This window comes from Syngnathoides biaculeatus, chromosome 15 (assembly GCF_019802595.1).
Source record: "Syngnathoides biaculeatus isolate LvHL_M chromosome 15, ASM1980259v1, whole genome shotgun sequence".
In the NCBI taxonomy this organism is placed as follows: Eukaryota; Metazoa; Chordata; class Actinopteri; order Syngnathiformes; family Syngnathidae; genus Syngnathoides; species Syngnathoides biaculeatus.
Window position 1 is genome coordinate 6,411,451 of NC_084654.1, and position 249,152 is coordinate 6,660,602.

The 249,152-nt window shown below is 42.3% G+C and overlaps 12 protein-coding genes and 1 pseudogene across 21 annotated transcripts; 6 read left to right on the top strand and 7 right to left on the bottom strand.

The window, feature by feature from the left end:
• Positions 1 to 480: 480 nt before the first annotated feature.
• On the bottom strand, positions 481 to 35,591 carry nrde2 (NRDE-2, necessary for RNA interference, domain containing). Of its 3 annotated transcripts, none has more exons than XM_061843889.1 (20): positions 34,853 to 35,591; positions 28,242 to 29,996; positions 16,100 to 16,205; positions 15,758 to 15,919; positions 15,489 to 15,629; positions 14,950 to 15,209; positions 13,991 to 14,220; positions 11,863 to 12,087; positions 11,584 to 11,773; positions 11,081 to 11,214; positions 8,804 to 8,924; positions 8,532 to 8,704; positions 7,961 to 8,129; positions 6,729 to 6,949; positions 6,164 to 6,656; positions 2,773 to 3,137; positions 2,564 to 2,703; positions 2,289 to 2,430; positions 973 to 1,044; positions 481 to 872 (listed from the first exon to the last, which is right to left on the bottom strand). In XM_061843889.1, exons 2-20 carry the CDS (start codon positions 28,954 to 28,956, stop codon positions 747 to 749), a joined length of 4,185 nt encoding a protein of 1,394 aa, XP_061699873.1. In that variant the 5' UTR covers positions 28,957 to 29,996; positions 34,853 to 35,591; the 3' UTR covers positions 481 to 746. The 3 variants fall into 3 exon arrangements, with proteins under 3 accessions (XP_061699873.1, XP_061699874.1, XP_061699875.1); XM_061843890.1 differs by lacking the exon at positions 34,853 to 35,591 and having other exon boundaries at positions 28,242 to 28,322; positions 29,758 to 30,345; XM_061843891.1 differs by lacking the exons at positions 28,242 to 29,996; positions 34,853 to 35,591 and adding an exon at positions 18,050 to 18,203.
• Positions 35,592 to 37,552: 1,961 nt separating this feature from the next.
• LOC133513725 (creatine kinase, flagellar-like) lies at positions 37,553 to 47,646 on the bottom strand. The gene is given in 30 exon segments (XM_061844757.1): positions 37,553 to 37,862; positions 37,941 to 38,130; positions 38,198 to 38,321; positions 38,395 to 38,566; positions 38,642 to 39,010; positions 39,078 to 39,419; positions 39,499 to 39,688; positions 39,760 to 39,883; positions 39,948 to 40,119; positions 40,216 to 40,587; positions 40,673 to 41,014; positions 41,092 to 41,281; positions 41,356 to 41,479; positions 41,559 to 41,730; positions 41,806 to 41,938; positions 42,020 to 42,174; positions 42,253 to 42,594; positions 42,684 to 42,879; positions 42,959 to 43,082; positions 43,153 to 43,324; positions 43,395 to 43,527; positions 43,613 to 43,767; positions 43,859 to 44,058; positions 44,124 to 44,301; positions 44,389 to 44,578; positions 44,672 to 44,795; positions 44,862 to 45,033; positions 45,568 to 45,924; positions 46,022 to 46,209; positions 47,151 to 47,646. Coding segments are annotated over 30 exon segments (5,904 nt in total). The 5' UTR covers positions 47,174 to 47,646; the 3' UTR covers positions 37,553 to 37,683.
• Positions 47,647 to 49,633: 1,987 nt separating this feature from the next.
• On the top strand, positions 49,634 to 63,445 carry LOC133513724 (creatine kinase, testis isozyme-like). 2 transcript variants are annotated; one of them, XM_061844755.1, is made up of 4 exons: positions 49,634 to 49,701; positions 62,723 to 62,910; positions 63,008 to 63,162; positions 63,232 to 63,445. In XM_061844755.1, exons 2-4 carry the CDS (start codon positions 62,733 to 62,735, stop codon positions 63,439 to 63,441), a joined length of 543 nt encoding a protein of 180 aa, XP_061700739.1. In that variant the 5' UTR covers positions 49,634 to 49,701; positions 62,723 to 62,732; the 3' UTR covers positions 63,442 to 63,445. The 2 variants fall into 2 exon arrangements, with proteins under 2 accessions (XP_061700739.1, XP_061700740.1); XM_061844756.1 differs by lacking the exon at positions 49,634 to 49,701 and having other exon boundaries at positions 62,706 to 62,910.
• A 406-nt stretch (positions 63,446 to 63,851) lies between these two features.
• On the top strand, positions 63,852 to 69,907 carry LOC133513723 (creatine kinase, flagellar-like; annotated as a pseudogene).
• Positions 69,908 to 71,667: 1,760 nt separating this feature from the next.
• On the bottom strand, positions 71,668 to 120,974 carry LOC133513093 (zinc finger MYM-type protein 4-like). Of its 2 annotated transcripts, none has more exons than XM_061843463.1 (32): positions 120,769 to 120,974; positions 120,471 to 120,638; positions 109,594 to 110,185; positions 101,180 to 101,232; positions 98,083 to 98,130; positions 96,672 to 96,821; positions 95,969 to 96,032; positions 95,514 to 95,713; positions 95,278 to 95,402; positions 94,621 to 94,855; positions 94,265 to 94,477; positions 94,013 to 94,163; positions 93,803 to 93,918; positions 92,054 to 92,398; positions 91,810 to 91,960; positions 91,463 to 91,638; positions 91,112 to 91,283; positions 90,868 to 90,981; positions 89,092 to 89,135; positions 88,855 to 88,993; positions 86,028 to 86,087; positions 83,753 to 83,898; positions 82,985 to 83,657; positions 82,052 to 82,300; positions 80,504 to 80,580; positions 80,107 to 80,236; positions 79,878 to 80,029; positions 79,218 to 79,347; positions 75,737 to 75,994; positions 75,503 to 75,614; positions 75,147 to 75,215; positions 71,668 to 74,478 (listed from the first exon to the last, which is right to left on the bottom strand). In XM_061843463.1, exons 2-32 carry the CDS (start codon positions 120,507 to 120,509, stop codon positions 74,388 to 74,390), a joined length of 5,274 nt encoding a protein of 1,757 aa, XP_061699447.1. In that variant the 5' UTR covers positions 120,510 to 120,638; positions 120,769 to 120,974; the 3' UTR covers positions 71,668 to 74,387. The 2 variants fall into 2 exon arrangements, with proteins under 2 accessions (XP_061699447.1, XP_061699448.1); XM_061843464.1 differs by having other exon boundaries at positions 79,233 to 79,347; positions 120,769 to 120,971.
• Positions 120,975 to 123,540: 2,566 nt separating this feature from the next.
• adprs (ADP-ribosylserine hydrolase) lies at positions 123,541 to 140,490 on the top strand. Of its 2 annotated transcripts, XM_061843188.1 has the most exons (7): positions 123,541 to 123,827; positions 127,849 to 127,945; positions 129,628 to 129,835; positions 130,930 to 131,117; positions 131,216 to 131,316; positions 138,956 to 138,997; positions 139,410 to 140,490. In XM_061843188.1, exons 1-7 carry the CDS (start codon positions 123,650 to 123,652, stop codon positions 139,784 to 139,786), a joined length of 1,191 nt encoding a protein of 396 aa, XP_061699172.1. In that variant the 5' UTR covers positions 123,541 to 123,649; the 3' UTR covers positions 139,787 to 140,490. The 2 variants fall into 2 exon arrangements, with proteins under 2 accessions (XP_061699172.1, XP_061699173.1); XM_061843189.1 differs by lacking the exon at positions 138,956 to 138,997 and having other exon boundaries at positions 123,543 to 123,827.
• A 1,646-nt stretch (positions 140,491 to 142,136) lies between these two features.
• On the bottom strand, positions 142,137 to 158,968 carry LOC133513004 (b(0,+)-type amino acid transporter 1-like). Its single transcript, XM_061843187.1, has 6 exons — positions 158,262 to 158,968; positions 152,088 to 152,221; positions 150,787 to 150,916; positions 145,657 to 145,781; positions 145,469 to 145,556; positions 142,137 to 145,365 (listed from the first exon to the last, which is right to left on the bottom strand). Exons 1-6 carry the CDS (start codon positions 158,958 to 158,960, stop codon positions 145,135 to 145,137), a joined length of 1,407 nt encoding a protein of 468 aa, XP_061699171.1. The 5' UTR covers positions 158,961 to 158,968; the 3' UTR covers positions 142,137 to 145,134.
• A 1,613-nt stretch (positions 158,969 to 160,581) lies between these two features.
• LOC133513006 (b(0,+)-type amino acid transporter 1-like) lies at positions 160,582 to 161,503 on the bottom strand. The gene has a single exon (XM_061843190.1). The coding sequence runs from the start codon at positions 161,320 to 161,322 to the stop codon at positions 160,615 to 160,617; it is 708 nt and encodes a 235-aa protein (XP_061699174.1). The 5' UTR covers positions 161,323 to 161,503; the 3' UTR covers positions 160,582 to 160,614.
• Positions 161,504 to 161,560: 57 nt separating this feature from the next.
• Positions 161,561 to 179,696, bottom strand: utp25 (UTP25 small subunit processor component). Of its 2 annotated transcripts, none has more exons than XM_061843184.1 (12): positions 179,513 to 179,696; positions 179,168 to 179,207; positions 178,144 to 178,315; positions 177,387 to 177,614; positions 177,190 to 177,278; positions 176,692 to 177,102; positions 176,164 to 176,380; positions 175,879 to 176,081; positions 173,468 to 173,650; positions 172,365 to 172,474; positions 168,677 to 168,922; positions 161,561 to 162,025 (listed from the first exon to the last, which is right to left on the bottom strand). In XM_061843184.1, exons 1-12 carry the CDS (start codon positions 179,614 to 179,616, stop codon positions 161,773 to 161,775), a joined length of 2,256 nt encoding a protein of 751 aa, XP_061699168.1. In that variant the 5' UTR covers positions 179,617 to 179,696; the 3' UTR covers positions 161,561 to 161,772. The 2 variants fall into 2 exon arrangements, with proteins under 2 accessions (XP_061699168.1, XP_061699169.1); XM_061843185.1 differs by having other exon boundaries at positions 177,387 to 177,605; positions 179,513 to 179,695.
• Positions 179,697 to 185,639: 5,943 nt separating this feature from the next.
• Positions 185,640 to 188,094, top strand: grxcr1b (glutaredoxin and cysteine rich domain containing 1 b). Its single transcript, XM_061843512.1, has 2 exons — positions 185,640 to 186,356; positions 187,499 to 188,094. Exons 1-2 carry the CDS (start codon positions 185,946 to 185,948, stop codon positions 187,541 to 187,543), a joined length of 456 nt encoding a protein of 151 aa, XP_061699496.1. The 5' UTR covers positions 185,640 to 185,945; the 3' UTR covers positions 187,544 to 188,094.
• A 974-nt stretch (positions 188,095 to 189,068) lies between these two features.
• tmem151bb (transmembrane protein 151Bb) lies at positions 189,069 to 193,000 on the top strand. Its single transcript, XM_061843509.1, has 2 exons — positions 189,069 to 189,460; positions 191,475 to 193,000. The coding sequence occupies exons 1-2, from the start codon at positions 189,371 to 189,373 to the stop codon at positions 192,882 to 192,884; spliced, it is 1,500 nt and encodes a 499-aa protein (XP_061699493.1). The 5' UTR covers positions 189,069 to 189,370; the 3' UTR covers positions 192,885 to 193,000.
• A 3,173-nt stretch (positions 193,001 to 196,173) lies between these two features.
• On the top strand, positions 196,174 to 199,532 carry mtres1 (mitochondrial transcription rescue factor 1). The gene is made up of 4 exons (XM_061843511.1): positions 196,174 to 196,332; positions 196,825 to 197,263; positions 199,049 to 199,121; positions 199,192 to 199,532. Exons 1-4 carry the CDS (start codon positions 196,314 to 196,316, stop codon positions 199,369 to 199,371), a joined length of 711 nt encoding a protein of 236 aa, XP_061699495.1. The 5' UTR covers positions 196,174 to 196,313; the 3' UTR covers positions 199,372 to 199,532.
• Positions 199,533 to 199,669: 137 nt separating this feature from the next.
• Positions 199,670 to 209,706, bottom strand: bend3 (BEN domain containing 3). Of its 4 annotated transcripts, none has more exons than XM_061843506.1 (5): positions 209,033 to 209,706; positions 208,609 to 208,756; positions 206,446 to 206,500; positions 205,444 to 205,616; positions 199,670 to 202,388 (listed from the first exon to the last, which is right to left on the bottom strand). In XM_061843506.1, the coding sequence occupies exons 3-5, from the start codon at positions 206,495 to 206,497 to the stop codon at positions 200,169 to 200,171; spliced, it is 2,445 nt and encodes an 814-aa protein (XP_061699490.1). In that variant the 5' UTR covers positions 206,498 to 206,500; positions 208,609 to 208,756; positions 209,033 to 209,706; the 3' UTR covers positions 199,670 to 200,168. The 4 variants fall into 4 exon arrangements, with proteins under 4 accessions (XP_061699490.1, XP_061699491.1, XP_061699492.1 ...); XM_061843507.1 differs by lacking the exon at positions 209,033 to 209,706 and adding an exon at positions 208,859 to 208,980; XM_061843508.1 differs by lacking the exon at positions 209,033 to 209,706 and adding an exon at positions 207,984 to 208,151 and having other exon boundaries at positions 208,609 to 208,837.
• Positions 209,707 to 249,152: the final 39,446 nt, after the last annotated feature.

Sequence of the window (249,152 nt, forward strand, 5' to 3'; positions counted from 1 at the left end):
AAAATGAAAAAGACTGCCCTTTCTATAAATAAGCAAACTATCCTATCCCCAGAACAGCAATTAGCTGCTAGATCCCATCCTAGCTGACCTCGAGCAAGAGAAGTTTTGTCACCGTCTTTGTGCCAAAAATCAACGATATCTAATGTCACAATATTATACAGTAAATCAAGTTCATATAGTCTTACTATTACATAAAAACCTTAGAGCAAAATGGTCATTCAGCAGGAGTACCACATGTCACATAATGGTTGCACATGAGCTTCAGGTTTCTTTGGGATGTCATAAAAGCTCTTTGAATCATTTGTTTCTAGTTTGTATGCACAGCCCATAATGCAACATGACAGTACTATGTATTAATTAACAAAAGTACCTCAAGTTTGAATAACTCAGAAACTTGTCAGCCGGGATAGTGACACTAGGTGACCATTGCAGCTAGTCCAGACAAACAAAAGAAAACAACATACAATATTCTCAAAGAACTTTCAGAAACATTATTCTTTATTTAATAAATTAAAACTTGCAAAAAAATTATATACAAATGACAAACAAAAGTATTTTATTGAATGTATCTAAAATAACTAACATACCAAAAGAAAATGTTTTATGGGGGTGAAAATGCAATTTATCTTCTTTATTTGACTTCTCTCAAGTCCAGGATAAGACAAGCATTCTCATGCATCTTGAGTAATCACTGAAATGTCCTTCTGGTGCTGAGCTCCGCATTTAGTTTTACTCGGAAGCTTGTTTCAGTCTTCCAGCAGTATGTCGAGCTCTTCTAATGGCAACCGGACTCGCAGCTCTTTCTCTGTCATCAGATCTGCAAACTCTTGGAGACACTCAGGAAACAGCTGCACTGCATCCATGTACAGACCCTGATCGAACATTTGTCGTTATTGCAAATCCCAAGCGATCAATGTAATAATGCACACTTGGACAGGAAGAAGACATATTACTGTTAAACTTGTGACATACCTTTACCCAGGGAATATTCTGTAAAGCTTTGTAGAAGAGCCCCTTGGCTTGATCTATTTTACCCTCAGATACCTAAGAATACAAACAATTAATTATACATACCGTACATGTTTTAGTCTAACTGTAATATTTGTTCATTTTTATTACCCCTGATGTATACAGTATAGTGAGGATTAATGATTTTTTTCTTTAAAAAAAAGAAAACACTGAGTCAATAATTTAGCCATCTGAAGAATAAAACTAGAGTAAAGGCCTGCATATGTCAAGCAGACCAGGAGAAGCTCATTCATGCTTTTATCTCAAGTAAACTTGACTATTGTCAAGGTCTTCTGACTGAGCTCCCCAAAAAGAGCATTAAACAGCTGAAGCTCATTCAGAATGCTGCAGCTCGGATTTTGGCCAGAATGAAGAAGTCAGAGCATATAACTCCAACTCTATAGTCTTTGTACTGGCTTCCAGTCAGCTTTAGAATTAGATTTCACAGTCCTCGTACTGGTCTATAAATCACTAAATGGTTTAGGTCCTGAATACATGAAAGAAATGCTAATAGAATACAAATCCAGTAGGGCTCTGAAATCAACTGACTCAGGTCTAATAATGGATTACAGAGTCCAAAGCAAACATGGTGAGGCAGCATTTAGTGATTATGTTGCAAAAAAATGGAATAGGTTGCCAACAGAGGTGACTTCAACTCCTCGTGTGAATGTTTTCAAATCCAGATTAAAATTCCTTCTTTTTATCATGCGTTTTTGAGTACCTCCACTTTTGAGTGATGTTTCTTGCACCAAAAGCTGTTTTAATTGTACTTTTACCATTTTTTTATGTACGTTTTTGTTTTAAAACATGTAAAGCACATTGAGTTACCTTGTGTATGACACACACATAATTTGCTTTGCTCATCTTAATAATCTATATATTCATTCTTTTTAACCTCCATAAAACCACAATCACTAGAATTTTAAATTAAAACAAGGGCTCCTCCATCCTTCCGTTGTCTATAACTTTAACAACCCCCCCCACACACACACACGCACCCACGCACACACACACGCACGCACACACACACACACACACACACACACACACACAAATAATTGCGAGCCAAATATAGATACAGAACCATTTAAACTCACATAACACTCATGGAGAATTTAGTGTCTTCAGTTAGCCTAAAAATATGAAAAGTCCGGAAAGGAAGGCTGGATGTGAGATGCCATCCCCAAACCTCAAACTGTGAAGGCAGACAGGCTAACCACTAGGTCCTGCATATTAGGCCAGTTAATGTAGGGGGCCTTCCGAATGATTTGCCCTCTCACCAGGCAGTGAATGTACATCCTCCAAAGTAAAGGACAGTGAGCTCCCGTCTCTGTTCCAATGGCGCTTTCATATAGTCCAAGGATACGATTGCTCAGACCATTCTCCGGCAGGACACTCAAGGGGCCGCTTCTGTCGCAAGACCTATGGTTGCAATAAATATTTGATAAGGTAACAGATATGGAATAAACATTTTTCATCAACATTTTGGAAAATTGGCCATTTCCAAGAATATGTATTTGGTGAAACTGAAAGGGCAACAATACTCTCCTCTTACCTCTGTGCTGCATCCACCAATTGTTTTCTTTGTTGTTCAGCAAGAATAGTAAAGAGCCGTGGCACAACACTGCTGTTGTCTCTTGTTAAAGTGTGAAAAAAGCGACGTGCCCGGCCAGCACTATGGTAACGGTTCTCCACCTGAAACAGTGGTGTACATGCGGCGTAATTAAGCTTGGAATTAAATACAGGACATTAGGATTGTTTTACCTGCACATAAATGCTCCAGAGTGGGGCACTACTAGGCCAGCTTGTAAGGGCCAAGGTGAGCGTGTCTCTGAGTGTCGCTAGAGGGATCACACCAACGCTCGTGTGGTACTTGAGTAACGACGCCTGCTGCACCGCCAACATCTCACACTCTGAAGCTAACCTTCTAACCAACAAGCTGCTGCCAGAGCGGAAAGCATCCGTGCCAGAGTCAGACTTGATTGTGCGGTGCAAGTCGTCCATCCGCTCTCTGGCCTGGCTGTAGACTGCACTTGCTGCCTTGAGGCCCATTGTGAGGTATTGGAAAAGACCATAGCAGCCCACCAGGCCTCTCAACCGCAACTTGTCTTCTCGGACAGCCACTTCACCTAATCGTGAAACAAAGACATCAATTACACAGTCAAAAGATTACAAAGTTGTTCTCATCAATATGTGGTTGACAGGTATTCCATATTACTCCTACATACTATGTTAAAAGATTAAATAAATCAACACTGTTGTTGTTTGCATGTTCTCACCATCCTCCACAAATTCAAAAAAACACGCACGTTATGAGAGATGAAAATTACATTATCTGTCGCTGTGTATTACAGGTGAAACGATTAATCAACAACTAATCGTTGATCAAATTAATCAATCGTTTTTGATAGTTGATTAATCATTAAAAGACTTCAAGCCCCTCACCAGTCTAATGAATTACATTTTAATTGTTGTATTACAATAATAAAGCAGACTTGATATTGTGACAAAATAAGACAATGGCAAATATCTTATTTAACCTTTGAAAACAATCAAAATGCTTGCCTTTTTTGTGACAAGTTACAGACCAAACCAGTCACTGAATCAAAATCAGTTCACTTTTGTGCATTTTCTGTACTGTTAACTTGCAATAATCTGTTTTTGAAGAAAAAACTGTATTATACTGTATCTAACTTTTATCCAATTCATCAATAATCCCACCCACAACTCTGGTAGCGGGTAGGAAGATTAAGAAGGCAAAGGTACAGCAGAGAATCGGGTGGTAGGAGTTGAGAATGTTGTGTGGCCTTTCGGAAAGAGGTGAGACAGACTCTAGACAGACGGGAAGAGCTCCCAGAAGACTGGAATACTACTGCCAAGGTACTCAGAGAGGCTGGAAGGAGATTACTTGGGGTGCCTTCTGGTAGGAAAGGGGAGAAGGAGACTTGGTGGTGGAACCCCAAAATACAGGAAATCATCCAAGGAAAGAGATTAGCGAAGAATAAGTGGGACATGGAGAGGAGTGAGGAGTGGCGGAAGGAATACTTTGAGATGTGACGTAGGGCAAAGGTAGAGGTGGTGAAGGCTAAACAAGAGGCATATGACGACATGTACACCAGGTAGGATACAAAAGAAGGAGAAAAGGATCTCTACAGGTTGGCCAGCCAGAGGGATAGAGATGGGAAGGATGTGCAGCAGGTAAGGGTGATTAAGGATAGAGATGGAAATGTGTTGACTGGTGCCAGTATTGTGCTAAATAGATGGAGAGAATACTTTGAAAAGTTGAATGAATAAAATAGACAGAAGGAAAAGTAGAAGAGGCAAGTGTGAAGGACCAGGATGTGGCAATGATTAGTAAGGGGGAAGTTAGATAGGCACTACAAAGGATGAAAAATGGAAAGGCAGTTGGTCCTGATGACATACCTGTGGAGGTATGGAAGCATTGCGTTGACAAACTTCTCACCCTGGTACGTAGCTGTGGAGTTTTTGACCAACTTATTCAATAGAATTCTACCGGGAGAGAAGATGCCAGAAGAATGGAGGAAAAGTGTACTAGTTCCCATTTTAAGAACAAAAGCAAGGTTCAGAACTGTGGAAACTACAGAGGAATAAAGATGATGAGTCACAAAATGAAGTTATGGGACAGAGTAGTGGAGGCTAGACTCAGGACAGAAGTAAATATCTGCGAGCAACAGCATGGTTTCATCCCAAGAAAGAGTACCACAGATGCATTATTTGCCTTGAGGATGCTAGTGGAAAAGTACAGAGAAGGTCAGAAGGAGCTACATTGTGTCTTTGTAGACAAGCCTATGACAGAGTACCAAGAGAGGAACTGTGGTACTGCATGCGTGAGTCCGGTGTGGCAGAAAAATATGTTAAAATAGTACTGGGCATGTATGAGGACAGCAGAACAGCAGTGAGATGTGCCGTAGGTGTGTCAGAAGAATTTAAGGTGGAGGCGGAACTGCATCAGGTATCCGCTCTGAGCCCCTTCCTGTTCGCGGTAGTAATGGATAGGCTGACAGACAAGGTTAGACTGGAGTCCCCTTGGACCATGATGTTCGCAGATGATATTGTGATCTGCAGTGAAAGCAGGGAGCAAGTGGAGGAACAATTAGAAAGCTGGAGGCACGCACTGGAAAGGAGAGGAATGAAGATTAGCCGAAGTAAAACAGAATATATGTGCAGAATGTGAGGGGCGGAGGAGGAGGAGTGAAGCTCTAGGGAGAAGGGATAGCAAGGGTGTATGACTTCAAATACTTGGTCAACAATAAAGAGCAATGTAGTGTGTGGTAAGGAAATGCAGAAACGGGTTCAAGCGGGGTGGAACAGTTGGTGGAATGTGTCTGGTGTTCTATGTGACAGAAGAGTCTCTGCTAGGATGAAGGGCAAAGTTTATAAAACAGTGGTGAGACCGGCCATGATGTACGGATTAGAGACGGTGGCACTAAAGAAACAACAGGAAGCAGAACTGGAGGTGGCAGAAATGAAGATGTTGAGGTTCTCGCTCGGAGTGAGCAGGTTGGATAGGATTAGAAATGAGCTCATTAGAGGGACAGCCAAAGTTGGATGTTTTGGAGACAAGATTCGAGAGAGCAGACTTCGATGGTTTGGACATGTTCAGAGGCGAGAGAGTGAGTATATTGGTAGAAGGATGCTGAGGATGGAGCTGCCAGGCAAAAGAGCCAGAGGAAGACTAAAGATAAGGTTGATGGATGTTGTGAGGGAAGACATGAAGACTGTGGGTTTTTTAAACATGTAACAGTCCAGGGGATACCCTGCATCTCTCCCAGCAACTCAGCAACAGGTTCGACAGAAAATAGGTGGCTACGATTCCTTGCGTTGAAGACTAATAAAAAGTTAAACATATGTTCCCTAATTGGCAAGCAGGATATAGTTTTTCCTGTTCTTATTTAATACATTCACACGAGTTCATTAAAAAGTGTTTAAAAACAGTCTATAACATTGTATGACATTGGAAAATTTCATAAATGACAGTGTTGCAGTTGGATTACATTTTACAATTAATATAAAAGTAGAGTAAATTGACATCAATATGCACTATCAATATGGTTCAGCTGAAAAATGCAAAGAAAATGGATGGATGGATGGATATATAGATTTTTGATGATTATTATTTTCAGAGGCTGCAAACCTTTTTTGTTGTCCTGAGGATTGAAGAGATCTTTATCGAATGCACATAAAGCGGCAGTCAGAGCTTGTTCATAAGACCTCCTGGCCTTCAGGATGGCAACCGGCAAGACGGGCTGTGATGCCGAAGAAGGTGATATGGCGCTCCCTTCTGCAAGTCTGGTGAGCACGCACACAGCCATAGATGCAGCTCCATTGCCATCTAGCCCTCCCGGTCCACTTGCTCCATCCTCCACCTCGAGTTGAGCCCAAAGCAGACACAACTCGCAGAGAGTGGGGTCACTCAGCCCTTTGGCCGCCCCCAGCGCCCTGGCTGTGGAAAACACTTTCCGGGCCTCTTCGAGGTTACCCAGCATCCACTCCAAGTGGGCGAACTCCCGCCACATTGCCAAAGATGAGCGATTGTCAGGTTCTTTGAGCAGTGATTTGGCAATCCGCTTGCTGATTTTGCTCTGAGAGCGGAGCCGTTTTTTGTTGCTGTGCATGCAACGAAACACCTGAAACAAATATCAACCTCTGACAACTATTTTGAACTGAAATTTCAATAGGACTCCAAAATAAGTCCTTACCTTCAGTTTCTCATACTGCATTCGACTCAGTGACAGGACAGTTCGGTGTTGAGATGGAATGACAGGTTGAAGCATACCCAACATTGCGTTGACAAACTTCTCGCCCTGCTTTCCGAGCCCAGCCCATTTCCTCGCTCCCTGGAGTGTGGTCATGTGACCCACAGAGTTCAGCCCAAGGCTTGGTAGGTAGGAGGAAGTCAGAGGACGTCGTGACTCACTCCCTAAAATCAGTTGTGGAGACTTTTGAGACACTTTATGGAGCAATCCACATGAAAAACTATTTAGTTAAACCTCCTTTGTGATATAATCACTTGCAACATCGTGGTTCATTTATTGCACATTCAATCTGTCATGGATTTTTTGCTTTAAAGATCAATGTAGTGCAACTACTTCCCTGAACATCTCTGATAGTCAGATTTTCTTTATTGAAATGCGACAACGATGAAAGGTCAATTGGGCTAATGTTTTTAGCAGATACAGAAATTTTAGTGAGTACTGAGCTTTTTGCAGACAGCATTAAAAGGACTGAGACTGAGAAGTAATGCAAATGGTTCATCCAAGGAAATTGTTGACCTGCACTCCTCTGTCAAGTGCAGCTTTATGAATTAAAATTGGAGTGCAAGTATGAAATATTTAAATGTACAGTGGGTACAAAAGGTATTCAGACAGCCTTCATTTTTCAGCTTTTCTTAAATTCATAAAATTTGCTCAAATTGTTTGTTTTCCTTATTTAATGTACACACAGCACCCCATATTGACCAGGAAAAAAAATGGAATTCTTGAAATTTTTGCATTCATCCATTTTCTGTACCACTCATTCTCACTAGCGTCGCAGACATGCTGGAGCCTATCCCAGCTATCTTCAAGGGAGATGGGGGGAGGGGGGGGTACACCCTGAACTGGTCCCCAACCAATTCCAAGGCATATATAGACACACAAACAAAGATTACCCATGGTTTTTGGGATGTGGAAGTGGCTGAAGAAAACCCACGTAGGCCACATAGGCGGGGCCAGGATTTGAATCCCAGTCCTCAGAAATGTGAAGGAGATGTGCTCACTAGTTCCCACTGTGCCGTGTAGTATATTATATATCATTTTGTAAAAAAGCAACAGGATAAGGGTGGTATTAAATGTGCATTAAGTCACTTTATAAGTCTCAGCTGAAGGCCCACGCCAGAAATGTGCCGCAGGCCACTGAGTAATGTTACGACTGGACCTAAGTGCATATTCACCCTGAGTGAGCAGAGAAAGGTCCTCCAGCAGCAGGCCAGGATGGCCACCAGACAGCAGCACAGTGTCCACTGGAAGCCCCAAAAATAACAAGAAATTGAGAAGGAAGCGGAGCTGGAGCTCTGACGAGGACAGACAAATCAGAGAAGAACCAATATCGTCGAACAGCACCTTGAATGGAGATGCAGACACAAGGAGTTCAGAGTTCTCACACTTGTAATTGAAATGTTGCAATTCAGTGGACCCCAGCTACTATTTGGGGGCATAGGAACTGGGCCAGACCCTTAACAGAAAAAAAATCCATGGACAATTGACGACTATTCTAACTATATTGAAATTATTTTTTTTTTCTTTTGCAAAAACGCAGAGATTGACTTCCAAAAACTGTTTTCTGCCCCCACCCCCCAAAAAAAACAAACAAAAAAAAAATATATATATATATATATATATATATATAAAACTGAAAATAAATTAGGGGGGAAAAACTCTGCAACTAAGTGAATTAGCTGATTCCGAATCGTGAGTCTGAGGGGTCCACTGTAAGAAATTAGCAATAGCATGAATACAATTTACTTGTCTCTCTGGGTCCTCACAGTCCTCCTCTGATTGGCTCTTGGCTTTTTCAGGTCTCCATGGCAACCAATGTGCAGCTTCACGAGATGACTCCACATTTAGCCACACTTTCCATCTAGGCTGAATGCGGTCCTTAATCTCTTCCTCTTCCTCCTCCTGCTCTTCTTCTTCTTCTGTGGATAAACACAGATTCAGAAGTCTCATGCAACCGGCATACAAATCACAACTACCTTGCATGGAGTTTTTTCCTTCTCTGAATGTGTTGGATTTACCTGCAGAGGGCTGCACCCACCCTCCTCGCTCCTGTTGGACCATCCAAGCCTTCCAACCTCTGGCATTCAACTCCCCAACTCTTGCCTCCCCGCTATCCCAGAATGGCTCAAAGAAGTCAGCCTGCACATATAAGACCAAACACTTGAAGGCAGTTGAGGTTTTGGAATTTGCACCCAGGCAGAAAAATCCCTGCATCCATGATTTTAAAACATGTACACAGTAGTGGCAATGCAATTATGCTTGCATTTACCATTTCCGAGACGACTCTTTCTCTAATCGACACAATTTACAGCAGCTTTTAAACTTTCCCACATCATTTTTTTCCCTTTTGTTGGTAACATCTGCAACCAATTCAGGGTGTACGCCACCTCCTGCCCAAAGATAGCTGGAATAGGCTCCAGCAGTCCTGCAACCCTTATGAGGATAAGAATTTCAGATAATGGATGGATGGTAACACCTGAATAATTGTTCGAAATAATATTTTTGTTTCATTTCCACTCTTCAGACAAGTACCAAACAATGTTCTCGGAGATATTAATTTTGTCTACCTTTTTTTAGTGCTCAATCTGCACATTCTGCAATGTATTGCTACTCCCATATATATAGAAACATACAACAAGAGTCACACTCACAACCACACCTACTGGCAATTTAGTCTCCAATGAATGCATGTTTTTGGGATGTGGGAGGAAACCGCAGTGGCCAGAGAAAATCCATGCAGGCACGGGAGAACACGCAAACTCCACACAGGCAGGGCCGGGATTTGGACCTCTGTCCTCAGATCTGTGAGGCTCAGTCTCTGACCAGTCACTCCACCGTTCAGCCTTTAATATTATTGTTATTAGCATTAATTATTACATGTCAAGTACCAAAGTTACCTTGATCACCTTGTCCTCAAACATATGTATAATGTTTCCAATTTGTATTTACTGCACTGACTTCAAAGTAAATGACACCTAAAAGTAGCACTCCACCCTGTGACCAAGAATACGCATTTATCAAAGTTGGTTTAGAATAAAATCTTTAAAGGTCAAGTGTCATCCCTATAAACATTCTAAAATAGATATTGAAATGAAAAACACATATAACATTATTCACTTCAATGTCTACACAAAAAAATAAATATGAGCGGAGAGTGCGTCATTCATGCGCAACGTTGCAGACATCCAAGTGGTCGCCTTATTGGCTGCATCTATTGTCCGTGACATCACCCAGGACATTTGCCATTGAAAACACACGGTGGCCCCTACTTTGGTACACGCCCCTTCAGACACAGAAGCTCTTTTCCAATTAGAGAACATCTCATAATCGAGTGAAGTGTCTGGCGCAATACTACCCTATTTTTTTTAGCCAAATTTAGATGATACACAGATCACAGCAAAACCACCTCCCTGCCGGATCCACCTCCGTGCGGCAGTGATAAAAACAACGACGATGCCGCGGTCAAACTGCCTCCCCGTCTGATCCACTTCCGCAGAGGAGTTGAGCCATTGCCGCCCGGCGCCGCGACGAGTCGACAAGGCCAGTCGTGATTCACACGGCCTGCGGAGGCAGTCATTCAGCGGCTGCTGCACGGAAGACTTCTGATGCGCACAGACACATTTAGCACCCGAGATTGACGGATTATCACCCCACCCTGCCCAACTATTGTTTTTTTAGTAGCTGTATACACACCTACCTGTCATTTGGGACCCACAAAGCTCTCGTCCTTTGCACCTGTGCAATACATTTTTCACGACAAACCAGATCTTTTGGAAAAGTATGAAGACCGAATCCATCCTCCCGAGTGTTCAAGCAATATCCAGCAATGCAACGAGCCGGCATTTTGGCTAACACAAAGGAACAATGAGCTATCTTCCCGCAGATAAAATTAATAGAAAGAAATTAGTCCACTTGAGTGTGCTACTGCCTCCAACGTCACTTCCTGCTTCTTGTCGAAAACAAATCCCAAGAGAGGATTTTCATGGAGGGAGTTATAAAAAGTCAAATGTCAAAATCGTGTTTTGTGGTGAAAAAACGGATGACTCCATACCAGCTGCCATTTTTTCATTAATAACATACTAAAAATCATCCATTTCATGACACTTGAACTTTAAGGCAGCATATATTATTGCCAAACCATAATCTAACATTTTACAGGCTGAGTCTGGTTGTAAAGAGGTCAGAGCATTTTCATGAGGATTTATTTTGACTGGTCCTATAATCCGCGTACTTTATGGAACTTCTAAAATTCAGATCGGTACGCGTTCAGGTATATGTGTTATTTGTGCGTTTACCTGTTGTTTGGTGGATAGTTGCCGTACACTGTCAGGCTTGAAGAACGTAAAGTCGATCATGGCTTGAAATAGAGAGAAAGCCTTCTCGGAGTGACCGGACTGACGGAGGAAATGACACTGTTGGGTGAAGATATCTGAACAGTATACGGGATTATACGTTAATGACTTTCTATAAACACAGAGCACAAATGATTTGATCACTAGCCAATCACAGTACTGACACAGAGACAGCCAGCCAGTCACATTCACAGAGAAAGGCAAGAGCTATGATTTGAACCCCTGCTAACCATTACTGCAGTGTACTGCCCGTAGTTGATGGAAATAAAGTACATTAAGAAAATTTTTTTCAAGTAAGGGATGATGTGATCCTCAACCTGATGGTCCTTAGTTAGTAGTGCGATGCTCATGGAACGATAAACATGCACTGACAAACTTTCTAATAGAAATAGATCGACTCACGATCACACTCATGTTTACAAAATGTATAAAATAAGATGCGTTACCTAGCATGTCCTCTTCGATCCCTGGCATGGCTGGGTGGGACACCATGCTGCCATCCCGGACGGCGCTGAGCATGCTGAGACATTTCCCATAAGCCGAGTTAACCCTTGACACACTGAAGTTGCTAAAGTAGCTCTGGGTAAAGAGGAGATACTCCTTCCAAAGAGGGCCACTATTTGGGTGGAGAAAGACCTAAAAAAATAAAATAAATAAAATGGGGCTTAGCCTATTGATGAAGTGCTTTCAAGTGAACATTGTGAACACAAGGAGAGTAAACCAACCAGTTTCTTCCATTCTTTAGCCAGCGCTGATGGTTCCCAAAGCTCTTGGCAGATCCTGAGCCTCTCCCGCTGCAGAGCGACACAGCTGGGGTTGGTGGCCACGGCGCGCTCTGCAATGCTCAGCTTTTTCTCCAGCACAGCTTTGTAGGAAGACTTGCGACGCTCCGATAACTCTTTAGCCTGTTGCGCATCCTCACCTCCAAATACAGTTGCACTCAACTCATCCTAAAGCAAACACACAAGATAAAATTTGGAATTAATGCTTCATGTCCGTGACCTGATCATAGGCTGCCCAGTAATTTCGGAGCAGATCAGAGAACATGGTTAATAACATAATAGAGCTCGTGCACGTGATGTCACCATTTTCACGGCACCATATTGCCAGTCAAAAAGAGCTGCCATTGACATTGTGGGGGACATTGAACCAGAGCAGAATATTCACAATGCCCGAGACTTATTGTGCTGTTGGTTGTTACAACAGACAAGACAGATATTCAAAGAGGTCATTCTATAGAATACCAGCTGAAAAGACCAGAAAATATCAATGGATTTCAGCAATTAAACATGATGGATGGTGCCCAACCAAAATACGCATACGTCTATGTAGTGATCACTTCATTTCAGGTAGGAATTATTCTTCTCAATCTCAAATTCCCAAGAAGTACTTATAATGCCAAGTTGGCTCATTTGAGAACAATGCATTTAAAAAATAAAAAAAAAAACTGACATGGAGTCATCTCCAACGTACACGGAAGCGTGTTGCGGCTACACGTCAAATCTTCGATAAACCTCTCCCCGACACTTTTTTTTTTAAATATGTATTGTCCTCAAATGAGTCCAATGCGCATTTAAATGGGAATTTCAGTGCTTCGCATGAACAATGTATCCAATAGGTCATGTAATATGTACTATATTTTGACAATGTGATGTTAAATCCTCACTCATTTAATAGTGTTTTGAGAAGATTACGATCGACAATTACGAATTTTCAGGGGTGCTGCCATTTTCGCGAGTCACATGACTTACTTGGGCGGATGTGACATGTAAGGTGAGCACCAAAGGCTCGATTACATTACGGCCACCACTGATTTCTCGGATTTATCCCCATCTAATGAAGAAATAGCAGAATCGGTTGATCGGACAGACGGAGGGATACTTCCATACAGATTTGAACCTGTGGCTGTAAATAATGTTGAATATTCGGATGGTTCATCGGGAGAATGACACTGGAGTTTGACTACTCGGGAGGCCTACCCACGGGATGTAAGTGCGTAAACAAAGGCCCCCGGAGCTCCAGGCCAGCAGCTGGGGATGGTTCTTCGGACGAGAATGACGCGGAGTCTGACGAGCGAGCTCCGGCAGCGGGCCGTGAGCCGAGCTTTCAGGTGGCGGAGGCCTTTAGCCTAGCTTCGGCATCCGTGGCAAACGAAGCGAGCAGTGCCGGCCCACGAGGTGAGCTTCCAGGTGAAGCTTGGCTAAAGGCATCCATCATTACAGAAGCTCGGGAGGTGTGGAGGAAAACATTTGACCAATCAACAGATGCGAATCAAAATTTCCACCTCCCTTGCAAATTCAGATCGGAAAATGAACGAGAGTGGATTCTGGCACGGGTTACGGTCGGAATATTGCAGAAACATGGAAAATATATATATTTTTTAATATATGGAATTTAAAAAGACAGCATTCCGCCTATAAACGGAAAAACCACATGCCTACAAACTGTAAATTGTTTTTAAGAGCCATTTCTAAACAACAGCAAACACAGGTCATGGCTTCAAACAAATGTATGTAAGAAAACACTAGTTTGCTGCATCAGCATTTTGTCAAGGTTTTGTGAAGAAGACCCAAACATCACGCCGGAATCCTACCAAAAAGCATTTTTTGGACCGCTCCAAAAGATGTCTGGTTCAGGTGAAACTTGCCAAGGAACATGTATTCATATATAGCTTTTAAACTCACTTAACATACACGCTGATAAAAGAAGATATATGATGTATGTGGTTGCACGTTGGAAGAAGAATGGTTTAAATGAATCAAAACGAGACAAAATCTAAATCTGTTATCCACGTTCATCATGAACTTCTTATCAGAACGCCAGCACCATACCACAAAAAGTGAGTCTTCCTACCTGGTATCTAATGAATTTCAACCAGAGCTGAGTGTTTTCTGGTTGCTCTCTCAGTTTCCTGTTGAATTCTTCTGTCTGGCCTGTCACAAGCTCTGTATCCTGGCCTGTCTCCAAATTGGGGTCTTCGTGGTGATCTGTCTGGTCTTGCTTTCCCTTCCCCTGCAGCCAGAGTGCAGTGGTGGGGTCGTACACACCAAGGGGATTCACTGATGACGTCTGAGCTCTCCCAACTGGGGCAACACATTGAAGGACAAAATGCATGTAAATAGTAAATGATAAGACTAGAGGATGAAAAAAAAGCAGTATACGACAGACGATGACAATATTATCAGACTGCAGCGGATTCAGTCAAAACAAATGGAACCAAATGAAAACAACCAGTTCATTCGGTTTTCCCTAGTTTGGAAACATATCACACCTTGCTTGGTTAAGAAACTGCTGCGGGTCAAACACATTTTTGATCTCCCGCAAAGGCTTTCATTGACGTCAATAGAAAAGATCTTAATCCAGTACTTGTCACATAAAACAGGGCAAGGTTGTGGTGGTGAGATGATGCAATTCCGGCATGAGAACATTTGCGGGTGTCTTTCCATCCTGTTTCTGGGAAGCCACACTAATTCATGCACAATTTTAATAGAATTGAATGGCTCCAGCGTCCAACTATCTCCAAAAATCTTGATGAGCTGTACAGGATAGGTGTATAAATTGCAAAATGTTAGGCAAAAGGTTAGGATAGTACCTGTCCAATATCTGAAGTATAATGAATAACAGACTGCTGATAAAACTGAATTTAGAAACAACAAAAGTTAACTTAGATGAGTGACAGGTATTTGGAGGAGAAGGAGATTACTACATGTGGCAACGAGTTGAGTACACTCCATTCATCATTCTTGTACAACGACTTTTGTAAATATGACAACTTGTGACATTTCTTCACGCTTTAGCTAAAAATCCCTTACCCAGCTCTAATTTTTTCTCCCCCTCAATATCTTCCAGTGGGAGAAAGGGGGTAGAGTTGCTCCCATCTCCGCTTTCAGTAACTCTGGGTAATATCAGGAGAGGGAGCTGCGACTTGAGCAACTGACGACACACTGTGGAAAAGTATCGGTCTGCTCCTTTCTTTTTGTCCCCATGTTTATGTTTCTTTTTCGCATCCTCCCATCTTACTTCTTGTCTGCAAGGGTCCAGACCCAGTGATGAGCAACCTTTCCTCCTATACCTGCAATAGCACAGCACATTTAAAAACAATGGCCTTGTTCAGACTGCCAGCCCTAATTATGGTCTTTCTCCTATCGTCTTGATTTTCTGAGGCAATGATTAAGAATGTTTTTGATTGTTTTTAACTGCTCCTACTTTCAGGTTTGTATTTGGCCTGACCAACATCAGCACGGACATTTACAGCATGTTGTTGCCATTGCAAGCCATGCAGATGGGTCAGTACAAAGCACTGATGTGTGGTCTTGTTTTAACTTCCATAATTTGTGTGTGTGTGTGTTACCTTGCTACATTTCCTCTGTATAGAGACTTGTACGTCCAGTTCGAAGCATCAGATTTAGAGTCGACACAGAACGGCTGCAGTGTGGGCGACTTTATATCATCCAACCATGAGAAAGAACTTGATATTGGAGCAGCCCGTGGTCTATATTCACAAGACACATCCCACACATGAACAAAGAAGTCAGAAGCTGGTGTGGACGATCGTTTGAATTCGAACTGATGGAACGTAATTGTAACATGTAATGTAACCACACTCTGCGTTGTGTGTACCTGTCAGTTTCTTGTTTCCGCTTGAGCTCACTTGGGAAGATCGGTTCACATTCTGAGCCACTGCATTCTGCTGACCCTCTACTGTTTTCTTTGTATTTTTTCTTTTTTCCCCCATGCTTTTCATGCTTCTTTTTCTTTGGTGGCACACTGTCCACATCTTTTCTGTGTACAATGCAACAACAGGAGAGTTGAAGAAAAAAAGGACAACAATCAGTATTTGTGACACCTGAAACTTAAACATTGTAATTCCAATATTTTGGGGGCGGGAGGGGGGGGATAAGAAAGCTTATTGTTTGGTTACTTGTTCTTATTTGAATGAAAAAAAGAGCTGATATTTTTTACCTTGAGTCTTTGTTGTGTAATGAGTCACTTTTCTTCTCTAAAAACCGACTATGAAGCGACAAGGCATCACTTGTTTGAAAACTCTCATTGTTCAGCCAGTTCAGTTCTAAGGAATATCGGGAAATAAAACATTGTTATTTTAGTGACCAAAAATCAAGACAAAACAAAAATGATGACCAAGTTCCAAGGGTAATTACTCTGTTTACATGTGGTCTGGTATTACTAATAATCCAAAATACAGATTCCTGAAATTCATCAACCCGAATTGTCTAATAAATTACTAATTATCAGGAGATTTGAAAATCAGATTAAGTTGGAAATGTTAGGACTCAAGATTGGTTGTCTAAAACAGAGAAGTCTCAATATGGGTTGTTTTCACTGACGTCAAATTTTTTGGTGAATTACCCACATACCACTGCGCACCGCCATTTAATCTCCCTACCTAACGCGTACCAGTGTGGCAGCCTCCAGAATGCTCTCCGTTACTGCTTGTCTTTTTGTGTTTCACGGGCGTCTCGGGACTCAAGTACACGAGAGAGGACTTGCTAACCATCAGAGAGTGTTCTTCTGACTTTTTTTTTCGACAACTCTCGCCAATTTGCTGAAGTATTTTCCAGAGTTGCTAGTCGGCGCGCTCGCAATCGGGGATACAAGTCTGACTTCAAAAGCGGGGACATTGTCTAACGCTTCCGACGAAAGACTTTGGACATTCACGGAGACTTGGCTTTGTGTACAATTGCCCGACGCTGCTGTCACGCTGCACGATCTCAATCTTCATCCTGCTGATTGTGTCGCCGAGCTAACAAACTTAATTGATACTCTTTTCAGAAGACCAACATTACAGTTAAGTTCCTTTTTTGTTAGTCACTTGAAATATTTGAGAATTTTGTGAAATACCGGATTTGTTTATTCTTTTGTCTTTCTGCCATTGTCATAAAATTTTAAACAAACATTTCGCTTTGCTTATGGTGAACTAATAACCAGGTTTTACTTTTCGAAAAGAAATGGAATGGAGTTCGCCTTGATATTAAAAAAAATAATATTCCACTGCGTTTCGTTTTCTGTGTTAGCATACAGGTAAGTGCCCATTTATATTTTTATATATGGGCAATTAACTGTATGCTAAGACGGAAAACGAAAGGCGGTGGAATATACTTTTATATCAACGAAGAATGGTGCACAGACGTTATAGAGTTCAGCACACACTGCAGCAATTTTCGTTTGCTACAACAACCCAACTATAAAAAAAATAAAAGACTGAAGTGACCATTTACGAAGTGTCTTGAGCAGACAATTGTCCGATCCCTCCGATCCTCCTTCGTTATTTCTGTCACATAAGAGTAAAAGATCAAGGGCACTACTGCGCATTCGTGAAGTAGTCTTGAGTCCCATGATTTGTGTATGTCAATTAGCCGAGTAGTCAGTCTGGGCTCGATGTGCTGTCGGTCGCGTCTTCAATAAATGCAGTTAGAAGCGTAACGTCGTCCACCTCGCGTATGTATGAGTAACGGAGCTCAGGGATAAATAATGGCCGCCGTGCTAGATTCACAACGGGTGACGTGACGTGAAAACAACCCATGGATTTAAACTACTTGAGCTGACAAGTCTTGCCCTTTTGTGTTCACAGGGAAAAAAAAAATCAAATTAGTCATTACTTTTGGTTGAAAACAAAGAGTTATGTTGGATAGTGCGCGCAAACCTGCCAATGTGTAAATGAAGATTCTTTGACTGTATGACTTGATTTATAACTTGTTTACCAACTAATGACTGGGTAGATTTCAAATCGACGTAATCTGCACTTGCTACCACCAACTACAAGTAACACCAGGATGTGCCCTTCATGTATTAGCATCTCCTACAAGTAATTATCAATGCATAGTATAGTAAAGATTCCTATAATATAACATGAACAATAAACGCGGAAATGCGACTGGACGTGAAGATTATTACCACTGGACGTGTCGTCAACCTTCTCGCCGGAGACTGCAAACGCTGGAAACAGCGCCATGTTGTTGTTTCTACTAAACGGTCGCATGGAAATGACATCATGACAAACGCGACGTAAAGCCTTTCATCTTCTTTCGCTATTTTCTTACCACTGATCTAAAAAGGGAGATTGGTTGAAGCCATCTTTGTACTCCCAAAACGTGTGGAATATACAGGTTGGATTATGGTGGGGGTTTTCTCAAAGTTTTGCATGTAGAATTAAAACTGGTCTTGTGATCTTGACATTTTTTTCAGTTCTGGTAACATGAAGGATTGTTAATTCGATTTGGTAATCCAAAAAAGCCCAAGTGCAAAGGAAAGACATATAAACACCGTGACCACCAAGAAACCTTGCATATTACCAAAGGCCCGATTTCCATGACGTTAACTTTTCCTAAAATAAGATATGAAGCACTATAATCATAACATAGCAAAAAACTAAGCATTTTTTGTCATAAAAACATTAAATTTTAAATCAATCAGTTCAGTATATTTTTGGAAATAAGGACTTGCAATGGGAAAATACACGCTAAACGCATTGTTCATTTGTTGTCTCTGCGATGTCCTATTTCAGACCGAAAATTTAAACCTGTTTCCTCGCATTTGAATATCAAACTCAATTTGGAGGGTTCTGTATTGTGAAATTCATCAAAAAATTTCACAGAAAATGTGTTTTCTTGCTTATCCACTCATGAAGTTTGGGAAAATATTTACAGGGCTTTTCTGCGAAAAAACGTCGGGCTATAAAGGTGAAGCAGAGAGTGAACGGTGAACAAGAATAATGAAAATAATAATAAATAAAGAAATAAAATAATATAGCTGCTCAGGTCTGCATGGTTGTTTTGGGAGCATCAAGATGGCGGATGGCGACTTAAATTTAGGTGGCCAATGAGCCAGCCAGTCTTTTTTTTAGATCAGTATTTGTTACTATAGCGAGGGCTGTGACTGACGTCACTGACGAGCATGCGCATTAATTGTCCGCCATATTGGAAGACAACCCCCAGGAAGTTCGAGTGCGTGTAGGTGTGATCAATCTGTTTTTATATAGTTTTCTTCACTAGGAATTTGATCTACATGATCTAGCAAGGCATGGCAGGCTCTTCTGCCAAGTGTAAACATGTTGACACCCTGCCAGCTGTCGAAAGGAATCATTACAAGGAGAAACTTGCTCTGGTTGATGGAGTTGACCCCTACGAGTTACACAAACAGGAATGGAAAACAGATGTGGCATACTATCCTGCTGTAACTTATCCTGACATTGTGAACTGTTTTGTCGTCAATCGAAGGGGTTAATACCATGGATGACCTGAAAGTTTACAAGAGCATGGATGCATACAATCAGTTTGTGTGTGGCTGGTTTCGCAATGTAGGAGCTGTTGTCAGAAATGGATACCACCGACTCAATGGAAAGGTCAGTGTTTACATTTCATATGATCTATATTTCATTATGCTGTGACTTTTCTCAGTTCAGTGTAGACATTCACACTACAGCTTTTTAGCAAATCCAATTATTTAATTCATGTAAATTTAAATGTATGTAATGTTTGTGAGGCCAGGGGTAATTTAATGATCAATTACAACTTATAATTTGACAGTTAAGTAATGCCATGGAGGAAAGAGTATAATTAATTTCTTTTTGTTGTTTCCATCTCTGTACTACATATATTTTCAAAATCATAATATTTGAAATGGACATTTTTTTCAATAAAATATAAATTTCTCTAGCCTACATTCTTTTGTGAAATTTTCATTTGCTACAATAATGATGGGTGAAAATATTCAGTAAAATTAATTAAATGTGCATGATACTTAATACATGTATACATACATTTATGTTAAAAAAGTCCAATATTAACTTTACAGGTTCTCCATTCCCAAGCATTGCGAGAAAACCCCCTTTGGCCTTGGGTGATTGCTGAACAAAGTGGGAAAATTGTTGCTTCTGCAAGGCTGGCCTGGGACAAGCTTGTTCACATGTTGCAGCACTGCTGTTTTGGGTTGAAGCCAACATCAGGATACGGGACTCAAAGACTGTCACACAAGAGAAAGCATATTGGAAGCTGCCAACACCTTCAAAGGATGTGGAGTATCGTCCCATTAGTAACATTGACTTTACTTCAGCAAAGACAAAAAGACACCAACTGCAAACTGCCCTTGAAGCTGGTGCCAATGTGGATGGAACAAAAGTGACAAAACCACCCAGAGTTGCCTCAAGGTCAAGCACTACTCCTACAAGTACAGATGCAGAGTTGAAGTTTTTCTTTGAAATAAGTAAGTGTGGCATCAAACCAGCAATTTTAAGTATCATTCGTCCATATTCAGCTCAGTATGTGCCAGTGTGAATGGCAATAAGTCCCTTCGAAATGTAACAGATTTCTTTGTCTTCAATTTAGAGCTGTTGATACTATCTTTGAATAACAAAATGTCACTCCCAATGTTCAAGGAAGAATGCAAAGTCCATTATCTTAAAGGTCTAATCCAGAGGAAATGTATTTGATTTGTCTACCATACAAATGTAGGTAAAATTTCATTAAAAATATTTTACAAATTCTCAACACAACAAAAATGAAATAAATTAGCGTCAAAGTCAGTCTCAAGATTTTGTTCGAAATGTCGCTTAGAATCGGCAAGTTTCGGTTCTCTCTGGAATTTGATGTCACGTCACAACAACATTTAGCCAGAGAGTGAAAAAGCTAGCAAAGATAATGAGCAAGTGTGTTGCATACGGCTATTCTGTGTCAAACGCTGACGGAGTGAGCTACGCTGCATGAATGGCCTAAAGATGAACAGCAAGGCAGGTTATGGACCAGGTTTGTGAAGACAAAGCGGGCGCATTGGACTTACAAATCAAACTGGACAGTAATATGTTCCAAGAATTTCACAGAGGACTGTTTTGAAAACCCGGTGCAGCTTCGGTAGCAACTAAGTACGTTGAATTGTTTAGTATTAACAAGTATCTACCTCGTTTTAAATGTAAGTGCAATACCGATATATATATAGTCACCTAATCCATATCCCCCCTCCTCGAGCCATCACCTTATTGTGTTGGAGGGGTTTGTTTGTCTCGATGATCCTAGGAACTAAGTTGTCTGGGGCTTTATGCCCCTGATAGGGTCACCCATGGCAAAAAGGTACTAGGTGAGGGACCAGACAAAGTACGACTCCAAAACCCCTATGATGACTACAAAAATTGGATCTTGGTTTCCCTTGCCCGGACACGAGTCACCGGGGCCCCCCTCTGGAGCCAAGCCTGGAGTTGGGGTTCGAAGGCGAGCGCCTGGTGGCCGGGCCTGCACCCATGGGGCTCGGCCGGGCACAGCCCGAAAAGGTAGCATTGGTCACCCTTCCCATGGGCTCACCACCTGTGAGAGGGGCCATAGCAATGTGTGCAATGTGAGCTGCGTAGTGGCCAAAGACCTTGGCGATCTGATCCCCAGCTACAGAAACTAGCTCAAGGAACATGGAATGTCACCTCGTGCGTGAAGTCGAGAAGTTCTGACTAGATATACTCTGACTCACCTCTACGCACCACTTGGGGTCTGGCACCACTCCTCTTGAGAGGGTTTGGACTCTGTTCCACTCTGGAGTTGCCCACGGGGATAGACGCCAAGCAGGTGTGGGTATACTTATTGCCCCCCGGCTCGAGGCCTGTACGTTGGGGTTTACCCCAGTGGATGAGAGGGTAGTCTCCCTCCACCTGCAGGTAGGGGGACGGGTCCTGACTATTGTTTGTGCTTATGCACCAAACAGCAGTGCAGATTACCTCCCTGAGAGGGAGTGCTGGAGAGCACACCCTCTGGCAACTCCATCATTCTGCTGGTGGACTTCAATGCCCAGGTGGGCAATCACAGTGAGACCTGAAAGGGCGTGATTGGGAAGAACACCCCCCCCACCCCCCACCCCTGATCAGAACTCGAGTAGTGTTCTGTTATTGGAGTTCTGTGCTCATCAAGGATTGTCCATAACAAACACGATGTTCAGGCATAGGGATGTTCACATGTCTACTTGGCACCAGGACACCCTAGATTGCAGTTCGATGATCGACTTTGTGGTCGTGTCATCGGACTTGTGACCGCATGTCTTGGACACTCAAGTGAAGAGAGGGGCGGAGCTGTCAACTGATCACCAGCCGGTGGTGAGTTGGCTCTGACGGTGGGGGAAGATGCCAGTTCGACGTGGCAGGCCCAAACGTATTGTGAGGGTATGCTGGGAACGGCTGGCAGATTCCCCTGTCAGAAGGAGTCCTATTGGGTATTTCTGGCCTGTGGGACTCCCAAGGCAGCTGATAGGTATCGGCTGGCCAAGCGGAATGCGGCTTCGGTGGTCACTGAGGCAAAAACCTGGGAGTGGGAGGAGTTTGTTGTGGGCATGGAGAACGACTTCAGGAGGGCTTCAAGGAAATTTTGGTCCACCATCCGGCGTCTCAGGAGAGGGAAGCAGTGCACCATCAACACTGTGTATAGTGGGGACGGGGTGCTGCTGACCTCAACTCAGGATGTTGTTGTCGGTGGGGAGAATACTTCAAAGACCTCCTCAATTCCACCAATATGCCTTCCCATGAGGAAGCTGAGTCTGGGTGGTCTGAGGCGGGCTCTTCTATCTCTGGGGTTGAGGTCAAAAAGGTGGTTAAAAAGCTCCTCAGTGGCAGGTCCCCGGGGATGGATGGGATTTTCCCAGAGTTTCTAAAGGCTCTGGATGTTGTGGGGCTGTCGTGGTTGACACGCCTTTGCAACATCGCGTGGACATCGGGGACAGTGCCTCTGGATTGGCAGACTGGGGTCGTGGTCTCCCTTTTCAAGAAGGGTGACCGGAGGGTGTGTTCCAATTATAGAGGGATAACACTCCTCAGCCTCCTGTGTCAGATCTACTCAGGGGTACTGGAAAGGAGGGTCCATCGGGAAATCGAGTCTCAGATTCAGGAGGAGGAATGTCGTTTTTGTCCTGGCCATGGAACAGTGGACGAGCTCTACACCCTCGGCAGGATCCTCGAGGGTGCATGGGAGTTCGCCCAACCAGTCTACATGTGTTTTGTGGACTTGGAAAATGCATTTGACCGTGTGCCTCGGAGAGTCCTCTGGGGGGTTCTTCGGTAGTATGGGGTACCGAATCCCCTGATACAAGCTGCTCGGTCCCTGTACGACTGCTGTCAGAGTTTGGTCCGCATTGCCGGCAATAAGTCGGACTCGTTTCTGCTGAGAGTTGGACTCCCCCAAGGCTGCCCTTTGTCACCGATTTTGTTCATAACTTTTATGGACAGAAATTCTAGGTGCAGCTGAGGTGTGGAGAGTGTCTGGTTTCATGGCCTCAGCATCGCATCTCTGCTCGTTGCAGATGATGTGGTTCTGTTGATTTCATCAAGCCGTAATCTCCAGCTCTCACTACAGCGATTCACAGCCGAGTGTGAAACGGCTGGGATGAGAATCAGGACCTCCAAATCCAAGAGTATGGTTCTCAGTCGTAATAGTGTGGCGTGCCCTCTCCGGCTCAGGGAAGAGATCCTGCCCCATGTGGAGGAGTTCAAGAATTTTGGGGTCTTGTTCACGAGTGAGGGAATAATGGAGCGGGAGATCGACAGACGGATCAGTGCAGCGTCTGCGGTGATGCGGACTTTGTATCGGTCCGTTGTGATAAAGAGGGCGCTAAGTCGGAAAGCGACGCTCTCAATTTACCGGTCAATCTACGTTCCTGCCCTCACCTATGGGCATGAGCTGTGGATCGTGACCGAAAGAATAAGATCCCGGATACAAGCAGCTGAAATGAGTTTCCTCCACAGGGTGTCCGGGCTCTCCCTTAGCGATAGGGTGAGAAGCTCGGTCATCTGGGAGGGACTCAGTGTCAAGCCGCTACTCCTCCGCATTGAGAGTAGCCAGATGAAGTGGTTGGGGCATCTGATTCGGATGCCACCTGGACGCTTCCCTGGTGAGGTGTTCTGGGCATGTCCCACCGGAAAGAGACCCAGAGGACGACCCAGGACACGCTGGAGAGACTGTCTCTCGGCTGTCTTGAGAATGCCTCGGGATCCCTCCGGAAGAGCTGGAAGAAGTGGCTGGGGAAAGGGATGTCTGGGTATCCTTGCTGAAGCTACTTCCCCCGCAACCCGACCCGGAAAAGCGGTCGACAATGGATGAATGGATGGATAATCCTTATCTATGTGATGTTTAGGATGTGGCGGAATTTTTACACTGTACAAAGTTCGTGTACTGTTGACGCTGAGGTCTTCCTCAAATTCGACTACAGCAGTGTGTGCTTTCAAATGTTCGGTGCATAATTTAAAATACAGGCTAAATGCAATAACGTGAAGAATGCACTATAAACAATGAACATTACTCTGATCTGACTAAATATTCCAAATTGGAAATATGAATGAAATGTTACTACCTCGTACCTATTCAGTTATCCACTCGTGCCTTTCACCAGACAAAGAGAGTTCTAACCCTAAACATAAAAAACGATCTTACGAAAAACGAGTAAGATTAAGTTTAATAATCCATCATTGTCAGGTTCACCAATCAGATATTCATTAAACAGGACAAAAAAGGAAGCAAAGACACCAGTTCAAGTCTCGCGAGGAGAGAGGAGAGGAACTGTCTAGTACAATTCACCACTGCACTCTCTGATTATCCTCTACTCAGCACCTCTATTTATTTAGTTTTGAGATGCCCCTTATTTACATGGATGTTACAAAAAGGAGACGGCAAGCAAAACAGTTGGAAACAAAGTGTACTTGTTTGTTCATGCGTGTGTGCATGTGTGGAAGATTGCTGAATACATGTGTGGTCATCATTTCATTAACAGGCAGCAGTTCTAACAGTTCTGATGATTAGATGTTTTTGTTCTTGCTATCTCCTGCGAGGAGGCTGCCACGTTATCTAGAGCAGAGCAAACCATTTCTTTATTGGAAGCAAATGTATGATAATTATGATCACAATCATTCCTACAATCATGTTACAGTTTTCTTGTACATTTAGTCCTCAGATCTATGAATAGTGGGGGTCTGATAAATTTTATAAATCTGAATTTGAATTAATTTTAATGCCTCATATGATTGTTGGTATGGTATGGTTTCCAAATCCATGTTAAAAAAATACTATAACTATTGGATGAAGGAGTAAACCAGGACAGCTGTATCGGCATATGTATAAAGTAATGTAATTTCCATGTTTCAAGGTATGTGGAACGCCTGTTAGAAGACCTCCGGACCCTCTATCTGGATGCGGAGCACCACCTCTCAGCAGCCAGTACACAAAACCAAGCAAACACTTGGCTATTCGGGATCATTTTTCAAGATTTTCAAATCAAAGCTGTTGAAATTATATGTTGTGAAATTTTTAAAAAATTACAAATTTGAAGAAGCCGATTTAAAAACTGTCCGATTTGTTAAACTCAAACTAAATTCTATCCTGATGTAACTTCAGCGGCAGAAAGTTCATGTTACGAACTTCTGACGCATGCTGATCAACCAGTCGTGTTTCATGTCTGGTCTGTCCAATAGTCGTTTTCTCAACTTGTGTGAACCTCTGTAAATATGACCTCCAAGGTGAAAGCAAGGTGAGGGGGCATACTCTGGATTTAAACTCTTCATCTCCTAATGACATTTTATGGAATGAAGCAATATCATATTTATCATGTGCATATACAAATGTTTATTGAATGATGGTTTCACCTTCAGTGGTTTGTAAAAAAATAACTTGGTTTAGAAACTTCTTCAGTGCTGTGATACTTACAGATGATATCACAAATTTTTCAACCATTTAGCTTACTCTAATTATAGTGAACTTGAAAGGCAAATTTTGCACCAGAACAACAAAAGATATTCAAGAGTCGAAACTGTCACATAATGACAACAATGTCCATCAATTATTAGTCAAGGATCAACACCCACACTTCAGTTTTCATGCAAAGTAAAGGGTAATGTTCATCAGCTGGACATAAATCCTGTGAACATGGATCAATCATGTTTGCGTCACCCTTACACCCACAATACATTCCCCAATGAAAACAAACAAGGCCTCAAACAAAGACAATTACAACATGGCCTGAGAATGCACTCCCCCAGCTGGAGTACTGTTTTCCACAGACTGATTGGGAACTATTTGAACACCAGAACATCCAGGAACACACATAGACACTGTCACTGTCAATAGACGGATCCGGGGTTTCCCCAACCAAAAATCCCGTATAACCCGAGAGACTAAGGCACTCCTGAGATACCGCAACACCGCCTTCAGGTCAGGGGACAAGGCACAGTACACCGCTCCCAGAGCTGACTTAAAGAGAGTCATCAGAGTGGCTAAGGTGGCCAACAAAAGAAATATTGAGGAGTGCTTCGGAGAAAACACCTCAGAAAAGATGTGGGGTGGAGGGGGTGGGGGGGGTTACAACACATCACAAACTATAACAGAAATAATCAGATGTGTGGCGGAAACACAGATGCCTCGCTGGCAGAGAAACTAAACTGTCTCTTTGCCCGTTTTGACACGGACAGTTCAACCTCAGGCTCATCACAACTACCTCCCATCAGAAGCACACTGACGTTTCAGGAACATGAAGTGAGATGTGTGCTCGGGACTGTTAACACAAGGAAAGCTGCTGGCCCAGATGGAGTGCCGGGGAAGGCACTGAAAGCCTGTGCCGATCATCTGACCAGTGTTTTCACAAAATGTTCAACAGTTCCCTGCTTGAAATCTGAAACAATCATCCTCATCCCAATGTTTGATATTATTTTTAGATCAATACAAAAGTCCGTTAATCATCTGACTCCAAATTGTGACCTTACCCGACCACCACTCATCCAACAATTTGCGCGCTCGTTCTGCAAAGAAAGGACCAGGAAGCCGGCGTTTTCACACGCGAGTGGATTTATTCCTTCAACAAACACCTGAGTCTCGGGTCCCTCTCATTACAACCCTGTATGTCTCTGTTCCCTCCAGCCGACGTACTCCACATCCGAGTTGCCCAGGACAATTTAAAAAAGTATAATCTACTAATTCACTATTGGTTATGTGTCTCCTGCAGTTATCCTTGGCGCTCTCTCATTGGTCTTTATTGGTCTGCAGGATGGTGGCCCGACTCCTCCCGCCTGCGGTTGTTGATGTTTTGTTGCTCCCGTCTCCCTCTAGGTCAAGCGTCGTCGCCTGGGTCAAGCGTCGCGTCGCGTCACACTCGTTGATTGTGGTTATCACCACCCAACTGTCGAGAACATTCTGTTCTAGCACGCTATCTGCTGTAATCACTTTCTTGCCACATTCTCACACTGCAACTTTTTATCCACAGACTTTCACACATTAAGCAGTATTGCAAATACATCGCCTTGTTGATTTTCATTTCCTTTATTCCCTCTCATGGCCCACTGAGGCCATACCACCAACAATTCACACTCCAAACTCCCGGAGTCTGTGGAAGCATCATGTACTGTCCACCTGGTGGGAGCGGTCCCAGGGTCCGCTCGATTGTCCGGACTGTGAGAGACCTAATACATGGTATACAACAACATCCGCATACCACCATGATAGCCGCAAACACAGCAATAGAAACTCGCACAGACCTGATCAAATCTTGTAGCTTCCAAACATACTCAGCCATTCAGTGTACCAATTGGTATCCACTCCTGAGTGGTCTTTCATTTTCTTACTCAGTGTCCGAAGTCCATTCAATGCCCTGGTGAGTCGCCCATCTGAAGCTGTATTATTTGGGATCAATGTACAACGCTGGTCCCCGAAAATGCTGCACACACCCCCTTTCTCTGCCAATAGCGTGTCAATAGCTATCCTGTTTTGGAATGTCATTAATAATGAGGCTGCCAGCTGTTCGTGCACTGCTGTCAGTGCCTCAGTGGTGAAATTTGGCAATCTCTGAACATTGTAATGGACGTAATTAATCCTGTCCACATTTTTATTAATTGTTACCCATATGAAGATACTCTCAAATCCTGCTGACACTTGATTGACCAATTTATATTCATCAGGTACCCCTCTAGGCACCCCAATTTGATCAATATATGTCAGATCCCCTTGTTTAAGCCATTCGGCCATATTTCTTTTCCTTCTATTTAAAAATGGGGATTTCCCTAATCTATTAATCTGGTCCCACTGCGTATGTTTCAGATCCACTGCCGTCACGCTAACTGGCATGATCAGAGTAACCAGGGCGCACTTACCTGAGGCATTGGGTGGCAATCTATCGTACAACACTTTTCCTCCACACCACAGCCATACATCTGCACGTGCAAGGGGTGTACCTGCTGGCAGAGACACATTCTCAATACACCATGGCTCTGGGATTCGACCGATCCCTGCGCCAGTTCCATGTAATTTCAGACACGTAAAATTTTGTTTCGCGACCTGGGTATTAAACATTAGCTTTTTCTTTTCCATCCCGATCAGTGGGAAAACTTTATCCAATTCAGTGCACTCACCAGTTAGAATTTTCTCATACAAAAACTGCAAGATGCAGTTGGGGGCAATTACTCCCGCTGCAATTATGCGGAGAATAGGGCGTGCCTCAAGGCACACTAAACAATTGCCATTGATCGTGTTGGCTGCCTGTTCAGCCATTAGTAACCAATTGTTCGTTACCATTGAAATGCCTGTGTGAATTAGGAACCAATCATCTACCTTCCTGAGTCCGGGGAGCACCTTAACCTGAACGCTACTTACCGACTTTCCTCTAGTCAGGATGGTTTTGCTCTCTGTTTGATTCTTCCTACCGTACTCCTCAAATGCCGTCTTGTTGGGGCACAAATAAACACGTGTACAGGGATCCCGTCCCACCTTGGAAACACAAACACTTATTGTCGTACATCCCGGTGCCCACTCACTTCCTCCCCTTGGCACGTTCCCTGGAAGGGGGTAATTTGTTTGATTCCGAGTCATTGATTAAAAACTTGGTGCTTCCCTGTCCAGTCACTCTTACATTCCTAAGTCTATCCTGCCAGATTCGTGCTTTTTCACTGCCCCATAACTTGCTCTGTCAAACCTCTTACCGATGATATGAGAGACCGTCTTCCATGTCGGCCATCTTTCAGATCCTCTCAAATCCAAATACCATACATAGGGCAGCCACGTGGTTGCTGCCCACCCCCCAATTGAAAAAGTATTCAAGTCTAACATGATCACTGTCTCGTTTACACCTGGCCCATAACAAAAATACAATTGGTTTGTAACCACGTCTCGTTCCTGTCCGCATGGGTCCCGTCCGAGTCGGGCAACCTCCCTCATCCCGACCACCTTCTCACCCATGCTCCTCTTACCTCTGTTCCAATACACCTCCTGGGGTCGACCTGTGTCACCTTTCCTTTCCAGATTTAGGCTTCCCCACATGCTCACCTGTGTCGGTTGATTACATTTTAAACTCATCAGTGTTTGTTGTGTCTGTGTCAGCTCAGCACCACCACCTTGCCATGCCTCATACCACACCGTTCCATTGCTGTCCACAGTCACTCCTTCACTTCTTTCATCCTGTATAACAGATTCAAGCGCCAGCATGGTCCACACACAGCATATTGATGCGAGGCAAAGCCATACAATCGTAATCGTAATAGAACTCGGACATTCGCGTCCTAATTGTTTTTCAGACACAGACGTTGTTGACATCTTTGATTTCGACTCAATTCTGATCATCTTCACCTTCCCTCTCTTGACCTGCCCGTCCGGGCAGTCAACTTTCACGCTCACCATTGTCAGGTACAAAGTCAGGTGCCGGTCTCAACTGCGAGGAATGATAGCACTTATGACCCTTGGTCTCCAATTGGACGGCGTGTGAGGTTCTAGCCAGAACCCTAAATGGTCCTTTCCAGCGAGGGTCAGTCCACTTCCTGGACAGCACTCGGATGTAGACGTATGGAGTAATGTCGGGATCCCGTGGTGTTGACGAAGTGTCGACAGCCGCCTTTTCCTTGACCTGTGCAGACACACTGGAAACAAGTGCATGACGATACTTCCAGTACGCAGCATGTGTTAAATCGGGAGTCGGCAAGTAAGCCGGCGGAACCAAGGTGGAGCTAGGACCTGGCATTAGGCGACCCGTTAACAGTTTGAACGGTGCGAACCCAGTAATTTTGTGAACAGATTGGCGGACCACCAACAGAGCCAGGGGCAAAGCTTGTCGCCACGTCATCTTTGCGATGCCGCGTGGTCCGTCAATACCTGGACGGGATATCCCATAACCACGTGTGCCGTTTTCTGCAAGACTTTGGCCAGACCCGCAGTGTACCTGACGCAGTCTGCCTGCTTCTGTTCAATCCCGTCTAGTGGCACACTACAATACATCAACACTGCCCTATGTGGCCCATGTCGTTGATACAGTGCTGCGTTCACTGTTTTGTCGCTGATGGCTGCATCTCGATGGAAGACCTTGCTGTAATCTGGTGTGGCCAGGGCTGCTGCAAATGCCAATTCCTGAATTAATTGTACAAACAATGCATCATCCTCCGGGGTCCACTGCAGGATGGCTTTCAAATTCCGGACCCAGTGTTGTTTAACCAGAGCCCGCAGGCCTGCTGTTTTGTCCACATAACATGGGATGTAGGCTCTGCTATAGCCACACAGCCCCAAAAATGACAGCATGTCCTGCACTGTTTCCGGACGTGGGTGCCGCAATATGGAACTGCGGTGATCTGGGTACATGGCCAAACCGGCTGGTGTGATAACGCGTCCCAAGAAAACCACAGACCTACGACAACACTGCAACTTTTTCCTCGACACCTTAAAGCCAGGTCAGCGAGCTTGACCAGCACTGCTCGTGTGGCTTCAATGCACTGTTGAGATGTCTCAGCTGCAATGAGGAGATCATCCACATACTGCAGGAGCACTGAGCCTTGGGGCAACTCACATGAGGACAGCAAGTCCTTCAGGACCTGATTGAAAATTCCCGGTGAGTTTTTGAACCCTTGTGGAAGTCTTTTGTACTCCAATTTCACTCCCTTATAGGTAAATGCGAAAACGTGTCGTATTGATTCTGCCAGTGGTAAGCAGAAATACGCATTTGCCAAGTCAATCACTGTGTACCACTGTTTTTGTGGGTCCAAGGATGATAGGATGCGGTGGGGATCAGGAACTGGCAGAACCGGTGTTACAGTGATGTCATTGACAGGCCTCAAATCATGGGCCATCCTCCACGTCACCCCATCTGCCTTTTGAACTGGCCGTAGGGGTGTGTTCCACGAGGAGGCTGATGTTTCCAACACCCCCGCATCCCACAATCCGGCCACTGTGTCTTCCATACCTTTATCTGCTTCCTGAGGCCATCGATATTGAGGACGGCGGACCAGAATGGAACAATCAACCTCCAAATGGATCGGCTGAACTGTATGACACAAACCAACATCAAATGGACCCTGCGACCACAGGGCCTGCGGCATTTGATCCAACATAGCCTGTGCGGACTCATGATCAGTCTGCTCCCGCCCAAGATGGCGGTCCAGAAAAACCAACTCGAGGTCTGCCTTATCCACCGTTTTTCCCATAATCCTAAAACTGTTAGCTGAGGCAGAGTGCCACACATCTGGAATTTCCGTTATCATCCAATCATGCTGTTGTGTTAATCTTTTCACCATCGGTCCCAGTTGACGGGGCTCATGGCCTGGCGATACTGCCAGTGTTACATGGGGCAGACCTTCCTCACCCATTTTGAACCATTGTTCTTGCTCTGGCGACAACTGCACATTCGCTGCCACTCCCTCTGGGCCTACAAATATGCATGGTGACTGTAGTGTCCAATTAACTCCCTCGATTTCTTCAAACGCATCTCTATATACTTCATCCGAATCCCTATCGTAATATAGAGTGCAATGCAAGGGGTCCACTGGGGGGTGGTACGGTGCCAAAGCCTGGATCCATGGTTTCCACAGTAGATACGTAGAGCAGACACCTCCTCTGAATGGGGTCTCTGGACTCAGCCGAGCCCAGTATATTCGTGCACTCTCTGGTACTGTGGAGAGTGGGGCCATCAACCACTGGCCTCTTGTCGTCACTGGTTGGGTGCATTCCAGGACCTGTCCGTCAGGAAATGTCACTGTGAGTCCCTGTTTGCCACAAAGAATTTGGGCTCTCAGTGCTGTTAACATGTCTCTGCCCATCAAATTGATGGGTGTGTCCATTGCATGAACATATGAATGACACAATTTCTGTCCAGTATTTGTGATTTCCGTTTTCAAAGGCCGGGTGAAAGGCAGAGTCTGAGGACGTCCCGAGAAGCCGACCAACGTTGTAACTCGTTTCGACAACGCTGTGCTTGGCAGTGGCATGTTGATCAAAGAGTGTTTTGCTCCCATGTCCACCAACATCTGGATTGGAGTACCCGCCACCGTCAACTGAAGCATTGGCTCTGCCTGGCCAGTGCTTCCCGAGGTTCCCAGGCCCCCCTATTCATCCGGGCCGTGCCATGGGTCAGCCTGGTAATACTGACCCTGCGGGTTCGGCTGCGGCCAAGGGCGGGGCTGTTGTGGCTCTCCCTGGTTCTGTGTCCCCGCTTGCTGATTTCTTTGCTCTGGCCCCGGCAGTGGTGGGTTGCCATAACAGTCCCGAGCCCAATGATCCGGGGATCCACAATTGAAACAGGTCCCCGGGGCAAATCCATTCCGTCCTCGACCTGGGAAGGTACCACGACCACGCCCTCTGTATCCACCACGGAATCCTTGTCCTCGGCCCCGTCCAGCCCCCACTGGAGTCTGATACATTTGCTTTTGTTTTGCCTTCTCCTGTTTTGCTTCACCATGCAACTTTGCAAGCTGTAATTTAATCAAAATCGTCGCCAGAGCATCAGTCTCCTTCTGGTCTTTGTTTGCTTTTTCCACATAAATCTGGCAGTGATGTATCAAATGCCTCTTAAACCGCGACTCCGGGCAGACCAGAGTATCTGGATCTGTCCTCAAAATCGTCTGCACCTCGTTTGGGAGCCCATTCAACATCGCCGTCCTAAACATCATCTCGGCCTCCGAATAGCTGGCTGGATGTTTGCCTGTGGTTTCAATCCACAGCTCCATCGCTTGAGCATAATGTTGCTCCGGAGTCACATCCTTTCCGTAATTAAATATTGCGGGAGCCACATCCACTGGAGATGGAAAGGCTGCCCTCAATTCTCTAAACATGACATCTGACACCTCTGCCAGTGGCGTTTCACTTCCCAAATAGCGGGTGCCGGATGCCACCTCAATATTCTGTAATTGAATTAGGGAACATGATCCCAAGATAGCTTGTCTAAAAACTCCCTGTCCTGACATCGCCGCCAAAAATTTAGTAATCCAGGCTCGTGCCCCTTTATGCAGGGGTGGCATTTTCTCCACCAACGCAGCCACATCCCGAAGCACCAGGGGCTCATAGCGGCGACCCGTGCGTGTTGCCACGAGGGGTGCCACAATTTGGCCCTGTTCCTGCTGTGCCATCATCTTGCCCTTACTGCGAGTATTATAACCTCGCCCCGCCCCCGGCGACTCATCATCCATTTCCTTTTGTCGTTCCCCTTCACTGAGGGGCTTGAGCATGTGCTGCTGTTCTCGCATTACCGAAATGTATTAAATTAATCACTTTCATTACTTCAACAAACAGAATTTACAGTAAAAAAAAAAAAACTGTCTCAGGTGCAACCTCCCTGCGTTTTAAATCACCCAGCGTTGCCTGCTCATAATTTGTCATCCCCGTCATCACTTCATCCAACATTCCTCTTTCTTCCCATTGCACTCTATATCCTTCAAACAACTTCCATGATGCCTCTTTCTTCGTCTGCTCTGGCGCGCTCCTGCGCCCCTCCTTTCTGCTATCGCCGCCTCTGGTGTCCTTGTGGGCGATATCATTTGACTATGCTAATCTCCCCGCATTCTGTTTCTCTCCTTATTCACCGCCTACTCAATCAACTGAACCGTGCCTTGGGTCATTCTTGACCTGTCATCCTCTACGTCCAGTACCATGCGACCACCCAATGTGACCACTGGGGCCATCACTGGTGCTGTCGGGTACGACGGTGGCTCAAACACATATTGCTGAGCCTGTCCGCTCTCTGCCAACTGGGGATAGATTCCTCTTACCCCCTCTATTGTCTTTCTTCTCTCATCCACTTTATCAACCGACGCAGGCACTTTCTTCACAACTTCCTCACACTCCATGCTTATCGCCGCTAACGCAGTTGCAATCGTTGCCAATTGGTGTATGCCACGTCTATCTTTCTCCCAACTCTTTCACTTCCTTCTCCAACTTGCTTGATCTTTATCTTCCTTCAAGCCTCGAATATTCGCCAACATTCTACTTTCCTTTTTCTGTAACTGCCTCGCCAACTTTGACATATTCCACGTTCCGGGCTCTCCTTGAAACAGCTCATCTTTCTTTAACTTCAAAAACAAATTCTGGCTGCGCTCCCTTTCTTTCTTAATTTTCTTTCCTTCAATTCCACTCATTAACTGAGTCTCCAATTTCGCATAATGACCGTTTATCTCCGACCACACATCGTTCCCTTCATATGGGACCCGAGACCACTGTCACACTTAGTTTCACTCGCCATGTCACAATCCACCCGCGCGCGTCCCGGACACTTTTCACACAGAACAACAGTTTGGTATTTCACTCACACCGCTTCCACACTGATACGTAAATCCCAGATTTTACACCATATCTTAACCACGAATAGTTCCAAACTATTCTAGTAGGTAAATCCCAGATTTCATACCCTACTAACGTCCACACTTTTACAATATTGCCCCCTCGGATAATCCTTCCTCTTACAATTTACACACTCCAATATGCAGAATTTAGACATTTTAGTAACAGGTATTCTGCTTACCTTTTCGATGTGGCCACTCGAGGAAGGAAGGTCGGATTCGGGGCTTTCTTATCAGGTCGTCACCTGGTGTGGACGTGGGTCCCAGACCCTGAGTCCCAGACTCTGTGGTTTTCGCTAAGTCCCAAACCTCTTTACCTTTCTTGCATCACGTCGGGGTCACCAAGAATTGTTGGATATTATTTTTAGATTAATACAAAAGTCCGTTAATCATCTGACTCCAAATTGTTACATTACCCGACCACCACTCATCCAACAATTTGCGCGCTCGTTCTGCAAAGAAAGGACCAGGAAGCCGGCATTTTCACACGCGAGTGGATTTATTCCTTCAACAAACACCTGAATCTCGGGTCCCTCTCATTACAACCCTGTACGTCTCTGTTCCCTCCAGCCGACGTACTCCACATCCGAGTTGCCCAGGACAATTTAAAAAAGTACAATCTACTAATTCACTATAGGTTATGTGTCTCCTGCAGTTATCCTTGGCGCTCTCTCATTGGTCTTTATTGGTCTGCAGGATGGTGGCCCGACTCCTCCCGCCTGCGGTTGTTGATGTTTTGTTGCTCCCGTCTTCCTCTAGGTCAAGCGTCGTCGCCTGGGTCAAGCGTCGCGTCGCGTCACACCTGCTGATTGTGGTCATCACCACCCAACCGTCGAGAACATTCCGTTCTAGCACGCTATCTGCTGTAATCACTTTCTTGCCACATTCTCACACTGCAACTTTTCATCCACAGACTTTCACGAATTAAGCAGTATTGCAAATACATCGCCTTGTTGATTAACTTTTACACATTTCATTTCCTTTACCAAAAAAAAAATCAGCCATTGACAGTCTAAATGATTGGAGACGTGTTGCACTCACACCTATGACCATGAAGTGCTTTGCGAGGCTAGTTGCATGCCACATAAGGAGCTCACTCGCTCCCTAGCAGTTTGCCTACAGAGGAAACTGGTCCATCGAGGATGCTATTGCAATAGCTCTCCACACTGCACTGAGCAGCTTGGATCGCCAAGGGAACTACGACAGGATGCTTTTCATAAACTTTAGGTCAGTTTTTAATACCATCATCCCAGGTATTTTCATTGACAAACTCTCCCTCCTTGGACTCTATCTGCTGCTGGACATAACTCATAAACCATTCAGTCTTTCATTCTTTGGCCCTACCTCTCTTCCTCAATCACCCTCACCACAGGGTCCCCCCAAGGTTGTGAATTGAGCCCTCTGCTATACTCTTTGTACGCATATGATTGCATACCAGCCCATCCCAGCAACTCTATTATCAAATTTGCTGAGGATACCACCGTGATCAGGCTCTTCTCAAATGGAGATGAGTCTGCCTACAAGGATGAAATTGGAAAACTGTCAAATTGATGTACAGCAAACAATCTCACACAGAACATAGACTTTAGGTCAGTCTTTAATATCATCATCCCAGGTATTTTCGTTGACAAACTCTCCTTCCATCTGCTGCTGGATAAAAGACTTCCTCACAAACCATTCAGTCTTTCAGTCTTGGGCCCTACCTCTCTTCCTCAATCACCCTCACCACAGGGTCCCCCCAAGGTTATGAATTGAGCCCTCTGCTATACTCTTTGTACGCATATGACTGCATACCAGCCCATCCCAGCAACTCTATTATCAAATTTGCTGAGGATACCACCGTGATCAGGCTCTTTTCAAATGGAGATGAGTCTGCCTACAAGGATGAAATTGGAAAACTGTCAAATTGGTGTACAGGAAACAATCTCACACAGAACATAGACTTTAGGTCAGTCTTTAATATCATCATCCCAGGTATTTTCATTGACAAAATCTCCTTCCATCTGCTGCTGGATAAAAGACTTCCTCACAAACCATTCAGTCTTTCAGTCTTGGGCCCTACCTCTCTTCCTCAATCACCCTCAGCACCAGGTCCCCCCAAGGTTGTGAATTGAGCCCTCTGCTATACTCTGTACGCAAATGACTGCATACCAGCCCATCCCAGCAACTCCGTGATCGGGCTCTTCTCAAAAGGAGATGAGTCTGCCTACAAGGATGAAATTGGAAAACTGTCACAATCTTGCGACGTGGGCCCAGTCCCACTTCACATCAATGTGGTGTATGGATATGGTCCACTACTTGATTTCTGGGAGTCTACATCACAAACACACACCACAGCATTGGTGAAAAAGGTCCAGCAGTGATTCCACCTCCCCAGTCCTCAGGAACAACTTGGAAGCGAAGATGCTGCTGGCTTTCTACAGAACCACTGTAGAGCATCTTGACATACAGCAGCAGACAGGAAAGCTCTGCAAAGCTCTGCAAGTGATCAACAGCGCCTAGGTCACTGGCTGCTCTGCCCTCCCTGCCAACTCTCACTATCACATCAGAGCTACTAACATTTTAAGACTCCTATCCTGGTCACCTGTTTAACCTGCTGCCCTCAGGTGGTACAGGTCCCACAACAGATTCATGTTCCCAAGAGCCATCAACTCCTTGACCCTAAACCACGAAACGCAACAGTACTGGAATGAAAAATGATCTTACCAAGGCCTGGAAAGGGAAAATATTGACCTTTTACCCAAGATGTTATGTTCTATTTTATTCACGCACGCACCTTGTGGAGAAGCACTTGTTATTTTGTTGCATACAGTTCAAATGAAATTAAAAGCTTTTGATGTTTATTTGAAATGTTGAAAATGTATTGCAGGGCAGTGAAAGCATTAGATGTTCAATCACTTTATTTTGTGTTCAACATAACAGGATAACAGAACTGTTTCCAAGAATAACAAAATGGTGGCAAGAATTCTTGGCTGATAAAGCAAACGTTAACTATGTAGGGTGGTCAGTGGTTCTACTTCTGGATGGGCATCAGGTCATCAATACCTTCTTCCATCTCAAGCCGCTTCTCCATCTCCACGAGCACCTTTATGCCGTCCACAACCACTTGCACCAGCTGCACCTCAGTGAAGCCCATTCTGTCAGCATTGGAGATGTCAAAGACTCCACCATCTACTTCGCTGCCTGCCACTCCTGGAGGAGATATGAAATTTGAGAATTCCAAGGCCTGAATGGAAGGGAAAAACATTTAAACCAAAGAAAGCCATATACCAGTTCCACGCTTCTCAAGCCTCAGCCTTTTAAGAACATCCTCAAACTCGGGCCGTTTGCTCATGTTGGGCAGCTTCACATGCACACCAGCACGCAGACCAGTGCCCAGGTTGGATGGGCAAGTCAAGATGTAGCCTAAGTGGTCACTCAACATGAATTCATGCTCTTTCTCCTTGAGTTTGGACTCAACCTAGAAAAGAAAAAAAAAACATTGACATGAGATAAGAGTTAACGTCTGTGTCATTTTTTGAACATACCTCTTGTATTCCACTGCAGAAGCGAGTAAATGCTGCCTTCATGTTGCCACCTTTCTCAATGGAGATCACTTTTAGATGCTCCTCTTCATTCACCCACACCAAGAATGTATTGCCATCATTGTGCCTTTCAAGAAAATACGTGAATTTGACGTGATATTTTCATGCATCGAAAACATTAGGTAGCATTGGTTTCTCACCAGACACCTCTGCCGTCAGGCCAATCACGGGCCATGCCTGAGGACAGCAGCAGAGGACACACTGGCTTCTCAAACAATAAGTGGTCTTCTATCATCTGTTGCTGCTCAGCTTCTGAAAGGCTCTTCAATGACAAGTATTTCCCATTCAGATCTCCAGTTAGTGATCCCAAAACTGCAAAAAAGCAACATTTACAAAAGTGTACAAGTATAGATATTTCTATGTTGCGCTGCAGCTCAAAACCATTACCTTCGATGGAGAGCTGCTCGAGAAAACGTCTTTCTCCTCGGGTGCAATGTGGCGGCAAGCGGTAGCCACGAATGTTGCGACCCGCTCGAACACGGGAAATCAGAACATAGTTGGGGTCAAGGTCGTCGCCCCCCTTTAGGGCAAAACAAATTTTTCACCGAACAAATCCTGACACAATCTGTCTTTAGGATTTGAGAGAAGTTAGAGAAGTTACCGCAAGACTGTCAGGGTTGAATTCACTTTTGTGCATGTCTGTTGACTTAAAACCTCCATGTTTATCCTCAATGACAAGGTCCAGCAGCTCTTTGAAGATCTCATACGACTCCTCATCACCAGCCACACAGCCCACAGACATAGTGAATGGGGTACCTAGACACAACAGAAGTGATGATATGGTGAACTCATGACTGTCACAGAACGAAAAATTACTTTGTACCTGGATTATCCACGCCAGGCTGGATGACACGGTCAATAGTGAAGCCATAAGGGGTTTTCCGCTCACTCAGTGTTTTGTACAGATCCAGTGTTAAAAACTTGGCCATGTAGTTGTTGTGCATAGTGAGATCTGGAAAGTCTTTCTCAGGTGAAAACTTCTTCATTTTAAGTTTACCAGGCATCAAGGAGTTGATGGAACCACCCTTTTCCAGCTTCTTTTCCATATCCACCAGCAAATTGACACCATCAACCACAATCTGGACAAGCTGCACCTCAGAGAAGCCGAGTCGGTCACCATTTGATATGTCAAAGATTCCATCTACAGCAGCTGTGTCCACACCACCTGACATAAAAAAGGAAATCAGCCAACTCCAGAGACTCAAGCAGACGCGGGATGCCTCACAACCAAAAGTTGCACGTACCAGTTCCACGTTTTTGGAGCCTCAGCTTCTTAAGAACCTCCTCGAACTTGGGATGCTTGCTCATGTTTGGAAGCTTTACGTGGACGCCAGCACGCAAACCAGTGCCCAGGTTGGAGGGGCAAGTCAGGATGTAGCCGAGATGCTCATTCCACATGAATGCCTCACCTTTCTCCTTTATCACATCCTCAAGCTAAACAAGACCAAGTCAGGTCATCGCAACATTACCCATGATCACCCTTACACCTAACCTTGTCAACAAACCTCTTTGAGTCCAGTGCAAAAGCGGCTAAACACGCTCTTCATGTTGCCACCTTTCTCCATTGAAATCACTCGCATATGGTCCTCCTCGTTCACCCACACGAGGAATGTTTTGTTGTCGTTGTGCCTTTTAAAAGAAAAAAATCTTGTTCATCTCAAATCTTAAGCAAATGTAGGACCTAGGATCTTACCAGATGCCTCTGCCATCAGGCCAATCACGGGCCATCCCTGAGGACACCAGTAAAGGTGACACTGGCTTGTCAAACAGGAAGTGGTCATCAATTAGCTGCTGCTGTTCAGCCTCTGTCATACTTTTCAAGCCATAATACGTCCCTTTAAGGTCTCCAGATAGAGTATCTAGCGCTGCAAGAAGAACAGCAAACACGATTCATAGAACTCTGTTCTCTGCAGTGACTAAATGGCACACTCTGTGGCTTCTTCATGAGGCCTGAGCCATACCTCCAATGCAAAGCTTCTCCAAAGCGCGCCTTTCTCCACGACTGCACAGTGGCGGCAAGGAGAAACCACGGATGCTGCGGCCTGTTCGGACTCTGCAGCTCAGAACGTACTTCGAGTCGAGGTCGTCGCCCCCCTTGAAGGCAGGACAAACATTGAGTTTTCAACCATACCAATCAAGTATTATTCTTAAAATGGTCCTGGTAAAATGCTGTTTTACTCTCAGGTTTTCTGGGGCCAGGTCAGTCTTGTGCATATCTCTTGGTTTGTATCCTCCATGTCTATCCTGAATCACAAGGTCCATCAAGTCTTTGAAGACATGGTATGACTCCTCATCTCCAGCCACACAGCCCACAGTCATGATATATGGGTGACCTATACACATACGTCACAAGGAGAGCAGTCAAAATCCAGAATTTAAATAAATGCAGAATTGACTCTCAAAAGCAAGGTACTGCACCTGGATTATCTACACCTGTCTGAATAACATCATCAATGGTAAAACCGTTAGGGGTGCAACGCTGCCTCAGCGTCTTGTACATTTCCAGACTTAAGAACTTTGCAATGTGGTTGTTGTGCTGACTGAGATCTGGGAACTCTTCCTCAGCAGAGAACACGTTCATCTGAAGATCAGCTGGCATTAGGTCATCAATGGGCTCCTCCTTCTCTAGCCTTTTCTCCATCTCTACTAGCAGCTTGATGCCATCGATCACCATCTGGACTAACTGTACCTCAGAGAAACCCAGTCTGTCAGAATTGGAAATATCAAAAACCCCATCCACAGCATCTGTGTCCACACCACCTGGTGAATAGATTTAATTAAATTAACTTCAAACATTTTTCACCCAATGAGACAACTTTGACCAAGCTTGCATGTACCAGTTCCACGTTTCTGGAGCCTCATCCTCCTTAGAACTTCTTCAAACTCAGGGTGTTTGCTCATGTTTGGTAGCTTCACATGCACACCGGCACGTAGACCTGTGCCCAAATTGGAGGGGCAAGTCAGAATGTACCCAAGGTGTTCATTCCACATGAATGCTTCGCCTTTCTGCTTAATCGAGGACTCGATCTAAAACAGATGGCACTCAGGTCATCACAAGACAGAATGGATCAAACAGCTTTGATTCCTGTATTTCTCAAAACCTCTTGGAGTCCGCAGCAAAAGCGAGTGAACACTTCTTTCATGTTGCTATCTTTTTGCATGGAGATCACGCGCAGATGGTCCTCCTCGTTCACCCACACTAAGAATGTCTTGTTTTCATTGTGCCTTTAACGAAAGCATGAATGATAATTATGTCTTCTCAGGTGAAATGCAGCCAACCAAGTCCAGTTATATAGCGTCTTACCAGATTCCCCGACCATCAGGCCAGTCACGGGCCATCCCTGAAGCCAACAGCAAAGGGGACACTGGCTTGTCAAACAGCAAGTGGTCATCAATCAGCTGCTGCTGCTCTTCCTCCGTCATGTTCTTCAATGCGTAGTATTTTCCTTGTAGGTCTCCACTCAGTGAGTCCAAGGCTTAATTTAGAAAACTCAATTAGTGTTCAGTGATGCGATATACTACTTGCTCTCACAATTTAGTCTGGACTTTACCTTCAACAGAGAGCTTCTCAATGGCACGTCTCTCTCCACGACTGCACAGCGGTGGCAAACAAAACCCACGGATGCTGCGGCCTGTTCTGACTCGGGAGCTCAGAACATATTCTGGGTCGAGGTCATCACCTCCCTAAAGCATACATAATACAGCTAACTGGTTTCTCTGCTGTCCAAATTTTGTGTCCCAAGCCATTGTGAAATGCTGTTATACCTTCAGATTATCTGGGTTGAGATCAGTCTTGTGATTGTCTTTGGCTTTGTAACCTCTATGTCTGTCTTCAATCACAAGGTCTAAAAGCTCTCTGAAGACTTCATAAGATTCCTCATCTCCAGCCACACAGCCTACTGTCATGATGAAGGGATGTCCTGCGTACATCATATTAGTCACGCAATCCCCAAATCAAACTCCAAAAGTTGACCAATTCTCAAAAGGACTAAATGTACCTGGATTATCCACGCCTGTCTGTATGACATCATCAATGGTGAAGCCATTGGGAGTTGTGCGATCCTTCAGCTTCTTATACATCTCCAAAGTTAATATTTTGGCCATGTGGTTGTTGTGCTTACTGAGATCTGGAAACTCATCCTTTGCTGTCAAACCCTTCAGATCAATGTTGCTGGGCATTAGGTCGTCAATGGACTCATCCATTTGGAGCCTCTTTTCCATCTCTACCAGCACCCTGATCCCATCGACTACCATCTGGACCAGTTTCACCTCTGAGTAACCCAGTCTGTCAATGTTGGAGATGTCAAAGACCCCATCCACAACAGCTATGTCCCCACCACCTGGTACAAAAAAACAAAAACTCTTGATGAACTTCTGCATTTTAAGGTTTAGTTTTGGAATAAACTTTTCACTTGTAGCAAAGATTTACCTGTACCAATTCCACGTTTTTGCAGCCTCAATCTCCTAAGAACCTCATCAAACTCTGGGTGCTTGCTCATGTTTGGCAGCTTCACATTAACACTTGCACGCAGACCAGTTCCCAGGTTAGATGGACAAGTCAGAATGTAGCCAAGGTGCTCATTCCACATAAATACATGACCTTTCTTCTTGAACAAGGACTCCATCTAAATAATTAGGATCAGATCATTGAGATCCCCAAAATTAACAGAAAGTGATTCAGTATACAATGAATGAACTATAAACCTCTGCGAGTCCATCACAGAAGCGAGTGAACACTTCCTTCATGTTGCCTCCTTTTTGCATTGAGATCACCCTAAGATGGTCCTTCTCATTCACCCACACCAGAAATGTCTTGTATTCGTTATGCCTTCAAATGTAAATAGCATGTAAATTAAGACATTCCAAACATCGTATCATTATGACAGATTAATTATCACCAGATGCCTCTGCCGTCGGGCCAATCACGGGCCATCCCTGAGGCCAGCAGCAGAGGGGACATTGGTTTTTCAAACAAGAAGTGGTCAAAAATCATCTGCTGCTGCTCAGCTTCTGTCATGTCCTTTATTGGGTAGTACTTCCCCTGTAGGTCTCCAGTCATGGATTCCAGAACTGTAAGAGCATCAGAAGATAATGTTCACATTTCCATAAGAAAGGTCGGGATCTTACAGAACTATATTACCTTGGATGCAGAGCTTCTCCACAGCACGTCTCTCTCCACGGCTGCAATGTGGCGGCAGGCAGAAGCCACGGATGCTGCGACCAGTGCGGACACGGGAACTCAGAACGTAGTTGGGATCAAGGTCCTCGGCTCCCTTCGGAGGCACAACAGACAATCAAGAACACTGTCGGACCAGTAGAAGTCAATCTTATCAAGGTGCTGGTGATGTGCTATTTCACCCTTAGTTTCTCTGGATTCAGGTCAGTCTTGTGCTTGTCAGTTGGTTTGTATCCTCCATGTCTATCCTGAATCACAAGGTCCATCATGTCTTTGTAGACATCATAAGACTCCTCATCTCCAGCCACACATCCCATCGTCATGATAAAAGGATCACCTGCATCCGTTATCATTGTGTAATATGGTCAAAAATTGAAGGAGTAACACTTTCTCTCAGTTACTGCACAAGAGCATATTATGGTCGCTACCAGAATTGTCCACGCCTGTCTGGATGACATCATCTATGGTGAAGTCATTGGAAGTAGTTCGCTCCCTCAGTGTTTTGTACATGTCCAACGTGAGGTACTTGGCCATGTAGTTGTTGTGCTGACTGAGATCTGGGAACTCCTCGTCAGCTGAAAGCTTCTTTGGTTCAGGCTGAGGCTTTTCCTCAGGTTCTTTTGAGATTCTAAAATGAAATTCATGAAAGTGTGAGTCCCGAACTGGACTTCTAAGATAATTATTTGTTCGTACCTCTGGACACTAGGCATGAGGTTATCAATTGGCTCTTGTATTTCCAGTCTCTTCTCCATCTCGACCAGCACCTTGACTCCATCGATAACCATCTGCACTAGCTCCACCTCAGAGAAACCCAGTCTGTCAGCGTTAGAGATGTCAAAGACTCCATCCACAGCATCAGTGTCTACTCCACCTGTTTGACAAATGATAAATTTTCATTTTCATGTCAGTGCTCAGTTTGTCTTTGTACTACTTTCAAAACAGCCTTTGAAAAAAGTACCGGTTCCACGTTTCTGGAGTCTCAGCCGCTGCAGAACTTCTTCAAACTCAGGGTGTTGGCTCATATTTGGAAGTTTCACATGTACACCAGCACGCAGGCCAGTACCCAGGTTCGATGGACAAGTCAGAATATATCCAAGGTGCTCATTCCACATGAATTCTTCCCCTTTTTCTTTGAACAATGACTCCATCTTAAACAAACACAAGTCAGAAAAATTCTAATAAGCATCCCAATACTTTTGACCTTGCTTTCGCTAACCACCAAATCTAGTCAAGACACAAACCTCTTTGAGTCCGGTGCAGAAGCGAGTGAACACTTCCTTCATGTTGCCGCCTTTCTGCATAGATATAATTCGTAGATGGTCCTCCTCGTTCACCCAAATTAGGAATGTCTTGTCATCATTGTGCCTTGAGGGGAAAAGACAGCATACAGCATGACCGAATTTGATGCAGCTTTTGGAATTTCATTCTCACCAGATGCCTCTGCCATCAGGCCAGTCACGGGCCATCCCTGAGGCCAGCAGCAGAGGAGACACTGGCTTGTCAAACAGCAAGTGATCATCAATGAGCTGCTGCTGCTCCTCCTCAGTCATGTTCTTCAGGGCGTAGTATTTCCCTTGCAGGTCTCCACTTAGTGAATCCAGGGCTGCAAGATGATTGCACTCAGCCTTACTGTACCTCCATCATCTGGACTACTTTATGCACTTCCACTCTGAAGGCACTAATGTTTCCGTTTATTTACGGATATTTCGATCCAGAAAAGATACCTTCAACTTTCAAGGTAGGACCTAAGTCCCATTTTTCACAAGAACAAAAGTATTGCAATAGGTGATGAGTTTTAAGAAAAGGGCTATCCAAATTTGTTTTAATGTCATTACATAAAAGCAGTGATTGGATTTTGCATGTAGTACATTATAAATTTACACAAAAAAGTTCACTGGATTAGTGAAAGAACTTTTTCTCATCCCGCATGGATTTCAAGGCCGTAGCATGCATTTTACGTGATGACAGACTGGAGAATCATTGCAAAGGGAAAAAAATTCTAGTTAGGTTCTGTCATTAGGTCATTTGATGGTGTTATCTAGGAATGTTCCTCGTACAAATTATTTCTGGCTTCTAAAATGTGTATCAATTCCAGATTCACATGACTGGAATTCAAAGCTTCGTATCTGCTCACTACCTTCAACTGTGATCCTCTCCACGGCGCGTCGCTCTCCCCGGCTGCAGTGCGGTGGCAAGCAATAACCCCGAATGCTCCGGCCTGTTCGTACGCGGGCGCTTAGAACATAGTTGGGATCGAGGTCATCGCCACCCTCAGGAAGGAGAGAAGACACTTGCAATATAGGTTTACAATAACAGCTCCAAGAAATCCAAATTGGTACCTTGAGGTTCTCTGGGTCCAGGTCAGTTTTGTGGATGTCTGATGGTCTGTAACCTCCGTGTCTTTCTTCAATCACAAGGTCCATCAAGTCTTTGAAGACTTCATATGACTCCTCATCGCCAGCCACGCACCCCACAGTCATGATAAAAGGATGACCTAAACTCATCAGCGATATCAGCCCATCAACAACAGCCAAAAACCCTCACGAGGTTGCAGTTGGACAGATCTTCGACCAGAGTGGATCAAATTGTACCTGGGTTATCCACTCCTGTCTGAATGACATCATCGATGGTGAAGCCATTGGGGGTACATTTCTCCCTCAGTTTGTTGTACATGTCCATCGTTAACAACTTGGCCATGTGGTTGTTGTGCTCACTCAGATTGGGAAAGTCATCTTTCACTGACCGCTCCCCCAGCTGAAGGTTGGCCATTTCATCAGAGCTAGAAAAAGAAAACAACCTGATTCAGTTGGATGAAGGTGGCTGACAAAAACTGACCGCAACTTCATAAAACTCCTCACATCTATCAGAAGTGCTGTTTTCATTTTGTGACATTTTTGTAGTAGGGTAACTGAATTTTTGTGATCTCCCAGGTTTCCAGACCACATCCAATTCATGACATCAAAGAGTAAAATAGAAGGATAAATATGCAACAATCTGGAATCTGTTGAGGACCAAAAAAAAAAAAAAAAAAAAAAAGCCAAAAGCAGCACTCAACAGAATGCTGTCATTTCTCTCGGCTAATCAATGTACCTTTAAAGTTTTATATTAGTGTATTTACTTTGATCAAGTTCAGAGAACCGGGATTTCAAACCCCAGCCCCGCCTGTGTGGAGTTTGCATGTTCTCCGGGCCCACATTGCAAAAACATGCCTTCATTGGAGACTTAAATTGCCCATAGGTGTGATTGTGAGTGACTGTTGCTCTACGTCCCGTGATTGACTGGCAACCAGTTCAGGCTGTACCCTGGAGCCTGTCCAATGACAACTGGATTGGCTCCACCACACCCGCGAACCTTGTGAGGATAAGCAGCTCAGAAAATGGATGGATGGACTATAACAGTTCAAAGTTATGGTTCAAAAAGGGGGTTTTAAGGCGTTCTCAATCATTTTAGGTTGGAATTCTTCTCCATTTCTTGAACCCTGACTTCACGTTTTTGCCAAATTATGTTGCTCTCTAGTTGAGATGACATTTTTGAACCAAAGGTTGCGTGATGACATTGAAGAGCAGGAATCTTCCATCTGCTTTCATGCAGCCTATGGCAGGAGAAATTCACACTTTTGAAACGATCTGCAGTAGGTTGAGGATACAACACTCGAGACATCAACCAAATCATCTCGTCATATTACCACTGAATAAGTCTTCACCACTTGGTCCAACTTACACTTGTTCCATAGTGTCTGACATGCTTCCGTCTTGTCTTCACAGATCCAGCACTACTCTTGTGCCAAAAGCTGCTCAGTTTTCGGAGCTAGGAAAAAAAACTGCACAGACAGACTGGTCCCACTGAATGTGTTGAGGAAAATACACCTTGATATGCATGTGTTGCAACATATATAGTCCCGTCGTCATGACCACGAAGTGTGCAACAAACGCGACACGCCAGCACGCGCGCGATGGCTCAAACGCGTCGTGTGCTCGACGTTTGCTTTGCTTAACAACTCGTTCAACAAAGCTGTCGTGTTCGTAGTCCTGACACGTCGAGGTTGAAGTCTTTGCCAAACCCGTGATGCGGCACAAAGTCAACCTGGGTTTCCCCCCAGTGGAGTGCGTAGTATCCTCACTCCGAAGCGCTGACCACGTCATTCTTTGTGGAAAAAATAGATTGTGTAACACCGTCTAAAGTTGTGTTACCTAGGAATGTCCAGAGAGGTTGTTAATCGTGATAGCGCGTGACTACAAACTCCAAAGCAAATCTTAATAATTTCTTAAACTAATATAACCATAGTTGGATGAGGCGGCGCAGCTGTCGAGCGCTGGCTTGACAGTTCTGAGGGCTGGGGTTGAAATCCCCACCACCACCCCGTGGTGGAGCTTGCATGTTCTCCCCGTGCCTGCGTGGGTTTTCTCTGCACACGAGGGTTTCCACCCACAGCCCAAAAACATGCCTTCATTTGAGTCTCTAAATTGCCCACAGGTGTGATTGGGAGTGTTGTCTGTCTCCATATGGCCTGCGATTGGCTGGCAATTCAGGGTGTGTCCTGCCAGATGACAGCTGGGATCGGCTCCCGCTACACTTGTGATGTGAAGCGGCTCAGAAAATGAATGGATCGGTATCTCCAAAGCAAAACAAATTTATTTGTATTCTGCATTACATACACACGATATCTCATTGTGCTTTATATGATTAAAAACATTCAAATCCAAAAATAGAAATATTTGAAAATAAAGTAAAGTACCATTAAAACGGCTTTTTGTGCAAGAAATATCACTGAATTGTGGAAGTCCCCTGAAACAAATGAGAAAAGTCTGGATTTGAAAATGCTTACAGTTGGGGCTGACATCACCTGTGTTGGCAACTTATTCCCATTTTTTTTTCAACATAATAGCTAAATGGTACTTCACCACGTTTGCTTTGGACTCTGTGTGCCACTATTACTCAACTCACCTCGAGATGCTCCTAGTTTTACTAGGAGTATCCTTAGCCTGGTCAATCCGGTGGACATCTAGGCCATCCAAAGCTGAGCAGTTCAGGAGGTTGGCCAGAACGCCAAGCAACAAGTTATTTCAGGGCCACTCAGGTGGACCTCCATGAGGATAATCCCAGTGGGAAAGTAGCATCTGAGCAACAAGAACAGATGGTGGCCGCTGGATGAGCACCGCCGAGACAGGAACGAGAGGCGGCCTCTGCTGCTGGTCAGGCCCCGCCACTAGAGCAGGGACGAGAGGCGGCTGCTGATGGACCACCGCTGAGGCAGGGGCGAGAGGTACCTGTTGGTCAAGCACCCCCGAATCAGAAGCAGGAAGAAGAGCAAACGTAGGCGGCAGCCGCGGGCATGGCACCATAGCCAGTGCTACGAGAACATGGGAGCGGTCGGTGGCTGTGAGCCACTGAAGCAGAAGCGAGAAGTGCCGGCTGTAGGTTGAGTGCCGCCACAAGAGCACACGAGCAAGGAAGAGAAACAGGAGCCCGTGGTGGGCGCTGCGGGCTAGGCAGCGACGAAACAGGATTTCGTAGTCCAGTAGTCCTGTGAGGGCCATTTAACTTTTCGCTTCTCTGATGGGGCGCCGGGGTCTGTTTATAATGTGATATATGTGATTGCAGGAGTGCCTAAATGTAAAAATGTATTGTTTTCCAGAAACCCACACAAACTCAAATAACCTTTGGTGGATTCGTCACAGAACAAAACCTGGGTTCTTCACAGAAAAAAGCCAGGAAAAAAATTACACTATTGATGAAGTAAATAATAATCAAATAACCCTCTGAGTTTTTAAAGAAAAAAAGAACAAACTTTCTGTTGTGCTGTGCACATTTGTAACAGGTTCAATTTTAGCTTATTTGTTAGAGTAGAATCTTTTATTCAAATGACTCATGAGCAGTCCTCAAAGTTATTGTGTTCCTCATGTTGCGGGCTCGGTGCAGGTGGGCATGTGTGTTGATGTGTAGGTGAGATGGACTGCGTATGCGTTTTGTGAGGAAAATGAGGGAAAAAAGGGTTTGATTCACGGCGACCAGGGGAGTGTGTGCTAAGATCCAATGAACCGAGTATAACAGCGAATCGATGCTCCGTGTTATTCCTACTCCTGCAATTGAGTTTCAGAGGTGCATCGCGAGAAGCAAGGAGAACAACCTCGGCCCAGGAGAAGACGTCTCCCCTGCGTCTCCCGACTATGGTCAGGCAACCAGAGCAGGAATCACTAACACTGGCGACAATGAAGGGATCTTCTTACGTTGTCTAAGGAGTGCTGAGTGTCGTCTCTTTTGACCAGAATCGGTAAAGTACTTGCTTTATTCACCGGAGTTAAGCTAACACGTGATGGCTGCTGCTCGCAATCCCCACGAATACGTCCGACTCGAAGCTAATCCTCCCGACTCTGGTATTTTGATGAATAGCGCTCCTGGGAGTGTCAAGTGTGTGAGCGGAGCTAAGCAATATTTGATGGTGAAGAAATGTGAACATTATAACACATTTGTGTGTGACGTAACCTGTGCAAACACATTTGCTGATGGGGAGGAAGTTCTCACTAGGCTGCAGTTTTCCCACTCTATCCCTTTTGATGATAAAGTATATCAAAGCTGGCATCACGCGGCACTACACACAATTGCTCAGCCCCTACCCAACTAATGCTGATGACAGATTCAAACCCATTCTCCTCTGACTATATGCAATGTCTTGTGCATAGCACACCAGTAATTTTTAAGCCAGAGGAGTGATGAGAGGGAGAAGCCCTGCATGCATTCCGGGATGACATTTATGGTAGAGTAGCTGTGACTAACGGTAATAGGCCAGAGAGCAAGCAAGACTCCATAGCTGTCGAAGTGTTTACGAATGGGCTAGGAGATGCAGATGTGGTTCAAAAGCTGTTAGCAAGGCGTTGAGCGACACTTGCCAAAGCACATAAAATAGCCTATTGCCATGAGACCACCAAAAGTGCTGCGTCATGTGTCACCAATGCCAAGTGGCAGGATGCCCGCCACATTGTTGAAGTTCAATCACGTGCTGCTGTTGTACGGGAGAACGATGACAAAACCTCTCCTCCAGTCGGTCCCTCCTCCAGTCCGCATGGCCTGTTCAGACCCTCAACATTGAAACAACAGAGAAACTTGAAAAAAAAAACAGAGTTCGCTGCAACAACTGTCGAGGCTGGGGCCCCATCCAGAAGCAGTGTCCTTCCCCTCAACACATCACCAGGACATCACAATTGAGGAGTACCACTTGCAACAGTCCTGAACCATCAGTGCTCCATCTCAATGCCCAGGGCACTGAAACATTTACGAGCTGAGAGTATGCAGTGTTGGACAGCGGTGCCCTAAGGAGTGTGCTACACCTACATTATTACAAGGCTATCCACCCAGACATGAAGCCTCCCCTGCAGCTTTCGACTTTTGAAACCTTGATGGGTGTGGGACCAGGGGACGTGCCTGTGCTAGGTGAATCCCAAATCCCTATCTATCTATGTAATCAGCAAGTTATCGTTGATTTCATAGTGGCAGATATAACAGGCAGTGAAGTATTGCTCGGGCATCCTTTTCTCATTCAAGCTGAGGCTCAAGTTGACTTCGGCAGACACCGCATCAATCTTTTTGGTGAACGTGTGCCTTACTACAAAACGGAGGCCAGCCCAAAGTCACTGGCAGTGAGGATAACCAAGACTGTTGCAGTGGAACAGGGGCAAAAGTATATTGTGAAAGAAAATGTACACAGGGGTGTGACAGCCCAAGGAAACATGATGCTTAGCCCAACCAAAGGTTTTCTTGAGAAGCACGAAGTACTCATTGGCAGAGTTTTGGTCAACACCGGGCTGTCCTTTACAACCCTGGCAACAACGCGGTAATTATTAAAGAAGGTGGCATTGCCAGCCTGCTCCAACCAGCCGAAGTTGTTCAGCCGTCCAGTGTATTACCAGCCCCAGACACACTGGCCAGCTCGCCTGTGGTCCCTCTGCACCTGCAGGAACGCTATGCTCAGAGCGCCACCGAACTCCATGACCACGAGCAACTTCAACTTAAGCGTTTGCTCTGTAGTTACGTGCACATGTTTTCGTCATGGCCTGCTGACTTGGGCTGAACCAGTTTGGTCCAACAAGACATCCTGACCCACCTGGATGCCCCTATTAAACAACGGCCACGTAAGATGGGAGAGAAACAACAGGATGTGGACAGCCAGATCAGCGACACCCTGGAAAGTGGTGTCGCCCAACATAGCAACAGCAGCTGAGCCTCCCCCATAGTTATGCTATGTAAGAAGGATGGGACGTACCGTCTTTGCGTTGATTACAGAGGCATCAATGACGGCACCGGAACTGATGCATACCTGGTACCCCGTATCCAGGATACGATGGATACACTCCACTGCCAAATGGTTCAGCACGTTGGATCTTTCATCAGGCTACTGGCAGGTGGAAATGACAGAGAGAGCCCGCAGAGGCAGCCTTCTACACTCACACTGGCCCCTTCGAGTGGAACGTCATGCCGTTCGGACTCTGCAATGCTCCAGCAACATGCAACATTCCAACGGCTAATGGACCCGTGCTGGTTGGGATGCAGTGGGAGACCTGCCTGGTCTATTTGGACGACATCCTTGTACTGGCCAAGGATGTGCCGGAGATGCTTCAGAGGTTGGGTCAGGTATTCGATCGACTCCAGCAAGCTAATTTGAAATTGAAACCAGACAAATGTTGCCAATTTCGTCGCCAGATTACATATCTGGGCCATACAGTGTCTGAGGGTGTTGTTGCCACGGATCCCAGCAAAGTGAAAAAAGTCAGAATGTGGCCCCCACCAACATTGATCCAGGATGTCCGACGCTTTGTAAAGGACTTTGCTTCAATAGCCGACAAGAACTGCTTACCATTGCTGATTTCACATCCCATTTTCGCCAGTACCTCCTTGGACCCTCCTTCAAGATGCACTGATCACAGCAGCCTGCGCTGGTTGACAAAAATGAGAGAGCAGGAAGGATAATTAGCTCGTTGGCTTGAGAAGCTGGTGCAGACCAATCTGGATAGCCTCTCCAGAAGACCGTGCCGGCAGTCTTTCCACTGCAAAATACAGGCTCCATTCACGCTTCCTGGAAGAATCACTCATCAGTCATTCCAGTGTAATTTGGACTCTGATCACAGCTCTCTGCCGCCGAGTCCATTGAAGGTGGAACACCTTCCGCCTGATACAGCATTGAGTCCAGTGAGGCTGGAGGAACTGCTGGCTACTACAGCACCGAGTTAAGTGGGGGTAAGTCAAAGCATACTGCGCATTTGTGACACAGCCCTGAGCCCCATGATGCATGCAGCGCGGGATACTCATGCATGCCAGTTAGCTTAGCAGTCTGTGCTAGTTGTGCTACATGTCTTCAATAAACGCATTTAGAAACAATGTCGTCCACCTTGCGTTACTTGGCGATATGAACACCACACAAAGATTTTGAACCAAAACATTCTGACTAATGTAAAACTGATTGGAAAAAAATCCTAATACTGCTTCTGTGTTTTCTGGCTGAGTCAAGCCCAGGATGCTGATGTTGATATTGCACCCATACGCGCCTGGATGAAGGACAGTAACGAGCGTCCTCCATGGGCGGTGGTTTCACCATACAGTCCAGCTGTCAAGACATACTGGTCTCAATGGAAACGGGTGTACCTCCGAGATGGAGTTCTGGTCCGTCGCTTCCACTGCCTCAATGATGCTGACTTCTATCCAAAATTGTGGTGCCACGCAAACTACAACCGGAGGTGAAGGGCCTGTGGGTGGGCATTTTAGCGTCCAGACTAAGAACTTGATACTACTGGTACCACATGAGGGAAGATGTTAGCCTCTGGTGCCAAACTTGTACCAGCTGTGCATCCAGAGCTCGCCCCCATAAAAGACCACAAGCTCCAATGGGATCTGTCCAAGTGGGAGCCCCGATGGAACACATTGCCCTGGACATTATGGGACCGCTGAATGAAACTGAGCGCAGAAACCGATGTGTTGCTGATACAGGATTATTTGACGAAGTGGATGGATGCGTTCCTGATTCTCGATGAGCGAGCTGCAACTGTCACTGAAGTTGTTACGTCTGAGTGAGTGTGTTGCTATGGATACCTCAAGCTCTGCACTGTGATCAGGGTCATAACTTTAAGTCTGAGGTATTGCAAGGGATGGGCAGCCTGGCATAGACAAAACTCATACCAATGGCATCCAGACCTCAGTCAATTGGCCAAGTTGAACTCAACACCACTCTCCAGAAGATCCTGGCTTTCACAGCAGAACATTGTCATTGGGACTGGGACCTTATGGTCCCCTATGCTGTCATGGCCTACAGGACCACCAAGAAGCACAGTGCGACAGGATTCACTCCAAACTTCATGATGTTCGGGTGAGAAGTGAACCGGTGGATCTTGTTGCAGGGCTGCCTCCTGACCCAGTCAACTAAGCGACCGGTCCAGAGTACGTGCAGATGCTCGAGCGGCTCGAGCTGGCCCATCTCATTACCAGAGATGCCCTGGCAAGTTACATGCGCTAAATGACAATATGACAAAAATTGCTGCCACATGGAGTACAAGATCAGATATCCTATGTGGTGTCTAGTGAATGGGACCCGTTGTGTCAAGAATAAGTCCAGAAATTCCTCCCATCATATGAAGTGCCAATCTTTATCTTGGATCAATTAGACGAACTGATATACCGTATTTAGAAGAACCCGAGAGCCAAGGTGAAAGTTGTCCACCATGATCAACTGAAGCATTACCGCTGCCGTGACCCTCTGGACAACACCTGGGCTTTGGGCCATGCTCAAGGATGGAGACCTACGGAGATTCCACCACCAGCCTTGGACGAGGACCCAATAGACCACGATATGGGATTACAAGTCGTATTTTCCATTACGAGGGATGCTGGTCTCGGTGCCGATCCTCCCTCCACCACAGCTGCAACAGATCCCACTGCGGTTGTTCTCAGTCCAACCCGTTTCCCATGCAGGAAGTGAGAATAGTGGGGGTGCAATGGGTGAGTCACGCCCTTTGAGTCTACAAGGGCAATGACGTGGACATCACCGTAGGACACCGAATAGGTATGGTGTGTGGGTCACATAGTTGATGGTCCTTCCACTGCCTGACTGTTCTGGGAGAGACTAGTTACTGGTAAAAGTTGTATTATATCGGGTTTCTACAATGTTTACGGAGCTGTTTTCGTTGATCTGTTAAAAAAAAAAATAAAAATAAAAATACTGTTGAAATTGTGCTTTTGATCCCACAGTTTGTCGATGCGATACCTCACTGTCTGTTAGTATTTTATTCTTCCTGGTCGCCACATAGTGTTGAATTGCACTTTAGCTTCTTTTATTTTTGATTGTGTACCTGTGTAAGCCTTAAACAATAAGCCAATATGGTCATTGTTTTACTCTACCTCAGTCTGTATATGTTAATGGTGTCACAGTTGTGTACACCAGCTCATACATTGCTGTGCTGGAGTGGCATTATTTTATTGCCATCCAGAGTGGGGGTAGTGTTCGGTGCAGGTGGGCATGTGTACTGATGTGTAAGTGGGACGGACTGCACAAGCGTTTTGTGTGTGAGAAAAAAAGCATTTGATTCACGGCGACCGGGGAAGTGTTATGTGCAAAAAGCTGATAAAGACAGTATAATCAATGCTCCGTGTTATTACTACTCCTGCCATTGAGCTTCGGAGGTGCGACGCGAGAAGGGAGTTAATTCCAAGGAGGACAACCTTGGTCCAGGAGGAGACGTCTCCCCTGCGTCTCCCGACCACGGTCTGGCAACCGCAGTGGGAATGGTTGACAGTTATAATTCTCTTGCAGATTCCAGCAGCCTTGCAAACATCGCTGTTTGCAGCTCTCGCTCAGCATCTTCCCTGTGAAAACCACAAAGCAAGCAGGCTGAGAAAGTGAACCTGGTGATACAGGACCTACACAGCACAACCAGTACCAATCCACTATGGTTGTGGTGATTGATTTTATCTTGATATATATGCTCATAATGACTCATTAAAATAAAAAAAGTGAGCTTACCTTTGAATATTCATCAATGTGAACTGTGGGTCTGCATCTGGCAGGTGATAAGTTGAATGTCAGGTTCCATTTTAGTCACTGCCAGTCTCAAACACTGATGTAGATATTCATCTGTCAATCTTGATTTCATTGGGCTTTTCAGAAGTTTCATGCGTGAAAAGGTCTGCTCGCAGATATACATGCTGCCAAAAAGTGTGGACATCTTTATTGTCTTCACTATGTCGTAGTGGATGCTGCGGGCTGGGCACTGACAAAACAAACACGTAGTGGATTTATGACAATCAGCTGGCGCCAATGAGACAGGAACATGAGGCGTTCCGGGAGCCGACAAATCAGGAACATATGGTGAACGCTGTGAGCTGGGCGCAGCCGGAACGGGTACGTGGATGACCCTGCGAGCTGGGTGTCACCGCTGAAAGCAGGAGTGAAGGAGCAGCTGCTGGTCGGGAGCTGCTGAAACAGGTGAGAGGTGGCTGTAAGTTCCGCGCCACTGCTGGAGTGCATGGCGGCGGCCCTGGGCACCGCCAAAGCATGACTGGGAGACTGCTCCTGGCTGAATGGCTCTGCTGGAGAGCACAAGCGAAGGTTAGTCACTGTGGACCGGGCGTCGACGAAACAGCAACGAGAGGTGAAGCTATGGTCCGGGCATCGCCAGAACAAAATCAAGATGCGGCGACCAGTCAATTAATCCCCTCTTCTGATCCAGGTCTACAGGGACCACAAATTGCGAGGCCAAACTGGGCTGCTGCACTCAAGGTGGGCAGCAAACAACACACAAATGTCTCCACAAACCCGTGGAAAAAAACACAAGGTCCAAAAATCATGAAAAAGGTCATCTTCTATCTGAAAAAAAAAACATGGCACATGAACAAAAACAAGACTTGATGCAGAAGAATGCTGGGACGTGACAAGGAGGCAAATCACAAGCTTGTAAACTCACGCTAAACCCACACAACTGGCAACTAATGACACGAAACACGAGGCTGAAATACATGAGATAACTAACATCAATGAGCCGCAGGTGGGGAGCTGCAAGGGGCAGCCGCAGGCAAGGCAGTGGCATGACCGTGCCCCAGACAAGTATTTCATTACGTTGAAATGCCTAATAACAGCAATACATTTTTCCCTATTCGATACTTGTTCATAAAATTAAAATTTGCTGGTTTTACCTAATTTAAAATGCTACTGCAGCTACTTTGTTCATGTTTGATTTCATAACAAAAAGTCCAGATCATAGATTGGAATGTGATTAATCAACAATGATTCATTACCCAGTGAAAAAGCTAGTCTTGCAGAGATAACTGGAGACAATAATTTGATGTAGATATTTTATCCTCATTAAGTTTGAAGTTCTACTTTTTTTATGCCATCTCTCTTTGACAAACCTTTTGTATCTGATAATTACTGGGATGAAAAATGCCTGCGCTACATAAGGTTCTGAGTTATTCTGGAAAAGACCTGCATGTCATATTCACAGATACGATTCTTCAGGTGTGGAGTTGGGGCCTTTCGCATCTCAGTGGACGGTGGTTTCAGACGAGGGGGGCTGGAAGGAGGATCTTGGCGTGGTGAAGCCTGGAGTCCAAGATTGACAGTAGTCTTCACCCTATACGTCAGACATAACATAGCATTCATGAGTTTTGCGTCGGCCTCAGCTTCAATGGGGCAGGGAGAGGAGTGGAAAAGTTAAAATGCTGGCTCATCTCATTCATTCTTGATTGTTTGGGTGACTGTCGTGTCACTCTAGTCACTCTGCCCCATTATCTCGTCTTATCTTTTGATCCACTTGATTGGTTGGGAACACCTTCATCCTTTTGAGTTGTGTACGGATTTCTACGATTTTCTTTCTGGGATGTTGAATGAGGTACACAGTAATAAAGGTTGGCAGTCAATACCTTAACTCCTTTGTCTATTCAGACAGAAACCATCTGCCTTTAAAGATGGCTGCACTCGCAAAAAATAGAGAAATTGTCAATGAAACTCATAGCTATTGCAGTAGTCAGCTGGTAAAGCGTTGGCCTCACAGTTCTGAGGTCCCAGGTTCTCTCTATATATAGATACATCCATACATCAATTTTCTTAGCCACTTTTCCTCACGAGGGTCACAGGAGTGGTGGAGCCTATCCCAGCTGTCAACGGGGCAGGAGGCGGGGTAGACCCTGAACTGGTTGCCAGCCAATCGCAGGGCACATAGAGACAAACAGCCGCACTCAATCATGCCTAGGGGCAATTTAGTGTCGAATTAATGTTACATATTTTTGGAATGTGGGAGGAAACTGGAGTACTCGGAGAAAACCCGTGCATGAACGTGGAGAACATGCAAACTCCACACAGGGAGGGCTGGAATTGAACCCAGGTCTTCAGAACTGTAAGGCCAACGTTTTTCAGCTGTACCACTGTGCCGCCTAAAATTATTTATTCATAATTATACAGTATATATATAAAACTCAGTGTGTTAATATTTTAAAATAAAGAAAGTTTTAAAAAAGTTTTAGTTTAAAAGCTTTAAAAACAGAAAAGCAGAATGAAGTCAGCTGCTCCTGCACAACCTGCGACCCTAGTAAGGAAAATATTGAAATATTTTGTTTCAAGTGTACAATAGGTCTTCTTGAGCTAATGAAGTATGAATGATGACTAGAACTGTGATTTCACTGCTAATCAATCAATAAATATAGAGCTTTTCCTGTTAGGGGAGCTGGCTTTAGGTGAAAGCTGGACGACAATGGGACAAAAACATGTTAATCTTTTAGAATTTCTACAAAAATAATTATTCAAATGTAGTCTGAGCTTCGGGGTGGGGGGTTGAATAACCTTAAACCGTGGGCCCCACAATAATAGATGTCATGCTGTGGGGCATCATGACAATTACGCACCGGAGACACCTGTTTTTTCTAAAAAAAAAAAAAATAATACATGGCTGTACTACAATACTGTATGTTATAAGTTATTTTATATGACATTAATATACTTGATTTATATTGTAGTTTGTCAGGCAGCATATAATTTTCAGATAATAATCAAATTTCATTTTTGGGAGATTTTAACGTGTTCTAATTTATTATCATTATAACTTTCTGTAATGGAGTAAATGCATCCCATGCTGAAAAAAAAAAACATTCAAACGTGTACAGGATGTCTATTGTGTATAATTAAAATCTGGTAAACTGACTTATCAACATTTTCAATTGACCATATTTTACTCGATATACATAAGATTCAGATTTTCAGCATTTTTTCTTCCCCAGTTTACCGAATGCTAAATAGTAAATCTTGGTTTTGGGGTCTTGGTCACTTTGTGTCGAGTAGTGTATAAGTTGGCACATGTACGTAAATGGGCTTAATTCATAAAAATAAATTTTGGTTTGTTCTTTTCCGTTTGTGTACATATATACTCAAGCTTCAGTTCTATTTTTTGCCAGCAAATGTTGAAAACATGGATAAGCAAACATGTAAAAACAAAGTGCCAGCAAATGTTGAAAACATGAATAAGCAAACATGTAAAAACAAAGTTGTCTGATATCGACCTGCCCACATGGTCCTCACCTCACAGAGTCCATTGTGCCAGGTTCCAAATCCTTCAGCACATCACGAGCGAAATACTTTCCACCTGGTGGTGAAAAGAGGAATTTTTGCAAGATCTTAACCAGTGATTCTGAAAGTGTGGTACAATTCTTATGCTATACTCACCGAATTTCTATAAAGTAAACACAATGGTCAACATTGAAAACATGAAACAATAGATATATTAGAACAAAGTTTATAGCTTAACATTACAGCAAGTTTGAAACATTTTTAAATCGAGCACCTTACAATTGTTACTTTACAAGTACAGTACATTTTTTTAAGTACAGTGTAGTTGTATTCAGGTTTCAAGCACATACATTTGCGTCTAATCTTTAAAAACTGTTTAGCCTCAAAATATGTAGTCAAGCAGATCTCAAATGTGCCATACAGATTGAGTCGTTATTTGTTTCGGCTCGAGATGTGGTAAATAATCCAACAGCAGGGACGTTCATTGCACATAAATTTACAGGGCACTTATTTCCTTGAAACAGGGCCGAACTCCAACTGCACTCATGTCTTCCCTCACAACATTCATCAACATCTAATCTGTACATCATGGCCGGCCTCACCACTATTTTATAAAATTCGTCCTTCATCCTAGCAGAGACTCTTCTGTCACATAACATACCAGACACCTTCCACCAGCTGTTCCAACCTGCTGGCACCCAATGAATTTTATACTAAGTTGACTCAATGCTCCAAGTATTTCCTTGTCTAGTCTGACTTCTTCTCTGGGTTGACATGAACTTGCAGTGTACTCTTCTGAAAATAGAAAGATTTTAAGGACATTTTCTGTGTAGTACAACCTTTTATTTTGGAATTAGATATATAAAAAAAACAATGCATTGTTAATTGATTGTTACATTCATGGTCAAAGTAGACAGTGATCCTACAAGTTTGTCTCCATTTAGAAGTCGGATGCTGATGTTCCTGTCCAGTCAAACTACTCTAACACCGCAGGGACATCGAATGCATCTTCATCTTCAGCCATTATTAAAACTGTGGGACACAAAAAAAGATATGGTATTACCTAACGTTCAGAAAAGGGCAAACCAGTGTTAGAATTTCATTCCGCAGAATCAGAATTGGCTTTATTTGGCCAAGTTTGTAAAAAGAGACAAGAAATTATTCTTCGGCGGTCAGTGCTGCCCTGGTACAACATTTTCAGAACAAAGAACAAGAGACATTTCTATTTATAGGAACTATTCCTTATAAGATTCGTGCAAGATGTAAAATCTTCATTTACAACAGGTAACAGATAAGAGTATGTCAACATCCCACATTGAGTTTAACTTGTACAGACTTCCTTTACCCATTCATGGTTTCCTTTGCAATGACAATTGTGCAAAGAAAGCAGTTTAAAGAGACGAATCGTATGACTCTGCAACATATATTACTAATGCTAATATTGATTGGACCAGCAGGATATGAATGTGTGTCCCAACAATGGCACAAGACAGAAAATAGAAGGTTTGCTAATCAAGAATTTGGATGCAGGACCTTGCATTTATGATGGATGTTACCAAGAATCTGAATACAGTAACGTGAAGAAACAGCTGCTGGGGTGCAACAAAGTTATGTAGTATTATGAAAGACTGCTCTTCTTGCATGTGTCTAGGGAACAGGATTGTTATTTATTCATTTGTTTTATATATATACGCATATATATTTCTGCCAGAGAAATGACACCCCGATAGTGTTCTGTGTTACACTGTCCTTATGTGAATAACTGAGGCATTGTGTGCTTTTTTCCCTCAGAATTAAAAAAAAATAATAATAATGTTTTACGATTAATAGTGATGTCTGGCTTGTACTATTTTGAACAGTATTAAAATTAAGAAAAAAATGATGACGTTTTTGTTTTTAAGTTATAAAGTGTATAACTTCATATATACAGGTCATTATTTACCGGTTTTGGAAATAGATTTTCTTCCATGTGGCCCCTGAGCGAGAATGAGTTTGACACCTCTGCGCCAGATGGTTTAGGTCCAGAATACATGAAAGGAATGCTAATGGAATATAAACCCAGTAGTGTTTGTATATCAATAGACTCAGGTCTAATAGCGGAGTGCAGAGTTCTCAGCAAACATGGTGAGGAAGCGTTTAGCTATTTTGGTGCAAATTCCAACAGAAGTGACGTCAGCCCTAACCACGTGTGAACCTTTTGAAATCCAGGTTAAAAACGCTTCTTTTTTTGTCATGCTTCTTATATTATTTCTATTTTTAAATTATATTTCTTGCATTGTTTTTTGCATTGCTTTTTTAGTTGTATTTTTATTTTTCCCGTTTGAAATGCTTATAAACTTTTATTTCTTGTTTTTAAATGCTTTTAAGCATGTAAAGCACATTGGGTTGCCTTTTGTATAAAATGCGTGAAATAGAAAAAACTTTTGCTTTGTTTCTAATAGTAATTTGTAAAATACACATGCATGCGTTCCTTCAAAACTATTTCTCACAGAAAACTGCTCGATTTAAATAACTTAATTTTAATATAAACCCCCAAATTAGAGAACTGGCTAACTTTAAAAGTAGGTATTTGATATAAACTTCATTGTTTAGGATTGGCGCTTCTCTGTTATGCTAATTCCGTTTTAAAGACGAACTAGTTGTCATTATTCAGTTTTATTTTGTCGATGATAGATGATAAAGAAATGTGCCCATACTGCAAAAAGTCAGCGTTAGCGATACACCTCGTAGCATTTAGTTGCTAAATTGTTGCGAAAATGTACACATCTAACATCAAGACGGAAGCATGTCAGACACTATGGAACAAGTGTAAGTTGGACCAAGTGGTGAAGACTTATTCAGTGGTAATATGACGAGATGATTTGGTTGATGTCTCAAGTGTTGTATCCTCAACCTGCTGCAGATCGTTTCAAATGTGTGAATTTCTCCTGGCATAGGCTGATGCATGAAAGCAGATGGAAAATTCCTGCTCTTCAAAGTCATCGCGGAACCTTTGGCTCAAAAATGTCATCTCAACTAGAGAGCAACATAATTTGGCAAAAGCATGAAGTCAGGGTTCAAGAAATGGAGAACAATTCCAACCTAAAATGATTGAGAATGCCTGAAAAACCCCTTTTTGAACCACAATAGTCCAACCATCCATTTTCTTTTGAGCTTCCTATCCTCACAAGTTGCCAGAGTGCTGGAGCCAATCCCAGCTGTCATCAGTCAATAGGCAGGGTACACCCCCTGAACTAGTTGCCTGCCAATCGCAGGGCACATGGAGGCAGACAACAGTCGTACTCTCAATCACACTTAGGGGCAATTTAGTCTCTCCAATTAATGCACGTTTTTGGGATGTGGAAACCAATGGAGGGCCTAGAGAACATGCAAAGATTTGTACCCCGGTCTTCAGAACCTAATAGAACTTATTTTAAAAAGAGTAAAATATGAATATAAAACCTTAACAGGTACACTGATTGCCTGAGTGAAATGACAGCATTCTGTTCTTTTGGCATTTTTTTTTTTGTCCTCTTAATGGATTCCAGATCGTTGCATAGCTATCCATCCATCTGTTTTACTCTTTGATGTTGGGAATTGGATGATGCACGGTCTGCAAACCTGGTAGATCATCAAAATTCAGTTACACTACTCCAAAATATCACAAACAAAATGAAAACAGCACTTGTGATGTCAAGAGTTTTATGATGTCACTTTGAGTTGCGGTCAGTTTATGTCAGCCACTTTCATCCAACTGAATCAGGTTGTTTTCTTTTTCTAGCTCTGATGAAATGGCCAACCTTCAGCTGGGGGAGCGGTCAGTGAAAGATGACTTTCCCACTCTGAGTGAGCACAACAACCACATGGCCAAGTTGTTAACGATGGACATGTACAACAAACTGAGGGAGAAATGTACCCCCAATGCCTTCACCATCGATGATGTCATTCAGACAGGAGTGGATAACCCAGGTACAATTTGATCCACTCTGGTCGAAGATCTGTCCAACTGCAACCTCGTGAGGGTTTTTGGCTGTTGTTGATGGGCTGATATCGCTGATGAGTTTAGGTCATCCTTTTATCATGACTGTGGGGTGCGTGGCTGGCGATGAGGAGTCATATGAAGTCTTCAAAGACTTGATGGACCTTGTGATTGAAGAAAGACACGGAGGTTACAGACCATCAGACATCCACAAAACTGACCTGGACCCAGAGAACCTCAAGGTACCAATTTGGATTTCTTGGAGCTGTTATTGTAAACCTATATTGCAAGTGTCTTCTCTCCTTCCTGAGGGTGGCGATGACCTCGATCCCAACTATGTTCTAAGCGCCCGCGTACGAACAGGCCGGAGCATTCGGGGTTATTGCTTGCCACCGCACTGCAGCCGGGGAGAGCGACGCGCCGTGGAGAGGATCACAGTTGAAGGTAGTGAGCAGATACGAAGCTTTGAATTCCAGTCATGTGAATCTGGAATTGATACACATTTTAGAAGCCAGAAATAATTTGTACGAGGAACATTCCTAGATAACACCATCAAATGACCTAATGACAGAACCTAACTAGAATTTTTTTCCCTTTGCAATGATTCTCCAGTCTGTCATCACGTAAAATGCATGCTACGGCCTTGAAATCCATGCGGGATGTGAAAAAGTTCTTTCACTAATCCAGTGAACTTTTTTGTGTAAATTTATAATGTACTACATGCAAAATCCAATCACTGCTTTTATGTAATGACATTAAAACAAATTTGGATAGCCCTTTTCTTAAAACTCATCACCTATTGCAATACTTTTGTTCTTGTGAAAAATGGGTCTTCGGTCCTACCCTGAAAGTTGAAGGTATCTTTTCTGGATCGAAATATCCGTAAAAAAACGGAAACATTAGTGCCTTCAGAGTGGAAGTGTGTGAAAAACTAATGTCCCCTCTGCTGCTGGCCTCAGGGATGGCCCGTGATTGGCCCGACGGCAGAGGCATCTGGTGATAATTAATCTGTCATAATGATACGATGTTTGGAATGTCTTAATTTACATGCTATTTACATTTGAAGGCATAACGAATACAAGACATTTCTGGTGTGGGTGAATGAGAAGGACCATCTTAGGGTGATCTCAATGCAAAAAGGAGGCAACATGAAGGAAGTGTTCACTCGCTTCTGTGATGGACTCGCAGAGGTTTATAGTTCATTCATTGTATACTGAATCACTTTCTGTTAATTTTGGGGATCTCAATGATCTGATCCTAATTATTTAGATGGAGTCCTTGTTCAAGAAGAAAGGTCATGTATTTATGTGGAATGAGCACCTTGGCTACATTCTGACTTGTCCATCTAACCTGGGAACTGGTCTGCGTGCAAGTGTTAATGTGAAGCTGCCAAACATGAGCAAGCACCCAGAGTTTGATGAGGTTCTTAGGAGATTGAGGCTGCAAAAACGTGGAATTGGTACAGGTAAATCTTTGCTACAAGTGAAAAGTTTATTCCAAAACTAAACCTTAAAATGCAGAAGTTCATCAAGAGTTTTTGTTTTTTTGTACCAGGTGGTGGGGACATAGCTGTTGTGGATGGGGTCTTTGACATCTCCAACATTGACAGACTGGGTTACTCAGAGGTGAAACTGGTCCAGATGGTAGTCGATGGGATCAGGGTGCTGGTAGAGATGGAAAAGAGGCTCCAAATGGATGAGTCCATTGACGACCTAATGCCCAGCAACATTGATCTGAAGGGTTTGACAGCAAAGGATGAGTTTCCAGATCTCAGTAAGCACAACAACCACATGGCCAAAATATTAACTTTGGAGATGTATAAGAAGCTGAAGGATCGCACAACTCCCAATGGCTTCACCATTGATGATGTCATACAGACAGGCGTGGATAATCCAGGTACATTTAGTCCTTTTGAGAATTGGTCAACTTTTGGAGTTTGATTTGGGGATTGCGTGACTAATATGATGTACGCAGGACATCCCTTCATCATGACAGTAGGCTGTGTGGCTGGAGATGAGGAATCTTATGAAGTCTTCAGAGAGCTTTTAGACCTTGTGATTGAAGACAGACATAGAGGTTACAAAGCCAAAGACAATCACAAGACTGATCTCAACCCAGATAATCTGAAGGTATAACAGCATTTCACAATGGCTTGGGACACAAAATTTGGACAGCAGAGAAACCAGTTAGCTGTATTATGTATGCTTTAGGGAGGTGATGACCTCGACCCAGAATATGTTCTGAGCTCCCGAGTCAGAACAGGCCGCAGCATCCGTGGGTTTTGTTTGCCACCGCTGTGCAGTCGTGGAGAGAGACGTGCCATTGAGAAGCTCTCTGTTGAAGGTAAAGTCCAGACTAAATTGTGAGAGCAAGTAGTATATCGCATCACTGAACACTAATTGAGTTTTCTAAATTAAGCCTTGGACTCACTGAGTGGAGACCTACAAGGAAAATACTACGCATTGAAGAACATGACGGAGGAAGAGCAGCAGCAGCTGATTGATGACCACTTGCTGTTTGACAAGCCAGTGTCCCCTTTGCTGTTGGCTTCAGGGATGGCCCGTGACTGGCCTGATGGTCGGGGAATCTGGTAAGACGCTATATAACTGGACTTGGTTGGCTGCATTTCACCTGAGAAGACATAATTATCATTCATGCTTTCGTTAAAGGCACAATGAAAACAAGACATTCTTAGTGTGGGTGAACGAGGAGGACCATCTGCGCGTGATCTCCATGCAAAAAGATAGCAACATGAAAGAAGTGTTCACTCGCTTTTGCTGCGGACTCCAAGAGGTTTTGAGAAATACAGGAATCAAAGCTGTTTGATCCATTCTGTCTTGTGATGACCTGAGTGCCATCTGTTTTAGATCGAGTCCTCGATTAAGCAGAAAGGCGAAGCATTCATGTGGAATGAACACCTTGGGTACATTCTGACTTGCCCCTCCAATTTGGGCACAGGTCTACGTGCCGGTGTGCATGTGAAGCTACCAAACATGAGCAAACACCCTGAGTTTGAAGAAGTTCTAAGGAGGATGAGGCTCCAGAAACGTGGAACTGGTACATGCAAGCTTGGTCAAAGTTGTCTCATTGGGTGAAAAATGTTTGAAGTTAATTTAATTAAATCTATTCACCAGGTGGTGTGGACACAGATGCTGTGGATGGGGTTTTTGATATTTCCAATTCTGACAGACTGGGTTTCTCTGAGGTACAGTTAGTCCAGATGGTGATCGATGGCATCAAGCTGCTAGTAGAGATGGAGAAAAGGCTAGAGAAGGAGGAGCCCATTGATGACCTAATGCCAGCTGATCTTCAGATGAACGTGTTCTCTGCTGAGGAAGAGTTCCCAGATCTCAGTCAGCACAACAACCACATTGCAAAGTTCTTAAGTCTGGAAATGTACAAGACGCTGAGGCAGCGTTGCACCCCTAACGGTTTTACCATTGATGATGTTATTCAGACAGGTGTAGATAATCCAGGTGCAGTACCTTGCTTTTGAGAGTCAATTCTGCATTTATTTAAATTCTGGATTTTGACTGCTCTCCTTGTGACGAATGTGTATAGGTCACCCATATATCATGACTGTGGGCTGTGTGGCTGGAGATGAGGAGTCATACCATGTCTTCAAAGACTTGATGGACCTTGTGATTCAGGATAGACATGGAGGATACAAACCAAGAGATATGCACAAGACTGACCTGGCCCCAGAAAACCTGAGAGTAAAACAGCATTTAACCAGGACCATTTTAAGAATAATACTTGATTGGTATGGTTGAAAACTCAATGTTTGTCCTGCCTTCAAGGGGGGCGACGACCTTGACTCGAAGTACGTTCTGAGCTGCAGAGTCCGAACAGGCCACAGCATCCGTGGTTTCTCCTTGCCGCCACTGTGCAGTCGTGGAGAAAGGCGCGCTTTGGAGAAGCTTTGCATTGGAGGTATGGCTCAGGCCTCATGAAGAAGCCACAGAGTGTGCCATTTAGTCACTGCAGAGAACAGAGTTCTATGAATCGTGTTTGCTGTTCTTCTTGCAGCGCTAGATACTCTATCTGGAGACCTTAAAGGGACGTATTATGCCTTGAAAAGTATGACAGAGGCTGAACAGCAGCAGCTAATTGATGACCACTTCCTGTTTGACAAGCCAGTGTCACCTTTACTGGTGTCCTCAGGGATGGCCCGTGATTGGCCTGATGGCAGAGGCATCTGGTAAGATCCTAGGTCCTACATTTGCTTAAGATTTGAGATGAACAAGATTTTTTTCTTTTAAAAGGCACAACAACAACAAAACATTCCTCGTGTGGGTGAACGAGGAGGACCATATGCGAGTGATTTCAATGGAGAAAGGTGGCAACATGAAGAGCGTGTTTAGCCGCTTTTGCACTGGACTCAAAGAGGTTTGTTGACAAGGTTAGGTGTAAGGGTGATCATGGGTAATGTTGCGATGACCTGACTTGGTCTTGTTTAGCTTGAGGATGTGATAAAGGAGAAAGGTGAGGCATTCATGTGGAATGAGCATCTCGGCTACATCCTGACTTGCCCCTCCAACCTGGGCACTGGTTTGCGTGCTGGCGTCCACGTAAAGCTTCCAAACATGAGCAAGCATCCCAAGTTCGAGGAGGTTCTTAAGAAGCTGAGGCTCCAAAAACGTGGAACTGGTACGTGCAACTTTTGGTTGTGAGGCATCCCGCATCTGCTTGAGTCTCTGGAGTTGGCTGATTTCCTTTTTTATGTCAGGTGGTGTGGACACAGCTGCTGTAGATGGAATCTTTGACATATCAAATGGTGACCGACTCGGCTTCTCTGAGGTGCAGCTTGTCCAGATTGTGGTTGATGGTGTCAATTTGCTGGTGGATATGGAAAAGAAGCTGGAAAAGGGTGGTTCCATCAACTCCTTGATGCCTGGTAAACTTAAAATGAAGAAGTTTTCACCTGAGAAAGACTTTCCAGATCTCACTATGCACAACAACTACATGGCCAAGTTTTTAACACTGGATCTGTACAAAACACTGAGTGAGCGGAAAACCCCTTATGGCTTCACTATTGACCGTGTCATCCAGCCTGGCGTGGATAATCCAGGTACAAAGTAATTTTTCGTTCTGTGACAGTCATGAGTTCACCATATCATCACTTCTGTTGTGTCTAGGTACCCCATTCACTATGTCTGTGGGCTGTGTGGCTGGTGATGAGGAGTCGTATGAGATCTTCAAAGAGCTGCTGGACCTTGTCATTGAGGATAAACATGGAGGTTTTAAGTAAACAGACATGCACAAAAGTGAATTCAACCCTGACAGTCTTGCGGTAACTTCTCTAACTTCTCTCAAATCCTAAAGACAGATTGTGTCAGGATTTGTTCGGTGAAAAATTTGTTTTGCCCTAAAGGGGGGCGACGACCTTGACCCCAACTATGTTCTGATTTCCCGTGTTCGAGCGGGTCGCAACATTCGTGGCTACCGCTTGCCGCCACATTGCACCCGTGGAGAAAGACGTTTTCTCGAGCAGCTCTCCATCGAAGGTAATGGTTTTGAGCTGCAGCGCAACATAGAAATATCTATACTTGTACACTTTTGTAAATGTTGCTTTTTTGCAGTTTTGGGATCACTAACTGGAGATCTGAATGGGAAATACTTGTCATTGAAGAGCCTTTCAGAAGCTGAGCAGCAACAGATGATAGAAGACCACTTATTGTTTGAGAAGCCAGTGTGTCCTCTGCTGCTGTCCTCAGGCATGGCCTGTGATTGGCCTGACGGCAGAGGTGTCTGGTGAGAAACCAATGCTACCTAATGTTTTCGATGCATGAAAATATCACGTCAAATTCACGTATTTTCTTGAAAGGCACAATGATGGCAATACATTCTTGGTGTGGGTGAATGAAGAGGAGCATCTAAAAGTGATCTCCATTGAGAAAGGTGGCAACATGAAGGCAGCATTTACTCGCTTCTGCAGTGGAATACAAGAGGTATGTTCAAAAAATGACACAGACGTTAACTCTTATCTCATGTCAATGTTTTTTTTTTTCTTTTCTAGGTTGAGTCCAAATTCAAGGAGAAAGAGCATGAATTCATGTTGAGTGACCACTTAGGCTACATCTTGACTTGCCCATCCAACCTGGGCACTGGTCTGCGTGCTGGTGTGCATGTGAAGCTGCCCAACATGAGCAAACGGCCCGAGTTTGAGGATGTTCTTAAAAGGCTGAGGCTTGAGAAGCGTGGAACTGGAATATGGCTTTCTTTGGTTTAAATGTTTTTCCCTTCCATTCAGGCCTTGGAATTCTCAAATTTCATATCTCCTCCAGGAGTGGCGGGCACCGAAGTAGATGGTGGAGTCTTTGACATCTCCAATGCTGACAGAATGGGCTTCACTGAGGTGCAGCTGGTGCAAGTGGTTGTGGACGGCATAAAGGTGCTCGTGGAGATGGAGAAGAGGCTTGAGATGGAAGAGGGTATTAATGACCTGATGCCCATCCAGAAGTAGAACCCCTGGCAACTTGAATTTACACCGATTTGATTGGCTTGATCGATATCTGTCGGAGCTGCCGGCGCATTTGATGCTGATTGGCTGATAGGTTTTGATTGCATTTTTCGCTTAACTGATTACAAAGGTTATTGATCGGCTGCGCAACAAACATTTACACGTCGTGTACAGACTATTTGAGTCCAAATGCTGGTTCATTTTTAGCCTTGTCACTTGTTTCGTGTTTTACAATCACTGGCCGTTATCTTGTCAACACAAACGTGACCATATACTCATTAGCACGACGACAACAAAGAATTGTCTCGCCACGTGTATCAGAACAAAATGGCGAAAAACGTGATGCTAGGGAGAAGACTTTGAGGGATTTTCATACTTTTGATACGGCTCACAAACTGCCAGCAAAGTGTTATGTTGCCTAGCAAGCTAGTGCTAGCACAAATGTCTTTGTTAACATGCCGGCTTTTTGTCTCATGCTGTAAAGTTTCTGTGAAGTAATTACAATAAAGAAAGTTCACACTCAATTGTACATTGCGTACATGTTGCAAAGTTGGTTCAACCAGACTGATAAGAAAAAGGATACACATTGCGACATCTTGTGATCGGATTGGTGATCATGTCTCAACGACCCCCCAAATCCTGATGACAGGCCTCAGGCAGCTTTTCTATTTCCGGCCAACCATTGTGTCAACCATTTTCTGTTGATGTTGTCTGGAACAGTTCTGCGAAGTTCTAAAACTTGAACCTGAAATAAAGATACGTCTTGCAATACATTCTCATTTGGATCCTCTTTCCCCAAATTAGTCGAAATTATCCTTGGAAGTGTACGCTCGTAGCATTGTAACAGCCCATAAAAGGGTCAGGAAGAGTTTTGAGGGTTCAAATCTCGGCTTTTGTCCTTGAATTGCATATAGTCCCTGTTGGTGAGCTCTGCTTGTGAATTTATTGCCATGATTCACTTTCCATGTGGTTTTTTTCATCATTTAGTAAAAAGCTTTGCTTTATATGACAATTTGAAATTTTGGTACACAACACTTATGGAAGTTTAAAATAAAGTGGCAGGATCTGGCCACCAGGAGTTTGACATCTAGATTGAGTTTAGCCAATTAACAAAGCTACTGCACATTTTGTGCACATCAATGGGAAAATATGTATTTTTTAACTTGAGACCCCCTCAAAATTGGAACCATACGTATGCCAATAAGAAAATGGCGATTATTTTGCCAGGCTAATCTATAGTCTTAGTTTTAGAGTACAAACGCATTTTGTTACATTATCCCAACTATCCCATTTGATTTTTGTATTACATTTGGGTTGGTGGTAAGATGGAACTTTTCTCAGGTGACTGAGCCACATGCTGAGTGGAACTCTTGACTGAATATCAGCCAATTGCAGGGGACATGGACACACAAAAAAAGATCAATCACATTCACACCTATGGACTGTTCAGTCATAATTTATTTACATGTGTTTTGGGAATGTGTGAGGAAGCTGAAGTTCCCTGAAAAATATCCCCCCGCTCCATAACAATGATAGTCTTGTTTCATTTCACTAAACTGCTACTGAACCATCTTCACTTTTTATGTTCATGATGTGAGGACAGAAATTTCATCCATTAACTTAAACTTTGGATTTTAAAAAAAAATAATTTTTTTAATTTAAAAAGAATAATTAGGGTCTACCCTGCCTCCTGCCAGATGACCGCTCAAATTGGCTCCAGCAGTCAGCACCCTCGTGAGGATAAACTGCTCAGAAAATGGATGGATGCATTATTGGTAATCTGAAGGAGGAACTGTGGTTAGAAAATCTGCCTCACAGTTCTGAGGACCCGGGTTCAAATCTGCTCTACCGTGTGTGGTGTCTCTATGTTCTCGCCATGCCTGTTGGGGTCTCGCATCCCAAATCATGCATGTTAGGTTATTTAAATTGTAGGTCGGTAGGAATGTGAGTGCCAATGGTTGGTTGCTTATAATGTGCCCTGTGATTAGATGGCAACCAGGCAAGGGTGTAACCCAGTCTCCTGCCGACAGTTAGCCCTCTGTTGCATTTTTGCACATAGTACATTAGGGCCCTTTTTCCAGTGTACCGACTTGGCATTTGCCATTATTGACCAGTGTTGTGCATTTTCAGATAACCTGGAACCCTGCTTGGTTAACAGAGTTTTAACTGGGATTAGCTCCAGCGTACCCATGACCTTAATCAGGAGAAATGGATCGTTGGTAACCTGAAAAGGTTTTGAATATGAATGAATAGAAACTGGAATAAGAATGAATAGAAACATCCGTTACTTTTAGGCATACCCTAAAAAGGTTGCTGCTCGTTTATTTTCTGACCATTGAAAATATTTTTAAACCTTACAGATCAGTATTTTATACACAACACTTTAAAAAAAACTATCCTTCTCTTTTAATGAGAGCATAGCCACATGTACGAGAAAACCCAGTGAGGGGGCTTTTAGTCTCATGAAAAAAAAAATGGCACCATTACTGGAAACAAACATACAGGGATGGATGTATATTTACAGGATATAGGAGAAAGAAGAAAGACATGGAAAACAGATAGAATCCATGGACATCAAAAACTAATGGGGTGACTTGACGCTAAATAAGGCCACAAAAGGGATGAAGAAAATGAAAAGGGCAAAATGTCAGATGACGCATTCATCAATCCAAAGATGAGAGGCACCGTTTGTTTCCTCTAGCGTTACACCACCTCATTCACATGCAGCTAGTCACATTACAGGTCAGCAATTTTCTTATTGTCAATAAACTGTATGTGATCAAAACAATAAACCAATTAAATAATTTTGTATCCCACATTTTCCTGTATCTGACAGATTAAAACTTTGTTCCCTCTTTGTGCTGGCACCATTCTGCTAGAATTTAAATATTAAAAAAGCACTTACAAGATCTCAATCTTAAAGGAAGACTCTCCCCAAAATTATAGGAATGGGCGCACACATTAAAAGTTAGTAGATGGCAGTTATCCCAAGAGTTCACCAAGAAACATCTCTAAATTGGAAAATTATCATCGAAATTCCTCTCTCGCTCAGACATTCCAATGAGCCCAGCTGGAAAACTAACAGCCAATCAGCGTTTGCCAAGCCTCCAGTGCTTTCTGTTCTGACCCCCCAATTGCACGTGGATACATTTCATCGAACAGAGAACGTCCACTATTTGGCATTTTGTGGGGGTGGGCGCATCGGCGTAAATCGGAGCAAAGAAGTGTTGTGCTAAGAGCCAATAAAGTGAGTATAACAGCGAGTTGATGCTCTGTGTTATTACTACTCCCGCCATTGAGCAGGCAAAACCAAAATAATGTACAATGTTCAAGCGTTTGAGCCTGAATACACACAGGTGAAACTTGACGTGTTGGAGAGGGGCATGGCGCTGACGACGAACAATAACTGAATAATTGAATTTCTGAGGAGTTGGTTTAGATGTAGCGAATATACAGCAGGCGTGGCCACTTTTTTTTTTTTTTTTTAACCCAAGTTGTACTTTTCAAACAGCCAGCCTCTCATGATTGACTGGTGGCGGGGATGGAGGGGGTAAGGGGGTTTGGACGCGCGCATTGCCGTAAATAGTAACCTGGAAGTGTTGTGTGCGTACATGTATATATCCATCCATTTTCTGAGTCGCACGATGGTCGCAGGAGTGCTGGAGCCTATCCCAGCTGTGAACGGGCAGGAGGCAGGTTACACACACGTAGACACGGGAAGAACATGCAAAGTCCACGTACAGATGGCCGGGATTGAACAGCTGCACCACCGTGCTGCCTCATAAAAGTATGTTAATGCTTATATAGTACCAGCACAAGAGGCTATAATTAAGCGGCTAATAGCCAGTAATGATTAGATGCGTGCAAATTTCCCCGGCTGATGAACGAGCCTCAACTGTGACAGCCACAGCTTTATCCTGTCAGGCAGACCCCACGGCAGGTCAAAGAAGGACAAATATGGGTGCGTTATCTCAGTTTTGTTGCAGTTTGCTGCAGAAGATGTCAGTATCTTGGCTTATCTAGAATGAATGGTTTTTAATGCTAAGCACTGGTGATGACAGGGGTCAAGGATGTTTCTTCCGGGTATTGCTGTCAAAGCATACATATCCAGATCTTGCTTGGTTTTCAAAAATGTTCTTTATTTTCAACTTTTTCCCCAGTTAATGTTCAAAATATATTCAATAATAATATTACTTTAAATTGGAAGGTGTATTATACATATTAATTTTGGGGAGAGTCTTCCTTTAAAAGTGCTACTTCAGAGGATCATGATTATGCCATTTTAAAATCATTAAGATAAAATCAGAAATTCATGTAAAATAGTGTTCAGGTATGTATAAGATAGATCATGTTGACCTGGTCTGTTTTTGGTCTCCAAGGAAGTTTGGTTGACAATATGAAAAAGTACTATTCTTGAGTGATCTCATCCATTGACTCCAGACATTCAGTGGAAGTGTCACAGAGCGCAACAGCATTGACCTACAAAGTGTACTGCTGTTCCATTCAGTGACAGCAGGAATGATGCATAAATGTCCCACTGAACGGCTTTATGAGGGATGCACAGTTGAAGGAACTAAACCACCATCACATCTCATGTTTAAAAGTGGGACAAAGACGAGAAATGAAGAAATGAGAGTCCGGAACACTCCCTTTTCATTTGAATCAGTAACAGATGCCTGCAGAGTCGAGGAGTGCTTGTTGGAGGAGGGGGGCATCCACACAGGTCAGCATGTATGTATGTATGTGTGTGTGTGTGTGTGTGTGTATATATATATATATATATATATATATATATAATGGTTTAAAAAAAAAAAAAAAGTCAAATTGTCTTCTTTGTGATAAATGTCCATTGTGATTTTGACAGCATGACCGCCTGCCTCTTCATATGGAGCCCACAGCTGTTATGGAAATACATGAGACCCTTCCTCTCTGGCTCTGGGAGCAGATTCCTGTTCCAAAAAGGCTCGTCACTGTAAACTCCGACCAAGTGGAGGATGCCTCCTGTTATCGCTGAACCTCTTTGACTGCCAAGATCCGAGTGAGCATGCTCTGCAGAATTGTGTGGTGTAGTGAGTGAGAAGTATACCAGTAGGAGCTGCGGGGACACAAAAGGGAAGGAGTGTGAAATAATGAGATCAGAAGTTAACATGTATTTCCTTTTACATTCAAATACAAGGAAACATATACAATGTAGAATTTGAAAGTTGAAAAAAACACTGAAAGACATCGCGATGGCATAGTTTAGGTAAAGACTATTATGTCCTTGTAGAAAAAACAGTAAAAATACCTTCAGATGGTGAGTTCACTTTAAAGTACGATAGTATATTTTTTGGTTCCAAATATTTGTGACCAAGTTTGGTGTCTTTAAGTACTTTTCCTTCAAAAAGTATTTTCTCTCACTTTGCCACTTTCCAACCATTCAGTTAGTTTTTAAAAAAAATTGAGATCTTATGTGCTCGTGTCGCTATCTTCCACCGATCTTGTGGTTGCTTTTTGGTCACATATTATTTTGTCCTGTTTTAATCACATTTTGTTGTCTTTATGGGAGTATTGGCTGTTTTTCTTTTTTTTTGACATCTTTTTGAAGTAGTTGAGTTTGTGTTTCAATTACTCTGGGAAAAGCTGCTATAAGCAACAGCAAAATGCAAATGCACTTTCCACTCTTATGATGCAAAAAAATACTTAATATAAAAGAAAGCACTAGTATAATACTGCTTAGCAAACAGTTGACTTTAAAGGCCAGGCAATTTCAAGTTTTCTGACCTGTGGGTGTGGACATTGCGTTCAGGCTGGAGGTAAAACATGTCAGTCCTCTTCAATGCTGTTGGTGGGCTAATAGTGGGAAGGAGGGAGAGAACCAAAGATAAGATTGATTTGACTAAAACCTTACCATATTCTCAATTTATTGGTTATGTTAACTGGTGTAGTTGTGAGTTTTCTCACCCAAAACCGTGTATGCTATGTTAATCAAAATCAAATGGCCGGATGGACAGATTTGAACAAAAGTGTCTTCAATCTGGCTATACACTACATTAACATGAAAGCTCATAAAATATAATGTATGTGCTGGAGCTCGTTCCTCTCATATGTTTGTGACGGTGTGTACGTTTGTGTCTTACCATCTTGAGAGATAGAACTCATATAGTCTGACTGGACAATGCAGCGGATTGGTAACATTTTCTGCCATCTCCATGTCACCATCTTCCTTTTCTTGCCTTTTTTTCGTTCGCTCTAGAAACAATCATCAACGACATGAAGTCCCTCATCAATGAACATTTCAGAGAGGAAATGAGTTAATCAAAGATCTTGGCAACCACGCTAAATTGTGTCACGTTTTATTGTGGTACACATACCCGTCTCTCCACGGCTGGAAGTAGCAGCACTGCTTCGCTGGTATTTGAGGTAGAGGACTTTGCCCGCTCGACTGCAGGGTTTGGTGTGCAAACTGAAGTTGGAAAAAGATAGGCTTTGGTGCTGCGCCAACGTGGTGAAGTGGAAGTTCTTGGTGTAAAAGAAGAGAAGTGTGTTGAGCAACACGATGGGGGAGTAAGCGCCCAGCTGCTTACACTCCCACAGGAAGGACTCTTCAACTCGAGAGGACACGAGGCTACCTGGAGGGGGGTTGGTGGTGGGGAGTGTAATGGAAAACACCTGAATTAAGAAAATAGCACAACATCTGCTGTTACATAACTGTACATCATACACAGTTTAGTTTTTGAACAGTGGCACGGTGGAGAATTGGCTAGCCGGGACAGGTGCCGACACACCTGCGACCCCTGTGAGGATAAGCGACACAGATAATGTTGGAACGTAACACGTATTGAATTGTACGTATTCAAAACAGATTAGGAAGTAATAGAACTTAAAGAGAGAGACAAGAAAAAAAGGAATAAACTTATACCATCACTTACAAGTGCCTCAGCTTATGAATGAAATGAAAGAGCAGATGTTTTGCTTTGCGTTCATGAGCAAGGGTCAGAAGTGCTGAAGCTCGAGTGAAGTAGAAAAAAAGGAGAGCGACAGCCACCGTTGTGCTTCGTGGAGTTTAGTGAATGCGATATGTAGCGCTGCCAACCTGTAAACATCAACTTTGGGAACAATTTGCCCAAATTTGTCAGAATTTCCATATTTTAAAAATGTTGTCAGTCTGTGCGACAGTCAATCATGAATAAATCTTGGCGTCAACAATGGCCATTTTAATGATTTTATTAACAGCCGGCCAACTTGTGATTATAAAAACAGTTACACCCTGAATAAAAGTAACATTCAAAAATATCTGTCTCTATGGATTAATTTACTTTTGCCTATTCTGTTTACAACCCTAGTAACAAAAACAAAACAAAGAAAACAAAAACAAACGCAAACTTGTTAAAACAAAGTGGATATAGAAAGTATTCAGATTCACAAAAAAATTTTTGCTGTAATATTTCAGCCTTTTGCTAAAGTTCACTTTTTCCCTCATTAATGTACATACAGCACTTCATATTGACAGAAAAAAACTTGAATTGTTGAATTTTTTGCAGATTTATTTTAAAAGACAAACTGTGAAATAATCACACAGCCATAAGTACTCAACCCCTTTGCTCTGACACATTTAACTCAGGTGCTGTCTATTTTCTTTTAATCATTTTTGAAATGGTTCTACACCTTTATTGGAGTCCGACTGTGTTTGATTATACTGACTCGATATGATTAGAAAAGCCATGCACCTGTCTTTCGAAGACCTCACAGCTCACAGTGCATGTCAAAGGAACTGCCTGAAAAGCCCAGAAACATAATCGTGGCAAGCTACAGATCTGGACGAGGTTACAAAACAATTTCTGCTGTAGGTCAGGTTCCAAGAGCAAAGTGGCCTCCACAATCCTTAAATGGAAGACATTTGGGACGACAAGAACCCTTCCAAGTGCTGTCCATCTGCCCAAACTGAACAATCAGGGGAGAAGGGCCTTGGTGAGAGAGGTAAAGAAGAACCCATAAGAACACTGTTGCTGTGCTCCAGAGATGCAGTTGGGAGATAGAAGAAAGTTCTAGAAAGTCAACCATCCCTGCTGCCCTCCACCAGTTGGTGCTTTATGGCAGATTGGCCCAACGGTAGCGTCTCCTCAGTGCAAAACATTTTGCTATAAAACACTTGAAGGACTCCAAGATGGTGAAAAATTAGATACTCTGGTCTAATGAGATCAAGATACAACTTTTTGGGCTTAATTCTAACCTCTGTGTGTGGAGAAAACCAGGCTCTGCTCATCACCTGTCTAATACAGTCCCATCAGTAATGCGTGGTGGTAGCAACATCATGGGGTTGGGGGATTTTCCAGCTGCAGGGACTAGACGACAGGTCGCAATTGAAGGAAAGACGAATGGGCCCAGTACAGTGATATCCTGGATGAAAACATTCTCCAGAGTGCCCAGGACCTCAGACTTTCCAATAAGACAATGACCCTAAGCACACAGGTGAAATAATGAAGGAGCGGTGTCAGAACAACTCCTTGATTGTTAATGAATGGCCCAGTCGTAGCCCTGACAATGGCTGTCCACCATTCACCATTCGATCTGACAGAACTCTGCAGGATCTCCAAGGCGGAATGCCACAGGATCCTCAAATCCAGGTGTGAAAAACTTGTTGCATCATTCCCAAGGACTCATGGTTGTATTTGCTAAAAATGTGCTTCGAATGAACACTGAACAGAGTGTCTCAATACTTAAGGCTGTATGTTTTCTGTTAATGTAGGGTGGTGTGTGTGCATTAATAAGAAAAAACCCAAAATGATTAAAGGCAAATGGCTGCAATATAACAAAGAATCCAAAATTTAAGTGTCTGAATACTCTGTACGAACTGTAAATCAGATTTCAAACGTCAAAACTAAAACTCAGCACACTAATTGGCAAACAAACAGTACTTATTGTCTGAATTGGATAGTTTATGCATGGACAAGAGTTTTGGTTTCTATTTTGTATATATTGTGCTTGTATGTGTGCAAGACGTATATGGAAAAAGAAAAATTTAATTATGTGTTCTCTTGCACACTATTTACATTACATATCTATATCTCCTATGTCCATATTTGCTGTTGAAACGATGCATATTATCCAACTGTGGGACTAATATGGGTTACCTTATCGGCCAAATATTGATTAATAATAATAATTATATGTCGTGGCAAAGTGACTCAGCTGGAAAGCGTTCGCCTCACAGTTCTGGGGTCCCAGGTTAAATTCTGGACCCGCCTGTGTGGAGTTTGCATGTTCTCCCCGTGCCAGCGTGGGTTTTCTCCGGGTGCTCTGGTTTCCTCCCACATCCCCAAAACATGCAACATTACTTGGGCGCTCTAAATTGCCCTTAACTGTGATTGTGAGTGCGGCTTTTTGTCTCTATGTGCCCTGCGATTGGCTGGCAACCAGTTCGGGTGTACCCCACCTCCTGCCCATTGATAGCTGGGTTGGCTCCAGCACTCCCGCGACACTTGTGAGGATAAGTGGATAAGAAAATGGATGGATGGAATAATTATATACTTTAACCTGCCCATATTCTGAAGTGACATGCATAGTGACGTACTGATTCATTTCCGGTTTAGACGTAACGTTCTGTGTGGACGTGTGTTATTTCATAGTTATAGCTCTAAACGTATTAATTGCAATGTTATTTTGTTCAAAGTTGGTTACTCTCCATGAAAACGCTGTTCCAGCCGGACCGATGTGACAAGTGTATTCTTCTTCTTTCGGCTTGTTCCATTAGGGGTCGCCACAGGGCGTTATTTCAGATGAACGCACATTTGTTTGGCACAGTTTTATTGTTTCATCAAATTATATTTAACATAATATTAGATGCGGGGTTACCATCAGTGAACATACCACTGGGCAGCTGTTTAGGTTTCCAGAGTCGCAGCATCCCAGAGATCTCCATTGCAAACTGACTGTACAGCTCATCGGTGAAAATGTTCTCTATGCGGCCCTTCATGAACAGATACTGTTTGCACAAAGGGAGACAAAAGGAAACAAGATGAAAGGTATGGATAAAGTGAAACACAATCAAATAAGGTAGGTCATAACCAAGTGAACAAGATCACAGATACAAGAGGCCAAAATGAGATTCCTCCGCAAAATGTCAGGGCACTCTCTTTGCAATACGGTGAGAATCTTGGTTGTCCAGCACATGCTCAGTTGAGCCGCTGCTTCTTTGAATCGAGAGGAAATAGATGAGGTGGTTCGGGTAACCGATTAGCATGCCTGTTGGGATGTCTCCATGCTGAAGCGTTCCTCGTGCGTCCAACCAGTAGTAGGCCCAGGGCTCACCCAGGACATGCCTGAGAGACTACAGGCTTGATTGGGAATGTGGGATTGGGAATGCCTTGGGAACCCACCGAAAGAGCTCCATGAAGTGGTTGGGAGAGGGAATTGTGGACCTGCTTAGGCTGTGGCTCCCATGAGCCAACCCCGATAAGGGGAAGATAATGGACGGCCAATCAAATCAGAGGAACTTGCGATTCATCCAAATACCTGCTGTATCCCCAGGCAGAGGTAGAAAATGCTGTCAGGGCTGTAGGTGTCGCTGTTCGGCCTACGAACTTCTTTGATAAAGCAAGACAGAGCATAGCTCAGCTCAGCAGAATCACACTGAAGAATATCCTCTTTAACAACAACTGGATTGGCTGGAAATGGAAGACAAAACTAAAATGATTAAATATATCCTGTAAAAGCAACGGAAAAAGATATACTTTTTGCTCACATCTTCTAGAATGTGTGTTGTGGTGCTGCACCCAGCTCTTCCAGGCCTTAACACCATACATGTAGTTCAATGTGAAGGTGACTGGGGGCACAAGAACACTGTGGTCTAATGATCGAGTTCGCCTTCGACCCTGCATAAAGAAAAATGCAATGAATAAAGGGGCAGGTTCCTAAAATGACTGTACAGAGAAAATGTAAGGAGGACAAGGACAGGACATTTTTGTTACCAAACATGACGAATGGTTGAAAAACCCCAATACCATTTATTTCTCATTCCAAAATTTGTTCAGAAATTTCACGTGTCAATAGAATAAAGGGACGAAAGATTTCTATGGTTTCACAGTTATAAAGGCCTGTGAGGGAGACGGTAACTAAAATGTGCCGTGTTGCCACCTTACCCGCTTCCGACCAGAGAAACCTTCTCGAGGTCTCTTCACTCCTCGCTGAGGGGTTGATGGCTTCAGATCCAACAATTCTTAAAAATAACAACAAAACATATATTACTAGCAACAGACAATATTAAATTATTGGCCAATAAAAATCCCTAATTGTGCAATTGCTGATAAAATCTAGTCCTAACACAGATACAACAATACGAGAAAATTAGAGAAAAAAAACCCAAAACAAAACACATAATCCCTTCCCTGAAAAGGTTGCAAGCTAATTTCCAACGACCAATTTGGACCGCTAGGGTGTTCAGTCTGTTGCAATCTTAGCAACAATGCTGTTATCTTAAATACAGATATACTCTAATTAGATCTCCTTAATATTGACCATAATTTCTGGCCTACAAGACGTGACTTTTTTTCCACATGCTTTGAACCCTGCGGCTTATGCGGCGAATTTGTGCATTTTTTTTCTTACAGCCGCAAGGGGGCACTTGAGCGGAAAAGGTAAGAGTGAGACGGTGGAATCAATGTGGTGAGGAAGTGACATTTACCAGTATGTTTTTTCAACCTGCCCAGTTAGCACTGTGCTAGCATGTTGCTGCTGTGTTCCTGCATGTCTCAGTGATTTTTACCGGTATATTTTTTTTAACCAGCCGTTAGCGCTGCGCTAGCGCCTTGCTACTGTGTTACTGCCGTGTCTCTTAGGTATGTTTTTTCAACCAGCCTTGTCTTGTTGCTACTGTGCAGCTGCCGCGACCTTTTTTTTTTTACCGGTATATATATATATTATATATATATATATATATATATTTTTTTTTTTTTTTTAAACTGCCCTGTTCGTTCTACCGTGTTGTTGCTATGTTAAACTAAGCCAAGGTATTAAAACTGAAAACTCCATCTGTGTACCGTCTTTCTTTGTAAATAGATTGTGTTTCAAAATGGGCACTTGTGGCTTTTACACCAGTGGGGTTTATGCACCAAAATGGTATTTTCTTTACAAATGTACTGGGTGACGCTTATAATTAGGTGGGCTCTGTAGGACGGAAATTACGGTATCTATTTTTATGATCGTACTGTAATCCCCGCAAATAATGAGGGAACACTGTACACACAAATATTTACAGTGTGTGTGTATATATATATACATACACACACACACACACACACACACACACACACACACACACACACACACACACACACACACACACACACACACGCACATCTAAATAAATATACTATCCTGTTTACATCATGAAAGGTACAACTCCAAAAATCTTTTTTTTTTTTTGTGTACATTTAGACACAATGTTAAGCTTGTTCTTTCTTTTGTTATTGCAAAGAGAGTAATGAAAAAAAAAACCCTTACAATGTTTTGGCACTTTTCTACAATGGTCATGTCCAAAGTTTTGTGTAACTCGAGAGGCGTATTTTTCAGGGCCAGTCAACTTTGGATGATGCATAAATAAATAAATAAATAAAATCCGTGGCAACTTTCAATTTTGTAGAATAACACACTATGCTCATCAACAACTGCAAAAGTCGTCCATATCTCACCCCTTGGGAAGTCCTGCTCCAAATCAGTCATTGGAGAGGATGGAGGCTGTTGCTCAGTAATGACAGTGGCTTGTTGGTCACTCGTTGTCTGTTTAGCTTTTGGCTGGCTTTTACGTGGCGGACGACCTGCCTTTGTTTTCCTTCTTGATGTTACTGGAGGAGGACTTTTGGTTTGTGGGATATTTGGACTTTCCTCAACTTCGTGGATTGATGGAGTCACCACATCTGATGTTCTACTTTTATCCTGGCCTGTAAAACACCATTACAAAAATAATAGTAATACATTAAAGAGCTTGTGAGAGGGACAGTCAAAAACAGAACTAATAAAAATCGGAAAACACCTCTAGTGCCTACCAATGTTATCTGTGATGGAAAAACAATTACCGCATCAAAATTCAAGAGTGCATGAGACAGGCATGAGGAAAATAAAGACATTTCCTTTACAATGTATAAATGTATGCACATAAGGGTTAAAAAAAAATGGTGTAGTTTCAATCAAGTTTGGCCTTACGACTTTATGCTTTCGTAAATTAAGTGGGGACCGTCCTAACATGAGGAATAAAAACAATTACAACAATTACGTTAGCACATGCCCACAGAGTAGCATATATCTTTGAAAAACCCAATACAATGTGGATAATACTTCATGTTTTGAGCATAGAGCTAGCAGCAAATTGATGGTGTGACTTATAGGTAAAAGGGTTTTCCTGAATTTTAGGGTATATTTTGGGGATTATCATTTTACTTGACAATGTATTACACACGAGAAATTCAAATTAAAAAAAGAACACTTCTGAACTGTTCCCAACAATCTACCAAATGCAGAAGCCATGGGAGTACAAGAAATAAATGTAAATCCTTTCTACATTAGACGCTGTGGACTCAAGTTGGAGAAACAAATGTGTATACAAAATTAGTCAGTCAGGACATCACCTGTGCTGGCATCATCAGAATCCATCTTCACTTCAGTCTCCAAGTCGCAAGGATCTGATAGGACAGGGGCAGCTGTCTCCACATCCAAACGATCAGATTGGACACTGGCATCTGGCTCAACATCCAAATGATCTACTTGAATATTGGTATCTACCTCCTCATACAAAGAATCAGATTGGACATTGGCAGCTGGCTCCAGATTCAAAGGATCTAATTGGACAGAAACAGCTAATGCACGTTTGCTCAGTGGTGGCCCATATCTTTTGAAGTCATCAAATTCATTTTGCCTTTCCAAATCCAAAGTCTCTGATTGGACAGCTGCATCTTTTACATCTTTACACTGTGTGGGTGCAATGACCAACGGAACTGGTGGAGTGTCCATGGGATCTGACTGTACAGCGATTTCTCTCACATCTTTGATTTGGGAGACCACCTCAGGATTATTCTTCTCTTCAGTCTCTAGTTGGAAAGGCTCTGACTGGATGGCCGCATCTTTCAGATCTTTTCTCTGTCCTGGTACATCAATGGGCAATGGAACCAGGGGTTTGACCTCCTGCTCAATGGAGACCTCAACATTACCCTGGTTTTTAGGCTCTTCGTGCCAAGGATATGATTGGATGGCTGCATCTGTCACTTCTTTATTCTGAGGTGGTATCACGATGGGCACTGGAAGCTAGAAAAATACTTTCGTGAAGATATAGAAATGTGCATGTAATGTGTTTAATCAAAAATGTGATAGAATTTGAAATGTAACATAATGGACCGTACAGTTATAGGCAGAGCCATTGGAACAGGCGTGTGCTGAGAGTACATGTTCATAGGCACTGGGATAAAGACTGGCACAGGAACTGGCACCATTAGCACCTTCACTTTATCATCCTCTAAGGAGCAATTTTCCAAGGGTGGAGATGGAGCTGGATGAGAGAGACCAAGATAAGAAAATACTAAATCACAAATTAAAAAGGTAAGGAGATTAATACACAGTACACCGAATGATTTTCATGTGCATTTCAGAGGAAACGCGAAACTCCATTTAAAGATATTGCACCATTTTTGGTAAGTAAGAAAGTAAACAATTTTTTCAAGTATATGTATCTGATGATTGACAACTTTTACTCCCTACATTTAAAAACATACAGTATCTGTTCTCTAAGTTGAAATTTTGTCAAAATAGACATGTTACTTTTTACTGCTTGCTTGTGATGTATGAATAGCATGCGAGCGCCCATCATTCCAAAGTTAAAAAATAAATTCAATGTTTTCAACACCATACTTGCCATCTCCCCTGAAGGGTTACTGCTGTTTATTTTAAATTGGATTTCAAGATGAAATGTCTGTTCGTAGTGTTGGGTTTTATCAAGTAAATTTCCCCTCAAAAAAGCGACTTATACTCCAGTGCGTCTTACATATGTTTTGTCCTTCTTTATTATCCATTTTGGTGTGACTTTAACTCCGGAGCAACTTATAGTACAGAAAATACAGTGTGTGTGTGTGTGTGTGTATACACATTAATTATGCTAAGGAAAAAAAAATCTGCCTAATCTGAAGAAACAGAGGAATTTGAATGTTATTATCATTATCTAATTTAGCATTTGTTTTTATTAACTCAGCTCACAATGTTAGCAAAACCATGGAATCATGGTTTGAAAGAATAACAGCCTGAGTTAATAAACTCTATATTACTGTAACTATTTTGTGGGCAGAGTATTTTTTTCTCTTAATTATCAAACTGGGCATTGTATACAACTGACACTAATGAATGTTACTGTCTAGTTTTGTAATGCATTACATTTAAGAGACTGCTCTTTTCCCTCTTTTACTTGGGTAAAACAAATAAGTACTTACTTACAGTCAAACTTATCCTTTTTTTCCTCCATATGTAAGTGTATTTACATAGAAAGTGTGAATACTTTTGTCTGCATTTTGTCCCACACAAAATGCAACTGAGATCAATCTGCCTTACCTATCCTGTTGTTTTCTCATCTAGTGAGGAAAATGATGTAATTGCAGTGATTGGCTTCTTTCTTAATTAGGCAACCACGCTAACACACACACACGCACACGCACACACACACACACACACACACACACACACACACACACACACACCACACACACACACGTACACACCATCTCGCAGATAGGACATAATGGTGTCATGACATTGAATACTCATTACTATTCTAATTATTATATACAGTAAATATTCAAATGTATATTAGAAAGGCAGCACAGTGGCCGGCTGGCTAGCATATCTACTGTATCGTTCACATTTGGCCTCGCTTGTGCAGAGTTTACATGGTTTCACCGTGCCTGCGTGACTTTTCTCTGGGTACACCAGTTTCCTCCCATATTCTAAAACCATACATGATAAATTAATTGAGCACTCTAAATTTTCTGTCGGTGTTGAAGCAAGTGCGACTGTTCATTTGCCTGTGTGCACCCTGCAACATGCTGGTGACAAGTTGAGGGTGTAAAATGCCTCTTGCCCTGAGTCAGCTGAAATAAGTTAGAGACCCTAGTGAGTACGATAAATGGATAGATGATACAGGTATGGGTGTTCTTCATGTTAGCTTTTATTTTCTATAGTTATTTTTCATTTTCTTTTTATTAAACTCCAAAATACTGTTGCTACCGATATAATCATTCGTTTTATTGTATTAGGAACAAGGATGTACAGTATATAGTAATATTTCTGACTTACAATTACATTATTAGGGTGCTATATTGGAGTTCTACATAGAGACATAGGGTCTACATAAGGAAGTAGATAAGGGCAAGAGTAAATAAGTTTAACGTCTTTTCTATTTTTTTTTTAATCTGTTAGGGTTAATTTTTCTGTCACTCTCTCAGATTCATTCATCAAATGAATAAAAAATTCCCATCCCTTTATGTTTGCTCCCCAACGATTCTGACTTGTAATGACTGTCTTTAATCACCAGTTGTTCTCTATAGTTACCAATGTGATTTCATTATACACGCGTAATAACTAGTCATGTAGTCGATTACAGACAACTAAGTACTATCGGTATAAGACACTCACCCGTTTCCTCGTCTGTCTTCATCTTTTTAACATCTTTTTCACAGTCAATTGAAGTGATATCTGCTTGGAGAGAGGGAGCAGTGATTAGCTTGCCATTATAGCGTCTCTTGTTAGATTCATCACACAGAAACACCTTTATCTGTAGTTATCACTTAAAATGAATCAAAGTTAAAGCTCCAGTGTCATGCCTATTGACATTCTAAAATCGATATTGTAATGAAAAATACACATAACATTATTCACTTTAATGTCAATACGAAAAAATAAATATGAGCGTAGAGCGTGTCATTCATGCGCAAAGTTGCGGAAGTGTCATTCGACATCCAAGTGGAAGCCATATTTCCGGCAACGTCATCAGCATATGTTACACTGGGACATTCGCCATTGAAAACACGTAGTGGTACAGCTGCTATGGAACACCAAGCTCTTTTCGAAGAAGAGAACATCTCACAATCGAGTGACGTGACCGGGGCAATATTACCCTATCATTTCGAGCCATATTTGGATGATATGCGGATCACTTCTCACTAGCAACAGATTCCCCGACAGTATGTATGAGTCACCCGGGCGGCGCTGTGATGAGCCACCCGGGACAAATCTGTGCTCGGCGGACGAGGCACCGCTGAAGTCGTCCGCAGCGGACGAGGAACCGCTGAAGCAGTCCGTGGCGGATGAGGGACCGCCGGAGCTTTCCGCAATTTTTCCAGTCACAATTAATGAATGCGAATTTGTGTAAAACCAGGGGTCATTAATTTAAGTATTGGTATTTGTATCGAAAAAAATCTGAGTGGGTCCATCACGATGTGGGATTTATTCTTGATTGAGAATAGATCCAGCAACGAAGTACTTGTATGCGTCCAGACTTTTATACGCTTTCAAACTTTTCTGTGTAAATCTCAACGACTCACTCACCAGATACATGTGTATATCCAGTTGGCCAAGACAAGCGGAAGGAAATTCCACATTCTTATTAGCGAAAACATCGACTTCGACATTAAACATGGGTCCTCTGTGCCATGTGTCTCCAATTTTTCCACATACCTTCCTTTATTATCACCTTCTAAATGTTTAACGGTATCAGACAAACCCTGGATGTCATGCTATAAGACGTATTTTCGTTTCGTCTCAACGGAATTAACTTGCAACAATGCTTTGTTTGATTGGCAATATGGCGAATTACGTGATTGTATGACGTAGGTACACGAGCTGTATTTGGTAGCTTGGATACACACTATAACACATTCTAGCAAGTATGCTAACAATGTAGCTGGTGTGTTCAGGTGTTCTTCATTGGTCTAGTCAGATAACAGACATTTTGCAACTTGTTAACTTAAGCAGAGAGAAGTTCTTCTGTCACATAACACACCACCAGACACTTTCCGCCAGCTGTTCCAAGATTGTTGACCTCAAGTATTTGAAGTTGTCCACCCTTTCTATCTGTTCTCCCTGGAGCCTCACTCTTTTCCCTCCACCACTCTCATTCATGCACATATATTCTGTTTGTGCATTGTGAAATTTCTTCCTTCCCACAGTAACCATTTAAAACCAACCAAGTATAGTATAAGCAAAGATTAATGTATTGTTTTAAATGTCCCATATTTTGAAGGATTTAATATGACCCTCACCCCCCCCCTCTATAAAAATTGAGAAATAAATAGTTTCTTGACAATATTCAGTTTTTTTTTGTTTTTAATTCCTGATTTTGTGGCTTCTATGAGCTGGAAACCCAGATTATGAAAAAATAAACAAATAAATACTTGAAATAGTTTAAATTAGGGCGGCACGGTGGATCAGCTGGTAAAGCGTCGGCCTCGCAGTTCTGAGGTCCCGGGTTCAATCCCGGACCCGCCTGTGTGGAGTTTGCATGTTCTCCCCATGCCTGCGTGGGTTTCCTCCCACATTCCAAAAACATGCAACATATATTGGACACTTTAAATTGCCCGTAGGTGTGATTGTGAGTGCGGTTGTTTGTCTCTATGTGCCCTGTGATTGGCTGGCAACCAGTTCAGCATGCACCCCGCCTCTTGCCCGTTGACACCTGGAATAGGCTCCAGCACTCCCCGTGACCCTCGTGAGGATAAGCGGTGAAGAAAATGGATGGATAGTTTAAATTAAGGGCCTTGAATTTACAACATATGAATCATTGATATAAAAAAGTTCCATGATATTGATTTTTTTTTTTTTTTTTGGAAAGGGTCAGGAGAAAAACTTAACACAAATTAATCAATAAAATCTGTTAATGGCACAGCCCAACAAGACAGTATAGCAATTTTTAAATAGTTACTGTGGGGAGTGGGAATGAATTTGAAAGGCCTACATTTTGGGTAGTTAGACTTCCATTGAGTGACTCTCAAACATGGACTACAAAAGTGTCAGAAAACACGAGTGTCCAGAAAAGCCCCTTCTGTTTGACCCAGTTTGTACCCACTTTGGTGATATTTGACAAATACTGCCCACTTTCCTCTGACTGGCTCCTTTCATGTGAGAGAACATATTTGTTATGTTGACAACGCTGGCTTGGGAGGGGAAAAGTAGGGGGAGAAAAGTACAACTAAAAGACAAGGTATTAATTAATTGGAGTTTGACCACTTGAAAACTGAATTGCAGAAAAGTGAAAATTAACATGACTTGACCTTTGAATTGCTCTGTATGACGCCATAAGAATAGTAAACAAGAGACAATACTAAGACAATAAGACAAGACTAAAAGACCAATTTTGACTAACTGATAACTAATACCCGTGGTGAATATGTGTCAAGTTCTAACATCTGTAGGTAGTAGTTTTCATGTAAATGGGGAATGACATTAAATGGTGTTATGTACTTACCGGATGAATCTGTGGATGGTGGTAGGAGGAGGCATAAACTCTCTTGATCCATTGTGAATGGCCGGCAAAGCACAGACTTGTTCTTCATTTGACGTCGGTTGGATGGGGGTCCACGCATGGCATCTGTTTGAGTACTGGCCTATGCATTTAGGCAGCAAAACAAAATATTTTGAATGTTGGTCTGGTTGTCTTTGGAAGATACACTGTATTGATTTATAAAGAAGATGCAATACACACATGATCAAGAATCTTGCCATCCATGCTACAGTTTGGAAGTCCTCCTGTCATCAGAATAGGAGAAAAACGGACATGATCCAGCAGTGTACAGTATATCTTTTTAGCCAAAATATGTTCACAATTAATTCTGACAGTGGCATGCCAATGATATGTTTGCCTTTTTTTTTTTTAAGGCAAATATGCTAAATTAAAAGGTATAACTAACAGCAGCATAGAATTTGCAGTAGACTAAGTTTTAAGGGGGAATGCAGGGTTCACGGTGCCTGTTCACCACCTCGCCAATGGCTAATTGTACTATGATGTGGCAAAGCGAATATTTTCCACATTCGCCAGGGTGTCAAATCACAAAACAGGTTAATAATTTTGAAGACCGCAATTTTTGGTTTCGATACAAAATTGTTACAGCCTTAACCCTATACTGTACGTTGTCAGTTTCAGTGTTAAGCAAGCTTCCAGATGATAGCAACCTTTTGTATACAGTATAAACTGAAGATGACGATATTAGCATTTTGTATAAGCTACCTCATGAAAAAAAACTGGTTGACGTGTTTGAGGGACAACATTTTAGTGGGAAAGAGGGTGTGGTTTAAGCAGATAGGACACCAAACAGAGATTTAATGCATTAATTACCCAAGAAGTATCTAGACTACAGTTGAATCTGGGTTTATAGCATTTATCAGAATAGCATGGCTGTATGCTGATGATTTGAAGGTTGACTATTCAACATTTTGCCAGCATTTTAGAAATCACACAACTTGCTAATATGTGAAAAGTGAAAAGAAAGGGATTGGGAGGTGATTGTATGATATACTGTATGTATGACGGTGATTGAATCTACAATGCACAGTGACCGCGCAACACCATAAAGTGTGACGTGGTGCACACACTATTTTGATTTTCCTTTGTAAAAAGTCAATTTGTAACTTTTTTTTAATTTACACATAATACAGCTTTACCTGTGTGCTAAGTATTGTGGGTCATCCCGACATGCATGGTCAAAAATCGGGCATGGATGTTAAGGACTGTCCCATTGAAGGATTTACAATACTTCTATTAAATCACATTTACAATGAAAAAGTGGGGATTTTCAACTTCATTGTTGTCCGGACTATGAGCTGGTTTAACGCACTGCACGGCTGACATTACTTAAGTGCTTCCCCCTGCCTTTGTCATCCAGAGCTTTGCTAGTTAAACGATTACATAATCTTGTCAGTTTCCTTGCTCTTCACATCAAAATTATTGTGGTGGCAGCAATAGTGTATGTGTTTGTATGACCCTAATGTCAAACAGCCACTTACAGTACTTTGAAGTTTTTGTATCCAGACACACAGTTGCCTTCATGGAGCACAATTGGCATCCATCTATCTGTCAGTTAAGAGTCTTTAGAGAAGTGCACTGGAAAAAGTGTGCTTTTTTGTTTATTTGACACTAATATTTAACTTATTGGTTCATTTTGATATAACTAACTTGTGTGAGAAGTATTGGATACCGTTAAGATATTTTTTTTGATTGATTAGTGATATTCCTGCGAGTTGGCAGCTGCTATTCTGTGAATTGCCACAACAAAACTAAAGTGAGACTTTGATGCACTGGCAAAAAAAAAGTGATCAACAAAACAGCACAGTTCCCAATACAAGAAAATCTAAGTATTAACACAACAATGCCTTTTTTGTTATTATTTTTCATATGTACGCATCTGATTGTGACTTGGCCTGCCTGTCAAATTTTAAATGTCGTGGCCCCTGAGCCAAAATGTTTGCCCACCCCTGAACTAACCAGTCATAGCAATATCCGATGGCACACTGGGCTGAGTTGCAGAACCATTTGCGAGTGACACGACATCAGCTATGACAGGGTTAGCTTTTGAGGGGTGGTGAGGCTGGGCTGGAGCTGGAATAATAATAAAAAAATGCACATTTAAAAATCAAACATACTACACAAAATGCCTTTCCAACACAATAATTTACAGGTACTCAACAACCAACAGACAATTCTGACATCACACGTCAATATATATTACCATGAGGTGGCTCTGATCCAGTACCATTACTGGTAGTGTGCTGGCTCGATTCAAAATTCACAGAGCAGTACCCGAGTAAGCAGGTCAGGTTGCAGAAGTTCCGCACTGAACCCATGTACTGTAGCTTCTCATTTAAGTACCCCTGCTTCCTACAACTGTCACATCGACCCATCTGTACAGAAGAGAGTGATAAAGTCACACTGATCACTATATTGACTGATATCATATTAATAAAAATATCTAATAATGATATAGGAATTTATTGTTTAGATTCTTAATAGATTTAAGGGCTGATTTGCTCTAGATAGCTGTGCATTTATTATATATTTAATTGAAGAATTTTGTCCTTACCCCGTAGTAGAGCACAGTGTACTGAGACATGCACAGGGGCTTGCAGAACTCTTCTAGCTTGCCTCCGTAGTGGCTATGCAACATTTTTTGGCTAATGCTATAGCAATAACTGCAGGGACGGCAGGGTGGATCCTTGTTACGAGATGTGATGCATAATTTGAAGTTTTGCTTACAGTCTGAAACACACAAAAGTTGGGGAGTGTCACCAGCCATTTAAGGTTATGAGCAATGCAATGTCCAGGTCAAAAACATCATACATAGTATATTTTAAACATACTTCATATAACCTGATAGACTTGTGGTTTCTCGAGTGCATGCAAAAATGTCAAGAATTAATACTGACTCACATTTACTGCAGAAGAAAATGTCTCTCTCATTGTAGTGGATTGTGTCAAATGGCACCTTTTCCCTCCTACAGACTTCACACATTACATGGATATTGTTTTGAGTTTTATAAAGGTCACAACATGTCATGGAGCAGAACACAGAAATCCGATCCTGTTTAAATTAAAAAAAAAAAAAGAGGGTATGATTATACAACTGTTCCAGAGTTTAAACTGCTGAAGATGTTGTGATCAGAGCACGTCTTACTCTGTGGCCAAAAAGCAGCGGCTTGGTGATGAACTGCTTGGTACACTGATGGCAGGTCACTTTGGGGCTGTCGCTGGGTCTACCCTCTCCTGGTTTGAGAGGCTGAGCGAGGGGTGTTCGGGGATGGCCTTGGCCTGGTCCAGAAGTCGAGGTCAAGCCTAGCGATGGAGGAACCAAAGGAGGCACTGAGCTGTTACTGGCATGGTGGCTGGGATATGGGGCTGAAGATGGGTAATCCTGAGGAATGAGAGGGACTGAGCTGGCTCCAGAGGAGGGCCCAAATCGTGAGGCATCCCTTGGAGAAGATTTTCCATTGATCAGATCGGACCCCGTATGTCCCGTTTTCTGTTAAAAAGTATAAAAATTAACAAGCTATTACAAGTTTTACATCAAATTATCATGATTCGGAAACTTTTAGCTTTTCAAAACGTAGCACATTTCAGTCAGATTATTAAGAACTGCATGCATATGCAACTAGTTGCAGCAGACCTTTAAGTAGGAGCTCTTAAATGACGGCGCAAGCTCATGTATGCACACGTCAATGCACTTGCTCTATCACCACATGCAAACCAGCTCGCTCTCTGTCTGACAGGAAACATTGACTTGAAAAGATGAGTAATGTCTTCTGATGACTTTCAAAAATAAGAGAATTCATTACTTTTAATGACCAGAGAAGTTTGGCTGTTAGAACATCTGTTGCCGCTGTTATGTCTAACTTCGTCTGCTTTGCCTTTGCAATTGTAGACCCCGCAACTGTGGCAGTCTGTGGGTGCAGTAACTGCACATGTAATGAATACTGGAAACTCCCTGGAGTCAACATGTGCTTCTCCCCCTTGACATGGCTTACCAGTCTCGCTTCTCCCAAGCTGGTTACATAGAAAGATTTTGAGCAAAGTAGGGATATAGCACGTCCGTGGTGAGGTTTTTTTTTTTTTAGTGTTGTCGTGTGTCTTTTGATGTAGTAATGTATATATGTGACAGCCAATAAAGTTATTAAAAAAAAACGCCAGCGTGGGAATGACAGCTCATCTATGATGGACAACAATTAATGCCTGGATCAGACTACGAGACGAATTTGGTCTTTCATAATTGCAATATGTCAGACTACTGGAATAAAATCTTGTAAAGCAATACCACAGAATCCCATCTTTTATGTTTTCTGGGCCTTATCATGTCACCTCAAACACAACTGGATACACTTGCTACCACGGCGAGGACATCACAACGCATGTAGTATACGAACAAAATGGGGAAAAAACATTGTAGTGGTAACTCAGGAGATTACGTTCATTTTAGTACGGCTTGGGTTTTCTTCATTGTTAATATAAAATGGCTTGCAAGCAGGGAACAAAAATGTTATGGAACATAGGAAGCTAGTGCTACCTATCACTAACGGTTTTATGTAAACATGCCGCCGTTGTGTGGAATCATGCTGTAAAGTTGCGTATGTGAAGTGATTTAGTTACAATAAAGTCACCCCCCCCCCAAATATTCTGAACACTTTCCATGCCAGAAGTATACTGAGAAGAATACAACAATGCTGCTCAAGAATACCACAGCAGGTGTCAAGGGATGTATCTTATATTCCAGTCACTAATTTTCCTCTTAACATGGCAAACTAATCAGCATGTCAGCAAATTGCAGCCAAGAATAACTCAAATGATTCAAGCGAGAATTCCGTATACCACTATAGCAATAATAATAATAATAATTATTATTATTATTATGCAACTCTTACACCTCCCTTACCCTGAAAGTAGAAACACATTCATAGGAACAAAAGTTCCTTATGGTGCCATCCACCATTGCCAAGTGATACTGAGGAACAGCTACAGTCTTACACAGGCAGCATGGGAATGCAGCCCCTAGGGAAAGGACATGAACATCTCACGTGAATATTAAAAAAAAAAAAATCATTATGCCTATCCCATTTTTGGGCGGGATTGTCTGTTGTCCTACCGGTTAATGTGTGTAGCGGTGGTCTGCTCATTTGAACACAAACAGGTGAACAGTAAAGCTGAACTTTCCCCTTTTCGTCTCGCTCCATGATGGTGGCAGACACTATTGCAGACTTTTGACATCTGGCACACTCAATTGTCTTTCGGCAGGACTGTTTGGATAGGAAATAAAGAAACACAACCTTTCATATTACAATCATTTGTGTGCTTTGTGTGGTACCCCCCACACCCTGAAAAAAAGGAACTTACACACCTGTTTGTAAGTGCCAATGCAGGTAGGACCACAGAAGTTTAGCTCTGATTTTTCAATTGTAAGTGTATGATAGGAGTCCGAACTGCTATTACAGTAAAGTCCACAGCTTTCACAGCAGTTCATGGCTAACTGCCGCATCCTGCGCCAGGTAACAAAACAAGCGTCACTGCAGAGTCTGTGTAGACGACCTTGGTGGCTCACCTCATGCTCGATCTGGTGCAGAGAATCAGGATGATGGGCGGAGTATTAATCAATAAGTACACACTCTACAACAAAAATCTGCATGACAGAGTTCAAGCAGGCAAACTAACACAAAAACTTATGTTTCCAATAAAAGCTTGTGTCATTGTCATTACCCGGTTGGTGATTCTGCACACACTACAAATAACATTTTCTGCTGGTCGCTCAGCAGGCTTCTCCAGTGGCTTTTCAATCTTCTTCTCTGGCCGTTTGTCAACTACTTTTTCAGGGGCCTTTTCAGGTTTCTTTGTCCTGTGTCTAAAGATTGATAAACAGTGCTGGCCGCAAAAGTGCAAGTATGTGTTGTCATCAGCTGGGATTGTTATTGTGTCCCGAGCCCGAAGAATCTCACTGCAAAAAAAAAACATAGAACACAAAGGCAAAGAAATCATTGTAGTACTAGAGTTTAACAGCAAGATGGCAGAGGGAAACAACCAAATCTGGCAGTATTATACAAGTAAACCCCTGTGTAGTATAGCCAAGCTGGTGCTAGTGATGGCCATTTTAGCACTGTGTTTGCTCTCTAGTATGATCTTCCTTTTGTAATTTCATTTCATCCTTGGCAACCCCACGCCACTTACTTCCACAATAAAAGACTTGCTATGTAGTGTACTCCTTTTTCGCCAACTTTCACAAATACGCATACCACTCCAGAAGAAGTGCTGTTTGTTGTACCTTAGTTGAATTTTGTGGTATTTGTCCTGTATATTGTAATGACAATTAAGCGAATATATTTATTTCAGTTGGAAATAAAGAGAGTCACCAAGATGTACCTGTTGCATAGAGAGCATAATTGGTTCTTGTTTGCTGGGGGTAGATGTCCTGTCAAACAAAGCGTGGAGCAGAAGAGTTGTGTCGAACCTTTTCTCTGGAATGCTGTTTGACCTTTTAGGAGAACCTAAACAAATCAAGAAATAAATAACATTTGTAGTATTGATTAGACCGTTGGGCTTGCTTTTCTTTCTTTTGTCTCTGAGTAGCACGAACAGCAGTAAAGATGTAATTGTACCTTAAAGCAACCACTGCAGCGAACACTACCAGGAATGGTTGGTGCAGGGGGTCGAAGGGCTATTGGCGCCAACGATGTAAGTGAAGTCTGAATTGGAGGTGGGGGTCGTACAGAAAGAGGAGCCATTGCTTGAAGGACAGCACCTCTACCGGGAATAAAAATGGCTGTTTGCTGGGAAACAGCTGCTGTCACTTGATGGGCTGGAAAGAGGAAAGGTGACAAAAGCTGAGAGAAGAAATACTGACTTGGAACTAGCATAAAGAAAATATATACTTGGAATCTTGAATAATTTGATCAATGCGAGATTTTAAAGCAGGCATTTCAAACGAACATTAAGAACAAAGACATTCTCTTTGGTTTGTGCCATGTCTAATAAATATCTGCTTCAAGAAAGCTTATCGCTAACACTAACTGAAGCAATATATATATATGATTGGAGAAATATTGACACTCACCCACAGGGGATACAAGTGTGTTACCTCCACCAACAGAGTAAACAGAGCTGATCCTAAGTTCATCCTGGAAAACAATTAGAATTCGACAAGAAAAATATGTCACATGTAATTATTAGGGGTGTAAACATTCATTTTGGCAGTGTCCTAGTCCTAGTTTAAGTAGTCCTAAGTGTAAAAAGTCTTGAGAACCACTGTTCTACAGTGCTTCCGCTCAAAACTCTTTTTCACTACTTTGGTCTTTGGTATCGGGATTTGGTAACAGTAATTGTAAATTACAGAACTCCGAATTTGGAAAATGATAATTTCACATCCCACCAGAGGGATGCATATCACACTGAGAATCATTGGCCTAGCATGCGTGCACTCTTAGGTAATATGTCACGCGTAGGCCACGTTGCGTGTGTGTGTGTTTGAATAATCCGACAAGATTAAAGACTAGTTTGACCAAAAAAAAAAAAAAAGACAAGTAACGTGCAAAAAAGAACATGCAAACCTTAATTGATATTGCACTTTATTTCATTTATTGTCTAATGTTGTTATTTTATGGCTATTTAAAAAATAATGTTTATTGTCACCTACAAAGCAGTTTTGGAGATTAACAGCTAAATTTGTCATTAAAGGTGTTTATACTTCAAGGAAGAACCACAGAGCACATTGACAAAAACTCCAAGGACATAGCTGAAGCGAGTAGTGTATCATTTACCTCCTGATGATCCAGTTCTTCTTTGATTTGTCTGATGTTGCCCTGAGGCAGTAAAGCAGCATCGTAGCCCTCATCAATTGGCTCATCTTTAACGGTGATATTGGGAGACATTGGAGGGTTGCTGACCTCCACTGGAGGAGGCTCGGAACGCTGACATACAAAACAAAAGGGTTCTTTTAAAAATGCAGACACTTCACATTTTTAAATCAGTCATTCAATTGATGTTCAAGAAAAGTAACCTTCCTCTGAACCAGATCTATCTTTTTCATAAACATCTTTATTCCAACACATTGCTTAATTGACGGCCTGATTCATTTTTTCAGTTATTTAAAAAAAAACCCACACATTTATACTTTCATTTCCTTTCCATTTCTGTTCATTTGAGGATGCCAGTGATTGTAGCAAAGGTGTCCAACATCATGTTGATGATGATTAAGGCAAAAAAAAAAAAAAAAAAAATAAATAAATAAATAAAAAAGACAGACATTAACACACTGAGACAAAAAGACATTATGATATGAAAATGACCGGCAGGAGGGTTCACATTAACAGAGGTCAGTGCATCTCAGCCTTATTTGAAAAGCCTACAAGGTAGGCTTTTTTTTTTTTTTTAGATATATAAAATGTGCGATATAAACAGTACACACCGCACACTACCACCTGCACACAGACTGGTACCTCTTCTTACGAAATTAATTTGTTCCGGAGGTCATTTCATGATATGAATTTTTCACAAGTCCAAGAGCTTTTTACATGTAGATCGCCTAATCTTTACTACGACGCCTCCTGTGAAAAATAAGCATTCAAAGTACATAATGTAAAGAATAATAAAAATTATGTTCATTTACCTTTGGCGTTGGGCGATAATGCGAAGAGAAGCGTGAGTGACAAGCAAAAGGCATTGTAGGGAATGGAAAAAGGAGGCAAACATTCGACAGCCAAGAAAAAAAATATGCATACAAATGTACGCACGTACACAACTTAATTTCACTAAAGTTTCTTGGGGCCAATGGTGAAGAAAGAAGAATAAACTTGCAAAAATACAAACGAAAACCTTGTACTTTTCCAATGTGTGCGAGCTTGTGATTTGGTGACGAGTGTCCAAGGGACCTGAAAAGCATCATATGTAAAGATTGTAGTCCCTCCAAGCCAATGGCATACCAGGAAGATGCAACGGCAATAGCCAATAAGAGAGCAGCTCTATCGCGCCACACAAACCAAAAAATACAGGATGTTTACGTTTGGTGGAATTCGGGGGCTGCAAATCCAGCGCCTATTTTTCTCTTCCATACCCTGAATTTTCCTTCGTAACTAGAGACAATTTTCCGGGGAGGCGTTTCGTAACCAGAATGTTTTGTTACTAGAGACCTTTGACACACACACGCACAAACACACATCTATGCAGACTTGCCTCGCTTGTGCGCTTCTGCTTCTTCCTTTGCCGTCCGTGGTGTGTGCACTGTGGGCGTGATACAAGAGTGGGGGTCAGAGTAGTTGTCAGCTCCCAGATCGGACTGCAATTCTGGAGCTCCTTAATGAGAGTAGACTTTTAATTCCATAAAAGCAACTCTGCCTGTTGAGCAGAAACCTACGAATGTATCTGTCTCAGAACGGACTTCGTGTGTGAGAGATAGCAGTTGCAAAAAAACCCAAATTTTAAGTAGGACTCCTACGTTGTGTTATTTCGTTTGCTTATATTTCGTTCAAAAGAAAAAATATTTTCAGCAAATGTAATGCACTGAATTTGTTTATGAAATGATTCATTCTTTGAGCTCTGTCGCCATTAGCCAGCCAGGTGTGACCGTTAGCTGAAGCATTTGTTTCGGCTGGGACTGGAAACGGAAGCATTCTGTGCAGTCTCAATGTATCAATTGAGACACGCAGCTGCTCCTGTGGAGAAGATGTGGTAAACTTTCATAATGAGACACTGACACGCGAATTGCAATCCAACAAAAATTATGTCAATTGGTCATTCTTTCTCTGTGGCCCAGTAGCAAATGTGTCACAGCCCGGTACCAGTCCGACCACTGCTGTAATCCATATTCTTAATTCAGGATTTATCCAGGAAGTATTCTACAACTGTATATATTGAAATAAATTAAACAGCGTATGTTAACAACAAAGTTTAAGTTTGCTAACAGTGAGATTATTTGATCAACAAGGTCAAGATGAACAAACTTGAGGTAAAACAAAATTAAGTTAATGATGACCTGACACGGGAGGAAACAACTTCCACTGAGTCAACATGTTTTCATTCGATCAGTGAAACCCGGTGCTTAAGCAAAACATTCATCCTAGGTTGGACGTATGCGGTGATTAACATAAAGGGAGGATTTTAGCTCTTCGAAAAGCAAATTGAGAATAGATGGTCAAGCAAAGAATTTTGTTCTGGATGATGTGATCAGTAAGGTAATGCTCGATACCATATCTTATTTGGTTTTCAGGAATGTTTGACCTGATCCATCTGATATTTCTCATTTTAATCAGGTTTAAGATTATTTTCAAGTTATTGATTTTACGCCTTTGGAACTCAAGATTTCCACTTTTGAAACTTTGAATGTAACTAAGTACATTTTTGTATACTTTTTCCCTTTTGAACATCTGTTTTACATTTCAAGCAAACAAGTGTGAACTTTTGTACTCCAAGAGTGAGTATTCCTTTTTCTTGTTTGGTTACTGCATGTACACTTTAATCTTTTATTTTGGACTTTCTATATTTTGTTCTCGTCTTCAATTATAATATACTTTTATTTTCTTTTGGATTGTACCTTTGCCCTTGCTAAACTGTCAATTAAATTGAGATTTTTGAGCCTTTAAAATGTCTTCCATTTTTCTTAGTCATTAGTGCTGTGTTGTCTGTTAGGAGATTAAATAACATATCAGCATGAACATTAATTATTCCATTCTATGTTTTAAAGGTTATTTCTGCTTTTAGCAATAACAGGCCCTGGCTGTCTTAAAGTTTGTTAAATTATACCTAGGCTATTCCATGTGCAAACCAAGCACGAGGAAGCAGCCTTAAAGGAGTGTAGTTTATATTTTATTTAATATACTGAGGTTACTCTATTAAATAATATATTTAGTTGAAGTAGGGTCGGCGCTCCACAATGGCTGTAAGTGCCTAAGCACTCATTATTCCAGCTAAAGCAAAGTTCTTATCACCTGCTGCTGCTCACTGTGCGATACACGGGAGCAACAGGGAACTTTAACCGTTTAAACTGACAGCTGGCTCAGATTATTCAAATCCTAAAGACTGTTAAGATTTATCTAAAACTGGGAATATCAGGGGCTGGCTCTATATATTTTGTATAGTTATTTTGTGTTTATTTTTTTACAGTGCAGCCTTCTTTTTTTTAACAGCATATAATGTACATTGTGTTCTGTATCCTGAATTTCCAAGGCAAATCTCACATCATGTTCTGCATCTCGATTGGCTAAGGCTCGCGAGCCATATCTGGCTCTTTTGACGGTTGCATATGCCTCTCAGAGCCATTATAACAACATATTGCACATGTAATTTCTGTCGCGTAGGCAATGCAAAGGAGGCAGAGACAGTTTGTTCTAGTAAAGTTTCCGTAGTTTGCTATCTAATATGGAAGTCGATGTGGCCAGCCGGAGAAGGGTTGAACGTAGATTGGGTAAAAATGAATTGTGGAAACGCTTTTGACAAAAATGGCTAAAAGAAAGAGATGAGAGCACAGTTTTCAGCAAGAATGGACAGAGGAATATGTCTTTGTGGAGAAAGACATTTCTTTGGTGTTTGATAGATAATGACAAAACTGCAACGATGAAATGATCAAATATAAAGTGTCACTTCGACACACCCCATACAGCATTTGCATCAAATTATTATGTGGGGGACAGCAGGGAGAAAGCATGTCAAAAGCTCCTGTCCAGAGTCCAAGCTAGTCCAGAGCAACTCCGTGTTTGCAAATAAGGTGACTGGAATTCAGATAATTTTGCTGGTGCTTTGGGAATTGTGAGAAACTCAAAGTCATTCACAGATGGGGATAAACATTGAAGAAAGTACAAAAGTTATAGATCAACTTACAAGAAAAAAAATTCATGTTAAACATGTTCTTCAGGGTCTCACATCCCTGGCATTGCAACATGACCCCCCCCCATGGGGTTGGGCCCCACTATGAGTTTTTTTTTTTTTTTTCCACTGCGGTGGTCCATCACCACCGCAGACTGCGATCGGACTATTGTAATACGCGTACATTACGATGATGATGCTCAAACAAAATATTGTGCAGCCCTATTACATAGAAAGAAATGGTCTGTTTGAAATCCATCCGAGACAAATTACTTGTTTGTTGTTTATATACTTATCCAATATAGCTGATTCTGTTTAATTCCAAAATTTTATCTTTTCTCAATACTGAACAAATAATGAAAACAGACATTGTTCAGTAGGCTCATATATGAATAGAATAGAAGCACAAAGCGCAAGACAATCTGAAATGTCATTGTTCGATGACAGTTTCTATTAACTAAAATTTACCCACCTCTTCTTGCTGACCGTCTTCTGTTTCCTCTGTATGATTCAGGATTCCTGGATCTGATGAGAGGTTAAAAAGTCAAGTTTTTATGTGGCCAGCACCGGAGGAAAAACAAAATCAAAGACAGAACGTGTGACCAATGAGGTGACAATCATTTGCTTTAGACTAACAGGCATACAGTCCTGTGGGAAAGTATTCCCTCCATTCTCAAATTCTTATATTTTTTCATAGCTTCCCCACTTTAACGTTAAAGATCGTCAAATAAATAGAAACATCAGGCAAATATAACCCAAATAAACTCAAAATACTGTTTTTAAATAAATTTTTTTCGGCAAAAAAATAATAATAATTGAAAGTTAAGTGGCTCTGTGTGGAAAAATAAATTAGACCCCCCAAATTAAATGATGAACTAATTGTGGTCTATCACAATTTTTGGTGAATTTTCACTAATCACAACCAAGCCTGATTACCTCCAGACCTGTTCAATAAATAAATAAACAGATAAATAAATAAACTCAACAGAATCCTCAAACCTGGCATTGCCATTTAAATCCACGTTGTGGGGGATAAATAGCAAGCCCAAGCAAAAAAGCAGAAGTTTCTGTTTTGGATCACAAATAATCAAAAAGAATAAAATACTACTTACGTTATTCTGATGATAGCTACAACTACTGGCACACCGTATTTACTCCAAACAATACAAAATAATTCATTTGGTTTCTGCACATGTACAGTTGTACTAGCTATCGCCCTCCATTAAGATCTCCACACCAGGAAATGTTGATAAGCCTAGCCCAAGGAGCTACACAGATATATGTGGCAGTCACCAACGGTAGGATGAATGAAATTTGATCCAACAGAGTGTGGAAGACAGCTTGCTAGAAAAGAGGAAGGTTCAAAATCAATCTGGGTTCTACATTTAGTCACGGTATTGGGAAGGATCCTGGTTAAGGGAAGTCAATTTAAACAAAAATGTTAACTTTTCTGTGGGGAGAAGTGGAAGCCAAACTGCCCCAGCATGGATGAATGCCATTTATTGTCATTATACCACTGTACTCTTCACATTTTTACGAATTTTCAATTCCAATTTTTCATTTCTTAGACTACTAGTTTAAAATACGTGGAGTAATTATTTGATTGTGATTCAAAAGTCTTTTGTTACTGTAAATAAGAAAAGTGAATCTGGATTTAGAGGGTGATTCTGAGCCCTAGTAGCTGGTAGAAAAACCAATAAAACATCTTGTTCTTTGCACTTGTTGGTGGAATTAAAACTAGAAATAGAGTTAAAGATGACCACAATGGAGCAGACTGGGCATCCTCTAATTGTTCAAGATTAGTATCTTAACAGTTATGAAAAAGTTGGAATAGGCCAGTCTATACGTCATAGAGAATATCAAATACAATCAGGTTCTAATAAGTTTAGCTTGAATAAAAGCGTGAAGTTGGGTATCGAGTCTAAGATTGTAAGAAAAATCTAAACGTTTTATAATCAATGAATTTTGGACCATGTTGCAATCTCAAGTACAGTGTGTGCCCTTGTCCAATCACATTTTTTTTCTTTTTTTTTTTTAATATACCATATTTTCAAGATTGCAGAGGTGGGGCCTCCAAGAGGGGTTGCGTCACGAAGGGCATCTGGTGTAAGACTGTGCCAAACATATATGACCATTCATCTGAGATGACACGCTGTGGCGACCCCTAACGGGACAAGCCGAAAGAAAGATAGAGGTCTTAAAATCTCTTCTAAATAGATGAGGCGCCACAATAGACATGGTACCTTACAATGTGGTGCACCTTATGTGCACACAGAGTTCCAACGGTTGCAAATGTTGTTGTGTGACTTGTACAACAAAGTACAACTTAAACACACTGGTTACACTTTTAGCATGCATGCTAGCATATGTTTTGGTGTGTATGTCAGTTACCATTTAAGTAAGGAGGTCCTTAGTGCCGTAAAGCATGCTGGGAGCATGTAAATGTTTAAAGGTCTACCGACATCCCTATATAAATTTTAAATAGATATTGTTATGAAAACTACATATAATATTCACTTCAATGTCCATTACTGAAAAAAAAAGAAAGGAGACCGTGTCATTCATGCGGAAAGTTGCGGAAGTCTCACTCAACATCCCAGTGGCAGCCATATTGCCTGCAACGTCATTTACAGACGTTGCACTGGGACAGTCTCCATAGAAACACGCTGAGCCACCTGCAATGGAAGATGAACTAGAGAGACTTTTTTATTTTTCTGACGCCCCTTCTGAGGGTGAAGCTCTTCTCACTCACACACACACACACAACACACACACACACACACACACACACACACCACACACACACACACACACACACACCTCAGAAGCAAGTGAGGCCATATTACCTTGTTGTTTTGACCTGCATTAGACGATATGCGGATCACTTCTAACTGACCAAAGACACCCTGACAGACAGACGAGGAGAACGAGGAACCCGATCAAATATTCAAAATGACTTGTGTATGTAGCATACTCAGTGGGTCCCATGCCGGACGAAGTAATGAGTGCCCAGACACCGGTGGCCGGTGGGGAAGCGCTCCTCTCCTCCTCCCCCACCTTTCTGACCGATCCACCTCCGCATCGAGGCTAGCTAGCTTATGATTGCTGCTTTTGGAGAAGTTGTTGGAGATTGGTGACTATACGTCTAGTTAGCTCGTGTTACACGCTACCAAACTGCCTTTGTACTTCTATTTTATTGTTTTGTGTTGTATTGTATTGTGTGTGTGATTAAATTGTCTTAAACGCAATACAAGTGCTTTGTGTGTAAGTGCCGGTTTGACCAAGGGGATTTATTCACACGTAACATATGCTAGAAACTGTTGGAAAAATTAGTCCGCCACATGAATTATTTTTTTTAATAGCTCTATACACATCTACCTGTCATTTAGAACCCACAAAGCTTTCGTCCAATCCATTTTTCATGATGAACCGGGTGTTTTAGAAAAGTGTGAAGAGTGAATTCATCCTCCCGAGTGCTCGAGCAAAATCTAGCAATACGACGAGTGGGCATTTTGGCTAACACGAAAAAAAAAGAACTACTTTTTCACTGGTACAATAGGTTTAAACCAATATAAACACTCAACCCCGCTACTGTAAAAAATATCACTTCCTGGTTCTTCTCCAACACAAATGCCTCGAGAGGATTTTCATGGCGGGAATTGCAAAAAGCCATATACGATAACATCATGACGTATGGTGAAAAAACAGATGGGTCTATTCCGGTACCTTTTTTTAAAATTAAAAACATACTAAAAATCATGCTTTACATGTCGGTAGACCTTTAAAGTGCATGTTTTGTTAATTATTTCATGAGTCATTTGTTTAATTTGCTAATTATGCTATTCTGTTTGCTGTGGTGTGATCATTTTAGTTTCAATGTGATACCGTGAGTGTGTACAACACAGTCAGTAATGACTACCCTACACAGACTGTGTGTGGGGCAACGTCGGCTTCTTCTTACAGATGTAAAAAGCAGTACAGTAATCCCTCTCTTCTTCGCACTTCACCTACTGCGGCTTCAGTATATTGCGAGGCTGAAGAAAGTACTGATGAACCTCAAACGGCAAAGAGGGAATCACCCCCTCGAGGACGAACCTTTTCAGCAAGCAAAGGTTGGTTTGAAATATTTTAAAAGGGTTCCACCAGGGGTGCTCAATGTGTCGATTGCGAATGACCAGTCGATGGCCGAGGCAGTTTTGTTCGATTGCATCACAACGGTGCGTCGGGAACATTCTGCTGAAGTTTCCGAATGATGAATGGTAACTATACAGTAATCCAATACAGTGTTTTATAATTCATATTTATAGTGTAAATTTATAATACTGTATGTTATATTAACAAGGTTTTAAAATTAAAGCTTTAACTGTTTCAAATATGCAAAGTACAAATACTGTTTACATATTTTAAATATCCTGGTACCCACATAAAAATCCCTCGCTACTTCAGTTATTCACGTTTTGCGGGTGGATCTGGTCCCAATTAACTGCAAAAAACAAGGGGTTACTGTTTTCCTCTCTGCCTTGAGTGCCATCTTATACACACTAAAATATGTGCTAGCATATATGCTAACAATGTAACCAGTGTGTACTGTGTTGGACAGTACCACAACAATTGTGCACATAACATATTACATGTTCCCTTCTTCTTTTCCTTTCGGCTTGTCCCGTTAGGGGTCGCCAGAGCGTGTCATCTTTTGCCATCTTAGCCTATCTCGTGCATCTTCCTCTCTAACACCCACTGTCCTAATGTCTTCCCTCACCACATCCATCAACCTTCTCTTTGGTCTTCCTCTCGCTCTTTTGCCTGGGAGCTCCATCCTCAGCATCCTTCTACCAATATACTCACTCTCTCGCCTCTGAACATGTCCAAACCATCGAAGTCTGCTCTCTCGAATCTTGTCTCCAAAACATCCAACTTTGGCTGTCCCTCTAATGAGCTCATTTCTAATCCTATCCAACCTGATCACGCCGAGCGAGAACCTCAACATCTTCATTTCTGCCACCTCCAGTTCTGCTTCCTGTTGTTTCTTTAGTGCCACCGTCTGTAATCCGTACATCATGGCCGGCCTCACCACTGTTTTGTAAACTTTGCCCTTCATCCTAGCAGAGACTCTTCTGTCACATAACACACCAGACACCTTTCGCCAGCTGTTCCAACCTGCTTGGACTCGTTTCTTCACTTCCTTACCACACTCACCATTGCTCTCGATTGTTGACCCTAAATATTTGAAGTCCTCCACCCTTGCTATCTCTTCTACCTGTAGCCTCACTCTTCCCCCTCCACCTTTCTCATTCACGCACATATATTCTGTTTTACTTATAATCTAATCTTCATTCCTCTCCTTCCCAGTGCATGTCTCCATCTTTCTAATTGTTCCTCTGCATGCTCCCTGCTTTCATTGCATATCACAATATCATCTGCGAACATCATGGTCCAAGGGGATTCCAGTCTAACCTCATCTGTCAGCCTATCCATTACCACTGCAAACAGGAAGGGTCTCAGAGTTGATCCCTGATGCAGACCCACCTCCACCTAAAATTCCTCTGTCACACCTAAGGCACACCTCACCATTGTTCTGCTGCCATCATACATGTCCTGTACCATTTTAACATACTTCTCTGCCACACCATACTTACGCATGCAGTACCACAGTTCCTCTCTTGGTACTCTGTCATAGGCTTTCTCTAGATCCACAAAGACACAATGTAGCTCCTTCTGACCTTCTCTGTACTTTTCCACGAGCATCCTCAAGGCAAATAATGCATCTGTGGTACTCTTTCTAGGCATACTGTTGCTCGCAGATACTTACTTCTGTCCTGAGTCGAGCCTCCACTACTCTTTCCCATAACTTCATTGTGTGGCTCATCAACTTTATTCCTCTATAGTTCCCACAGGTCTAAACATCCCCTTTGTTCTTAAAAATGGGAACTAGAACACTTTTCTTCCATTCTTCAGGCATCTTTTCGCCCGCTAGTATTCTGTTGAATAACTTGGTCAAAAACTCCACAGCCATCTCTCCAAATTGCTTCCATACCTCTACCAGTATGTCATCAGGACCAACTGCCTTTGCATTTTTCATCCTTTGTAGTGCCTTTCTGACCTCCCCCTTAGTAATCATTGCCACTTCCTGGTCCTTCACACTTGCCTCTTCAACTCTTCCTTCTTTCTCATTTTCTTCATTCATCAACTTCTCAAAGTATTCTTTCCATCTATTTAGCACACTACTGGCACCACCAGTCAACACATTTCCATCTCTATCCTTAATCACCCTTACGTGCTGCACATCCTTCCCATCTCCATCCCTCTGTCTGGCCAACCTGTAGAGATCCTTTTCTCCTTCTTTCGTGTCTAACGTGGTGTACATGTCTTCATATGCCTCTTGTTTAGCCTTTGCCACCTCTGCCTTTGCCCTACGTCGCATCTCGATGTACTCCTTTCGCCTCTCCTCAGTCCTCTCAGTATCCCACTTCTTCTTCGCTAATCTCTTTCCGTGTATGACTCCTTATATTTTGGGGTTCCACCACCAAGTCTCCTTCTTCCTTTTCCTACCAAAAGACACACCAAGTACTCTCCTGCCTGTCTCTCTGATTACCTTGGCTGTCGTTGTCCAGTCTTCCGGGAGCTTCTGCTGTCCATCGAGAGCCTGTCTTACCTCTTTCCGAAAGGCCGCACAACATTCTTCCTTTCTCAGCTTCCACTACATGGTTCTCTGCTCTACCTTTGTCTTCTTAATCTTCTTACCCACCACCAGAGTCATCCTACACACTACCATCCTATGCTGTCGAGCTACACTCTCCCCTACCACTACATTACAGTCAGTAACCTCCTTCAGATTACATCGTCTGCACAAAATATAATCCACCTGCGTGCTTCTACCTCAGCTCTTGTAGGTCACTATATGTTCCTCCCTCTTCTGGAAATAAGTGTTCACTACAGCCATCTCCATCCTTTTTGCAAAGTCCACCACCATCTGTCCCTCAAAGTTCCTTTCCTGGATGCCGTACTTACCCATCACTTCTTCATCGCCCCTGTTTCCTTTACCAATATGTCCATTACAATCTGCACCAATCACAACTCTCTCGCTGTCTGGGATGCTCAGAACTACTTCATCTAGTTCCTTCCAGAATTTCTCTTTCAACTCTAGGTCACATCCTACCTGTGGTGCATAGCCGCTAACCACATTATACATAACACCCTCAATTTCAAATTTTAGTCTCATCACTCGATCTGATACTCTTTTCACCTCCAAGACATTCTTAGCCAGCTCTTCCTTTAAAATAACCCCTACTCCATTTCTCTTCCCATCTACTCCGTGGTAGAATAATTTAAACCCTGCTCCCAAACTTCTAGCCTTACTACCTTTCCACCTGCTATCTTGGATGCACAGAATATCAACTTTTCTCCTAATCATCATGTCAACCAACTCTTGAGCTTTTCCTGTCATAGTCCCAACATTCAAAGTCCCTACACTCAGTTGTAGGCTCTGTGCATTCCTATTTTTCTTCTGACGATGGATCCGGTTTCCTCCTCTTCTTTGTCTTCAACATATTACATGTTCCAAATATGGTAATTTCTTGTGTATAATGCACATATTTACCCCCAAAATTCAAAAGACAATCATACGGTTTATAGCTGGGTATCGGAGAAAATGGAAAAGAAATAATTTTATAAATGTATGCAACCATTATGAAAAACCTGTACACTTTAATTCCAATATGCCACTTAGCGGTTATGAGAAGGCTGTACACTTTGACTAATATGCCACCACCAGACATTATAAAAAATGTGTAGCCTAAATTCTCATTCCAATTTGACTAGGGTACGTATGACAAAATAGAAGTACAGTTGTGGTCATAAATTTACATCCCCTGTCAGAACTTCAGAAACGGCGTTATGATTGAACAATAACAAAAGTTAATAATTTCTTTATGCTGTTTTGTTTTACAAAGCTTTTCTGAAAATTCTCAACTGTTTAATTTGAATCCCATAAAAAAAAATTAAATGTGTTTCGCCAGGCCCTTCATGTTTTCTTTCAAGAATTGTACCTGTCTTCCAAATTCGCTCTGGGTAACAAAACATAAGCACAAATCTGTGTTCTCTAATTTTTTTAAAAAGTAGGGCTGTAAATTTCAAAGGAAGCAAAAGTACTTAAGAATTACATGTTCAAATAAAGTGCTTCACTTCAAAACAATTCTTTGTAAATGTAGGAATAATTGTGATCATAATTATCATACATTTGCTTCCAATAAAGAAATGCTTTGGCAGCTTCCTAGCAGGAGACAGCAAGAACAAAAACATCTAATCATCAGAACTGTTAGAACTGCTGCCTGTTAAAGAAATGATGATGATGTATTCAGCAATCTTCCACACATGCACACAAACAAACATGTACACCTTGTTTCAAACTGTTTTGCTTGTCGTCTCCTTTTTGTAACATCCATGTAAATAAGGGGCATCTTAAAACTAAATAAATAGAAGTACTGAGGAGAGGATAATCAGAGAGTGCAGTGGTGAATTGTACGAGACAGTTCCTCTCCCCTCTCCTCGTGAGACTTGAACTGGTGTCTTTGCTTCCTTTTTGTCCTGTTTAATGAATGTCTGATTGGTGAACCTGACAGTAAAAAACTAACAAATTCATTATACATAACCAGAAAGATTTTCCAGAATTTTGTAGTCTACTTTTGGGGTGCCTAATGAGTATCCATTATACACAAGGAATTACAGTACAACTGACACAAAAAAATATCTGCAACAGAGAGGGGCCATCACTTCAATAATATAGTGTACAGTAGGTCTGTGTTTTTTTTTCATTAGACCAGTCCAGGGTGTACCACACCAATCACCCAAAGTCAGCTGTGACGGCTGGATGGATAGGAGTACACATACCTTGGCTGCTCTCAGGTGTGTTAACCTTGGATGAGTGAAAAGTGTTGGCAGAGCCACTTGTCGCTTCCCTCTCTTGTTCCTCCTCTACCTCCTCGCTGGGGTCCAGAGGAGAAGGTCCTTCTTGAATTTTGATATGTTCCTCACTCGATTGATTGTTTTTGCACAGTACTTTGTCACAGTCAACATCCTGTAGTGTTTCTGGTGGCAGAGCAAAGTGCCAGTCCTCGTCGTCCTCTTCAGGACCAAATGAAGGAAGGCCATCCAATGCATCATCAAATGCTGCTTCTCCACTTCCTCCTCCTCCTCCTCCTTCACAGGGTCCCAAGGTAAATGAGTGGCGTTGGTCAGCAACGAGCGAAGTAAGACGAGATGACGACTCTTCCGTCCTCTCACCCAGCTTTTCCTCTTGCCTGCTACTACTATTGCTGCTGTCCTCTTCTGGCTGTTGTTCACCTTGTCCTGAAATTTCATCCATTGCCCTTGTCTCCTCCAGGCCTCCACTCTTAGAGGAAGTGTTGGAACCTTGGGAGGAGTCAGCAAAGTCTCCCAACCCCATCACCTGATCAAAGACTCTGGATTGTCGCTGCTCATGCTGAGTAGAAAGGGAAAACATAAATAAATAACCATTTCAGAACTGCAGGTAAATCTTGTATTTACAAGATGACTTAACTTAATTTTTTAAAATTAATCAGAAATACTGTAGAACTTCCAAATTTGAACGGTAAAAAGTATGTACAGTGAAGAAAATAAGTATTTGAACACCCTGCTATATTGCAAGTTCTCCCACTTAGAAATCATGGAGGGGTCTGAAATTTTCATCGTTGGTGCATGTCACCATTGACAGAGTGATAATCTAAAAAGAAAAATCCAGAAATCACAATGGTTTCAAATCATGCATGGCACGGAAGGTTCCCCTACTTAAACTAGCAAATGTCAAGGCCTGTCTCAAGTTTGCCAATGACCATTTGGATGATACAGAGGAGTCATGGGAGAAAGTTTTGTGGTCGGATGAGACCAAAATTGAACTTTTTGGTCAGAATTCCACTAACCGTGTTTGGAGGAAGATCAATGATGAGTTCCATCCCAAGAACACCATCCCTACTGTGAAGCATCGGGGTGGTAGCATCATTCTTTGGGGGTGTTTTTCTGCACATGGGACAGGATGACTGAGGCCATGTATTGTGAGATTCTGGGGAACAACCTCTTTCCCTCAGTCAGAGCATTGAAGATGTGTCATGGCTGGGTCTTTCAACATGACAATGACCCGAAGCACAGGAAAACCAGGAAAACCAAGGGGTGGCTCTGTAAGAAGCATATCAAGGTTCTGGCGTTTCCTAGTCAGTCTCCAGACCTAATTCCAATAGAAAATCTTTGGAGGGATCTGAAACTCCGTGTTTCTCAGCGACAGCCCAGAAACTTGTCTGATTTTGTGAAGATCTGCATCCTGCAGGGTGTGCAAACCTAGTGAACAACTACAGGAAACATTTGGCATCTGTAATTGCAAACAAAGCCTACTGTACCAAATATTAACATTGGTTTTCTCAGGTGTTCAAATACTTCTTTGGAGCTGTATCACACAAATAAATCGTTAAAAAAAAAGAGAAGATCTGTCTGGAGGAGTGGGCCAGAATCTCTCCTGCAGTGTGTGCAAACCTGGTGAACAACTACAGGAAACGTTTGACATTGGTTTTCTTAGGTGTTCAAATACTTATTTGCAGCTGTATCAAACAAATAAATCATGCATTGTGATTTTTGAATTTTTCTTTTTAGCTTATCTCTCTCAGTGGACATGCACCTATGACGAAAATTTCAGACCCCTCCATGATTTCTAAGTGGGAGAACTTGCAATATAGCAGGGTGTTCAAATACTTATTTTCTTCACTGTAAAACAACCAAAATTGTCTTCGTGTAACATCACCATAACTTGTAAAATCTTTAAAGTTGTTCTTCCAGGGCAGATAATAATTAAAAAAAATATTCTGCACTCCTAAAAATTTAACATTCATTGCAAAGTGAGATGCATTTATTTCAATTGTTTTGAATGGGGTAATTGTGTTAAGATACAGTATACAAAAATTAGGACGTTGAAAAGCACCCTCAGAACAGATTGGTAGCAGCCTTAAAGGCTTCTTTATACTCGCACGTGCAGCGACCTCGCTGACGTCACTGTGGCTCTCCCGCCCGTAGTTTGCCTTTATACTTGAGTGCAGTCAGCACATGTAGTTTTAAAAATTTTCTGCAGTTCTTCAAGTCAGAGTGTCACTATGGCTAGTTTTGGCTAGGACAACATAGTGTGGAGTTTCCTCAGCACATTTTGGTCATTTCCGGCGGCTTTTTTAACTTTCCATATGAAAGAAACAATGGCGACCATGGAAATGTATGTTCTTCAACAAATGCCTGGCAGCTCCATCCTCAACATCCCTGGTGCAGTCTCACTTCCACCTTAAATTCTTCTGACACACCAACAGCACACCTCACCGCTGCTCTGCTGCTCTCATACATCTCCTGTACTATTCTAACATACAGTATTTCTCCACCACACCAGACTTGCGCATGCAGTACCACAGTTCCTCTCTTGGTACTCTGTCATAGGCTTTCTCTTGGTTTATAAAGACACAATATAGCTCCTTCTGTCCTCCTCTGTACTTTTCCACGAGCATCTTCAAGGGAAATAATGCATCTGTGGTACTCTTTCTAGGCATGAAAACATACTGTTGCTCGCATATAGATACTTCTGTCCTGAGTCTAGCCTCCACTTTTCTTTCCTAAAGCTTGATTGTGTGGCTCATCATCTTTATTCTTCTAAAGTTTCCACAGCTCCGAAAATCGCCTTTGTTCTTAAAAATAGGGACAAGCACAATTTTCCACCATTCTTCTGGCATCTTCTCTCCTGCTAGTATTCTATCGAATAAGTTTGTTAAAAACTCAGAAAACACAGCCACCTCTCCAAATTGCTTCCATACCTCCACTGGTATGGTGAAACAGTTTTTATGCATTGCTTTTTTCTTTTGTTCCATTAACCCTACCTCTAGTACCAAGTTAAATTTTTTGTGCGTTACGTACTTTCTGTGCAAATAATTTGTCTGGGTTTTTTCTCCCAAATTATTGGTTGTTTAAAGTTATTCTGCACTTTTGTTAATAAAAAAGGTTTACAAGGCTGAGGGCCGAGTCGCTACAGATACGGCAATGCACTCCCAGCCTAGCGTACTCTATTACTAAAGCATACATTTAAAGCAAAAAATAAATATATTTATTAAATGAGTTAACTATACATGTATTTCTATTATGCAGTTTATTATCAGGAAAAGCTAAAAAAAAAAAAAAAAAATCTTAAAAAAAAAAAGTTTTGGGCTTGGAACGCATTATTTAATGTTCAATTCATTGTAATGGGAAAACGCGCTTCGGTTTTCCAACGTTTCAGTTTTCAACCGGCCTTCTGGAACGGATCATGTTCGAGAACTGGGGCACCACTGTATTTCCTATACTCATAATTGCTGCTAAGCCAATCCAAATTTCCACCTTCTGGGAATAACAAAAGTTATCTTATATTACAAATATTGATCCATCCATCCATCCATCCATTTTCTACCGCTTTTCTGGGTCAGGTCACGGGGGAAGTAGCTTCAGCAGGGATACCCAGACTTCCCTTTCCCCAGCCACTTCTTCCAGCTCTTCCGGAGGGATCCCGAGGCGTTCCCAGGCCAGCCGAGAGACATAGTCTCTCCAGCATGTCATGGGTTGTCCCCGGGGTCTCTTTTCGGTGGGACATGCCTGGAACACCTCACCAGGGAGGCGTCCAGGAGGCATCCAATTCAGATGCCCCAGTCTGGCTCCTCTCAATTCAGAGGAGCAGCGGCTTGACACTGAGCCCCTCACGGATGACCGAGCTTCTCACTCTCTCTCAAGGAGAGCCCGGACACCCTGCAGGGGAAACTCATTTCAGCTGCTTGTATCCGGGATCTTGTTCTTTCGGTCACGATCCACAGCTCATGCCCATAGGTGAGGGTAGCAATGTAGAACAACTGGTAAATTGAGAGCTTTGCCTTCCGCCTTAGCTCGCCCTTTACCACAATGGTCCGATACAAAGTCTGCATCACTGCAGACGCTGCACCGATCCATCTGTCGATCTCCATTTATCCCTTACCCGTGAACAAAAAACACGCTCTTGTTGTGGTTGTTGTTGAATCACTCAAAGTACCTGAGGATGGTCCTCAGAAGCGCTGGACTCACATGTGGGAGGCTCCGTAGTCCTCCGAAAAGAAGAAATAGAAAGGACAATGAGAGAATGTTCGGAGCAAAAGATGACAGTTTGATAGATAAAGAGGTAGAGGGGGCGCTGTGACTGGCCTGTGCCACCAGGGGAGAACCCGAGCAGAAACTGCAAACGGAGCCTTGTCCATAAAGGTTATGAACAAAATTGGTGACAAGCGGGAGCCTTGGCGGAGTCCAACTCTCACTGGAAATGAGTCTGACTTATTGCTGGCAATGCAGGCTAAACTCTGACAGCGGTCGTACAGGGACCAAACTGCTCGTATCAGGGGGTTCGGCACCCCATACTGACGAAGAATCCCTCACAGGACTCCCCGAGGGACACGGTCAAATGGCTTCTCCAAGTCCACAAAACACAGACTGGTTGCGCGAACTCCCATGCACTCTCATGGATCCTGCTGAGGGTGTAGAGCTGGTCCCCTGTTTTTTTAACCACCTTGGTGACCTCAACCCCAGTGATAGAAGAGCCCCCTCAGAGCACACAGACTCAGTTTCCTCATGAGAAGGCGTGTTGGTGGAATTGAGGAGGTCTTCGAAGTATTCTCCCCACCGACTCACAACATCCTGGGTTCTCCACAGTTCGATGATCAACTTTGTGGTTGTGTCATCGGACTTGCGACCGCATGTCTTGGACACTCGGGTGAAGAGAGGGGTGAAGCTGTCAACTAATCACAACCTGGTGGTGAGTTGGCTCTATTGGTGGGGGAAGATGCCGGTCCAAAGTGCCAGGCCCAAGCGTATTGTGAGGGTCTGCTGGGAACGGTTCGGAAATTCCCGTCAGAAAGAATTTCAACTCCCACCTTCATAAGAACCTTGCTCACGTCTGGGAGGAGGCGGGGGTCACTGCGTTGGAGTGGACGATGTTTCGCGCCTCCGTTGCTGAGGTGGCCCACAAATATTTACAATTGTTAAAAAATTATTTCCATTTTCCAAGACGCTTAGCTTCACAAGGGTCAAGGGAGCGCCGAAGTGTATCCCAGTTAACATCTGGTGAAAGACGGACTACACCCTGAAGTGGTCGCCAGTCAGTCGCAGGGCACATATATAGTAATCCCTCATTTTTCGCAGTTAATTGGTACCAGACCCACTCGGGAAAAGTGAAAAATGGCAAAGCAGAGGTAAATGGCTTTTTTTTTTTTTTTTTTTTGCTTCATAGGTCTTTATCTTTCTTTGGGGATGCCGCGTTATACCCTATCAATGCTGCCTTCCGCTCCAGTACAGTACTAATCCATGCAGATGTTTTATTTATTTACTTCATTGCTCCATATCGTCTCACTGGGGATGGTACATTGCCTTCCCCTATAATATACAGTACTGTAGTAATGTATGCTAGATTTATTTTATTTTTATTTATTTATTTTTGCATTACTGGCCTCTGGATAAATGCAGAGGGGTTGCGCCAGGAAGGGCATCCGGCGTAAAACTGTGCCAAACAAATATGCATTCATCTAAGATGACACACTGTGGTGACCCCAAACGGGACAAGCTGAAAGGAAAATAAGATTTTTGCTTCACTGGTCCATGTCGTCTTGCTGGGGATGCCGCATTACACCCCATCAATAAAAAAGCCAGTGTGGGCGTCACAAAAAAACGTTCTGACATGCTGTGAAGAAACGGATGGGTCCATTCCGGCTGATTTTTTTTCATTAACAACATACGAAAAAATATTTTTTATGTTTATTACGTGTCAGTGGCCCTTTAAAGTCCCCATGAACTAAAACTAAATATCTTTACATCTGACATACTTTAGAAGAGTATTGTTAACAACCCTGCCAAATTACATTAAACAGTTACTGTTTGGATGAAAATTATTCAATAATCACACGAGCCAACTTACACTACTTGGTGTGGACATAATGTGACTGCTGACCATGGCACCTGATGACAGCAGGACAGGAGGATGAAGCCCAGGGACGGGCACAGTTGGTTCTGCCCTATTCATTAGTAATAGCTTAGCCATGAAGCCTTGTTGTCTCCGATAAATGTTCACAAAACTATCGTTTGTAAAATGGTCACTGCAGAGGCAGATGTCGTTGTGGATTTTCACCTCTCCATCAATGTGGCTCTTGATGAAGTCAATCCACTTCTTCTTCAGCTCCTTATTTTGGGTAATTTAAAAAATGACACTGAGCTGTTCTTAAAACTATGGCATCCATGGAAGACGCATTTCCGGTTTGCAGGCATGGTTAGCCAGCCAACTGCAGATTATAATAGTAGAAATCGTATAGCTAGGAAAAACAGACTCATGCTGGAGGTCCAGATGTGTAACTGTGTTGTAACCCCCCATACCCGAAAAAAACCCAAGAGATACCCATAGGGGAAAAAAAGGTTGAAAACAGTTTAACGCTATATCTCCCCAATTCAGTACTACTTAGTTCTCAGTCTTTCCAAGTTAGCTCTCAGCTTTTTCACATTTTTAGCAATTATCTTAAAATGTATAACTTAGAAGCAAGTCTTTGAATTCACGTTACTTTAAATCCTCACGTCAGCCATCAGCAAATTCATCAAACGCCCTCCTGTAACAGTGAAAAGACAAAAACAATACACTGTAGCGTCTACATAAGATGATACAAAGACGAACACATGCGGCAGTCAATCAACAACCACTTTAATGCAAAAATGAACTGTTATCGTCGCTAGAGAAAACATCCAACTAGTGTTTCCATCAACTGTCGGCCTTCATCCCACAGGCATGCCCCCAGTCCCATTTGCTACTTCTTGTCACACCCTGATTTACACAACCAATCAGAAATAACATCCCTTCTTGTCTCACAGAGCTCATAAAAATCTTCCAACAATCGGAGCAAAACAACTGTCGGTTTGCTACAATAAATAAATCATTGCAAAGCTTTCTCTCCTCCTGTTGTGCTTTTAAATACAGCGGTACCTCAACTTACGAACGTATCCAGTCATGAAAAATCCAGGTTACGAAACGCCTCCTTGGAAAAATATTGTCTGTAGTTAAGTAAGGAAATTCAGGATACGAAAGGAAAAAAATAGTCACTGGGTTCCCCAAAATCCACTGAACATAAAGATCCTGTATCTTGATTCGTCTGGCGCAATAGAGCTGCTCTTCCATTGACAATCACTGTAGCATCTTCCTGGCATCCCGTTGGCTAGGTGGGACGTTAATCTTTACCCATAACGTACTTCCTGTATCAATCTTTACCCAGCTTGCCGAATCACGCGAGAGCTGTCACACACTGTGACGAGCTCATGCACGTTGGAAAAGTACAACCTTTTTGTTTGCATTTTTTCCAAGTTTATTCATCTTTCTTCACCATGGCCCCAAAGAAATGGTAGAATTAAGTTGTGTGCGTGCTACGTATGTTTTCTCTCGGCTGTCGAAGTTTGCCTCCTGCTTCGTCGCCCGCGATGCCTTTTGCTTGTCACTCACCCTTCTCTTTGCATAGTCACCCAACGCCAAACGTAAATGAAAAGGGTTTTCTTTTATTATTATATCATTATTCTTACATTATTTACTTTGAATGTTTATTTTTGGCAGTATGTGTGTGTCTGGGGGGGAGTCAACAATTGCAGATAGGCGAAAGAGGGACTATTTGCTGACTAAACCATTTGGCAATGTGTATCACAATGACAGTCTGTTGTCTCAGTTGTAGGTAGTGCAAAGAATCATGGTGCTGCTGCCCCTTCCCAGAAATTATTCCAGTTTTCTTTTTAACTACACTATAGAAAATCAAGGTCCACGTTGCTCTTTACTTGCATTTATTACATTTGGTTATGGGTTTGTGTATTAGCTATTCTGCATATCAGGATTTGTATTTGCATTTGTACATTTATTTTATGAAGCTCACTGTGTACTTATTATCTGTTCAACAGTAGCATTCTGGTCATGCTCACTCCGTTACAAAGTCACTTGGTGACTTACCAAATTGCTCAAAAGTTCATTTTCAAGCTAAGTAAAAGATCCCATTTGTCTTGTATGAGTCATTCCTGCCTCATTATAGTCATTATAGTATAGGGAATATTATTATTATATAAACGGCATCATCCCTGCAGTTGTAATACGTGAATTAAAATTAGGAGTATTGTAATTTTTGAGCATCTGCGGGGCAATGACGGCATCCAAATCTGATTGGACCAGGCATCTGATTTGACTGAATGAAAAAAGACTGAAAAATAGCCAGGGACTGGGGGCTGCAAAGAATGATCAAAGGTTGATCACCAATTTTAACGTGCAAGTTTTATAAATTGTATTATGAATGATATACATCTAGTACATACAATATGTAAATAAATGCTATTCTGCTTTCAAACTGTACACAATATGATTGTTCATTACTTAGGTGCATACCTTTACCCCCCAAAATTACAAATTCAAATACAAATTCAACCAAGTAAACTACTAGAAGTGAAACTAAATTGAATTCAGATTTCCATCATGGCATGCAAACATGCTTTCATGGCGTGTATATCGTATCCATTCAAAAACGTTTTAATTTCTTGTTTTTGTAAATGATTGAAAGACATTAATTTGACAACATTTATTACTGTCATGTTTCGTTACCAGTAAATAATACAGAGATTTTTACAAGTAATTGCTTCTGAACTCTCACCTCGTTATTGACTACCCTGTCTGCAACTGGGGTTGGTTGTTTCGGTGGATCTTGCCTCTCAATACCGGGAGTAGTGGACATAAACGAGGGATGAAGTCCGTAAGGTTTGTTGGCCTTGGGTTAACATCCGAATGTACCACCTATGGAAAAGTTTTGTTTTCTTTGCTTCCAGTTGATTGATGTGTTTTGTCGTTTCGCGTGAACTTCCAATGCCTTGAAAACTCTTGATCCATAGTCTATGGTATCAGGTCGATAAATTTTGCGAATGAAGTTGATTAACAGAGTGGTAACTTCCTTCCTTCCAACTGTATCGACGATTTCTCGTTCCATCCAATCCCATCGGAATTTATTTTTGACATATCTATTACTTTCACTCGAGAGGCATCTTTCCTCTTGAGCACCGCCATCGTGTTTATTTGGTAATGGGCCCATAAACTGCCTCGTATACAACAAGCGTTTTCATTGGTCAGGAGGACACATTCGACCAATCAACAGACGCGTATCAAATTTTCCACCTTTTCACTTGCAAAAGTTGGATCAGAAAATGAACGAGTGTGGATTCTGGCACGGGTAACGGTCCAAATATTGCAGAAAAACTGAAAACGTTTTTTTTAATCTATGCAATTTAAAAAGACGGAATTCTGCCTATAAATGGAAAAATCACATGCCTGTTGGACAATCAAGTAGGTGGGTGGAGCCTGTGCAACTGAGGAGGCTGGGGGAGTGAGTGCGTTAAACGAGCTTATGTTTTGACGGTGAGATGACAACTTAAAATAAAGTATTGATAAAATCATCCATTCCTCTAAGTCGACAAAACTATCATTGCCTGAGCATCGTCAACAACAACAACAACAAAAAGCCGTTCGACTCCTAACAACACCAAGATTCCACAAGATGGCGCCAAATAAATACTTTCCTTTGAAAGACACTGAAAAGCAGACCAAAAAAAAAAAAAATCAGGGAAGAATGGGCAAACAATTATGCAAGGCTTAGTGTACTGCATATTTTCATGGTGTCTGTGGACTGCAGATATATTTAAATCTAGTTTATTTTTTGGGCATTTCAAATCAGTGTAATTCTCAGTTGTCAGGGCAAGTCATTGAGTATGTAACTAATAATAAAATAATAAAAATAATAATGTATCGGTGATGGTGTTGATATCTGCCCTGCTACTGAGTAGTTTGCCTTTCGCTTGAAGTTAGCTGGGATAGGGTCTTGCACTCCCACCACCGTTGTGAGGATAAGCGGCTCGGAAAAAGAATTTGGCTGTCCCACCAAACGTTTATCAAGCAAGAATGGAGTTATTGCCAGGAACTTTTTTTGTGACGTCGGCAGAACCTGACGACGTAAGGAAATTGTGTTACGTTTACTGTATGTTTTGGACGCGTTTGACGTAACTACAACAGTTACCCAAGTTAAAACGTGGAAGTTAAATGGACAACATAGGTTGAATGACAATAAAAGCGGGTTAATGAGACCTGGTGGGTGTCAAATCACCGTTACGATGAATTGTAACGACTGCAGGCCTCACGTTCTCTCCACTCTTATACTGGGAGTGTTTAAACCTTGGACCTCAGCTATACTGGGATTTCAAATGCTTAGGAATATGAAGTATAATCATTCGACTGACTACAACGGTGGTGTTTAAATATATTTTGATTTTATTGTCCATGGAAGCCCCTTGTGAAAGGTGTGTGGGGGCGGGGGATACTCTGCAAACCGCTGTTAATGTACTGCCGTATTTTGTGACTCACAATAGACCGATGTAGTATTTTAGGATATGTAATGTTTTGATAGTTATTGAATTTGTAGCACGCCAAACTGAATGTAGAGCTCGCATCAGTGCTAAACACCAGCGTGCTAGCCTAACATAGTTGGAAGCTAACTAGCTTTAGCCTAAGCGCCCGTTTCTACGATGAGAAAACCACCGACAATGACCGCTGATGCCAGTCTGTGGTCGGATGCAGTGAACAAATTTACCCGCCGTTTAGTGCACATTGGTAATTGCACACCCGGTACATGTTCGCTTACCATTAATCGCTTGAGTCTAAATTCCTCCGATTCCGCCATCTTTAATTATGCTGCAGTCATTGGGCTTCCAAACAAAACCCCGGCACTGCTACCACCTCCTTCTCGTCGTCCTCCTCCGTCTCCTCCCCTCTCTCGATGGCCGTGCCGCTTCTTCCTCGAACGATGCTGCTGTTAAACGGCAAAGACTTACAATAAGCATTCCAATTAAATTCGACAAAGGTGACAAATGTTCTCTGTACTTAATCAGCAGTACAAATAACGATCCTTGTCAAAGTACCGAATTAACTCCTGTGCTTACCTAAAAGTAAAATAATAATAATAATACAATAATGGTTGTTAGGGGCGGCAAAGTTCATCAGCTCTAAAGCGTTGGCCTCACAATCCTGAGGACCCGGGTTCAATCCCGGCCCTCCCTGTGTGGAGTTTGCATGTTGTTCTCCCCCGTGCCTGTGTGGGTTTCCTCCAGGCACTCCGGTTTCCTCCCACAGCACAAAAACATGCAACATTAATTAGACACTCTAAATTGCCACTAAGTGATTGTTAGTGCAAAGGTTGTCTGTCTCCATGTGCCCTGCAATTGGCTGGCAACCAGTTCAGGCTGTACCCTGCTTCGTGCCCGTTGACTGCTGGGAGAGGCTCCAGCACTCCCTGTGACCCTTGTGAGGATAAGCAGCTAAGAAATGTATGTAAGAATGGTTAGTTTCTACGTGCCCTGTGATTGGCTGGCAAACATTTCAGGGTGTTCCCTGCCTCCTGTCCAGATAGCTGGGATGCGCTCCAGCGACCCTTGTGAGGATGAGCAGTTCAGAAAATGGATGATGATGATGATAATTACATTGCATTAAAAGTAACCCTACAGACTGAAATGTGTATGTGAAATGAAGGAAATCAATCGTGTCACATGAAAAACGATGCACATGCTGAAAAGGCCAATAATCATCTTTCAGGAGGATAAATTACTGTACTGTGTATGATAAATTACTAAAAGGAATAAAATTACACTGATTATTACACCACCTTACAAACACAAAAACTTAAATTTGAGTTGTTCACGCTATGCACAACATAGGGGAAAAAATAGCAAAACAATGTGGAATGTTTAAAAGAATGAAAATGTTTCCCTGAAGGGAGGTGAACAAAAAGGCTGACAACAGGACAACGTCTTGTTTCTGATATAAAATGGTTTCCCCTAGCTTTGTTAACGGTGTGAACTGAGTGCCAAAAAATGCTAAATTGCATCATGCTAAAATCTTAATGATAACAAATGAAAAAAAATATTCCTTTATTGTGATTATCTCGGTATGCTGAATCGTTCAGAGTTCCTTTCACTTGAACTAAGGAGCCAATATTTTGAACTATTCTATGCCTCTAACTTTGTGGGAACAGTTGTAACATGGGTGTGCACTTATGAAAAAAGAAAGGTGCATAAAGACATGGATGAGAGAGTTTCTTGTGGATGAACTTGACTGGCCTGCGCAGAGCCCTGACCTCAATCCAAAATACCACCTTTTGTGAGAAATTAGCATAAACTGAGAGCCAGGCCTTCTTGTCAACATCAGTGTGTGACCTCACCACTATGCTTCTGAAAGGAAAGATCACAAATTCCCACAAACACATTCCTCAACCTTAATGACGGCCTGGCCAGAAGAAACCAATGAATTTGGAATGAAATATCACTTAAAATCATGTGTATGGGGTTTATCATATTATTCATTTTCAGATACTTTATCTGTGAATTGTGTATATCTACAATGGAATTGCAAATATCCAAATCCAGTTTTTACATTTTCAAAATTTTATTCTGACTGGTCAAGTTCAAGATCTACATTCCAGTTGAAGATATGGACATTTGCCTTTGCAAATATCTTAAATCAAGTTTTAACTCGGCGAAATCCAGTCTCAAATATCTTTAACTGGAATCATGACTCGTCCGAATCAAATTACACAAGCCCTCATTCAAATGAGGCGGCACTGTAGTGCAGCTGTAAAGTGTTGGCCTCACAGTTCTGAGGTCCAGGGTTCTATCCCTGCCCTGCCTGTGTGGAGTTTGCATGTTCTCCCCGTGCCTGCGTGGGTTTTCTCCGGGCACTCCAGTTTCCTCTCACGTCCCCAAATCATGCAACATTAATTGGACACTCTAAATTGCCCTTAAGTGTGATTGTGAGTGCGGCTTTTTGTCTCCATGTGCCCTGCGATTGGATGGTGACCAGTCCAGGGTGTACCCCTCCTCATGCCTGTTGACAGCTGGGATAGGCTCCAGCACTCACCACGACCCTCGTGAGGATAAGCGGCAAAGAAAATGGATGGATAGATGAATGGATATATATTTATATACATACACATCAACAATAACAACAATATGTAACAATATTTTTGATAATATAGTGTTTTGTTCAACATTTGTTACACTCGCTTGTATAACTTGTTAAACGGTGCCTAACACACTCAACGACATTAGCAATCGAAAGCAGTCATTGCATAGCGCAGTAAATTTGTAGACAACAAATCCAGACGCCCCCCAAACAGTTTGTGCAATTGTCTTCCACACACTACACTGTACTCATACAGTTTTTGGAGGTAGGAGGCCGAATAAAAGCGTGTGAAAAAACTGAATGTCAGGCGAACATCAAACTTCCGTCCAACTTTCTCTCGTCGGAGGAAACGAGAGACCTGGAGAAACTCATGCAAGCGTGTGGAAAACATGCAAACTCACACAAAAAGCCTGAAGCTGAGATTTCAACCGGAGCTATAATCAGTCTCAATTATATGTAAAGTCATCGTAAACAATTCACGTCTTGTCTTTGGGTTGTTCAGGGGTTGCATTCTATATTTCATGCAACTTCATCCATATTAAATGAACTGTAAACTACTCGTATCCAGTAGGTGGCAATAATGACCTTAAAATCGAATAAAAAACCGGATTTATTTAAAATTTACACTGTCATTTGTTTTGCATTTGTCAAGATAGTATAACATGCCTTCTTCACGGAAGCGGTCTCACGTTCATCCGACAGATTTTTATTGATATTTTCGGATGTATTTCATTGCTCTGTTGTTATGCGGATATGACGTCATCGCACCATTACCCGGAAGTGGTAGGAAGACTGACGAGCCGACATTTCTGTGAGTTGTTGTCGTCTGTTGTTTAGGCTCGTCAACTGAGCGCTCCCGGCAGATGAATGGCGAGAGCGGTGGTGGCAGCGGCGGGGCCGACGTCTCTGTCCCGTTTTAAAGGTGCTTTGGTCGCGGCCGTGCTGGGCGATTGTGTCGGCGGAGAGTTCGAGGGAGTTGCGGAGGTTCCCATAGAGAATGTACTGCAGCACATGAATAGTCTGGACGATGAGACCAAAGGAAATGGTGAGGGACATCGGGCGACACATTAGGTACACCTGCACATGCAACACAAATCCAGCAAAACGTTGCAAAATAAGCACGAAAACAAATGAAGCAAAAAAACCTTACATGCATTTAAAGACAGTGTTCGCAAATGTGTTAAAAGTCGTCCACATTTGTCATTAACAATTCGCACATAAGAAGCCAGAGGTGTCAAGCTCAAGGCCCGGGGGCCCGCCCCACGGATTTATGTGACCCATAGAAGCAATCATCTGTGTCAATTTACGTGATTCTTGTGAAAATCTGTAACAAAATTTCAAATTGTCATACATCATAAATTATAACGTTGCGATATTATATGCGTTTTTGTTTTACCAAGCATGAACAATGGTTGAAAACCCATTACCCTTGATTTCTGATCCCAAAACTAGTTCATGCATTTCATGTGTAAATATGATGAAGTGATTAATGATTGTATGTTTTCACAGTCATAACGGCCCTCTGAGGGAAACTGTAACCGCAATGTGGCCCCCGAAAAAATTAGTTTGACCCCTTTGCTATTGCACCTACTATGCACTCAAACTATAAATCCCATTTTTATTTACTTTTCAGTTGTTCATTTTATATCTCAGCCCATTTGTGGCCCCAGAAGAAGAAGTATGGAGGGTCTCGTAGACATGTGACAAAAATTTTCAAAATACTCAATAAATCAAAATAGGTGAGGACTTTAGATGCAGCTGTGTTGTTGCACGAATATAATGAGCCCTAATTTATAAGGCTCAAATTAAAATGAAGGATTTTATGCCTCTTTTTTTATGTTGAAAATGTTCAATTTTCTGCAGAGAAATCACTGTAAATAATTTGGAAATGTGTGATCAAAACTTTAACTTGTTGATAGTATTATCTGTTTAAACAGGGTGACGTCTGCTCGACCCCTTTGAGCATCTTGTTTTAATGAATAAGATCAACATCAGTCACAGAAAACAATAATGAGTCATCGTCTTGTGATGCCACTAACATTTTCGTCTTTGTCAGAACCACATAAAATCTCACTCAAATTAAAAAAGTAGGTAGTTATGGGTTTTCCTAGCGACATAATCTGAAAACAACATATTTCCCAAACAGGTTAAATTGAACCAAAATAGTTGGTAGACAATTGTGATATTTTTGACAACACACCAATAATATACACTGCATTGTTCCCAGTGCTCCTGATGTACGTCTGCAGCCTCATCAATGCCAAATTGAAACATAGCAATGCAACTATTTCCCACCTTAGCCGTGCCGGTAAAGGGCCAATGTAGTGGATCTGAATCATCCTCCATGTCAAAAATCCTGGCCATGCACGCTTGTTCTTGCATAAGAGAATGGCATATCACTCAGACACTAACAAAAGAAATAAAAAATGCTGTTTTCAAATGACAATTCAATTTATTAAGGCACCACATAAATTGAAACCTTTCAGATCCTCTGTGAAAAGTTAACTGCCCCTTAATAATGGCGTTGTGCCACCCTTGGCAGCAAATCTCAATTGGATTTAAATCCGGACCTTGTCTTGGCCACTCCAAAACCCTATTTATTTATTTTTAGCAATTTGCAAGTGGACTTGGTGGTGTGTTTCGGATCATTGTCGTGCTGCGTGATCCAAGAGCGGTTGAGTTTGAGGGCATGAACTGATATTCCAATGTTCTTCTTAAGGATTTTCTGGTACACAGCAGAATTAACTGTTGTACTGCATGCGGAGGTCTGGTGTGGCGGAGAAATATGTTAGAATAGTACAAGACATGTATGAGGACAACAGAACAGTGGTGAGGTGTGCCGTAGGCGTAACAGAAGAATTTAAAGTGAAGGTGGGATTGCACCAGGGATCAACTCTTGAGTCCCTTCCTGTTTGATGTGGTAATGGATAGGTTGACAAATAAGGTTAGACTGCAATCCCCTGAGACCATGATGTTCGCAGATGTTGTTGTTGTTGTTGTTTTCCTTTCGGCTTGTCCCTTTCGGGGTCGCCACAGCGTATCATGATATTGTGATATGCAGTGAAAGCAGGGGGCAGGAGGAGGAACTATTAGAAAGATGGAGGCATGCACTGGAAAGGAGAGGAATGAAGATTAGCTGAAGTAAAACATATATGTGCATGAATGAGAGGGGTGGAGGGGGAAGAGTGAGGCTACAGGGAGAAGAAGAGAGCCAGGGTGGATGACTTCAAATACTTGGGGTCAACAATCCAGAGCAATGGTGAGTGTGGTAAGGAAGTGAAGAAACGGGTCCAAGCAGGTTGGAACCGCTGGCGGAATGTGTCTGGTGTGTTGTGTGGCAGAAGAGTCTCTGCTAGGATGAAGGGCAACGTTTATAAGACAGTGGTGAGGCCGGCCATGATGGATTAGAGATGGTGGCACTGAAGAAACAACAGGAAGCAGAACTGGAGGTGGCAGAAATGAAGATGCTGAGGTTCTCGCTCGGAGTAAGCAGGTTAGATAGGATTATAAATGAGGTAATTAGAGGGACAGCCGAAGTTGGATGTTTTGGAGACAAGGTTAGAGAGTGCAGATTTAGATGATTTGCACACATTAAGAGGTGAACAAGTATATTGGTAGAAGGATGCTGAGGATGGAGCTGCCAGGCAAAAGAGCGAGAGGAAGACTAAAGAGAAGGTTGATGGATGTTGTGAGGGAAGACATCAGGACAGTGGGTGTTAGAGAGGAAGATGCACTGGACAGGCTTAGATGGGAAAAGATGACACGCTGTGGCGAAATAAGAAGAAGCAGAATTAATTGTTCCATTTATCAGAATCAACTTCAATGGCCAAGTATGTAACACGCAAGGAATTTGTGGTAGTCTGTACTGCCCTGGTATGACGCTTTCCATCTGAGACACTGTGCTGCCTTGTTTTTTCATGTCTATCCATTTTCTTCGTTGCTCATCCTCACGTGGAGTAATGGAGCCTATCCCAGCTGTCAAGGGGCAGGAGGCGGGGTACACCCTGAACTGGTTGCCATCCAATCGCAGGGCACATTGAGAAAAAGAGCCACACTCACAATCAAACCTAGGGGCAATTTAGAGCGTCCAATTAATGTTGGATGTTTTTGGAATGTGGGAGGAAACCCACGCAGGCATGGGGAGAACATGCAAAGTCCACACAGGCAGGTCCGGGATTGAACCCAGGACCTCAGAACTGCTAGGCCAACACTTTACCAGCTATCCACCATGCCGCCTGTTTTTTATGTATTTTTTAAAAACCATATACAGTGACACCAGAAAGTATTCACACGCTTTCATATTTTCCATGTTTTGCAGTTAGACCTATTTCAAAGCTCATTGAAGTATATATTTTTTTAGTCTACATAAAATATCCTATCATGAGAAAGTAAGAACATTGTCAAAAGTTTTTCCAAATTTATTCAAAATGTAAACATTTGAACTAGTGCCATTTACAGTGCCTTGTGAAAGTTTTCGGCCCCCTTGAACATTTCAACCTTTCGCCACATTTCAGGCTTCAAACATAAAGATATATTTTTTTTTTGTTGTTGTCAAGAATCAACAAGTCGGACACAATCGTGAAGTGGAATGAAATTTATTGGCTATTTTATACTTTTTTTAACAAATAAAAAACTGAAAAGAGGGGCATGCAATATTATTACTGCATATAGTGGTGTGTGCCATTCCAAGTGATGTTCAATCGACTGAATGTACCACTAGTGGACTCCAAGTTGTAGAATCAACTCAAGGATGATCAGTGGAAATTAGATGCACCTATGCTTAAGTTTGAATGTCAGGGCAAATGATGTTTTATTGATCTACTTTTTTTTAAAATAAATTTACACAAATATCTGTAAATCTGTTTTGACTTTATTATATGTAGATTTTTTTTTGTAAGACAAGTATACTTATATCGTATTTAGTATAAGTCTTTAACATAGTAAAATGGGGAAAATCTGAAGGGGTGTGAATACTTTCTGGTGGCACTGTATTACTGCCCCAGCAGAATCCACTGCACATTCATGGTGTCACACATACAAGTCAATTCAGTGCACGTGTCTTTCAGGTATCCTTGAATACAGTGACGACACAGCTATGGCACGTTGTGTGGTCCAGTCTCTGCTCACCCGGGCTGGGTTTGATGAGCACGACATGGCTCGCAGGTAGACAAATATACCATAGATTGAAAAAAATAATTATTTGAAAACCCTGCTATATTGCAAGTTCTCACTCTTACAAATCATGGAGGGGTCTGAAATTTTCATTGTAGGTGCACTGTGAGAGAGATAATCTAAAAAGAAAAATCCAGAAATAACATTGTATGATTTTTTTTTTTTTTTTAACAATTTGTGTGATAAAGCTGGAACTAAGTATTTGAACACCTGTGTATCAGCTAGAATTCTGACCCCCAAAGACCTGTTAGTCCGCCTTTAAAAGTCCATCGCCACTCCATGTATTATCCTGAATCAGATGCGTCTGTTTGAGGTCGTTAGCTGCATAAAGACATCTGTCCACCTCATACAATCAGTAAGACTCAAACTTGTAACATGGCCAAGACCAAAGAGCTGTCCAAAGACACCAGTGACAAAATTGTACAACTCCACACGGCTGGAAATTGCCAAGCAGCTTGGTGAAAAAAGGTCCACTGTTGGAGCAATCATTAGAAAATGGAGGAAGCTAAACATGATGGTCAATCTCAATCGGAGTGGACCCCCATGCAAGATATCACCTCGTGGGGTCTCAGTGATCCTTAGAAAGGTAAGGAATCAGCCCAGGACTACATGACAGGACTTGGTCAATGACCTGAAAAAAGCTGGGACCACTGTTTCCAAGTTGACTGTTGGTAATACACTAAGACGTCATGATTTGAAATCATGCATGGCACGGAGGGTTCCCCTGCTTAAACCAGCACATGTCAAGGCCCGTCTTCAGTTTGCCAACGACCATTTGGATGATACAGAGGAGTCATGGGAAAAGTTTTGTGGGCAGATGAGACCAAAATAGAACTTTTTGGTCATAATTCCATGAACTGTGTTTGGAGAAAGACTAATGATGAGTTCCATCCCAAGAACACGATCTTTACTCATGAAGCATGGGCGTGGTAGTATCATGCTATGGGGGTGTTTTTCTGCTCATGGGACAGGATAACTGCACTGTACAAAGGAGAGGATGACCGCAAGCCATGTTTTGTGAGATTTTAGGGAACAACCTCTCTCCCTCAGTCAGACCATTCAAGATGGGTGGTGGCTGGGTCTTTCAACATGACAATGACCCCAAGCACATAGCCAGGAAAACCAAGGAGTTGCATATCAAGGTTCTGGCGTGGCCTAGCCAGTCTCCAGTCCTAAACCCAATAGAAAATCTTTGGAGGGAGCTGAAACTCCGTGTTACTCAGCGACAGCCCAGAAACCTGTCCAATCTAGAGAATATCTGTGTGGAGGCGTGGGCCAAAATCCCTCCTGCAGTGTGTGCAAACCTGGTGAACAACTACAGGAAACCTTTGACCTCTGTAATTGCAAACAAAGGCTACTGTACCAAATATTAACATTGGTTTTCTCAGGTGTTCAAATACTTATTTTCAGCTGTATCAAACAAATAAATCATGCATTGTGATTTCTGGATTTTTCTTTTTAGATTATCTCTCTCACAGTGGAAATTCACTTACGATGAATATTTCAGACCTCTCCATGATTTCTAAGTGAGAGAACTTGCAATATAGCAGTCTGTTCAAATACTTATTTTCTTCACTGTATGTATGGTGTCAAACAATTCTTTTTTTTAAAAAATGCGGCAGGTAAACCAGGACCAGTGATTTAATCCATACACAAATATCTTTTCTTTCCAGGTTTGCAAAGGAGTACAGCATATCCCCAGGTCGTGGTTATGGTTCTGGAGTGATTCAGGTGTTAAAGAAGTTGGCCTCCCCTCACCTCAGTGATGTGTACCAGCCAGCCAGGGATCAGTTCAATGGTCGGGGTTCTTTTGGGAATGGAGGCGCAATGAGGGCGGCCCCCTTTGCGTTGGCGTTCCCTGATCCAGCTGATGTTAAAAAGGTTTGCCGATGGGATGTCTATTTTATTGAAGCTATTAGGGGTTAAAGGAGACAGAGTCTTTCACTGTTTCCCATCTCGCTGAAAAATTTGTCAGTTTTAGTCTTGTGTAAGTGAGTGACTGTGTACCCCATGTACTGCTGGGCAAATGGCGAGTCTGACATTTTTTCCCACAATGACTAGGAAAAGAGGCTGCTCACGGGATTGCAGTGGCTTTTATTTGCGGTTGCAGAGCCCTGAGTGTGTGTGTGTGTGTGTGTGTGGTGTGTGTGTGTGTGTGTCTCAGCGGGCATTTTTTTCCTCTTACACAGAATACTAATGATTTATCAATACCAATAATGTACGTCTGTACTCGTACTCGTAAAAATGCTTTGATATCACGATACTGATACCACTTCAACAGCCTGACGTATACCTTTCACCATGTAGCATAGGAGCCGTACCGGAAGTTTGGAGATACTTTAAGGTAGACACAGATGACAACACTAAAGGTGAATGCAAATTGTGCTTTTCAAAATGGAGGATATATTCCGCTTGGGTGACGACAGATGTAACTGCCCTGCAAGTTGTGGTAGGGGTAGGCCTGTCATGACAATACCGATATCTACTTTTCATTCAAAAAATAAAGTGCACACGATAATTTTTCTGGACTCATTAAATTGTCATTCTTGGGGTGAGCTAATGTGTGGATTACACATTGAGCAGACAGAGTTGGACAACTGTCTTCAGCCGCTAATAGGCTCAAGGAACCCCAGTTGACTTTACGCCGATTCTTTCGATGATATTGGTATCATTCAATAACGAACATTTTATGCTGATCGGTTGATTGGCTTTGTCATTCGCCGACGTCATTGACTGGCTCCGTTTTAGTTTTCAGGTTTTCATTTTCAAACACTGAAAATGCAGATGGAAGACCAGCAGATAGCAAAATATTGGATTGGTTGTTTAATTTCACACTTTAATGAGCAGACACAAAACAAACTCAACAATTTGTACACTAGCAATTAAAAAGTCATGAAAATTTCCACAATATGTTACCATTTAATGACTTGTGATTTGATGTCTCATCATGACTTTTCTTTCTCTCGCCTTGGTAGTTTGCTCGTTTGGGTGCTATGCTGACTCACTCTTGCTCCCTTGGCTACAATGGGGCAGTTCTACAAGCATTAGCAGTACACCTTGCCCTGCAGGGTGCATTGGACCTCCCTGAGACGTTCATCGACACACTCATCTCAGAGATGGAGGAAGTTGAGGCTGATGAGGTGTCACAGAATGATGCCAGAATGTAAGTTATTACATGCTTCAGTACCAGTGTGCAAATTAGTTGGAAAATATTAGCTGTTTAATTGAAGGCACTTGTTGTCCCTTGGTGTGTCTGCACAGTCTGAAGGAAGCAGAGAAGCCATTCTGTAACCGGCTGCATCGAGTGCGGGATTTGATGGACATGAGCAAGGTCACCATAGAGGAGGTCATTTCTGAGCTAGGTCAGTACTTATCTTCAAAAATCTGCTTTTGTGATATTCAAATACATCATGAAAAAACTTTTTCAATTCCCTCCATACATTAAACATTGGTCTACCCATTCAACATTACTGTGCATATACATAAGATAAATTCCAAGTAGTCTTCCATTAAAAAAAAGAACTCATGATAGTCACGTGAGATAATTTGAAATGGACAAAAACAATTTTTCAGAAAATAAAACACTGAAAACTAACCATAAACTGCTACACTGGGCAAACAACCCTTTCTGTAACTCACATTGAGATTTCGGCCTATGGTGGCAGCCATTTTCACCAGATAATGTGACGTTTCAAAAGTTGCCTACAGATGTCTCCAAATTGCATGTTGCAGCTCATTCTATAAATTTTCAAATGTGTTATAGATGTTCAACATCTAAATCAACTTTCTTTAGGGTTAGGGTTAGGGTTCAACTCCTTCGAAAAGATGCAGTAGTGCCCAACTTTCTCTATTTATAGGCAATATTTGTAACCCTGGACTGGTGAGCATCAAATTTTAATAATAATAATAATATTAATGGTGGCTCAAAAGTATATATTTTTTTCTTTTTGGTATAAAGCTGGAAAACATTATTATTATTATTAAAATTTGAATTATATACCTATCAACTTATACGTTTTTCCCATATTTTATGTTTTTTGATCATTTCAAATTGTGTACGCCATATAACAACGTTTGTACAGGAACAAAAAAAAGTACATTTTTTTTTGTATGACCGATCTCGTTTTACCCATTTCAGCTCGAATGCGCACGCGTGTCACGTTATTTCCGTTTTCGTATATTTTGAAGTCAGGCATTTGTGTTGTAATTGAAGAATCAACCAGTTATAGTTGTGAAAGTAAGCATGGCAGGGTTCGCACGCGGCCCTAAAAGTCTCTAAAAACCCCTAAATTTTCAAACGTGCATTTAGGGGCTCCTAAAAGTCCTTAAAATCCGCGAAAACCGGTCAAGCCCCTAAAAAGGCCTTAAATAAAAAAAAAAAAAAAATCAAAGGGAGGACCTCTACCGCCAATATTCCCCCTAAAAAATAAATTAATCTTTTATGTAAAAAAAAATAGCGATCCGTCTGGCGTCCAAATCAGCCGGAAATTGTCAACGGAAGTCACCGTGTTGACAACTAGTCGGCATCTTGTCGATATTCCATTGTTTGTTTCCGTGAGTTGGCATTTCACTTAGTCTTCGTTACGACGTAGCGTAGTTCTTTCATCGATACAACTTGTATCACGGGGAAGTGCATTTTTCAAGAAGCTTGGGTTGAAAGTAAGGAGTTTGGGTGCTGGGTTCGTCGAGATCCGAAAGATCGGCACATGTTTTACTGCCATCTGTGCAAGCAGAGTTACCAGCTTCCTTTAGACCGAGGGTGCCCGGCTTGGTGGCCTCAGCATCGCATCGTTGCTCTTTGCAGATGATGTGGTTCTGTTGGCTTCATCAAGCCGTGATCTCCAACTCTCACTGGAGCGGTTCACAGCCGAGTGTGAAGCAGCTGGGATGAGAATCAGCACCTCCAAATCTGAGACCATGGTCTTCAGTCGGAAAAGGGTGGCGTACACTCTCAGGGTGTGGGATGAGATCCTGCCCCAAGTGGAGGAGTTCAAGTATCTTGGGGTCTTTTTCACGAGTGAGGGAAGAATGGACCAGGAGATCGACAGACGGATTGGTGTAGCGTCTGCAGTGATCTGAACTTGGTTTTGGTCCATTGTGATAAAGAGGGAGCTCAGTAGAAAGGCGACATTCTCAATTTTACCAGTCGATCTACATTATTACCCTCACCTTTGGGCATGAGCTGCGGCTCGTGACTGAAATGAGTTTCCTCCACAGGTTGCCCCTTAGAGATAGGGTGAGAAGCTCGGTCATCCGGGAGGGGCTCATTGTTAAGCCGCTGCTCCTTCGCATTCAGAGGAGTCAGATGAGGTGGCTGAGGCACCTGATTCGGATGCCTCTCGGATGCCTCCCAGGACACAGTGGGGAGACTATATCTCTCGGCTGGCTTCGGACCACCCCGGGATCCCTCTGGAAGAGCTGGAAGAAATGGCCGGGGAAAGGGAATTCTGGGTATCCCTGCTTAAGCTACTTCCCCTGTAACCCAACCCGGAAAAGCGGTAGAAAATGGATGGATGGAGATATATAAAGTTATGGGTCTGATTAAGGATGGAATCTCAAGACATTAAAATAATTCACTGAGTTCTTATACACGAGTATGTAGTTGTTACATAATACCATAATTCATTTATCATAATTTATTGACACTGCACAGACTGAGACAGACATTTTTAAAGAGGTCAATAGACATTCAATTTCAAAACTAAATCTTCATATAATCAAATCATTTTATTTCATCATGATGTATTGTTATAATCTATCGTAATTTACGGCGGTATCTATTGTCAATCCAATGATGAAAGCGAGCAGGAGATGATCTATATATTTTTAAAGCAAGTGGAGGGGAAAGGTTTTCAACTTCAATATAACGCGGTACCATGGGGGAAAATGACTGTTCACATTTATATATACAGACAGACGTTAGAACTTAAATCAGGTAAATCACAATCTTATACTTATTTTCGAGCTCATGCACGTGACGTCACCATTTTCAAGGCGCCATATTGCTGGTCAAAAAGAGTTGCTCGACAGTGTGGAAGACATTAAACCGTAGCAGAATATTCACAATGCCCAAGACTTGTGCTGTTGCTTTTTACAACAGACAAGACAGATATTCAAAGAGGTCATTCTATAGAATACCAGCTCAAAAGACCAGAAAAGATCGATGGATTTCGGAAATTAAACGTGATGGATGGAGCCCAACCAAATTCACATGACTGTGTAGCAATCACTTAATTTCATGTAGGAATTATTCTTCTCAATCTCAAATTCCCAAGTATTTATAATGCCAAGTTGGCTCATTTGAGAACAATGTGTTAAAAAAAAAAAAAGACGGAGTCATCTTCAACGTACACGGAAGTGTGTTACGGCCACACAGATATCTTCGGTAAATCTCTCCCAGACACTTTTTTTTGTTGTTTTTTTTTTTAAATATGCATTGTTCTCAAACAAGTCCAATGCATATTTAAAAGAAAAGAAAATAAACTGTCGCAGAGAGGTTTACATAGGTTAATGTGTGTTCGTAGCACGCTTCCGTGTATGGGAGCTGAAGCCTATCCCATTGTTTTTTCTTTTTTTAAATACGCATTGGACTCATTTGAGAACAATGCACATTTAAAGGTCAAGTGTCATGCCTATAAACATTCTGAAATAGATGTAATGAAAAATACATATAACATTATTCACTTCAATGTCTATAACAAAAAATAAATATGAATGGAGAGCGCGTCATCCATGCGCAAAGTTGCTGAAGTCTCATTTGACATCTAAGTGGTAGCCATATTGGCTACATCTTCTGTCCATGAGGTCACCCCGGACATTGGCCATTGAAAACATGCTGTGCCACCTACCATGGGAGACGAACAACAGAGATCTTCGGATTTTTCCGATGCCCCTTCTGACACAGAAGCTCTTTTTGAAGAAGTGAACATCTCACAACCGAGTGAAGTGACCGGGGCAGTATTACCCTATTGTTTCGAGCCATTTTTGGATGATATGCGGATCACGGCCAAACCGCATGCGGCCAAACCACCTCATTGCCCAATCCACCTCCGCGGTAGCAATGAACAAAGGCGGGCGCGAGCAACGACGACACCACCCGCGAGCGACGATGACAGCGCGGCCAAAACCCCTCCCTGTCCGATCCACTTCCATGGCAGCGATAAGCAACCGCGGCCGCGGGAAAGGACGACAACGCTGGCGCGGCCAAACCGCCTCTCCGTCCGATCCACGTCCGTGGCAGTGATGGGGGAAAAACCCCGCCCGCCAGCGACGACGATGCCAAGGCCACACCGCCTCCCCGTCCGATCCACCACCGCGGCAGTGATAAACAACGCCGCCCGCGAGCGATGACGACGGCGTAGCCAAACCGCCTCCCTGTCCGATCCACCTCCACGGCGGTGATAAACAACACTGCCCACGGCCTCGAGTGACGACAGCGCGACCAAACCGCCTCCCTGTCCGATCCACCTCCACGGCGGTGATAAACAACACTGCCCACGGCCTTGAGTGACGACAGCGCGGCCAAACTGCCTCCCCGTCCGATCCACCACCCAGGCAGTGATTAACAACATCGTCCGCGAGCGACAACAACCTCCCGGCCAAACCGCCTCCCCGTCCAATCCACCGCCGCTCCAGTGATAAACAACGCCGCCTGCGAGCGACAACAACGGCGCGGCCAAACCGCCTCCCTGTCTGATCCACCACCACGGCGGTGATAATGCCGCCTGCGAGTGACGCCGCGGCCACAAACCCTTTCCCTGTCCGATCCACCTCGGCGCCGGCGATAAACAGCGCCACCCGTGAGCGATGACGCCACTGCCTCCTGGTCTGATCCACCGCGGCCCAGCGCTGTAACCGCTGATCACATCATTTAGCACCCCTGATTTACGGATTAAGTACCCCCCCCCCAACATTTATTTATTTAGTAGCTGTATACACACTAAGGATCGCAAAAAACACTTACTTTCATAACCAGTTTTAACCGAACAGCTGTATCAAAAAACAGATTAACCGGTTTTAAAACCGGTACCATTGTGGTGTTTACATAATTCACCCGCGGGACCACGAGTTAGGGTGCGGGGTTCCGCACGGACTGTTTTTGTTGTTGCTCTTCCAGAGTGACGAGTTCAGAGTTCCCCCGTTATGCGATAAGTGTTTTGATGTCTGCCAATAAAACATGTTTTGTTCCTGTGTCCGACACTCCGCCTCCGACTCCTTTTCTCCGGCGCTACACCATCCATCGTTAATTTACTCCGCGGTAATGGCGTATTTATCTATATTTAGATTTCTCTGAAGAAATTCAGAATTAGCAATTGCATTCAAGGACAAGCTGTCCACAGCTGCTAACTTTGAGACTTCTTCGGTCATTGATTTTTTTTTTCAGTAGATATTCATCAATACTACACGCACCCTCAACTCTTGCAACTTTTGAGTCTTTATCATCACACAACTTCAAGCCGTGTACCTTCTCGACATGACCAGCCATGGAGGACGTCGATCCCCCTCCACACTTGATAAGCTTCTTACATAAATTGCACTCACTTTCATCTTTCGATTCTTTACTTCTTGCAAAGTACTCCCATACTTTGGAGCGTTTCCTCGATGCCATGTTTGATGTTTCTTTGATTTAACTGAATGTTCTTTTGAGTCCAACTTTACTCTAACAGCGAAACTTGAAAAAAGTGGAAATGATGTTGAAAAAATAGCGCAATGTGGAGTACCGGAACCGGAAGAAATAGTTGGAAATTTTAACCGATTTCGAAAGTCCGATTACGGTTTCGGTTTTAAACAACCGAAAACCGGTTATAACCGGTTATTTGTAACCAGTTATGATCCCTAATACACACCCACCTGTCATTTAGAACTCACGAAGCTCTCGTCCTTTGCACCTGTGCAATCCATTGTTCATGACGAACCGGGTCTTATGGAAAAGTATGAAGAGCAAATCCATCCTCGAGAGTGTTTGAGAAATGTCCAGCAATATAATGAGCCGGCATTTTGGCTAACACGAAGGAAGAAAGAGCTACCTTCCTGCAGGTAAAACTAGTGCTTGAGTGTGCGACTGCCCTGTACGTCACTTCCAGCTTCTTCTCAAAAATAAATCACTCGAGAGGATTTTCATGGCAGGAGTTACAAAAATCCATATACGTCAAAATCATGTTTTGTGGTTTAAAAAAAATGGATGGGTCCATTCCGGCTGCCGTTTTTTCCTTAATAACATACTAAAAATCATGCATTTCATGACAGTGGACCGTTAAAAAATGTCTGTCACGGAGAGGTTTACCGAGGTTTAACTCGTGGCCGCAACACGCTTCTGTGTATGGAGGAGCCTACTCGCTGTCTTTTTTTTCTAGTTCATGAATGCGAGTTTGTCTAAAACCAGGGGTCATTTATTTAAAAATTATATATGCTGTTGAAAAAATCTAAGTGGCTCCATCACTGTATGGGATTTATTCTTGATTGAGAACAGATCCAGCAATGAAGTATTTGTATGCATCCAGACTTTTCTATGCTTTCAAACTCTTCCGTGTAATTGTCGACGACTTACTCACCAGATACATGTGTAGATCCAGTTGGCCAAGACAAGCGGAAGTGAATTAACAATCCATTTTCTTATCGGCAAAAACATCGACTTTGGCATTAAATGTGGGTCCTCTATGCCAAGTGTCTCTCATTTTTCCAAGTACCTTCGTTTATTATCACCTTCTAAATGTTTAACGGTATCGGACAAAACTCTGGGCGCCATGTTATAAGACATCTTTTCGTTTTGTCTTAACAGATTTAATCTTGAACAGTGGTTTGTTTGACCGGCATTGTGGCCAGTCACGTGACTTCGGTGACGTAGGCAAGCTCTTTAGTTAGATATTGAAACATTACCTGTGTTATATCCCAGAAATGTTTCCAGTGTAACTAAATTTACTTTTACATGGCTCATGATGTTAATGACTTTCAACATAGAAGAAGCTTGGAACATGTGCTTTTGGCATAACATGCTCTGTACAGTTAACTTTCATTTCCCGTTTCTGGGTGAATACTCATTGTTTCGGATCAGGCTTGTTTTGTTACCAATCTTTATAAAATCAAAACGTAAAATTAATGTCAAGACCAATGTTCCCGCATTGGAAATACCTTATCAGTATGAGGTTCAATGAATAAGTATACATGACTTCAATGATAGCTCCAAGTTGTTTTTTTGTTTGTTTTTTTCAATAGAACACTGTGAAGTATGTGATATCTGTACATGGTTGCATGAGAAAAACAAAAACAGGTTGTGCATTTCAAATATTTCATTGTGCACGTCAGACAAAAAGCGGGGACTTCATTTCCTTGTCTTGCACAATGGCAAATGTGCCATTTTTCTAAAGGCTGGAGGAGTGCTCCTGTCTGGGATGGTTTTTAACTATTATTTCCCTCATGACTTATTGCATTTAACCATCAGAGGGTCCTCGCCGGCCAACCTCACACCCTCAACCAAGGCTGAGGAATCCTTACATGCCTGTCTGTTAATGGACCTCTTTTCTTTATCAAACTCAGTTGGTCAGCGGTGGGAGATCTCGCTGCAAGTTCTGCCACTGCCATGCTCAATCTGTGATTCCAAGTTTGCCTTTTCAATGTATTTTAATCCTCTTGTCTCGGGCCTTGAGTAACAACGCATCCAGTAATAGTGGCTCTATGAGTGAAAAAGTAAGTGTCTCCAGAGGTCTGTCACCCAGTCAGCGTGTGTCAGCACAGCCCGCTCTCGCAAAGAGTTCCTGGTAGCTGCTGTCAGGGTGAACTAAATAATCCAGGGGGAATCTTTTGTACCCCGGTAGTTTTTTTTTTTTCAGGGGGGACACAGGTGTAACTCAAGCTACCGGGGTGTGTGTGAAAGTTTAGAAAATGATCTCTATCCTTTTACATCATCTTCTAGATTTTTAGTGTACCCATGTTTGGATACATTTTGGTGCACTTGGTGTGTCTTGTAACTGCTGCACTATATCCATACATTCTACTCCTCTCTAGGGCTGTGGGCATGCTGGAGCTATCTTTCCGGCGAGAAGCGAGGTACATCCTGAATTGGTCGCCAGAAAGTTATAGGGCACATACAATCAAAACAACCATTCACACACACACACACACACACACACACACATTCACTCTTACGGGCAATTTCAAGTCTTCAGTTAACCTAACACATGTTTTTTGGAATGTGGGAAGAAACCAGAGCACCTGGAAAAAAATCCATGCAGGGATAAAGGAGGGCCAGGATTTCAACCCTGGTGCTCAGAACTGTGAGGCAGATGTGCTAACCAGTTGTTCAATGTGGTGCCACATAAACATAATATATAATGCAAACACAAGTCTATTTTGGAGTTTAACGTGCATTTGTGTAGATGTCAGTCTGTAAGTTATGTAATGTCTGTAGACCTTTTTGTTGTATTCTGCCCATTCATGTCAACCCTTCACCCTTTTTCAGGTAATGGCATCGCAGCACTCCAGTCAGTACCGACCGCCATCTTCTGCGTTCTCCATTGCCTGCAACCGAGGGAATACCTTCCAGAGAACTACGGTGGCCTTGAGCGGACAATAGCCTACAGTTTGGCACTGGGTGGGGACACAGATACCATAGCCTGCATGGCTGGGGCAATCGCCGGAGCCCACTATGGCATCGAGGTCATCCCTCCACCATGGATCCGCTGTTGTGAGGGGGCAGACGATGCGGATGTGAACGCAGAGCGGCTTCACATGCTTTACCATCAGGTATCGCAGGGCAGTGGGACACAAGAAAGTGATCAGAGCAGCGAAGACACATCTGACAACCATCAAAAGTCTTCAAACGGCACAGAGAAGTAAACCACAAGCAAAACATTACATACATTTTTCACACAGAACTATTTTCTCCTCTGCTTGTCACCTCAGAAACTTTGAAGGAGGGTAAATCACATTTTTAGTTGGGGAAAAATGGCAACTGTTCTTCAGCATTGTATCAGGACAAATACAAAAAAGATTAAGGACATTCAAGAAGTACTTTCTCAAAACTTCGTATGGTGCCTTTGACATTCTGTCAAAACACACAAAGGATGAAGATTTATAGTACATTCATCATGTACTTGTAACACTCCCCTTTAAATCACCATAATTTGTCTTGTATAATACAAATGTTTTCCGAATATATTCATCAAAAGTTGATGGTATTTTGCCGTGATATCAGGAAAATGAACTTTTTTCTCCACATTGTATAACATACTGTTACCTAGGGTGAAAAATGTGTACTTTTATTCCAATATTTAGTCTGTTACAAATTTATATATAATACAATAAATGTTTACTTTCATTCATATTGACATCTGTAAACAGTCCAGCCTGTCATGATTGAATCTCTTTTGAATCTAGAACATATTTCATCGAGTACATGAGTAAGTTAAAAAAAAATAGATACATAAAATAACATGCATGTTGTTCTTATTTATGAGGCTGGACTTCTCCACGCGCCGCCATTCAGTTCAGTCATACATTTTGTTATATGTACATTTAAACATTAAATGTCTTCAAAATCACTCCTCTGACATTTTTGGCAATGTTGTTCACAGGTATGTCAATACCAACAAATATCCATGCAGTAAACACAAACATAAACACACACAGGCGGCGCTACTATACTTTTATTTATTTTTTTTTTTTAAGGCAGAAATTTTTGTGGTCGACTGATTTAGTTTTTTTCACAGCACTCGTCCAGAGTGCAGCAGAGCGCGCTCACAAATCCAATTCCGAACGCAACTTGTATCATATCTGGTACTACCACGTCTGTTTGATTGCAACCTTGGATTCAGGCTCTTTACTAAATTGGAGATTTATTTCTTGTATGCCACTTCATTGAGCGCATCTCTCAAATTAAACCATGTTGAGAAAAAGGACGAGTTGCTTTGCTATGTTTTGGAAGAAAATGAAAATTGTTACCATCAGAATGGAACGGCAAATCAGAGCGGCAATTTGACATAAGCGAAACAATTGTGAGATTATGGAGGAAACGTTTCTGTCAAATGTTTAACATGAGGTGGAACATACGAAAACTTTCTCGGACAAATAAAATTTCCCATTTTGACCATGTTATCGAAAATCTGGGTCCATGGTGATTTTCAGATGATAGAAATCAGGTGAAAAATATTCATTTTGTGACATTTTAAATGTCACAAGGGGATAAAATAAGAAGGTGCAAAGATTATGCAAAATTGAAAAGTGGTAGAATTAGTTTATGTTACACAATGTAACGTTTTGGGGTGGGTTTACTAATATGTTAAAAACTTTTTTTTAAATTACAGTATTATTTGAATGCACTTGCCAGAGTTGGGCCAATCCACATTTTGGGTAGTTCAATTTGTGTACTGTACATCAAATTTTCAGCTAAAAAAGATAAAACTTGTGTATGCAACAGACAAAATTCATAGTTGGGCTCGATACAAGTTTCACAGTTTGATATATTTACAGTACAAAAGAGAAATGTTCTTGCTTTTTGTAAGAGTGAAAGTTACATAAAAATAATTTTTAAAAAAATGTAGCTGATGTAGGAATCACCCATCTTCTGTGGTCCATCCTTGACAATAGAAATACTAAATAAATGGCTCCTTAGCAAACAAAAGTTATACGATGACTAACCCAGCAGCCGTGACATATGTTGTATATACTGTACACTTCATAAATAACTATAATTTTGAGGATTGTATTTGACAGTAAACGACAAAACAAACATCTCTAGAAAGTAAAATATGTTGTAAAAAAAAAAAAAAAGGAATGATAATGATTTTGAACGTAGAAACTAGGAATTTGCCCTCAGTGTTCTGCCAAGTGTTTGTATAATTTGAGTACTGAAATAAATTGACTTGACTTCCATATTTTAATTTATTGAGATGCACTAACCTCCACAGCTTCTGTCAGACCTCTGTTTAAATCGTCAGTAATGACTTTGGAGGGAGTGTTTCTGAAGAACGTTGCTTTTTTTCTCCCATTCCCCAGTACAGTATTATAGTCCCCAAACAGTTAAGTACTGTAGTTCTGCGTAGCTCTCGACATCTCGCTTTCTAAGGTTAGAGCAACAACAGCGAGATTCGCACCGGAATCTGAAGAGTCGGCTCCACAGGATGTTAGGAAACCAAGTTTCGAGAGGGTCGCATATCGACAGCAATAAAAGTAGTAATAATCCACTCAATTCAGTTTCCTCAGTTTAATTAAATCAAGTTGTCCAAATATGTCGCCTGCTCTTTGTTTTTTGTCATTTGTGGGATATCTACGTAAATGTGATGTCGTGTTTGTTGTATTTCCATTGAGGGAGTTAGGCACTCTTGACACAACATACTCTTGTACTTTCGCCTGACATGCTTGCCATCTGGGACATACTTAACACCAAAGCAAAAGTAGTCAGAAATTCCAGATTGAAGGATGGTGGAGGATTTTGATATCAAAAGGGTCTGTGGAACTAGCCAAGTTGCAACAACGTGCAAGCGTCTGTCTCAGCTGCTTGGTGTGTTTTCAGAATTGCCCTCCGGTGCTGCTCTGCTACAGTCCGGACTCCACACTGAGTGTAGAGGTCGGATGTCTGGCTCATTTTCTGAATGCATCCTACCTTGGTCGGCAGGGATGCCAGAGGAGCAGCATAATACATCTGCTCTCAATAGCAAGGCATGAGGTTGAGCAGCTTAGTACAGGTCCTCACGATATTTATCAGATATTTATACAGTAAATAGATTTACCTATTGTAAATTACTGCGTACCAAAATGTGGGCACTATATCAAACTGTTCAGAACGCATACATGTACTGTTGTGCGTGTGTGTATATCACATATGTATGTGCATATGTATATGTGTGCGGGGTTTAGAGGCCCCGTAGCTCAGTGGTTAGAGCACTGGTTTGGTAAACCAGGGGTTGTGGGTTCATATCCCACTGGGGCCTCCACTCCCTGAGAAGGGTTGGGTCAGGAAGGGGATCCGGTGTAAAAATTGTGCCAAACATATATGTGCGTTCATCTGAGATGACACACCGTGGCAACCCCGAAAGGGACAAGCCGAAAGAAACTTACTATGTGTGCGGGTAGACTTTATAGCTAGATTCTAGTTTATCCCTGTTCTTCCCCGTTGCGTGTCAAACAATACATTTGAAAGTGTCACAGTGACTCATTCATGCTTTTTCATGACGCCATTACAGTGAATTACAATTATTGAATAAAAAGTTAAACATTTACACCATATGACTCCAGAGAAAAATCCCTCATTCTGATGTACATTAAAATGTATCATATAAGCTAAAAATTAATGATATAACACAACAGTACAGTATATCCACTAAATATTTACATTTCTAAATCACAAAAATCATGACTTCAGCATTTTAATTTCAGTCAACGCCATATACCTAAAAAGTCATTCCGTAAAAAAAAAAAAAAGGGGGGGGGGGAACCCATGCAGGAGAACATGCAAACTCCACACAGGTAGGTCTGGGATTGAACTCAGGACCTCAGAACTGTGAGCCCAACGCTTTACCAGCTGCACCACTGTCCCAAACTGTGGCATGTCATGCTTATTAGAATTTTCTCACCCAGAAGAAAGGGGGCCAACGACTACCCATAGCTATGTTTTTCACTCGCAAAAAAGACACCTGCACCAAGGTGGGTCAAGTGCCAGGACAAAGAGGCACGCCCAGAGGGACTGTCAAATATGCCTGAGTCGCTATTAATAATTTGTCCAACCTTGGAGATTGATCTTAAAAATGAAATTTATTTCTAAAAATTATACATATTTCTTTTTATAGGAAAATGCTTGTTTGTACCCGGTCCTGGATATTTAGATATGTATTTCTTAAATATATTATTTGTCCTCAAATAGGTTTTGATATTTGGTTTCTTTCTAGAATACAGCGGTGTACTTTTTTTTTAATCTACGAAGCTTTGAATTTTGAGTGTTTAACCGAGAAATGTGAGGAAATGTTAATGCCTGTCAGAAAAGTGTGTGCTTAGGGATTTAACAATCTTAAAATATAACAAATTAAAAAAACAAACAACAATCACATTGTAAATGAAAAACCACATCCTGTAAGCGAAAACAAATATGAATGAAAAAATATTAAAAATTGGACAAAAAAAAAACTCTACTGCATATAGTTTTCACTTAACGTGGGTATTTTTTGGAACTTAATCCTTGTGTTAAACGAGAGAACACTGTATTCATAAATGTGGCACGTTGGGATGACCGGTGAGCACATCTGCCAAGCAAATTCTGAGACCAGGGTTCAAATCCCGGCCCCCTCCTGTGTGGAGTTCACATGTTCTCCATGTGCCTGAATGGGTTTTCTCTGGGCACTCCGGTTTCCTCCCACATCCCAAAAACATGCATGGCAGATTAATTGAAAACCTGTAAGTCTGAATGTGAGTGCGAATGGTTGTGTATATGTACCCTGCAACTAATACAGTGTGTACCCCACCACTGGCCCAGAGTTAGCTCAGATAGCCTCCGGCACGCCTGAGACTCTAGTGGGAATAAGCGGTACAAAAGATGAATGAATGAATATTCATAAATCAAGATATTGCCAGTTGATTGCAGGGCACATATAGAAACAACAAACAGCTATTCCCGCTCACATTTACACTTGTAGACAATTTAGACTCATCTTCAATGATATGCATATTTTTGCAATGTGTAAGGAAGGCCAAGTGCCCAGAGAAAACCTACTTGTAAAATGTTTTGCAATTAAGTTAATGAACTGCAGTGGATGCAGTGAGGAGCTTCTCTCAAACGACCATGAGACAATTTTAGACCTATCCCATTTTTGTTTTTGGTGCAGAAGATGTGACTCTTTTAGGAGGCTCATCTTATTGCCCGCAGGAAAAATAATGAAAACAACCACATTATTAAAATTATCAAAATGTCAAAATGAAATGCTATGTTGATAATCACTATGTTTGATTAAGAGCAAGAAGTCAAGTGGAAAAAAAGGCTTCTTGCCTCTTAAATGTACTGTGTAAGTTTTTCCATTGCAGGGTGACATCTGACGTCTGTTAGACTTTAGTTGAATGGTGGTTCCAACCAAATTGTACATAGTTGTGATTATTTGTAGAAGTGTAACTTGTACATCACTGCAATCAGGTTGAAGTTACATAAAACTTGAAATTGCCAGTAAACGGCAGGAAATTCAAATCAAATCTTTCAACCCACATCACAGGTTTTTTTCAGCTGGAGCAACCTGTAAAAACAGCTGCAGGAATATGGTTAACTTTGTTAACAGGCCTGGGCATAGCTTGTAATGTATGAAAGGTATGTAGATGATAACCCCGCTGAAGATAAATAAAGTCACGTAGAGGTATTCGATCTGCGGATTGTCAATGATGGGGGCCAGCACAAGGAATACTGCTGCAATCAGGACAAGTATGGGGAGTACAATGGGAACCTGAAGGAATAGGGGGGGAAATGGGACAGGTACTGAGAGTCATCCATTTGTGTTTCGTGTTGTATAAGTATTTATTTTTTGAGGTTACATGAGTGGCACTCACTCTGTATGGCCTTGGGAGCTCTGGGTTCCTGATCTTGAGGTAGAGGAGACCAGACAATGTGATGGCATAGAAAAACCAGGCTGTGAAACTTGGAAACAAAAGGGGAAAAAAACATTTCAGAAAAACACAAAGAGGCAGCACGTGCTTGTTTGATTGTAATTTGAATGAAATCTGGAACCTGTGTTCACCTGAAGAAGTTGACAATACTCTGAAAGTCTCCTGGGATGAGCACCAGCAAGGAAACCACAGTGGTGAAAATGAGGGCTGGCGATGGAGTCAGTCTGTGCACGTGAGCCATTGACAGAATTTCTGGCTAAAAACAATATGCACAGAAGATACAGTTTTCCGAACAGTACTGTCACAGGAGAGCATCAACATTATTGCAGAAGGGAGTATTATAGACAATTGATTTTAATGGGTGCCAAGTTAATTCAGGGTGGCAGAGACCTAGTAATTATCTCTGACTTGAAATTATAACAATGTCAAAAATTTGTGTTTGGGGGTTGAGTCTCCAGAGGTCAGGTCTTCTTTTTGGATTGATTTGAAAAGAGAATCCAAATCAATCCAGCATCGCGTGGCTGTCAAAGAAGTGCACAAAACTATCTGGTGGTGTAGTAGTCACTTCTCAAGCGAAAGGCCTGAATCCAAGTTTCCATCACTGGGTGTTTTTCACAGGAAAGAAGAACATTTTTGCTTGGATTGTCTTGAACGGTGTATGTTAGCATGCTAGCTAACATCACGTTTATAGCATGCTATGAATTCCACAGTCAGAATAAATATACCTATTGAACTATAATGTAAATCTTGGCGAGAGAAATTATAACTATACTTCACATTAATTCATGTTTTTACTGTACAGTTCACACATTCAAAGCAGGAAGGATAGTTCAGGCCGTTTATTTTTTTTTCTCGATCGCTATGCCTTGGTCAAATGACAGAAGTGGTTGTTTATTAGTGGTGCCATCAGAACTACTGGATTTCCAACTGTTAAGTGTGGAAATGCATCATGGGGAAAATGTTTACCTATTTTAAAAGTTTGGGTCTGTGCAGTGTAAAATGTTGACCAAATGACAAATGTCCAGAATTGAAAAAGATAAGTGAATGTGCCATAAAAAATGGTCCAAAATCATAAAGATGAAACGATTCAAAAGTTGATGTTCTTTCATCTGTGACACTAACTGTTAGTATCATGGTTTCGAAAAGCTTAGTCACTAACCCTTTCGAAACAAAAAAAAAAAAAATAAACTGCACCATACGATGGCGGATGAGGGACAAAATTGGAAACATCCTATTCATATTTGATTCGACGGCAGAGTGCCACGTGACCTGAGACAGCCAATCACAAGCCTGATCTATGGAAGGAAGTGATATGGAGGAAAAAAATGCAATTAATTGATAATCATAGAGATTACAGAAACCAACTTTAATTGAACTACACAAACGCTCCGGCAATCCCGCCCCCTTTGTGAGGATAGCCGGCTTGGAAAATAGATGGATGGATGGAATTTGTCCCAGTAATGTAATGAATTACAATTGCAGACATTTTGTAAATTCAATGACATTAGTTACACATTTCAAACAATACATAATTAGTTACTCCCCAACACTGAAAAAATACTGCATAGTGCGAGATAAGGCCTGGATTCACTTAGATGAGACCCTGGAAAATGGGCAGATTTCATCATGACAAACTCTTGATGTTTTGGATATTTTGACCACAGCAAGCATCATAGACACAGAGTATTTAGTAAGAAGCTGGGCAAGTAAAAACGTCAACTTAAGCTTGCTTATAGGCCCAAACCACCTTAGTTACCTGGCTAACAACGAGACGCGTTTGTGATCAAACTGTGCTGTTGAAGAAACATCGAACGTGACTAACTTCATAACATGGACAATGAGGGCTGTGAGTGAATTATAGGAAATTTAACAAGTCTTATATTAGGACATCATAGTACCCAAATTGGTGCTGTATTGTTTGCGTTGAAGCTGCTCGGCCTAAGTGAGCCTAGCGTGCTAACAACATTACCTATGCAGAGTATACAACAAGGACCAAACATCGAACGTGGACTCAACCAACTACTAGAGAGAGGTCCGTTGTGGTTTGAATCCCTTCCATACACATATTTAAATCACAATATCCATTACATTTTCACGCAGGTAGTATGTGATTTGTGTACCTTATGTGCTGACTATGTTTATTTGATTGCTTTTATCTGACTTAACATAGATTAGGTAGTATGTGAATTGTGTATCTTATGTGCTGTGTTGTTTATTTGATTACTTGTTTTGACTATCTCCAGCCCAAAGGGGGGAACAATTCCTGTGCGCTCCCGGCAAAGTTAATCTGCAAGGCGAAGGTAGAAATTCAGATAATGTAGGTCAAAGACAAAAAAAGAGGAGGAAAGCGTCTTAGTCTGCGGAAGAAGAAGAGGAATGCACAAACCCTACAGCTGTGTGTAGGGACTTTGAATGTTGGGACTATGACAGGAAAAGCTCAGGGGTTAGTTGACATGATGATCAGGAGAAAGGTTGATATATTGTGCATCCAATAGAGCAAGTGGGAATGGAGTAAGGCTAGAAGCTTAGGAGGAGGGTTTAAATTATTTTACCATAGAGTAGAAAGCAAGAGAAATGGAGTAGGGGTTATTTTAAAGGAAGAGCTGGCTAAGAATGTCTTAGAGGTCAAAAGAGTATCAGATTGAGTGATGAGGCTGAAATTTAAAATTGAGAGTATTGTGTATGATGTGATTAGGATGTGACCTCAAGTTGAAAGAGAAATTCTGGAAGGAACTCGACGAAGTAGTCCTGAGCATCCCAGAGAGAGAGAGAGTTGTGACTGGTACAGATTTCAATGGACATGTTGGTGAAGGAAACTGGGGCGATGAAGAAGTGATGGGTAAGTACGGCATTCAGCAAAGGAACTTTGAGGGGCAGCTGGTGGTGGACTTCGCAAAAAGGATGGAATTGGCAGTGGTGAACACTTATTTCCAGAAGAGACAGGAACATAGAGTGACCTACAAGAGCGGAGGTAGAAGCCCCCAGGTGGATTATATTTTGTGCAGACAATTTAATCTGAAGGAGGTTACTGATTGTAAGGTAGTGGTGGGGGAGAATGTAGCTCAACAGCATAGGATGGTGGTGTGTAGGAATGACTCTGGTAGCGGGTAGGAAGATTAAGAAGACAAAGATAGAGGAGAGAATCAGGTGGTGGAAGTTTAGAAAGGAAGAATGTTGTATGGCATTCTGGAAAGAGGTGAGACAGGCTCTAGATGGATAGGAAGAGCTCCCAGAAGACTGCAATACTACTGCCAATGTACTTAGAGAGGGACACAGGAGAGTACTTGCGTGCCTTCTGGTAGGAAAAGGGAGAAGGAAACTTGGTGGTGGAACCCCAAAATACAGGAAGTCACCCAAGGAAAGAGATTAGCAAAGAAGAAGTGGGAGAGGACTGAGGAGAGGCGTAAGGAATACATTGAGAGGCGACGAAGAGCAAAGGTAGAGATGGAGAAAGCTAAACAAAAGGCATATGACGACATGTACTCCAGGTTGGATACGAAAGAAGGAGAAAAGGATCTACAGGTTAGCCAGACAGAGGGATAGAGATGGGAAGGATGTGAAGCAAATAAAAGTGATTAAGGATAGCGATGGAAATATGTTGACTGGTGCCAGTAGTGTGCTAAGTAGATGGAAAGAGTACTTTGATAAGTGAATGAATGAAGAAAATGGGAGAGAAGGAAGAGAAGACCAGGAAGTGGCAATTATGAGTAAGGGAGAAGTTAGAAAGGAACTGAACAGAATAAAAAATGGAAAGACAGTTGGTCCTGATTACATACCAGTAACGGTATGGAAGTAATTTGGAGAGGTGGCTGTGGAGTTTTTGACCAACTTATTCAATCGAATACTAGTGGGAGAGAATGCCAGAATAATGGAGGAAAAGTGTGCTAGTCCCCATTTTTAAGAACAAAGCTGATGTTCAGAGCTGTGGAAACTATAGAGGAATAAAGGTGATGAGCCATACAATGACGTTATAGGAAAGAGTAGTGGAAGATAGACTCAGGACAGAAGTAATTACCTGCGAGGAACAGTATGTTTTCATGCCTAGGAAGCGTACCACAGATGCATTATTTGCCTTGAGGAAGCTCGTGGAAAAGAACAGAAAAAGTCAGAAGGAGCTACATTGTATCTTTATAGACCTAGAGAAAGCCTTTGACAGAGTACCAAGAGAGGAACTGTGGTACAGTATGCGCCAGTCTGGTGTGGCGGAGAAATATGTTAGAATAGTACAGGACATATATGAGGTCAGCAGAACAGCGGTAAGGTGTGCCGTTGGTGTGTCAGAAGAATTTAAGGTGGAGGTGGGACTGCATCAGGGTTCCGCGCTGAGCCCCTTCCTGTTTACGGTAGTAATGGATAGGCTGACAGACAAGGTTAGACTGGATTCTCCTTGGACCATGTTGTTCACAGATATTGTGATCTGCAGTGAAAGTAGGGAACAGGTGGAGGAACAGTTAGAAAGATGGAGGTACGCACTGGAAAGGAGAGGAATGAGATTAGCCGAAGTAAAAAAGAATATATGCACGTGAATGAGAAGGGCGGAGGAGGAAAAGTGAAGCTCCAGGGAGAAGAGATGGCAAAAGTGGACGACAAATACTTGGAGTCAACAATCCAGAGCAATGGTGAGTGTGGTAAGGAAGTGAAGAAACGGGTCCAAGCAGGTTGGAACAGCTGGGGAAAGGTGTCTGGTATGTTATGTGACAGAAGAGTCTCTGCTAGGATGAAGGGCAAAGTTTACAAAACAGTGGTGAGGCCGGCCATGAGGTACGGATTAGAGACGGTGGCACTGAAGAAACAACAGGAAGCAGAACTGGAGGTGGCAGAAATGAAGATGTTGAGGTTCTCGCTCGGAGTGAGCAGGTTGGAGATGATTAGAAATGAGCTCATTAGAGGGCCAGCCAAAGTTGGATGTTTTGGAGACAAGTTTAGAGAGAGCAGACTTAGAGGTTTGGACATGTTCAGAGAGTAAATATATTGGTAGAAGGGTGCTGAGGATGGCGCTGTCAGCAAAAAGAGTGAGAGGAAGACCAAAGAAAAGGTTGATGGATGTACTGAGGGAGGAGATGAGGACAGGTTAGAGAGGAAGATGCACGAGATAGGCCTAGATGGAAAAAGATGACACGCAGTGGCGACCCCTAACGGGACAAGCCGAAAGGAAAAGAAGAAGCATCATAGACATACGTTTTATTACTAAATTGAGAACTATTTTCGACTGCGGAAAAATGGGAAATATTTTATCTTTGCAAAGACTGCAGGATTCTCACCATATGTCCTTCACGTGCAGCAACAAAGCACACTCGTCCACCGCTGAAGAACGTCCCATTTAGTGAGCCAAAAGCCGACAAAGCTGCAGCTATTGACATGATCCACCCCCAGGATCCCAACACTTTGTTCCTGTGATGAGGGGGAAGTGGGCTCAAGTTCACTGCAAAGCTTAGTTCAACACCATACATTTCCGACCCTTATTACTGCAGTATTAAAATATTATCATAATGAAATTAAAGTTGTGATTGGAACTGAATAGCTCACACCATACACATCACCAAAAGCCATGGAAAACGATTTCAAAACCTTCTATCAAATCTATCCGTGTAATGATTTTTTAGGACAAAGACTCAACATCTTTTGGTTGTACTTCTACTAAAATCAGTGGTGGGTAGCAATACTCCGCAATTAGTCTGTTACATTTACTCAAGTAAAATTTTCAATGAACTGTACTTGTCAGAGTACTTCAAATGGTACCATACTTTTTACTTTTACTAGAGTATGTATGTGAAGATGTATTAAAACCTGTATCCATCCATTCAATTTCTGAGCCGCTTATCCTCACGAGGGTGGCAGGAGTGTTGTACCCTCTCCTCGCTATCATCGGGGAGGATGCGGGGGTACACCCTGAACTGGTTGCCAGCCAATCGCAGGGTACATGGAGACAAACAACAGCTACACTCACAATCACACCTGAGTGCAATTTAGAGTCTCCAATGAATGGATGTTTTTGGGATGTGAGAGGAAACCAGAGTGCCCGGAGAAAATCCACACAGGCACGGGGAGAACATGCAAACTCCACACAGGTGGGGCCGGGGTTGAACCCAGGTCCTTAGAACTGTGAGGCCAATGCTTTCCTGCTGCACAACCGTGCCGCTTGATACATTTATCCATTGCAATAATCGACATCCGGTTTCCTACTTTTATCTATCCATCCTTGCACATCCGGGTCTATTTTTAGACTCCATCTTCGACTTATGCATATGGCGCTCATTGCGCTAATCCAACGTGATCATGAGTTCATGACTGTAGGTGGAGCTTGGAGACTCATTCATTCTGTCACACTTCTTTTAATGGTTCACAAAGAAATAAAACTGAACAAGAGAGCAAGATTCACACACACAAGATCCTTGTGTGTTTCTACACACTTGGTCAATAAAGCTGATTCTGATTCTGATTAAGCCAACTGACTGGCTTTAATTGTGGAACTGATATCTTTGTCAGCAGCCGCCACCCTTGTGAGGATGAGCAGCTCAGATAATGGATGGATGAATGGACATCTTTGTCAAGTGCTACTCACCCCCATGTGACAGCCACTGCACTGGATGAAATGAGCTCTTTCGGCGTCATTACTGTCAGGTAGCTGACGTTCACCAACAGATACAAGCCAGTTACCGTTGCGATTGCAATGATTACTGCTCTCGGAAGATTCACCTGCAATACAGTAGAAAAAAGAACACAAGGAATGGAATCAGACTTGAAAAATTCAAATGTAATCCCATTTGAGCTGTTTCAGAGAGACTGGCAAAAAGTGGACAATGCGACAAACTCAAACTTTATCCCACCCAATAAAATGTTTTTGCCTCCTTCTCAAATTGTTAGTTTTTTTTTATTTTCTGAAGAGTACAGTTTGCACTTTATTACTTTAGACCATTAAAAACATACAATATAAATATTGGATCAAAATACTCCAAAGTAAACATAAAATACAGTTCTTTAGGTTGATTTTATTCATTAAGGTGAAAAAAAAAAAATCTCTTCAAGGCTACCTGAAGCTGTGTGGAAGACCAATCCCCCCATGTTAAGTCATTAATTGTGGCAAATTTGGGGGGAAAGCTGAGTTAATTTAGACTGACCACATGCAAGCCTGATTACCTCCAGACTTATTCAATTAAGAAATCATGTAAAGAGCACCTGTCTGATAAAATAAACCTGCTAAAAGATCCACAAAAGCTGCAACAGATTGCAACAATTCAAAGAAACTCAAGAACAGTTGAGAAATAAAGTCTCAGTCTGAAAAGGGTTACAAAGTCATTGGTAAAGCTTTACGACTTCCGTGAACCACTTGAGAGCCAATATCGACAAATGGAAAAAATGTGGAACAATGGTAAACCTTCCTAGGAGATAAAAACGACCCTAAAAGCACACCAATGACTCATCCAGGAGGTCACATCAAAACTCAGGACAACTTCTAAAAAACTGCATGCCTCCCTTGCTTGTGTTAGATTGGTGTTCATAACTCAACAATAAGGAAGTGGCAGGGAAAAATGGCATTGATGGCAGATTTCCATGACTCATCTTAAGGCTTCTTTATTCTTCCACGGCAACAGACAGGGCTGGCATTGCATCACTTGACCAGCCCTATGCGACACTTGACGTCCACATGAGACAAATTGTCGGCATGCGCAGAACGCTGGTGAGATAATCCCTCGTGATTGGTCCATTTCACTCACATGGTATGATGTAGACAGCTTTCCCCTTGGTTCCCAAATACCACCATGACTTTCATTTACTTATGCGACAGCTCAGTGGTTAGAGCATTGGTTTGGTAAACCAGGGGTCATGAGTTTGTATCTCACTGGGGCCTCTACTCCCCAAGAGGGGTTGCGTCAGGAAGGGCATCCTGCGTAAAAACGGTGCCAAACAAATATGAATGTTCATCTGAGATATCACGCTGTCACGACCCCTAACGGGACAAGTCGAAAAAAACTTTTACTTTCATTTACCTATGCTGCCACTTTCTTGATCGATTTTACAATATAATTAAACACGTCATCTAGGTCCACTTGTTCTAGCAGACACTGTTCCTCGGTCGCCATTGTTGCTTTGTACCTTGTTCCGGAAAGTAAAAAGGGCACCAGAACAGGCCAGGAAATGTAGAGGAAGGGCAGCTGCAGTAATGTCAGCGCGATTGTCGCCTGTGCAAGTTAAAGATGCCTTTACTTTCATGAAAAAAAAGAATGACTTTTGGGAGAATATTCTATGGAGTGATGACATGTTTTTAAATCTGATGTAAATGTAATAATTTTTTTCAAAAAGACATCATCCCAGCAGGTAGTGCAATGGTCTGGGGCTGCTTTTCTTCTGCAGGACTTGGACAACTTGCTGTGATTGATGGAACTATGAATTCTGCTCTTCAACAGAAAACTATGAAGAAGAATGTTCAGCCATGAGTTTGTGAACTCAAGATGAAACATACTTGGGTTCTGTAACAGGACGATGATCCAGAACGCACCAGCAAGTCAACTTCTTATTTATTCATTTCTTTATTTTGGTGATGTGATTCAAATGTTGTGGCATGACCAATTAATTCAAGCAGGAAGAGTTTTCCAAACTATCTCCACAGACGTGAATGACCCATTGCCAGTTTTACACAGTGAGTGGTTGATTTCAATTGATAGTGCTGAGGGTTGCCCAACTAGTTACTGGGTTTAGGGGCAATTACTTTCCACACAGGGCCTGGTAGTTTTAAAAATATTTTTTTCTCCTTAAATAAAGTGACCATTTAAAAATGAATTTGCCCCTACTCCTGTTTTATTCATGTTTTACTTCCATTTTATTTTCATTCCCTCGGGCTTCTGTTTTTTTCTCTCCCCATTTTAGGGATGTTTGCTGTGTACTGTGTTTTATTTTGTCTATGAAAGCACTATGTGAAAAATTGTTTTTAAAAGTCCTTAAGGAGCCAATACGTTTTCAGAGCACTGTACATCATTAATTGCACACCTTGTAATCACAATAACCAATTTTAACGGACTGACTGGTTAGCAGATCTGCCTCGCACGTTTGAGGTTTGCATCTCGGCTCAGTCTTACTGTGGTGACTTTCTGTCGCTTCCTCCCACATTCCGAAAACATATTTCTTAGGTTAATTGAAGACTCGAAACTGCCCACAAGTGTGAATGTAAATGGTTGTTTTTTTCTAATTGAACTGACTAGTAACCAGACCAGAGTGCCCAAAATTATCTTTGATTGGCTGTCGCTCACCCATGTCCATAAATGTTCCTGTAACCCATTTCCGGAGCTGCTCAAGCACCATAAACTCAATCCACCAATAGCACTAGAATTATGTATTCTGTAGACAGATTCTGCATTCATTCATTTATTTTTAGTGTGTGTCCTTTTTAAACAAGCAAAAAAATAAATGAAAGAATGGCTCAACCAGAAGACCATGAAATCCCATAATGTTTGGTATATACTGTAAACCATAATTCCCCTTGTTATTTACCATTGATAGTCAATTTCATGTAAAGACTCATGTTGGATCATTTCTCCAATTGAATGAAAGCTTAACTTAATAACACATCAGCAAAATTATTACCACAATACTGATGTAAAATCCACACTTATTTCCGGCCTCACCTCCAGTTGCTTCAGTTATCAATGACATAATTTAAGTTGTACCAGGGAGAATATGACCACGGTTCTTGATAAGAAGCCATTCCGATCATGGTAAAGGAATACTGACTGCCCTGAAATGCATCAACTACATTCAAGTTTTGCACAAAGACACCCTTGGCTTCTGCGTGAGTGCCACAATTACTCCAATGACATTAAGTGTCAAACGTTAGAACTTTGGCCATCAGGAAGATGACTTGGATTCCGACAGCAAGGCGTACATTCAAGATGTTTATGATAGCAACAGTCAGTATTGCCACAGCTTCCACGCACTTCACCAGAAGCTGTGGGAGATCACATCCACTATAAAAGTGGGGCTGTTGCATACTTTACTATGCTAATTGACACTGCAGCAATGCCAAAATGCTTGACGACCAGGGTGAACGCAATCGCTGCAAAGAAAGCAGAACGTGGCCCGTGGATCTGGAGGATGTAAAACAATTCGCCCCCAGACTCAGAGAGAACGGTTCCAAGTTCGGTGTAGGACAACGCCGCAAACATGGGCAGGGCCCAGATCAACAAGCTTGCTCCAGGACCTCTGGTTTAGGCCAGAACAGACTCCAGTGACATGAATATACCGGATCCGATCGTGGTTCCTGAAATAAAAGCCACGCCAGCCATCAACCCGATTTCCCTTTTCAGTTCCATAGCTTCTGGCTTGCATCGATCGGATTAGATAGCACAAAAATAGTCTTGGTCCTCCAATTATCAGGTCCTGTCTGTTTCGAGCAAAGGACAAAACTAACTAAAGAATGAGAAGAAACATCAAGGTCAGTTCTGTCAAACTTTACACCTCTTTCCTCGTAAATGTTTATGTCCACAGACAGAGTGTCTTATCGGAATGTGACTCAGCACGCGAGAAGCTCGTGTATGTCTTGATTACATAAGAAGAAGGGGAAAAAAAGCTGGTAAAAGATTCCTGGAGAAAACCATCAGGGGAGGCAAAAGGATACAAGTGGAACATGAAGGTAATATTAACACATCAGTAAGGCCAAAATAATTTCAATCCCTAACTCATTTGACATGAATGTTGAGTATTATCTGCAAAAGATGAGATATTACAGTGTTGGGCTTGACCTGTCACCACAGTTTGGCTATTCCCTGAGTGAGCATTCAAATCAAGTACCTTTTTGAGCATCCGATATGTCCATATTGAGATGTAAATATGTTTGGTTTGAGAAGCTTTTGGAAAACAAACTACTGAATACTGTACGTACAAATAGATTACAGTACTGTATATTAGCGGTGGGCAAAGTATGGTTACAGACAGTCAAATATTTGTTGCACTAGTCGATTATCCATACATTTGGGTAACTAAAATAGATTTATCAATTTTGCATTGAGTTTTTCATCATTTATCTCTCTTAAATAATTGGTTAATTGATGTAGTGTATTACTAAAAAAAGACATTTAGCCTTTATTATGACTAATACAACTGGGTGAATCATTGTATTTTCTTTTTAATTATTTTAATGTGAAATTATCAAACATACTACAGTATTAAAAAATAATTTGAAATATATAAAACAAACATTTTTAATTAACTCTTGAATATTTTACATTTTCACCATTTATTAAAGTGCAACCAAAGAGGAGGAAAAATGTCTTGTAAATTGGACACATCACAGAAGTCCAGTGAACATCCGTGATATTCAAGAATTGCATTTTTTTTTTTTTAAATCAGGCCACAAAATAGTAAAGAATTGAGACATTGTTTCAGCATGCAGACGGTGTGCGCCGAGAGCTCAGAAAATGGCATCTCTCCTGTCAATCAAATACACTCACAGTCTTCATTTTCAGCTGCTTAGACAACGCACTTTCACGGGCTGCAGAAAAGTGGCCTCCCTAAAACCTAGGACCTCCTTTGAAATTCGGCGGACAAGGTGCTTCTGTAGCCGCTAAATGATTTTACATAAGCGGCCAAGAGCCGTGGGACATGCTCCAGTCCCCCGGTATAAATTATTTCCCTACTCTTCCTCGCGGAAAGAGGCAGGCAATCCACGGCTGTTGTGCTAGACCTCAGCAGCATCACTAAACATTTGAAATAGGCCGCAGGTGGCAGATCCCATCTGTTTCATCATTGCCTCACAGTCAGGGGTGAGACTAGGTCAGCAGTCGGCAACCCGCGGCTCCGGAGCCTCATGCGGCTCTTTCATCCTTATAATGCGGCTCTGATTGGCTTGGGAAAATAAATTACAAAAAATTTTTTTGTATTTAATTGAAGTGCGTTTTATTTGTGTTAGTTTTTATATTATTTTAGTTCTAAATTTGAAGATTGTGATCTTGAAATATTAAAATATTAATTAAATTATTTATTATTTTTTCGTCGCTCAAAATAGACGTCACACTGCGGAAGCGGGTATACCCGCTGAAACGCCGTCTATTTTGAGCGACTTTCAAGCCCGGCAAAGCCAATGGAGAAACATGCTGCGGTAAAGTAGTAGAAGTTTTTTTTTTTTCTTCATTTTAGATGTGCGGCTCCCAGTGTTTTCTTTTCCGTGGAAACCGGGTTCAAATGGCTCTTTCGGTGTCAAAGGTTGCCGACCGCTGGTCTAGGTCAAAGTACTTTGTGGGGGCTGAGCCCATCCCCTAATTTTGGAGATGTCCTTCTGAAATTTGATTAAACATTTTAGACCATTTGGCAGACAACCCAAAAATATCCTCACCACTAATAAATAATAATTCTAACAACATTAATTGGACACCAATAATATGACTACTAATAAAAATAAATGTGCAAAATGGTCACAGAGTTTTAAAGTCATATCTCTAGTCTCAGTCTTCTTACATTTTCAGTACTTCAATATATTTTAATGTAGCTAAAAAACAAACACAAACATGGGTTTGGTTGCACTTTAACTTGAGTTGTTTTCAAGGTGGCACATGAATACAGGTTTGCTAACTCTGGTAACTACAGAACAATATTTTTGTCATTTTAATTCAGTAGTTCTGAACCAAAAATTTTAACCCCCCCCCCAAAAAAAAACAAAAAAACAAAAACTAGTAACAGATAAAACTTAGCTAGGTGTGAATCGTTTTGGTCTGATTTCTACAGAGGAAAAGGTAAAAATAAGTCTTACCTCTGGATTTTTGAGCTCCTCAGTTACATAATTCAAAGTGTTCCAGCCATCATAGGACCACAAACCCTGATAGAAAGCAATGCCAAAGGATCCGACACGTAAATCGCTTCCTTGAAAAGGGTTCTCAAAGTTCCCAGTGCCTTTGTGGAAAAGCATCACCACTCCTCCCAGTATGATCACAGCCATTGCCAGCATTTTGACCACCATAGAGACCACCTGAATGATGGTGGCCAGTCGGGTACTCAGACAGTTCACCAAAACCAGAACGATGATGGCTCCTGCAGCAACACACTTGAGCACCAGCGGTGGAGCGGCACAGCTGGTGTAAAAAGGAGCCACGACAAATTCGGCAAAGCTGAGCGCAATTCCGGTGGCGCTTGCAGGTCTCATGACAGTCACAAAGCTGAAGACAAACATGAAGGCCACCACTTTCCCCGCTGTCCTTAGCATGTAGATATATTCTCCGCCGGATTCTGGAATTACTGTTCCCAATTCAGCATAGCAGAGCCCCCCCAGCATGGCTATCAGCCCACAGGCTGCCCATATAACGAGGCTGACCCCCGGACTGCCAATGGTGGAAATCACAAACTGGGGTGAGATGAAGATCCCAGAGCCCATCATGGTCCCAGCAATGAAAGATACTGCTCCGATAATCCCAACTTCCCTCTTCAGGTTGAGTCGGCGTTCGTCGGTTGCCATTGTTGGAAAACCTCAGGGTGGAATGCAGCAGACGCAGGTTAAGCATTGGGTAATGATACATCTGTGTAAACAATGAATGGTCAACCAATTGCTAGTGATTACCTCATACACATGTGGGGTAGTTATTACATTGTGCCTCGTGGTACAAGTTATCTCTTTGTTACGCCTATCTATTTATTTTTTTTTTGGCCTGTTCGGCTGTTAGGTCAAGCAGATAGGAGGATCTGTATTCATTTTATGCCAGAACAGTTTTACTGTGTCACAGTGGACTTCATAACATGCCACTTGGGTTTCTTCGTATGCTGATTCATATTTATTGAGAATTATTGTCATTCAGTCGAACAAAGTTTTGAAAGGGGAGTGGCAGAAACAAAAAAAAAAGGAGGGGGGTGAAAAGGTAACAAAATAATCGAGGAAGACAGCAGACTACCAGACTAGACAAGACTACTACAACTGCAACACTAGCTGTAAACAAGATGAGGAACCTAATAATTCTATCCAATACCTAGTACAACAACAATGTCGTGCTACACCCAGTGAGGGAAGGTCAGGACAAGATAGATAGGATGGGACAGGACAGGGTAAAGACAGCAGGTGAAGAATGTAGGACAGAGGCCTTGGGCACAGCTGTACAACAGAACTGTGGTGGGAGTGGTTCTTTAAATTATAGATATCTATAGCGTAAGTGAAAGGATATCCAAGAAATTTGCATAGTTATGTGTTATCTCTCGCAATGAGTGACTGGCCCCAAAGCCAGCCGACACATGCAAGTGAATTGACAATGTTTCCACAGAAACCGTCAGAAGAGTCAGAAGTAACTAATGTGCCTGCACCCAGGGGCGCTGAGGACCCCACCCAATCGGGAGGCGGGATTTGGCCCAGTCGCCCGCCCAAAAGTTACCCAGTGGTGAACGATGTATATAGTCTATTCAGGGAAAGGGTGTGTGTGTGTGTGTGTGTGTGTGTGTGTGTGTGTGTGTGTGTGTGTCATGCTGAAATATTGGGCGCGGGCAGGGTGGAGGAATAAGGCATCTAGACTGAGAAATCCAGTCCAACACCTGGATTCTCCAGACTCCTAAATAAACCTCTAATAAAATCCTGAGTATGTGTGTTTGCCCCGATGTGACTATTGAAAAAATATTTAGTGAATGGTGAGAGTGGTTAAGAGGCAGGTTCCTGCAGGTTGGAGTCCTCCGGCAGAACAACAGCCATGAGGGAGGACCACCACATACAGGCCAGCAGTACAGACTACGGGAACCCACCCCTATTCGAGCCAGCACCTGGTACTCGCTGCCAAGGGTGGGAGGTTAATCCCGCTTCCCCAGACCACGCAGGTACAAAATCCTGCCACCCAGGTCCGTAGGCCCCCCCCCGCGAGATGAGTAGGTGACCCTGATTGGGTGCAAGGACCTGAGAGATGAGGAGCAACCAGGCCTGAGGAGTGATAGGAGGGCCCCTTCACCCTCCACCAACAGCCGGAACAGCTGACCAAGGTGGGTCCAGATGAGTGGGTCCACCAATGCACGCCAGGAGACCTGCCCGAGAATCTGCATATTATAAAAAACTTTGCTTGCATGAAAAAAAAAAAGTTGTAGAATGATTTTGAAAAAACACACCAAGACTGTCTTTAGATAAGCATGTCAAATGAAAAGACTTACTGTACCTCAGGATGTTTTAATTCTTCTGTCACATAGTTGAGGTTATTCCAGCCATCATATGACCACAATCCCTGGTAAAAAGCAATACCAATTGGACTGATGCCAATATTTGAGTTTTCAAACGAGTCTTGAAAGTGTTCAGTGTTTCCTCTGGCGAGCATCACCACACCTCCTATTATTATGATTGCCAGTGCCAGGACCTTGGCCACCATAAAAAACACTTGAACTGACATTGAAAAGCGAACGTTAAGACAATTCACTGTTGCTAAAGTAATAATTGCAGCTGCGGCCACAGACTTGATCAGCATAACAGGAGGCGCACAATCTGAGTAAAATGGGGCCACGACATACTGAGCGAAACTGAGCGAGATGCCAACCACACCGGCAGGTCTGACAAATAAAACGGAGCTGAAGATTAACATGAAGGCAACAACTGGGCCTGACGTCCTGAGGATATAGATGTACTCTCCCCCTGATTCTTTCACGACGGTCCCCAGTTCAGCATAGCAGAAAGAAGCAAGTATGACCAGGAGACCAGAGCACGCCCACACCACCAGACTGGCTCCGGGGCTTCCGATGGTGGCGAGCACTGTCTGTGGTGACATGAAGATTCCCGAGCCAATCATTGTCCCCCCAATGAGGGACACAGCCCCCAACAGGCCCACTTCACGCTTGAGGCTGAGCTTTTGCGTCTCATCTTCCATGATGACGGTCGATTATAACAAGGTCTGCCGTCACACAACTTCCTCTAAACTGGAAAAACACTATAATTCTGTGGCAAAGGTCCTGCTAACAGCAACGCTCAAGTTAATAATTAAGTGAGAACCGCAGAGAAAGTAGATTGTTAGCTAAAAAGTATCGAGAATAAGATTGTATTATTGCAAACAGGAGGTCATGTGGTCTTGAGTATCCCAAAACGCAGTAAAAACACGACAACGTGGATGTTAACAAAGCTACTAAAACTTTTATTTGCCAATTCTTGAAATTGGAAATCTGGCATCATCTTGCAGCAATAATACGAATAATTCAAACCACAATCATGATGCTCTACAATGTTTACGGTCTTCACTGACTGATAACGCACCAGGAACCGTTGGACCTGGCATGCTGTCAATTGTCTCTCAGTGTTTCTTTGTTTTAACTGGCCAGCTCAATCAGGATTTATCTTCCCCTCCTGTAACGAAGAGGTGAAGGCTCTTGTCAGAATTCAGCATCTGTCCAGTCCGCTGCGCACCAGCGATGGCAGCCAGTTTGTGGGCATCAAAGCGGGAGTACAAGGCAGTACATGTCCAGCTGGCTTCCTCCCCTTGAGCCCCCGTTGTGAGCATGTTACACAACTCATTGTAGAAGTGTGGGAAAGTGGGAAGGCCGTAAAATATCAGATTCTGAATCCCTCTGATGATGTACCTAAAAAGAAAAAAGTAAACATTTAACCATGCTATACAAACCTAAATCACGTAATACAGTGAAGAAAATAAGTATGTGAACACCCTGCTATATTGGACGTTCTCCCACAGAAATCATGGAGGGGTCTGAAATTTTGATCAAAGGTGCATGTCCACTGTGAGAGAGATAATTTAAAAAGAAAAATCCAGGAAACCACAATGTATGATTTATGTGTGTGATACATCTGCAAATAAGTATTTGAACACCCATCAATCAGCTAGAATTCTGAATCTCAAGACCTGTAAGTCCACCTTTAAAAATCCACCTCCACTCCACGTTTTATCCTGAATCAGATGCACCTGTGTGAGGACATAACACCTCACCTGCATAAAGACACCTGTCCACCCCATACAATCAGTAATACTCAAACTTGTAACATGGCCAAGACCAAAGAGCTGTTCAAAGACACCAGAGACAAAATTTTACAACTCCACATGGCTGGAAAGGGCTACGGAGAAATCGCCAATCAGCTTGGTGAAAAAAAGGTCCACTGTTGGAGCAATCATTTAGAAAATGGAAGAAGCTAAACATGACTGTCAATCTCAATCGGAGTAGAGCCCCATGCAAGATATCACCTCGTGGGGTGTCAATCATCTTGATAAAGGTGAGGAATCAGCCCAGGCCTACACGACAGGACTTGGTCAATGACCTGAAAAGAGCTGGGACCACAGTTTTCAAGGTGACTGTTGGTAATACACTAAGAGGTCATGGTTTGAAATCATGCATGGGACGCAAGACTGCTTAAACCAGCACATGCATGGGGGTGGTAGAATCATGCTTTGGGGCTGTCTTTCTGCACATGGGACAGGATGACTTCATTGTATTAAGGAGAGGAGGACCACGGGACATGTATTGTGATATTTTAGGGAACAACCTCTTTCCCTCAGTCACAGCATTGAAGATGGGTCATTGCTGGGTCTTTCAACATGACAATGACCCCAAGCACACAGCCAGGAAAACCAGAGTGGCTCCGTAAGAAGCATATAAAGGTTCTGGCGTGGCCTAGCCAGTCTCCAGACCTAAACCCAATAGAAAATGTTTGGAGGGAGCTGAAACTCCGTGTTTCTCAGTGACAGCCCAGAAACCTGTCTGATCTAGAAAAGATCTGTGTGGAGGAGTGGGTAAAAATCCCTCCTGCAGTGTGTGCAAACCTGGTGAACACCTACATGAAACGTTTGACCTCTGTAATTGCAGACAAAGACTACTGTACCAAATATTAACATTGGTTTTCTCAGCTGTTCAAATACTTATTTGCAGCTGTATCACACAAATAAATCGTTAAAAAAAAAATCATACATTGTGATTTCTGGATTTTTCTTAACTCACAGTGGACACCTATGATGAATATTTCAGACCCCTCCATGATTTTTAAGTGAGAGAACTTGCAATATAGCAGGGTGTTCAAATACTTATTTTCTTCACTGTATACAGTTAGGGGCAGAGCTATTTGGCTATCACTACATACAGTATTGGAAATAAAACAATTTTTATCTATGCACTGTGTGATGATGTAGATAAATGTTATCTACAGTTAAGTGCAGTCCATTTACTATTTAGTTTGTTGCGGAGTGGTAAAGAGAATACACTGCTGGCTGTGCATAGTATCAAGATTGTGAGTGGGGTTCAGGGTTAGTCTAACTTTTTGTGTATTGTTGGCGTTTTAAATATTGTTTCTCTATTTGTTTTTCTGCTAACCTTTTATACCAGGTGAGGTCATGTTGCCATGTTGCTTCTGGCAGACGCACAGTTCCTCGCTACGATTGAAAATGAGAACTATGACTATAATTGGGTGCATTTATTTTTTTTTTTTTTGTTAAAATTGTTATTCATGTACATAAAAGAAAATGAAAGTTGGACCAATATGAGAACACATTGTGTTGCATTACAGGCTGATTGGGGCCTGAATGCTAATTGGCTAGCAACTATCGGTTTACTCCATATCTTCGAGAACTTTCGTTAACCAGAATAGCGACTGAAAATCAGTGAGCAACATTGTGGGCACTTAGGGCATTCTGACCTGATTCATTCATATGAAGAAGAAAACAGATGAAAGCAAAACAGTATTTTTTTTATTGCATAGTGTATCATATCTGAATCATTAACTAGGTGTGTTGGGTATTGTAACGGGAAGAAGACAAAAGCGCTGAAAAATCAAAACCATCCAGATGGCACAAAGACCCTTATGTAATTTTATGTTGTATTATATTCAATGTGTTGACCTTCCTTGTATGATGTTTTATACATATTCCTTTGCAAGCTCACAAACCAAACTGTCCGGTTGTTAACGCCTGTACAGCTTTAAGAGGGATTCTTTTGACGACATCAACGTATGAGTTAGGGCACACATACTGGAACTTTAATAAACCTCATGTAGGCTAAACATTAGTAGATGTAACTTTGATATGAACATGTGCAGTAAGAAGAAAAAAAGTATGTGAATGTGTATTTTTTAACATTTCTCCACAAATTGGTCATAAGAATTAAGGTGATCATCTCAAGCACAAGAAGAAGCAGTCTGCTTAAAGGCCAAATGTCGTCAAACGGATGATTTTTGGTAAATTATTAATGAAAAACCCACACCCAATATGGTTCCCATGTGTTCTTTTCCACCACAACACATGATTTTTACGTATACAGCTTTTTGTAACTCCCGCCATGAAAATCCTCGAGGGATTTGTTTTCGAGAAGAAGCATGAAGTGACGTACAGGACAGAGGCGCCCCCTAGTGGACTCGTTTGTTTCCATTAGTTTTACCTCCGGGAAGGTAGCTCGTTGTTCCTTCGTGTTAGCCAAAATGCCGGCTCATTGCATTGCTGGACATTGCTTGAACACTCGGGAGAGTGGAATTACCCTTCATAAGTTTGAAAGAGACCCTGTTCATTATGAAAAATGGATTGCACGGGTGCAGAGGACGAGAGCTTCGTGGGTTCCAAATAACAGGCAGGTGTGTATACAGCTCCAAAAAGAAAAAAAAAAAAGTTTGGGGCGGACCACGTAATCGGTCTCTCTCATAAAGTAGCAAAAGATCCGCGTATGAAATGTGTTGATGCGCATACAGCTACTAAAAAAAAATAGTTTGGGGCAGACCACGTAATCGGTGTCTCTCATATCGAAACAAAAGACCCGCAGATGAAATGTGTCGATGTGTGCGTCGCCCAGCCAACAATGTCTCGATAGTGTTCATCGAGTACTGCGGTGACTTTGAACATACCCCTAAAACCAAGATAGCTAGGCTCCACCTCCTCCTTATATGCCACCACGGGCGCTGAAACTCAGCCCCACCGGCTGAGGCGCCCCGTTCAGCGGTCACAGCTTCTGCGAAGGATGCGCGCCGGGCTTTGCGACGGGGGCGGCTCGGAAGAACCCAGCCAAGAATGCGTTACTCAGTCGCGTGCGGGCATAAAGCACCCCGGCTCGACTGTGACTGAAGCACCACCGCTCGGCTCTGTCATAAGCCACACCGGGCAGCTGCGATGAGCCGCGATGGCTCATCTCCGGCACGGGAGTAGATCGGACGGGATGCAGTTTGGCCGCGATCGGATATCATCTGAAACAATAGTGTAATATTGGCATGAGGGCTCGAAACAGTGTAATATTGCCCCGGTAACTTCACTCGGTTGTGTGGTCTTGTCCTTTTCGAAAAAAGCTTCGGTGTCAGAAGGGGCGTTGGAAAAATGCGAATATCTCTGTTGTTCGGCTTCCATAGTAGCAGGCACTGTGCTTTTTCAACGGCAGAAGTGACGATGACGTCAAGGACAGAGGACGCCACTAATATGCCGACCACTTGGATGTCGAGGGACACTCAATTGCGCAACTTTGTGCATGGATGACGCACTTTTTCTTCGTATAGACATTGAAGTGAATACTGTTATATGTATTTTTCATTACAATATCTATATTAGAATAGAAAAATAAATGTTTATAGGGATGAGACCCGGGCTTTAAAGGTGAAGTGTCATGTAATGGATTATTTCTAGTATGTTATTAATGAAAAAAACGTCACCCAGTATGGGCCCATGCGTTCTCCCCCCCCCCCCCCACTACAAAACATGATTTTGACGTATAGAGCCTTTTGTAACTCCCGCCATGAAAATCCTCTCAAGGGATTTGCTTTTGAGAAGCAGGAAGTGACGTAAAGGACTGTGGCGCCCCCAAGTGGACTAGTTTGTTTCCATTAGTTTTACCTCCGGGAAGGTAGCTTGTTGTTCCTTCGTGTGAGCCAAAATGCCGGCTCATTGCATTGCTGGACATTGCTTGAACAGTCGGGAGAATGGAAATACCCTTCATAAGTTTGAAAGAGACACGGTTCGTTGTGAAAAATGGATTGCAAGGGTGCAGAGGACAAGAGCTTCGTGGGTTCTAAATCACAGGTAGGTGTGTATTCAGCTACAAAAAAAAAAAATAATAGTTTGGGGCGGACCACGTAATCGGTCTCTCATAATGTAACAAAAGGTCTGCGTATGAAATATGTCGTTGCGCGCGTGGGACGGCGTCGGGCTGCTGCACGGACGGTGGCGAATCTGAAGAACCCAGCCAACAAAGCCTCACTCACGTTGTGCGCGCAGTAATGCACCCCGTCTCGATAGTGTTCATCGCGTACTGCGGTGGCTGTGAACAACCCTCTAAAAGCAGCACGCCTCGGCTCCATTATATGCCACCACGGCGCTGAAAATCAGCCACACTGGCTGAGGCGCTGTGTTCGGCGGTCACAGCTTCTGCGAAGGCTGCGTGTCGGGCTGTGCAGACATGGCAGCTCTGAAGAACCTAGCCGAGAATGTGTCACTCAGCCGCGTGCACGCACTAAAGTGCCCCGGCTGACTGTGTTGCTCATCGTCTTGTGGAGTCTATGAACACCCCCCTAAAGCAGTACGGCTCGGCTCCATCATAAGCCACACCGGCCGGCTGCAATGTGCCACAATGGCTAATCTCCACTGTGGAACTGGAACGGACGGGGATGCGGTTTGGCCGTGATCGCATATCATCTGAATATGGCTCGAAACAGTGTAATATTGCCCTGAGGGCCCGAAACAATAGTGTAATATTGCCCCGGGAACTTCACTCGGTTGTGTGGTGTTGTCCTTTTCGAAAAGAGATTCCGTGTCAGAAGGGACGTGTTCATCTCCCATAGTTAGGGTGCACCGCGTGTTTTCATTGGCGAATGTCCGCGTGATGTCACTTACAGACGATGCAGCCAATATGGCGACCACTTGGATATCGTAGAATGACACTTCTGCAACTTTGCGCATGGATGACGCGCTCTGCGCTCACATTAATTTTTTCGTATGCACATTGAAGTGAATAATGTTATATGTATTTTTCATTACAATAACTATTTTAGAATGTTTATAAGAAAAAAGGGATGACACTTGGATCTTGAACTTGAACATGTGGATATTTTGTTACGTTTTGAGAGAACGATTACATCGTCGGACGTGGATGGAGCTTGTTGTTAGTACTGCTGCTTTTGGACAAGTACATGGCCACCACACTGACATGAGGAAGCATTATGGTATGGCTGTGCTTTGTGTGCTATCATCCATCCATCCATCCATCTTCTACACTTCATACCCTCGTTAGGGTTGTGGGTATGTTGGGATAGCGCTAACTTTCGGACAAGGGCCAGGGTACACCTTGCACTGGTTGCCAGCCAATCGCAGGGCACATATACCGGTAAACAACCAGTACTACTCACATTCATACCTACGGGCAATTTAGAGAGTCTTCTATTAACCTACCATGCATGTTTTTGGGATGTGGGATGAAACCAGAGTACGTGGAGAAAACGCACACAGGTACAGGAAGAACATGTAAACTTCACACAGGTGAGGCGGATGTACTATTCAGTCGGCTCACCGTGCCACTCTTGTGGTCATCATGTGAAAATTAATTCACAAGCTTATCAAGATATTTTGCAGATGGAATTGAGGCCATCAGCCCAACTGTAAAAGCTCAAAAGAGGATGATGGCCATGAACAATGATTCAAAACAGAGAAGAAAATGTGCTTTGTAGTGGCCCATTCAAAGTCTTGACCTCAACCAGACTGAAATGCTGTGGCATGACATCAAGATAGCTATTGACACCAGACATCCTGGGAATATTGTTGAACTACATACACTATTTGGACGGAGAAATTGCTCAAGAAATTGCTCAAAGTTCATCTTGATTGTTATGCACATCTACTCTGCAACTACAGGAAACATTTGAAGTTATTTCTGCCATGGATTCACTTACATTTTCTTCCCTGTTCTGTGAATGTTTACGCTACGCTCTATACAAATATGTAAACATAAAATAGTTTGTGTAGTATCAGTACAAAAGACAGACTACATTTTATAGCCAATTTGTGCATAGATTTAAGAAACTCCAAAAGGTTTGGATACATTTTCTTCCCACTGTAGCTTAAACATGTTAAATGCATTGGCTACATAGATCACAGGGTTGCAAAACTGTCTAAACTGTCTAAACCAGAACTGGCTCTCACACTACAGAGGTGTCAATGTGAGGAACCTGACTTTAGCTACTTTTCTGTTTTGCTGTTGTCCCAAAATAAGAACAACAGAAACTCTTGTTGAAAAATCATTTTTCCGTTGTAGGAATTTCATAACACTCACCTTTTGTAAAAGTGGAAGCGCTCGGTGAAAAGCATGAACTGCTTATCGCCTTTCAGGAAGAAGTGCCTTGCTCGAGACACCTCTGATTTGGGGGAATACTCGCACACACTTGCAAAGCTCATCTCCTGTTTCTTCAAGTAGTTGCGCAGCCGGATGTAGTCGAAGTACGATGGAATGTAGATCAGCGTGTGTGACATGACTGAGTCCCTGTACTGTGGCAGCACTTTATCTACAAAGAACTGAAACCTACAAAAAGGCAAGGCAACAATTAATCTCATTAAATCACTTTGGAAAAACATCAAATGACAGAGAAGACATCAAATACTATAATACACAGAAAAAAATAAAAATAAATCAGAGATGGAACAAAACAAAGCAAATGTATTTGTATAGCACATTTCATACACAAGGTAACTCGCTTTAAATGATTAAAAGCATTCAAATACAAAAACAAAAAGTACAATTAAAACATTTTTAGTGGAAGAAATATCACTGAAAAGTGGAAGTACTCAAAAGCATGACAAAAAATAAGAGTTTTTAATCTGGATTTAAAAACATACGTGAGCCTGACATCACCTCTGTTGCCAATTTATTCACTTTTTTTGCAGTATAAATCCCTAAATCTTGGTTCATCGTGTTTGCTTTGGACTCTGCGCTCCATTATTTGACCTGAGTCAGTGATCTCAGAGCTCTACTGGGTTTGTATTACGTAAGCATTTCTTTCATGTACAAGACCTAAACCATTTAGTGATTTATAGACCAGTAGCAGAACTTTAAAATCTATTCTAAAATTGACTGGAAGCCAGTGCATGGATGTTAGAATTGGAGTTATATGTTCTGACCTATTTGTTCTGGTCAGAACCCGTCTGCAGCATTCTGAAGGAGCTGCAACTGTTTAATGCTCTTTTTGGGAAGTCCAACCAGAAGACTATTACAATCGTCTAGTCTACTTGAGCACAAAAAGCAAATTGCGACTAAAACTTTAGACCTCCACTGATGTTTTTTTCAAAACCAAATTTAGATTTTTTTTTTTTTAAACTAGCTGCAGCCCTATGCCACATTCATGTTTAAATGGGCCAAGTACACTATGGTGTCACACAGTACAACACAATAGTCGTTAGAATGTTTGCTGCTAAGTCCAACTCGGCTCCAGGCTGTGTGGCATCAGAATCAGAATCAGCTTTTCTGGCCAAGTATGTAACAACACACAAGTTATTTGTCTCCGGTACACGGTGTCGTCCGAGTATGACATGCATGTTGATTACGAACAACAATTTGCATTTTCTCCTCATCCATGATTGCATGGGTTCATCAGTTTAGGCCAGGGGTTGGGAAGGTATAGCTCGCGATCCATACCTGGCTCTTTTGGTGGTTTCATATACAGTAGCTCGTGGTGTCCTCATTATGACATGCTGTACATGTGATTTCTGTCATGCAGGCAACGCAAATGATGCAGAGAAGGTCTGTCCTAGTGGGGTTGCAGTAATTTCGTGTGGCAGTCGATGTCCACAGGCGCAGAAGGATCAAACGGTGATTGTGTTGGAACAACTACTTATGGAAACGCTTTTGAAAAAGGTCGCTCAAAGAAAAAAATAAGACGAGTACCGAAGTTTTCAACAAGAATGGACAGAGTTTGTGGAAAGAGAGGGATTTGCTGTGTGCCTAAATTCACAGATGGCAAAGCCAAAGCATTCGAACTTGATGCTGCTAATAAACTTCGCAAAAAAGACAAGATAAACAAACAAATAAAAGACATGCCTTTGTCGCCAAGAACTGTTTACCATCGTACCATCATGATGGCAAACTGAATTACGTTCGCGATCAACGGATGGAAGTCACAACACCTGCATGAAGCTTAACAACGTATGAAACAGACTATAAAGCTATCAACAAAACTGTGGAGCACCAGAAATTGCATTGATGGTAAGAAGTACTTTTGTCGTCACTGATTAGCAACAGCGTAACAATGTTATTTAAAATAATTCTGAGACTTATTGTACTCTAAAAGTGTTGGTCTTACATAAATGCGCAAATACACCTGTACTTAGTATTTAAAAAAACTGTATGGCTCTTTTGAAATTACATTTTAAAATATTTGGCCTTTGTGGCTCTCTCAGTCGAAAAGGTTCCCGACGCCTAGCTTAGGTGAACTGAAGTCTCTCAATCAGGGGTGTCAAAATTTTTAGTTCGTGGCCCATATTCCGCCCAATTCGATCTCAAGAGGGATCGACTACAATATCTGTGTCCTAAAAATAAATACTCAAAGTATCCATTGTTTTGGTGAAAATATGCACTTTTGGAAAATATTCACATTTATTCATTATTATCTTGTTTCAAATCATATGAGTGGTTTGAAATTTTTAAACCAAAATTATTTCAGTTTTCTGAATCAACGAGCATGCACCATTCAGTTATGCAGCCTTTTTAAAATGCATACAAATATTTTGACTGAAATTGTCATTTCTATGGGAGTTAATTATTTTCACAGTGTGAACACTGCACAGCATTTTATGCTAGTGTGTTCCTGTAACTTGGCATTGTTTGGCCTTCACAAGTGCATCAATGCCATTTAAGAGTTTTCAGTGAACGCTCCATTGGACAAAATTTGCAATAAAAGTTACTGAAAAGTTGCAGTGACTGTGTTCTCCACCCCCACAGACCGGTGTGTCGTAATATATTTTGTAAACTGCTACGTACCCAGAGTTCCCCTGTTAGTAACACATGCGCATTAATCACAAGGAGACTTCTCAGCACCGGGAGCACTCAGACCGTCACACCGGATCGGACCCCCTGCCATGCTGGTTCTCGCTTGTGGGCTGCATACGCAAGACAAATGCTCTAAATTGTATTAAGAGTTGAATATGCATGCAAAAGGTTGTCTGTAAGAACCCGCCCTGCGATTGGCAATTTGGTTGGTGTACCCTTGCCCATTTTTCCCCCCTAACAAATAACACATATCCAAATTGAGTGTATGTTAGCGATACATTATTTCAGACCGTCGTTGTTGTTGAATTTAATCAAGCTTAAAGCGGTTGTGTAATCATGACATGCAGGGGACAAAAATAATTTAGGCACAACTAGTCTGTTGCCTAAACAGGTGTCACAACGTATTGAATTAGGGAGTAAAAGAAAATGCTGTACTGCGTCTTCATCATGTAACGCTACTGTGAAATGAGAATTTGATACCGGGTCATTTTTTAATTGACAATAACAAAGTTAGGTGTAAATATCACACCAAACTGCTGTATTCCCATGGCTGGGACTGCATCAATAAATAAATAGTTAAAGTAATATGGAGTGTAATCGCTGCCACCAAATGTTAAAGGGAGGCATATGGTTTCTAATGGCCGTTGGTTAGGTAGCAAGGTTACACACAGAAATGATTTCTATGATACTGTGGGGGGCTGGTACATTTGACAAGGACATTACAGTTTAGCGCAGAATAAATATGAGGCATGGGGAAGGATACAGGGCAAACAGATGGACATTTTTATTATTTACATGTAAATATAATAAAACATACTTTACAATCTGAAATTGACGTAAAAATTTGAATTCAAAATACTATTATCATCGTTAATATTAAGGAACATTTTAAAATCTTGTGTAGAGTGCGTATGAATTAATGGAACAATTCCACCAAGATGGGAGGTAGTAAGACAACAATCGTTATTATGGTTCAGCCTACCGTGCATCGTGGTTCAGGAAGCTATCAGAGGAGAACCTCTGGAAGACATGGGGCATCTGAACAAGAACCTGGCATATGGATCCTGTTTTGAGGATGTTCTTAACTGAAATCTGGGACACACACACAGACACGAGAATACAATCAAAGTGGGAATGAAAAAAAAGCAATTTACCTATAGTCAAAAAGACAAAAAGGTGTGATTTGATAAATGCCAGCCATCTAGAGGTTATGAAAAAGCTGTACACTTTTATTCCAAAATGCCACCACCACCTAGAGGTTTGACAAAAGTTGTACCTTTCACCCCCCCCCTTTTTTTTTTTAAAAGTAATAATTTTCTGAAATGCTTTAACCATTTAATGTGAATCCTATTAAATCAGATGTGTTTTGACTGGAGCTTCATGTTTTCTTTAAAGAATTGTACATACAGTATCTTGCAAACTCTGCCAGGGTAAACAAACATGAGCACAACTGTGCGTTTACTCATTTACTAGACAAAAGTAAGTGTATGAACTTGCAAAATAAGAGCAAGTAAATAAAAGTATTACATGTTTAGATTGAAGTGCTTCACTTAAGAATAATTCAGATAAGACTTCATGTTTTGATCATATGGGTAGATGCAAAATCATGCTTTGTAAAAATGCATTCTAAATAGGTAGAAGGGTTTTCCAGAATTTTTAGGTCAACTTTGGCTGTCCGTATTATATATGGGTGCGCATTATTCACGAGAAATTACGACGCATAGTGAAAGGTAAAACAATCAAATGTTCTTCTAATAGATGGTAGACAGTAAAATAAACCCATACACCTGTTGTCATACAAAAAAATAAGGCGTGGCATCCTATAAGTATATCAGCTTTGTGTTCAATTAATGAGGCAATTACATTTCACACAGAGTGGGTCAAAATTTGGGAGTAGATTGAGACAAAAACCATCATTAACACAGCATTTATGTTCGGTGGTGTGCAGTGATATTGTTCTAATGTAAAAGGTGAAGTAAAAGTGAGTCAACAATACCACAGAGTACATTAATCCATAGTTCCCTTTTCTGTCTGTCCACAAAAATTGAGCTCTGAGGACTTATAGACACAATAAAAATGGAGTACCTGTCCACGATAGTTGACACACTGTTTTGTGAGGATGTTGTTTATCTGAGGATCCTGGATGGAACTGAACACTAGTGTTTGCCGGTAATATCTGGCCCAGTTGTTGAGATTCCACATCCGGACCCTGGAAAAGTCCACTCCATGCGATTCCAGTGGCTGCAGATTCATGTGTTTCATCACATGCTGGTGAGAGAGAAGAAGAGATGTAGGTGAATTGGGAAAAATTTAATAAAATACATCAATATTATTTTTGGGAAGAAAAGAATAACTTTCAACAGTTACAAAATTGTTCAAAATGGTACACACATTCATGACTGTGTCAAAAAATGTTTTTTTTTTTTTTTAATGTAAGGGTTTGTTAAAGACTTCTAGGATGAAACCCATCTGAACACATTATATGTGAGCCTTAACATTTCACCAAATTAGCACTGTATATGGCAACCGGATTCATTGCGGCCATCATTTATGTTTACATGCACGAAGTGTGTTTAGTGACACTCCATAAATTGGACAGTGTGTTCTTTGTTAAGAATATGATTTGTATCAGAATGCTTTAGTTAAAAAAACACTGTCCAATAACACTTCAAATCCATCCATCCATTTTTTTAGCCGCTTATCCTCACAAGGGTTGTGGGGAGTGTGTGAACCTATCCCAGTTGTCAACGGGCAGGAGGTAGTGGACACCCTGAACTGGTTGCAGGGCACATCGAGACAAAAAGGCGCACTCACATTCACACCTACGGGCAATTGAAAGTGTCCAATTAATGTTGCATGTTTTTGGGATGTAGGAGGAAACCAGACTGCCCGGATAAAACCCACGCAGGCATGGAGAGAACATACAAACTCTACACAGGGAGGGCTGGGATTGAACCCGAGTCCTCAGAACTGTAAGGCCAACACTTTACAGCTGCGACACTAACACTTCAAATCATATTATGGAATTTATTTAGTTTTTCAATATTAGACAGCATAAGATAGAATGTTTTGATAATACTGTATAGTCAAACAGAGCTAAAAAGAATGCAAAGTTATCTATGCCCGTTCACAATTGTTCCTATTGTATATGTTGTGTGCATGTTTGCACATTAAGCACAAAAGGCCTGTTTTTTAAAGCCTCATAAAAAAAAAAAATAAAAAAAAACACCACTGAAGCAATAAGTTTTTCCTGTTGCTTTTGAGATTTTAGGGTGAAAGCTGGACCTATTGGCTAGTGTGAGTGGCAACATGAGGAAATGAAAGCATTTTAAGTGTTAGCAACATACAGTATTTAAAAAAATAAAAATAAAAAAAAAAAGAATACTGGTAGTTCATTTCTGGAACGGTGAACTAAATAGCGAAGAAAATAAACTTTCCTAATGCTGTATACTGGAGAGAAGTACAAAAAAAAAAAAAATCTGTGTCCAAATCCCATTTTGGAATTTTTTGTATTTGGGTTGAACTCAAGCAATAAAAAAAGGAAGAAAGGAATATTTAGCTATTACCGACAGCTGATAAAAAGTAAAGTAGCAGTGCCGTAAGTGTTTGAATCCCGAGATATATAAAATGAAAAAGCTAACCTACTGTCTGAGAATTCAAAATGTTGAATTGGACTAAATTTGGATAAATCAGATTTTATCACCCCAACAGACAGTATATGAACTTTGGTAACTCCACTTGAATCTAAACTAAAATTACTTTTTTTTTGTTAGAATGTTGGATAAACCCCCTTTGTTCTTTTCTTTCTTATTAAAAAAGATAGGGGAAGATAGATGTAAAATAATGCTTCAAATGATCGGATTTTTGTACACATTACCCTCATTGAAAAAAAAATAGTTAAAAATGACAACCGTTAAGCTATAAAGTATGTGCGTTAACTAATCTGATCCAGGTGCAAAACTGTTATTATTAGGGACTGCTTCTTTTATGTGCTTGCGGATTAATGCAAAAGCATTCCTTAAAACAAATGTCCACCACTTATTTCCACAGAGTGGACATGTCATCTTTAAGACGCATTTCTGACAGGTCCAGAAAGTACGCTTGTATGTTGAATGAATGAATGTTGTGTGGCCTGTCGGAAAGAGGTGAGACAGGCTCTAGATGGACAGGAAGAGCTCCCAGAAGACTGGAAGGAAGACCAAAGAAAAGGTTGATAGATGTTGTGAGGGAGGAAATGAGGACAGTGAGTGTTAGGGAGGAGGATGCACGAGATAAGGTTAGATGGAAAAAGATGACATGCTGTGGGGACCCCTGACGGGACAAGTCGAAAGAAAAAGAAGAAGACAAAGTACGCTTGTGATTGATCTGGGCTTCTCTACTAAGGCTGTTGCCACCTAGACCAGAACAAGATAAGCAGAAAAAGACAGACATATCGATATAGCGGTAGTATAACGTGAAAGTCTGTAGTCAAGAATAGAGGGCAAACCCATACCTACCAAGACATGTTCCCAGTTCTGCATGAGGAAAACATCGGCTTGATCTACTATGAGTATCTCGATAGATGACAGGAAGTCAAAGTCCCTCTTATATTCTCCTTCGGCTCCCAGGACTGTGCGGAGTCCCAGTGGTGAGGCAATGATAATATCTGATGAGTAGAAGGGGGAGTAGAGGCGAATATTGCTCTTGATTATAGAGACACCTGAAGAGAGACGGCAAACTCAGCATCAGATGGAAAATCAGAAAGGTTACAGCTCACTTTTTTTTTTTTTCGTCAGGCGCACCTATCCTGAAGTGATCATCAACGTTGCCAGAGAATATAGCGTGATAATCGTCAGGCCTGCGCAGATACGCCGGTTTGTCATCAGAGACCTGTCCGAAATCATCTTTGAACCGCTTCTTGTTGCTGACCACCACCTTCTTGCCTTTGCTCTCCAGCAAACTGATGAGATTTTGGACAATGTGTAGCACCCCGCCTCGGAACGGAACAAGAATCAGGACCTGTCATGATGCGACATCACGAGTTAACGTCATAATACAAAGATTCTTACACCAATCCATTAGGGTCACGAATGAGCTTGAGCTGTCCGAGCTGACTGACATGAGACGGGCAGGGTACAATCTAGACTGTCACTAGAGGTCACATGAATACTTTTGGCCTCATTTTCTTACTTCCCAGCTGTGTAGATTTATGATATCACCGTTAGCTACAACCAATACAATTTTGCAGATTCAGATCACAATAATTAAAATTGCTGGATTCATCTACCTGTAAAGAGAGCAAGTATTCATGGGGTGTAGGGGGTGTTTACCTTGGGCCGGGTAAGACCTTGGTCTCGTGGTTCATCTTGCAACACTTCCCCTTGCTTAGCCTGCTGCTGATGTTCTCTGAGCTGAGCATTATGAGCCAGGACGAGCGAGTTGGCTTTCAGCACGTGGTTGAGGACATGGAGGCAGTAAGCGCGTCGAACCTGCGGCCCCACCTTTAAAGGGCAAGTCTCCGAGTGGTACAGATCTTTGTATGTTCCCATAAGAGCCAGCAGCTCCAACTGGAGAGGGCTCGTCCCTTCTGCTTCCTCCTTAGAGTTTCCAGACATGTTGATTTTCTTCCAACTGCCTTCCAAGAGTTTGTGGAAAGCTGGGAGGTCAGTGTCTTTGTTGGAGAGAATGGGGCCAAACCTCTCCAGGGGAGTGACGCAAAGAACTGAGCCAAATTTTGGCCACTAAATTCAGTGATACAAAATTGAAAAGACACAATGAATCACCAATTATTTAAGAGCTCAAGGTACAGGTAGCATAAACACGAGTACCGTGATCTGGGCCTTTGCTTTGTTGCCCAATGTAATCTTTTGCACATCATCTTCACTAAGCTCTGTGCCCAAATGCTGGGAAAACATATCTGGAAGAAGCAGGTATAAGTTCGGAAAACATGAAATCAATCTGATCAACTTGACATAACACTAACAAAACATGATTTCTGTTGAAATTTTTATTCGTCTTTCCTCACCCGTTTCTTGGCCAGCAACATCTTCAATGACTTCTTGCCCTTTTTCACCAATCAAGTTGGTCTCAAGGCAGAATTGGGATTCATTCTCATTGTCGATAAATTCTTCACCCATTGCCTGCTCCTCCTTACTGTCTATTGGTTGAGTAAGCACTACACTGGAATCTTCGATGTCCTCCTCTTCATCACCGTCATCTTGGTCAACACCACCACTGCTGCTTTCTGCAAATACTACGAAGGTTCATTATAATGGTAAGATCATATTTACAATCCATAAAGGTCAACTGACACTTGAAGCATGATTTTTAGTACGTTTTAAATTGGGGAAAAAAAAAAAAAAAAGGCAGCTGGAATGGACCCATCCGTTTTTTCACCACACATCATGATGTTGTCATATATGGATTTTTGTATCTCCCGCCATGAAAATCCTCTCTAGGCATTCGGTTTGGAGAAGAAGCAGGAAGTGACTTTTTTTTTTCCCCCCCAGACGCCCACACTGACAGCTTTGTGTGTTTAAACCAGTTGTACCGGCAGGAAAGTAGCTTTTTTCCCCCCCTCTGTGTGTCTCGTTGTATTGCTGGATATTGCAGTCCAGTGAGAATTCCGCAACTTTCTGCATGAATGACAAGCTCTCCGCTCATTTTTTTTTGTATAGACATTGAAGTGAATAATATTATATCTAGTTTTCATAACAATATCTATTTTAAAACGTATATAGGCATGCCTGTTGAGCTCTAAGCAAATATTACAATTAGCGTACCTTCATCAACAAGGTCCTCTTCTTCATCAGTGCTCTCCTCATCACTTTGGTCATTATTGTTGGTTTGGCTGAGGGTGGTAAGAAGTTTTTGATAAGCTGTTTTCTGTTCTGGCTCTTCCTCCTCCGCCTCCAAATCATCCAGCTCAGCGTCAGAATGTTCTGGGCTTGGTGCCTTGGAATTTAAAATAGCAGCATGTATATATAGGTCATTCCAAAATTGGAGGACATTTAAATCACCTTTTTTGGGAATTAATTTGTCTCTCTTACAGTTGTTAAAACATTTTGTTTTGCCTAAGAAACATTTTAAATTGTAGTAGGCGCTTGAGTTGTGCCCCACAAAATATAAGGAATCCTGTTACGACAACTATTCAGCTACGGAAAGAGGGAAAACAAGTGAGCCGCATCACTCAGCAGATATGACTTCATTGTGCCAAATGTTCTGGTAGACCCAAAGTAAGATCTCACTTTTCATATTTTTTTCCATTGTTGTGGCAGTCATAATAGAATGAGGCACCAGTTTGTTTTTGACCAATTAACAATGCAGCTAATACAACTAGCATGTATGCTTGAGAAAAAAAAAAGTTACTTGCAACCCTGTGGGCTGAAACTAATGTAGCTCTTAATTGTATTGAAAAACACATATCCACTCATCTATCGATTATCAGAGCCACTTATCCTCACAAGGGTCGCGTGTGTGCTGGAGCCAAATGAATTGTATGTTTTCATGTTTGTATGTTAAATAAATGTTTTTCTTTAACAGGTAAATAAATAAATCGTCAACTCAATTGTCGGTTTTTGAAACTATTTCAGCCTAAACGTATCCATCCATTTTCTTAGCCGTTTTTCCTCACAAGGGTCACCTAAATCCACCGCTAATTTTTGAAAGACCCAGATATGCAAATCAGTGATGATACAAATCATGGCCTGCGGCAAAAACTGTTTAATACTGGAAAGACTCTACTCAACGAATACTGTATATTCCTATTGGACATGGCTGTGTTTTTTAAGGGGAAGCGTCACTCACCAGTTCAACTATTTGCGTCCTTTCGGATTTCTCATTGACTCTGTGAAAATAACATGAAGGGGAAAATCACTGGCGTTCATGATACAAAAGATATAAAAGAAAAGGTGGCCACGTTCAAACGTTCTCATGAATCCCAAAACCTCCACATAAAATAAAATCAATTACAGCTATATTACTGTTGCCGTTTCACAAAACACGCTTGCAAATATTGTAACACTGTTGTGGTCAGTATATTGAACCGACTTTCATTGAAATAACAAACTGCAACCTATCCCTTCCATAACTTCGCTAGTTGGCTAAGAATCCTCCACTTTTTGCTTTTTAGACGATTGAGTTGCAACTCACACGTCGTGAAAAGGATGCTCCTCTCCAAACTCTTTCAAGTGCTTCTTCTGTTTTTTGGTAAGATTGGTAAAAAGTTGCTTGGTGTGCCTCCTTCTTTTCCCCATGTTGACACTTTCCGGCCCACGTGAATTTCTAGCTTTTTTGTTGGTTTAATGTCCGATATCTAAACTCTTCTGCCACCTTTGGCGCCGGAGTGGAATTTACAGGCCATACTCAGCCGCTTTACTGCAATGCGATTGGCTGCAGGATACCAATTGGTGCGACTGACGTCACTGTTGAGCATGCGCATTGATTGTCCGCCATATTAGAAGACAAACAAACCCGCGGGAGGCGAGTTTTCTTTTCCTAAGATGATCAGGGGAAAACCGCGCCCCCAAGCCATTTGATTGGTCCCTGCAAAGTCCCTCGCTTTTACCTCGAGTGCGCCTCCTTCGGTGGCTGAAAAAAAATCATATTGATTATCCGCGCTATTCCAAAACAATGGATAATATGATTATCACAGCCCTAAACGCATTAATGCTGCTGCACTTTGAGTTGTGTTTGCTGTCATGCAAGGTGCTATACTACCACTGCTGCTACTACTATTACTACCACTAAAACTAATACCAATAATAAAATTCGCCAGGAAAATTTATATACACACACACACACACACACACACACACACACACACACACACACACACATATATATATATATATATATATATATATATATTGGCTTATTTTGTAGTAATAGTAGCTAGAGTAACAGTAGAGAAAATATAGACATTTTCTGGTAAATTTTATCATGATTATTATCAGTAGTAAAAGTAGTAGCAGCAGTAGAATAGCACCTTTCATGACAGCAAACACATCAAAGTGAATCATTGCGTTTAGAATGATTATAATCAGTGTAAACCCCAAAATGCACTTTGATGTGTTTCTGTCTGTCATTTCTGTTTGCTATGCATATGGCCGTTTGCGAAAATGCACGTTTTCTTCAGAAACCAAATATGGTTTCCTTGCAGGATTCAGGGATTATTGTGCCATGATTGAAGTGTGTTAAATAGAAACTTTGATTTAATTGCGTTTGATGGGCTATGGATGGTCGTAGAGATGGATGCTTAAACGATTGAGGTAAAGTTCGTGTTGTAACTTTAGCTATTCTATTTTTTTCTTCCAGAAACTGCTACCTGAGGGCAATGAACATTTAGTCTGCACATATCAAAACATTGCTGAAGGACAATTTAGGGCCCAAATTAAATCAAGAATTACTACCGAAGACGAGGTACACAAATGGCTGGAAGATTTCCAATCTTCCTCCCTGCTGACATGGAGGAAGTCTAAAACATCATTTTATTATTAGTATTAGTATTAGTATTAGTATTAGTATTAGTAGTAGTAATAGTAGTAGTAGCAGCAGTGGTAGTATAGCACCTTGCATGACAGCAAGCAATACTCAAAGTGCAGCAGCATTAATGCGTTTAAGGCTGTGTAATGCGTTTAGGGCCGTGATAATCATATCCATTGTTTTAGAATAGCGCGGATAATCAATATGATTTTCTTTCAGCCACCGAAGAAGGCACTCGAGGTAAAAGCAAGGGATTTTGCAGGGACCAGTCAAATGGCTTGGGGGCCCGGTTTTCCCCTGATCATCTTAGGAAAAGAAAACTCGCCCCCCCCCCCCGGGAAGTTCGAGTGTGTGCAAGTGTAATCAATCTGTTTTGATATAAAGGGCTGTGACTGATGTCACTGCTGAGCATGCGCATTAATTGTCCGCCATATTGGAAGACAAACAAACCCCCGCGAAGTTTGAGTGCTGTAACTTACCCTGACATTGTGAACAATTTTATCTTCCCTCCAAGTGTTTATACCATGGATGACAAGAGCATGGACTACTCCTACAAGTACAGATGCAGAGTTGAACTTATTCTTTGATCAAATAAGTAAGTGTGGTATCAAACCAGCAAATTTAAGTATCATTCGTCCATATTCAGCTCAGTATGGTCCAGTGTGAATGGCAATTTCTTGGTCTTCGATTTAGAGCTCAATAACAAAATGTCACTCCCTATGTTCAAGGAAGGATGCAAAGTCTATTATCTTAAGCTTATAAAGCATGCTTGGGTAACTACAGTCATCTAATTCCACAAAGACATGCACTTAAAGGTCAAGTGTCATCCCTATAAACATTCTAAAATAGATATTGTAATGAAAAATACATATAACATTATTCACTTCAAAGTCTATATGAAAAAATAATGTGAGCGGAGAGCGCATCATCCATGCGCAAAGTTGCAGGAGTGTCATTCTACGACATCCAAGTGGTCGCCATATTGGCTGCATCCCCTGTCCGTGACGTCACCTCGGACATTTGCCAATGAAAACACGTGGTGGACCCTATTGTGGGAGACAAACGTGCCCCTTCTGACAAGGAAGCTCTTTTTGAAAAGGAGAACATCACACAACCGAGTGAAGTTACCGGGGAAATATTACATTATTGTTTCGAGCCATATTCAGATGATATGCGATCACGGCCAAACGGTCTCCCCATCCGATCCACTTCCACGGTAGAGATGAGCCATTGCGGCTCATTGCAGCCGGCCGGTGTGGCTCATTACGGAGCCGAGCCGGGCTGCTTTAGGGCATTGTCATCGCACGCGGCTGAGTGCGGCATTGTCGACAACGTTCTTCAGAGCCGCCACTGTTCGCAAGCCTGACGCGCAGCCTTCGCCGAAGCCGTGAACGACTTATGCGGCGCCTCGGCCGGAGTGGGTCATTTTGGGCGCCGAGGTGGTTTATCACGGAGCCGAGCTGGGCTGCTTTAGGGCGTTGTTCATCGCCGACGCCGTCCGCGATGAACAACACTGTCGAGCCGGGGCTCTTTATGGCTGAGTTCGGCATAGTCTGCAGCGTTGTTCAGAGTCGCCGCCATCCCCGAGCCTGATGCCCAGCCTTCGCTGGCAAAGCGACGCAGCAGCCCGACGCCGTCTGACGAGCACATCGACACATTTAGCACGCCTGTCATACATACGCGGATCTTTTGTTACATTATGAGAGACTGATTACGTGCTCCGCCCCAAACTATTATTTTTTTTTAGTAGCTGTATATACACACCTACATCTCATTTGGAACCCACGAAACTCTCGTCCTCTGCACCCGTGCAATCCATTATTCACGACAAACTGGGTCTCTTGCAAACTTATGAAGGGTAAATCCATTCTCCCGAGTGTTCAAGCAATGTCCAGCAATGCAACGAGCCGGCATTTTGGCTAACACGAAGGAACAACGAACTACCTTCTCGGAGGTACAATTAATAGAAATAAACGAGTCCACTTGAGGGCGGTCCTGCCATGTCACTTCCTGCCTCTTCTTCTTGAAAACAAATCCCTCGAGATGATCCCATGGTTGGAGTCACAAAAAGCTGTAAACCTCAAAATCATGTTTTGTGGTGAAAAAACAGATGGGTCCATGTCAGCTGCCGTTTTTTCATTAATAACATACTAAAAAATCATGCATGTAATGACAGTGGGCCTTTAAAAATACTCTTCATGTTATTTTATGAATAAAGGGACACATTTTATTTCAATTTGCTGTATAGAGGGAATATTCCACTGATTTTCATATGCTTGATTGTTGAATACAATTGTCGACATAGTGCATTCATTATTCATTTCTATGCTACAACTACAAACGTTAGAACTTTACAAATGTAAAAAACTTACCTTTTTAATAAGGATTTATTATCCCCAACACGTGCTATTCCATATTGTATGTAATGTTAGTTCCAGCAAACAGTGTCACAAGTTCCAGTGGAATGGCATAACAGATTCATTGAGGTTCACCAATGCACAACAAAGTACAACCTCTTTATCTCACATGGGAATATCACCTTGGGGGGCTATAATGTGATCTACTGGAACATCACTGCCAAAGACAATATTTTTGCGGCAAATCTCCAATAAACCTTTCCACATGAATACGCACATTTGCAATTCTGCGAGTGGTTTCAACTTCCATGGCAGAAAGTTGATTTTTACCTGTGGTAAATGCAGACATTATCAGTTGGGTACATACAGAACCAACTGAGTCAGCAATGTCAAACCCCCTGTGAGCTAAAACAGTGTCGCCTGGAAGAAGATTATCAGTGTTAATATCTGCTCTGAACAATGCTGCCAGCCAATCCCTTTGATGCTGAGAAGAAAGTTTTTCAGTTTGTTCTCCCGCCTTGTTATAACAGCTGGAATCCTGAAGAATGACTTGTTTACGTCAGGCTCTGCTTTGCTGGAGCAGCCAACCACAGCACAGAAGTTAATCATACCTGGAGGCTGGTTGGTTTGTGCAAGTTTGAAAAAAATAATGGGGTCACTGGTGCGTGGAGATACAGCTGCCAGTACACTTCCGATATGGCGCGAGGCCTATAAATCACGTGACTCTGACGTCATGTGGTGACTGAACCCCAGTCTGGTGGCCATCCAGGCCACCAAACGCGAGGCGTCCGGGTGGACAGGTCAGGAGGACGACCCGGACGCCAAGCACCAAGGTCCCCACAGGGCGATTCGGGCGGACGACCTCTGTGAGGAACCAAACGGCGAAGCAGGAACCAGGCCGAGGCAGGCAACTGCTCTGGACGAGAACCTCCCACGCCGTGGTTGCGAGACGACCAGGGACTGGTCGCCATCGAGGCTTGGTCAGGAGGCAGCCGTGGATTGGTCACCAACGAGGCCAGGTCCTAAAGCGGCTGGGCGCCCTCAGGAGCGAAGAGGATGATGGAGCGCAGGACCAGAGCCATGACCGCCACTATCACAGCCATCCCGAAGTCTCTCCAGCTACAAGGTGGCTCCTCAGAACTCCCCAGCTCCTCCTGGACAGGAACGTGAGAAAGCGGCGACACTATCGCCATCGCCACCTCCTCGACAGGAACGTGAGAAGGCGGCGACACCATCGCCATCGCCACCTCCTGGACAGCAACGTGAGAAGGCGGCGACACCATCGCCATCGCCACCTCCTGGACAGCAACGTGAGAAGGTGGAGGCAGCATCACCAATGCCACCTCCTGGACAGGAACGTGAGAGGGCGGAGGCAGCATCACCAACGCCACCTCCTCCTGGGTGGGAACGTGAGGCGGCTGGGGAACCGTTGCCACCTCCTGGACGGAACGTATGGGCGTGCCTGTCGTCGACAGAGCGGGAACGGGGAGCAACCGCGGGCCGGTCGCCGACGGAGCAAGAACGGGGAGCGACCGCGGCCTGGTACTCCAGAGCACGGACGGGAAGCGGCTGAGGAGACGTTGCCACCTCCTGGACGGTAACGTGAGGTGGCATCGGGTCAGTCCCCACTGCCACGTGAGCTTGCGGTGCATTCGTTGAGACAGCAAGGTGGGCGTGGCGCAGTGGGGAATCCGTTTCCAGGGCAACGTGAACGAGAGTCGGCAGAGAGTCAGTCGAAACTGACACGTGGGCGTGTCTCGGGAGCGGGTCAGTTCCAACTGCCACGTGAACCTGCATCAGCAGCGAGTCCATCACAGTTGTGACGTCAGCGTAGCTCGGCTGGTTCGCCAATCCTTGCCGGACCTGGGCCGTGAGAGCCGCCAATTTGGCACTCTGCCGCTCTATCTGCGCCCGCATTTCGTGGCAGAACGCCTCGTGATTTAGCGGCTCCTCCTCCCTCTGGGCTGGAAGCTTCGCCACCAGCTGCGGGTCTGCCGGTTTCGCCATTGCCGGCGAGGAGTGGGAGGACGATGTCTTAGTTGCCACGCAGCGGGAGGCACCGGGGACCATTCACACTCACACCTATAAACAATTTAGATACTTAAATTTCCCTAACATCCATTGTTTTGGGGATGTTTTCAGAAGCTGGAGTTCCCAAAGATGACACAGACTCCTCACAAGAAGGCCTGAGTTGAGATTCAAACCCAGAACCCTTTGATTATAACCCACTTTTCTTCTGTGCTGCCCTTGAGTATTTTATTGTATATTATTTTTTTTTAACTTCCTTGCATACCATTCCAGAATGTCCAATTGAGATACTCTTCACATTGCAGGGTAAAAAAAAAAAAAAAAAAAAAAAAAGAGAAGTCAAAAGCGAGCAATTTGCACCAAAGGTCATCAGTAGTTCGTTGCGAGGTCATTGTTACTCACTGCCAGCTTCTCACACCTCTGCTTGGACTTCTTTTAAGGACAAGACACAGATATTTGCCTCTTGAAAGCAACCAGTCAATTATTAAATGTGGTGATACTGTATCAGTTTACCGTTTGCCTCTTTTAGCTGTATCCATGTCAGAGGTCTATTCATTATGTATCAATTTGGTGTCTAGTTTTTGTACTGTGGGTATTTTCCGTTCGTTTTGGCATGCCGGGATGTTTTTGTCTGATAAGTGAGCAGTAATTGGCCATGCCTTAGGCTGAAAGAATATGCCCACCGTTGTTGACTGGGGTGTATTTATTTGTATTCAATGGAGGGCTCCAAAGTGAAACAGGAGAATGTGAGGACAGTCAGGTTCCGAGTAGCATCTGCCAACAGTGGTCGTGTGTTGGCCGAGGTGTTCAAGGATGAGTCTCGCTGGTGTGGCTTGGTCTGTGACACAGAGGACTTGGACAAGACCTGTAGTCCAGAGGTACAGCACAGGGTCTCATCTCCCCATAGTGAGGCCAACAGCCACCTAAAAGGGCTGATGCTCGAGTCTTCTCTTGACGGCGACGACAGAGAACCCGACGAGCTGCTTTCGTACGCGAGTGCCAGGAGAGAGACGCTCTTCAGCAACATGCGGGTCAATATCTGCAGCAAAAATGGAACCATAAGAGGGGTGAGGAACAAAGTGAGCGCGGGTCAAGTGCTTTTTAACAACCTCTCCAAAATGTATTCTGTAAGTAGAATTTGATACCGTGATTTTAATAATTTGCAGTAACTGACAACTTCATTGTAATGAATGGGACCGACCATGCTGTGTGGTTCTTTAAAGGGGAAATCCAGTGCTTTGCATGAACAATCTATCCAATAGGTCATGTAATATGTACTCTATTTTGACAATCATCCTCTCTCATTTAATAGTGTTTTGAGAAGATTTTTATCGACAATTATGAATTTTCAGGGGCGCTGCTATTTCCGTGAGTCACATGACTTACATGTGCGGATGTGACGTGTAAGGTGCCCCACCAAAGGTTCGATTACATTGTGTCCAGTGCTGATTTCTCAGATTTATTCTTATCTGATGAAGAAATAGCAGTATCGGTTGATCGAGAATACGGAGGAGTACTTCCATACAGATTTGAACCTGTGGCTGTAAATAATGTTGAATATTCGACTAGTTCTTCGAATGACGCCGGAGTCTGACTACTCGGAGGCCTACGCGCGGGACGTAAAAGTGTAAACAAAGGCCCCCAGAGCTCTGGGCTGCCAGCCGCAGATGGTTCTTCGGACGGGAATGACGCGGAGTCTGATGAGCTTCAGCGGTGGAGGCCGTTAGCCAAAGCTCGGCAACAAAGGCCCCGGAGCTCCGGGCTGGCAGCCGCAGATGGTTCTTTGGACGGGCCGCTTGGCTAACGGCCTGTGCCGAAGCTCAGCTCACTCGTCAGACTCCGCGTCATTCCCGTCTGGAGAACCATCTGAATATTCAACATTTTTTACAGCCACATGTTCAAATCTGTATGGAAGTATTCCTCCGTCTTCCGATCAACCGATACTGCTATTTCTTCATCAGATGAGGATAAATCAGAGAAATCAGCACTGGGCACAATGTAATCAAGCCTTTGGTGCGGCACCTTACACATCACATCCACACACCTAAGTCACGTGACTGAAAATTCGTAATTGTTGATAAAAATCTTCTAAAAACATTATTAAATGAAAGAGGATGTAAGATCACGTTGTCAAAATAGAGTACATATTACATGACCTATTGAATACAGTGTTCATGCAAAGCGCTGGATTTCCCCTTTAAAATGATGCCTACTCTTGACTTTCAAATGAAGTTCTGAAGCCCCAACTTGTATTTTCTCTTTCTTTAAGGGTCCCCTTCTTCATCAGAAAACTAGACGTTGGGAAAAAGATTAGATTCTTTGGAGGCCTGCCATGATGTATGGATTAGAGACGGTGGCACTGAAGAAACAACAGGAAGCAGAACTTGAGGAAGCAGAAATGAAGATGTTGAGGTTCTTGCTTGGAGTGAGCAGGTTGGATAGGATTAGAAATGAGCTTGTTTTGGAGAGAAGGTTTGAGAGAGCAGACTTCGATGGTTTGGACAAGTCCAGAGGCGAGAGAGTAAGTATATTGGTAGAACGGTGGTAAGGATGGAGCTCCCAGGCAAAAGAGCGAGTGGAAGGCCAAAGAAAAGGTTGATGGATGTTGTGAGGGAGGACATGAAGACTGTGGGTGTCAAAGAGGAAGATGCACGAGATAGGTTTAGATGGAAAATGATGACATGCTGTGGCGACCTCTAATCGGGACAAGCCAAAAGGAAACAAAGAAGATGAAAGTAAACCGACTGAATGATTACATTAATATATACTTCTGAACTTTGAATATTTAGAAATGTTTTTTGTCGAATGTTGAATGAATCATATGGGTGCAGAATTTATTGATTTTGATATTTGGGTTTGCATGGCACACACTGTAGCCCCCTGGACTGTGCCTTTTTAATTATACTGCATTTAATAAAGTTAATAGTGTTTCTCATTGCCTGGAGTCAAAATTTGTATTAACATGTAATAGTAAGTGAAGTTTTTTGTGTTTAGGTTTTTTGTAGATTGTCTCCCATTTGGTATAAAATAAATCAACTTTAGACCAACTGTTGTGTTTCCATTTGTTTGGAGTTTCTTTCAGGACAGAAAAAAAGATGTAATCAATTTTGTTTTCACTGTTACCCCAATAAAATACTTAGTCCACAGACTTACTCATTCATCCGTCCATCTATCCATCCATCCATCCATCCATCCATCCATCCATCCATCCATTATCTAAGCTCCTTATAAACTCATGGAAGTAGACACAAAAAGGTGCAGTGGGCCAGATCTGGCACCAGTACCTTGAGTTTGAGATCTTGCACTAGAACACTGGTTCCAATCACTGTAATGGAATTCCCCCCCCCCTTTTTTTTTAACATCCATACATGTGTAAAGATGTGTCAGGAGCGAATTACTTCTTGGTGTATGAATGAGTAATAATCCATTTTACTGGCAGGAATAGAAGATCCCAAAATCCATTTTTTCAAAGATCCACATGGCGGGTCGCTTTCAATTTGGAAAATTGGTAGATTTTTCCACTGTTGTACTCACTCATAGTGATGTGAACACATTTGCAATGCAAATTCTGGGGAAAAAACGTATCCTATTTAAATGGGATATATTGTCTTGATTTGTTCGTGTTATGTTTAGTAACCTCTAAATAAAACCCTCGGGATCGATACATTTGCCAAGTCAATAAAGGCCAAAGCACTCCAAGCGTAGTGGTGGTGTTGCTGTTGTTGTTTTCTTTTCCCTTTAAGTGATTTATACAACAGCGAGCGTGTACCTGCCTACTCGTCAACCCCATGGAGAGCAACCCTGCCAACGCCACACACGCCACAGTCGACGCCGTCTGCTAAACCAATCCACGCTCCGAAAGTACAACACAGCCTATGATCGGCATTTGGACTCGAGCCGCAAATACTCTGGACGTCAATTTGCGATCGGGTTGCTGCGGCACAGCGTGAAAGGGGAAGATGGGAGCTGGGACCCTGGCTTTCCCTTAAACGCGTGTCCATCTTCGAACTGCCGCATAGTGGGCTCCAGGATGTCTTTCCACGCGTCTCGAGCTCTTATTCGGTTACCTCGAGCTCTAAGCTGCTGTCGTTAGGGAGGTCCTCCACACCCCTTCGCTGTTAACAACCCCCCGATTGGCATAATGTCTCCTCCGGGGTCGGCTGCGACTGCCAGTGAAAGCAGCACGACCACCACCACCGCCACTGTGTGTGAGGAGAACACCAGAGAGGAGGTAACGTCTTCACACAATCATCTTGTTGCTTTATACGGGATGTAAACAGTGCAGTCAATGTGCATAGCCCTACAGCATGCGACCTTAATGTGCAGATACTTGTTTTCACAGAACCATATATGGTGCCGTGATAACAAATGAGCCCGTATTGGTCTGGGTTGAACATGGAAAAAACGTCCATGAAAAAAAGAACAACAGTACAGCAGCTTGTTTTCCATGTTCGGGAGACTTGACATGTTGGTAATTGTTTTTAATTAGCTGCACAGTCGTCTCGATGCAGTAGGCAGTAGCCTATATTGTATATGAAAGTAGGCATACACTAAAGATTAGAGAGCTGGTGGTATTTATGTCTATCGAGGTATAATAATACACCCCATACACTTAATTACTGGAGCGCATAGCAATAGCTAAAATGTTGCATGTATGTTTGTTTAAACATAATAAAAGTCCGAAGCAGCCACCACATTCCTAAAAGTAGCAAGGATAATGAGGATAATACTTTATTCGATACTACAGTGAAAAAGTAGTAACGAAAATTACATTTACCTTACCTTTAAAACCCTTTGATAAACACCCAAAAGTCTAACACACACCCCAAAACTCCATGTCTGTTTCTGTGTTGTCTATGAGTGTTTGTTGTGTTGCTGAGGGTGAAAGGTTTATTTTTGTTTGTGTGGAAAAGTGCTTGTTTGCTGTGGATTCGAGGTTTTCTGCTATGTGTGGTTTTCCCCCTGGTGCGTGAATGTGGTTTGGGGACTGTGCATTATTTTTTTTCTCAGAATTTTCTTGGTGAGTGTGATTATTATTTTTTTTGTTTGCTGTGTATAAAGTGTTTTAGTTATGTATTGAGAATTTATGTCTGTGTGTGTCTGAGGTAGATGTACACCCTGAACTGGTTCCACGTCAATCGCAGTGCACATATAGACACGGGCAACAGTTATATTCACATTCACATCATCACTATTTGTGGGAACTGAACTCACACTGGCCACACCAAAGTCAGGTGCATTTATCACTACATCTTTAGTGACAGGTAAACAATATCTATTTTGGGCCTTTCTAAGGTACCTCACCATGTTGGTGACTCCTGCACTAGATGACCAGTAATGCGAGACACAAACAGAAACTAAAAATGGGACATCTCTGTCTATTGACATCTGGTGAAATTTTAAAACTTGAAATTGAGACACAATATCCATCCCATCATTTGGAACTCCTTAGGGTTGCAGATGAGCTGTGGCCTAGACCCGTTGACTTGACAATAAGTCGGGTATACCTTGGCGTGGCTGACAGCTAATCATAGACCAAAGTCTGACCAGCATCCACTCACACTCATATCCACCCTTATGGAGAATTTAGTCTTCAAGTATCCTAACATGCATGGTTTTTGGGATGTGGGAGGAAGTAGGAGTAAATCCACACAAGCAATATATGGTACACAAAGTTGGTGTGAGGTGAGAGTGCCTTTTCTTCTACCAATGTGATGCACAGAAAGAGAAGATATGGAGAGTGACAGGATATTTGCACAATGGCGTACAACAAAGGCTGAGGGGGAGCAGGAGAGTGGGGGAGGTGGCAGCATCCAATTAGGCGGGGTGGGGGCAGGCATCCAAATGGGTTTGAGGAGGCATTAAAATAAAAATAAAAAATTCCTCAGCATACCCCTCGACTCCCACGCTAACCATTGGGTTTCGATACCATCGGCTGCACTTGGATTTGGATTAGATAGTTGGGATTCTACCATTTGTATTGTGGTACAAGGGGGAGCAGTTCCATTATTGTATGGAAATGCATTTCTTTATCAGCATTTTTGTCCTCAACTGTCACAAAGTGGAACAGGCTTTTGCTTGGTATGTCTACCCCTCCACAAACAATTGAAATTTGCGGTGTAACTTTGTTTTTTTCCCTCACTAACATTACGAAGAACCAACAATGAAAATAACACAATGCTCATTCAGATCATTTCTTGGCAAAACCGTTTTTCTTTATTGCATTTTCTTTTCTTTCTGTGCAGCAAAAACCCCTCAAGAAATCTCTGAGCAAGTCAGTATGCCGGGAGAGTTTCTGGAAATGCCTCCTCCTGTCGGTTCTCATGTACGGTTGCATGGGAGCCATGGTTTGGTGTCATGTCACAGAGGTGACGCGGCTTACCTTTGACAGTGCATTCAAAGGGAAATCCATGATGTACCACGACAGTCCCTGCTCAGATGGCTACATATATATTCCTCTTGCCCTGCTGGCCATGCTTTACCTGGTCTACCTGGTGGAATGCTGGCACTGTCACGTGCAGAATGAGCTGCAGCACAAAGTCGACGTGGAGGGCATTTATGAGCGGATTCAGAGAATGCAGCAAGCAAAACCTTGCATCTGGTGGAAGGCCATCAGTTACCACTACGTGCGTCGCACCCGGCAGGTCACCCGCTATCGCAACGGGGATGCGTACACCAGTACCCAAGTGTACCACGAGCGAGTCAACACTCATGTGGCGGAAGCTGAATTTGACTACGGTCACTGTGGAGTGAAAGATATCTCCAAACAGCTGCTCAGCCTGGAAAAGTCAGCCCTCACAAAGATCCGTTTTACCAAGTGTTTTAGCTTTGCTAATGTTGAGTCTGAGAATTCGTACCTCACACAACGAGCAAGATTTTTCACTGACAACGAAGGGCTCGATGACTATATGGAAGCCAGGGAAGGCATGCACCTGAAAAGCATTGACTTGAAGGAATATGTCATGGCTCTGTCTGACCCTGAGCACCACCCCTGGTATTTGTCCCATCACGTCTTTTGGTTCGCCTCATTCCTCACCTTCTCGTGGCCTCTACGGGTGTTCATAGAGTATCGCACTGCATACGTCCACTACCGCGTGGAGAAGCTCTTCGGACATGATTACATTCCAGTGACACCGTGTGACGACAGGCCATATTGGCGACGTATCCCTCGTGTCAACACCATTGACAGTACGGAATTGGAGTGGCACATTCGGTCCAACCAGCAGTTGGTGCCCAGTTACTCAGAGGCAGGCCTCATGGACCTAGCACAGTGCCCCTCCACCTTCAATCGCATTCGTCAGAATTGTGAGCGCTGCCACAGGGCCGTCAGTTGCTCCTCGGTGTTCTCCAGAAGCGCCCTCAGCATCTGCACAGGAGCCAGCTCCAGAATCCCCTTCAGCGGCAGTCGATTCTCCCTGGCCCGACGCTACGGATCACAAAGGAGCTGCTTTTGGCGGAGCGGAAGTTTGGACGACCAGGAGAGTCCCAGCGAAAACACCCGCTGTCTGTCAGAACGCCTCAACACGGATGATGAAGAGCCCCCAGACTATGAGGACGCGTTGTGCTACCCGGTCCTCATTGTCCACTGCAACGAAAACTGCCACAACCACAGGTCCTTCCACAGAAACGGCTCTTGTGTGGAGACTTCACTGTAACTGTGCTTCAAAAAAAAAAAAAAAAATTCTGTAGCATACAAACACTTGGCTGCATGTGAGATATACACACAAATGCCAAATCCTGAATGTGTGAATCACCAAAGCAATAAGTGTAAATAATATTTGAAACCTCTGTGCAGACAAAGACTGTTAAAAATGCACATCAGCCCCATAGCTTTTAAGATCTTGACGTGAAAGTGGCGCTGCAGTTACCTCACAAGAGCTGAACTTGACACGATCGACACATCTAAAAGTTGTCATTGAGTGTAGCAAATGCATCAGAAGTGACGTCACTTTGGCAACTTTGATGAGTTTCATATTCCACAGTTGACCTGTTTTGAAGTGCAGCAATAACTGCAAAATCATGAGTAGAATCATCTCAAGTGGAAGGTAAAATGGAAAATATCTATTCAATATATTTATTAGCTGCGCTGATGCATATCAAAGGAAGCAGAAGGAAACCCAAATCTGTGCCATACAACACACAGCGCCTGCTGTTATTTTCTGTGCATTTATTTATTCATGTTTTGTTTACTTTTCATAATCTGCCAACCCATTCGTTTTCCAAATTGGTTTTCCTCACGAGCATCATGGCTGACAGCTGAATTGAGGTGAGAGGCGGCATACACCCTAGACTGGTTGCCAGTCAATCATAGGCCACATTGACAAACAACCATTTGCAATCTCACCTGCACAAGGACAATTTAAAGGGTTTAGCTGATTTAAGACTCTTTTTGGGTGTGTGTAAGGAAGCCGGAGAAAACCAACGAGAGGAACATGCAAAGTCCACTCAGAGACATTCAAACTTTCCTCACTGTGAGGTCACGCCACCATGCTGCCTACCGACTCTAATCGCAGGAGTGACATTTTATTGACACTGAAGCGTATTTTGTTGTATATCACACAATGAAGCAGGTCACACAACATTTTGACATCTTTTGAGACTTTTCCATAGCTTGGAATGTTTTTTTTTTAACCAGCATGAGAGCAGAGACTGAAAGTCATGCTAATAACGTGCACATGACTGCATTCATTTTCAGAAGCGCTTATCCTCATGGGTCTTGTGGATGAGCTGTAGTCCATCCCATCCAATTTGGAGCAAGAGGCTGACTACATCATAGACTGATGGCCAGTCAATCCCTTTACACACTGTGGTACATTGAAGTTAAATTCTATTTGCTAATTATGTTTCTGAAAATCTTTCAGTTTGACTGTTATTTTACGAAATTCACCCCCCCCCCCCACTGAGCGCTTACAGAAAAATAAACTTTGCATGTGGGAAGTTTAGCAAACTTTGAACATGATATATTTGCAGTACATTGAAGTAAATCATTGGAGGTACATTTGTACACTGGTTCAAATATATTTTCTTCAAGCGTACCTTTTCTAACGACCAACTGCCATGAGCCAACAATGACCCATCAACTAACATCACGTGCATGAATCTTGCAAACGAGAGGTTTACATCTTACATGGGATGACAACCACCATGACGGCATCTTTTGGAACATCAAACCTAGTGTCTTGATCTGCAAAACGTATCAGGATAGCAGTAGCAAGCCCACAATTGCATAATTATATCCTGTTTAAGAAACATAAGTGAAGGTGACTTATGTAGTCCCCTACCAACTTTGTAGCAATTCATGCAAACATCCCATCACCTCTGGAAGAGTTTTGATAGCTTGACATTTCCCCACATACAGTTTACATACAATTACAATAATGCAAAGCTGTTAGTGCAATTATCTTTACACAGTTGGTACGCCACAGACATTTTATAATATTGCTTTGTATTATATAATATGTAACAGGTGAACATAGTCCAGGAAATATTTCATTCTCAACAATGTAGTCAAACCAGTATTATGCACTTGAAATTACAAGACTTTAAATTGTCAATCTGAATGTTGATGTAAATTTATTTAAAATAATAATAATGTGGTACTATGAAGATGCATAATAGATAAGGAATCAAGTTTGTTACTGTACAAAGTTGCATTGTTGTTGCCGTAACATTACAATGGCTGTATAACAAGGTGATTATATTTACAAATATGTAATGAACTATCGTATGCTGGAAAATATCTGCAATAAATGTCACTACCAACCTGTGTCTGTTTGTATTGAATGTGCGTGTCACGTCCCATCGGAACGAGAGTAGGAGCCAAATGCAGGACTCGGAAGATGCCAGGTAGTTCAAGGAGAAACGTTTATTATATGCAGAGGTAGGGGATCGAGCAGGCAGTCCGGTGCAGCAGCGGTAGTTGGGATGTCGGGCGAAGAGAGCAGGTGAGCGGACAGGGAGGAGTCGGTACACAGGAGAACAATCAAAGCAGGCAGAAGTAACGAAGGAGTCAGGCTTACAAGGTTGGTCGGAGAACAGGCGAAGGTCGGTACACACAGGTTCGATCAGGGATACCGGAGCACACGAACGGGACATGAAGATCAAACGTACTGGCGCCGGCCAGTTGCCATCGCGGTCATATAAATCCACAGCATCATCAGGCTGCATGAGGCGCAGGTGTGCACCTCCCAATCAGCTCACCCGGGCGGGGACCCGCACGGCTCGTGCTGGAGCGGCAGGATCATGACAGTGCGGGAAGAGCTTCCTCACGGATACAATTAAAACACTTAAAAATAATAATAATAAAATTGTGATATACTTTATCCAACAATCCTGCATTTGGTAAACTGGAGCCTTTCCTGTCTGATTTGGAGCTTGTGCTTGATGGTCACCCAATCCTAATCGCAAGGATTATATCAACAAATAATTATTCACATTCACACCAAAGCACTACAGTGTATTTTGTCTTCAGTTTTCAGGGTGAGATTTTTTACCCTCACACAAATAGGTCCCTTTACAGAATGTAATAATTATACTTTCAAATTCCTGTGGTTATACCCGCGTTTGACATTTAAAGTACAATTTTGCGTTATGTTGCAAAAACATCTTACACGCGACATCGTGTTGCAACTGGTTTGGGCGTTGGCCTCACAGTTCTGAGGACTGAGGTTCAAATTCCGCAACCCCCCCCCCCGTGTGCAGTTTCCCTGTTCACCCCGTGCCTGCGTGGGTTTCTTCCGGGCACCTTCGGTTTCCTTCCACGTCCCCAAAACATGCAACATTAATTGGACACTCTAAATTGCCCCTAGGTGTGATTGTGATTGCGACTGTTGTCTGTCTCCATTTGCTCTGTGATTGACTGGCAACCAGTTCAGGATGTACCCCGCCTCCTGCCCGTTGACAGCTGGGATAGGCTCCAGCACTCCCACGACTCGTGAGGATGGCGGGACCTCTTACATTATCCTGAAATGAAAGGACAAAGAGAAACTGTATTACACCTCCCATACGTGAGATGGCAGCACGACCACATGACAGGTGATGCGGCAACAAATAAAGGGAGCAAAGACGTATGACCAGAACAAGCTATGCGAGGTTATTTTCTTGGTGAGTGACGAAAACATATGTGCTTCATTTCACTGCAATGGAGTAATAATGTAGCATTTTATATGATAAGTATTAATCGTAGTGCATGTGAAAACGTGATATCTAGCTTGACTTGGAAAGTCCATCTCACTTTGCTCTTGTTTAAACAAACGAAGTAGAGCACATCATACACACGCAAATCCAAACAAATACATCGGCACAAAGACTGTTGTTTGAGTTTTGTGTGCTTATATTCGCTGGACTTGTTGACACCAAATGAAGACAAAACGCTTTCTCACTCAACACTCCATTCATATTTCAGATTAAACCGAAGATGTTTTCTAATCTGATGTTTGTGGCAATCATTCATAACGAACAAATTGATGTAATCTCGCGATACATCAAAGTTAAGTACTACACCCCCCACGCTCCATGAAAATGAACGCATATATTTAAATCCGAATTCAGTAGTTCGTTCGTTTTGGTTAATTATAATTTTTTTTTTTTTTTTAGTGACTGGCTGGAGCTCCAACATGCACAGTTTGGTGGTACAAGCTCTTGCCATGAGGCAGCTAGGAAGGCTGAACCCGCGCCATCTCCTAGCTGCTGGTTATGGACCTGCACACACTGAATGGTGTCCCAGGACCATCCATACACGCCAGCTGTGGGGTTGCGCAGCCTACCCCACACTGGGCGGCCAGCGGCCGGCTCTTTGCAGCAGGGATGCCATCAGGAGTCTGTCAGTCCATCAACTTAGGTTCAAAAGCAACAGGAAGAAAGGTGCTGCTAAGCCAACGTATGAAGAGGAAGAAAAGGATCCTGAGAGCAGTGATTCTGAGGATGAGGTGGATGAGGACCCAAATGTTCCAAAAGACTATAAAGACATTGAGAAATATGTGCAGTCCTTTCGTTATGATGTCGTTTTAAAAGCTGGCTTGGACATGGCGCGCAAGTAAGTCTCACAGATTGGGCACACTTGACAAAACCAGTACCTAACATGCTACCGACTAATAATGTGATGATCCCATTGGTTTTCATTTATCGAAAGTCATTTAGTATGTAGTGGTTAGCACATCTCCCTCATTTGAGGTTCCGGGGTTAAATCTCAGCTCTGGCCTTTCTTTGTAGAATTTGCATCTCTCCCTGTGCTCAGCGGGATTCCCAAAGGTACTGAGGTTGTTGCCCACATTCCGAAATCATGCATATTGGGTTCATTGAAGGCAAAATTGTAGGTGGGAAGTTTTTTTTTTTAATTTATATGTGCTCTGCTACTACATGCTTATCCTCATTAAGGGAGCCTATCAGCTGAATTTGGGCAATAGGCCCTGGAATTGTCACCAGCCAATCGCAACACACATAATAGAAAAACCGTTGACACTCATGTTCACACACAAGGACAAGTTACTCTTCAATTAACGATCACGATTATTAATCACAATTATTCCTAGTTAGGGGGGAAAAAAAAACTATGATTTTTTTTCAACAAAAAATATGTAAGTGTTCAATTCAAAATGATACTTGAGAATAAATGATAAGATAATACAAATATACCCCAAAAATTCAACTTTACATAAGGCCCGCTGAATAAATATGCTAATACTGTACAGTTGCATGTTGCAACTTCATGGAAGCGAATAGTTAATGCATAAAACGCAATATTAGGCTTGCCAGTACCGACTTCATTTGACAATCCCCCTCAATGTGGTGAACTGCCAAGGACGGTACATTGCCGTTATTCTGCTTGACTATTAGTCTGTTGCGCATGCTCACGAAGTGCAAAGAACTCAACAGTTGTGATTTCCCTCTCTACTTACTCCTGGCATTTTTTGTGCATTTCGGTGAAGCCAGCCAAAAAAGTTGCTCCAACCATTGTTAATACTGTTTTTTGATGACACGCTGCTAGCGTGCCATTTTTGGACTTTTATTTTGAAGTTGGGACCCTGGGCGCAGTACTAATGCCTTCCTTAACTATGCATTAACACCCTGGTGGGTGGCTGTACGGATTGCCCGCACTTCTACAAATGAAGCACTTTTCATATCCAGCAGTGTCTGCATTTTCATTCATTTTCCAAACAGCTTATCCTCACTCGGGTCGTGGGCATGCTGAAGCTTATCCCAGCTATCTTCAGGATGGGGGGGTACTCTCTGAACTGGTTGCCAGCTAATCACAGATAACCATTTCCACTCACATTCATTTCTACGGCCAAAGTTAGAGTCTTCGGTTAACCTACCCTGTGTGTTTTTGGGACGTGGGAGGAAACCAGAGTACCTGGAGAAAACCCACGCAGGCGAACATCTCACAACTGCGAGGCCGCTGCCCACATTTAAAACGGGCGAGGGAAGAAAAAAAAGAAATCACTAGATTTATTTAATCTTGATAGCCAAAATCACAATCACGATGAAAATTTAATTGTGCAGCCTCTAGCGGTGTAAAATGTTTTTAGTATTTTGCTCCTTTATGATTTAGTGCAACTACATCACAGAAAAGTACTTTGCATTATTCAGGTACTGTTTTAGTAAATACATGACAGTGTACAATTGAGGTTTGTTTTTAAAAGCACAATTTTCAATAGTTACTGGATTGGATCATAGAATGTGAAAATATCTAACGTCGACGTCGATTAAGCCTGTTTTGGTGCTGTCTGTGGGAAGTGTTTGGTTGCCATCAGGTTTAAAAAGAAAAAAAAATAATCTACAACTCTTGCATCCCTAAATTCACATTTTTCCATTTCAACAGTAAAATTGAAGATAGCTTCTACAGCAACAAGCTCAGACTAAACGGACAAAAGCTTATCAAGAAAAGTAAAACGGTGAGTGTTTACTAACAATTATGTAAACTTACCACTGTAGTTTGTCCTGACAATCATGTACTCTATTTAGGTGAAAGTTGGGGACACTTTGGACCTGGTGTTGTCAGAGAATCATGATACCAACACTGTTACTTTAATGAGAGTTGTGCTGAAGGCTTTGGGTGAATCCAGTAATGCAGAAAGGTACAAAGTTTCTGTAAGGCGCTGGAAGTTAATTGTGCTTCCCAAGGATGAGGCCTTTAAGCCTTGAAGTCAAATATAAACATGACTGCAATACCATTGGCCAATTAAGGCACAAGGACAAGAGATGGAAGCAACTGAGATGGACTATCTTGGTTTCTAGACATGAAACAAAAAATGGACTTTCCATTTTTCCGCTGGCCAATAAATATGCACTTTGATGAACTTGAAGGGTATCAACTTATTTTTGTTGATTTCAATGCCATTACCGACTTAAAGATGTCAATGTGTGGTGAAATTGTGTGTGTGTGGGGAAGGTTCATTTATTTACCTTTTAAACAGTATTGCCGCCAAAGAAAAACTGACAAGGTATCCAAATAAGGAGTTTATGAGGTATAACGCAAGCTCAATAAATGCCTGAAACGGAATGTCCAGGAATTAAAGTGTAAAACTCCCGCAATGTCATGTGATTTTATTAGAAATAAGGGATCACTGTCAAGTTAATATTTCTATAATATAAACCGCTATAACAAGGCTTAATATAAGCATGTTAATAAAACAAGTGAAACAATTTCTGTTCATATAGAAAAGTATGTACTCAACTACCCTTATTATTTTTGAGGGCTCCAACAATGTTAGATAAGCTATGACAGTTGTAGTTTTTTTTAAATAGAGGCTTTTGAAAGTGTTTATCCAACAAGACTAGTACAAGTCATACATCTAGAGCTGTTGCCTAGTTTAAGTAGGACTAGGAGTTGTACATAAGAAATGTGACAGGTTGTTGGCTTCATCCTAAGAAGGACAGGTTTGTAAAGTTGAGCTTATATGCTGTGCAAAAATGATGTGTTTATCTTGGGAGGGCTGCCACTACAACACAGAATTTGACCTCTTGGCCTTCTTGAGGATGTCACATTTTTTCCGATTGGGGCGCCTACAGCGTTCATCGATGCTTGGCACGCACTCGTAGTGCCACACTTCTTCCATTTTCTCCACAGGATACACAGTTTCCACATAGTGGCGGATCAGTCTGAGGCGTGCCGGGTCCAGCTGCTTCTTGTTGCAGGCCCCTGAATGGTTGTACTGCAATCGCAGGTTTTCCTGCGTAAAGAGCTCGGGGAAGAGGCGCACCAACAGTCGGGCGGCAAAGTTGCCAACAGAGAGAGACTGCTGGACTATTTCACGAACCTCCAAGTCTGAGAGCAGGTAAGCTGGTGGAACTGGGAAGTCAGGTTTAGAAATGGTCAGTTCATCGAGAGGAATTTTGCAAAAGTCTTTACTGCTTTTCTCAGGAGGTAATGTGGGAATTTCCGAATCCTCCTTCAGGCTGTCTGGGTGGATGTGGTTCAGGAAAAAGTCTGGCTCTGCATCTTGACCATACACTTTGCGATGCTGCAAGTAGGATCTCCTCTGCTCTGTGTCACGTCTCCGGCACCTCTCATCAAGTTTGCCCACAAACTCCAGCATCCACACTCGGTCATTCCCGGCCCGTGGGTAGACTAACTGCACATAATGGCGGATCAGGTTGACACGAAGGGGATCCAGCTGCTTTTTCCCGAGTGAACCGCTGCAATTGTACAGCTTCCGGTTGTTCTCATGGGTGAAGAGCTCAGGGAACATGAGCACCAGCAGCCGGGAGGCAAAGTTCCCAATCGACAAACTACATTCATAATTATACTTCAATTGCTCCTTGGACAAGAGAAACTGACGGGGAACAGTGAAGTCTGGTATGGGGATCTCCAGATTGTCAAAATCTATAGGTGATAGCAGCGTCTTTTTGGACTTGCGCGAGGGCCTTTCATTGTCACATATTTCCGGAATCCTCAGGACAGAAACATCCTCGGACATGCTCACTGGATCGTAGCTTTCATCATTCATGTTTTCAGGTTCACTTCCATTACCATTGCTGTGAGGACCTTCAAGGGCATCCTCCAGATGCTGAATGCACACCTGAAGCCAGCTCTCCTCAGGCACATTTGGAAAATTTGTTTCCATATACTTTTTGATGATTTCCATCCTGTCCGAGTCTAGAATCAGCTGACCCACACTGTTTAAACTATTTAAGGCCTCTGGAACTTTATTACCCTCTTCAAAAAGCTCAGGGAAGAGTCGATGCATGAGGAAAATGACAAAGTCTTCCGGGGAGGAGAGCTCGTCCAGCTCCTCCGTGGCTTGATCGTTGAACATTCCAACCAAGCTGCCCTGCTGGTTGTCTTGAGAGAGGTGCTCCTCTCGTCCCTGCTCATTTATGAAAAGATAGGTTGGGGAATGCTCTGCTTTTATTCCGTCTCCCACCATAGTCTGTTTCCTGAGCAGCCGAGCGCTCTCCACATCTCTTTGGGCCCAGAAGCGATTAAAAAACTCATTGATCTGAGGGAGGCACTCTCCCTTCCAAACACTGTTGTTCTTGACTGAGGGATAGCTTGCCTCTACGTAGTTGCGGATCAGCTGCAAATGTAAAGACTCCAGTGATCTTTTGCTTGTCATGCATTCATGGGAGGACTCCTTGGCTTTGAACAGTTCAGGGAAAAGATGCACGAGTAAGCGACATCCCAGCTCTCCAGGACTGGATGTCTGCTCCATGAGAGGGTTCAACTCTTCACTTGTGAGCAGATACTCAGGAGGAGGCTGGAACTCTGCCACCATCTGAACCGGTTTGATCTGCTCCTTAATTCGCATGACTTCCAGACTCAACAGGTCCACTTTGCTGTGCAAATGACTCATGCTGGAACTGAGGCTATTGAGAATGAAAAACATTTTTTCAATTAAAGGGTAAATGTTTGAGTCTTTTGACCACGCTTGACCTGAATTGTCTTCACTAGGAAAAGCCTCCGAAAAGCCATTTTCCTGGAAATTTAGGAGAGTGGAGGAGAAGAGGTTGCTGCAGTTCAGCTGATTTCCAGTACATTGGCCTGCTTGCTGCTCTAGATTCGGTGTGTTCTTCTTCTCTAAGATTCTGTGGGAGATACTGAAGAGAGGCTTCCTGTAAGAAATTCTGGATTCGCCACAGAGGTTTTCCCTCGTCTCTCCGCTTGTGCTGAGACACAGAGGGTCGTGTCTGCTGCTCTCATCTGGCAACGGCTGCCTCATCTGGATACAGCAAACAACAAAATACACGCAACATCACTACGATATTTCAGACCTGTAGGTACACAAAAATAACTTAAGGGGTAATATTATGAAGGTGGTATGAGAGCAAGGTTTGTTTGTTTTTTTTCTTTTGTGGTCTGCTTCTCTCAGCTTTCTGAACTCGGTGCACATAACCACCGTCAATGGACCTTCAATAGTGCAGGATCCTGCAGTTATGGAAGACTGCACTGAGTTGGCTTGGCCTTTTGCGCAAGAGTCACAAGGTTGGTCATGCGGTAGACAGTACAATTATAAAAGAACTCCCTGTACACTCCAAAGTGAGCCAAGTGTTGTTCCAATGTAAAGCGACTTGCCTGTATAGTAAATAAATAATGGTTTTAAGATGACGACAGTTGGATACTAGAATGGATGTACCGTAATTTCTAATGTATAATCTGTAAGATTTTCCAAAAGTATTTTCAAAAAGTCAATAGAGCACATTAAATTTAGGTATACATTAAAAATAAAAATAATTACATTGTATAATCGTATACAGGTACATAGGGTGGTAAAAAAGGTATACATTCACATTTCAATATATTTGATGCCTTATGTTTCATATATATATATATATATAATACATAAATATGAATGATAAAAAAATAGGAGGGCCCACACAGAAAATGCTCACTTTCTTAATGTACCCATTACACTTGTTTCTACATAGTTTGGGCTCTCATTGTTTTGATAGTGACCTGACACCATAGAAAATACAGATTGTAGCCAAAACGAGAGCAAGAGGCTGCTCTGTTAGCACTGTAGAGGTTTGCCTCAAAATGCTGACAATAATTAGGAATAAAGGGAACCAAGACTCTTAAGATTAAAAAAAAAAAAACATTTTCTCACAAAAGCCATGGATGGCACAGAGGTGACATGCTGTGGGAGCAATATGGGATAACGCTTCATGATGCAATGCAGGAGGAACCGGAACGGGACCACATCATCAATGATGAGTTCCACAGCGATGCACCAAATGTAACTAGTATGGATCTTTTTCAGATTAGAGATGAGTCAGGTGCTTCTTTTGAAGGCTTGGCCAAAGGTGTACTATACAATGTAGTGAATAAAATGCACGATGCACGAATATTTTGTGCACAAATATTTAATGCAAAAAAAAAAAAAAAAATTCTGCTCAAAGTTCAAGTTAACAGTGTTAAATAGTTCATTTATTTAAGACTGTAATGCGTGTTAACAGTATTAATAAAATGTTATAACACCATTGAGCATTTATTTTCATTGGTTGAGGGATTCTGTTGACAATTGCCGGGACCAGGACAAGTGTGTCCTGGGGTCTGTCCCCAGATATATTTTACTGCTACATCACCACATGCACAAAGATTATTTTTAATGATTGTTGTACAGATAATTTTTTGAAAAACAATACAAGTACAAACAACAAAAGTAGAAACCTAGCAAAATAGTAATATAGATAATTCCCAATATTTTGAGCATATGGATAGCAGCAAATTGGTGGTGTGCATTGTACATTGGCAGAAGGGTTTTCCTGACTCTTTATCAATTTTGGGGTTGCGCATTATACATGGGAAATTTACAGTTTGTGTGTACACACACGCACACACAAAGATAAAATTATTTTTTTTGTCAAGAATCAACAACAAGTGGGACACAATCATGAAGTGGAATGACATTTATTGGATATTTATATAAAAAAATGAAAAGTGAGGCGTGCAGTACTTTTCGGCCCCTTCACTTTCAGTGCAGCAAACTCACTCCAGATGTTCAGTGACGATCTCTGAATGACCCAATGTTGATTGATGATGAAAAATAGATTCCACCTGTGTGTAATCAAGTCTCTGTATAAATGCACCTGCTCTGTGATAGTCCCAGGGTTTTGTATAAAGTGCAGAGAGCATCATGAAAACCAAGAACAAGTTGTGGAGAAGTTTAAAGCCGGATTTGAATACAAAAAAAATTCCCAAGCTTTAAACATCTCAAGGAGCACTGTGCAAGCAATCATATTGAAATGGAGAGAGTATCAGACTACTGCAAATCTACCAAGACCCGGCCGTCCCTCTAAACTTTCACCTCGATCAAGGAGAAGACTGATCAGAGATGCAGTCAAGCGGCCCAGGATCACTCTGGATGAACTGCAGAGATCTATAGCTGAGGTGGGAGAGTCTGTCCATAGGACAACAATCAGTCGTACGCTGCACAAATTTGGCCTTTATGAAAGAGTGGCAAGAAGAAAGCCATTTCTCAAAGATATCCATAAAAAGTCTTATTTAAAGTTTGCCACAAGCCCCCTGGGAGACACACCAAACATGTGGAAGAAGGTGCTCTGGTTAGATGAAAAACGCTATGTTTGGCGTAAAAGCAACACACCACATCACCGTGAACACACCATCCCCACTGTCAAACATGGTGGTGGCAGCCTCATGGTTTGGGCCTGCCAAATGCAGGACCATTCTGGAAGAAAACCTGTTGGAGTCTGCAAAAGACCTGAGACTGGGACGGAGATTTATCTTCCAACGGGACAATGATCCAAAGCATAAAGCTAAATCTACAATGTAATGCTTCACAAATAAACTTATCCTGGCATTAGAATGGCCAAGTCAAAGTCCAGACCTGAATCCAATCGAGAATCTGTGGGCAGAACTGAAGACTGCTGTTCATAATCGCTCTCCATCCAACCTCACTGAGCTCGGGCTGTTTTGAAAGGAAGAATTGGCAAGGATTTCAGTCTCTCGATGTGCAAAACCGAAAGACATACCCCGAGCGACTTGCAGCTCTAATTGTAGCAAAAGGTGGCGCTACAAAGTATTAATGCAGGGCGGCAGAATAATATTGCACGCCCCACTTATCAGGTTTGTTAAAAAACTTTAAAATATCCAATAAATTTCGTTCCACTTCACGATTGTGTCCCACTTGTTGGTGGCGAAAGGTTGAAAAGTTTAAGGGAGCCGAATACTTTCAGAAGGCACTGTGTACGTGTGTGTATGTATATATATATATATATATACACTGTATATATAAAATAGTCAGTGAAAAACCTCACCTCTCCTGCAACTTTGACTCTTTTGCCACTAGACAGCTGCTTGAAGTGTGGTTCCATTTTTGAAGACGTTCTTTTACCAGCCTCATGGGTCTCAGGAGATCCTCCACCATGATCTCCAGGTGCCTCACAACAAGCAAAGTCCTCAGTCTTGACTTTTTTAACATGCTTGTGTTCTGCCAATATAAGCAGATCATCATGTCTCCTTTGTTCAGCCACATAAACAAAACTGAAATGTTATGAACTTAAGGAAAGAACGGGTTTTCTCAAATATTGGCCTTGCACTGAGAGACCCTGTACCCTAATTAATCGACATACCACAATACCAAACCTCAAATACCGCCCGTTGTATTACCCTCAGACAAAATACCAGCCATTTGGCAGTTGTCATTACCTTTACAAGACATTAGATACCATCATGTGTGATGGTAGACATTTTTACCACAACACACACACTGTATGTAGAGCAGACATGGCATCTGTAAAGCTGTTGTATGCAGATCATTCTTTAGGAAGAATTAGGTAACAGAGGGACCCCATAATACAATATTCCAGTAGGTTTAATAGTTTTACTGTACTACTTGTATCTTAACATATTATTTGTATGAGGTACCATAACGTAGTTGTGACAAAAAGTCAAAATATTATAAAAATGCATTCGTATAGATAAAAGTCACTTAATACACAGCATTTAAGTAAAACATTGCCCGGCGCCACAGCACAAATACAGTCTATTTATTTCTGGAGATAATATACAGGTTGTGCAAACAAATTATGGGATGCCAACAATGGTGAGCACAACTGTAAATGAAATGTGAAGTAAATTGAAGTCTAAACTTAAAAAAAATAAAGTTTTCATAGTCCTTGAGTTTTTAAGAGTTTAGCTCAGATCAGAAATTCATGTCATAATGTACTCTTTATTTAGATTTGATTCTCACATCAGAGAATTAATAACTTTCCAGTCACACGATTGATTCCACATTGCAATTTTGAACACACGCTTACCTTTTACAAGCATTTTTTCATCTGAAGTGTCCCCATACTCAGGGGAATTCATAGCCTACAAGACAAAAATTTGTCATTATATACTGTTTAATTCCAAAACTGCAAAACACAAGACTAACTACAAAAAAAAGTTTGGGATATTTGGATTTCAGGTGAAATTTCAGAATGAACTTTAAATGCATCCTAACCTTTACAGGTGAACTTAATTTGACCTCAGTTTTTGAATGCATGCATCCAACTCTGTTTTAGTAGTTTTTGCACAACTTGCTGTTGTTATCTAACTGGGAGCTGAAAAGAAAAAGATCCTGTTTAAAACCTCAAAATAGCCTGCTATTGTTGATCAACTGTTCGACATCATCTCCACCTCATGATGTCAAAATGCTAACACCGTGATGAAGAGGACTGTGTAGCAACCAATAAATGGTAACTGAACCAAGAAATACAGTATATGGGCTGATTCATGGAGCAACTGGCTCTTGGACTTTATGACAGGGAGATTACAGGCTGTATAGGTCAGCAGCAACATATCTAGGACCATCATTCTAAAAATAGCAGCCGGGGGTCCTTCAAGGTTGCACCCTGCTAACCTATGATTCCACACTGACATACAACTCCAACCTCTTCATCAAGTTTGCAGACGACAACTGTGGTGGCTCTCATCAGCAACGGGTATCAGACAGACTGCAGGAGGGAGTTGAGCTGCCTGGCCAGGTGGGGCATGGCAACAATCTCTCCCTGAGCAAGGGGGGAAAAAAAACAAGGAGATTGTTGTGGACTTCAGGAGAGCGCACCACCAGCATAATCCCCTGAACATCAATGGTGCTGCAGTGGAGAGGTTTCCCAAATTCCTGGTAGTGGACATCACTGAGGACTTCTCTTGGACCAGCAATACCTCATCACTGGCCAAGAAAGCTCACCAGCATCTCTACTTCCTGCGTAAGATGAGAAGAGTCAGAGGCCTGACCCCATCATGTGCTCATTCTACAGCGGGAGCCTAGGGACCTGACCAACTGCACCACTATGTGATACGGACCTTGCATCGAAGCCACACACACTGACACCAGAGTCAGGGTCACATCGGCCACTTAAGCAGTATTGGGGTTTTGCCATCTACTGGTAATTTACAAGTCATATTTGCCTTGGTTGTGAAAGTGACGATGTTGCACACATCACCAGACATTTGGTATTTGCACATCCAATTAATGCTTTTTATATCAGGTTCATGTTATAGTTTATTAAGTTTCTATGTCTTTTGGAGGACTGCGGGTCCTTGAATATCTAATTATAAACATCTGTATCTGCTATGCATATTGAAGAATTGATAATAAAAGTACCAAGTGCTTGTAAATGTTCACCTCTTTTGTGAGAGGACCGCAAGCTGTGCAAAACGTACTGAACAATTGGACATTTTCATCCTAAAATTTTCACCCAAAAGGCCAATATTACAATGTTTTTGTAAGTATGGTGTCAGTATCTATTGCTTGTATTTGACTTTATCATTCATGTTAGCAGTGTAAACAAGGTTGTTTCATGCTCACCTGTAGAGTGTTCCAGTGAGCTTTTTAAACCAATCTACATCTTTCCTTTCCTTTTGTAGTTTTTCTGTCACAGAATTGTGAGGGGGGGACGGGGCGTTGGAGTGGGTGAGAAGGCGACCGCCAAGATGATGTATCGTCTTGTGTGGACACATGGCCGAACATTGCTGGCTATGAAACGTAAACGTAGCCGTTCATGTCATCGAAACAGCAGGGAACTTGTCGACGTTATCGCGCGCACGCCAGCACAGTGACACAGCCCGCGGCATGTGCTCGCGTCCCGTGTCACTGTGCGTCATCTCAGACGAGTTGACGTGACGCCCCTTCGTCAACAAGTCAGCTGTGCCACTTCCGCATTCCTCCGCTCGCGGTCCCGCGAACCAAAACAACTGCTAATCTCGCAGCGTGGGAGAAGCGCCTGCTGTTTTTCTTTTTCCTCTTTCGCCCACTTGCCAACTCGACTCCCCCATTTGGCTCCGATCGACCCACCGTTGGGAATCGGAGTGACGCGGTGCTTGCGTGGAACGAGCTCTCGTCCTGCTCAAGCTAGTGCTAATTGGACGACACGGGACCGGGGAGGGGGTGAAAAGGGGAGTAGAAGGCGTGTGCTCGCCCTTTGGAAGCTTACCTTGCTAAATGCGTGCAAAACGTACGCGGCTCTTGGCGCCTTGTTTGCCCGATGTCACCCCGTATAACGGTTGCCACCGTTGTTCGCCACTCAGCTCCTGCGCTTTCCAGCGTGACGTGAGTCAGACGTCACAGTTTCTTCCGCACAGCTGCGGGCGCAAACAGAGCATTAAAAACGACGCCAGGTCTGTCAACGTTTACATTTTGACTGTAGCAGACATATTGACGGGGCAAATAAAATACAAACTAACAGTGTTTCTAACCCATATTCGGGGGTGCTGAAACCCATTTCCATTCAGTATTTGACAACACCAAAAGTCTTAACTATCGTTGTAAAACAACCTAGACAAAAGTGCAAAACCATACAGTCTGAGGTTGAAACAATATTTTAACATAAAAAAAAAAATGCAGCGCTCCCCACCTACCTCAAAAATGGTTTGGTCCATCCAGTCCCTCCTACCTTTTGGGGACTGGGCTCAGAACGCATCAGTACCCACTTTAAACCGGAGGTGGCAAAAGTACTGACAGTGGCCAGAACTTTTTTATTTTTTAATGTGAAACATGCGGGAACAATTTTTTTTGTGTGCTACAACCCAACGACACCGCCCCCCAACTGTAAATACATCAGTCGGGTGCACTTGAGGTTTACATGCAGAGAACAATAATGTCAAAACCGGGGGTGTCAAAATTATATTTGTCGTGAGCCACATTGTCGATACGGTTTTCCTCAGTGGGCCGTTATGATTGTGAAACGATGTAAGTATTTAATCGCCTCATCATATTATTACATTGAGACAAAGAATTGATCAATAACTAGTTTGAAAATCAGATTTCAAGGATAATAGTTTGTGCAACTATTGTTCAAGTAGGGGGTTTTGAGTCAAAACGTGTAGGAATAATTGTGATCATAATTATCATACATTTGCTTCCAATAAAGAAATGCTTTGCTCTGCCCTCGATAACGTGGCAGCCTCCTAGCAGGAGATAGCAAGAACAAAAACATCTAATCATCAGAACTGTTAGAACTGCTGCCTGTTAAAGAAATGATGACCACACATGTATTAAGAAATTTTCCACACATGCAGACGCACATGAACAAACATGTACACTTTGTTTTAAACTGTTTTGCTTGTCGTCTCCTTTTTGTAACATCCATGTAAATAGGGGGCGTCTCAAAACTAAATAAATAGAGGTGCTGAGGAGAGGATAATCAGAGAGTGCAGTGGTGAATTGTACGAGACAGTTCCTCTCCTCTCTCCTCGCGAGACTTCAACTGGTGTCTTTGCTTCCTTTTTTGTCCTGTTTAATGAATGTCTGATTGGTGAACCTGACATTTACTTGGTCCTTCGAGCCGGATCTCAAGATACCTGAGGTTTCCAGGGGCCGAGTCGACGTCCAGGCAAAGACCGTGGCCACGGCACTTGAGACCCTTTCCGGGACTGGGCCTCGACTTTGCGCCTGGAGGCTGAGGGTTGACGAGAAGCCGAAGGAAGTGAAGACATCTCTGGTGAGTAGGAAACTCCCACACTCATGAGGAATGAGTGAATGCGCGTCTGGGTGACTGCGGCAGAACCAAACCTCGAGAATACTAGTCAATATCGAGTAGACTAATTAGTCTATAAAACTGAGAAAAGGGCAAGGTGTGTCCTGTACGTGAGCTCCGTGAAACGTGTGCATGTGTAAAAGTGTGAGTGGAGGTTCGCTACCTCATTTGAACAGGAAATTGAGTGACAAGTGTTTGAGGATGCAGAGGTAAGAATTCTCCGCCACTTGTGGTAGAAGCTTGAGAATGACCTCAAACGGAACGTAATTGTCACCCGAGGTGAAACACTGACTCCAACAGGGGAAAAACAAATAGCAAAATAGTTGAAACACAATATCTGAAAAAAAAAAAATAATAATGATGTGTAAGGACTAGAAGTTTGTAGAAAGCAAATGTCCTACTAAAACGAAACATCAAAATTTGTGGATAACACAACATGACTTTGCTGGCCAGCTCAAAATATATAACACAAAAAATATATATAAGTTAACCTGCAGGATAAAATAAGAGAAACACACACACACGCAGAAAAAAAAAAAAAACCAAACAAACAAAAAAAAAAAGGCTGGATTCAAGATGATGTGAAAACGGCCATAAAAGGTATCACATCTCATAAAGTTGATGTAACATAATTCGTCCAGGGAACGCAAGACTTGAGAAAATCTTACCACTTAAATGGTGTGGAAGTCCAATAAATTTGGATGACAGCAAAGTACTTTCTCACAGCAGCAGGGAGTTTGAGGGCTAATATCGCGCACCTCTGCTAGATTTAGAAAAAAAACCCAAATTGTTTTGCCATAGGAAGAGCAAAATAAAATAACAATGAACCATTTGAAGAATATATAATTGGAATGACTGCATGTTTTAAAGCAAACAGAGGCATTCCTGAAGATCACACTCCAGGGAGTGAGTATCAAGGGCAATTAAAAAAAATGTTCTTCATGCAAATTCAAATAATCCTACAAAACAATGGATTGAAAAACATTGGGTTGACAAACCGAATGGCAGCCTGTAACATTACGTTAACCAAGCACTACACGCTGAAAAAGTGCTACAAAATAAGAAGAAAGTTGACACCTTTCTGACAGAGGAAGGAGAAATTTATGGAGCTTTATGCGAAACCTTTAATAATTGTGGCTACAGATGAGGAAGAGAGCAGCCATCTCCCCATAAAAAAATGTCACAACTAATGCTCCCAAAATGCAACGTTTTAATTTGCCCCATACGTTTTTTGGGAAGAGCTGGCTTGCTAAAACTAGGACTGGGCTTAATTCCCTCTCTGACAGGAAAAATAGAAGTAAAAAGAAAAAAAATGGAATTACTGGGAGGACAGTTAAATATCTTACAAAATAGGAATCCAGCGCTCTATTATTACACCTTAGATATTCCAAACAAACCTCCCACAAGAACAGGAGATTTCTTGCTGCAAACAGCTCAAGACGTGATTGAACAAACACGAAATGACGTAGGAAGTAACTCATTGCATGTGACAATGTAGTATAAGATAAACTTATAACAGCCCACACCAGACAAAATCATGATTATCTGTACTCAGATGGTATATCAGTCGTGGTGACAGGAACAAGACTGACTGACAAACTAAATGCACTACACAAGGAATGGACACCACCACACACGTCATTACAACAGGAGTGCGAGAGTTTGGGACAATTTGTTTTGGTAGTACGAAATGTTCCTGATTGGACAGAAAAAGAACCAGGTTTGAATGGGGATGACTGAACTGTACAGACAATATTTTATTGGACAGTCTTAAACAATCTGAGACCAGATGCTGCTGTATTCACGGTGTTATCACAATCTACACAGACAATACTGGAAAAATAGAAGAATAGCGACAACTACAGGGAACACAGTGACACATGCAGAGCTACTACAAAATTTGCTCATAGCAGTTCAATTACTAAAAGAAATAGCCATATGTAAATGTGCAGTGCACACATCAAATACAGACAAAAAATCATTAGGAAATGGATTTACAAATAAAACAGGAAAAGAAGCAGCAAAACCTTAATGGGATTAGCTGACCATGTAACAAATGAAGACATACTTTGAGATGATGTGTTAAACAAAATGCAACAACAAAGCTTACCAGCAGAACTAAAAATATGGAAAAAAATAAGGCACTACATTACAAAATAGGAATTATGTCAGCACAGATACAAAAAAAAATTCCGCAAAAAACATTTTTTAAGTGGGCGGCAATCTTGAGCCTTGGGAAGTCTCAGGTCTCAACAGGGGGAATGGTAGCCCTGGTACAAAGGCATTACATGACCCATGGATTTAACTTGTATGCAAAAAAACTTTTTTTGTAGGGCTTGTTTGATCTGTGTGCGACATAATCCACAAGGGAATGTGTTTACAAAATGTGGTCAGTTTCCTCAAGCTACACATCCATTCATCCCGCCATCCATTTTCTTAGCCGCTTATCCTCACAAGGGTCGCGGGGAGCGCTGGAGCCTATCCCAGCTGTCAACGGCCAGGAGGCAAGGTACACCCTGACCTGGTTCCCAGCCAATTGCAGGTCACATGGAGACAAACAGCCGCACTCACAATCACACATAGGGGCAATTTGGACACAATGATAGATTTAGTCTAACTATACATGCATTACAAGCACGTAAGGGTCTCATTCCATTCAAAACACTGTTTGGGAGACCATACAAATTACCAATATTTTCCACACAATGAGAGATAGATGAATGATGAAGGAAAAAAAAACACACAAGTGGGTCCCTTTTAGGAGTTATTAACCCCAAACAGCTTAAAAAATTGCAAAAAGGGGTACTTGAGTTCATTTGTTCATTGTAGGAAAGTTTTTGCTTTTGAAACCATTGTTAACACAAACAAAACTAATTTGTTTTTATTGGCCACTTGTAAGATAGCTGTTCTCATTCCCACTGCCAAGGTCGCTGTAGTCTGGTTACAAATGGGAGTGAGACTGCTGTCGTAATGGCAACAAAACAGTTAAATTTTACTGTTGGGTGTTGGATGAAAAGGCGACCCGTTATTTTCATTTTTCTGTTCGAGTGGTACCTGTGGGAACCACTCAAGGTCCCACCCCCCCCCAAAAAAATAGATAAAATAAAAACAAAACAAATTGGATATCTACATACAAAAAAACATGTCCAAAAGATTGTGTTGTTTGCACAGATCCAGTGATAATACCAATGCTATTAATTGATAACGAATGCAAAAAATAAAAATAAAAAAGTTGGGGGATTCTGTGTATCCATTAACTTCTCTTGAAAAACAAAAAAACTGTTTTCTAATGGCGTGTCACTAGGAAATTTCACATGCATCAATTTGATAGGACTACAAACAAATTGGGAATTTTATCAGCATTGATGTGTAAAGCCATTTTTGTGGCATTGTCATGGTGGTGCGGCAGTAAGTGTCTTTTTGAATTTTTTTTACGGCGTATTCCTTTCCTTATGCAACCCTTCTGCATTTATTCGGAGAGAGAGCTGGAGCCAATCACAGCTAACTTCGGGCAGCGGCAGATTACACCCTGAACTGGTCGCCAGCCAGTCGCAGTGCAGATGTCGACACCATCACTGAGTGGGAATCGATCTCACGCTGCCTTCACTCGAAATGTCCCTCTGAGGGAAACCCGAACTACAACGTGGCCCTCAAGAGAAGAGTTCGACATCCCTGCACTACACCATAAAAAAAAAGTAACAAGTTACTGTGCTTTAATAACCTTATTACTGCTATTTGTTTATTCATCCTATGTCTGTTTATGAATTTACATCTTCTGTACATGCAGTTTTATCCGAACACTGGCATAGACTGAGGAAGAGCTGAATGATATGGACAAAATAGCAGAAAGAAACACGTGGATACACCTTACACACTGTAAAAGGTCATCTCAGCTGAGTCACCCAAGGGGAAAGGTGAGCAAAGACCAGCATACGGTGGGTGCAGATTTACAGTATCTGAAAATACCTGAAGGCTGGTGAAGATTTAAAAGACACTTGACTCATTTAGGGGTGACTTGGTCGACATGACTTCAAAATGGCTAAATAATATGATAGCATGTTGGGCTGCAACATTGACAGCCGTAATGATATTTTTGTTCATATGCTACTTTTGGACACCTGTAAAGCTGACAAAAACACATAACAACAGAACCAATAATTGTACTCAGTCAACTATGGCTACCACACATAAGATAAAGAGGCACAACCTCATTTCAAATAACTTTGGTAAACAACTATGCGGGAGGCATGAGAGGAGGACTCCATGTGTGCCTCCCAGTGAATCAGTTCAGCACTTTTTCAATTCCTTGGCAGAGTCTAATTGCTGGGGATTCCATCCTTGGGTTTATGCTAAATGAAAAACCCCACTTTCTTCTCACCATTTGCCAATTTAATGCTACCTTAAACCCGAATGCCATACAAAAGAGTACGTATACTATGGAGGGATTATTTTAACCGAAAAAGCCTGACGAACATTTTTTCATTATTATGATTATCATTTTTACAAATAGGAAGCAAGACTGGTTGTTATTAATGTAGAATGCAGCTAACAAGGTAAACTATAGTTACATCACATGCATGGGCCATGGGCCACTAATGCGTGTAATTCCAACAGAAATCACAACACAATGTACCCTGGTCGTAATGACTAAAACAACTCCTAACACCACTTGTCAGAAATGGAAAAGTGTTTATTCAACAACTAAGTCAGTAAATGATAAACTGATATTTTCTACTAATGTTGCATTGGCTAATTTCTCCCGTGTTAGCTTTACAGGGACAGATTTTAAGGTGGGAAGTCTCAACAAAACACGGTGTCAAGATATCCATCTGCAAACTGCCCCACTGCTCCCATGCAGCGATTTGTTGTGGTGGTGTGTTGGTCAAAAGTTGTATGACACATTGATTAATGCAGCAGGAACGCGTGCACTGGTATCACTGCTCTTATCTGTGACTGTGTTTCCATCAAAAGCAGAAGATATACAATTGGCCGCATCCATCTTTGGACCTCCCCTTGGGTTCTCCCGAAGGCGAAGGTCCTCTTGGAAAGATGGCGATCTGACATACTTTGATGCAAATGGCATCCCAACGGCATACCAGATGACTATAAGTTGGTTAACGAGATTGCTGCAGGATGGGAATCCATCTTGTTATGGATAACCCCGAATAAAAATGTTGACAGAATCAACTGCATACATTACAATGTACAGAAACTAGGTAATTATACGTAAGCAGGCTTTATTGCCATAAGGGAACAACCAGCTGCAACCTCACTCATGACGTTCCAGCACCGCATAGCGGTCGACATGCTCCTGGCCGAGAAGGGTGGTGACTGCTCAATGTTCGGTCACCAGTGTTTATTCCAAATATCATAGCACCTGATGGGTCATGCACAAGGGCCATTCAAGGCCTCCGCACCCTGAACCATGAGATGAAGTAGCACTCTGGTGTCAATACATCAGCCAGGTCTGAGTGGTGGAAGAAAAAAAAAAAAAACTTTGGCAAATCTAAAATTTGGTGTTCTCTGTCCTAGTTTCTATAGCTGTTTGCAGCTATTCTTGCATTGTGTGGAGGTTGTATTCCCTGCATAAAGGGATCACTTAACCAACTTATAACCACTGCTATTGCCCAGACAAATTCAAAATTATATATATGATATATATAATATATCCATTATTGGCACAACAGAGTAATGACAGTGAAATTCTTGACCACGATGACGTTATGACTTCCAGACCTGTTCTCTGATCCAGAAGATTACAAGTAATTAGTGCTATATCTTCCTCCGAGTGTAAGCCGAAAGGGTGATCTATTGGATGATTTAAGGATTTGAGCAAATGGAGGATAAACAGGAGGATTATGTAGAAATAATTGTAAATAATATTAAGTAACTGCTTCTGACTGCAATGAAGAAATGCTTTGCTCTGCTCCAATTCAGTTACTGTCTCTGCCTGCAATGAAGAATGCTTTGCTCTGCTCTAGAAAATGTCGGCGCTAATATAAGATAAACAGGGGGGAAATGTAGGAATAATTGTGATCATAATTATCATACATTTGCTTCCAATAAAGAAATGCTTTGCTCTGCCCGAGATAACGTGGCAGCCTCCTAGCAGGAGATAGCAAGAACAAAAACATCTAATCATCAGAACTGTTAGAACTGCTGCCTGTTAAAGAAATGATGACCATACATGTATTCAGCAATTTTCCACACATGCACACGCACATGAACAAACATGTACACTTTGTTTCAAACTGTTTTGTGTGTCGTCTCCTTTTTGTAACATCCATGTAAATAAGGGGTGTCTTGAAACTAAATAAATAGAGGTGCTGAGGAGAGGATAATCAGAGAGTGCAGTGGTGAATTGTACGAGACAGTTCCTCTCCTCTCTCCTCACGAGACTTGAACTGGTGTCATTGCTTCCTTTTTTGTCCTGTTTAATGAATGTCTGATTGGTGAACCTGACAACATGCATAAAATTGTTTATCATTTATTACGTATGAACGATAAGAAATTTTGGCACAAATTTGAGCAGGAATCATGGAAATTGACACCGGGTTTGATTTCGCAGGCCACATAAAATGATGTGGTGTGATTGATCTGGCCCCCGAGCCTAGATTTTGACAAGTGTGGTCTAAAACTAGAGCCTTGAGCATCCATCCATCCATTTTCTTCACTGCTTATCCTGACGAGGGTCGGGGCAGTGCTGGAGCCTATCCCAGCTGTCAACGGGCACGAGGCAGGGTACACTCTGAACTTGTTGCCAGCCAATCGCATGCCACATCGAGACAAACAGCTGCGCTCACAATCACACCTAGGGGCAATTTAGAGTGTCCAAATAATGCATGTTTTTGGGATGTGGGAGGAAACCGAAGTGCCCGGAGAAAGCCCATGCGGCCACGGGGAAAAACATGCAAACTCCACACAGGCGGGTCCGGGATCGAACCCGGGACTTCAGAACGGTGAGGGCAACGCTTTCCAGCAGTCCCACTGTGCCGCCCGGCCTCGAGCAGTGGTTGTTAAAATGTGGTATAGGGCACGCTCCATTGAGCGTAGGCATTGTCAAACTAATTTTTATTATCGGCCATATGATAGTTAGGTTGGGTTTTTTTGTGCGTGGACACCTTATAATTATAAAAAACAAAGAAATGTATAGTCACTCCAACATATTATTCAAAAAACACAATCGCTACAGAAATTGACATGTTGCCAGTGTTCTGCCGTGAATTGTTGTCAGATCCTGCTGGGCCACCCAGAATTAGTATTATGTACGGTAGACTATCTGTCCCATGACTTGTCACTTTAAACTGCAATCCTTGAACCTTGACATCCTTTGCACAATTGTCATTACACTGGACTATCGCCAAAGGGTATGCTAGAAGACTGCATCCAAGCACAACTTTGCACAACTGAGTTCTTAGAACAAAAAAGTTCCCTTTCAATTGACATTGTTCTTCGTATTCAACATGAATGTCATACCAGGGCGACGCCAACAACCGGAGACAAATTCCTTGTGTGTTGTTACTAAACATACTTAGCCAATAAAGCTGATTCTCATGACACAGTCAACAATTAGTCAAATTTGAAATCAGAAGTCATGCAAAATGGTGTGAGATTAAGGGGGTATTTTTTTTGTTTAAAAAAAAAAAATATATATATATATATATATTTTTTTTTTTGGTTTAAAAATAAATAAATAAATATATATATATATATATATATATATATATATATATATATATATATACACACAGTAAAGAAAAAAAGTATTTGAACACCCTGCTATATTGCAAGTTCTCCCAGTTAGAAATCATCATCGTTGCATGTCCACTGTGACAGAGACAACCTAAAAACAAAATCCAGAAATCACAATGGAGGATTTTTTTCATGATTTATTTCTTTGATACAGCTGGAAATAAGTAAATTTTAGCCCACTCCACACAGATCTCTCGATCAGACATGTTACTGGGCTGTCGCTGAGAAACAGAGTTTCAGCTCCTTCCAAAGATTTTCTATAGGGTTTAGGTCTGGAGACTGGTTAGGCCACGCGAGAACCTTGATATGCTTCTTACGGAGCCACTCCTTGGTTTTCCTGGCTGTGTGCTTCGGGTCATTGTCATGTTGAAAGACCCAGCCACGACCAATCTTCAATGCTCTGACTGAGGGAAAGAGGTTGTTCCCCAAAATCTCACAATAAATGGCCGCAGTCATCCTCTCCTTAATACAGTGCTGTTGTCCTGTCCCATGTGCAAAAAAACACCCCCAAAACATGATGCTACCACCCCCATGTTTCACAGTAGGGATGGTGTTCTTGGGATGGAACTCATCATTCCTCTTCCTCCAAACACGGTTAGTGCAATTTAGACCAAAAAGTTCCATTTTGGTCTCATCTGACCACAAAACGTTCTCCCATAACTCCTGTGTATCATCCAAATAGTCATTGGCAAACTTAAGACAGATCTTGTCTGGTTTAAGCAGGGGAACCTTCCATGCCATGCATGATTTCAAACCATGACGTCATAGTGTATTACCAACAGTCACCTTGGAAATGGTGGTCCGAGCTCTTTTCAGGTCATTGATTCCTCACCTTTCTAAGGATCATTGAGACCCCACGAGGTGATATCTTGCATGGGGCTCCACTCCGATTGAGATTGACCGTCATATTTAGCTTCTTCCATTTTCTAATGATCGCACCAACAATAGACCTTTTTTCACCAAGCTGCTTGGCAATTTCTCCGTAGCCCTTTCCAGCCATGTGGAGTTGTAAAACTTTGTCTCTGGTGTCTTAGGAAAGCTCTTTGGTCTTGGCCATGTTATAAGTTTGAGTCTCGCTGATTGTATGGGGTGGACAGGTGTCTTTATGTAGCTAACGACCTCACAGAGGTGCATCTGATTCAGGATAATACATGGGAGTGGAGGTGGACTTTTAAAGGCGGACTTACAGATCTTTGAGGGTTAGAATTCTAGCTGATAGACAGGTGTTCAAATACTTATTTACAGTTGTATCACACAAATCGTTAAAAAAAATCATACATTGTGATTTCTGGATTTTTCTTTTTAGATTACCTCTCTCACATTGGACATGCAGCTACGATGAAAATTTCAGACCCCTCCATGATTCAATAACCTAAAAAGAGCTGACCCACCGTTTCCAAGGTGACTGTTGGTAATACACTAAGACGTGGTTTGATATCATGCATGGCACGGAAGGTTCCCCTGCTTAAACCAGCACATGTCAAGGCCCGTCTTAAGTTTGCCAATGACCATTTGGATGATACAGAGGAGTCATGGGTGAAAGTTTTGTACTCAGATGAGACCAAAATGGAACTTTTTGATCATAATTCCACTAACCGTGTTTGAAGGAAGACGAATGATGAGTTCCTTCCCAAGAACACCATCCCTACTGCAAAGTATGGGGGTGGTAGCATCATGTTTTGGGGGTGTTTTTCTGCACATGGGACAGGATAACTGCACTGTATTAAGGAGAGGATGACCCCAGCCATGTATTGTGAGATTTTGGGGAAGAACCTCTTTCCCTCAGTCAGAGCATTAAAGATGGGTCCTGGCTTGGTCTTTCAACATGACAATGACCCAAAGCACACAGCCAGGAAAACCAAGGAGAGGGTCCGTAAGAAGCATATCAAGGTTCTGGTGTGGCCTAGCCAGTCTCCAGACCTTAATCCGATAGAAAATCTTTGGAGGGAGCTGAAATTCTGTGTTTCTCAGCGACAGACCAGAATCCTGTCTGATCGAGAGAAGATCTGTGTGGAGGAGTAGGCCAAAATCCCTCCTGCAGTGTGTGCAATCCTGGTGAACAACTACAGGAAACGTTGGACCGCTGTAATTGCAAACAAAGGCTACAGTGCCAAATATTAACATTGGTTTTCTCAGGTGTTCAAATACTCATTTGCAGCTGTATCACACAAATAAATCGTTAAAAAAATCATACATTGTGATTTCTGGATATTTCTTTTAAGATTCCCTCTCTCACAGTGGACATGCATCTACGATGAAAATTTCAGACCCCTCCATGATTTCTAAGTGGGAGAACTTGCAATATAGCAGGGTGTTCAAATACTTATTTTCTTCACTGTATATACACATATATATTGGCATGTTCTTTCACTGATAGCACTACACAACAATATTTTCCAGTTTTTTTTTTTCGAAGTGAAAGAGGAGTTAGCGTCTCATGAATAGCGACATAGTTGTTAGAACTTCCACCCCAGAGTTGGGAAGAACTTTATGAAGAATAGTTGAAATATTTCCATTTCACGAGCTTGTAAAATGGATGGGTGGGATAATGCCACAAGTGTGATGTGCTGTTACATATATGTGCCCAATGTGGGTACTTTAATGAGTCAAAGTTTTAAAATACATTTTTGTATAACATTTGAAAGTTGAGGGCAGCCTGGTGGATCAGGTGAAAATCATTGGCCTCACAGTTCTGAGGTCCCGGGTTTGATCCCGGACCCACCTGTGTGGAGTTTGCATGTTCTCCCCATGCCTGCGTGGGTTTTCTCCGGGCACTCCAGTTTCCTCCCACATCCCAAAAACATGCAACATGAATTGGAAACTCTAAATTGCCCCTAGGTGTGATTGTGAGTGTGGCTGTTTGTCTCAATGTGCCCAGTGATTGGCTGGCAACCAGTTCAGGATGTACACTGCCTCCTGCCCGTTGACAGCTATGATAGGCTCCAGCACTCCCGTGACCCTTGTGAGGACAGGCAGTTAAGAAAATGGATGGATAATTCTATTGTATGTGCCACATTTTCAAACCAGACACTTGTGACAACAATTCACATGAACAATCTACTGTGTTTAAATGTTAAAAGTCCATTAAGATGACCCAAAAACATCTCGCAAATTATACACACCACAGAGAAGAAGTGTTGTTAACAAGCATGCCACATTTGAACGGATCAAAAATAACCATAATAATAAATAATGCAAAGTATACCACAAGCATTGTGAGGATAAGTGGTAAAGAAAATAATGCAAAGAAATGTGAAACCAGGCTTCAAAATGGTGAAGAATTGAAACGTTCTTTCTAGACACTTTGGGCTTTCCGCCTAATGGACCTATAAACAATCAAATACATGACCCGCCTTCTCTCCTGTGTCCTAAACTGGAAGAAGAGAATTCCCAACAATTCACATTGCACATGTTGTTCCGGACCACAGGGAGGCAGCCTCTGAATCTGACGGCCAGCCGCCCTTGGACAATTTCCCCTGCTTTGCCCCCGTGGAAATTCCCATTCCTCTGTGGCCCCCCGCAGGGTGCGCCATATGTGGCCACACAAGTGCGATGCACTGTGGCCCCAGGTTATAATTACTTTTTCCTCCTCGCCCCACAACGTTGCAGTCAGCAAATGGGTGGCTGACGGCCACGGGCGTTGTTGGGCATGAAGCTTGACTAGGCGAAAGGAAAGCGAATTTATTTGTATTGCACATTTCATACAAAAGGTACAGTAGTAAATAAGGTAGTCACTTAATGGGCTTTACACAATTAAATGCACTCAAATTCAAAGAAACACAAATAAAAGTACAATTGAAACACAGGACAGCCCAAGAAATACTCGTAGTGAAAATACTCTAAAAAACACAATGGCCTACTACAGAATATCCCGTTCTTCACACACATTTGCAGACACCTGAATACTTTTACTATGATTACGACTTGAGATACAGTAGCTATACAAAATATTTATTGGCATAACCCTATATGAACGACAACAATTAGAGGCAGCTTAAGGATAACATATTTTTGGGTTGTGCCAAAAGTGCCAGGAGCTGATTTTTTTTTGGGCGCCTAGTGATTCTCTTGGAATTCTAAAACACAACAAACCTGTTTTAAAATGATTCTTCATGCTCTATGTATACACACTAGTGTCAGGTTATTGTGCAAGGGGTTGGAAAATCATGGCTTCAACCATTACTCAACGGGGTAGGCGGCTGAGAGGTTTCAAACACACCCAGTGTTGTATAAAAGCCTTCTGGTTCAAATCGTTGTTATTGTTCTGCGGTGAGAAGAACAAATCATGAGAGTCTACATTGTCTTACTACTGCTGCTGGCGGCCATCCAGGCACTTTGTGTGGATGCTGATGAAGGTATGCCCCTTATTTCATTGAGGGACGAAATGGAGAAAACCATGGGCCAAATTTGGTAGCGCGTAAATCTGCTGTACGGTCAACACATTCAGGAGACGTCAATGTTTTTTTTCCCTTCCTACAGGAGGTGGGAACACAGAAGACATTGAGTTTGAGATTGCGGCTGAAGGTTAGTCATCAGATTTGCGAATCTGCACCTCTGATGTCCTTCCATTATGCAGCATCCATCTATCGAGCAGTACATGTTGTCCAAATATGAATTGTGAAGGTTCGTTCTCTGTCATCCTCTAGGTTGCACCAATGGTGGCTTAAAGTGGGCAAATGCAAAACGTGCAAAAGAGTTAGGGTTAGGGTTATAGGCTTATTAGAGCATCTGCCTCACAGTACTGGGGTTTGAGGTTTGAATCCGAGCGTCCTCCACCTCTGTGGAGTTTGCATGTTCTCCTGGTGATTGCGTGGGTTTTGTGAGGGCACTCCGGTTTCCTTCCACATTCCAAAAACATCTGTTCATTGGAGACTCTAAATTGCCCGTAGGTGTGAATGTGAATACATACATGGTTTGTTTTGATGTACCTTGCGATTGGTTGGTAACCAGTTCAGGGTGTACCCTGCTTCCTGCTTAAAGGTAGCTGCAATAGGCTCAAGCATTCCCGTGACCCTTGTGAGGATAAGCAGCTCAGATAATAGATGGATTATCATGCCAATTGTCTTAATATAACGTTGAATATTTTTATTTAATCTGTTTTACAGTCATGCTCCACTTTAAATAACTTATTCATTGTTTGAATATTGAATCATATACATTTAACATTTTTGTATAGTTTAATTGTCAATCATTCATTTATAATTTTATTCAATATAATTCAATGGCGATTAATATTTTTGTCAAATACCAGTAAATTATTTCACATTTTTATTAACTTTGTGTTAATTTGCGTAATTAAATAATTGTTTGATTGCTTTATTGAAAAGAAAAAGAACATTATTAAAGAAATTTATTTGGTATTAGAATAAAATGATTTTGATACACTTAATAGAAAATCTATGGATGTATGAATTATTTCATTTGACCTCAAAATGACCTGGGCCATGTCCATTTAAACCAATAAATGAAATCTATAAACACCAAAAAGCTTGCAAACCCCATACAGTCTATTTAGGTATAATTTTGGCCTCCAAATGTGATGTGGATGGAACCAAGATAATTATTGTAAATGAAAACAAAGAAAAATAAAGAAACATTTTAAAATAAAGAAATACAAATGTTAAAAAAGAAATTATATTTAACATCCCAAAACTAACTAAAATTGACTATAATTATACCAAAAACATATTTTGTTTTCATCTTTGTCGATTCATTTTATACATAAAGTTTCAGTGCTATTTCAAATGTATTTAGTCATTTATATATTTATATATATTTATCTATTTATTTATTTAAATACAGATTCAGAAAGATGCCGATAAATCCGTTTCGAATTGTATTTTAGCTCAGAAGTGACGCTATTGGCCGTATTGATGGTTCTCCAGATGAGGCGCAAGTTTAGCTTCGAAGCTACATTTACAGAATCCGAACCAGCTTGAATGGCCAAGTATACAAGAGAATGCAAGGAATTTGTCTCTGGCTGTCGGTGCCGCCCTGGTATGACATTCAGAACAAAGAACAAACAAAGTATCAAGAACAAGAGACCTTCAGTTGATAGGAACAATTAACAATGATTATGATGCAGTCTTCTTCATTTAGAACAGTTAAGAGCGCATCAACGCACCACATAATGTTCAGAATGCCCTTACCCGTTCGCGGTTCCTGTTATATACCAGTGCAATGCCAGTTGTGCAAAGCAAGGAATTTTAAGTGACGACATGTGTGATAGTCTACAATATATCCATCCATCCAACCATTCACTTTCTTTGCCGCTTATCCTCACGAGGGTCGCGCGGAGTGCTGGAGCCTATCCCACCTGTCAACGGGCAGGAGGCGGGGTACACCCTTGAACTGGTTGCCAGCCAATCGCAGGGAACACGGAGACAAACAGCAGCACTCACAATCACACCTAGGGGCAATTTAGAGTGTCCAATTAATGTTTTTGAAATGTGTGAGGAAACCGGAGTGCCCGGAGGAAACCCACGCAAGCAAGGGGAGAACATGCAAACTCCACACAGCAGCAGCTCGGCTGGCCAGTTTGAGCCTGCTCTTCTGTGGGAAGGAGTTTACCAGTCTTTGAGCACAGCCACACACCAGCTACACACTTTGCACAGCACACAGTTTGCTAGCAGCATATTTAAATCATCTTAAATTGACAGAAAATGACAAATTCGCCACAGTTAATGGAGTTGGGAACAAACCAAGTGTGCCAGGAGCCAATATACCAAGTGACATTTTTACAGAGTTATAAAAGTAACTACAGATATTACGGAATATAAATCAATTATACCGCTGGGCCTGAGTTTGAAACTTGGTTTAGATTATGAAACTTACATGGTGGCATGAGATAACAAATTGATGTGTTCATTTTTCACCCCTTTCTGCAGCCTGTGAGAGCGGGAATTGAGTGCTGTTTATTGTCGAATGATGTTCATTCCTTGTTTTTCATTGTATTTTTCTCTTTCTCTTTTTCTCTTGTTTTTAACTAAATTCCAAAAATGAATTTTGGGTCTAATGCAAACAAACATGAAATGTGGTTGTTGTTTTTAAAACTCATCATCGTTTTTCACATTGGGTAGTAAAATGTACTACAGCAATTTGGGGTGATGTTTATACAGCAGTGGGATTTCCAATCATCTGGGGCAAGTGCTACTGTGTATGAAGAGGGTACCTTGCCTGGTGCTACACTTGTAATTGTTGAGATGGTGTGGTGGTAATTTTATATCAAATGTAAACTCTTGGTAATAAGCATATGCTCTGCCCGCAACATCATAGTGAAGGAACTTTTTATGTATGACTGACATAGGTGCCACGCATTCGTGCTATCTTGGTTATTTCGTACAGAAGAAAAATGGAACAAAAGTGGAATCCATGCAAAATTGGGGAGAAAAAACTGGAAGCTGGAAAACATGACTGTACTGTGGTTTAACCATGTTGGTCTGCCGGTGTGTTTTTATTTTCAAGGTCTGATTCTCCAGAGTATCGGGAATGTGCAACAAAGATCCCCGAGCGTTGCCCAAGGTACGAGGAATAAAATGTTGGTTGATGACACATAAACTGAAAAGTTCCAACGAATAAGACTTCTTGCCATCTGTTGAACCCACAGAAAAAGAATATGACATCGTGAGAGTTGTGGCAGTGTTAGGGAACCAGAGGAAAACTGGAGAGTGATTTTTGAATTCCTTCTGGTCCGGTAGGCAGACGAAGAAAAGAAAATCTTGTTTCTAGGGACGATAACATAGACAAGGTGATATTAGCTCAGTCTTACCCCAAACTGTGCCAATGTCAAGACATGCTAGAGTAGCCATACACTATCAAGCGCAGACCAGAAGCGCTGCTGTTTTCAATACCAAACCAAGATGTTTCCCATCTCTTTACTTGGCAAAGTGAAGAAAGAGTTGGAGAAAATGGAAATTATGGACTCTGAGCAGTCACCTTATAGAGGCTGCGGGGTTTGTGCCTTCCATTGATCTTAGGTGCTAAGTTGTCTGGTGCTTTACACTTCTGGTAGGGTCACCCAATCATAGACAGGTCCTAGGTTGTTGGCTCTAAAACAAAGCGAAGCAAAGCAAATTTACTTCTATAGCGCATTTTATACACGAGGTAACTCAATGTGCTTTACATGATTAAAGGCATTTGAAAACAAAGAGATAAAACATTTAAAACGGGATAAAAATGACAAAAATATATTTTTAAAAAAGACAATATTGACTAGATATAGGTGGGCTCACTTCCACACATAGCCTGAGCACCGGTACAAATCCTCTTGAGAGGGGTTGAAGTCTCTTCCACTCTGGAATTGCCCAGGGTGAGAGGTGGTGAGCAGGTGTGGACATACTTATTCCTTTCACCTCGATGGTGGCTGTATGTGAGGTTTACTTCAGTAGATGAAAGCGTAGCCCCCCTTCGCCTTCCTGTACAGAGACAGGTCCCAACTGTTGTTTGTGCTAATGCTCCAAACAGCAGTTCAGTGTACCGACCCTTTTTGGAGCTCATGGAAGGGGTGCTGGCGTATGCTACCTCATTCTGCTGGGAACCGTCAATGATCACATAGCAAATGACAGTGAGAGAGAGAGAGAAGCATGATTGGGAGAAAGCCTCCTCCTCCCCCCACTCTGACCAGAACCAAAGTGGTGTTCAGTTATTGGACTAATGTGCTCATCATAGACTGTCCACAATAAACACCAAGTTCAGACATAAGAGTGTCCACATGTGCACTGAGCATCTGGACATCCTAGGCTTCAGTTCAATGACCAACTTTATGGTCGTGTCATCGGACTTGCGGATTGATGTCTTGGTCACTCGGGTGAAGAGAGGGGCAGAGTTGTGAACTCATCAGTGTGTTGGCTCCAATGGTGGGGAAGCAGTTGGTCTGATCTGACAGACTCAAATTTATTGTGAGGGTCTGTGGGAAACATCTGGTAGAGTCACCTGTCAGAAGTAGGTACAACTCCCACCTCTGACAGGTGGTGCATCCTGGAGGAGGCAGGAGGCATTGAGTCCAAGTGGAACCTGTTCTGTGCCTCCATTGTTGAGCCATCTTACTGGAGCCAGTAACTTAAGGTTGTTGGTGCAGATTTGGAGGTGCTGATTTTCATACCAGGTGCTTCACATTTGGCTGTGAAGCGTTCCAGTGAATGTGGGAGATCACGGCTTTATGAAGGTATCAGAACCACATTTTATGGAAAAAGCAGCGATGTGATACTGATGTTATCAAACCAGACCCCCTCAACATTACAACTGCAGCAACAAATTTTGATTGTAACCTTACCAAGAATGGACTGGGAGAATGACAGGTGAATCAATGCAGCATCTGCCGTGATGCAGACTCTATTTGTCTGACTTGCCTACACTGTGTGGTGGCAATGTAAGATTCTTCTGCTCACAAATGCAAAATTGCTATTGTTCCTCACTGCCTCATGAAGGCCATTATGTGGTAGTTTGCATACACACTAAAACTCATGCTAGCATCCATGCTAACAATGCAAGTGATGGAATCTGGTGTACTTCATTGTACTCGTCACAGAACAACAGTTACAGATTTTGAAACTCAAGTGTGCACATAAGTTGTGCCACATTATAAGGTGCTCTGTCTATTTAGCAGAGTTCAAGACTTCTAATTGCCCTTTGTTGTGAAAATCTGGTACATTATGAAAGCAAAAAAAAAGGGGGAAAAAACAGCCGTGTGAGCGATCTACGTTAACACAACAACTTTCGAGCACAGACGCTAAGAGCCAAAAGAAGGTTGTCTCCTCATGCCACACCTCTCTTATATGTAGTACACAGTGCCAAAGGTACTGTTAGGGGAAACAGAAAACATCTTGTACTCATCTCAGAGAATGATGTGGAGAACATGTTTATTCTACTTCATCTTCACCGGAAGTAAGTGTCAAGAATCTCCAAGACTGAAAATTGACTTCCACGGTCCCTAGCAGAACTGAGTTTTGTAGTATGGTGATATCACCCCAGAAATTGAACTTGTTTTCCATCTAAGCCTATCTCGTGCATCCTCCTCTTGAAGACCCACTGTCCTCATGTCCTCCCTCACAACATCCATCAACCAAAAGTAACTAGTACAAAAATGATTTTAACACTAGTGTACTGCACCTATAGTTTTCTTTTCTCCTTCTCCTTCAAAAAAAGGGAGATGTGGTGTTTCTGTGTTAATTTTCTGGTATACTTTTATTTTAAAGGCCTGATTGACCAAGCTACCGAAAATGTGCTCCAAAGATATCAGAGAGATACCGAAGGTACGGGATATAAGTTGTTGGTTGGTTACATTGTCAAATAAAGAATTGCATTGAATAAGACTTCTTGCCACTTGTTTAACTCTCATAAAAAGAATATGAAAGGTATTGAGATATGAATGTTTACTTTTGTTCCAACAGGAAGCGGGAATGGCCCAAGAATGCTTGATCTTGATGGTGAGTCATCAAATTTACCAACCTGAAATGCGCCACCTCGAAATGCTATTTTTGGAATTTCCCATCATCTATCAAATCAGAACGTGTTCAAATGTGGTAGCAATCACACAAAATCCCTTGAACGATTGCAAAAGAAGCAATGTTCCCTCTAAGTTTTTACGTGGCTGAGGAAACACACTATGCCCCTTTTGACCAGTGTAAGCAACATCAGACGTGTCACCCATTGAAGGTAAATGGTACATTATCAAAAATATCAGATTACGGCATTTATTTTCCAATCAGCATACTTTTATTAAAAACCATTTTATTCAAGTTTTTGCATAATTACAATGAAAATGTCAGCAAACCTTTGTTCTTTTCCCTGAAAAAAAAACAAAAAACATTGCTAACCAGACCAAGACAACTATAAACTATAAATGTGAAAACCCACTTCTAAATAATTACATTTATTTATTTTTTTTTTAAATTCACAATCACATCCCCGGCTGTTTATCCTGGTGAAAAATTTAATTACTCCTGGCACAATATGTTTTTGCAGTGCATGCTGACAGGTGAATGATGCTTGATTCCTTGATCTATTACATTGCCTGATAGAATTACAAAAAATCAAAGGCATAACTTTTGCATCTATGTATTTACTTTTTTACTTTCACCACGGGAGTAAACATAAGTACCGTGTCTCGCTCATCTTCGCTCTACTATCCCCAGACCGCTTTGCTACTTCAAAACCGGTATTGGGGGTCACATAAGGAACAGAGAGGGAACATTGCTATGAAGTGAACCTGGAAACGACTGAAAGGGTCCTAAAATGTGGCCATTATTTCAGATTAATGACTTATTATATCCACTTTTCTAATTGAGAATTAATCAAACTTTTGTGACTCCCTCGAGTTAACGCCTTGGCATCTAGACTGCAAAAAAAATGGTGTGAATGGCTCACTTAAACATACCAAAAATGTTTTCCTTTGCGGATACCGTAGCAGGTGGAGAAAGGGAAAAGCCCAACCCTAACAATGAAGGAAACAGCCAAGAAAGCAACCAAGGAGGCAGTCGAAGAGGATCAAGAAGATGATTCTGAGAACGATTTTGTGGAAGAGACTGCAGATGGTTTAGCTGTGCTTTAAACCAACAAATTTGACGTTTCAAAATAAACTTCTTTGTCTAATACCCATTTAAAAAATGGGCCCTGCTATTTTCATTTTTGTCAAAATAAGGATTTGATTGGGGTCGCAAACTTAAAGGCAAAACACGCTTTGGATGAATAAAAACAGATTGGTAAAAGTCATTCATAGAAGAAGTTAAAAGAAAAGTTAAGTACAGAAAATGTAATATACATGAAAGTGTTTGTCTAATAAAAAAATGGAACATTTATATTTTGATCACCAATATTGTGTAGAGATAATTTACGTTTCAAACCCATTGAAAATCCACTTGACACAATCACAAAAATATTTTGTGCGCAATTTATTTGTTTATTATAGGTTATCTCAATAACTTTGAATGAATATATGCAAATGAACATAGCGTATTTTATTTTTGAACACAACAAAAAACATATACACACAAAATCAGTGTCTAAACAAAAAATAATAATTCACAAATTTCACACTTAAAAGTGTCATCCATCCATCCATTTTTTGTACTGCTTATCCTCACAATTTAATGAAAATTTCCTGCAAATGAATGTGAATTTTGTTGTTTCCTTTCACCTTGGTATCATCAAAAGTCTGTTCCTTTTGTCTACAAGCATTCAAATTGCATTTTTGAGTACATTTTAACACTCGCTAAGTATGTGACCCCACAAAAATCAGTTGAGAATGAACAAGTTCATATTTATTTGACTGTCCATACGGAGTCTGTGAAGGGAACGTTGACCCTACAACACAGCCGCGATGTAACCCAGTTGCTTAGCACGGCTTATAAGACCATCAGCGAACTAGATGAACAAGTTACTAGTAAGATCCCGCAATTGAATGATGACACTGAACTATGGAAATTAGGCACACTGAACAAAGAGATAAATAAACCTGCTTTACAAATGACGTTCATGTGACTGTAGCCTATAATTTGGGATGTGTTAATAAGACTAAAACAAACAAAACAAAAAATAACAAAAGTCTTTCAATGGTTCATGTGAAGGCTGGTGGGGGAGGTGCTCAAACTTAAATGGTTGCACATGGAACAACAGCTTGGTATGACGTACAGAAACTTTATAACTTGCACTTTTACACTATTTATATTGTGGAATCAATTAATTTGAGTCAACACAAATTCACATTATTGTCAGTCTACACATTTTTGCCATTATAACACACATGTACATGCAATTCATTACTTCTGTCCAGTTCAGGTAAACTGGATAAATTGAGTTTTCCATCATAAAAGTTGCCTCTGTATGTGTTACTTCTTCAACATTCTGCAATTGCAAACCAAAATGCACCCCAGTCATGGTCTTACCGGTCCAACAGCCTGGCCACGCCTACATGATTGATGGAATTCTCAGAATTCCTGCCGCAGGTCCCTACTGCCCCTCCTTGAGCTGCCACCTTAATGTGGGAGAAGGGTTTGTATGTCCCAATGGTCCTAGGAGCTAAGCTGTCTGGGGCTTCACATCACTGGTAGGGTCACCCACGCCGAAAAGGTCCTAGGTGAGTGACAAGACAAAGTACGACTCAATCAACCCTTACGACAAAAACAAATACTGGATCCAGGTTTTCCTTGCCCAGATGCAGATCACCAGGGCCGCCCTCTGGAGCCAGGCCTGCAGGTGGAGATTGAAGGCAAGTGACTGATGGCCAGGCCTGCACCCATTGGCCTCGGCTGGGCACAGCCTGAAAGGGTAACGTGGGCCATAGGGGTCAGGTGCATCGCGAGCTGGGCAATGGCCAAAGGCAAGGACTTTGGAGATCCGATCCCCGGCTACAGAAACGGGCCTAGGGACATGAAATGCGACCTCTTTGGTAGGAAAGGAGCTGGAGCTGTTGTGTGAGATCGAGAAGTTCCCACTAGATATAGTCGGACTTACCTCTACACACGGCTTGGGCTCTAGTGCCAGTTCTCTTGAAAAGCTTTTGACTCTGAGGTGGTTAAAAAGGTCCTCGGTGGAAAACCCCTGGGGAGGATGAGATTGCACCGAAGTTCCTAAAGGCTCTAGATATTGTGGGGCTGTTCTGGTTGACATGCCTTTGCAAGCTCGCAAGTACATTGAGGACACAGCCTCTAGAATGGCAGACGGGGCTAGGTACCCCTTTTAATGAAGGGGGACTGGAGGGTGTGTTCCAACTACAGGGGATCACACTTCTCTGCCTCTCTGGTAGGTTTATTCAGGGGTACTGGAGAGGACAGTCTGTCGGGAGATCGGATTTCAGATTCACGAGTAGCAACGTGGTTTTCGTCCTGGCTGTAGAACAGTGGACAAGCGCTACACCCTCAGCAGGGCCCTCGAGGGTGGATGGGTGTTCACCAACACAGTCTAAATGTGTTTTGTTGACTTGGAAAAGGTGTTCGAACATGTCCCTTGAGGAGTCCTTGGAGGGGCGGGGTTCCTTTGGGAGTATGGGCTGTCGGTTCCTCCATGACCGCTGTCAGAGTTTGGTCCGCATTGCTGGTAGTAGGTCAGACTCCTTTCAGATGAGAGTTGGACTCCACCAAGGCTGGCCTTTGTCAGGGATTCTGTTAATAACTTTTATGGACAGAATCTCTAGGCGCAGCTGAGATGTAGAGGGGCTCCGGTTTGGTGGGTTCTGTATGTCATCTCTGCTTTTTGCAGATGATAAGATTCTGTTGGGTTCATCAAGCTATGATCTCCAACTCTCACTGGAGAGGTCTCTGCCTCAATTGGAAAAAGATGCCGTTCCCTCTCGAGGTCAGGGATGAGATTCTGACTTAAGTGGAGGAATTCAAGTATCTGGGGATTTTGTACACAAGTGAAGGCAAAATAGAGCAGGAGGTTAACAGGTGAATTGGTGCAGCATTTGCAGTGATGCGGACTTTGTATCGATCTGTTGTGGTAAAGAGGGAGATAAGGCAAAAGTTCACATTTTTTCAGTCGATCTACATTCCTACCCTCACCTATGGTCACAAGCTGTGGGTTGGGAGCGAAAGAACAAGATCCTTGATACTAGCGGCCGAAATCAATTCCTTCGCAGTTTGTAAGGGCTATCCCTTAGAGATAGGGTGAAAATCTCGGTCATCTGGGCCGCTGCTCTTCCGCATTGAGAAGAGCCAGATAAGGTGGCTGGGCATCTGAATCAGTCACCTGCCAGACACCTCCCTAGTGAGGTGTTCCAGGCACATTCCACCGGAAGGAGAGCCCAGGATGAACCAGGACACGCTGGAGAGACTGTCTTTTGGGTGGTCTGTGAATGTCTTGGGATCCACTCGGAAGATCTGGATGAAGTGGCTGGGGAAAGGGAAGTCTGGCTATCCCTGCTGAAGCTACTTCCCCTGCAGCCCAACCTGCATAAGCTGTAGAAGATGGATGGATGGATGGATGTTGTATACCGTTTGGATAAACTTACAATGACGTAACTGGGCTGCCACTCCCTAAATGCAGAGCAAGCACTGTGAGTAGGTCCACATCCTTCATGAGGGGGTGCATTTTCATATATATATACAATGGAATACCAAATTAGCATGAAGACAGAAAGAACCAGTAATTGCTGCAATGAAATTGCTCAAAAACTGACCAGTCAGAGGGTGTATCTTGCACCGGCTCACAGTTGGAGAGCAAAGTATGAGATGACATGACATGCAAAAGACACCATGAGTTGGGAGAACGTAAGAGATAGAAAAAAGCCAAGAGAAAACTCGTAATTCACTTGATTGTAGGTATATTGTTGAAAACTTTGTGGCAAATATTTTCCGCTCATTAGTTAGGAATCTCTGACTCATTTCTAGAATGGTGATTCGCCTCACCCATAGGCCCCTGATGACTATTTACAGTATAGAATATCCTTGGTATGCTGAAGACAGAAAAAATGACCAGTTGGTGGTCCCCTTTAGCCTACAGAATTTGGCTGTGTTTTGTGCGATTGTGATATTTAATCTACTATTTATGCATGCGGTTGCCATGTTTATAAGGCATAATTTTGAAATGGGTCATTAGAGAGACCTGTAGATTGGACGGGGTGGTATGTTTTTGTGAAGATGAGTTGGATTGAATTGGATGGGAAGAAATTTTGGGCGGGGTGATGACCAAAAGCTATAATTAGATTATTTATTTCCATCACACACACACGCACACACACACACACACTAGAGCAGGGGTGTCCAAACTTTTTGCAAAGAGGGCCAGATTTGGTAAGGTGAAAATGTGTGGGGGCCGACTATTTAGCCTGACATTCTTTGAACCATTAACATTAAATACAAATTAACTTTTTGGGATTTTTTTTTAATTTAATTACAAATGGCATACTTTTACTTTTACATTTTTTTTTACATTTAGGTTTTTACCGAAATCACAAACCACAAAAAATTAAGAAAACTATAAAGGATATCTAAGTTCATGTGAAACATTACATATTATTCACTATTATATGCTCACTGTAGGAAAAGTGCTGAAAACAAAACAATGATCACTGCATATTCAAACTGTGATTTTGACCATCACAAAAAAATTAATTAACTGAGATTTAAGAATTTATTCAACTCAGAGGACTTAACAAAGGTCTTGCCTGCACTAATGTGAAGGGTGATACTGGGATCTTGACTGCAGTATGTAGTCCATGTCTGGCTCAAGAGCAGTGGTTTTGATGCGCAAGACGTCACGCAGGTGAGAGTCACTCAGTCTCGTCCTCATGCGGCTCTTGTTAATGTTCATAACGGAGAATGTCTTCTCGCACATGTATGTGGAGCCAAACAAGCTCAGCATTTTCTTAGCAAATGTCCGAATTGCTTGGAACCTGCCTTCATCCAGCTGGCGGTAGAAGTTGACAAGAGGGAGCTGTTGGTGCCGACTGCGATGCTCGGCGTCACACTGCAGCTCAATGAGCTCCAGTTGCAGGTGGTCTGGAGCGTCATCAGGGTCCACGGAGAAAGGAGAAGAAAAAGCGTGATCTCCTTTTCAATAGCTGCAAAGTCCCGAAAGCGCTGCTGAAACTCCTCAACCAGAGATGAGATGTCTGCTGCATACTTTGTCATTTGCGCACTGATATTGATCTGTGGGAAACTGGTCACAATTTCCTGCAGCGACGGGAAATGTGCGGTATTGGGCTGCGCCTGTGACAGGTGTCTTTGGAAAAGTAGCAGCTTGGTCCGAAAGGCTTTGATGTGTGAATACAGTTGGCTTACCACTGCATTTTGCCCTTGAAGGCTTGTGTTCAGCGCATTCAGATGTCGCGTTATGTCAACTAAAAATCCCAAATCAGCCAGCCAAACAGGATCATTTAATTGTGGCATGGGTTGTCCCTTTTTAGTCAAGAATTGTCCAATTTTCTCCCTGAGAGAGAAGAAGCGCTGCAGCGCAGACCCCCGACTGAGCCACCTTACGTCGGTGTGATACAAAACATCTCCGTATTCAGCCTGGATGTCGAGAAGAAACTGTTGAAACTGGCGGTGGCACAGCGCTTTGGAGCGAATATAATTAATCGTCTTTATCACCGGTTTCATAACATTATCATATTTCATATATTTGGCACAGAGAACTTCTTGATGAATAATACAGTGGAGTTTAATAGCGCTGCCTCCTTCTTCGCTGACTTTGTTACAGACAAGGCTTGATAATCCACTCCGCTCGCCAGCCATGGCAGGTGCGCCGTTCGTAATAATCCCGGTGACTTTATTCCACTGTAGTTTCATGTCATCTACGGTGGAACAAACAGAAACAAATAAATCCGTTCCTCTTGTTTGGCCCTTCAGACTCTGGAGGTCCAGAAGCTCTTCACTCACGTTCATGTCATTGTCCACTCCTCTTAAAAAGATCAGTAACTGAGCGGTGTCGGACGCATCCGTGCTTTCATCGCACGCTAACGAGAAAAAGTCAAACTCAGTTCCTTTTGCCTCTAACTGTCTCTTAATATCTAATGAAACGTCTTCAATTCTCCGTACCACAGTATTACGAGCCAGGCAAATATTGGCAAACTCTTGCTTCTTCGCGGGACAAATTTTCTCAACCATTTTCATTACACGGTCTTTAATAAATTCACCCTCAGTGAAAGGTTTGCAGTGCTTTGCAATCAGCGTTGCCACTTCGTAGCTTGCCTTTGTGGCATTTTCATTTGACTCACGGACTCTTGTGAAAAAGCTTTGCTGTGCCGTTAAAACAGCTTCCAGTTGCTTCACTTTTTCACCGCGTTTGTTCCCAGTTAGCTTGTCGTAGCTAGCATGTTTCGTCTGGTAGTGCCTCTTGATGTTGAATTCCTTGAAAACAGCCACAGTCTCTTGGCAAATTAGGCAGACACAGTTGTTTCATATTTCAGTGAAAAAATACTCAAATTTCCACTTGTCCTGGAAGCGGCGGCCCTCGCGGTCAACTTTCCTTTTTTTGTTTACAGACGCCATGTTAGAAATGGGCTGGGCTGAAACGATCACGCAAGGTCAAGGGTCACGGCGGCCAGAGTGCGGCCACAGGGCTACTGCCATCTTCTGGTGAAATGAAAAATATGAAAAATAGCTTTTTGTACACATGTATTTTATACCTTGGTCAACAGTGCTGGCGGGCCGCATATTATTGATTTCATGATAGAGGCCGCGGGCCGGTAAAAATTTGTCCACGGGCCGCAATTGGCCCGGGGGCCGGACTTTGGACATGCTGCACTAGAGGATGACATTTTTCGGGAATTCCCGTGGGTCACGTGATTCCCGCGGGATGGGAGTCATTTTTTAAATAAATCCCGTGATCGGGACGGGACTTGGAAAAAAAAGCAACGGGACCGGGCAGCAAGCGGGAACGACATTAATACATGATAATTTTCAGCCGTGTTAAACAACCAGATGAACAGATGCGTCCATTTTTGTAGTCATCTTTCAGTGAGAGCCAACACTCTTTTGACCGCGCTAGCAACACAAAAGAACTACAATAGTGGTTTGACTTCCTGTCACCTCTGAAACTGAAAAGCGACTCGGAGCGGCTGCCGGCGACACACAACAAAACACTATTTACACCGACCGAATGTCAAAATAAAAAATGCAACATTTTTTCAACATGTTTGGTTTTATTCAAACGGGAGCGGGACAGGAGTGGGAGTAATTTTAAGTGGGAGTGGGATGGGAATGGGAGTAATTTTGAGTGGGAGTGGGATGGGAATGGGAGTCATTCTGCGGGAGTGGGACAGGACAGGATATTTTTTTTTACTCCGACCGGGATTGGGACGGGACAAGATTTTTTTCTCTGGGAGTGGGACGGGACAGCTCCCGTGTCGTGCTCTAACACACACACGCACACGCACCCCCCCGCACACACAACATCTTCAGTATTTTCTAGCCATGCTTTCTCGATTTACAGTTGTCAAGACTTAGACTTGACTATTGTAACAGTCTTCTGACTGGATTCCCCAAAATTCAGATGCATCTGATTCAGAACACTGCAGCTCAGGTCCTGACCAGAACAAAGAAATCAGAACTCATTATTCACGGACTCCCAGCCAGATGTAGAATAGATTGGACTTTTGAATTCTGCTCAGAGTCTTTAAAACACAACATAGTTTAGAACCTGAATACATTAAAGAAATGCCATTTGCAAATACTAAACCCAGTAGGGCTTTGAGATCTACAGACAGAGGTTAGATGATGGAGCACAGAGTCCAAAGCAAACATGTAGTAATAGTATTTAGCTGTTATGATGGACAGAATGGATTAAGTTGCCAAAAGAATTTCAATCACTCCAAACGTCAATAATTTAAAGTCCAGGTTAAAAATTGTATATTTTTTCTCATACAAATGATTGATCATTTTAGAGCATTTCCATTTTTTAAATGCTGCTTCATCATGTTTGCTTTGTCTCCTCCACTATCTAACTTGAGTTTGTAGATCTAACCCTAACCCTGCTTGGTTTATATTTCATGTATTCAGGACCTAAAGCATTTAGTGATTTAATATGCTTAATATTTGACGTAATAGGCGTGGCAACAAAGGCTCGCTCATGTTGGGAAACAATTGTGGCCAGCGCTGGTTTCTCTGATTTATCCTCATTTGATGAAGAAATAGCAGTATTGGTTGATCGGGAAGATGGAGGAATACTTCCATACAGATTTGAACCTGTGGCTGTAAGTAATGTAGAATGTTTGGATGGGGGGGTTCTTTGGACGGGAATGACTACTGACTACTCGGCCGACGCACGGGACATTAAGTGCCCGCAGGAAATTAAGTGCATAAACAAAGGCTCGGTTACATTCCGACACAATCATGGACAGCGCTGATTTCTCGTATTTATCCTCATCTGATGAAGAACACGAGTCGGCCAATGTGCGGGACACGCCATTCATCCTATCGATTTTGGAGTGCGTTTAGGCGAGGCAGCGGAGGACTCCAGTGAGGACAGCACTCGTGGCCATGAAGGATGGTAGAACCCATCAGTGAAAGGTAGACCTTATATTGTGGGAAAGGTTGTTTTAGCCAACGGGGTGGCTGGGGTCCAAGTGATAATGAAATTATCTTTGGATTAGTGGAAATTAATACTGCCTCCACAACAGCAGCACAGTAGCTCAGCTGGTAAAGCGTTAGCCTTACAGTTCTGAGGACTTGGGTTTGATTTTTGTGGAGTTTTTTTTTTTTTTTTGTGGAGTTTGTGTGTGTGTAGAATTGTGGCGTTTGCATGTTCTCCCCGTACCTGCATAGGTTTTCTCCGGGCACTCCAGTTTCTCATCCATAAATGTTTCTGTTTCCTAATGGGCAGAACATGCCACCGAACAGTTCACAGATTATTTCTATTCAAATCATGGTAAAATTTACCACACACATACAGTAAGGCATTTTTCTGAGTTCGATCGTGGTGGTAACGAATGTGAAGACGCTACAAACCGGGGAGGATTTCTTTGCTTGCGCGTCTATTACATCACATCCGCGAACGTAGGTCATGTGACTCGCCAAAATGGTGGTGCTCGTGAAAATTCGTAGTTGTTGATAAAAATCTTCTCAAAACACCATTAAATGGGAGAGGATTAACATCCCATTGTCAAGGGTACACAACATATGACATGACCTATTGGATACATTGTTTATCCAAACCACCGTAATTTTCCTTTAAAGTTCTTTTTGACGAGCCCAATCAGAAGACCTTTACAGTTTCGTAGATACACAGATTGCATATAATATTGGGTAATCTGTAATTCAATGAACACACAAAAATGATCAGAAAAAGACAGGCGCTTAATGTTGACACATAACGTCAACATCCTTAGAAATTGCCAGGTCTATGAAATCTTGAGTGTTGGTCTGACTCTGTATATATACAGAGAGGTCAATATGTCAAGAATATATAACATATATACACACAATGGAATACCAAATTATGTATATATATATATATATATAGTAGATTTTTAATTTTCTTAAATTTACCGTGTATTGTTATTTTTATTTCATTTCAGAAAATCAGGACGCCAATTTGATGACAGCAGGGGTGAACAAGCTTAAAATAAACTAAATTCATCTCATCAAGGTTACATTAAACATTAACTTTTATTTATTGTAATTTTAAATCAGCCCCCTTATATACAAAAATTGTATATAAATCATGCAGTATTTTCATTTCATTGACGAGGAGAGAGCTAAAATATTCTATTGATTTTGATGTATTCAATATGTACTTATTATTCATCCATGCACCAATGTACAGGTGTCTGGCGCAAACCCACCAGGATTACATAGACCTGAACTGGCTGGTGCATCTGTCATCCTGGCTGTGCCGTGTTTGAGGATTGCTGCATCCACCTTCATTGTGTCCTTGGGGGTTAGCGGGAGCCAGAGGATCGATCCAGGTACAGAATTTGGAACAATTTCCACAGTCTGGATGCTCAACTTAACATCCCGCTAAAGTCATTGTCCTATTTGGTTTCTAAATACGTTTGAAGAAATGCATTTGAAATGAAACCATTTTTTAAAGCTTTAATTTTTTTTTTACCCTCTCAGTCGGCCGGATTTGGCGATTTTATGCAAAAACTAGGGAGGAAAAGGAGATTGAAGAGCACCTGCTGAAACGAATATGAAACCTGCACCAGTGGCATTCTTGGGCTTATTTTAGGTAATGAGAAACACGCTTTTCTTTTATACTCAAGTAACATTTTGGAAAAATTGTACTTGTCAAGAGTATTTTTAAAGCATACATTTTTCTTTTACCTGGGTATTTGTGTTTTGAGGAAACGGTACTTTTACTCTATTACAATGATCTAAATCCGTCTGGCTACTTGTAGTTATCAATGATTGGTTATTTATCAATTATTGGATGCGCAATCTATTTGTTTGGACTTCATCTTTGACTTCCGTATCTGGTGCCTAGTGCCAAATCCAACGGCACAAAACAGTCGTAACCATATGCAAAGTCTTCTACTAAGCTTTCGGAGCCTACCAAAGTGACGAACCTCTACATCCATTTTCTGAGTTGCTTATCCTCAGGGTCCCAGGAGTGCTTGAGCCAATCCTGGATTTATTGTATTTCTAAAAAGCAAAATGGAACGAAAATGCCGGCCGTTCTTCTGGATTTTGTAACCTCTGTATCTTCAGACACTGAAAATAACAGATTTTTTTTTGCATGGCACACTATGTTGATAGGATTGCTTTTATAGTTATGTAGTTTTAAGTCTGAAGTCAAATTGACAGGAGCAACACAGATTTCATGCAGCTAGTGCCATGACATATCATTCAATCTCGGGTGGCACCTGGAGGCCCCAATCATGTTTCTGGGGGGTTCCAGTGCTAGTCCCCCCTGCCAGCGTTTACAGGGTCTTTAAATAGAAGTATTTTTCAAGACAAGCCAGAGCTTTGAAAGGGTCCACATCACCAAACGCAGCTTTGGGCCCCTCTAGTGGCCACTTACAATACATCAACATGCCAAATTTGAAATCGTAGACACTTTCTGCACAATTGACCCCTCCGTGGATATTGCGCAATGTGCCTCACTGACCAATCAGAGGCCAGAGATCTGCATAAACCAAAGCCCGTTTTTGCTCCCGCCATTTTCTCAGACAACATTGCATGGTCCAGTATAGGTTTAGTTCGCACAAACATATTGATTTCGTGCTGGCTCGCGACCGAAGCTTAACCAGACTGTGTTTGCACGAAGATATGCCCTAAATTTGATTTTTAATACACGTCTCGTATAAATGAATGACACGTTCTCCGCTAGCATAACACCGCTACGTGTGAACGATTGACACACTTATTCTTTGTTGAGCGATATTTAGCGATGATCGGACTGCACAAACATATTGATTTCGTGCTGGCTTGCGACCGAAGCTTAACCAGACTGTGTTTGCACGAAGATATGCCCTAAATTTGATTTTTAATACACGTCTCGTATAAATGAATGACATGTTCTCCGCTAGCATAACACCGCTACGTGTGAACGATTGACACACTTATTCTTTGTTGAGCGATATTTAGCGATGATCGGACTGCACAAACATATTGATTTCGTCCTGGCTCGCGACCGAAGCTTAACCAGACTGTGTTTGCACGAAGATATGCCCTAAATTAGATTTTTAATACACGCCTCGTATAAATGAATGAGACGTTCTCCGCTAGCATAACATTGCTACGTGTGAATGATTGAATGAAATCAGAACCATGGCGTCTCTCTCAGGTAAGAATGTATTGTATTTAGAATCTATAATATATCGTTGATTTGAATGAAATCAGAAGCATGGAGACTGTCTCAGTTCAGAATGTATTGTATTGTATTTTCCATTTTTACTGTTTGTCTTACGTCAGCGCACGTGGCGTGACGTCACTTCAGGAGGCGTGGTTAAGTGCCCTGTACGGAGGGGTCAATTGATTGAAAACCAACACTAATATTTTTTTTTCTACTTACAAGATCTGCTTGTGTTTTCTGCTCGGGGTCATAGGTACTGAGAATGCAAATTGAATCAGGGTCATACACTGCCAATCATTATCAATTTAATTGAACCTTTATTTATCCAGTTAGGCAATTGAGAACAAAATGTCTTCAGCAACAGCAATGAAAAACAATGCGAAAAGACTTAACAGCAGCCCCCAAAGCTGTGGGGTGGGAATGTAGATTTTCACCTTACGGAGGGGCACAAACATATGTTTTCAGCATGAACCACAAAAAATATGGATTGATCATATCGAAGTGAATCACGAGACGTCTGACCTAACTGGTCAGGAATGGGCAACTTCAATGAAACTGTTAGCTCTTATTCATGTTGGACTTTGTTTGCATGAAATTCTGACTGGGAATTATGTGTGACACAATGATCAGTTCAATTGTCTGTTGAGACAGGCTAAGATAAGAATTTCCTGGTGTCTTACCAAACATACACGATGCTAGAATGTGCTTCCTGGGAATTACAGGACAAAGCCTCCTTCCTTGAGTATATTTTATAGTCATGTCATTTTCCTGGATAGTTTTGAAGAGAAGTCAACGCAGCTTTGGTCGAAACGCGGCAGAGCGCCGGCTGTGGACCGCGCACATGAATTTGACACCTGTGGACTGGACTGTAACAAGTAGCTTTAGCAATTTTTTTTTTTTTTTTTTTTTAAACACAGAGCTGCTAAACTGCTTTCCTACAATGACTGAAGCCTTCAGTGAAATGAAGAGAAAATCTGGTTTTAATCACTATTTCATGCACATGCTAGCAGTCAATGTTCTGTCCCGTCCACCCCGGAGACGATCTAACAAGTCCATGCGTGGCCCTTGTGCTTCTCATTAGCCGGCTAATGAGCCGTCTCCATGTCTGTGTGGTCTGAGTTCGCTAACGGCGCGAGTGCGGCCTGTGTGGGAGGAAGCGCGGGGGTCAGCCGGGCGATGGCGTGAGGCACTTAACGCAGGAACGAGCTCGTTAAAGTGTCATTTTTAGCCTATATGCTCGTTTGTGTTAAGCAGGGGCACTCAGCCATACTTCTGCCACCACGGGAGCAGAATGACTCTCATCCATCATTGTCAGAAATATGCTCATATTACTTTCACAGGTGGTTGCTGAAAAAGCATTCAAAAGTGCACCAATGGAGAGTTATGCACTGGTTCCCAATAGAATATGTACTACTAGTCTTGAACGGACATAGGGTGGTAACATTTCCCAGATTGATGGATTTTCAATCACTTTTTTTCCCTCATTTCTTCTTGAATTTTTTTGGTCATGGCATGATGCATTTGTTCTTGAGCTCTTGTAGCGTACTTCGCGTTCTCTGACAGATTATATTTAAGTGATATCTTGATTGAAAAAGGATGGCGGTAATGAGGTTTGAGTGTGGCTTGTGAAATTGAGCTCACCTTTCCAAAATTTGTGGTTAGTCACAGTCACTTTGTGATTTAACAAGGGGGGAGGGCTAGGGAAGGATTATCTTTTCACAGAGTGTCAGAATGGTTTAGATTTTGTTTGTGCCTTAATAGATTGAATTGTCATTTGAAAACTGGATTTTACATTTCATTGAGTTGTCTCTCGACAATATTAAACTTGGTTTGATGATTTGACACATTTGTGGGTGAAAAAACAGAAATCAGGATAAAACAACAATAAAAAACGTCAACAACAAGTGAACAATACCGCAGTTAATTTTTTTTTACAAGTGCAGATACATTTTGACTACATTCTCCTTTGGAAAAAACTTTAGCAAGTGTTGACTTTAGTACATTCTAGCCCTGTCTCAAGTGCCTTCCTTGTTTAGTTCTTTTAACTTTCCATGTACCTTTCCTCGTGTCTCCTCACGGCTATGATGAATATTTCACGAAGTGCCCAAGGCCTTCCCTGCCACACGCTGTGGCCAGGAAGCCATGATGGCAGAGGAAGCTCAGTCGACGAAGTAGAGTAATGTAGCAGCTGAGAGCACGTTTTTAGTGAAAAAGTCCACTTTTCCTCCCCCTGCCTTATAATACTGCATGTCCTTCATCCAACTTTTCTCTTCCGCCAACTGCTTGACTGTACTCATTGTTTTCTCGATTGACTTTAAATGGGAAAGTGTTTCATCTGGAATCATAACTTTTTTTTTTTTTTTTTTGCTTCCATCAAATCCAAAGTAGTACATCACGACTCCAGTCCAAATGAGCCAAAACAAAATGGTGATAGCAAAATTTCTTCGTGCATGGATCTCCAAACCTTTTCTAAAAAGAAAAAATGGACCGAAGACAGGGGTAGGTTTATCCCAGCTGACTTTGGGCGATAGATGGGTACAACGCAACCAATCGCAGGGCATGTAGGTCAATTTATGCTGAGAATTTAATCAGAACTCAAGAAAAATAATTGCTTAAAACTCAGCTTGGTTTTATCAGTGACTCGTAAAAGGCTGATATCACGTAAATAAATAAGTATTTGAACACCCTGCTATTTTGCAAGTTCTCCCACTTAGAAATCATGGAGGGGTCTGAAATTTTCATCGTAGATGCATGTCCAATGTGAGAGAGGGAATCTTAAAAGAAATATCCAGAAATCACAATGTATGATTTTTTTAATGATTTATTTGTGTGATACAGCTGCAAATGAGGATTTGAACACCTGAGAAAACCAATGTTAATATTTGGCACAGTAGCCTTTGTTTGCAATTACAGCGGTCCAACGTTTCCTGTAGTTGTTCACCAGGATTGCACACACTGCAGGAGGGATTTTGGCCTACTCCTCCACACAGATCTTCTCTAGATCAGACAGGATTCTGGTCTGTCGCTGAGAAACACGGAATTTCAGCTCCCTCCAAAGATTTTCTATCGGATTTAGGTCTGGAGACTGGCTAGGCCACACCAGAACCTTGATGTGCTTCTTACGGTCCCTCTCCTTGGTTTTCCTGGCTGTGTGCTTTGGGTCATTGTCATGTTGAAAGACCAAGCCAGGACCCATCTTTAATGCTCTGACTGAGGGAAAGAGGTTGTTCCCCAAAATCTCACAATACATTGTCCGGGGTCATCCTCTCCTTAATACAGCGCAGTCGTCCTGTCCCTTGTGTAGAAAAAACACCCCGAAAACATGATGCTACCACCCCCATACTTCGCAGTAGGGATGGTGTTCTTGGGAAAGAACTCATCATTCGTCTTCCTTCAAACACGGTTAGTGGAATTATGACCAAAAAGTTCCATTTTGGTCTCATCTGAGCACAAAACTTTCACCCATGACTCCTCTGTATCATCCAAATGGTCATTGGCAAACTTAAGATGGGCCTTGACATGTGCTGGTTTAAGCAGGAGAACCTTCCGTGCCATGCATGATTTCAAACCACATCTTAGTGTATTACCAACAGTCACCTTGGAAACGGTGGGTCAGCTCATTTCAGGTTATTGACCAAGTCCTGTCGTGTAGGCCTGGGCTGATTCCTCACCTTTCTAAGGATCATTGAGACCCCACGAGGTGATATCTTGCATGGGGCTCCACTCCGATTGAGATTGACCGTCATATTTAGCTTCTTCCATTTTCCAATGATTGCTCCTACAGTGGACCTTTTTTCACCAAGCTGCTTGGCAATTTCTCCGTAGCCCTTTCCAGCTGTGTGGAGTTGTACAATTTTGTCTCTGGTGTCTTTGGACAGCTCTTTGGTCTTGGCAATGTTATAAGTTTGAGTCTTATTGATTCTATGGGATGGAGAGGTGTCTTTATACAACTAACGACCTCACACAGGTGCATCTGATTCAGGATAACACATGGGAGTGGAGGTGGACTTTTAAAGGCAGACTAACAGGTGTTTGAGGGTCAGAATTCTAGCTGATGGACAGGTGTTCAAATACTTATTTGCAGCTGTATCACACAAGTCGTTAAAAAAAAAATCATACATTGTGATTTCTGGATTTTTCTTTTTAGATTACCTCTTTCACAGTGGACATGCACATACGATGAATTTCAGACCCCAACATGATTTCTGAGTGGGGGAACTTGGAATATAGCAGGGTGTTCAAATACTCATTTTCTTCACTGTCTGTCTGTCTATCTATCTATCTATCTATCTATCTATCTATCTATCTATCTGTCTATCTATAGTAAAGATGTCACACTAAAACATTGTAACACTTTGTGAAATTAACATTTCTTGACAATATTAAATGGAAATAATGTGATAAATTTTGATTCTTTATGTGACAAGAGTGGTAGATGGTTGTTGCACCAAGACTCAGACAGTAAAGGGATCTCCATTGTATTTTTTTACTGTCCCGGTGAGCAGCACTTAATCAACCGCAAAGATGAAATGAAGCAAATTATGTACATGTACATTATTGCTTGGTCAAGCTGGAAACCACATACAGTAAATTATCCGTTACAACATAATGACCAGTATTTAGGCAAAAGAAAGATGCAAATTTGCAGCAATGAAGTTCAACAGTCCTTTGTACACTCTCCAATTCAGGTCCTAGCTGGGTTGCACCACCACATAGTGTATATAGTGTACTAACCGCACCCAGTGTTCTGTATTGATTACAAAACATGACCCCATAATTATAACTAGTAATGAATTCCAATTTGTGATGTAGTTCCCATTTTGCATTTAAATGTTTAACATGTTAAATGTTTAGCATAGTTTACAGACTCTTTCCCAAAAATTTGAATATCATGGACATTTTTATTACCATAATTCCATTTAAAAAGTTTAACTTTTGTACTTTGTATATTATAGATTCAGGGCCCACAATTTAAACCTTCAAGTACAGTAATCATTTGTTCATTTTTACATTTTTTTTTTTGGACTTCGAGCTCATAAAACCCAAAAAATAAGGAATTCAAAACATTAACAGGAACATTCAACATTACTCAATTATTCAACATTATTCACATATGATGAAGAAATCAGTGTTCTGTTTTTGTCCAAAAACAAAAAGAAAGAAATTAGGGTCACGTTAAATCAATCAAAATATGGTACTTTCTTCTATACATGGTCGAGAATCCCTTTGCTTTAATCACTACCTCGATGTCCCATGGCATCGAGGCAATTAAAGTTGGGGCATCCTTCTGAGAGTAATGGAAGCCAAGATTGCATTGATGCTTGATGTCCCTTCATTTCCCTCTTGATAATACCCTGTAGATTCTCAATGCGGTTTAGATCCAGCCAATTGGCTGGCCGAGTCAAGCACTCTGATGGCATGGGCATCAAACCAAGTTGTGGTGCTTGTCCTGGTTTGGGCAGGAGCCGGGTACTGCTGGAAGATGTAATCTATATCTCCATGCAGATCCTCAGTAGAAGGAATCATGCAGTCCTCCAAAACATTCTGGTAGACTGCTGCAGTGACATTAGATTTATGAAATCAGAGTTTACCAACACCTGCATTGGACATTGCACCCCAAATCCTGACTGCCTGTGGATATTTAACAGTGGACCTCAAGCAGCTTGGGTTCTGTTCTTCACCAGTCTTCCTCTAAACTCCTGGACATTCCCGAATGAAAGGCATACTTTACTTTCACTCAAAAAGGGGACCTTTGAACACTGGCCAGCAGTCCAATCCTTCTTCTCCTTGGCCCAGTTTTGAAGCTGTGACTCCTGTCTCATTCCACTCTTTCTGGATCTCTGATAGATTCTTGAATCTTCTGTCTGATAATGCAGTAAAGCCCACAATCATCTGATTTAGTGGTGCATCTTCTCCCGGCATGCTGTCCTTCCACTAAACGTCCTACTGATATGATTGGAAACTGCAGTCTGTGAAAAGCCAGCCTCCTTAGCGATGAACTTTTGTGACTTACTTACCCATCCTATGGAGGGCATCAATGTTGGTCTTACGGCCAGTTACCAAGACTGCAGTCTTCCCGAAATTGAACCCAACTGTGACGAGAGAACTAAAATGAAGCAATTTAACGACACCTGGGGAAACCTGGGCAGATGCTTTGAGTTTAGTAGATTCACATGTGACAGTTTCAAACATTAATGCAATGCAAAATTTGATCTTATTTCTTACATCTCAGGGTATTCTTTTTTTCCCCCCAATTCCTGATTATCTAGTTTAATGAATTGGAACCCCAAATTATATAAAAAAAATAAAAAAATACTTGAAAGTGTTTAAGATGTGGGCCCTGACTCTGAAATTTATGAAAACTCAACTTTTTGAATGGAAGTATGGAAATTGACTTTCCATGATATTCTAATGTTTTGGAAAGTGCCTGAATTATATCTATATAAGCATATACACAAGGCGGCTGGAAAGCGTTGGCCTCACAGTTCTGAGATCCCGGCCGGGTTCGATCCCGGCCATCTCTGTGTGGAGTTTGCATGTTTTCCCCGTGCCTGCGTGGGTTTTCTCTGGGCACTCTCGTTTCCTCCCACATCCCAAAAACATGCAACATTAATCGAACCGCTAAATTGCCCCAAGGTGTGATTGTGAGTGCGGCTGTTTGTCTCCATTTGCCCTGTGACTGGTTGGCAACCAGTTCAGGGTGTACCCCGCCTCCTGCCCGTTGACAGCTGGGATAGGCTCCAGCACTCCTGTGACCCTTGTGAGGATAGACCGCTAAAAAAATGGATGGATGGATATATACAGTGAAGAAAATGAGTATTTGAACACCCTGCTATATTGCAAGTTCTCCCACTTGGAAATCATGGAGGGGTCTGAAATTTTCATTGTAGGTGCATGTCCACTGTGAAGAGAGATAATTTAAAAAGAAAAATCCGGAAACCACAATGTATGATTTTTTTTAACGATTTATTTGTGATACATCTGCAAATAAGTATTTGAACACCTGTCTATCAGCTAGAATTCTGACCCTCAAAGACTTGTTAGTCCGCCTATAAAAGTCCACCTCCATTCCATGTATTATCCTGAATCAGAAGCACTTGTGTGAGATCATTAGCTGCATCAAGACAGATGTTCACCACATACAATCAGTAAGACTCAAACTTGTAACATGGCCAAGACCAAAGAGCTGTCCAAAGACACCAGAGAGAAAATTGTACAACTCCACATGGCTGGAAAGGGCTACGGAAAAATTGCCAAGCAGACTGGTGAAAAAAAGGTCCACTGTTGGAGCAATCATTTAGAAAATGGAAGAAGCTAAACATGACTGTCAATCTCAATCGGAGTGGAGCCCCATGCAACATATCACCTCATGGGGTCTCATTGATCCTTAGAAAGGTGAGGAATTAGCCTAGGATTACATGACAGGACTTGGTCAATGACCTGAAAAGAGCTGGGACCACCGTTTCCAAGGTGACTCTTGGTAATACACTAAGACATCATAGTCTGAAATCATGCATGACATGGACGGTTCCCCTGCTTAAGCCAGCACATGTCAAGGCCTGTCTTAAGTTGGCCAATTACCATTTGGATGATACAGAGGAGTCATGGGAGAAAGTTTTGTGACTTTTTTATTTTTTATGACTTTTTCGTCATAATTCTACTAACTGTGTTTGGAGGAAGATGAATGATGAGTTCCACCCCAAGAACACCATCCCTACTGTGAAGCATGGGGGTGATAGCATATGCTTTGGGAGTGTTTTTCTGCACATGGGACAGGACGACTGCACTGTATTAAGGAGATGATGACCGCGGCCATCTATTGTGACATTTTGGGGAACAACCTCTTTCCCTCAGTCAGAGTATTGAAGATGGGTCGTGGCTTGGTCTTTCAACACAACAATGACCCGAAGCACACAGCCAGGAAAACCAAGGAGTGGCTCCGTAAGAAGCATATCAACGTTCTCGCGTGGCCTAACCAGTCTCCAGACCTAAACCCAATAGAAAATCTTTGGAAGGAGCTGAAACTCTGTTTCTCAGCGACAGCCCGGAAACATGTCTGATCTAGAGATCTGTGTGGAGGA

Excerpts from the sequence above, each read along its gene's own strand:
- utp25 (XM_061843184.1), bottom strand. The coding sequence starts at position 179,616 with ATGGGGAAAAGAAGGAGGCACACCAAGCAACTTTTTACCAATCTTACC. Across the intron at positions 179,208-179,512 it reads GAGCATCCTTTTCACGACGT|AGTCAATGAGAAATCCGAAA; the intron begins GTGAGTTGCAAC and ends TTATTTTCACAG. Across the intron at positions 168,923-172,364 it reads TTCCTGAACCACGATGCACG|GTTTCAGTTCTTTGTAGATA; the intron begins GTAGGCTGAACC and ends GCCTTTTTGTAG.
- LOC133513093 (XM_061843463.1), bottom strand. The coding sequence starts at position 120,509 with ATGGCGGAATCGGAGGAATTTAGACTCAAGCGATTAATG. Across the intron at positions 96,822-98,082 it reads AGCAGAAGCGCACAAGCGAG|CGTTCCGAGCCTCCTCCAGT; the intron begins GCAAGTCTGCAT and ends TTTGTATGTCAG. Across the intron at positions 91,284-91,462 it reads ACACTGTGCTCTACTACGGG|ATGGGTCGATGTGACAGTTG; the intron begins GTAAGGACAAAA and ends TCTTCTGTACAG.
- LOC133513004 (XM_061843187.1), bottom strand. The coding sequence starts at position 158,960 with ATGGCAACCGACGAACGCCGACTCAACCTGAAGAGGGAAGTTGGGATT. Across the intron at positions 152,222-158,261 it reads AGGAGCTCAAAAATCCAGAG|GTGAATCTTCCGAGAGCAGT; the intron begins GTAAGACTTATT and ends ACTGTATTGCAG. Across the intron at positions 150,917-152,087 it reads GCAGTGGCTGTCACATGGGG|GAACAAAGTGTTGGGATCCT; the intron begins GTGAGTAGCACT and ends CCCTCATCACAG.
- LOC133513006 (XM_061843190.1), bottom strand. The coding sequence starts at position 161,322 with ATGGAAGATGAGACGCAAAAGCTCAGCCTCAAGCGTGAAGTGGGCCTG.
- tmem151bb (XM_061843509.1), top strand. The coding sequence starts at position 189,371 with ATGTCTCCTCCGGGGTCGGCTGCGACTGCCAGTGAAAGCAGCACGACC. Across the intron at positions 189,461-191,474 it reads AGGAGAACACCAGAGAGGAG|CAAAAACCCCTCAAGAAATC; the intron begins GTAACGTCTTCA and ends CTTTCTGTGCAG.
- mtres1 (XM_061843511.1), top strand. Across the intron at positions 197,264-199,048 it reads GGCTTGGACATGGCGCGCAA|TAAAATTGAAGATAGCTTCT; the intron begins GTAAGTCTCACA and ends CCATTTCAACAG. Across the intron at positions 199,122-199,191 it reads TTATCAAGAAAAGTAAAACG|GTGAAAGTTGGGGACACTTT; the intron begins GTGAGTGTTTAC and ends TACTCTATTTAG.
- adprs (XM_061843188.1), top strand. The coding sequence starts at position 123,650 with ATGGCGAGAGCGGTGGTGGCAGCGGCGGGGCCGACGTCTCTGTCCCGT. Across the intron at positions 123,828-127,848 it reads CGATGAGACCAAAGGAAATG|GTATCCTTGAATACAGTGAC; the intron begins GTGAGGGACATC and ends CGTGTCTTTCAG. Across the intron at positions 129,836-130,929 it reads ATCCAGCTGATGTTAAAAAG|TTTGCTCGTTTGGGTGCTAT; the intron begins GTTTGCCGATGG and ends TCGCCTTGGTAG.
- nrde2 (XM_061843889.1), bottom strand. The coding sequence starts at position 28,956 with ATGACTCGGAATCAAACAAATTACCCCCTTCCAGGGAACGTGCCAAGG. Across the intron at positions 16,206-28,241 it reads ATTGCCACCCAATGCCTCAG|AACTGAACTGGCTGAACAAT; the intron begins GTAAGTGCGCCC and ends GATATTCCTTAG. Across the intron at positions 873-972 it reads AGAATATTCCCTGGGTAAAG|GGTCTGTACATGGATGCAGT; the intron begins GTATGTCACAAG and ends ATGTTCGATCAG.
- grxcr1b (XM_061843512.1), top strand. The coding sequence starts at position 185,946 with ATGGAGGGCTCCAAAGTGAAACAGGAGAATGTGAGGACAGTCAGGTTC. Across the intron at positions 186,357-187,498 it reads ACCTCTCCAAAATGTATTCT|GGTCCCCTTCTTCATCAGAA; the intron begins GTAAGTAGAATT and ends TCTTTCTTTAAG.
- LOC133513724 (XM_061844755.1), top strand. The coding sequence starts at position 62,733 with ATGGCCAACCTTCAGCTGGGGGAGCGGTCAGTGAAAGATGACTTTCCC. Across the intron at positions 62,911-63,007 it reads GACAGGAGTGGATAACCCAG|GTCATCCTTTTATCATGACT; the intron begins GTACAATTTGAT and ends TGATGAGTTTAG. Across the intron at positions 63,163-63,231 it reads TGGACCCAGAGAACCTCAAG|GGTGGCGATGACCTCGATCC; the intron begins GTACCAATTTGG and ends CTCCTTCCTGAG.
- bend3 (XM_061843506.1), bottom strand. The coding sequence starts at position 206,497 with ATGAATTCCCCTGAGTATGGGGACACTTCAGATGAAAAAATGCTTGTA. Across the intron at positions 205,617-206,445 it reads TGAAAAAATGCTTGTAAAAG|AACACAAGCATGTTAAAAAA; the intron begins GTAAGCGTGTGT and ends TTATATTGGCAG. Across the intron at positions 202,389-205,443 it reads GAGTCAAAGTTGCAGGAGAG|ATGAGGCAGCCGTTGCCAGA; the intron begins GTGAGGTTTTTC and ends TGCTGTATCCAG.